The following is a 288,358-nucleotide window of genomic DNA, read 5'->3' as shown; positions in this document are numbered from 1 at the left end:
AGTCGAAGATCAATATTGATAAGAGACGACACAGCTTAATACCGCCATTTTAAACCTATACCCGGGCCGGTGAAACGTGGCACTTGACAGCTCGTGTGTGGTTGGCTATACTGAGGTTGCGAGGTTGCGATAGCTGCCACCGCACACGCCCACAACTCCGAAATACGTTTTGTAACAAAGTACGTTTTTCTAACAATGGAGAGAACGGCGACAGAGCCTAAGCGTTTGATAGCGTATGAAACCGCGAAATAAAAACACCCGAAGTTAATGACAACATCTATGAAAAGTCGTTCCAAATTGATACTGTAATAGCTGCACGTAAAACGTCGTATAATGATGCAAACCAAAGCATACCAAAGAACACGCTATCCGCACTCATAGAAAGAAATAAAGCAAAACATGCATAGCCACCCGATTGCAGAGAGAAAGAATTAATTCTGTATACATTTACATTCACAAATTTACGATGTCAATGGAGCAATTCCATCCAGTTCTCCTTCACTATCATCGGAATCGGCGCCAAAACTGTTGTCTTCGTCATCATCATCATCATCAACAACATCAAGAGAAATCATTAATTGTTCGTTTTCATTTATAATGCCGTCTATACTCTGTGCTTCTCTTACGAGTTTAGCAACATGGTCTACTTTTTTCCTCCATGAGGTAGTGTCTACAGTATCAAAACCTTCACGTAGCAGTCTTTCCACTTCCGTTATAGTAAAAGTCTTATTGTTACTTCTAGTGTACGCCTTGAGTTCACTCCAAACCAACTGGATTAAAATGGCAGTGATAAGGCGGTAGCCAAATTACCAAGGACCCTGTTCGCTGTAAATTTCATCTACAACGTATTTAGGCGTCACAGGCTTATTTTATTTCACGAGCGAGTATAACAGCAGCTTTGTCATGCTCATGTCCGCAGCAATTTCTCTCGCCTGCAACCACTGCAAATGGGTCTGAGCACTATGGGACTTAACATCTGAGGTCATCAGTCTCCTAGAACTCAGAACTACTTAAACTTAACTAACCTAAGGACATCACACACATCCATGCCCGAGGCAGGATTCGAACCTGCGACCGTAGCGGTCACGCGGTTCCAGACTGTAGCGCCTAGAACCGCTCGGCCACTCCGGCCGGCCTGCAACCACTGCACCTTAGTTTCTTCACGGTCACTAGTGGTTGGAGTTTTATCTAAAATCACGGAACGGTACGATGCATTGTCCATCACAAACATTGTCGGAACACGGAACTGTAGCAACAAATTTTTAAACCACTGTAGAAACCGTGGGTGGTCCATATCTTCATGGCAGTCACCGGTTTTTTTAGATCGAAAAACTAAAAGTCCTTCAGACACGAAGCCGTTTGAAGATCGTGCATGGGCCACAATTAATAGGGATCCTCTTCCTGTCGGCTGATGACTGCTGCTATTCGGAGTATCATCTATCCAGAATTTCTCAACCGATTCTCCAGCGTTGACCCAGGTTTCGTCTAACTATATGACTGAATGTGTGTCCTTTCCTACAATTTTGTGTAAGCTGCAGCGACACGAGCTTTTTCAAGTAACAGTTTCCGTCCATCTAACTTTTTAAAACGGAAGTCCATACTTTTTAATATCATTTTAAGCGACGTTCTCCCCCCAGAGAAAAGTTCATTTTCTTTTTAAGAAATTAGCAGCTTCGCTATTGTGGGGTATTCTTTCGTTTTATGGTATCCGTATATGTGCCGACTAATTGCATCGAACTTGAAAGAATCAATATCTGTAACAGGACGAGGCTGCTTTTTTTTTTTCTTTCCCGGAGTACTTGATAACACTGTTTCTCCCACAGGGGCTTTCTTCCACATGGTTTACTTCAATGTCTAGTAACTCTTGAAGTGGCACCCCTTTCCTTATAAATGTTCTTTCACTGAGTCCTAGAGTTTTCGAGATACGCTCTAAAACTTTATCGGCAGGAATCGATGCATGCCCATGAACAGAAGCAAATTCTTTTTGTTGCTCGTAAAACTCTCGCGTGCTCCGCAGCAATTCCAAAGCCTGACTATTTAATGGCACTCCACGGCGCAACGGATTGTCGCTTGGTGAACAACATCGTTTTGGTGATATTGTTTAACAAACAAAAACTGTAGTCGAGGTGGTAACACAACACAACAGCAGGCGTTCGCGCACTAACATACAATGTTCACACGGAAGCCGGCAACGTGGTAGCGTCGACGCCGGAACCGGCTTTTGTTCGGTGCTGTTATTGGTTCAGAAGACGAGGCGACTCTGCGGCGCTTGGGGAGTGACCTTGAGGTGACATGTTTCAGCGGCACGGTATAGGAAACACCGGGGTCTTAACATAAAGTGAATTGTATGTTTTTTGATACTCCCGCCAAGGAAACACGAAATGGGCATATTGGATTCTGAGTTTGGCACAAGTGACCTGGTAAATATGCAAGATGTCCCAGGATCCACCAAGTCCACTGCCTTAGATTCCGACGTCATAAGGTTTGGAAAAATCTTACAATCATGCAGACTGTTTCAGTATCGTCACATCAGCTATCTTGGATTGCAATCTTGGATAGCTATCTTGGATTCTGACAACATAGAGGCTGTCATATTATGCCCAGGTCACCATGTAGGATTTATAGACATAAACGACACTCTAGACCAGGGCTTCACAACATATGTGCTCGCGGAGCAAGCTGTGAGCAGCAAGGCGCGAGCACGGAGCAGCGCGAGCACGCTACCCCCACTACCGGACCAGGACCAGAGCGGAGAGTGGGGGGAGTCACGTGGGGCACACAACAGCTGCCGCCAGTCAATGTAAATCCGTGGCCACCTGCAGGGATGTCACTCACGAATTATTACTGCGACAAATGAAACAAATAAAGGAGAATGTACACGTGCCACATAATTTTATTAGCTTAGTGTATGCCTCTACATTCGCATTAATTTTTGAACTGTTACACAATAAAAGGTGTCACTGAAGTATGGGATTCTCGGTTATCTTGTACTTTTTGCCCTTTACAATTGCGTCTATGTTCGGTGTAATTGTTCTTGTGCATTGTAGGCGCAGCGTGCAGTTTAAATTTCGATCAGACAATGCGTTTCTCAGGCGCGTCTTGTTACATTTCATTGCAGAGAACAGTTGTTCACAAACATACGTGGAACCGAACATTCAGATTATTGTAGCCGCCAGTTTGTGCAAACGAGGAAATCTATCCTGAGGGAAGTGTCTGTAGAATTCCAAAATGTTTTTGTTGTTCTGAAAATTGTATTCTCTGTCACACTGCAGGTCAATAATTTCTAGTTAAAGCTCAGGACGAATCTCTTCAATATTCGCTGAATATGGAGAGGAGAACAGATCAAAATCACTGTCTAGTGCTGTCAGATCTTGAAAGCGTTGATCAAATTCTTCCTTAAGGGCAACTAAACTATGTGAATAACGTTCACAGTCTTTGTGAACATCTTGCATGGATGATAATTTAAGAAAATGAGCTAGATTTCCTGTTTCCAGCTGACTCACCCAAAGTGTCAGTTTCATTTTAAAAGCTCGTATTCGATCTATGAAATGAGTAATTAGCAGATCTTTACCTTGTAATGAAATGTTCAAAGCATTCAGATGGCTAGTTAAATGTGCTAAGAACGCGAGATCATATTTCCATGAAGGCTCTTTCAATTCAGGAACACACATGTTATTTATTTCCATGAACATATTTATCTCATCCAATAGGCAAAAAAATCGATTTAATAATTCGCCACGACTAAGCCAGCGGACCTCGCTGTAATAAGGCAGGCTACCATACTGGCTTTCTACATCCCCAAGAAAGCTTTTAAATTGCCTGTGTTGTAGCCCATGCTTCCTTATATAATTGGTTGTACGAACAACAACACTCATCACATTTTTTAGAGTGATACTCTTTGCACATAAGTTTTCCTGGTGGATCACACAGTGAACGCCCCTTATTTCATTCGGCACGGTCAGTTTTTTGCATTTTCTCCTTCAACAGCGCAACGAAATATGGTTTTTCCCTGTCATCGCTTGTGCACCGTCTGTAGACACTGAAACTAAAGAATTCCACGACAATCCTATATTTTGAACACTTTCTTCAACACTCCTTAAAATATCACCTCCGGTTGTAGTGTTATTCATGGCTACTACATCGAGGAGCTCGTCCCTCACCTGAAGATCTCTATTAACACCTCTAATAAATATGGCAAGATGAGCTGTTCCAGTAATATCAACACTTTCATCCAGAGCTAGCGAATACGCCATAAAATCTTTACAGATATTTGCAAGCTGGCTCTGGACGTCGTCTGCCATGTCCTGTATGCGACGCATAATGGTCATGTTAGATAATGGCACAATCCGAAACTGTTCAACTTGAGATGGACACAAATGTTCCGCTGCAACTACCAAACATTCTTTTATTAAATCGCCATCAGTGAAGGGGCGCGGGGATTTTGCTAAAAGCAAAGCAATTTTGTAACTCACTCTGAGAGCTGCCTCAGTTGATTTTTCTTTGTCGTCCAGATCTTCTTCGGATAGCTTCCTTTTAAGTTTAACAACTTCCTGTGCACGATCTGGTCCATCACATTTTCCACTTCCGTAGTCTTTCGCGTGGTACGACATATAATGTCGCTGCAAATTAAATTTCCTAAAAGAATTACGCGTTTTGTGACATACTAAACATTTTGCAGCACCATCTTTTTCTGTAAATAGATACAATTCCTCCCAATGGGGGTTGAACTGCGAAAGCATGGTTGGCGTTACACAACGGCGACTTGACATGATTCTTAACCAGCGAAGTGACTCTTAGAGCTGATCGTAGTACTTTAAACGTTACATAGTCGGCGCGAATTCAATAGGCACGCTGCGGCCCTATTCAAGCGTGCGCGCGCATTTCCCCTCCCTCCCCTCCCTCCCTCCATGCTCCGCGACCTTGCACCTGCTCGCGAGCAAGTGCCTGAGCAGACGCGAGTGCTCGCGCTCAAAACCTGCCAGTTTTGCCCTGCTGTAGACCGTCCTAATGTCACTCATGTCAGATTTTATACTTGTGACAAATTGGTTTGGTCCTCCATCTTGATTTTTTTGAATTTCTGGCAATTCTAGAAGGCATTTGGGTTATTTCGAATTTTCTACCACTTTATACGTAGGGAAATACGCCTACCACCTCCTCCCCAACCGTCACCCCTCCTATGACGCCATCGACGTCGTCAGAGAATGTAGGGCACTTGATGGACCGTGGGTGTCCAATCTACTGCCCGCGTGCCGCATGTGGCTCAAATCAAGTGTGGAAGCGGCCCAAGTTGTGACGTATCACACGACATATACAGGGTGTTCCAAAAGGTACGGCCAAACTTTCAGGAAACATTCCTCACACACAAATAAAGAAAAGATGTAATGTGGACATGTGTCCGGAAACGCTTAATTTCCATGTTAGAGCTCATTTTAGTATCGTCAGTATGTACTGCACTTACTCGATTCACCGCCAGTTGTCCCAATTGAAGGAAGGTAATGTTGACTTCGGTGCTTGTTTTGATATGCGACTCATTGCTCTACAGTACTAGCATCAAGCGCATCAGTACGTAGCATCAACAGGTCAGTGTTCATCACGAACGTGGTTTTGCAGTCAGTAAAATGTTTACAAATGCGGAGTTGGCAGATGCCCATTTGATGTATGGATTAGCACGGGGCAATATCCGTGGCGCGTACGTTTGTATCGAGACAGCTTTCCAGAACGAAGGTGTCCCGACAGGAAGACGTTCGAAGCAATTGATCGGCGTCTTAGGGAGCACGGAACATTCCAGCCTATGACTCGCGACTGGAGAAGACCGAGAACGACGAGGACACCTGCAATGGACGAGGCAATTCTTCGTGCAGTTGACGATAACCCTAATGTCAGCGTCAGAGAAGTTGCTACTTTACAAGGTAACGTTGACCACGTCACTATATGGAGAGTGCTACGGGAGAACCAGTTGTTTCCGTACCATGTACAGCGTGTGCAGGCACTATCAGCAGCTGATTGGCCTCCACGGGTACACTTCTGCGAATGGTTCATCCAACAATGTGTCAATCCTCATTTCAGTGCAAATGTTCTCTTTACGGATGAGGCTTCATTCAAACGTGATCAAATTGTAAATTTTCACAGTCAACATGTGTGGGCTGACGAGAATCCGCACGCAATTGTGCAATCACGTCATCAACACAGATTTTCTGTGAACGTTTGGGCAGGCATTGTTGGTGATGTCTTGATTGGGCCCCATGTTCTTCCACCTACGCTCAATGGAGCACGTTATCATGATTTCATACGGGATACTCTACGTGTGCTGCTAGAACATGTGCCTTTACAAGTACGATACAACATGTGGTTCACGCACGATGGAGCTCCTGCACATTTCAGTCGAAGTGTTCGTACGCTTCTCAACAACAGATTCGGTGACCGATGGATCGGTAGAGGCGGACCAATTCCATGGCCTCCACGCTCTCCTGACCTCAACCCTCTTGACTTTCATTTATGAGGGCATTTGAAAGCTCTTGTCTACGCAACCCCGGTACCAAATGTAGAGACTCTTCGTGCTCGTATTGTGGACAGCTGTGATACAATACGCCATTCTCCAGGGCTGCATCAGCGCATCAGGGATTCCATGCGACGGAGGGTGGATGCATGTATCCTCGCTAACGGAGGACATTTTGAACATTTCCTGTAACAAAGTGTTTGAAGTCACGGTGGTACGTTCTGTTGCTGGTGTGTTTCCATTCCATGATTAATGTGATTTGAAGATAAGTAATAAAATGAGCTCTAACATGGAAAGTAATCGTTTCCGGACACGTCCACATAACATATTTTCTTTCTTTGTGTGTAAGGAATGTTTCCTGAAAGTTTGGCCGTACCTTTTTGTAACACCCTGTATATCACAAACTGAATATTTTCAGTATGAAATATCCTGCACACGATGCTGCATTATCATTGACCCATCCCTTTTTCTTGCAATTTTATTATTAGTGTTAAGTATATTATACGTGGCCCAAAAATACTCGTCTTCTATCACTGTGGCCCAGGTAAGCTAAAAGGTTCGGCACACCTGCTTTACACAGTCCCAGAACCGGCCCAGCCTGTGTAGTTTCGTGCAGTGAATGTGCTATGGTTATCATATTCGTTTTTCTTTAGACGGTAGTCGATAGGGCTAGGTGGAGGCTGCAACTCTCTTCTCATGCTCGTGTGCATTGTACCCTAGGACGCATTATTTCTTTCCCTACAATGGAGTCCGTCAGCTGCGAGATGGAAGGTCTCCTAGTTCGTAGTTATTGGCTGACGCTTGGGTTTTAATCGTCGACTCCTAGTAACCATTTCTCGATTACGTTAGACAGACACTAATGACAATGATACCTGAGGATCAACGAGTGGCGTTACTTGCGTGACGACCCATCATAAGCTCCGTACTGTCGCAAAGTCCCCCAAAAGATCCGCTGAAAACAGCGTCTTTCCCAAATTGTCTTCCAATAGAGTAGACAAATTAGTTTGCTTGTGTCTCTGCAAATGGTATACAACACTGATCAATTTTAAAAGTTGATGAGAATTGTTTGACCTGCTTTTTGGTATAAAAAACGGTAAACCATTACTCGCTCGACACAGAATAATTCGGTTTATTACTCCCAGCACTGCACTGAGGATTTCTGACCAGCAGTACAAATGCACGTAACACGGGAGATGTGTCCTACTTGTAAAGGTAATGTGATATTTGACTCGGGGGACCAATGTTCCCAACACGGTTAAACGGACGAACACCCAATCACAACCCTAGCTCATTTGTGAACTGCATAGTCCGGTTTCTAATCTGTTTCTGGGAACGCGCTTAATGCAGCACGGATCGCTTCAGGAACACAGAGTTTGCTGATGAGCATTTCGTGAATGGTGTCACGTGACACATCGAAAGAGGATACGGCGGCAGCATGAAGAGCTGTTGTCAGCAGTAACAGCAACCTCGTCTCAGTACACTGGCAAGGGTGCGGAATGAACAACATCTGACAAAGGTTGTTTCAGAAAGAATTACCCACATTTATATCTTCGTAACTATGCTACGACTGGAGAGAATTTCGCCTTAGGCTTAAGCAAGTCACCATTGTTTCGTTTTATTACCCAAAGATGTTTCAGCATTTTATGTACCATCTTCAATGGTATTTTTTGTTTATTTTCTTTCCGTAAATTTAATATCACATTAACATTTTGTAAGTTATACGATTTTTTTGGCTAAATGGTATTCACCTGTACAAAAGGGCGATAATGAGGTGCAAATATTTTTACATTGGTTCACATGTTTTCACAGTTAAAAAGATACATGTCGCTGAGTTGATGCATGATACGTTGGGCGCTTACGCTGTGTTGAAAGATTCGGATCTGGGATACGGAATAATGAAATAACACGTTCATATATAAATTCACTCACCTCACATAATGCTACTAGTTCTGTCTGCTAGTAGTTCAATACGTATCATTCATTACACAACTTGCCATTATTGAGGATCGTAAATTACGTTAACACTCACTATGGTGCGGCGAATTATTAACCCCGAGAGTAGTATAAACTGCCTGCGAGAATTGGACGTTCTGCGCTACGAACGCATCTCTCTGGAATAAGTAACCAAAGAAATGTATTTGAGGACTGTGTCAAGCGTTTACAAAGATCGGACGTGTTTCATGTTGGAGAGATTTTGCTACTGTGCGACGCTATTAAGCTCCATTGTGAATGTTTAGTTAATAGATGACACAATAAACAAATTCAAGAAAATAATACGCATTCAAGGCGTGTATTTACTAATTTATAAAAGATTTGACAGACATTTTCCAGATATCACATGACGTAGATCGATCGGAGGTGCAGTGTGGAATAATAGTGCGAGCCTGCATCTTTTCACGGTCAATATTCTTCGAGAGAATATCTCAGAAGTAATATACTTTTCGTTGATAAAAAAGTTGGACACATCAATCCATACGCATCATACAACATAACACCTAGTTGTGCCGAACGACCTTCGTAGCGGAATAAACATTTTAGAGATTTCAGGTGGAGCAGTTCCGACGAGGAGCGTCGGCGAGATCGATGCTGCGGTACATATATCTAGCTCTCCTGTGGTATTTAAAACCGAAGACTTACATTCTTTAGCTTTCAAAAGACTGAAGCTAAAAACTAAATATAACCACTGGAAATAACTAAAAATACCAAAAATAAATAAAAGCAGAGAATTTTCTTAAACAAAATTTCTTAAATAAATAAATAAATTAATTAAAATGTCATAGAACATCTACAAACAGTTGAAACACTACATGCACAAACCCACGTAATTTCATATAAACTTTAGGTCGCAAAAACGACAGAAAGGACAAAAATGTACACTTATCTAGTAATTTACTGTAAATAACTACAAATCTCAATAACTTATGTAAATTGATTTTGTGAAATGTAGTTATTATTTCATAAATAATATTTCAAAGACATAGTGGCAGTCAATCTGTAGCTAATTGAGATCGATTGTAACACTTTTTTTGTTTTAGAAAGTAAGTGAAGAGCGGTCCTACTCGGATCTCTCTCTTGTCTGTTAGACTTTATACTGATAGGACGCCCTGTAGTTGGATTACTTGCGTAATCTTTCTTTTGTGTAGACAGATACCATGTAAGTATCACGTATTAGCTTTAGAACCATTTGCAATTAAAGTAATATAAATTAGTTAAGTCTCATGAGTTCTCATTTTAACAGTTCTTCTAATAGATACATGATACATATGACGTTTTAATGCCTTATTGTTACACCCTGTGACCATTACCAGCTTAAAGGATCGTGGCGTGGAGACGCAACGGTAGAATACAATTAGTATTAATGGTATTCGGCCATTTATTCATTTGAAACTTGCTATAGCGTCCCTGATATTAACTGCCGATCATCACGAAGTGTTTTACAAACTTGAATGTAAGTGCGAAATTTTAAATTATCTGGCCACAGTCTCGAGGCTATGATTCGGTTTCTCCCGTAAATAACAGATAGCGTCCTCACAAAACTAATGGGGGTATTTTGAAACTGTACAGCAGTCTTCTAAAAGTCCATCTGTCCACTACAGTGGTTTTAAAATTAGTTGCGACTTTTGACGTTTGGCTCAGTGGAGGGGACATGACGCCATTTCCCACGTAACACGAATGACGAGCCTGCTTTCCTTACCACGCTGCCAGCAGTTCGGATGGTAAAGCGCCCTTGTTGCCACGCCGTGGATAAACAATACCACATGGTCTCACGCAGTATATGGACCTACGTTCATTAGTTCTCGTTGTAAAGTGATGTTTTCTGGCATTTAAGTGTTCTACAGTCGTCAGGCATTGTGAAAGAGTGTTTTGTGTTGGTGCTGCATTAATAATAACAACGCAGCACGTCCGAACACGAGATTCCGAATAAAAATGGTTGTCCAAGAACATGTTCACCGGCTGTGAAAGTAACGTTCTGTTGCAAAATTCTCCGAATTCGACGGTAGTAATGGACAATGAGGAATACCACTTGGTCGAGATGGATAAAGCTCCAACAATGCAGCGAAGGAAAGCTGCTATTTTCCTCTGGGTAAAAAGAAATATTCGATTGGATCAAGTTGTCTCAGGCGAAGCTAACTGAACGTGTAGTGCTGTACAAGCTGAAACTCCACTTTACCAGGTGGCCGAAATGGCTAACGCTAAAGACCATAGTTTAATGACGCTTCCCGCATATCATGCTCCATTAAATCCGACTGAGGATATATGCGCCTAGGTGAAAGGTAATGTGGCAAAAAACAACACGAAATTTACGCTCAGTGAGGTTGAAATGCTTACAAAAGAAGTCACTGCGAATGTTACCTCTCAGAACTGGTGTGAAGTTGTCAGCCGTACCAAGAATGTAGTTGAGGAGATATGAAACGAAGGACTGTGTCGAGTTTTGAGTAACACGTTACTTTTCTTGCTTCTTTGGTAATATCTGCTTCTTTTGCCTAAATACACAGAGTTTACAGGTATACATCTCACTAACACTCTAATGCATTTGAAATTGTGGCAGGACCCTAAATCAGTGTATTATTAAACTGGCAACTAAGGGCGAGACCTATCAATAGTTGTGAGAAAGCCTGTTCTCAGTACAAAAATAAATGTGCAGCTTCTTCACTTACACTGTTGCAACAAGCTATTGATGGTCCTTAAAAATTGCATTATTTCATTTAAATATTCTGTAGTTCTTCGCCGGCCGAAGTGCCCGAGCGGTTCTAGACGCTACAGTCTGAAACCGCGCGACCGCTACGGTCGCAGGTTCGAATCCTGCCTTGGGCATGGATGTGTGTGATGTCCTTAGGTTAGTTAGGTTTAAGTAGTTCTAAGTTCTTGGGGACTGATGACCTCAGATGTTAAGTCCCATAGTGCTCAGAGCGATTTGAATCATTTTTGTAGTTGCTTCAATGAGCTCTAACACACACAAAACGCAAGCCCATAGCGACCCCTATTATTCACTGCAAACTTTGAGAATTGCTTGCAGTAGTTTAGCTAATACCTAAATATCACAATATCTACGACCATTAACGAAGTGACAGGTAATTCATCATGAAGCTGACCAATGAAGCTACTTGTTGTGCGATACTCAGAGTTGAATACCGTATAGTTTCTTTAAAATCGTTTGCGAAATACTGCAGATCGGCCAGGTTCCCTGGCTGACGTCATCGACCAGTTCTAGAGTTATCGTCGCTCGCACGCTGGCAACCAATCTTCCCTCCACTCACTCCGTATTGAACTGTAACAAGTCGCAACCAATTTTAAACGCACTATAACAAAGCAAACTCATCTACAATAGAGTCTACTCCAGTTAATTTTAACAGATTTCTTTCTAGGGACTGATTTCAATTTTTAATTAAAGTCAAATTATGACACATTTTGATAATCTTGCGCGAGCAGACGCATCATTTTGGCGTTCAATCATTATACATGAATTACGTGTTTGTTCTCTTTTTACAATTTGTGCGAGGACGAACTCATCTACAAATCTGGAGATACTGCGCACGGATGGAAATTGAATGCTAACAGTTGCATATGAGAGAGACCAGAAAATCATTCCGGTCCTCATACGCCGTGCTGTAAAAAGGTGAGGGACGTCAGTATTGCTAGCTCGCCTTTGCGTTTCGGGAACTTCTTACATAATTTGCGTATCTAAGGCGTGACTCATTAAATACAAGATTGTTAAAGAATTATTTTCATTGTTTTTCATGTACAAGATTTTCTTATGTAGCATTGTTGTATCAGAATTTGCCAAAATGCACTATGTCGGCAAGGTGGAAACTTAGCCATTCTGCTGTCTCTGTAATTAGACATCCACCTTGTCTTTCGTAATTCTAAATCATTTTCTGTCGTCTTTATGTATTTCTTAGTTGTTTTTATAAGTGCGGAATTATTTGAATTCGTGCAAATAATATTAACTTGTGTGATTTATCTTTTGATTAGGGCAAAAGGCCGGCCGGTGTGGCCGAGCGGTTATAGGCGCTTCAGTTTGGAACCGCGTGACCGCTACGGTCGCAGGTTCGAATTCTGCCTCGGGCATGGATGTATGCGATGTCCTAAGGTTAGTCAGCTTTAAGTAGTTCTAAGTTCTAGGGCACTGATGACCTCAGATGTTAAGTCCCATAGTGCTCAGAGCCATTTTTGATTCGGACAAAAAACGGAAAACCTGAAAGCATGGAAGCAAATCAGGAAAAACAAAACCAGACGCCAGTCATCACGACAATGCAGTCAAGTCCTCTGAACAGGTAAGGATACTGCTACAGAAATATCGGGATCAGCAGAAAATTAAATGCCTTGTTTGAGGTAGTGGATGTACAATCGTAAATTTGCTAACTGATTATGCCGCCAGCACTGTCAGCGTTGCCATTAGACGATTTGATTGCCCAAATAACTGCAAGTTTCACGCAAATTTCCAAAAGAGTCTAAAATCATTGAAAATAAATTCAGACAACAAACCGAAAGCACTGAAAATAAATTCAGAGAACAATTAGAAAATTTTCGTGAACGAAGTTTAGTTATTATCAAGGACCAATAGGACAGATCGGAATATCAACTTAAACATGAATCTCAAAATTTAAAATGTCTCTGAGCACTATGGGACTTAACTTCTGAGGTCATCAGTCCCCTAGAACTTAGAACTACTTAAACCTAACTAACCTAAGGACATCACACACATCCATGCCCGAGGCAGGATTCGAACCTGCGACCGTAGCGGTCACGCGGTTCCAAACTGAAGCGCCTAGAACCGCACGGCCACACCGGCCGACCTCAAAATTTAAAACAGCAAGATATCACAATCGCAAAACATCAGTGCATAAGATGGAATGCGAAGTCCGATGCCGTACTGGAAGATACAAAGATCACTGCGACATTGGACGAAGTCAAAACAGAAACTTCAAATTTATCTAAGACGTACCGCGAGATACCCGGTATCGGGAAAAATTATCAGATGATGTCAAAAAATAAAACACAAGCAGTCCAAAATTGAGACTAAAGTCTTGAGTAAGTTGTCTCTTGAGCAGGGTCAGAAGGAGACACAAGATCTGGTTGCTCATTAAGAAAAATGTGCCAAAACATTTCAGCGATGGTTTTCTATAAAAGATACCGGAATAGCGAAAAACGCCGAATAAGAAATACGTGCAGCGTTGCAAGCCGTAAGTGCGGAAGTTGTATCGGAGCCAGCAAATGCAGGTGAAACTATTCGCACAGAACTTGGTGAAATGAGGAAAATTTCATCAGAAAATCTGCCCCAATGGCGCGATGATGTTAATGCTCAAGTAACCGACGTCGAACAGAAGGTCAAAAGAATATTGTTAACACGCCGCGTGACACAACACAGACGTCCATGTACAGACCGCAAGCGTACAGGAATGTGCCGATGTACAACCCACAAGCACAAAATGAAATAGGATTTTACGATTCATGTGTAGGACGGAATTACGATTCTGCGGGCGCAACACCGACATAGCAGCCGCGATTCGTAAGAAAGCCTACTTATTAACCACAGGCAATTTCAGGTGTTTATTCCAGAAAAAAGTTCCCACATCCGGTGCTATTTACACGCAGTTTTAAGGGCATATTGGCAAAGACGGAACGAACGATAGAAAATACCGTTTGCCGGCTCGTACATGCAAGGAGAATCCGCGTTGTGGGCCGCAGGAACGGCAGAACGCTGTTAGACGTACGAACATTACGAATAGGCATTCTTAAACAAATATTGGTCATCACATATTCAAGTACGCGAAGTCGTGAAGTATTCAATCTTGATCTCTACGATGCGAAGCAAGATAGTCTTCGGAAATAATGGGAAATGTACATCGGAAAGACACGGTATTGTGGCAATACCATATCAGACAAAGCTGCGATGGGAACTTTAAAAGGCAAATTGCCCATCAATATTCGGAAAAGCTAATATACACGCCCGAAGACAATTTGAAAAACTTTTATCTGTAATGAGTTCGCTTGTTAATTCAAGAAGACGTGAAAAGTATGAAGGGTAATCGCAGTGACTGCCGCAACATGACGCGAACCACACCAACAATGGTAAGAACAACGCTGCAAATGGCGACGGTGCCACGCCATCTGGCGAACACAGGAATGACAGCGCGCACGCACCAAATCAGAACGGTGGCGGATTTGTGCACCTAAACAAATATAATAACCACATGTGTCACTCCGGGTATCAGAATAACAGACACTCGCAAAATCAGGGATACTGGGGGCAAAACCAAAACACAAACGGTAGTCAGTGGCAGCCTAACATTTCGGGGACCACCGCCGGCAAATTTTTCACAGCCGCCTCCCGGGTGGCAAGACCAGTTTCATCACGCCAGATATAATAATCAACGAATACAAATAGTTGAGGTTACCTATCAGTAACCTCAACAACAAAATCAGGCGTCAAACTAAAAGTGGTCTAACCCGGTCCCGATATCGGCCGCAGAAAGGAATGGGGACGAAACGATTTACGTTAGGACGAAAATAATAACGAAGGGACTGACATAAGAGATGCGTCAAATAACGACCCAATGTCAGTACAGAATGTTACGAAGAGCAATTTCAGCCAGCAGTAAACGCTGTAGTAGGTGGAACAGCATTCCACCGTCATTATAAATACGGGGGTGAATGTACTGGTTTTAATTTTTTTTAGTAAGGTATGTGAGACCAGAAAAGTTTCGAATTTGCCTGGACAGAATTGTCTTGTCTCTGGAGACATTCGTGCACGGACACAAAGAGTTGAAAAGCATGCACAGATTGAAGTATTATTTTAAAACGGAACTATAGAATGCGCGTTTTTCATCGTCAAGGGCTTGTCTGTGACTTTTGTTATGTATGGAAATTCTACGAAAGGGAGATGCACGAAATGGCTCTGAGCACTATGGGACTCAACTGCTGAGGTCATTAGTCCCCTAGAACTTAGAACTAGTTAAACCTAACTAACCTAAGGACATCACAAACATCCATGCCCGAGGCAGGATTCGAACCTGCGACCGTAGCGGTCTTGCAGTTCCAGACTGCAGCGCCTTTAACCGCACGGCCACTTCGGCCGGCAGGGAGATGCACCTCCGAGGTGGAATATGCCATATAAATGTTGGAGGTAAAGATTTTATCTTGAATACGTTGATCACTAAGGAACGTCAAGGCAGATTTTGCCACAAGCTTAAACTGAAGATTATAGGCAGCAAGGTGTTGTGGACAATCATCTTGTTGGCTATGAACATGGCAAGTCCGCATCTCATCAGGTAAATGAGTAAATGAAGGTTTACCTGATTCTAACAAGATCTTCGGCAAGGCACGAGAATCATTCTACCTTAGCGAACACAAAAAAGCTGAGCCGTCTCAGTTGTTATTATCTTTTGCAAATGTGTTTTCTTGCAAACCTGGAGTCACAAAACGACGCGTTTGCAAGATGAATGTTTATCCACATGAAATATTTTCACGTCAAACTTATTCTATTCCGTGGTGGAAGAGGGAGGCAGTTAAATCGTAAATGCAAAAGATGCTTGCCTGGAATATAATCATTCACATCACCTTATAGCGATTCATTCGAACTTGTCAAAATACCTCTTGGAGGATCATGTTTGCAGGCACGTCCAAACACAAACAAGGTCAGAGGATCGTACCATCACCGTGGTCTGAAAACATTTATGCAGTAAAGATATATTTTTACGCATTTTGAAAGCCTTGTCAATAACCTGTCCTTGTAAAATTATTTTGTCACGTGTGTATGTGTGTATTTTGTTTTTTTTTATGTTATACTATTTCGTGTTGTCCTAAACTGATAAGATACTATTGTTTGTAATGCGTGAGCGATTGCATGGTTAAGTGATATTAGTATGTTTAGTAGGAAAGTCATAATGAAGGAATTTATTTATGTCATAAACATTAACCTAGATCATAGCGTGTAGGCTTTCACGGCCGGCGTCTTCAGTAATTAAAACTTCCGGGCTAAGAGGCCGTGGTCCAATAGTAGAAATACTTCTCCCTGACGTTTCGTTGCCAGCTGCGGGCAGCATCATCTGAGGTGAGTCTACGACTGGCTACTAGGCCGTGGAGGTCCTGTTTATATAGAGCGCGTAGAGGGCGCCACCACTCGTCACGTGTTGTCAACAGTAAAACTATCTCTGGCTGCCGTCATTACCTTCGATCGAGAGTAATGACGCCAGCCAGAGATAGTTTTACTGTTGACAACACGTGACGAATGGTGGCACCCTCTACGCGCTCTGTATAAACAGGACCTCCACGGCCTAGTAGCCGTGGTCGTCGTCGCATTCCGCTGCTCGACTCGCTGCGACTCACATCGTCACCGCGCACGCAACGCCATGGCTGGGAAGCAGATTGCCGCCGCATTGGAAGCCCTCATCAATGCGATGGGGTTCACCGGCGGTCGCCAACGGCAGCCAAGGCGCAAGAGAACGCAGCGGAACAGGACGATGCTCCAGTGCTACAACTGTCAGCAGCCGGGGCACACCGCGCGCGGGTGTAAGAACGCCGCCGCGTGCTTGAAGTGCGCGGCGGCTCACGACACCCGCAGCTGCACGAAACCTCGTGGGGTGGCCTGCAGCTGCGCGAACTGCGGCGGGCCACACGCCGCCAACTCGCGTAGCTGCAGCTACCTCCGCGAGTCACACCGTCTACCCGCCGCACCACGCCGTGCGGCGACGTCAAGCGCCTCGACGGCCGCCCCGCCGCCCCGTCCCGGCGAGGGGTGCAAACCGCGCCGCCTTGAGGCTGCCACCGATGAAGCTATGGCCGGCTTCCAAGACGCCTTCGCGGCCGAAAGGGCCGCACTGAAGGAGGAGCTCGCAGCTGTGCATCGCCAGCTCCAGCAGCTGCGCGATGAGCTGCGGGCTATCAAGAAGAAGCCGCCAGTGCCCGCCGCCGCCCCCCCCTCCCCCCCACCCGTGAGTCGTCCGGTGGGGGTCGATGCGGCCACGCAAACAACCGCCGCTCCGCCCCCTGCAGCAATGCAGGAGGTGGCGCCCATGGAAACCGACGATGTAACGCCACAATCGTCACACTCCGCCAAGGCAGCTGCAAGCAAAGGTGCTGTGGCAACGACCGACTCCTCCCATGTAGAGAAGTCTACCGCAAAGAAGTTGCAGCAACTGAAAATACCAGATCCGCACAAGTTGCAGCCGTTCCTTAAGAACATTGCGGCGTCGCTACACGACGGATCCTACCCATTCTCTGAACAACCGTACCCCCTCTCAATACCACGTGCTACGCCTCCTACCCTCCCCCATCGCCCCCACCGCTTTAGCAAGTCTCAGCTCAAGTGGCTAAATTTCATGACCAAGGAGGAGTTAACCCTAATTGACAAACATCCCATCTTTACGCCAGACGACTGGCAATTATTCGCAGCACTAGCAGAACTACATGTGACGGGCCATATACCTTCCTACCTGTATAATTCTGGAACCCAGGTAGCAAAGAAGTGAGAGAGCATCATCATAAGTCGGCGTGAGTCATTCTAAACCTACCGGCCAGCCATTTAGGCCGTTCGTTTTCAGCGTCTCCTACTGTTCCTCTGACTATCCTTTCATCTTTCTCCCTTTTATTTAAAAAAAAAAAAAAAAAAAAAAAAAAAAAACAGCACACAAGTCAAGCAAACATATCCAACCGCCATGACATCCCACACCAGTCTTCAAGTAAGAAGGAGAAGCGTCTTAGTTACGCTAGAACTTCGCCAACAGCAGAAGGTACAATCCCTCAGTCTTTTGCGTCTGCGTCTGCCTAGTAGCCAGTCGTAGACTCACCTCAGATGATGTTGCCCGCAGCTGGCAACGAAACGTCAGGGAGAAGTATTTCTACTATTGGACCACGGCCTCTTAGCCCGGAAGTTTTAATTACTGATTAACCTAGATGTCTTTTATTCTTATCACATGAAAGAATTTTAAACTAACCTGGGACTAACGAGAGAAACCCAGTCCATGTTAAACACTGTGTGGTGTCACCGCCAGACACCACACTTGCTAGGTGGTAGCTTAAATCGGCCGCGGTCCATTTAGTACATGTCGGACCCGCGTGTCGCCACTGTGTGATCGCAGACCTAGCGCCACCACAAGGCAGGTCTCGAGAGACGATATAGCACTCGCCCCAGTTGTACGAGGAGATTGCTAGCGACCATACGGACGAAGCCTTCCTCTCATTTGCCGAGAGCCAGTTAGAATAGCCTTCTGCTAAGTCCATGGCTACGACCTAGCAAGGCGCCATTAGCCTTACCTACTTTGAGAGTTATAGTATAAATGTCTCAAGAAGAATGCTGTAGTCATCAAATAATAAAGTTAAGTATAAAGCAGCTACGTACTTTTCTTGCTACCATTCAATAGTTATCCTGTTCCAGAATTGACGCCCGTCGGCGTGAGTGTGTACGCGTGCCTTTCTATCGGCTACCCGTCACTGTGGACTGGCTGCCTTGTCAGTCCACTTCACACTGACAATTCTTTTACTGTACAAAAGCGAGGTGCTATGCGCAAAACTAAACCAAAGACTCCTGTAAAATGCAGATCCCAAATAAAACTATCTTTACATGACGGCGAAAAGTATGGACAGAATTTGGTGGTTAGCTTTAGAAGCTAGCAAGCAAATGTTATTTCTAGGATAGAAAATGTATTACTAGTTCCCCATTTTTATGATTTGTGTCAGAAATAAGATGTCATTGTATTTTGCTTTGTTTATTTCTTGCATTTTTCTCGTATGTGTATGTAATTCATGGTATCTAAGTAGGGATGAACTATGCCTTATTTAGGTGAAGGATGAAATCACGGTTAGGATTTGATTCTTTGCCATTACCGATTGTGTCATTCGCATTTTGTTGGCGCTTTGTCACTTAAATTTCTGTCTTGTAAGGTTAGGAAACTGGAAATTTGTGGTAAGGTCTTATGGGACCAAACTGCTGAGCTCATCGGTCCCTAAGCCTACACACAATCTGACTTACGCTGTGGACAACACACACACCCATGCCCGAGGGAGGACTCGAAACTCCGACGGGTGCAGCCGCACGGACCGTGACAAGGCGCCTAGACCGCGCGGCTTAAAGATAGGAACCTTGTGTCACGTAATAGGCGGTGCTACATGAATCTGGGTCCTAACCTTTTACTCTAGAACTAGTTTAATGTATAAAATAGTGGGGCAAGGAAAGGTATCTGACCATAGGATCACGTACACGAGAACAAGAATATGTCAAAATCACAACAAACAAATTGTGACTTGAGTAAATTGTAAAATGGTTAATACCAAAGTTTCATGACACGAAGTAATGCAAGGTCGACATTAAATTCTCTATAAACTGATGTGAAAGTGAAATTTCATGGACTAAATAGCCGAGAAAAACGCACCTTCGGAATGCAGAACAGATTGTCAAACAGCAAACACAGTATCCTGGTACTGCCTGGATGCTAGAAAACACAGGCACAGTTCATAAAACACTAGCATGTATGCAAACATAGTGCTTCCATAAACGTCCGCCGGTCAGTTTTGCCGCCAACACAGTGGAGTGCTACAGAGACTAATTGTTAGCGTGAGGTTTTGAGCGCGTGTTTTAAATTTAAAACCATTACCGTACGCACTGTAAATAATATGATAGTGCAATGTATGAACGCCTAGGCAGTGAAAAGACAAGCTTTGATTAGTGCTATGTGGTCTAACTAGCCACGGACATATGCCTAACCAACCTTAGAACAATAAACAACCCAAGTTTACACGAACTTCTAAATAGTGATTCATAAACTAACTTCTAGTGCACCTTACGTAGATAAACAGTCAGTCAGCAATAACAGTGTGTGCAGCTTAGCGTTTTTGTGCAACTATCAAACAACTGGTACTGCTATTTCATCTTTACCATTAACAATCTAAGACGCTGGCGAACGAGTTGGCGACAATGCAGCTGCTCGTTTTTCGCCAAGGCTGCCGCGAGAGTCAGATGTCACAGCAAGCTGACAGCTGAGCCAGTCACGTGTTGGCGAAACGCAGATGTAAACATTCCATCAGAAGGGGGCGGGGCGGTAACGCGCATTAACGACATGCCCACGCCTGGGCTCGCGGAATAATTCCATCTACCAACAGAAGGTTGAAATGTGTATTCTTATAGGACAACTATCCAAGGAGTTCCACCCAATAATATCCAAACAGCGGATTCTGTACACAATTTATTAAATTGCCAATACTAAACTCTTTTAAATAACAACAAATTCATATAACTTACAAAACTTAACAAATGGTTAAAGAGTGAGCTTTAAAAACAATAGCGGCGGCTTGCCACCATAAAATCAAGAACCTTTTACAATAGTGCCTTTAGAGCTTATCCAAAAGACAAAATCCAATAATAAGTTAGCTTGGCATTACAATTTTAAATGATTTATATAAAAAAATTTGAGCAAGATAATGGCGCTTGGCACCATAAAATGAAACAAGCGTAACACACAACCAATAAATATAATAACAAAATAATAATTTGATACAACCAAAGGGCAAGGGCAACTCCCAACGCAATCACATACGAGCGAGCTCTCAACACTTCGGAGCCTTCCCACTACAAACGGTCCGCGAAATAAACCGCTGAGAGCTCCCCGACATGCCCCCCACAACTGCCCATCACTTACGCACCTTGGTTATGTTCTGTAACACACGACAGATAATATCAACACAAGATAAAATTAAAAAAAAACAGTATAACATCCCGACAGCACATGATAACCACGGCGCCGTTAACTCGGGCGCTCTTAACAAGTGCCGGAAGCCAACACACGCAAATCTCAAACAATCTTCGCTTCCTAAAACAAAACAATAAAAGCCAAGCGCACATGAATAGTCAAACCACAGTCTTAGAAGTGCCTTAACGACACCAAACGCGACTATTCCACCAAGTTAATAACAACACAGTAAAAAAATACAGAAAAAACCACTAAAGGCTGTTACACAACCGAATTGACTAGATCGTGTTGTTCATGTCCCAGAAGACCACATGTACCAAGCAGCAGTAATTCACTATGTATATACTGTACAAAACCGCCCTTCTTAGGCAGACTTTACCTAACACATCGACTGCAAAATGTATCATACATGAACGCAACTCCGGGCAGGACTCCAGTTGAGCAAATAAATTAGTACCAACAAATATCGTAACGGGCCACACACACAGCAAAAAGTTCCAACAACACCGTCCCACATCAGAAAAGTTCAGAAACCGCTGCTGGAGCTTCCAGGTGAAAATCTGAAGAGCCAACCGAGCCCACACCCTAACCTGTCAGAACAAAATTCGGCAACTCGTTGTCTCCGGGCCAGAGTACCACGGGACCCCACCGGACCTCCACATCAGACAGGCAGGAAGAAAAAGTACGCCGACTCCAATTAATCACCACCGCATGCATGGCCAGCACAGCGGCAAGTCACCGCCCCAGAGCACTCTGTTCATATTGCGAGGCACAACAACCTTAGCGCTAGTCACTAGCAGGTCAGGCAGAGCGAACTTCACGTTCCGTGCAGTTCCCGGAAAACCAATTACCCTCTCGCTTTCCGCCGGCCACCGCAAACACACGCCAGCGACGTCATAGCAAATCGCCACCGGAGCGCCACCCGCACCAGGACAGCGAACTGTAATCGATTACAGTGCGCGCTCTGAACAAGATCACAGGTTAGCGGCGCGCGCCATATCACCGGGTGATCAAGAAATCAATATAAATTTGAAAATTTAATAAACCACGGAATAATGTAGATAGAGAGGTAAAAATTGACACACATGCTTGGAGTGACATGGGGATTTTATTAGAACCAAAAAAACAAAGTTCACAAAATGTCCGACGGATGGCGCTGGACAGCAAAACTGCTACCGTGACGGGTGAGAGGTACGCCGATATGTTACAGAATCGCATCATCCACTGCCTGGCTAATAAACACCTGCTGGAGCGTACGATGTTTATGCAGGATGGCGCTCCACCCCATATTGCTAGACGCGTGAAAGATCTCTTGCGTGCGTCGTTTGGTGTTAATCGTATGCTCAGCCGCCACTTTCGTCATGCTTGGTCTCCCAGGTCCCGAGACCTCAGTCCGTGCGATTATTGGCTTTGGGGTTACTTGAAGTCGCAAGTGTATCGTGATCGACCGACATCTTTAGGGATGCTGAAAGACAACATCCGACGCCAATGCCTCACCATAACTCCGGACATGCTTTACAATCCTGTTCACAACACTATTCCTCGACTACAGCTATTGTTGAGGAATGATTGTGGACATATTGAGCATTTTCTGTAAAGAACATCATCTTTGTTTTGTCTTACTTTGTTATGCTAATTATTGCTATTCTGATCAGATGAAGCGCCATCTGTCGGACAAAAAATGGTTCAAATGGCTCTGAGCACTATGGGACTCAACTGCTGAGGTCATTAGTCCCCTAGAACTTAGAACTAGTTAAACCTAACTAACCTAAGGACATCACAAACATCCATGCCCGAGGCAGGATTCGAACCTGCGACCGTAGCGGTCTTGCGGTTCCAGACTGCAGCGCCTTTAACCGCACGGCCACTTCGGCCGGCTGTCGGACATTTTTTGAAGTTTTGTATTCTTTGGGTTCTAATAAAACTCCATGTCATTCGATGCATGTGTGTCAATTTGTACCTCTCTATTACATTATTCAGTGATTTATTCAGTTTTCAAATTTATACTGAGTTTTTGATCACCCGGTATTTGTCAAAACTCTACAACTACAACCGACGAACATCAAGACAACAGCAAACATTTGTATATCATCTACCAACAGAACAACGAGTCAACATAGCATTGTATAAATTAATATCGTCGAAACTCTCCTACAACCATCGATCTTAAAGACGTCATCAAAACTTTGTAAATCCACGCCTCTACATAACATTGTATAAAATCAAAAACATCGAAATCTACAAAAATCAACAGAAAAGAGACTATAATCAAACAACATCTGTGAAACATACCAGATAATGTAAAATCTTTATCATTCTACCATATATCAATGTACTCTGATTTACTGCATTCCGATTTGTATAACTAATGTATTTTCGTATTTATCTATATAGTGTACTTGTGAATGTATTGAAACAACAGTTCATGTGTACACTATAATTTTAAAAGCTCAAACATGTTGTACAGACAACTGCGCAGCCAAAAATATGTCATTCTTAGCAGTGCCAAAAAGAATATAAACATTTCTCAAGTCATGTTCCAAAGCCTTCAAGGCAACTGATATATGAAATAGCTTCAAGCTTTCTGGGAAATGAAGCATTACATGGAGAGACCCACGTAATTTCATGTAAACTTTACGTCACAAAAACAACAGAAAGCACAAAAATGTACTCCTATCTATTTACTGTTAACAAATTCAAATCTAAATAATTTATGTAAATTAATTTTGTGAAATGTAATTATTATTTCATAGATAATATTTCAGAGATGTAGCGGAAGTTAACCTTTGGCTGATTGCATCGATAATAGCACTTTTTTGTTTTGTTTTAGAGAGTAAGTGAAGGGCATGCCTGCTCAGATCTCTCTCTCTCACGAGTTTCACGGATTGTGGCGTGGAACGCAATGGCAGAATAGAATTAGTATTAATACAATTAGTAGTAAATGGCCGAACCATTTATTCATTTGAAACTTGCTCCAACGTCCCTAAAATTAATTGTCGATGATGACGAAGTGTTTTGCAAACTTGAATGTAAGCGCGAAACCTCAAGTGATCTGGCCAGAGCCTCTATGCTGTGATTCCTTTTCGTCTGTAAATAATACATACCGGCCCCGCAAAACTGATGGTCGTATTTCGAAACTGTATAGCATTCTTCTGGAAGTAATCTGGTGACTAACATAGACGCATCCACCATCTACAATGGCCGTCTGCTCGTTAATTTTAACGGTTAGTTTATCACACATTTTAGTACTCTTGCGTGAGCAGACGCGTCATAGTCCAACGTTCACTATTTTTATGGTTTTCCTAATTTCAGTCTGTTAATTGCTATTTCACAGTTTTAGTTACGAGTCTCTATCTCTCTTCCCTTCCCCCCATGCCTCTTTCTTTGAGTCGTTTTACTTTGATGCTGAGGTTTTACTTCCCTTGTTTATGACTTGTTGAAGCATTTATTTTTTTGCTGCTTGTAACAGCAAGAAATAGCAATAGCAAAAGAAATAAGTACCTCAACACATGTGCCGTTTAGTACCAATTTCTGGGGAAAAAATTGCTTATGCTACAGGAGAACGTTACCCGTGCCGATGCACAACGCACATGGTTAACGGACGACAGAATACTACCCGAGTTTCTACGGTCTGTGTAGTGTTGGCAGAAGAGCCAACACCGTGTTGCTAGAGGAGGCCGAAATGCACGCATTTAATTACACGCAGATTGGCGTGAGGTCTGGAACAAGGTAAAGTAATTATCCTATAAAGAAAAGAACGTAGTTCTTGGAATACTTAACTTTAATCCACAATTGGAGAACATCGCTCTTGATGATACAAAAGTATATATAAACTGGTAATGGCGCCTTGCTAGGTCGTAGCAAATGACGTAGCTGAAGGCTATGCTAACTATCGTCTCGGCAAATGAGAGCGTATTTGTAAGTGTAGCTTCGCTAGCAAAGTCGGCTGTACAACTGGGGCGAGTGCCAGGACGTCTCTCTAGACCTGCCGCATGGTGGCGCTCGGTCTGCTATCACTGACAGTGGCGACACGCGGGTCCGACGTATACTAATGGACCGCGGCCGATTTAAAGGCTACCACCTAGCAAGTGTGGTGACTGGCGGTGACACCACAGTCTGTACGACAGTACCTAACCTAAATGTGCAATGAAGGATGTATCTGTCTAAAGGGTCCAGCAGCATATCCATGTGGTTCGTCTGGAATTGGTTCAAATGGCTCTGAGCACTATGGGACTCAACATCTGAGGCCATCAGTCCCCTAGAACTCAGAACTACTTAAACCTAACTAACCTACGGACATCACACACTTCCATGCCCGCGGCAGAATTCGAACCTGCGACCGTGGTGGTCGCGCGGTTTCAGACTGAAGCGCCTAGAACCGCTCAGCCACACCGGCCGACCGTCTGGAATTAACCCCTTACGTTGCTAGCTATGAGAACATTTAACGGCATTGGTGTATTTCACACCAATCGACAACCCGAAGACGCTACGAGAGAGTGTGCAACTTGCACGTAACCTAATACAAAGGCACTCAGATGTATTCGCTGAAATTCTTAACCCTTTTGGAAGGAAAATTGTAATCACTGTGAGTACCTTTTGAACGAAGCCCGGCCGGCCAGCGACGCGGTCTAACGCGCTCCCTCACGGCCGGGAAGACGTGCCGCTCCCCGGCACGAATCCGCCCAGCGGATTGATGTCGAGGTCGGTGCGCCGGCCAGCCTGTGGATGGTTTTTTAGGCGGTTTTCCATCTGCTTCTGTGAAAGCGTGCTGGTTCCCCTTATTCCGCCTCAGTTACACTGTATCGCCGGCTGCTACGCAAACACTGTTTCCACGCGCGCGTACGCCATAACTACTCTACCGCGCAAACATTTGGGGGTACACTCATTTGGTATGAGACGTTCCCGGGAGGGGGGGGGGGGGGGGTGTCCACTGGGGACCAAACCGCACAATAAGCCCTGGGTACGGTGTGGGGCGGCGCTGGGGTGGGTGGACTGCTGTGGCCTGTTGTAAGACTGTGAACCACTGAGGACTACGACAGGACGAAGCCTCTCTGTTGTTTATAGGTCCCAAGTTTAATAAACATTATACACACAAATCGTATTGGCAGTAGTACTCAGTATCTTTGTAGATATGCTGAAGAGTCAATTGGCGCTGATAACCGAGCAGTTGAGCCCTAAACAAACCAAATATCGTCATCATCATCATCATCTGAAGAGCCAAAGAAACTTGTACACCTGTCTAATATCGTACAAGGGCCCCGCGAGAACGCAGAAGTGCCGCAACAGGACGTGGCATGGAATCGAGTAATGTCTGCAGCAGTGCTGGAGGGAATCGACAACACGAATCCTGCAGGTCCGTCCATAAGAATACGAGGGGGTAGGGATCGGAGAAAGACGAAGGTAATGAGAAGTAGTAGAAATGAGAACAGCGAGAAACTTAACATCAGGATTGATGGTCACGAAGTCAATGAAGTTAAGGAATTCGGCTAGCTAGGCAGTAAAATAACCAATGACGGACGGAGCAAGGAGGACATCAAAAGCAGACTCGCTATGGCAAAAAAGGCATTTCTGGACAAGAGAAGTCTACTAATATCAAATACCGGCCTTAATTTGAGGAAGAAATTTCTGAGGATATACGTCTGGAGTACAGCATTGTATGGTAGTGAAACATGGACTGTGGGAAAACCAGAACAGAAGAGGATCGAAGCATTTAAGATGTGGTGCTATAGACGAATGTTGAAAATTAGGTGGACTGATAAGGTAAGGAATGAGGAGGTTCTACGCAGAATCGGAGAGGAAAGGAATATGTGGAAAACACTGATAAGGGGAAGGGACAGGATGATAGGACATCTGCTAAGACATGAGGGAATGACTACCATGGTACTAGAGGGAGCTGTAAAGGGCAAAAACTGTAGAGGAAGACAGAGATTGGAATACGTCAAGCAAATAATTGAGGACGTAGGTTCCAAGTACTACTCTGAGATGAAGAGATTAGCACAGGAAAGGAAGTCGTGGCGGGCCGCATCAAACCAGTCAGTAGACTGATGACCAAAAAAAAAAAAAAAAAAAAAAAAGAAGAAGGGGGTGTCTTCCCAACAGCAAGGCATCATAGATATGCTCAATAAAGTTCATGTCTAGCGAATTTGGTGGCCAGCGGAAGTGTTTAAACTCTGAAGTAATTCCGTAGCGATGCTGGACGTGTGGAGTGTCGTATTGTCCTGTTGGAAATGCCCAAGTCCGTCGAAATGCACAGTGGACATGACAGATGATCAGACAGGATGCTTACGTACGTGTTACCTGTCAGAGTCGTATCTAGACGTGTCAGGGGTCCCATATCACTCCAACTGCACACGTCCATCCCCATTGTAGACTCTCCACCAGCTAGAATAGTCCTCTGCTTACATACATGGTTCATGGATTCATGAGGTCTCCATACCGGTACACGTCCAACCGCTCGATACAGTTCGCAACGAGAATCGTCCGACCAGGCAATGTGTTTCCAGTCATCAACAGCAGATTTCGGTGTTGACAGACCCAGAAGTGGCGTAAAGCTTTGTGTCATGCAGTCTCCAAGGGTACACGTGTGGGCCTTCGGCTCCAAAGGCCGATATTAATGATGTTTCGTTGACTGGATCGCACCCTGACATTTGTTGATGGAGCAGCATTGAAATGTGCAGCAATTTGTGGAATTGTTGCCCTTCTGTCACGTTGAACGATTCTCTTCATTCGTTGTTGGTACCGTTCTTGCAGGATTTTTTTCCGGCTGCAGCGGTGTCGGAGATATGACGTTTTATGGGATTCCTGATATTCACGTCACACTCGTGAAATGGTCGTACGACAAAATCCTCACTTCATCGCTATCTCGGATATGCTGCGTCCCATCGCCGGTGCGCCGACTGTAACACCACTTCAAACTCACTTAAATCTTTACAAACTGCCATTGTAGCAGCAGGAACCGATGTAACAAGTGCGCCAGACTTTTGTTGTCTTGTATAGACGTTGCCGACCGCAGCGCCGTATTCTGTCTTGAAACGTCCCCTTTGATCAATTATACATGACTGTGCTTAAACTGACACACAATATTTTGTTAGCGCAACGCAATCTGACTTTCAAAATTCCCTACAAAAGAATGGCCCTGACTAACATTAAACTATACCTTTCACAAATCACTTACCTCACAAAAATCTTCGCTGCTCAAGCTACTGCAATACAGCGAGCGCCACTACTGCCAGCTAAATAAAAGATTCAAACTATGGAAGGCACTAACTACTGATAGGGATAGTTAGCAAATGAAAGATATTAATAGAGAACAAACAATGTATTTACCTTGATATCATCATGTATAAATATAGCAGTTCATGACAAATTACAAATCTCCGCCATCTCTCTCCCCACATCCACTACTGCTGGCGGCTCACCTCCAACTGCGCAACGCTACGCGCTGTTCACAGCCAGCTGCCTAACACTACAATGGCGAGTATTACAACAATGCAAAGCAGCCACAGACTGCACACAGCACAGCCAGTGATTTTCATACAGAGTTGGCGTTACCAATAAAAAAACCTAAACAGCCTACTTACATAGAGAAAACATAAACAGCCTACTTAAACAGAGAAAACATAAACAGCCTACTTACATAGCCCCAATGCTCCCCACAAAAAATTTTACAAATTTTTTTGGGCACTGGCCAATACATATTTGTTAAAATTTTTTTCACAATTACAATAACAAAGAAATCAAAGGCACACACTTATTGATACAATGTTGGTCAAAAGCTAAAATTTTGTCACAGTCCATAAAGACAGTCCTGATCATTCATTACGGTAAAATAGTAGTGTTTTTCTCAAAGTCTGAGCAGTAGAAGAAAATGCACACGGAAGTAGTGGATTTCCATGCAGTCTTGAAGAAGTAGTGTTGTCCTTCCAACGGAAAGACATGCTGACTCTTGACATGCATACAGGTAATGGGCCACAACAGAGCAAACCCACAGCACAGTCAGTCGAAGTTTGGAAGAATATTGGTAGGTAGGTCATCACAGAGCAGACCCACTGTAGTTCTGGTAGAGATTACGGTATTGGTGGGCCACCAGAGGTGCAGATCCACTGTAGTCCTTGTAGAGATAATGGTAATGGTGGGCCATCAAAGATGCAGACCCACTGTAGTCCTTGTAGAGATGGCCAGCATCCATCTGTTGCGATTGTGCAGGTGCACATTCACCATCGAAGAGTCTTGCGGAGAATATAGCAAGTCCATCACCACCACTTGTGCACTCACAAAGCTTTTTGGAATTGTCCTTAGAACGAGCAATGCTGTTATCCAGTCCCTTGCTGAATTATCAACACACGTGCAAACACTAACAGTCCCTACTTCTCACATATTGTCCATATACTATGACCAACAGAAACGTGTGCAGTGAAATGTAACTTACAAATTACTTAATTTGATGAACTGGTGTCAATTACAATTTTATAACATAAGAATACAATTACAAAGGTACAAAATACATCATTAAAGAACATAACAATACAGATAACATTTGTAGTAATATGGGCTTTACAAAAGAATCGAACTAACATATACATCAGTGTTCCAGGAATTATGACATGAGTACATACATAAAAGATCAGAATAACTTTCGAAACACCAACTTCACACATGAACATTAAGACAGAACAGAATAAATAATGTATAAACATCTTTACAAAGAAAATAACATAGTATTTGAAAAATTCTACAATATAAATCTTATTAGCTAAACACATAAACACAGGAAAAAGACAAATACACAAGGGTACACAAACGTATAGTGGGATAACACAAAAGGGAAAGGACAGGGTTTGTTTTACTACAGTATTTTGCATGGAGATCTCCCTTTGTTCATCATTATTCCCAAAAAGTGCTATCTAAGCCTGCTTTCTGTATTCTGTTCATATTTCTTTCAAAATAATTATTTCTGTTTGTACAATACTCATTTGGGCCGAAGTTTTTTTCATATAACTTCGCAATGCATTCTGTACTTATTCTCCATAGTCAGTTTCTTATATAGTCTACCCCCTCTTAAGCTAACTTAAATCTACTGAGCTCAGATGCTAAACTAAGGGACGAGGCAATGCAGCAGCACATAAAACAATTAATATAAACAGCAATAAAAAATGGAAAATCGCAAAGCAAGCTACAGTAAATCTAAATTACCAAGCAATTCAACATTACAACTAATATGAGGCAATGCGCAGCAAACAAAAAAATAAATCTGGCTTAGCAGAGTAACACAAATTAAAGTTCAGTAGCACTATGCCTGGCAAACCGCAGCTTATATCTAAACATGACATAGCTCACGCAGAAAAAATAGTACACTAAAGATAACAATGCAGATAAGGGAAATGTATAATTACATCTTAATGTCTAAGTAATTAAAGTGGTGCACCACAAATTATTCTACAAAAGAAATTACCAAGTACTTGAAAAGAAAATTATAGATGCAGTTACTGTTATTAGTCCCTTCTTATTGTTCTCTCCATTCCAAGAGCTCCTTTTTTAAAGAATGTGGATCATAAAATAATTATTTAATAGATCTGTTGACAGAAAGTGTTCACATTAGCAAATGCATTTCATTTTATAAAAGCAATGCTACAACACAGCTGGAAACCAGATATCAAATGAAATAAGCAACTATGAAAAGCAAAGCATAAAAATATCATTCAGTAGTCATGTGACATTTCATAAGTTAGTAGAAATTCTCTCAACTCTCATAGAAAGACGCTTGTCATAATCAGGTGTGCAGATGTAAAAATATTTCTTGTCATTTTATTAGGCATTTCATTAAATATCATAAATTACGAGCTCCACAGTATGCTTTCAACAAGGAAATGTCAGTAGCATGGACAATGGCCTCCCCTTTTTTTTTCTACCTGTGCCGCTGAAAGGCTAATGGCTTTTTTTTTTTTTTCGGGCGGCTGTCGCCCAGGTGGGTGCCCGCGACGCATTACGTGCAGGTGGTCACTTAACTTTCTTACGGAAATATTTACGACAGCAGTTTCCGCTACCGTGACAGTCTCACATAAAAATATTTCACAGGTCAAGAATTAGCGTTGCAAATCTGTAGAAAGAAAATCCTATAAATATAAGTGTCCAAATAAAATATTCGTCAGCATTGTGATACAGTCACGCATTTACGCACATTTCATAACTCTTAAAGTACGATTCTTGGTTTCCAACAACCTTTTCCACAAATCAGAGTCCCTATTATTCCTTACCTCATTATACATATACATATTCGTCGACACTTCTTCAATATTTCATTATGAGAAATACGTAGCATAATAAACATTCCTCAACAACATAATACACATCGTCGTCGTAATAATAACATCATAACACCTCAGTCAAATCTCAAAAACGTCGTAGCTTTCTGCAATAATTTCAAACCCTAAAAAAATATTCTCTGCTCATTTCAATAATGTCATCTACCTCAAACGTACTTTAAAATCATGCTCCCTTACCAAATATATCATTCAAAGCTCTCATAGTATCACAATGGTTCCGAAAAAATATGAGCATTTCACAAAGTACAGACAAAATACAATTTCATAAGTGTGAAGTTATCCAACTGTGTAATTGCGTAAACATCTGTCACTGATGTAGTAAAAAAATGTTTATCTCTCAGTTAAATGATCAGACAGCTGTGTAATTTGTGTGTTAGAGAAATATGGTACCGATGTGTAAAGTTGTATAAGCAAATACCATATTAGCTAGGGTTCCTTGTGGTTGCCACACACATGGTACACAAAGTAAGCGTGTACCCCCCTGAGGATTAATGTAATTATACCCTCAGGTGTTACAGATTACAGCAATGGAATGAAATGTATCACGGAAAACTTTCTTTGTAATTCAAAAATCTTTAAAAATAAATGTTTCAAGTACAAAATTAATCACTCAAATACGTGTACTGTAGCACTAAATGTGCGTCTTGTTGCAACATAATCTGTGTGGAAGTGTCGTAGTTATCGTCCTCCGAAAGCTAAGTTCTGCCGAAGTCAATGTACTTAGCTCATAATACACAAAAGTGAAATGCTTTGCGTATAAATGTCTTAGTTATTACGCTTATTGCCATGATGAGGAAAGTACTGTGCTGTAACGTATTGTTGTGCTACGGAAAACGCAGTCTCATTGTAGCTATACCACAAAAGTTACTACTAAAACCTGTTTTACTTTCCAGAATAAAACAGAAAACTGTGCAGATATAAAACAGAAACACTGCAAAAGCAACATTGTAAATTGTCACTCATTAGTAGCGTCGTGATAAAATCGTGTAGCTGTCACATAAACTAACCACTGTGCCATCTGGTATCTCACTGAAAGTACTTTAAATCCAGAATATATTTTCAAGTAAACCAAAATGTTGCATTAAAATCTCATTAGCAGTACTGGTAAATGTTCTAAGTATGTAAGCCTTATAGTCGTTACGTAATCGTGCAACTAACAAGCAAGAATGTACAAATACAACACTGTGTCGTCTGTTCACTATAACAATGCAATCGTAATTTCTGTTTAAAAATGTTCCCTAGGTTCTAGACTGGATATTTAACTTCAAACATTGTTGCATATTAGCAGATTCTAAGTCTGACAAAGCATACTAGTAATATAAAGTGAAAAGTTATATGGCAAAGACAAAGTTAAAAAGCAGATTATCTTTCAATAAACGGTTTTACATGTGAAATGTGGTGTAAACCTTTACTCTTCCTAGTACGCAGAGTTTCAACTTCAACGCAATTGTCATGCGGTATACGTCGATAAAGAATACTGGAATTTTTCTCAAGGTTAGCGTCTATGTTATTTTTCTCTGAGCCAGCCGGCGCACGCGGCTGCCTGCGGTGTGAGTCATTGTCTGTCTCTTTGTTGGTGCTCGTTGTTATTGGGATTAGGAGACCGAACTTCTACAAATTCGCCTTGCCGAGAGGGCCCAGCTCTGTTAGAATCCCACCAGTTCTGATGCAATTCAGGTCTGTCGTTACGATCATATCGTCTGTCGTCATGTTGGTAGATTCCATAGTTCCTTTCTTGTCGGTCACGTGGTGGAGAATTTCTCCCTGAATCGTAACTGCGCGCTGGACCATTGCATCTGAAGTTATTCTGTCTCCCTTGATAATAATTATTTTGGTTCCCATATTGTCTGTTTCTCTGATTGTCTCTGTGATAGTCATTACCGCGGAGAGGTGATCTTTCCCTGTAGTTATTACTACTCTGCCAACGGTTGTCATACGGGTGGTGTCTGTTTTGGTCACGATTTGCGTTGTAAGAATAGACCAGTCGTGTCTGGTTATTGTTTCTGTCGTCACAGAATTGTGACGGATGTGACCTGTAATTGTTGTGTCCTTGTTTTCGCTTTCCGCGATTATCAGTGTCAATTTCTAGTTCCTGTAACAGTCCCTGAAAAGCTTCAATGTCGTCTTTGCAACGTCCTGCCAAAATAATATGCCGTAAATGTTCAGGTAATTTGATTAAGCAAATGCGGATGAGTTCTGAGGGGCTGTATGGGTTTGACAGGTACTGATTCTTGTGCAACATTTCTTCAAAATATTTCACAAGACTGGAGAATTCAGATTGTTCGAAATGTTTCATCATTATGATACCATGTTTTACTCGGTCTTGTGTGGCTTGAGACCAATATGCTGAGAGGAAGGCATGGTAAAATTCTCCTTCACTGTGGCAATCGTGAATGACCGATCGCATTCTTACAGCTGGTTCATTCTCTAAGTAGCCACACATAAATTCTAATCTGTGTTCCAACGACCAGTTGGGAGGAAAACAATGCAAGAATTGATGGAGCCATGCTTGTGGATGAATGTTGTTGCCAGAATTCTTAAATGTTTTGAATTTACGTGTAGTAATGAACAGCTTATAGTCAAAATCATCATGTCGGCGAGTCGCATATTGGTCATTGTTAGGTCGTGTCGGCCGTTCCATCTCAAAATTCGGTGCACATTGCCAATTTCTTTCATAACTTCCGAAATGCCCTGTGTTATTATTTTGTGGCTGTTCCGTATTTCTGTGTCCCTCTTCCCGTATTGGGGCGCGAGTATCCTCTGAAATACGTAATTCTTGTATTACCTGTGTCAGCTGATCTTGTACTTCCCGGATTTCTCTTTTGTACTGTGTATTGATTTGATTTTGATTCTGTTTGAATTTTCTAATTTGTTCATACTCTTCTGTGTCAGTGAAGGCTACAGGTCTTGTGTCATTCAGATCATCATCTACCTTTGTAGATAAGTTAGTGACCTGATCCGAAAGTTCGGCTACTTTCTCCGATAGTGAACACATTTCCTCAGTGTGTTTTTCTGAACCAAGTTTCAGAGTGTCCATTTGTGTTGAAATCGAATCTACTGTGTCCTTTAAGTTTTCCTGAGTTATTGCAAGTTGCGTAACCGAATCGGTAGATGCAACTGAGTCAATTTTAGCCCACAAGGTCTCATGATTTTCATGAACAATAATTTGCAGTTCTTTTATGGCTGCTTCGTGATTCTGTAATGCATTTTCATGCCGCGAAAAAATAGGTTGAAAATGCTCACAAATTTGTGTTTTTACGTCATTACAGACTTTTTGACATTTCGATTCAATGTTATGTAACTCAGTAGTTAAATCTTCACATGTTTGTTCAAGTGTTTGTTCCAATGAGTCTAACTTTTTATGATTTCGTTCCACTGTGTCTAACTTTTGAAGCTTTTGCTGTGTTTGTCCCATTTGTTGTATTAATTGTAATAACAATGCATTAGTGTCTGGAATCTGTTCCTCTACGCTTTTCGGCAGTGCATTTGCACCGGCAACATTCACATTTTGACAAGCAGAAAATGTGACTTGACTTATTTGAGCAAACGGTGAGGACGCAAAACCTGAATCTACAGTATTTGCAAAATTGTGTCCTGTCATTTCGGATTCCTGAGGCGAGCTGTTGCCGAGCGATCGATCGATAATGCTTCCCTGTTCACTAACTGTTTCACTGCCTACACCATTGTTTGCCGCCCGCTCCATTTCCCTATGCACAATTACCAAATTACTACTTTGAACATTAGTTAATTCATTACTCTGCGGCGCTAACACACTGCTTTCGTCTTCACTGTCATTTCTCAGTTTACTTTGGAGCCTAGTGTTACGTTTTTCACACGCCATTATTGTCACAATATTTCACACGATAACACAGAAAAGCACAATTTGAAGAGAAAAAATAAGAGAACACATTAACATAGCACTGAAAATAATATCTAGTTAATTGCAGCTGCGAAATACTTGGTGCAAATCTACATGCATGCCACAACTGTTTTACTGTACAACAATGAAAGACTGCAACTACAAAGGAGATTTTCTCTACATTTACGCGCTAGCAATAAACAAAAGCTACACTAATTACACAAACTACAAGGAAAAAAAAAATCAGAAGATTCCAGTGAGGTATCCTGGCAGGGTCGCCATATGAAACGTCCCCTTTGATCAATTATACATGACTGTGCTTAAACTGACACACAATATTTTGTAAGCGCAACGCAATCTGACTTTCAAAATTCCCTACAAAAGAATGGCCCTGACTAACATTAAACTATACCTTTCACAAATCACTTACCTCACAAAAATCTTCGCTGCTCAAGCTACTGCAATACAGCGAGCGCCACTACTGCCAGCTAAATAAAAGATTCAAACTATGGAAGGCACTAACTACTGATAGGGATAGTTAGCAAATGAAAGATATTAATAGAGAACAAACAATGTATTTACCTTGATATCATCATGTATAAATATAGCAGTTCATGACAAATTACAAATCTCCGCCATCTCTCTCCCCACATCCACCACTGCTGGCGGCTCACCTCCAACTACGCAACGCTACGCGCTGTTCACAGCCAGCTGCCTAACACTACAATGGCGAGTATTACAACAATGCAAAGCAACCACAGACTGCACACAGCACAGCCAGTGATTTTCATACAGAGTTGGCGTTACCAATAAAAAAACCTAAACAGCCTACTTACATAGAGAAAACATAAACAGCCTACTTACAGTCTGTTTACATATATCTGTTCTTGAATACGCATGCCTATACAAGTTTCTTCGGCGCTTCAGTGTATAAAAACCACCATAAAATAACGAGTCATTGCTTAACGATTTCACCAAGAAACTCTGAAATTTGTTGACTAATATACTTCAGATTTTTATACAATACTCTAAAGAATATACTACACATTATATAAGACAAGTCATTGCGTAAAACTGTTACCGCTGTTACCAAAAATCTCCAAAATTTGTTGACTAACTTACTTCAGACTTTTACACAATACTCTAATTAATATAAATGTTTAGACGTCCTTCTTGTTTAAAAATCTGAAGTAAATATGTCAGAAATTTTTGGAGATTTTTGGTAACAGTCTTAAGCAATGACTTGTCATTTTATGATGGTGTTACTATTATTTATGTATGCCTATTTAATATATATTAAAGATATATATACACTTGTTCCGTCCGACCGTTTACTAAACTATTGTGTAAAATTATTAAGCGCATCCGTCGAGAACATTTCCTTCGTAAAGCTTCATTTATGTATTTACACACATTCGTTCCAAAGTGTGTCGGTGCACCATCATGCTGAAACCGCAGCTGTCGCCAACCACCAAGTGGAACGTTTTCTAATTCGTCAGCAAAGTATTGGAAAAAAACTGGTTTATGCCAGACCGTGCGTGAAAGCCACTTTCATGGGTGACATCTGAGTTGTATTCCGAGCAATGGCTGTTGCGGAAGTTGAAAATACCATCGTGGGTGAAGCTACATTCGTCAGTCCATATCACTTTGTTCATAGAATGTTCGTTATCTTTCACTTGGTACAAAAGCCAGTCACAAAACTGTACTTATCGAATGCTGTCTTCTGGCCACCGTTGTCGAGTTAACGTGTAATGATACGGACGCAGACCTTCATCTTGCTACACTTCAACAATCAGTCTTTGAGACAGTAGGAACTGCTACGAGGGCTGACTGAAACGTAATGCCTCCACATTCGTAACTCTTCAACAGTTGGCAGCATTGGTATGCGGCAGGCACTGGCTTGTTCCGTAGCCTCTTCTCTACAGCTCCAGTTGGCAGGAAGCCTTAGCATTAAACGGTTGTACTGTTACAGTGTAAAGTATGGAAACCTGCGCAGACGGTCGATCAATGCGATAAGCAACCTGCAGTCATTGAATTCTTGACAGCAGAAGCTGTCACCCCAAAGGAGATTCAACAGAGGTTGAAAGCAGTTTATGGTGACTGTCTTGATGTGAGTTCTGTGCGTCGTTGGGCGAGTGAGTTTAAAGATGTTGAGGCGGGAGCATCTGACCTGCGTGACAAACAAAGAGTTGGACATCCTGTGACAGCAACCACCTAGTTACACAAGCAACATGTTGACAGACTGATTCAGGACGATCGTCGTATCATTCATAGGGAAATTGCATGCACAATAGGAATTTCACAAGAACGTGTGGGTCACATTATGGCTTTGCCTGGCTATCGGAAGATCTGTGCACGACGGGTACCCCGGATGCTGACTCCTAAAATGAAAGAGCACAGACTTGAAATTTGCCAGGAACTCCTCTCGCGTTACGAGGATGAAGGTGACGCCTTTCTCCATTCAGTTGTGATAGGAGACGAAACGTGGGTACACAATTACGACCCAGAGACGAAACGTTGGTCTATGGAATATCGACACAAAGACTCGCCCCAGAAAAAGAAATTCAAGACGCAGCCCTCAGTTGGAAAAATCATGGCCACAGTGTTCTAGGACGCAGTTGGTGTTATCCATGTTGATTTCCTTTTGATAGTGGAACAACAATAAACTCTGAAACGACAGCTAACAAGGGTCCGAAAGGAAAAGGGAAATGTTTTCCTGCAGCATGACAATGCCAAACCACACACTTCACGTGCCACCATAGCAAAAATTCAGAGACTGAATCTCACCACTGTACGGCATCCTCATACAGTCTAGATTTAGCACCGTCTGGCTTCCACCTGTTCCCGATAATGAAAGGCGATCGCCGGGGACATCATTATGCTTCTGATGAAGATGTTGAGAGAACTGTGAGACTGTGGTTGCGGAAACAGTGTGTCGATGTCTTCCATGATGGATTCAGAAAACTTGTTCATCGTTGGCAGAAATGTATGCAATTGGCTGGTGATTATGTGGAAAAGTGAATATTGCTAATTAAAGTTCACATTCTAAAGATTATTTTTGCCTTTGATTGATTAAAATATTCTCATCCAAACAGAATTACCAAAGGTGGATACATTAATTTTCATTGAGCCCTCATATTTCACGTAGGTGGTTGGTGAAAGGTTTCAAGAATCATGTCCTCTGTTCGTAGAGTACGTCTAGTAATCGGACGACCTTTGTCCATTACTTGTGGATGAAGATTACCGGTTTCCCAAAGGCGTTGCTCCAGACTCCACAAGAGATTGTTTTAGGTTTGACGTCGTTATCGGATGCACCGAGCACTAAAAACTTATCGACGTGTTCAACATTTGTGTACGCCTGCTTGCGATCGTTAACGGTGAACCCGTCGGTCATCAGAGGACTTCCATCTCATGTGTGACGAAGGTTGACACAATCCTCTAAATGCACTTTGATTTACGCGATCCCCACCCTGTCGCATGCTTGGTGTAAAATCGAGACTTCAGCGTCGTAACTAAGTTAGCTGTGGGTATTTGTGACGGGCTGTAATCATTGTGTACACACTTACCCGACAGGCGGGTGTTTACAGAGTCGGTGACGGGATGACTTTTAATTTTCACATGTTGGACGCTGCTGTTATACGTATCTGTTTGCTTGTAGGATGTACCGGCTGCTAATAACTATCATTTTTTATATAGACCTGATGGAGTAATAGTATTATTACTGACTCGTGATCTGGTGTGATCATTGGGCACTAGACGTGTCCGCAGGGCTATATTGGGCTCGTATCATAGAAAGGAAAAGTTTTACGATTGGGGTAGATATAGCTCAGCGTAAGGTGACCTGGGAGGAGGATGTGTGTCTGACAGGACGGAAAAGTAAGCGATCTAAGGTTATTGCCCGTTTTTAAGTGCTGAACGTTATAGTCTTAGGAGTGTGTGTGTGTTTATGTTCTCTCTCTCTCTCTCTCTCTCCTACCGGAACCTTCGATGCACCGATCATGGACTCTAGAACAATACTTTACACATGGTAGATTGGATGATTTGCTTAAAAATCTATCGAACTACGTTGTGTATAAATATCGCTTCGTTGTTGTTCTTCTTAACTGTATACTATTAAATTAAAGCACTTTGAGATCTGTTACTATAGATCGATATGGGGTGCTAAGCTCCAAGACTTGATTACATTTCGAGAAATGTGGTGCACTTGGATGGATTAGGACTAGGAAAGCTCTATTCAGTCAAGAGAGGTGGAGTGTAGCTGTATTCGTCTGCTCGGTTGAGGAATAATTGGGTAGCGATGTTGCAGTGTAGATAGGTCAATGCCGAGGTGAGGATGGTCTTTTAATGTAAGAGGACTAGATAGCTCTGAGACCGCCATACGCGGAGAGATTGATCGAGTACTATGCGCGAGGTCTTCGAAATATGTATAGCGTTGTCTGGTATAATTTGATCGTCTTTATGTGTTCGACAATTAAGTGTGAATGGACGTGTTGACCAGTCATCTATGAATGATTGCAATGATACTTGAGAGTAGAGGATGTATGGTTTAGCTACGATACTGCAATTAAGAAAACAAGCTGTCACATGATTGGCCAGTGTTGGACTTACTGTAAAATTTTTCGCGATATCAGCTGTGATGGATAATATTACAGTAGATCGGTGGTGTCTTATCCATAGCATCTGTGCGTTGGGTACGACGTAATGATTGACTGACAATGCTTGCTTGAGTTGGGGGAGAAATTTTGGTTGATGGACCGCAACTTCCAGGGTTGCTAGCACTGAGAACGGTGATCCTGTACTTCTGTGCAAAAATGACCAATCACTAGAAATTGAATGCAGAGTTATAAACTATTCGGTCACTGCGACATATGAGTTTAAATGTAGAGGTGGTCAATCACTTTCGAGGGAAGTGGCTACAACGCCAGCAGGCTCTTCTATTTTCCTTGTGTTGTGGGTGTCCTTTATTTAAAATCATTCAATGTTATGCTATCGACTGTAAGAATATGATTTACAAGGTACAAGGTATAGTTTCCTGTGAGAGGCCGTGCATCAGTCCGTGTTAATGTCTGTTTAGAATCAATGACTTCGAAGTCGTGGCAGAAAGACGAAATGCTCGGCAGTGTGCAAAAGCGTGTTAGAAAACAATGTTTGAACAAGGGCCAGAGGCAGCTTCTCATTCGCTTACAGTATGGGTGATCAAACTTTAAAGGGCTCTCTGCAGTGTGTGTGTATATTTAATATGATCTTGTTCATATAGGCGTTTGTAGCTTGAGTTGTTGGATTTGGTGAGCTGTTAGGAATTCTTGGATGGTTGCACTCTGAGTTATTCGGGGGGGAGTATTGTAAATTCCGTTTGTCCGCGCTGGAGGTGGATCGCATTGGTGCCTTCGTGACTTTTTCACTGTTTGATGGTAGAGGATAAAGATGATAGGGTGTTGAGGATCTGTTGTTCTTGTAACTAGTTTGAGGCGTACAACATTGCGCGCATTTCCGGCGAATGGTCAAAACAAGATACTGTTATAGTAACTGAGATCGTTCTGTTTATAGACAGGTTGCTGAAGGTAATAGATACGTCTTTCTCCGACTTAAATTGCAGAGATCAGGGACCAGGCTTTGAATATTGTCGTATGTGCTTGATGCTTTGTATAAAAGTTTGAATCTTCAACTGGGTTTGGTATTTCTGGGTGTGCGTAAAATTAATTTTACTGTTGAAAGCGCGAGAAAGATGAGTTGATTGGTGTTTAGATAGAGGCTACGTTTGTAATTCGAAAAGAGGGGATGAGAATGGTAAATTGATTGATGGGCATGGTTTGTGGGGTGATATATGAGTGTCAAGATAGGGTTGAGGACGTTTGCGTATGTTGTTGGTGGGACGGGTGTGAGGTTAGGTGCGGTGGGAGGTGTAAATTAGATCTTATTTTTTAAAAAAAAGAAAGTTGTAAAGTAGAAATAATATTGAGAAGGTTTATAGATGGCTGGTCACGTGACGAGGCGAGAGCAGGGATGTGTAGTTATGTTTAGTTAAAGGGCCGTGTAATGTCTTGTAAGGATCAATGTGCAGTGTGCTACAGCGTCGTAGGAGGTAAAGACATGTGCTATGATGCGTCTAGCATATGGAGGCTGCGCTTTGGAATTATGCTACGTTGATATAAAGTTGACTTTCACCCGCATTCGGTGGTCGCGGCTCGGGATTGCGGTCCTGGACGGACGTATGTGTGTGCTTTGACCGCTGACGAGCGCATTGACTGCGCCAACTCACACTTGCGGAAGCCGAGCAGGGGCTGTGCGAGGTCTGAAATCAGACGGATGGGTGACTTCACGATCCAGTGGGCAGGGTGCAGAGTGGGGGTACCTGCGCACGTCTGCTGCGAGCGGATTTCCAGGCTCTGCTATGCGTTATGAGGATAGTTTACGAGTACTGAGCGTTTCTACACATTTGTGTGATGTATTATTTAGTAATAGTTTGCTATAGTGTGTAGTGAAATTATGATTGGGTGCGTATCTGTGGGCCGTGCAACATGGTCCAAGGCACATCTGGGATTGGTGTTTTGTGATAGCGTGATAGATACACTGTATGGTTAAATAAGTTGTTAAAAAAAATTAGTGTTCTCAATTATTACACGCGCCTGCAGCGCAGATCTGAGTGATTTGGTTTTTCCGTCACCATCTTGGTTGCATGCGAGTAGTAAATGTTTTCCCGGCCGCGTTAATCGAGTGTGTCAACGAGCTACGAGCTATTCTGAGAATAGACGTGAAGGCAGGTCCAGACCTGAGACGCTGACGGTATACATGAGAAGAACAATGCAGCTTTCACATGTGTAGGCTGTCACGAGCGGTCGGAAGATGAACTTGGCTGGAGACTCTGGAATCCCCTTCCCCGCCGACCGCACGTGCACGCGGCCTGCCTTGGAGTGTAATCTAAGGCGCATAGGCGATATCAATTTCTCCGGTGATAGGTGCGAATGCGTCTGTGTTGAGGTCATGTTTGGAGGAGGCCGAGCATAGACTTTTCGTCGGTATGGCAGCTAGTGGTGTTTGGGCGCGTCTGTCGCACTATTTTGCGAGCATGTCTGTGCACTGTGCGGTGCTTTATTTGGAGAGTTTAAGAGTACAGAGCTCGTGTGCTGATATTGTGTACTGCATTATTTAAGAGCTGTTTGCTATTGTGTGGTGAAATTAGGAGTTGTTTACGTGTTTGTGGCCTGTGTCAGATGACCACAGTCGGATCAGTGCGGGTGTTTTGTGACAAATATACTCCACAACTAAATAAAAGGGCTCCAAATAAATAGAGTGCAGCGATTCCTTACTTCCCCGAGCAGCACAGCACAGTATGAGCTGTTTTCGCGCAATAACGGCAATCTGGTCAGAATGTGAGTGAGTAGACAAATAACTGGACAAATTTATCTGTAGAGGAGTTACAGGTCTGGAATGGAATGAATATCTTGATGGGTGTGGTTGTGTTGCCAAGTGTAGTGCACTACTGGGGTTCAGAAACTGCCTTATGTCAGCCTTACACATGGAAACCTATGAGAAGTAAAAGTTTGAAAAAGATATGTAGTAAATAAATAAAGTACACTCGTTCTTCCTTCCATCAGCCTATGCACTGAAATTATTTGCGAAAATTATCAGTTCAAACGGTTCAAATGGTTCTGAGCACTATGGGACTTAACATCTGTGGTCATCAGTCCCCTAGAACTTAGAACTACTTAAACCTAACTAACCTAAGGACATCACACACATCCATGCCCGAGGCAGGATTCGAACCTGCGACCGTAGCGGTCGCGCGGTTCCGGACTGCGCGCCTAGAACCGCTAGACCACCGCGGCCGGCAATTATCAGTTGTTTGGCTATTTGGAGGTAAATGTTTTGCATTATTTACGAGCGGTTCACATGTCTGTAGGCTGTGCTATGAGTTATTTTTAACTGTTTACAATTAGCAAGCGTGTGTCTAGTACATTATAAATGAGTTATGTAGGAGTGTTTTGCAGGTCTGTATGATGTGGGACATGTATCCTTTGTACGGCACGCGATCGACAGGTTCCATCGTGTCCGGCGTTAAGTGCTCGCGGGCGCGGCAGACCGTTTGTGGCGGGACTCTCAGGCGCCGCTCGCCGCCGCCTACCTGGCGCGCTAGCCGTGGGGGTGTGCTTGACGTCAGCGGGCCAGGGAGCAGGCTCAGCCGGCCGCGCGTACGTCAGCTGCGCTCTGGAGTTTCGCTGTGTGACCATGGAGAAGTCAGTTGGGACACACCTGCATGACCGTAATGTCTGAAATAAAGAGTCATTTTCCATTTATTTACAGAAGTCTATGTCCGTCGCGTGTATAGAGGGTGTGTGACGAAAGCGGGGCGGCGGCGCAGCGACTGTACAGTTATTACGCGCGTGCGCGAGAGTGAGTCAATTAGCGGGTGTTCTAGTGCGGTCCAAAGGTGCTGTTATATAGTCATGGCGGATTCCACTGCCGAGCAAACTTTGCCGCCAAAAGTGTAGCACTGTGTTCTCGCTCGCACAGGAACACATGGCGAACGGCTGTGTGAGGTCGGCATCGACAGGTTTGAATGTGGTGCCGAAAGTGTTGCAGGGAAACGGCCGACCGTTGTGTGATTCAGCTCCGAGGCAGACGAATGCACGTGGTGAGCGGACAAGGGGCCACTGTGACGTCAAACTCGACAAGTTCCAGCGTGTCCAGCGGAAACATTTTTACGATGTGGGAGAGATCGCTGGGCTCGCCCCCCGCGCTTGTGACCGCCTGCCTCACATGACAGGCATAGACAGTGTCTCCGTGCACCCGACAGGGGGTGGCGAGGATTTGAACTAATTCAGTTGGAGCAGGGACGTCGTGGTGAATGCACTGCGATACCAAAGATGTGCGTGCTGACTGTGTTGGAGAACAAGTGATGACCGTACTGCTTGAAATAAAGTCTTCAGTCCCTTCCCCCCTGCAAAATCAAAGGACGTGAATTACGTTACTATAAGTGCAGTTTATTATTTGACGCGATTATGATAGGCTACCAGTGAAAAAAAAAAGATAAGTGATGGAGAAAGCTCGTACATATGATCAATTATGGTGTTGGGGATTTGAACTTGTGATAGATTTTTGTTATGGATGTAAGGAGAATGGCTTTCTCACCGAGAAAATCGGACATCTTGAATAAATAATAAATGATAATAATAAATAGAAGTACAGTTTTCGAGAGAATATCGTGTTGGAATATGAATTTGGCGCAATTTTCTAGTGGAGGTAGGCCTATAATAATAAATGATAATGAATGATAATGAATGAGGATGAATGATAATGAATGATAATAAATGATAATGAATGATAATAAATGATAATGAATGATAATAAATGATAATGAATGACAATGAATGATAATGGATGTTAATAAATGATAATGACTGTTAATAAATGATAATGAATAATAAACAAAAGTAAGGTTTTCAGCCATTATCATGTTGGAATTTGAATTTGGAGGGGATTTTCTAGTGTAGGCAGGTCAATAATAATAAATAATAATAAATGATAATAAATAATAAGTGATAATAAATAATAATAAACGATAATGAATGTTAATAAATGATAATCAATAATAATGAGTAATAATAATAAAGAGAAGTACAGTTTTGCATGCATTATCCTGTTGGAATTCAAACTTTCCGCCATTTTTTTCTTCTGGAGGCTTAGGTTAGTGGACGTAGCACAATTGAACTATTTTCCCGCGAAAATTCAAACTTCCCGCCATTTTTTCTTGAGGTTAGGTTAGTGGATGTAACACAATTGGACTATTCTCCCACCAAAATCCGCCATCTTGGGTGACGTCATGCGCTGTTGCCAAGTCTACATGCCGCCATCTTGAATAAATTTGGTAACAATGGAGAGTGGGGTGGCATGCCCCTTGCCCCTCTACTCACATGCTGTTTAACTGATTCCAGTGTCATGTGATAGGCTATTGTCATATGTCAAAATGATGTCCTGCTTATAATTGACGAAAGCTAGGGAACAGATGCCTAAAAAATTAAAGAAGAAACAGCACGAGGGCGTGAAGCATAGCTCCAGTGTTGACGTGGGTTTGATGTCCTCACAGTCTATCCTGTGAGCTACGACAGCTGGTACGGTGGCGTCATGTGGTACATGGTCCTCTGTACATTCCGATGCGCTGCACTATATGACAGAGTTGCCAGATCCTCGTTTTCACACATATGTTTTCAAAATACACTCGATCTGATTTTTCTAGGTCAACTATTGTCTTGAATCTGGTTAAGGAAACGCATGTCGACCTCTAAGTGTTACATTTTTTTCTTCATCCTGGATAGTAGTATAGATGCTATTGAACTGACTTGAATGAAATAAGGATCAATTCTATCGCCTGAAGTAGTTTAAACAGAGCGGGAAGCAAATGTACAATATGCAGTACACGCTGTTAGTGGATTTTGGCAAAATGCTTTACATATATGCCATATACTGAATTAGTCAGTAGGTGGTGTTCATCTTTGTTCAGTATTTCTGTTAGCAGTTTTCAGTTTTATTACAATATTAACTATTCCTTGCATATGAAATATTATTTTTTATATATTGCCGAATTTGTTTTCTCATGATAGTCACAAAATTCAAATCGCGTACTATATGCGTATTCCTCAGTTGCCCGTTCCTTACTGAGTGGTCAGCGCGTCTGACCGCCACACAGCGGGTCCGGGTTCGACCCCTTCGTCGGGTCAAAGGTTTTCTAGGGGGACTGGCTGTTGTGTTGTCCTCATCATCATTCAGTCATTATCGACATGCAGGTCGCCCATTGTAGCGTCAAGTGAAAGACTTGCAACTGGGCAGCCCAACGTCCCTGGGTGAGGACTCCTGAACATCAGTGCCATATGATCATTTCATTTCTCATTTGAAGCGGATCCTGTTTCATTGACCATATAGCTGACGAACCTGCCGGCAGCCGTATTTAAAATTTCATTAAGGCGTGTATCTGAAAAACTGAGACCATTTCCTCCTTAATAGACCAATATCGCTGATTCCCACTGTTCGGCGTTATGATTCAGGGTTGATCCCATGACGATTGTGGTCATCATTTCCAGTATCAGTTGGCATGTGAAGTGATCCGTTAGTCGTCGTTGCCTGATTTTCCTTCTCTGCTTCCCTTTTAATGGCCCAACCCATTGTACTTAAGTTTTATCTTCAGTTCTTTCTTCATATTTCCTTTCTCGTTGGATTGACTGGAATTATCGGCTATGCCTGCTTTCCTTTCAGACATGTTGTGAACTTTTTTTGTCCTTCAACTTGACTTCGTGGGGTTTGTCTCTCGATTTAGGAGCCTCAGTTTCAGCTGCTGAGTGAGCTTTTTCTTTCCGTATTTTGTTGCAACACGATCTTCAGATGCATTACTGCCCATTTACAAGTTGTTATGTCATGCGAATAGCGGTAGGAGAGCTACACAGTATTCAGGGTTTTCCGTACGCCCCATTTTCAGTTCACTATAATCGGACGTTCTGACTCAGCGATCATTTCTAAGTTTTAAGTCCAGGAAACATTCTCCTTTCTGTTAGCGGGATATTGTTCCTTGACACAGGTGAGGGTTCCGCTGACCCGGCAGCCACGGCCGCTTCCGACTGTGGCATGTTTATAGTGCCAGCCATGAACTCGACCTAGTCTCTGGTCGGTAGTTGCGCCATGCACGGGCTCAGTGGATTGCAGATTGCATATTTCCCTAATTGTCCGTCGCAAATCACTGCAACACGTCAGCCGGATACGTTTAGGGCATGACGGAACGAGCATTAGTAAATCAACCTTAACTTGCCTTATTCTACTTAGAACAGGCAAGGGGAATCTGCTGCCTCGTCTCTCTTCATGAACAGGCTAAACTCTACCCGAAGAGGCCATCAAGGCCCAATGGTACCGACGGGCCGCCGTGTCATCCTCAGTCCGCAGACGTCACTGGATGAGGATATGGAGGGGCATGTGGTCAGCACACCGCTCTCCCAGTCGTATGTCAGTTCCCGATACCTGAACCGTTACTTCAAAAAATGGTTCAAATAGCTCTGAGCACTATGGGACTCAACTTCTGAGGTCATTAGTCCCCTAGAACTAGTTAAACCTAACTAACCTAAGGACATCACACACATACATGCCCGAGGCAGGATTCGAACCTGCGACCGTAGCGGTCTCGTGGTTCCAGACTGCAGCGCCTAGAACCGCACGGTCACTTAACCGTTACTTCTCAATCAAGTAGCTCCTCAGTTTGCCTCACAAGGGCTGAGGGCACTTCACTTGCTAACAGTGGTCGCAGTCCGAATGGTCATCTGTCCAAGTACTAGACCAATCCGACGGCTCTTAACCGCGGTGATCTGACAGGAAGCGGGACTATCACTGCGGCAAGGCCGCTGGGCTTCATGTACTGAAATGTCCCCATGAAACTTGAGTTACATGATCATATGGAATCTCAAAGAGGAGGCCCGCAGCTCGTACTCTAGGGGCAGTCCGCCTTCGGCGTTACAGCGGCTCGGACGTGCCTAGCGTACCGGCCGCGCCCCATTTAACACGAGCTTTGTTTACATCCGTGAGGCTTCGCATAGCGGTGCATCGATTGCTACAGATCACGACGGCTCTTTCTTACCGGAAGGCGACTATCAAGTTCACGTTCGACGCACAATGCACAAGACCAAAAGCACACGAAATCGAACGTTTCATGTGGGAAGTGGGAAAACTAGATCCCCGGGAGGTGATAGGAATTCACCTATCAATAGTGGCCAGCGTCGTCTACGTAAAACTCACAGACGAGGCAGCGTGCGGCAGACTTATCCGTCGATCCACCGAAGGTTACCGTTTTTGCCACTCTCAAAGGAACGTAGGTGTGGTTTCAGTTGATCATGCCGGTCTCGGAATGAGAACGGTACGCCTATTCGAATTTACGTTCGAAGTTCCTGCGGACATGGTTATCGCAGCACTTCGCCCTTACGGCACGGTCCTTAATCATGCTGCCGAGAAATGGACGAGCTTCGAGACGTATCCGGTACTCAACGAAGTGCGCCAAATAAGAACTGAACTACAGAAGCATATACCATCTTATGTGACAATAGGTGGCTGCCGAACCATCGTTAGATGCGTTAACAGAGAACCTGTTTTGGCTGCAGGCAGGAAGGCCATGTCCGAACTGACTGTTTTCAGCGACGTCTAGGACAGCTACCTCGGGACACCCAGAAACAGCCACACCAGATGACATCGCTGCCTATTACGTACGTGGAAGCGATACGGAACGACGTGGGCGACGCGCATGACAAGCCGTTGTCCGTAGACTCTGCGAGATTCGCCCTGGATCCCACGTCAGTGACGGCGCAAATGGCCTTGTCACACCAACAGCCAGACGCCCCACAACAGCGGCGGAACCATGGTCCTACCACGCTCCAGTCGAATCCATCATCAGATATGGAAGCGGATCCACAAGAGCATCGCACTGAAGAGCATCCCTCAGCAGACGTGGAACAGCGGTCAAAGAAGCGAAAGAAGAGGCGTCTGTCCACAGAAGACCAGCAACACAACCAAGCCGACGAACAAGACAGTGGGAACGATCAAAGTTTGTTTCCACCACCAAGTCAGGACGACTTCACATCCACAGCGTCAGTGCTACAAACCGTGGAGAAGCCCCTCATCAACGAGACGCGACGGATACAGATATGCAACAGGATGAGGTCCCACCTGCAGATGAACGACCGTCAAGAGCGATTCTTCACCAATGCATTAGGAGATTGGGCACAAGAAATGGAACAAACTGATGAGATGCAGGAGGACGACGTTCAATCGTTGGCTCCCACCGACAACGAGTCGGGAGAGAACCTTGCCCATGGCGGCCAATGAGGCCGTGTCGTGTGGTCCCGGTCCAGGAAGAATGCTCCGTCGACGGCCGATCAGTAGATGCGTAAACTCCCAGCAGCGCACAACCGATAAGATGTCACACGTCTACCGTATTGGTACAGCTAACATCAATGGTATTAGCACCTCAGTAAAGATACAAATGCTGCAAGATATGCTGCGGGCAGCGGACGTTATAAAGGCACATTTGCATGCCGTGCGTGAGTTTCCTCGGAAACGCGAAATCTTAATTAAATAATTAATCTCTGACAAATAAATAAAGCCTATGGCACAGAACTGCAGCGCTATTCCGCTGATAAAACAAAATACAATTATGACACTCTTATGTTTGATTAACAAGAGGAGGTCGAGTAGAATAGCTGGTGCGGGAAGCACGTATATTTTATTAACTGGTACACCGCCATATTTGATGTTACATAAGAACACTGCGAGTTGCAATCTTACTAGGCACTCGATTCTGTAAAGAATTTATATTTATGAAAGTAAGTAGAATTATTTAACTGTAGGCTTATTCGTTGAATATATCTGATTTAACTAACTGTGTTAACTTTTTTATGTTTAGTAGACAGTCACCTCTGTACGACGTATTGTCATGGCTGGCAAATTATTCTAATATTGAGATTTAGATTTTGAGTCCGCACCTATCGCAGCAGTCTTTGGAAACGATTTAAATACGAAGTCCGATTATTTGAGTCTTATTTCACCGTCAACTACGAATAACATTGCATTTACGAAAAAGCCATTGTCAAGCGTCTGATACCAAATAATTAAACGTCCACGTTCCAGATAAGCAAAGATTAATTACAACCAATCACTATCATAAATATACAATAACCAATATTTTATTTTATTTATTTATTTATTTTATAACGTCCACATAGTTTTTCTGCAGGAGGTACGAAACGCTGCCCCAGTTGAGTTTTACGGTTATGACGTCTATCGTTTAACAGGTTACGACAGTAGGGGTGGCACAGCCATACTGTTACGAGAAGGAATGGTGGCGGAAGATGTAGAATACTTACCATCGACCCGTGGTGATCCCCTGACTGTAGGGGCTGTACGTTTGGTGAATGTTTACGCACCGTCTGGTTCGACCAAGAGACACGAACGCACATTTTACACAGAGGAAGTGTTGCCGCTATTTCGAGAACGTCAGGAGAACTATATTGTCGGCGACGCCTTCAACTGCATTCTGCGACCCCGAGGACCAACGACCACACTTCGTTCCTTGCCCGGCGTTACAGGCGCTGGTGCGGGACCTTGCACTGCATGACACCTGGGAAATGACACACGGTGACATCGTGGATATACGTACTTTACAAGCCACTCAGCTAGTCGACTCGACAGGCTGTATGTGTCACGTGGGCTACGCAAGGCGGCGACTGACGCCGAGGTGTGGCCTACGGCCTTTACAGACCACCAGGCTTACATCTGCACTATCGCTCTGTCACGACACAAGACATGGCGCAGCAGGGGACCATGGAAGCTCAACGTTACCCTCCTGCAAGATGAAAACTGTTTACGGGAGGTTGAAGTCACATGGCGACAATGTCAACGGCGTCAACGTTCGTACGATTCAACGCTTAAATGGTGGCTCTGCTGCGTCAAACCGGCTTTACGCAAAACGTTCACACGATATGGCCAAGATAAGTCACATTGGCAACGGGCGACTTCCGAATTTTATTTCACAGCCCCACGTGAGTTGGCGAAACAACCACCGTCTGCCGACCGTCAGCAGGCTGTCCAACGTATCAGAGCACAACTGCTGCGTCTTACTGAAGTGAAGATGGAAGGAGTTAAAGTACGTGATAGGATGCTCGACGGATTACGCAACGAACGGGCGTCGTTCGACTATATACTGAGAGAAAGAAGGCAGCGGCGACGTACACTTATACGGTATGTCGAAATGGCCGATGGATCGCGGGCCAGGGTTTTGCACGTGCTTTTGCTCACCACTACCGCAGTTTCTATGCGGAGGACCAGCTGGACAGAGCAGGACTGACAGACGTGCTTCGCGAAATGCCAGCGGATGAGCATACCACTCAAGTGGGCGGCCTTGTGGCTGAAATCACCGTAAGATGATCTGGACGCTACCCTAAAGTGTGGTGCGTTAAACAAATCCCCTGGACAGGATGGACTCCCTCTTGAGTTCTACCGCACCGTTGCTCCTCTGATGGGACCGACGTGGGTGCAGATGTATAATGAACTCTTAACACCAGTCTTGCGCGTTCCTACCGAGTTCACACAGGGTATCATGATACCGTTCCAAATACAAGTGGCGGTCGTAGACCATAAGACTACCGGACTGACATTATTGAATAGAGACTACAAAATCTTTGCATGTATTCTCCGTGCTCGCCTTCAAGCGGCGATAAAGGACAAAATAAATTTAGATCAAACGTGTCTAGGTGGGAAGGGCAATATACACACAACGCTAGGGGCATACAGGGATGTCATAGCATTGATGTCGGCATGTCGATTACGAGGAGCCCTTGTGGCAGTGGATTTCGATCACGTTTTCGACCGAGTGGACCATGTGTTCCTCCGACGGGTCATGGAACAGATGGGAATCCCCCTCCAGTTTGTGGACACGATGATGAGGTTGACTGATGGCGAAAACTCGAGAGTCTTGGTGAACGGTGTTAGCTCCGAACCTTTCACCATCCAGCGCTCAGTGCGGCAATGTTTCCCCCTTTCGGCCATCTTATTTGCAGTCGCTCTAGAACCTGCACTACAAGGCCTCCGACGACGACTTGAAGGTGTCCTTACAATGCGGCGCATACATCGACGACGTCGTTCTTTTGGTCAGGACAGAAGATGAAATCCAGGTGGTGCTGGAATGGCTCCAGCAGTATGGAGCGGTGGCGGGTAGTATCATCAACCTACGAGAGACCCGATGTATGGAAGTAGGCAGAGGGCTGCCACCAGGGACAGCAGTGCCCATCACCAAGGTCCCCACACTCAAGTGTTTGGGAGTGGAATTCCATGTCAACATACGACGTACAGCAGCGGACAATTATAAACGGCTATTGCGACGGATTCGCGCATTGGTACGTCAACATGCACTGCGCGCCGTAGATATGTTCCAGCGCGCAAATTATGTCAACTTCCACCTGGCGCCGAAAATAAGTCACTTGGCACACATACTGTCCTTGCCCACCACGATCGCGTCAAGACTACAGTCGACCTTCGGACATTTCATAAGTGCTGACCTCCTCTTCAAAATCCGCTACGATAGCTTGACGCTGCCACCGAGAGCAGGCGGCATCGGACTCGTAAACGAGAAGAACAGGTTTCGTGCGCTATTTCTTAGTACGATGCAACGCTATTGGAAAACCGAGCACGTCACCTCAATGGGCGCTGTGATCAACGAAGTGGCTCCCCATTCACTCCGTCCACCCGTCAATCTTGGCCACATCACGGCACCGCTCGCACACCTTGGGACTTCTTCGTCGATTACAGTTACGTTCAGGACAGTTTGCCGGAGACCAGGCTACCCACAATTGAAGACATATATCGAAGCTTCCTTCAGCAACGATCTCGCAATGTAGCCGAACGGAAGTACCCGGTGATACAGTGGCAGAGAATACGGAGACCGGTCCATCTTTCCTCTTTCCCTACAAAGGTACGGGCATTGTGGTATGTAGTGGTGAACAGCAAATTTCCGAACCGTCAACGACTGCACTCTATTCATCTAGTCGACACGCCGATATGCCCCCACTGCACGGTCGTCGACTCCGACGAGCATCGTTTGGTTTGTTGCACGGCAATCGACTGTTGGCTTCTAACGAGGGAAATGCTGGCCCTTTTACTGCGTACGTCGCACACGGCGATCAAAGCTGACGACCTACTGTTCCTGGACAAAGTATACTTTCCCACCGCCAGGACAAATGCCGTAAACTGGATAAAGGGTATGGCGACATATTATTTGTATCGCACCGACGACAAGAACGTCATAGACTTCTGGCACGTACTGCAAGAGCAACATGATATCTTGCGGCGACACGTGAAATATAGAAAATGCTTTACCAATTACTTGGGTTCGTTATTCACGGACCATCCGGCTCGTTGGGGTGTTCTGGGTATGAGAAGTGAAATGAGGAGATAGCTCAACGTTCAGGAACTAACGTTCAAGCCGGATGTATTCAGGGGACTATACATAGTTTTTAAGTTAACGAGAAGCCGACATGGATATACGCCAACAGGACCGTTGCAGAGTCCTGTTTCTTTTTCTATCTTTTTCTAGTGAACTCTTTAAATCTAGACGGCGTTAGGAGCCTTTTTTTGCGTTTGGATGTGCTGAATGGCACCTTTAGTTTCCGTATATTGTGTTTAGCACCTATGAAAGACAATAAAAATCAATAGACACAAAAAACACCTCCAATAAATCCCTTTCATACCTTGGTCCACAATCCCAAGAAAGGGAGGGTGGGGACATGGTGGCTAGGCCTCGGATCGTAACCCGCTTTGCCTCCGCCGGCCCGTGACCAGATCCCTGATGCCTCGGTTCGATTTGTTGTCCTCATCATTTCATCATCGTTCGGGAATATGTCTCGATTGGGCTATGTTAAGACCGAGACTTTGTACTGGCGCTGATGACTGCGCAGTTGGGCGCCCCTCACACCAAACATCATCATCATCATCATCATCAATCATCATCATCATCATCATCATCATCATCATCATCATCAAAGAGGAGTTCGAATACTCGTAGTGTGTGCAACCTTGTACCAGCATATGTAATCTGAACCTCATACTTTTGTTAGCATGTGTAAATCTCATGGTGCCTCCTGTCTCTTAAATTACATGTCTTTAAATCCGCCTATCTTTAAGTTTCACGTAAGCAGTTGTAGGGAACTGCGGAAGGTGCACGCCAGCAATATTACATAAAGAAATGCTAACCTTCTCAACAACAAAACTAAGAAACTCACATGCATCACGTTTCACACGATAACAATAAAAACTAAACTTCAAAGTATCTATTTCTGAATCAACAAAATATTCAAATGTTATTCATTAACAAAACACAAAAGCTTTGAAATAGCCAGTTACTCTAAGATCACTACAGAAAACTTTTCTTGCTTCTCGTAGTGCCCGCCAGCTCAGCTCAGTATCAACATAACCGCTCGCTCAAGGCTTCAGGTCAGACTGTTAGCGACTATGGTATCCAGACAGGACTCACTACCCGCCTTCGCGTTTCCATCTCCGCCACTATCTCACTCGTACCTTCCAAACTCCACAGAAGTTCCCTGGTGCACCTTGCTGACCCAGCACTTCTTGGAAGACGTGGCTTAACCACAGCCAGGGTACTGTTCTCTGGTTCGGCATACAGTTTTCGTCTGTCAGAATTTCGAAACTTCGCACAACCTGGCTACTGGACGACACGTTAATTATGGAAACAGTTGCCTTGGCTGTGACTACACACCATCCTTTTTTATACTAGTACTAGCAGAGCGAGATATACATGATAGTTCCTCTGAAATGTGAAATGAGTGATTGCTGCTTCTGTTTACCGGTAACCCTCTCATATCTGCACACTACCAGGAGCCACCAGCTAACAAGAAACGGACCTTGCTGGAGCTTTATCCAATGAGCGGAAGTCGTGCATACATTTACAACTACCCGAAAATACCGCAAGCCATTTCACCGAATACTCGTAAGCAGAAGGCCCCCGCGGGAGACACAAAGAAGCTTGCATTTTCTGCCCATCTGTGGCTCTATAACGCGAAAGATTAGCCAGCTGCTAAAGAGGCATAAAATCATTTAGTCTTCAGGCCTCCAACAAAAATTTGACCATTCATGTGGCCAGTGAAAGATTATGTAGGCCTCATAAATCAAGAACCTACAAAATACGATGTTGTTCTTTCTGTTGTTTTTATGGTCTCCTGTCCGACGGCTGGTTTGCTGCAGCTCTACATGCTTTCTAACCTCTGCAAACCACTTCAACTCCGAATAACTACCGCAGCCTACATTGTTATGAACCTCTTTACTGAATTTATCTCTCGGTCTCCAACAATTTTTACCCTTCACCTCCCCCCCCCCCCCCTTTCACACTTCCCTCCAATACTTAATTGGTTACATCTCAGAATATGTCCCATCAGTCTACCTCCTCGATTAGTCGTTATGCCACAAATTTCTTCTCTTCAAAATTCTGTTCTGTACCTCCTCCCTGGCTACATGATCTACCGACCTAGTATTCAGAATTCTTTTTAGCATCACATTTCAAAAACTTTTATTATCTTCTTGTCAGAACTGTTCATCGTCCTTATTCCGTACAAGGCTATACTCCATATACATACCTTAGAAAGGACTTCCTAACACTTAAAGCTATATTCAATATTAACAAATTTCTCTTCTTCAGGCAAGCTTTTTTTGTCATTGCCATTTTACATTTTATATCCTCTGTGTTTCGGCTATCATAAATTATTTTACTGCCCACATAGCAAAACTCACCTCCTCTTGTTAGTGTCTCATTTTCTAATCTAGTTCACTCAGCATCAGCTTTTTCAGTTCGACTAAATTCCATTACCATTGTTTTGTATTTGTTGATGTTCGTCTATAGCTTCCTTTCAAGACACTGTCAATTTTATTCAACTGCTTTTCCAAGTCATTTGTTGTCTCAGTCAGATTTACAACGTCATCGGCAAACCTCAACGTTTTTATTTCTTCTCCCTGAACTTCAACACCTTCTTCATATTTTTCTTGGTTTCAACTGCTGATTGCTCTATGTACAGTTTCAATAACATCGGGCATAAGCTACAACCCTGTCTCATTCCCTTCTCAGCCACTGCTTCCCTTTCACAACCCTCGACTTCTAAACTGTCATGTGGTTTGTGTACGTAGATCATCTAAAACTTGTAACGCAGATATTGCGGAAATCGAAAGTGCTACTGATGTGCGATTTTCACAGAATGTACTGGTAATCAGGGGCTTGTATTGGAAGCCAATTTACCGGTTGTAGTAATAAGTAGAAAACTTATTCACTTTTTTAAATGGAACAATGCCTGTTCACATTAACGCATTGAAAGTAGGCTAAATTAAGATGTCAGTGATGTTCGTCGCGGGATTCTAGTGCGTTTACGAGATACCGTATTTTGAAAAGTTTCCACCCCGACACTTGTTTGGGTATTCAACCTGCGTGGTTGCGAGGTACGATGCTGTTACGTTTGTTTACAGTGTGCTTGAGTGCTTCCTGAGTGTACTGAGACTTGCTGGTCACTTAGTCTGTGACAATCCAAGCAGTAGGTCATGAGCGGACGATGGGATTTACCAATGTAGAAAAACAAGACATGCTCATTGTGTATGGATGTGGTAGGAAGAATGCAGTTCGTTCTTGTTCGGCAAGATATCCGAACAGATATCAATCATCTCGTAAATTATTTATCAACCTCCTCAACCAGTTACTTGAAAGTGGTAGTATAACGCCTAGACAACGCGAGGGAAGGAAACAAGTGACGACAAAAGAGGCGGAAATTAATGTTCTTCCTACTGTTGCAGCTGATCCACACCTTAGCCACAGCGCAACTCCACGAGAAAGTGACATGAGTCGCGTTCTCCATCCATATAGGTTCCATTCCTCCATCACGAGCTGCATGGAAATGGTTATGATAATTGTGTTAACTTCTGTACATTGGCATTGAGACAGAATACTGCAGATGTATTATGTATCTTGTTTAGTGATGAAGCCACATTTACCAGTCACGGCCAGGTAAACCACCGAAACATGCGCTATTGGCCTGTTAACAGTCGGCGTTGGCTTCGTCAGGTGGAACGTCATCGGCTGTGAAGTGGAAGTGTATGGTGTGGGATAGTGAATCAACAGCTCACAGATCCGTTTTTCATAGACGGAACACCGAACGCGCCCAAGCACACCAGCCTCCTAACAGACCATCTTCCACGATTGCAGACTAGGAGGAACCTGTGGTACCAACATATCCATCCCACAGCGCACGAAGTTCTGCAGCATGTCTTCACGGATTGTTTCCAAATCGTTCGATCGGACGCACATAACTAGTGTATGCCCTTGTGTTCTTCTTTAGTGTGTGCTTCCAGAGGTGTGAAAACTTGAAAACGACTTGCATATAATCCTGTAACAAACATCCCTGACATTCTAATTTACCCTACATTTAGTCTGTTAACGTCAGTAGGTACTGCTCCATTTAAAAAAGTTTATGCTTGCAGAAAAAAATACACTTTATAAGGATTATTACAATCTGTTGGTCGCCTAACAATACGAGCCACTAACTGTCAATCCATTTTGTGAAAATCGCGCATCAATAGCACTTTCCATTTCCGCAATATTTGCAGTGCGAACTTTCGGTGATTTACAGTATATATATACAGGGTGGTCCATTGATCGTGACCGGGCCAAATATCTCACGAAATATGCGTCAAACAAAAAAACTACAAAGAAAGAAACTTGTCTAGCTTGAAGGGGGAAACCAGATGGTGCTATGATTGGCCCGATAGATCGCGCTGCCATAGGTCAAACGGATATCAACTGCGTTTTTCTAAATAGGAACCCCCATTTTTTATTACATATTCGTGTAGTACGTAAACAAATATGAATGTCTTAGTTGGACCACTTTTTTCGTTTTATGATACATGGCGCTGTAATAGTCACAAACATATGGATCACAATTTTAGACGAACAGTTGGTAACAGGTAGGTTTTTTAAATTAAAATACAGAACGTAGGTACGTTTGAACATTTTATTTCGGTTGTTCCAATGTCATACATGTACCTTCGTGAACTTATCACTTCTGGGAACGCATACTGTTACACCGTGATTACCTGTAAATACCACATTAATGCAATAAATGCTCAAAATGATGTCCGTCAACTGCAATGCATTTGGCAATACGTGTAACGACATTCCTCTCAACAGCGAGTAGTTCGCCTTGCGTAATGTTCGCACATGCATTGACAATGCGCTGACGCCTGTTGTCAGGCATTGTCGGTGGATCACGACAGCAAATATCCTTCAACTTTCCCCACAGAAAATAATCCGGTGACGTCAGATCCAGGTAACGTGCGGGCCATAGTATGGTGCTTCGACGACCAAACCACCTGTCATCAAATATGATATTCAATACCGCTTCAACCGCACCCGAGCTATGTGGCGGACATCCATCATGTTGGAAGGACATCGCCATTCTGGCATGCAGTGAAACATCTTGTAGCAACATAGGTAGAAAATTACATAGGAAATCAGCATACACTGTACCATTTAGATTGCCATCGATAAAATGGGAGCCAATTATCCTTCCTCCCATAATGCCGCCGGCCGCGGTGGTCTAGCGGTTCTAGGCGCGCAGTCCGGAACCGCGCGACTGCTACGGTCGAGGTTCGAATCCTGCCTCGGGCATGGATGTGTGTGATGTCCTTAGGTTAGTTAGGTTTAAGTAGTTCTAAGTTCTAGGGGACTGATGACCACAGTAGTTAAGTCCCATAGTGCTCAGAGCCATTTGAACCATAATACCGCACCATGCATTAACCCGCCAAGGTCACTGATGTTCCACTTGTCGCAGCCATCGTGGATTTTCCGTTGCCCAATAGTGCATATTATATCGGTTTACGTTACCGCTGCTGGTGAATGACACTTTGTCGCTAAATAGAACGCGTGCAAAAAATTAATCTGTCATCGTCCCGTAATTTCTCTTGTGCCCAGTGGCAGAACTGTACACGACGTTCAAAGTCGTCGCCATCCAATTCCTGCTGCATAGAAATATGGTACGGGTGAAATCGATGTTGATGTAGCATTCTCAACACCGACGTTTTTGAGATTCCCGATTCTCGCGCAATTTGTCTGCTACTGATGTGCGGATTAGCCGTGACAGCAGCTAAAACACCTACTTGGGCATCATCATTTGTTGCAGGTCGTGGTTCACGTTTCACATGTGGCTGAACACTTCCTGATTCCTTAAATAACGTAACTATGCGGCGAACGATCCGGATACTTGGATGATGTCGTCCACGATACCGAACAGCATACATAGGACACGCCCGGTGGGCATTTTGATCACAATAGCCATACATCAACACGATCTCGACCTTTTCCGCAATTGGTAAGCGGTCCATTTTAACATGGGGAAATGTATCACGAAGCAAATGCCGTCCGCACTGGCGGAATGTTACGTGATACCACGTACTTATACGTTTGCGACTATTACAGCGCCATCTATCACAAAGCGAAGAAAGTGGTCCAACTAAAACATTCATATTTCTGTACGTACTGAACGAATATGTAATAAAAATGGGGGTTCCTATTAAAAAAAGAAACGCAGTCGATATCCATTTGACCTATGGCAGCGCTATCTAGCGGGCCAACCATCTGGTTTCCCCCTTCAAGCTAGATGAGTCTCGTTCTATGTAGTTTTTTCCTTTGATGCTTATTTCGTGAGATATTTGGCCCGGTCACTATCAGTGGACCACCCTGTATATATAACTTTTCGTTGTCCGTATTTTACCCACGCTACCTTCACAGTTTGAAAGACGGCATGCTAGTCGACATTATCAAAAGCTTTCTGTAAATTTCGAAAAGCTATGAACGTAGATTTGTCTTTTCTTAAGCTACTTTTCAAGACGAGTCGTAGTATCAGTACTGCATCGCAATTTCTTACATTTCTCGGGAATCCAAACTCATCCTCGTCTACGTCGGCTTCTACGAGTTTGCCATTCTTCTATTAGTAAGGCGAGTTAATATTTTGCAACCAAAATTTATTAAGCGGGCAGTTCGATAATTTTCACACCTGTAAGCATCTGCTTCCTTGGAATTGAAATTACTACAATCTTCTTTATGTCTGATGGTGTTTCGCCTTTCTCGTCTTGCATACCAGATGGAATGGTTTTGTTATGGTTAGCTCTCCCAAGGATATAAGTATTTCTGCACCAGGGACCTTGTTTCGTCTTTCGTCTTTCAGCACTCTGACAAGTTCATCCCGAAATATCACATCTCCTATCTGATCTACATCTACGTTCTCTTCTCTATCTATTATATTGCCTTCAAGTACATTTTCCTTGTACAGCCCTTCTATACAGTCCTTCCATCTTTCAGCTTTTCTTTTTTTGCCTACCTCTGACGCTCTTGATATTCATACTGCTGCTTTAGTTTTCCCTAAATGTTTCTTTAATTTTCCTATGCGTGGTATCTATAGTTCCCCTAGTTATATATGCTTCTATCCTCTTACATACGTCCTCTAGCCACTCCTGCTTAGCCATGATCCATGTCCAATCAGTCTCATTTTTTAGATATTTGTACTCTCTTTCGTGTTCTTCATTATCTGAACTACATGTTTTCTCTCTTCATCAGTTGAATTTGACATCCCCTGCGATATTCAAGGATTTCTTCCAACCTTTATCTCTTTAATTATTTGATCCTTTGTTGCCTTCGCTATTTCGCCTCTCAAAGTTACCCATTCGTCCTCTACTGTATTCCTTTCCCTTCTTTCAGTAAATCGTTGCTAAAGACTCCCACTGAAACTCTTCAAAAATCTCTGGTTCTTCCAATTCATCCAGGTACAATCTCCTTAATTTCTTATTTTTTCCAATTTTTTTAAATTTTAATTTCCAACTCGTAACCAATAAATTGTGATCAGAGTCCATACCTGAGCCTGCAAATGCCTAACAATTTGCAATTTGGTTCCACAGTCTGTGACTTATCGTTATACAGGGTGGTCCATTGATAGTGACCAGTTAAAATGTCTCACGAAATAAGCATCAAACGATTTACATATATATATGCAGGGTGGTCCATTGGTCGTGGCCGGGCCAAATATCTCACGAAAAAAGCGTCAAATGAAAAAAACTACGAAGAACGAAACTCGTTTAGCTTGAAGGGGGAAACTAGATGGCGCTACGGTCGGCCTGCTAGATGGCGCTGCCATAGGTCAAACGGATAACAACTGTGTTTTTTTTTAAAATGGCACCCCCATTTTATATTACATATTCGTGTAGTACGTAAAGAAATATGAATATTTTAGTTGAACCACTTTTTTCGCTTTGTGACAGATGTCGCTGTAATAGTCACAAACGTATAAGTACATGGTATCACGTAACATTCCGCCAGTGCGGACGGTATTTACTTCGTGATACATTACCCCATGTCAAAATGGACCGTTTACCAATTGCGGAAAAGGTCGATATCGTGTTGATGCATGGCTATTGTGATCAAAGTGCCCAACGGGCGTGTGCTATGTATGCTGCTCGGTATCCTGGACGACATCATCCAAGTGTCCGGACCGTTCGCCGGATAGTTACGTTATTTAAGGAAACAGGAAGTGTTCAGCCACATGTGAAACGTGAACCACTACCTGCAACAAATGATAATGCCCAAGTAGGTGTTTTAGCTGCTGTCGCGATTAATTCGCACATCAGTAGCAGACAAACTGCGCGAGAATCGGGAATCTCAAAAACATAGGTGTTGAGAATGCTACATCAACATCGATTGCACCCGTTCCATATTTCTACGCACCAGGAATTGCATGGTGACGACTTTGAACTTCGTGTACAGCTCTGCCAATGGGCACAAGAGAAATCACGGGACGATGACAGATTTATTTTTTGCACGCGTTCTATTTATCGACGAAGCGTCATTCACCAACAGCGCTAACGTAAACCGATATAATATGCACTATTGGGCAACGAAAATCCACGATGGTTGCGACAAGTGGAACATCAGCGACCTTGGCGGGTTGATGTATGGTGCGGCATTATGGGGTGAAGTATAATTGGCCCCCATTTTATCGATGGCCATCTAAATGGTGCAATGTATGCTGATTTCCTACGTAATGCTCTACCGATGTTACTACAACATGCTTCAAAGAATGCCAGACTGGCGATGTACTTCCAACATGATGGATGTCCGGCACATAGCTCGCGTGCGGTTGAAGCGGTGTTAAATAGCATATTTGATGACAGGTGGATTGGTCGTCGAATCACCATACCATGGCCCGCACGTTCACCGGATCTGACAACCCCGGATGTCTTTCTGTGGGGAAAGTTGAAGGATATTTGCTATCGTGATCCACCGACAACACATAACAACATGCGTCAGCGCATTGTCAATGCATGTGTGTGTGTGTGAAATCTTGTGGGACTTAACTGTGTCAATACCCGTTGTTGAGAGGAATGTCGTTACAAGTATTTCCAAATGCATTGACGTTTACGGACATTATTTTGAGCATTTATTGCATTAATGTGGTGTTTACAGCTAATCACGCTGTAATAGCATGCGTTCTCAGAAATGATAAGTTCACTAATGTACATGTATCACATTGGAACAGCCGAAATAGAATATTCAAACGTACCTACGTTCTGTATTTTAATTTAAAAACCCTGTTATCAACTATTCGTCTAAAATTGTGAGCCATATGTTTGTGACTGCTACAGCGCCATCTATTACAAAGCGAAAAAAGTGGTACAACTAAAACATTCATATTTCTTTACGTACTACACGAATATGTAATAAAAATGGGGGTTCCTATTTTTAAAAAAACGCAGTTGATAGCCGTTTAACCTATGGCAGCGCCATCTTGGAGGCCAACCATAGCGCCATCTAGTTTCCCCCTTCAAGCTAGACAAGTTTCGTTCTTTGTAGTTTTTTTCATTTGACGCTTTTTTCGTGAGATATTTGGCCCGGCCACGATCAATGGACCACCCTGTATAATCAATCTGAAACCTTCTTGTCTCTTCCATGTACAGAACCGTCTTTCCTGATTCTTCAACCAGGTGTGACTGATGATTAAATTATCTCTGTCCAAAACTGTACCAGGCGGCTTTTTCGTTCCTTCCCCGTTTCATGTCCATCTAATATGTTTCCTTCTCTTCCTTTTCGTACTATCGAGTTCCAGTCCTTCATAACGATTAAATTTTCCTCTCTCTTATCTATGTCAATAATTTCTCTAATCTCATCATAAAATTTGTCAGTCTCTTCATCATCCGTGTATCTAGTGTCGTGTAGGAGGGGACAAGCTTATATCGGGGAAACTGTGCGTATCACTGAACAGCGCTTTATAGAACATGGGAAACGTTTACCGAGACATCAGCGGTAGGAGAATATGCGATGCAAAAGGAACATCGAATTGCATTGGACGAGAGATCTCTCAGTAAGTGTGCAAATGGTTAACGTAATAAAAGAAACGATACTGATGAAAGTGTCTGAAAACACCTTTAATAAAGATGGCGGCCTGCAGCTAAGTAGAGCTTGGGACACGGCAAACTAAAAGTTGGAGAGGACGTGCAAGAAAAATATTACCTTACACGGCGCCGATATGAGCACCAGTGACATCACAGCATCTATACGGAATCATTCAGCAGTCACACTTGAGAATGGCAGACGAGCATGTGACACTGCCTAAGTGCTTTATGCTGCTGAGTTGCTCTCTAACCAGCAGTCCATACGAGCAAACCAATTGTGAAGTTACCTGATATTGCTCGTGACTTAGGTAAATCGGCTACACATTGCTCTGTTTAATGAGTAGTCTAGAATCAAGCTATGCATGCCTCCTTTCATGTCCAGTAGCTAATTCACTACCAATTACAATCTGTATCTGTGGTCCTGCAGTGAAGTGATCTACGCGTTGAGTACAATTGCGAATTAATAACGTACAAAGAAATATAAAACAAAAGATAAATGAATAACTTAATAAAAAGGTTTCTCTTTTAACGTCTGTAATTGATGTAGATGACAGAATTACGCTGAACAATTTTAACCCAAGAAAGGACGTGCAAAAAAAATGGAATGTGGTTCTGCTATAATCAAGTATAATATAGACTGAAAGACTCTTCTAAAATGAAGTAGTTATGTTGAGAGCGTTATGAGAATGATACCAAAATCCCCGAACTAAATAATCATAAATATTCACCAGCTCAAAATAGAGCTTGGAATGATAAATTACAAATTAATAGACGTTCTGTAATGCACCCAGAAAAAGTTAGAGTATCATAGAGGCTCTTCACCTCTCTAAATCAATCACCTACACGATCGAATAACTCAGTTCCTCTCAGGCAGGCCTACCTTCTTCAAGAATTCGACATAAATTGTAGAACTGTTCCCTTTCGCGCACCACTCAAAAAGTCTCCGTCTCCACTTGATTTCAGAAGCGTTCCACTACTGTGCAACTCTCACTGGCTAAAAGCCACCCCACCAAAAATACATCGTTCTTATGTTCTACAGACATGATTTGACTCAACTTTACCACTTTCTCGACTAGTATATATTTCAACACTATTTAAATAAAAAATATTACAAACAATCGATCGCACTCAGATCATTTGGAGAAAATTACAAATAATGTTTCGTTCAATAATAAATTATTCAGCATTCTTACGCCAGTGATCTTATTTTAAATGACAACAGATTGTCGTTATATATTGTTTAACCAATTATTTATGCCTTCTTGACAGAAGCGTATTTTACCTCGCTTTTCTACTGTAGCGTCAGTTAACACGTGTGATTGACCTTAACTTGCAAACTAATTGATGGAGTAGTCTCATTTTTGGTGAAAGTGTAGCTTAAGTCCAACTTCAAGATATCACTGTAGGTGTTCGAAATGGTCACCATTAACATCCACATACAAACGATGCCGCTGAACTGCAGCACGAACTACTGACTGCAACGTGTTCAGTTGGATATTTGCACATGAATGTACAATGCATTCTCGAAGTTCATCCAATGTGCGTGGCTTTTGTCGATAAACGATGTCCTTTAGTGTTCCCCACAGGTAAAAGTCCAGAGGAGTTAGGTCTGGGGAACGTGGTGGGTACTCCACAGCACCTCTACGGCCTATCCATCTCCCTGGTAGATTTTCGTCGAGATACCCCCTAACACGATTTTGGTAGTGGTCTGGGGCACCATCTTGTTGAAAGTAAACACTTCCGTCTCCATACAAGTCTCAGATTGCAGGTAAAATGTATGTCTGAAGCTTATGAAGGTACACCTCACCGGTAACTGTGCCGGTGGAAGATGGGTAGGCTGTAGAGGTGCACGTTCCCCAGACCTAACTCCTCTGGACTTTTACCTGAGGGGAACACTAAAGGACGTCGTTTATCGACAAGAGCCACGCACATTGGATGGACTTCGAGAATCCATCGTAGATTCATGTGCAAATATCCAGCTGAACACGTTGCTGTCGGTAGTTCGTGCTGCAGTTCGGCGACATTGTTTGTGTGTGAATGTTAATGGTGACCATTTCGAACACCTACAGTGATATCGTTAAGTTGGAATTTAAGCTACACTTTCATTAAAAATGAGACAACTCCGTCACTTAGTTTGCAAGTTATGGACTTTTAAACAGTGGATACATTTTTTGGACCCCTCTGTATTTAATCAGTTGGAAACTTGTATTAGTCTTTATCGCCGTAATACCGATAAGTCACGTTACGTAGTGTAGGCAGGCGATGGGCACAGTGTGTTTGGGGGGGGGGGGGGGACCACGAAACTCACAACCTGCTATGCTGTCAGAATCTCTCCCAAATGAGCAAGACGCGGTATTGAGTAAGTGGCACAGTGGAGTGCGCCGACCTCGCGCTGTGTGTTTCGCGGTCATCAACTCGACCACTTCCTCGGCCGGAACTGGCAGGGGCGAAGACGTGAGGCGGGCCCGGCCTCAGATATGCAAACGAGGCTCGAGGCGCAGAACAATGGGGGCGCCAGCGCCGCCGCCGCCGCGGCCCGGGGCCCCGCGCTCTCTGTGTGGCGGCGGCGCCGACTGCCCTGTGCGAGCGCCGACACCGTGTCTGGCGCAGCCGCGCCGCACCGCTCCAGCACAATACCCTCACGCCGGGGAGCTGTGCCCGCTTGACATGCCGTGCAACTGGCTCAAACTTCGCAGCGGTAAAGAGCGGGCTGGAGACGACGAAGTGAGGCAAGTTCATGTCCTTACTGTTACTGATAACATTCTGGTTCGATTCCTAACAAGCTCGTACTCCAAAGCCGATTTCATATTCACAAGCGGCTTCTGTCGCTAATGTGCAACTCAAACGTATTATGTACACGCCATACATTTTTCTAACTCGATCACTAGTTCTTTAAAACGACAAATTAATGTCGAGAAGTACTGTTCATTTACACTGAAGAGCCAAAGAAACTGGTACACCTGCCTAATATCGTAAACGGCCTCCGCGAGCACTCGCAAGTGTGGCAGCACGACAGGCATGGACTCGACTAATGTCTGAAGTAGTGCTAGAGGAAATCGACACCATGAATCCTGCAGGGCTGTCCATAAATCCGTAAGCGTACGAGGGAGTGGTAGTCCCTTCTTAACATCACATTACAAGGTATCCCACATACGCTCAATAATGTTCATGTCTGGGAAATTTTATGTCCAGCGGAAGTGTTTAAACTCAGAAGAGTGTTCCTGTAGCCACTCTGTAACGATTCTAGACGTATTGTCATGCTGGAATTGCCCAAGTCTGTCGGAATGCACAATGGACACGAATGGATGCAGGTGATCAGACATGATGCTTACGTACGTGTCACCTGTCAGAGTGGTATCTAGACGTATCAGGCGTCCCATATCACTCCAAGAGCACGTCCCCCACACTATTTCAGAGCCTCCACCAGCAGGCAACAGTCCTCTGCTGACATGCGGGGTCCATGCATTCATGAGGTTGTCTCCATATCCGTACACGTCCATCCGCTCGATGCAAGTTGAAACGAGACTCATCCGAAAAGGCAACATGTTTCCAGTCATGATCAGTCCAATTTCGGTGTTGGTAGGCCTAGGCGAGGCGTAAATCTTTGTGTAGTGCAGTCATCAAGGGTACACTAATAGATCTTCGGCTCCGAAAGCCCATATTGATGATTTTTCGTTGAATAGTTGGCACCCTGACACTTGCTGATGGCCAAACATTGAAATCTGAAGCAGTTTGCGGAAGGCTTGCATTTCTGTCACGTTGAACGATTCTCTCGAGACGTCGTTGGTCCCGCTCTTGCAGGATCCTTTTCCGGACGCAGCGATGTCGGAGATCTGATGTTTTACCGGATTCCTGTTGTTCGCGGCACTCCCGTGAAATGGTAGCACAGGAAAATCTCCACTTCATAGCGTCCGCAGCTCGTGGTCTAGAAGCTACTGTTGCTGCCTCTGGATCACAGGGTCCCGGATTCGATTCCCATTCGGCTTGGGGATTTACTCTGCCAGGAACTGGGTGTTTGTGTTGTCATCATCATTTCATCCTCATTACCATCATTTGCGACAGTGGCTCGATTGGACTGTGTATAAAAATTGGACTGTGAAAAATTTGGGAATTCGTACGGGCGCTGATGACTGCGCACTTGAGCGCCCCACAAACCAAACATCATCGTCATCATTCACTTCATCGCTGCCTAGGAGATGCTGCGTCCCACTGGTCTTGCGCCAGTTATAACATCACGGTGAGACTCACTTAAATCTTAATAACCTGCCACTGTATAAGCAGTAACCGATATAACAACTGTGTTAGACACCTGTTGTCCTACATAGGCGCCGGCCGGTGTGGCCGTGCGGTTAAAGGCGCTTCAGTCTGGAACCGCGTGGCCGCTACGGTCGCAGGTTCGAATCCTGCCTCGGGCATGGATGTGTGTGAAGTCCTTAGGTTAGTTAGGTTTAAGTAGTTCTAAGTTCTAGGGGACTGATGACCACAGAAGTTAAGTCCCATAGTGCTCAGAGCCATTTGAACCATCCTACATAGGCGTTGCAGGCCGCAGCGCCCTATTATGCCTGTTTACATACTTCTGTTTTTGAATATGCATGCCTATACATGTTCCTTTGGAGCTTCTGTGTGTAAATTTGTAGACTTTTGTGTACGAGACGATGCTGTTCTGTCTTAACACTATTGGCACAGCAGGTGTTTTAGTGAGGAGCATTGTTTTTGTGGTGGTAGTTAGTATGCCGAACGAAAATACTCTTTCAGTACAACAGTCGGTTCTTTGGTTTGCTCAGGGAGGAGACGTTTGGCATCTGCCTTTCTATCTATAAGACATAAAGTATAAGTTCCCTTTATTAAAATGGTTCAAATGGGTCTGAGCACTATGGGAATTAACATCTGAGGTCATCAGTTCCCTAGAACTTAGAACTACTTAAACCTAACTAACCTAAGGACATCACACACATACATGCCCGAGGAAGGATTCGAACATGCGACCATAGTGGTCGCGGGGTTCCAGACTGAAGCCCCTAGAGCCGCTCGGCCACATCGGCCGGCTCACTTTATTAAAACGTAGATAAGACTTACTTAACTTTGTTCAATGCATTTCCACAGGAATGTCATGTATACTTACAGGTGTCTTCTAACATTGACGTGTCACTTAAAAATGCACATGCAAAGTCACAACTCCAAGAATTTTTTTTTTTTTTGTTTTTTCCTTGATGAGCTTACCGGTTTCGGTCTGTTTTAGATCATCTTCAGACTTACCATTGAAATATGTAAATACACGAGAGTTAGAAGGATGTAGTAATATATAAAACGCCCTCCCGGCTAACCGCGTGGTCTAACATGTTGCTTCCAGAGCTGGAAGGCATGCCAGTCCCTGGCACGAGTCCGCCCGGCGGATTAGTGTCGAGATCCAGTGTTCTGGCCAGTCTGTGGTGGGTTTTTAAGACGGTTTTCCATCTGCCTCGGCGAATGCGGGCTGGTTCCCCTTATTTCGCCTCAGTCACACTATGTCGGCGATTGCTGCCCAAACACTGTTTCCACGTTCACGTACACCACAATTACTCTACTATGCAAACATTTGGGGTTACACTCGTCTGGTATGAGACGTTCCCCGTTGGGGCTGGCCAGGGTGGCCAAGCGGTTAAAGGCGCTATAGTCTGGAACCGCGCGACCGCTACGGTCGCAGGTTCGAATCCTGCCTCGGGCATGGATGTGTGTGATGTCCTTAAGTTAGTTAGGTTTAAGTAGTACTAAGTTCTAGGGGACTGATGACCTTAGAAGTTAAGTCCCATAGTGCTCAGAGCCATTTGAACCATTTTTCCCCGTTGGGAGGAGGGGAGGGGGTATCCACTGGGGGCCGAACCGCACAATAACTCTGGTTTCGGTATGGGGTGGCGGTGGGGTGGGTGGACTGCAGTGGCGTGTTGTGGGGTTGTGAACCACTGAGGACTACGGCGGGACGAAGCCCCTCCGTCGTTTCTAGTTCCCGGTTCAATACACACACAATATAGAAAATACATGTAATTCTAGTGTATTTATGTGTTTCAGGCCGGCCGGGTTGGCCGAGCGGTTCTTGGCGCTACAGTCTGGAACCGGGCGACCGCTACGGTCGCAGGTTGGAATCCTGCCTCGGGCATGGGTGTGTGTGACGTCCTTAGGTTAGTTAGGTTTAAGTAGTTCGAAGTTCTAGGGGACTGATGACCTCAGAAGTTAAGTCCCATCGTGCTCAGAGCCATTTGAACCATTTGATTTTTGTGTTTCAGTGGTAAGTCGGAAGCTGGTCTAAAATAGACCGAAAGTGATAACATCCCATAAAAAAGTTTCTAGCCGTTGTGACTGTGCATGTGCATTTTTAAGTTATAAAATAAGAACCGCTGCCAGCCGGAGTGACCGTGCGGTTCTAGGCGCTACAGTCTGGAACCGCGTGACCGCTACGGTCGCAGATTCGAATCCTACCTCGGGCATGGATGTGTGTGATGTCCTTAGGTTAGTTGGGTTTAAGTAGTTCTAAGTTCTAGGGGACTGATGACCACAGCAGTTAAGTCCCATAGTGCTCAGAGCCATAAGAACCGCTGTTCTCCAAGAGAAGATAAATGTCCTCAAAAATTACTGACGTGTTACTTGACACAGACAAAATACCAGCCCCTCACTCAGAGTACATTTAACAAGAACTTCCACTTATAGTTCTGCCTAATACATTGCCCACACAGCTGGCCTACTAGAAGACGATGCCGTCGTCTTTGTCGATGATTACAGACTGGACTGAGTGGTCCTGTGCTCGGCCGTAGGTAAGAGAGCTGATGTAGCGCCGTAGCGAAACGTTTGTGGGCGTAGTCACGCCGACGCAGGCTGCAGCGACTATCATTTCTTCTGGTTACCAACCTTCTCTGGCACCTCGCACTCTGCAATATTCATGTAACATAATTTGGCGATTGATGCAGTGGTGTTACTATGTGAGCCGTGGTAAAAATTTCTGATTTGAAGCAGTCGCCCTCCGTTTCTGGCGGTGGCGCCGCTATGGCAATCGCAGCTTTGGTGTCTCCCTCTGGTGTGAAAGGGGAAATATTGCCTTTTCTTGTGCATTTAAGGGGCGCTATAAGCTCGCCAGTTGGTCAGTCTGGGTGAGTCTGGAGTCAGTCTGGGGTCAGTCTCTCGTCCCCAGCTTGCTAGTCTGTCCCTCGTCCGAATTTGTGGCGCCAAGAGAGAACTCAATGAGCGGTCACGCGGTCGGGGGCTTATTTCCTGCATCTGAGTCTGCACGTTAGGCCGCCAGTCTGCTCGAGTTAGCTCAGGCAATGGTCGTTGGCGGTTGGATCGATCGGTTGGTCGGTCCCATACTGACACACGAGATGTCGTGTCCGTCTTGAGCGTCGGCGCATGTGAGGTCGCCACGTGGGTCCAGTGGGCCACGCCGTAAAGCGAGGCTAGTGGCTTCTCGGCCGACACGAGAGCAACAGGAGTCAACCCACGACACCGGTCTGGCCGGTGGGAGCTGCGACGCCTTGAGACGGGAGATTGGCGCGCCTTCCTGCGTCCGTTGAAGCGGCTGGCAGCGGGCGGTTCGGAAGAGCGTTTTGGCGGTGCTGCGCCAGGTCTTCGCCAGAAATCGCAGTTTATTAGAAGTTAAGTGTTTGGTGATATGTTGTTTCATTCACTTGTTAAATTCTACTTGTTTTCTTGGTGAGGTCACCAGCCGCTTTGTTTTTGGTTTGTCCCACCATTCTCCTCCGTTTGCCCAACCGCGGGAAGGTGGTTATTTATGAATTGGGTGGTCCGTTTTTTTTTCCCCCTTGTGGAGTAGGGGCGGGTTAGAGCAACCTGCGGTTCGGGTTGTTCGGTAATCTCCCTATCAATCTGCCGTACGTTAATAGCTGCCTCTGTCAAATTTGTCGGATTGGGGGGGTTAACGAATTTATTACCTCAAGTGTAACGGCCTAGTTCCTGAAATATGTTTTTTATCTTGCCTATCATCTTGAGAGGCGGTATATGTGTACTGTAGAGCATGTCTGGCCAACTTTGTATAATTTTATATAAGATTTCATTTCATGGTCTTTTTATTTAAATGATCATTTTAGTATATAAAGTTGCCACCCTTCAACCGTAAGACTTTTCTTAGAAGTTAAAATCAAGTTGCACCTTCGGTAGCAAGTTAATCTTTTAATTTTAGTGTTTTGTACCATTTCCATCGTTCCTACGGGGTGCATAGTTTGTGTGCTTGTGTGAATTGTTAAAACTTTTACTTTAAGGTAATCTGGTGTGTTGCACATTTGCGCCTGTGTAGTCTTTCAGAGGTTGTTGTGAGCGGTCATGACTACGGCCGTGTCAAAAGGGAGCGGCAAGGTTCTCAGCCCGAAAGATCATACACTCAAAAATTTGTTTCTTTCTGCGAGGACTCTAGGAATGTTAGTGTGTTGGGACAAGCGAGGGAAAATTTTGGAGTGGAGAGAGATCGGCCAAGTAGTAATTATCAAGGCGTACACAGGAAATGTTTTCGATGTGGGGCTAGTACGCATTTGGTTAGGAGTTATCCGGTTTTGCGCAAGAAGTACTAAGTGACATAAGTGCAGGCGGCACGTTTCCAGGAGTAACTTATTGTTTAGTGAGGGGCGTGCCGTAGTTGCTGATTCCCGGTTATGTCGACCTTATTTTTGTCTGAGTTTGAATCAGGAACCCCTCTGCGCCTCATTGGATACGGGTAGCACTTATTCCTGACTTAATGAGGCTTGGGCTCTGGAATTTGGCAGTCTTGCCAGGCTCAAACCTGAAAAGATCCCGCTTCGGAGATGTCGTATGGCCCATGGTCAGGTGTAGCCTCTGGCGGAGTGGGTTAAGGGTAGTGTCTCGGTAGGGCGGTGCTCTTACCCAATGACCTTTGCTATCGTTGCTAATCTGCCGGTAAATACGGTGCTGGGTTGTGACTTCATTTCTAAAACTCAACTTGTTCTGGATTATTCAGGGGGTAAGTTCTTTTTTTTTTTTTTTTTTTTTTTTTTTTTTGTATATTTGCGTCCAGTAAGAAGTTCGGATTTTGTGAATGTCGAGCGGCGGTGTCATCCACGCCTTCTTCCTTGTCGGTCACTACTCTCGATAATGTCAATCTTGATCATCTTTCCCCGAGTCAGGTTCAACAGGTCCATCAGTTACTGGAGGTTTTTCCTGGCTTATTTTGCGATAAACTTGGAGTAACGAATAAATTAGAATATCATATTCGTTTGACTGACAATATTCCGATTAGGCAGTCCCCATATTGTCTCTCACCACCTAAGATGAAAGTGTTGCGGGAAAAGGTACAGAAGATGTTAAATCAAGGGGTTATTCGTCCCTCGACTTCTCCGTATGCCTGGTACCGAAGGATCAGGGTAGCGATTTCAGTACGGTGGTCGATCACCGTCGTTGAGTGACGTTGGAGTCAGTTCCGTTGCCTGATCTACACAATTCCTTTACTTGGTTTTCAGGCGCGTCTTGTTTTACCGTTCTTGACTTAAATCAAGCTTCTTATCAGAGTCCGTTGACCGAGGAGTGTAAACATGTTACAGCGTTTTGCACAGATTGGAATCTATTCGAATTTAACGGGTCCCATTTGGGCTGGCTACCGGAGCTGCTGTGTTGACTCGTTTATTAGATAGTGTACTGGGTGAATTTAAATTGCGTTTTGTTTGTAACTATTTGGATGACCTTGTAATATATCGTAAATCGTTTGAAGAGTATTTGAGTCATTTACATCAAGTATTTACTATGCTTCAGCAGGCTGGTTTAACCGTTAAACTCTCGAAGGTTACCCTTGCGAGGCCACAGATTTCATTTCTAGGCCATATTGTTTCGGGCGATGAGGTTCGGATCGATCAAGAGCGCACTAAAGCCTTGCGCGCACTCCCACCTCATACTGATAAACGGAGAGTCGCTAAGTTTATTGGCCTGGCAAACTATTTCAGGAGGTTCGTTCCGAATTTTGCGTCCTTAGCTGCCCCTTTGAATCAGCTTCGTAAAAAAGGAGTTAAATTTACTTGGGGTCCTACCCAGCAGGCGGCCTTCGAACAGATCAAAACCACCATTGCTAATCCATCGGTGCTTGGGGTGCCTGATTTTGATGATAGTTCAGACGGACGCGTCGAGTGCAGGTGTGTCAGACGTCTTCTTACAAGAATGGAAAGGTCAGCGGCAACCCTTGGCCTATGCCTCGCGCCGTTTGAATGATGCTGAGGCAAAATACTCAGTCTACGAATGTGAGGCCTTGGCGGTCCTATTTGCATTAGAAAAATTCCGGTTTTACCTTGAGCACAAACCTTTTATGCTGGAGACTGATAATCAAGCCTTGAGTTGGGTCTTAGCTAGGCCACGTAAGACCGGTCGGATCCCACGTTGGGCCGTGAGAATCTCAGCCTTTAAATTTAAGGTTAGGCATATCAAGGGTTCCAAGAATGTGGTCGCTGACGCCCTCAGCCGGATATTTGACCCGCCATCGGATTGTTCGGAGGAGCACCACCAGGGTCCACTTCAGGGTCAGCTTTTGGTTTTGGGGGAAGTACTCCAACTGTTTAATAATCGCGAAGAAAACCAGGAACAGGATGTTGAATTAGGTTCCATCAAACAGCGGAATAGGTCGGACGAGGTAGTTGAAGGTTACAGCTTGAGGAAAGGTATTCAGTGTAAGGCAATGGGTCGAGAGCGCCACATCCGAATTTGTCTGCCAGCCAATATTCCAGTATTATCATTGCTCTTCGGTGGGAGGTCACTTAGGAACATATAAAACGATTCAGAAAATTAAGCAGTATGTGACCTGGCCTAATCTTGAGTGTGACATTAAGAAATTAGTAGCCGGTTCTCATTTGTGCCGGGCTGCGAAACCTAGCAATGCCCTATAGCAAGGTCTATTGTCTTCGGAACGTGAAAATTATCCGATGGATCGTCTTTGTATCGATTATGTGGGTCCGTTGCCACGTTCCAGTAGAGGGAATATGCATATTTTGGTGGTATTTGATGCCTTTTCTCGCTTTACTTGGCTTATTCCCAGTAGAAGTAGTACTACCAACGTAATTATTTTTCACCTTACTAACATCTTTTCGATGTTTGGGCCTCCTAAGAGCTTGGTTAGTGATAATGTCCCTGCTTTTGTGTCAGATAAGTTTACGGCCTTTTGTTTCGGAAATGGCATCAGACACATAAAAGCAAAACCGTGTTACCCTCAGGGGTCCTTTGCTGAACGTGTGAATCGCAACCTAAAATCAGCTTTAATAATTTACCATGAAGTTAAACCGAGTAAATGGGATTCTAACTTGCCCTGGATTAATTTTGCGTTCAACACTGCGGTTCATGAGCCATTGAAGACTACTCCGGCCACTCTCTTATTGGCCTACCCTATCAATTCGCCTTTGTCTAACTTATGGCGCATCCAAGACTTACTTCCTGAGCGGGTATCCCCGGGGTTAATTAGAAAGAACTGTAATCGGGCTCGTCGCAATATAGCGGCTGCCCATGGTCGTCAAGCCGTGCGGTACAACCGCAACAGGCGTCCTTATCAGGGAAAATCGGGGGATCAAGTCTATATTAAGAATGTTCAGGGTCGAGGAAGGAGGGGGGGCCGAGTAGGGAAGTTCACAGCCCGCTTTATAGGTCCACGCGCGGGCCGGCCGGAGTGGACGAGCGGTTCTAGGCGCTACAGTCTGGAACCGCGCGACCACTACGGTCGCAGGTTCGAATCCTGCCTCGGGCATGGATGTGTGTGATGTCCTTAGGTTAGCTAGGTTTACGTAGTTCTAAGTTCTAGGGGACTGGTGACCTAAGTCATAAGCAGTTAAGTCCCATAGTGCTCAGAGCCATTTGAACCATTTTTTTCCACGCACAGTGCTCCGTGTGTTGGGGCAGGTTAACCTGTTAGTCAGACATGATCAGACCGGTAGGGAATATCGAGTCCATTCGAGCCAAGTGAAGTTTCTGAGTTCGGGCGCCTGTGCGAGGGGAGGAGGTTGAGCCGTGGTAAAAATTGCTGTTTTGAAGAGCGCGCCGCAGCGCGTTGTGTGAAACAGTCGCCCTCCGTTTCTGGCGGTGGCGCCGCTGTGGAAATCGCAGCTTCGGTGTCTCCCTCTCGTGGATGTCGACGGCCAGCCCGACACCCCCGGCCAGCCGGCCTGCTGCTGAAGCAATCCCCCCCCCCCACCCACCCACCTCCATACTCCGCTCCACTACTGTGGCGAGGCGCGTCGCACCTGAACATCATCGGCGCGAGGAGCGAGAGGGCTACTGGTCTTTCGGTGACATCGTTCGGCCGACTGCAAACTGCCGTCCGCAGGGTTGGAGCCGGGGAGCGAACCCGTGGCCTCCCGGGTGCAGAGTTGTCTGCGGGTGCTGAACGAGCTGCCCAGGGGCGGACGGCCGGAGATGCTAAGGCTCACTACGGTGACCTCGGCCGCTTCCCTTCGGCGCTCTACGTGGGGTCCAAGAGTCGCACTTGGGGGAGCAGTCAGCTTTGTTCCAGGCTATCGGTCGCAGCTAACGCATGCGGCGACCACTTAGCCGTGGCTTGAACATTAACGCTACGTCCACAATGCTGGGCAATCGGACACCGACGCTGCAGATTCCGGCATTCGCGCTAACGCACGCATGGTATACGACGCCATCGCCGATTTCAGCAGAAGGCCCGCTGTGTATCTTCGATGTAATAAAGTCAATGACACGCTTGTCTGTCTTTCCCTGCACGCTTCGGCGTGAGTCATCCCTCTGGTCCAAACAATACCTCTCGGTCGTTCTGACATACTACAACTTCTGACCGCTGAGCTCGGATGCATTAACGTGGAAGTATAGTACGCAAAATGGTGGAAACACGTGCTGCTATTTTATATGCAGTTGATGCTCTAACTCGACAAGTGCAAGCGTTAGCAGAGCAGTTTACGAGCATAAAAGAGAGAAATTTCGAGCTTAATCGTGAGTTAGAGGCTCGTAAAGAGGAATGATCAATCGCAGTCGGAGTAAGTGTGAATTGACAGTGCCTTCTGTTCCGTATGACCCGGTAGGGTCGCACTGATTAATCCCTTTTCGGGCAAGGCAACAGAGGACGTGACAGTTTCCATTACGGTTATTAGGGACGCTGTGGAATTACATGGGTGGTCGGATGAAGTATGTATGTTGCTAATATGCGTTTGGCTGGGGACGCCAAAGCATACGTTGTCAGTCATGACACATTGAGCACATACGTTCACGGAGTGGGCCTAGTGATTGTGCCAACATTACGAAAGGCATAACAGTATGCGTTTTCTTCTTCTCCTTCTTCTTTTTTTTTTTTCTTCGAGAGTAACTAAGTACGTTGTCGATGCAGGGCAACGCGTCTATAGAAGCGTTCTCGGATAGAATCCGTAAGCTAAACACAAAGACAGACCCAGAATGTAGAAGCTAATATTTACTGCAACAGGAGGCAAGGAATAGAGCTGTGGATGGTTTTTTGCTTGGTATACCCGCTATAGACGAATGTTGAAAATTAGGTGGACTGATAAGGTAAGGAATGAGGAGGTTCTACGCAGAATCGGAGAGGAAAGGAATATGTGGAAAACACTGATAAGGAGAAGGGACAGGATGATAGGACATCTGCTAAGACATGAGGGAATGACTACCATGGTGCTAGAGGGAGCTGTAGAGGGCAAAAACTGTAGAGGAAGACAGAGATTGGAATACGTCAAGCAAATAATTGAGGATGTAGGTTGCAAGTGCTACTCTGAGATGAAGAGGTTAGCACAGGAAAGGAATTCGTGGCGGGCCGCATCAAACCAGTCAGTAGACTTATGACCAGATGTGGTTGGGAGGGGCATGTAAGGAAACAGTGTAAGCAATCAGAGTGCAATGCGTGTGGAATAGTGGGTCACCGGGCATTTGAGTGTAGAAAGGGTGGAAACCACCGGCAAGGGAAGCAGCAGTTAAACGCAAACGGGATTGTTTCAAGTGTTACACGGCACAAGTTAGTACACAGACGTAATGTAGCTGTCTTCTCAGCGGGTGGCAGGAAACAGAGATTTTTGGTAGACACAGGTGAGAATGTATCAGTTATCAGTCCGGACCTCTTGTGAAAGAGGAGACTGGAGCCACCGCAGTGTAGGTTACGTGGGGTTGGCGATAGTAGGGTGGAAACATTGGGTACGGCAGCACTGGGGTTTTCAGTCGGGAAAACTAAGTTTAGCGAACTAACGGAGCTGTTGCCATTCGTATGCGAAGGTTATTCAGAGATTCTAGAGCTAGATTTTCTCGACAAACATTACGCTAAGATTGATCTTTCGCAACGCACAGTGGAATTCAGTGGGACTTTGTTTCAACTAGGGGAAACAGTTGCAGCTGAGAGAACGGCAAAAGGTTCACCCGTCATGGAGGTGAGACCAACTAAACTTTGTAGATTTGCAGTAAAGGTCCGAATAATAGGATAAAATACCAGCAGGTACGTGAAAGATGGTGTGGGTTTCAGTGGATACCGTTTTGCCGAGGCAAACATTATATATGGTTAAACTACTGTTAACCAATGAAGAGACGGAAGGTGAAGACTTCGATAGGTGGAGCCTAGAGGAAAGCCACAAGCAAACCGTCGATAAGGAAGTGTTACGAGGGAAAACAGGTCATTTGAAGGACAGTGATCGAATGGCTATGAATAACTTGTTGTTGACATTTAATGATTTATTTTGTGCGAAAAGAAGGTTACCAACAACCCCGCTGATGCAACACAACATACCGACAGGGGATAGCGCGCCAATTTATAGGAAGCTATATCGTATGGCAAAGCAGCTGCTACCGTTGGTGGAAGAATTTATTGAACAACAACTATGGTATCGGATCATAGAACAGATTGATAGTCCCTGGAATGCCAATATTGTCATCGCGCCAATGAAGTCGGCGGACGGGGCACGGAAGTACAGATTTCGCTGTGACTACAAATATCTAAAGGCGAGAACCATTTGAGATGTTGGCGGTCGTATATGGTTGAAATGCCTGGGCTAGCAGAACAGAGTGGATTAGGTTGTGGAAAGGGGCCAAAATGAGTTCCTGTCAGGTGCACTCAACATACAACTTTATTTATCAACACACAATATTACAAAACTTTAATCGACCTCCTTTGATTAACTTTAGATTGACTGAAGGCCACATTCAAAATCCAAGACACAAGGCCAAAGCAAAATTGAAATACAAGATTCTTCTGCAGGTTTCACCAAAGAATATTTTCTAAATCTTCAATCTAACCAGCTGAAGGCCTTAGCAATTTAATTTTAATGGAAATAGGCTGGAGGTCGCATATTAAGCAATAAGAGGAGTTTCAATCAAAAGGCAGAAGGCCTTATCTTAAAACATTTCATATAAAATAAAGAATAACAATCTGATGCCTTAAGGGCAAGACAAAAACATTAATTTAAGAGATATTAATACTCGGCTTAAGGCGACACGTCAACACAATAATTTAACGGCTTAAGGCCTTAAAAGATTTGATGTAAAATTCGGCTGAAAGCCTCATATAAGGAATATCAATCTTACGTCTAAAGGGCAAGACATGAACATTAATTCAGGATATATAAAAGCTGGGCTGAGGGCCACACATCAACCAAATAACTAAAACTCAAACAGGGAAGTTACTATGTACCAGACACGGAACGGCGCTCAGAAGTTTCCAAGGGTTGGCCTGGAATTGTAACACTAACGCCCGTTTAGGCGAGACAGGCAGCCTGACCAACAATCTCTAAATCGGAAGGCAACCCAACCGACAGACAGCTGACGAACCAACCAATTACCTGATTTCGGTAACCAGACCAAAAACACTACAACCAAAATGGCAGCGAGGCGAAGAGACCAGTAACACTCGTCTTCAAATATTGGCTTGTTAATAAGCCAAGGCACAATAACTACTGGCATACATGAACATCGCAACGGCTGTGGAACTACATGCCGTGGCGGACAGCATCAGTACGGTAAGAAGACACTCACTCGCTGCTCTGTCGCAACCGACCAACTGGCTACTGCAGTACGCAGACAGCACTACACCATCTTCTTCTGGAAACATCCCCCAGGCTGTGGCTAAGCCATGTCTCCGCAATATCCTTTCTTTCAGGAGTGCTAGTTCCGCAAGGTTCGCAGGAGAGCTTCTGTAAAGTTTGGAAGGTAGGAGACGAGGTACTAGCAGAAGTAAAGTTGTGAGGACGGGGCGTGAGTCGTGCTTGGTTAGCTCAGTTGGTAGAGCACTTGCCCGCGAAAGGCAAAGGTCCCGAGTTCGAGTCTCGGTCCGGCACACAATCTGCCAGGAAGTTTCATACCAGCGCACACTCCGCTGCAGAGTGAAAATCTCGTTCTGGTGGCGTTACAGCATTAAAGGCATTGCTCAGTCGAACTGACACAGGGTGCACAATGTTGCACGAAACACTGCCACAAGAAACTCGAACACTCGTAAAACGAATCACTGATGAACATCTAGAACAAATCAGCGGTGGACACACACACACAAACCCGATGGACGGTCGGTGAGGAAACACACGTCGTTTGACCAGACGACCGACCAACGACCAACCAAGGTGGTTGTCACTCATACCATGTGTGTCCGCTGTCCGTCTGGAAATGGGAGACATGACGATCCGGGCACACTTGCTCGGACCCAATCATGCAGAGGTAACGCTTGCCCATTGGCCACGGCGTCTCCGCACAAGAAGGAACCGAGCCACGTCCAGCAAGATGACCCAGTGACGAAGCCCAGAAATGGTGAAAAGACCAAACACACGTCGCCGAAGAGGCGACCAACTGAACGACCGACCAACGGTCGATCCCGCTGCCATCTCCGTCCGTCAGACAGTTCATCCTGTGTCGCGAGCGGTCGGCGAGTAGGGGCTGTCCGCGCCTCCCTAGCGCTCCGTCCCCGACTGCTGCTACCTCCCGACTGCACTTCTGCCGCGTTCCAACTCCACGACTCCAGGTCCGATCTCTCCCACGACACATAACGACCGGGAAGTAATAGCCGTCCAGCAAAGATAATACGGCAGGGCAAATATCGATACGCGCTGCTGCTGCCACTCACGGGCAGGCAAGACAGTAATTCAGTGACCAGTAATTTCATTTTAAAATGACGAGGCGGCGGTACGGTAAAACAAGATGTTACATAATAGATGGCATGAACATGAGCCACGCACGGCTCAATTGTATTACAAATTATCAGTGTTTTCTGTGTAGTAGTAGCTTAAGGTCGTCACAGATCAAATCTCATTGAAATGGTTGCTTGGTTTGAAAGATCCATCTAGTAGATTAACTCGGTGGGCACTTAAGATTAGTGAATTCGAGTATGAGGTAATCCATAAGCAAATGCAGATTCGTTAAGCTGTGGAGTCGCAATGCTAACTACGCTAGGACAGAGCGTTGAAGAGTGGCAGCAGGCACAGGCAAGGGATAAGGAGTGCCAGACATTTAAGTCACAGCCACATTTCGTTATGCACGAGGGTTTGCTGTGTAGAACGATGAGGTGCGGACCGCGTGTGGAAGTTCCAGAGGAAGGAAGTTTTGCAGCAGGCTCACGACCTTTTGTTTTCAGGTCACTGTGGGCGAAGTGTAACAGAGCAATTTTGGTGGAGGGACAGGAAGTGTGACGTGGAACAGTATGTTAAGTTAAGGACTGTGTGCCATGCGTGCAGAGGGCCGACATTGTGCATCAGAAAGTACCATTGCAAAGGTTACCAGACGACTCTAATCCATTTTCAATGTTGGGGTTGTATGTCCTAGAGCCATTTAATAAAACAACTGCAGGAAATAGGTATGCTCTCACGATCATCCATCGTGTTTCTCGATTTTTGGCAATGGTACCGATGCCAGACCAACGGGCTAGTAGTGTAGTGCAGGCATTAGTAAACAACAGGATGTAAAGTTTGGAATGCCTGACGTCATAATTATGGACCAAAGTACGAATTTTGTCTCGAATTTGATGAAGCAGCTATGCCGCGTGTTGCATATAAGGAAGTTACGGAGACCAATGGGAGAACAGAACGCGTGCACGAGACAATCGCAAAGATGTTGAGCTATTATGTACAATATATGATCAAAAGTATCCAGACACCTGGCTGAAAATGACTTGCAAGTTCGTGGCGCCCTCCATCGGTAATGCTGGAATTCAGTACGGTGTTGCCTCACCCTTAGCCTTAATGACAGCTTCCACTCTCGCAGGCATACGTTTAACGAGGAGCTGGAAGGATTCTTGGGGAATGGCAGCCCATCCTTCAGAGTGCCGCACTGAGGAGAGGTATCGATGTCGATCTGTGAGGCCTGGCACGAACTCGGCGTTCCAACACATCCCAAACTCGTCCTTCGCGAAAGCGGATCGTCACTAATGGCACGACTTGTGAGGTAGTCGTGACCAATTTTTGCCTTCCCTCTAAGCTCACAGGCTCAACTGTTACGACATTATCACGGAATACATTGTATTGGCCAAAAGGATCTCAGCGTATTAACCGTTCAAAATTTAACATATTTAAATGACACAAGCAATCGAGAGCTTTTGCAGTTCTTGAGGAGAATTTTAATGGAACGAGTGTGGCAACATGTACACCATTTCCAGTAAGAACAGGAGGACAAAGTATTAGTTGTGAGCGTATTGGCCACCAGTTGTGGAGTGGGAGGCTTTTGAGTACTGTATTTCTGCATAACGCGAAAGTGGGCACAGGCTGTGGAAGTGCCAACACATCAGTTACCAACAGAATGGCGGACCAGCATTGGTTGAGGAAGCAATTGGTTTTAACGTCTTAATTAGTGTGTAGGGGACATTTAGTAGTAGTAAAATGTGAGCGTAAGTCCTGTAAGGTGATTTCAGAAGACCACAATATGTAAATTATTAGAGTTATGGCAGTTGAGTGGGAGCACGATATTAAAGATTCGGGACAAATCTTCTGGAAGGGAGAAGGTATGCTGGGCCACGAGTAAGAACAGGCTTCGATTTGGGGAATTCTTGTAAATTTCGCGGAGCTATGGCTGGAATGCAGTATTCAAGGGACCGATTGGCACATCGTATGGCAGACGCGGGCGACGTTGATATTTTGCAGAAGATTCTGCGAGGCAGGCTAAAATTCACAGCTCGGCGGGCACTGTATACAAATGTGTAGTAACTGGGGCAGCACCGGACGCCGACATTCTGTGAAGATCCCATACGTCGCAGTTACTATGTGTAGGGGCGGAAGCGGGCTGAGAAAAACTGACGTTGTAATTATCCGGGAGCACTCCACTTGTCCCCTCTAGAGGAATTACCTCAGGAGGGTAATTAATAGACGTATAAAGAAGCGACCCGGAGGCCCAAAGCAGGCAGTCTTGCCGCCATTCTGTCCGCATCTGGAGCCGCATGGAATGACGACTGTTTAGGATGCAGGCCGACCACGACGACCTAATGGTGATGGATATCGGAAGCCAACCGGCCCGCTGAAGCTACCCCCAGCCTCGGCTGCAAGGACGCGTCACTGCTGTGGGGGGGCGCGTCCCACCTTGGTGCTACATCGGCGCGAGTAGTGAGAGGGCTGCTAGCCTCTACTCTCTGGGTGACATCGTCCGGCCGACTGCAAGTTGCCGTCGGCGAGGCTGAGGCCAGGACGCGAACTCGCGGCCTCCAGGGTCTGCGAGCACTGAACGGGCCGCCCTGGGCGGACGGCCGCAGCTGCTGAGGCTCACACGACGACGTCAACGGTCGGCCGCTTCCCTTTGGCGCTCTACGTGGGGTCCACAAGTCGCATTTGGGGGAGCAGTCAGTCGTGTTCCGGGCTACCGGGAACAGCTAACTCACGCGACGGCCACTTACTTAGCCGTGGCCTGAATAGGAGCGCTACGTCCGCAGGGCTGGGCTACCGGACGCGGACGCTGCAGTTCTGGCATTTGCGCTAACGCACGCACGGTGCGCGGCGTCATCGTCGAGTTCAGCAGAAGGCCCAGTGTGTACCTTCGTTGCAAGAAAGTGAATGACACACTTTCCTATGTTCCTCCGCTCGCTTCAGCGTGAGTCATCCCTCTTTCCCAAACCATACATCTCGGTCGTTCTGACATATTACAACTCCTGAGCTCGGGTGGTTGCAACAGCACCCTAGACCATAACTCCAGCTGTAGGTAAAGTGTGTCTGGCACGCAGACAGATTAGTAGCAGGACCTCAACTCGCCTCCTTCAAACCAAGACGCGGCTATCGCTGGCACCGAGGTAGAACCAACCTTCATCAGAAAACACAACAGATCTCTACCCGCCCCTCCATTAAGCTCTCTCTCCACACCACTGAAGTTGCTAATGGCCGTGACTTGAGACCAGTGGAATGCACGCTACAGCGAGGCTGAATCGGAACCGTCCTTGAAGCAATCGATTTTTAACAGTTCGTTGTGTCACTGTGATGCCAACTCCTGCTCAAATTGCTGCTGCAGATGCAGCACGATGCGCTAAAGCCATACATGGAACACGACGGTCTTCCGTCTCGGTATTGACACGTGGCCTAAAGGAACCTGGTCTTCTTCCCACAGTGCATTACCGCGACTACCGAGCCCAGCAATTAAAGAAAAAAAAAAGAAAAAAAAGTTAAAATGTGTGTGAGATCTTATGTAACTTACAGCATACATTTGGCATATATCGCAAACCGACCACTACTGATACAATAATCCATGCAAAATCATGCCACCCAATGACATATAAAATAGCTTTTTTCGTTACGATGATAAATCGGTTGAATAAGATCCCATTAATGTCAGAGCAGAGACAAAAAGAAATCAACATATTAAAACAAATAGCTATATCCAATGAATACGATGCCAATATAGTAGAGACAATACATAAGAAAATACAAGCACAACGGCCCAAAATATCCAAAAAAGAATTTTCTCGAAAATGCAATGTATGGGGACGATATCAGATAAAATAAATAGCCTATTTAAGGAATCAGACATTACGATAGCCTTTTCCTCGAACCCCCTAGCAAATAACGTTAGACACAGCATAGGAGATTTTAAAAATAAAATCTTCTCTACATCGGGCGTCTACAAACTAACTTGCAAAGACAGTAAAAAAATCTACATCGCACAGACAGGAAGAAATTTTTAAACTAGGTTCAAAGAACATACCACGGGAATAGCACGCAATAAATCGCTATTTGGACAACACCTAGATGCCGAGAAACACACAGAAATTAATATAGGAAAAAATGTAAGGGTATTGCATGTAGCCTAGAAGGGACCCATGATGGACCTCTTGGAAAATTTAGAGATCTTCCTGCACAATAAATAGGATCCAATGGCAGTTCTTAATGAGTAAATAGTAAAGTGTGATAATAAATATTTTGAAATCTTCGCAAATATTATTAGTTCATGATGATTCTGCTTCTCCTTCTCAGCTATATTAATATTGTATGACGATGTATATTGGTACTAATTTTATTATAGTGTTTTAATTTTGTAATGAAGACCTACAAAGTTTGAAGATTGCCTTGTATGAGTCCTAAAAATATTTATATGTAATTCAGAAACGACTTTGTGGATGAGTGTCCATGGTATAACGACTTATGTAAATCGACGGCAGCATGATGAAGGGAGGGTTGTGGTACATCGATGCTACGATACCGAATGCCGTGCTACAGCAGACGACTAGTCAAATAGGCTAAGTAGCACTTGATATACTTCCTTTTTCTAATACAGGGTGTTTCAAAAATGACCGGTATATTTGAAACGGCAATAAAAACTAAACGAGCAGCGCTAGAAATACACCGTTTGTTGCAATATGCTTGGGACAACAGTACATTTTCAGGCAGACAAACTTTCGAAATTACAGTAGTTACAATTTTCAACAACAAATGGCGTTGCGGTCTGGGAAACTCTATAGTACGGTATTTTCCACATATCCACCATGCGTAGCAATGATATGGCGTAGTCTCTGAATGAAATTACCCGAAACCTTTGACAATGTGTCTGGCGGAATGGCTTCACATGCAGATGAGATGTACTGCTTCAGCTGTTCAATTGTTTCTGGATTCTGGCGGTACGCCTGGTCTTTCACGTGTCCCCACAGAAAGAAGTCACAGGGGTTCATGTCTGGCGAATAGGGAGGCCAATCCACGCCGCCTCCTGTATGTTTCGGATAGCCCAAAGCAATCACACGATCATCGAAATATTCATTCAGGAAATTAAAGACGTCGGCCGTGCGATGTGGCCGGGCACCATCTTGCATAAACCACGAGGTGTTCGCAGTGTCGTCGAAGGCAGTTTGTACCGCCACAAATTCACGAAGAATGTCCAGATAGCGTGATGCAGTAATCGTTTCGGATCTGAAAAATGGGCCAATGATTCCTTTGGAAGAAATGGCGGCCCAGACCAGTACTTTTTGAGGATGCAGGGACGATGGGACTGCAACATGGGGCTTTTGGTTCCCCATATGCGCCAGTTCTGTTTATTGACGAAACCGTCCAGGTAAAAATAAGCTTCGCCAGTAAACCAAACGCTGCCCACATGCATATCGCCATCATCAATCCTGTGCACTATATCGTTAGCGAATATCTCTCGTGCAGCAATGGTAGCGGCGCTGAGGGGTTGCCGTGTTTGAATTTTGTATGGATAGAGGTGTAAACTCTGGCGCATGAGACGATACGTGGACGTTGGCGTCATTTGGACCGCAGCTGCAACATGGCGAACGGAAACCCGAGGCCGCTGTTGGATCACCTGCTGCACTAGCTGCGCGTTGCCCTCTGTGGTTGCCGTACGCGGTCGCCCTACCTTTCCAGCACGTTCATCCGTCACGTTCCCAGTCCTTTGAAATTTTTCAAACAGATCCTTTATTGTACCGCTTTTCGGTCCTTTGGTTACATTTAACCTCCGTTGAAAACTTCGTCTTGTTGCAAAAACACTGTGTTCTAGGCGGTGGAATTCCAACACCAGAAAAATCCTCTGTTCTAAGGAATAAACCATGTTGTCTACAGCACACTTGCACGTTGTGAACAGCACACGCTTACAGCAGAAAGACGACGTACAGAATGGCGCACCCACAGACTGCGTTGTCTTCTATATCGTTCACATCACTTGCAGCGCCATCTGTTGTTGAAAATTGTAACTACTGTAATTTCGAGAGTTTGTCTGCCTGAAAATGTACTGTTGTCCCAAGCATATTGCAACAAACGCTGTGTTTCTATCGCTGCTCGTTTAGTTTTTATTGCCGTTTCAAATATACCGGTCATTTTTGAAACACCCTGTATGTTATTTTTATAACGGAGAATACACTGATTTTAAAGTTTTTTACTAATTACTAGGAACAACTTTAATGGATAGCAGCCAAAACACATCACGACAACTAATGCTGTGCAAAGATAACGCCGCAGCAGAAGACCACATGGATTGACAACAACATGGGGGAAGAATCGTTGTGGTACGCCGTTACCATAACAACGATCACCGCGCAAAGATGATATTACAGCAGACGACTTATACGAAGCGTCTACCATGACGACAGCGTCTCAACCACACAGGCTATGGGGCGAATGGCAACGGCGTCCCTACCACAAAAGATACAGGGCTCTACTCGATCCACAAATGATGTGAAAAATGAATGGGACAACAGTTACATGAATTTAAAATAATTGTAGATTTAATTAATTATAACTATTATTTATTATATTACAACTGGAACAAACTTTAAAATCAACGATTTCTTGCTTAAGCATGTAACTACCGTTGGTCACCGTGGAGGACGTTACCGTCTGCCCACGTGTTGTTGGCCGTTATTTAAGCTCATGCTGAGAACCAACCATGCATAGTTACCAACAGTGCACAGGCAGGGTGACGACTCCAGCGAGCGTCCAAATGGGTATAAAAATCTGTTTATTTATTTAACTTTGACTAATTGTTTGTAGATTACGTACATGATTACTTGCTAATATTATAACTTTATAATGTAAATTGCCCTGAAGATGACCCCATCGCGGGTTGAAACCGGTTGGCGGCAAAATAAATAATGCGATTGAGACTGTCCTTTTGAATAACTGATTAATTATGTAGAGTAGCTACATTCCTGCGAGGTTTTTCTACGGTATCGTAGAAGGAACATCCAGCTTCTCGTAGCACTATTGCACGAACTCGTTCAAACTCGGTGGGGTGTTGATATTGGCCTATTTGTCGTATTAAAAGTATTCTTGACTAACATCTACTCACCGCGTCCAATCTCAAAGGTAACTAAGACTCACGTCCGTTACAGCGCGCATTTCAAGCAAAACTGATTTGCATCCTCCTAGTACTACGGGCGCGAAATTTTAATAGACGTAGAATCACGCTTACCAACTATCGTTAATGTCGCACAATCCTTTCTTGGTGTTGCGATTTTGTTTTCCTTCAGTTTATTTAGGTTCTACAGTGTCTGGAGCGGTTATCTGGTTACTGTCAACAGAAAATGAATGAGCACGAAACACATATTTTTTAAAATAATAAATCGCATCTGAGATATAAAAATGAACCGCTCTCCCACATATTCACTATCTGATCCAGAGTCCCCGGATACCCGTATGCGATGGACTCTTCATCATCAGACATCAATAGAGGCAGACCTGCCCCGGAGTGTTGCGTGGTCAGTTCTGAACCAGGGACAGCAGAACGGCCAGTCAGAAGAGGTCCGAGACTTCAAACGTGGACTGGTCAATGAGTACCATATGGGTAACAAATCCATCAAGGACATTTCAACCATTCTAAAACTATCCAAGCCGACTGTTGCTGACGTGACTATAAAGTAGAGAAACGAAGGAACAACCACAGCTAAACCAAGACTAAGAATCACTTAAGAAAGGCAAGTCTTCCCGTCCAGATGGTATACCAATCCGGTTCCTTTCAGAGTATACAGACACAATAGCGCCCCTCTTAGCAGTCATATACAACAGCTCACTCGACGAAAGGTCTGTTCCTAAAGATTGGAAAGTAGCACAGGTCACACCAATATTCAAGAAAGGAAATACGAGTAACCCATTGATTTACAGACCCAAATCACTGACCTCAATTTGCAGTAGGATTTTGGAGCGTATACTGTACCCGAAAATTATGAATCACCTTGAAGAGAATGACTTATTGATACATAACCAACACGGATTCAGAAAATATCGTTCTTGTGCAACACAGCTACCTCTTTCTTCCCATGAAGTGCTGTCTACAAGAGATCTCAGATCTATTCCATATTCCTACATTTCCAGAAGGCTTTTGATACTGTTCCTCACAAGCGACTACTAATCAAATTGCATGCACATGGAGTATCGTCTCAGCTGTGTGATTGGACTCGTGATATCCTCTCAGAGGTCACAGTTCGTAGTGATAGACGGTAAATCATCGAGTAGAACAGAAGTGGAAGTGATATCTGGCGTTCCGCAAGGTAGTGTCATAGTGCCTCTGCTGTTCCTGATTTATATAAATGATCTAGGTGAAAATCTGAGCAGCCCCCTTAGATTGTTTGCAGATGACGCTGTAATTTACCGTCTAGTAAAATCACCAGACGATCAATTCCAATTATAAAATGATCTAGAGAGAATTTCTGTGTGGTGAGAAAAGTGGCAATTAGCACTGAACAAAGAAAAGTGCGAGGTCATCCACATGGCTACTAAAAGAAATCCGATAAATTTTGGATATAAATCACACAAATCTAAGGACTGCCATTTTGACTAAATACCTAGGAATCACGATTACGAGCAACTTAAGTTGGAAAGACCACATAGATAATATTGTGGGGCAGGCGAAACGAAGACTGCGCTTTGTTGGCAGAACACTGAGAAGATGCGACAGACCCACTAAAGAGACAGCCTACATTAAACTTGTCCGTCCACTGCTGCAGTATTGCTGTGCAGTATGGGATTCTTACCAGGTGGGATTGACGGAGAACATCGAAAAAGTTCAAAGAAGGGCAACTCGTTTCGTGTTACGGCGCAATAGGGGTGAGAGTGTCACTGATATGATACGCGAGTTGGGGTGACAGTCACCGAAACAAAGGCGGTTTTCTTTGCGGCGATATCTATTTACGAAACTTCAAACTTTCTGTTCCGAATGTGAAAGTATTTTGTTGACACCCACCTACGTAGGGAGAAATGATCATCGTAATAAAATAAGATAAATCAGAGCTTTAACGGAAAGATTTAGGTTTTACTTTTTCCCACGCGCCATTCGAGAGTGGAATGGTAGAGAAGTAGTATGAAAATGGTTTGATGAACCCTCTGCCAGGCACTTAAGTGTGAATTGCAGAGTAACCATGTAAATGTAGATGTAGATGTAGACTAGGCAGACCTAATGTACGGACACACAGGGCCCGTCGAGCATTGTGGAGAGTGATTTTACACTAAAGAGGCAAAGAAACTGGTACACCTGCCTAATATCGTGTAGCGCCCCGCGAACACGTAAAAGTACCGCAACACGACGTTGCATGGACTAATGTCTGAAGCAGTAATGGAGGGAATTGACACCATGAATCCTGCAGGGCTGTCCATAAATGCGTAAGAGTACGAGGGGGTCGAGATCTCTTCTCAACAGCACGTCGCAAGACATCCCAGATATGCTCAATAATGTTCATGTCTAGAGAGTGTGTTGACCAGCGGAAGTATTTAAGCTGAGAAGAGTGTTCCTGCAGCCACTGTTTAACAATTGTGGATGGGTGGGGTGTCTCATTGTCCTGCTGGAATTGCCCAAGTCCGTCAGAATGCACAACAGACATGAATGGATGTAGGTGATCAGACAGCATGCTTACTTACGTGTCACCTCTCAGAGTCGTATCTAGACGTATGAGGGATCCCGTATTACTCCTACTGCGCACGCCCCACACTATTAAAGAGCCTCCACCGGCTTGAACAGTCCCCTGCTGACATGCAGGTTCCATGGGGTTCATGAGGTCGTCTCCATAGCCGTACACGTCCATCCGCTCGATACAAACGAGACTCGTCTCACCATGTAATGTTTCCAGTCAATAACAGTCCAATGTTGGTGTTGACGAGCCCTGGGCGAGACGCAAAGCTTTGTGCCGTGCAGTCGTCAAGGGTACACGAGTGGGCCTTCGGCTCCAGAAGCCCATATCGACGATGTTTCGTTGAATGGTTCGCACGCTGACACTTGTTGTTGGCCCAGCATTGAAATCTGCTGCAATTTGCGCAAGGGTTGCACTTCTGTCACGCTGAACAATTCTCTTCAGTCGTCGTTGGTCCCATTCCTGCAGGATGTTTTTCCGGCCGCAGCGGTGTCGGATATTTGTTTTACCGGATTCCTGATATTCACGGTACATTAAGAGAAGGTGGCTCGGCAGAGTTCCAAGATTTGTAGCGCTCGGGGAGGCCGTCCACTGCTGTCACACCTGCGGCTTATTAACGTGCTCATTCGTGAGGACCGACGAATAACGACTTGGCAGTTTGGTACTGCAGGTGTCAATCCGCAAAGGAAGAGTGGGTGCAATCAAGCGTGCTTTTAATTACTCAAAAGTGTGTGCACGATGGCTTCCGTGCGGTCTTATAGTGGAATACAAATCTCTCAGGAAAATAAATAAATAAATTTCTTCTGAGTTGCTGCAATGTTCTGAAGCTGAGGTAGAAGCCTTCTTGCCATGGACTATGAGATGAGGTAAAACCTGGGTGATACGTGTTACAAACCGGACACAATAGGAAGGACCAGGCCCCTTTGCTTTCTTTATCACTCGTTTATTACATCAGAGAAATACGCATTTTAAGACAAAATTTAACTACATGAAATATTGCTCCCAGTAAAGGTTAACATAAGCAGTGACAAAACTTAGTTCTCTTAAGTATTTCTGCTGGCAACAGTCTTTAAATGTCTTTCTCCCCATTAAATAAACAAACTTACAGTAATTAAAGAAAAACAAATCAAACACACTACGCTCCACTCAAACTTCATTGGAAGCCTAGCCGAAATGAAGATTCCATTAACTGACTAGCACTGAAGTCACACTAAAGCTCATCTCTGTGTTCCCCTACACGCATGGCGCAAAGTTACACAAGACAAGATTTTGAAGGGAGCACATCAGTAAAACCGGTAGCGGAGCTAACTCGTGCCACTGAAAATTAAGGTACTAGACAGGGGCACAAGGTGGTATACAATGAGGTTGCCTTCATGCTATACTGCGCTCCAAAATATTAATTCAAATGGCCAATTCAAAATTAAGTACACATAAACCAACATTTATTAACGAGGAGTGACACCAGGTCGCTCGAAGGGATGACAACACTTAATTGAAAAGACGAATGCCGGAGGCGGCAGTAACATCAAAAACCTTCCTCGAGTTTTAATCAGGAGTCACTTCCCGCTATACAAGTAAACATTTAACCAAGCACAAGGGAGGAACCCCAAAGAGAAAATTCAAATGAAACCCCCAAAAGGTTATAAAGGACAGGGAACCCAAACTATTTAAATTTAAAAGAATTAGCTCTCTCCAAAGCAGTGTAAACGCTAAGGCCACACTCAAGAGGCCACCAAAATTGCTTGCAAAAAGTCTTATTCATTTGCTCCTTTTCTTTAAAGAAACACAACGCTGCTTAACTTCCGTTAGACGTCCGGTATGGCTCGTGTAGGATACATCAGGCAGCAACCCAAGCTAGGCGGTCGCAAGGCACGGCGAGCAAAATCAGGAGAGCAGACAGGCAGGCAACCATATCCTCCATCCTGAACCGGCAGACCGCGTACAGCCAACTCCACATATACGTGGTTGCTTCCCACCTCGTACCTCGCGGCGTCTCAGCAGGTAGCCCGAGCAAACGTCAACTCCACTCACCCCGCGAATGCGGAAAACAACAAGGCAAGCAACGATAAGAAACATCGAAGGATCGATAATGGACATGCAAGAGACTGGCGCGCCAGTAACGAGCGCCACGGCTCACTGGGTTCACAGTTTTGAGACCGAAACAAAACGACACTCGATGGAATGGTGTCATCCTCACTATCCACAAAAGAGAAAATTCAAAACAACTGCTTCAGGCGGTATTTCTGGACTGTTAGGGTGCCATACTCGTCGATTTGGTACCAAGAGATAGCACCATTAATTCGGAAGCATGTGTCAACACGTTAACCAAACTCAACAAACTCTACCAGAGACTTCGGCGTCATAACAACACAGGTGACTGATGCAACACGACAACTGTCGGCCACATACAAGTTCGACGACTTCTGACCTCATCACTAAACAGGGCGGGGCTGTGTAATACTAACCACCCTACATTTCTTGCTTAGCTCCCTCAGACTTCCCTTGATTGGGCCATTAGAGGATATCATTCAAATGGTTCAAATGGCTCTTAGCACTAAGGAACTTAACATCTGATGTCATCAGTCCCCTAGAACTTGGAACTACTTAAACCTAACTAACCTAAGGACATCACACACATCCATGCCCGAAGCAGGATTCGAACCTGCGACCGTAGCGGTCGCGCGGTTCCGGACTGAAGCGCCTAGAACCGCTCGGCCACTCCGGCCGGCTAAAGTATCTCATTCAAAAATGGTTCAAATGGCTCTGAGCACTATGGGACTTAACATCTATGGTCATCAGTCCCCTAGAACTTAGAACTACTTAAACCTAACTAACCTAAGGACAGCACACAACACCCAGTCATCACGAGGCAGAGAATATCCCTGACCCCGCCGGGAAACGAACCCGGGAACCCGGGCGTGGGAAGCGAGAACGCTACCGCACGACCACGAGCTGCGGACGGATCTCATTCGCGGAAGACATTTTGATGATAACAAATAGATGATTCGCACAGTGAAAAAATGACGAGGTGACCAGAATAAGGAGTGATACAGACAGGGCATACACGCCCTTGTGTCTCGCTGCAGGAAGGCCACAGAAAGATTATTCTTTGCTGTGTGTACGTTTTCTTTTGTTCAGTAAAAACTATTGAAGGAAATAAACGTTGCGCATCACTTTTTGGGTGACCCTTGTAGTAGGTGAAACACGTTCACAAGTTTTGTAGCGTCGTCCACCGTGCAAAAATGAGTGCAGGAAAGAAAAAAACGACGTTAACGTTACTGAACCTTTGCTGTGCAACCTGCTGACAAAAGAAGAGCAACCAATCTGCTCGTGTAAATGTTGACATGTTATCTTTTTGTTTTTTTCAATTATCTCAGCGTGAATGGAACAGATTCCTCTGCCGATAATAAAGGCGCAAATTCCGTGCCCTGAGGCGCTAAAAGCAATTTGGTGCGCATAAGCGCGCCCGCGGCCTCGGCGAGAGCTGTCGCGCCTGCCAGACAGCCAGACGCGGACCGGCGTTAATTAACGGCAGTGCGCGGTGCGATCCGCCCGCCGTGCAGGGCTGCGCTCGCCTGATGGAGTTCACGACCCGTTGCGCAGCCCATGGCGGGGCACCCACGCGGGCGCCAATGCTCGGTGATATGACGGCGAAGCAGAGCCAGGACCAGGGTATTAGTAGTCGGCGATCCCTGTCCGCAGGGGGCACAGTAGGGCTCGTCTCCTCTCTGCATCTACTAGGCAGCGACGGACAAGAAACTTAGCCGCAATCCACAGGTACGGCTGACCACCAGGGGACCAAAACTATCTGAAAAACAAAAAAAAAAGTACTGTAAGTTCTAGATAAGATCGCATGTGACACACTACTTAGCAATCATATACAACCGCTCGCTCACCGGTAGATCTGTACCTACAGATTGGAAAATTGCACATGTCGCACCAGTGTTTAAGAAGGGTGGTAGGAGTAATCCATCGAACTACAGACCTATATCATTGACGTCGGTTTGCAGTAGGGTTTTGGAGCATATAATGTATTCAAATATTATGAATCACCTCGAAGGGAACGATCTATTGGTACGTAATCAGCATGGTTTCAGGAAACATCGTTCTTGTGCAACGCAGCTAGCTCTTTATTCGCACGAAGTAATGGCCGCTATCGACAGGGGATCTCAAGTTGATTCCGTATTTCTAGATTTCCGGAAAGCTTTTGACACCATTCCTCACAAGCGACTTCTAATCAAGCTGCGGGCCTATGGGGTATCGTCTCAGTTGTGCGACTGGATTCGTGATTTCCTGTCAGGAAGGTCGCAGTTCGTAGTAATAGACGGCAAATCATCGAGTAAAACTTCCCCAGGGAAGCGTCCTGGGACGTCTGCTGTTCCTGATCTATATAAATGACCTGGGTGACAATCTGAGCAGTTCTCTTAGGTTGTTCGCAGATATGCTGTAATTTATCGTCTAGTAAGGTCATCCGAAGACCAGTATCAGTTGCAAAGCGATTTAGAAAAGATTGCTGTATGGTGTGGCAGGTGGCAGTTGACGCTAAGTAACGAAAGGTGTGAGGTGGTCCACATGAGTTCCAAAAGAAATCCGTTGGAATTCGATTACTCAATAAATAGTACAATTCTCAAGGCTGTCAATTCAACTAAGTACCTGGGTGTTAAAATTACGAACATCTTCAGTTGGAAAGACCACATAGATAATATTGTGAGAAAGGCTAGCCAAAGGTTGCGTTTCATTGGCAAGACACTTAGAAGGTGCAACAAGTCCACTAAAAAGACAGCTTACACTACACTCGTTCGTCCTCTTTTAGAATATTGCTGCGCGGTGTGGGATCCTTACCAGGTGGGATTGACGGAGGACATCGAAAGGGTGCAAAAAAGGGCAGCTCGTTTTGTATTATCACGTAATAGGGGAGAGAGTGTGGCAGATATGATACGCGAGTTGGGATGGAAGTCATTAAAGCAAAGACGTTTTTCGTCGCGGCGAGATCTATTTACGAAATTTCAGTCACCAACTTTCTCTTCCGAATGCGAAAATATTTTTTTGAGCCCAACCTACATAGGTAGGAATGATCATCAAAATAAAATAATATGAATCAAAGCTCGAACAGAAAGGTTTAGGTGTTCGTTTTTCCCGCGCGTTGTTCGGGAGTGGAATGGTAGGGAGATAGTATGATTGTGGTTCGATGAACCCTCTGCCAAGCACTTAAATGTGAATTGCAGAGTAATCATGTAGATGTAGACACTGAAAGAGTCCCTCAAGCTGCACGTTATGTGTCATGGTGGCTGTGCTGCATATAGAGTTTGGCTGCCAATCAGGAGTCATTCTTCCATTTATGTGACGCTCACATTCTTTCAGTGCAATCTATTGTCAATTGCTGGCGTACCAAGCAGGTCGCTTGAAGTATACAGGGTGGCGCACGAAATGTGTTACCATTTTATCTTTGAATATAAACTTTATTGTCAATACAATCTGAAAGTAGCATATACTATAATGAAGAGCCGTCCATGGAGATTTGTTCTAACTCAGCACATCCTCAATATGTCCACCATTTCGTTTCCTAACTTCCTCCAAACGAACACTGAGGTTGGTGATTACCCTACGGCACATGTCTTCCGTAATTTCACTGCAAGCTTGAAGAATAAGTCTTCTCAGCTCCATTAAATCACGTGGACGTTTCGGGAAAATTTTTTCCTTCAGGTAGCCCCAAAGAAAAAAAGTCACATGGATTGAGGTCTGGATTATGGATTACTGGGGCGGCCAGTTTTGTCCGTCATTGAAGAGACCTGGAAACCTGAATGAAATGATCCGCATGTCGAAATGCTCGTGTAAAAACTCCGACACAGTGTTTGCAGTATGTGGCCTTGCTCCTTCTAGCAGGAACCACTGCGTGTTGAAGGGCAAGGCAGTAGCAAGAAGCTGTGGAATGAAGCTTTTGCGAAGCATGCTCAAATAACGCTCGTTGTTCACAGTTTCTTCAAAGAAAAAGGGTCCAATAAGTCCGTGACTGAAATTGCTGCCCACGCTGTAATCCTCGGAGCATAATGTTGTCGTTCATGAAGCACTTGTGGGTTTTCAGTGGCCCAAAAGCGTACAATTATTTGGTTAGCCACACCGTTTAAGTGAAAATGCGCTTCGTCTGAAAACCACACGTTGTTGAGAGATTCTTCCCTATCCTCCGCCCACTGAGCAAACAGTAGTCTCTGCTGCTTGTGTTCTTGAGTGAGCTTCTGTGCACAGGTCATCTTATATGGGTACATATGGACGTCACTTTTAAGAATGCGTTGAACGGAGCGTCTGGATATTCCCAGTTGCACTGCTGCCTTTCTACACGATTTCCCGGGACTTCCCTGTACAGCTCGTACCGCTTCAATATTCTCCGTGGAACAAACAGGCTTAGGCCGAGGTAGCTTCGCTTCCAATACTGTTCCTTCCTGTACAAATTTATCGTACAACCTGTAGATGATCTTCTTGCAAGGGACCCATCGCGTGTTAAACTGTTGTCGAAAACGCCTCTGAATCACAACAAGGCTTTTCGTTTCATGAAAAAGTAACACAATTGCCGATCGTTGCTGTGTCGTCAACCTTCCATTGTCAGCCATTGCTGCTTACTAGTCTCTTAGCGGCAGTATCGAGAATTACACGTCATTTCGTAACTCATTTCTTTTTCCAAGCTCTGCTGCTACTGCTGTACAGATCCAGAGGGATATCTAATATGCGTCGTAAATTGTGAAAGAAACAATTGGTAACACATTTCGTGCGCCACCTTGTACATCATCGTACAATGGCAATGTCTTGTCAGTACAACAGGAGATTCAAAATCGTCATTTCACAGTCAAAACCATTATAAATTTTCCACAAAATATACTGTAAATGAAAAATACAGTGTCCTAAAATACTGTCAGTGTCATATGTACATAACAGAGTAACGTACTCCGAAAAAGGTAAAAATACAGGAAACACATTCATTATGTGATCAAAATATCAAGACACCTAGCCGAAAATGACTTACAAGTTCGTGGCGCCCTCTATAGGTAATGCTGGAATTCAGCATGGTGTTGGCCGACCCTTAACCTTTATGACAGCTTCCACTGTCGCAGGCATAGGTTCAATCAGGTGCTGGAAGGTTTCTTGGGGAATGGCAGCCCATTCTTCACGTAGTGCTGCACTGAGGAGAGGTATCGATGTCGGTCGGTAAAGCCTGGTACGATGTTGGCGTTCCAAAACATCCCAAAGGTGTTCTATAGGATTCAGATCAGGACTCTGTGCAGGCCAGTCCATTACAGGGATGTTGTTGTCGTGTAACCACTCCGCCAGCCGTGCATTATGAACAGGTGCTCGATCGTGCTGAAAGATGCAATCTCTATCTCCGAATTGCTCTTCAACAGTGGGAAGCAATAAGGTGCTTAAAACATCAATATAGGCCTGTGCTGTGATAGTGCCACGTAAAACAACAAGGGGTGCAAGCCCTGTCCACACGCTGGCAGATGACGTTCACCGGACATTCGCCATACCCACGCCCCGCCATCGGATCGCCACATTGTGTACCGTGATTCGTCCCCCCACACAACGTTTTTCCAGTATTCAGTCGTCCAGTTTTTGCGCTCCTTACATCAAGCGAGGCGTTGTTTGGCATTTACCGGCGTGATGTCTGGCTTAAGAGCAACCGCTCGACCATGAAATCCAAGTTTTCTCATCTCTCGCCCAACTGTCATACTACTTGCAGTGGATGTTTATGCAGTCTGGAATTTCTAGGTGATGGTCTGGATAGATCTGCCTTTTCAACTGTCGGAGGTCTCTGTCAGTCAACAGACGAGGTCGGCCTGTACGTTTCTGTGCTGTACGTGTCCCTTCACGTTGCTACTTCACTATCACATCGGAAGCAGTGCACCTAGGGATGTTTAGGAGTGTGGAAATCTGGCGTACAGACGTATGACACAAGTGACACCCAATCACTTGACCACGTTTGAAGTCTGTGAGTTCCGCGGAGCGTTCTATTCTGCTCTCTCACGATGTGTAGTGACAACTGAGGTCGCTGATATGGAGTAGCTGGAAGTAGATGGCAGCACAATGCACCTAATACGAAAAACATATGTTTTTGGGGGTTTCTTTTACTTTTGATCGCATAGTGTATATGTTACAAAGCACTTATTCCAGTTCCAGTGGCGTGTATTCAGCTTTTTGTTAAGGTAAGCAGTTACAAAAGAAGGAAATATCATTTTTATATATGAAACTATTTTATATGTAATGTAGCTGTACTCTCTTTTTTGCCAAACACGTTCGTCACCAGTTCGTAAAATTAACGTTCGGACTTCAGCTACCACAGGAGATCCTTTGCGATAAACAATAGATCTAAATTTCGAAGCCGTTGTTGAGTCTGTGAACTACGTACATAAATCATTATTCTTTTTAGGACTGGAAATGTTCTCTCAGCTACAGTACTGCAGGGATAGGCGAAGTACACTGGAGTCCATTTGGCTAAATAAACTTCCACATACACTCCTGGAAATGGAAAAAAGAACACATTGACACCGGTGTGTCAGACCCACCATACTTGCTCCGGACACTGCGAGAGGGCTGTACAAGCAATGATCACACGCACGGCACAGCGGACACACCAGGAACCGCGGTGTTAGCCGTCGAATGGCGCTAGCTGCGCAGCATTTGTGCACCGCCGCCGTCAGTGTCAGCCAGTTTGCCGTGGCATACGGAGCTCCATCGCAGTCTTTAACACTGGTAGCATGCCGCGACAGCGTGGACGTGAACCGTATGTGCAGTTGACGGACTTTGAGCGAGGGCGTATAGTGGGCATGCAGGAGGCCGGGTGGACGTACCGCCGAATTGCTCAACACGTGGGGCGTGAGGTCTCCACAGTACATCGATGTTGTCGCCAGTGGTCGGCGGAAGGTGCACGTGCCCGTCGACCTGGGACCGGACCGCAGCGACGCACGGATGCACGCCAAGACCGTAGGATCCTACGCAGTGCCGTAGGGGACCGCACCGCCACTTCCCAGCAAATTAGGGACACTGTTGCTCCTGGGGTATCGGCGAGGACCATTCGCAACCGTCTCCATGAAGCTGGGCTACGGTCCCGCACACCGTTAGGCCGTCTTCCGCTCACGCCCCAACATCGTGCAGCCCGCCTCCAGTGGTGTCGCGACAGGCGTGAATGGAGGGACGAATGGAGACGTGTCGTCTTCAGCGATGAGAGTCGCTTCTGCCTTGGTGCCAATGATGGTCGTATGCGTGTTTGGCGCCGTGCAGGTGAGCGCCACAATCAGGACTGCATACGACCGAGGCACACAGGGCCAACACCCGGCATCATGGTGTGGGGAGCGATCTCCTACACTGGCCGTACACCACTGGTGATCGTCGAGGGGACACTGAATAGTGCACGGTACATCCAAACCGTCATCGAACCCATCGTTCTACCATTCCTAGACCGGCAAGGGAACTTGCTGTTCCAACAGGACAATGCACGTCCGCATGTATCCCGTGCCACCCAACGTGCTCTAGAAGGTGTACGTCAACTACCCTGGCCAGCAAGATCTCCGGATCTGTCCCCCATTGAGCATGTTTGGGACTGGATGAAGCGTCGTCTCACGCGGTCTGCACGTCCAGCACGAACGCTGGTCCAACTGAGGCGCCAGGTGGAAATGGCATGGCAAGCCGTTCCACAGGACTACATCCAGCATCTCTACGATCGTCTCCATGGGAGAATAGCAGCCTGCATTGCTGCGAAAGGTGGATATACACTGTACTAGTGCCGACATTGTGCATGCTCTGTTGCCTGTGTCTATGTGCCTGTGGTTCTGTCAGTGTGATCATGTGATGTATCTGACCCCAGGAATGTGTCAATAAAGTTTACCCTTCCTGGGACAATGAATTCACGGTGTTCTTGTTTCAATTTCCAGGAGTGTATAATCCATACATTTATTTCGCATTTCCCCTGAAATATACGTACCACAAGCTGTGGTCTAAAGCAGGAGAAATAAAAAAAAGATCCGTAGCAGTCTTTTCGATGGAACACATTACGGGAAACACCTTTGTATGGATCAAAATGCTGTACATTTAAATCTGCCAAAAACAACAGTGAGGTCAAGTTACTGTATTCACCTCGTAACTGTCCCATCACTGTATCCACAATTTCACTGTAGATAATCCTGAAGTTTGTTGCTAAATTGACTGCAGCGTCACACCTGGGACGTTTACTTACATGTTCATCCATATATTGATCATAACAAAACAGTCAATGTCGTAAGCACTGGCTTCCAATACAACAACTGATGCATCAGTGAGAGGGAAAATTTCCGAAGAAGTACGTAGAAGGAAATTGAAACTGACATCTTACGTCGTACTGTCTTCTTAAAAAGTGAAAGCATTGTACTACGAACCAAAGGAGTCGTACAACTGCACCGCCTGTCAGACACAGTAGGCAACATTTTCTTTATGTCATGATCTGAAGCCCTGGTTCTTTTAGTTGACTTAGAGGGAAAAGCTGCAGTGCCATTGAAAGTGAGGAAAAATTTCTAGATTTTTGACCCTTGAGTTGTCTTTTGATAGCACTAAATTCAGTCCATGGGCGGAACAACGAACGAATATTGCAGTAAAAAACATGTTTTTCGATCTAGATTGCAATACCTTCAAACTGACAGCCGAAACTTTAGCCTCATTGTTACTCTGAGTGATTAGTATTTCATTGAACTCATAGTCGTGTATCAATTGTAGCGTAAATGAAGTAGCATGTCGGCTGTTGTGTCATCAGAGCTGTTCATGTATTAAAAAATCTCTCATGGATTTGACGATCAACTGTGATGTAGCGAAATACTGTGGAGTCGATCAAAAAATTATTTATTTTAGTTGTTTCATTAAGAAATACAGATATAAAACTGGACTGACCCGTACCATTTCTTGCTTTTATTTACAAGAGCGTTTGAAGCAAAAGTGATTAAATCATTCTCTGTTGCCCGCCCGGTTCGCCGTGCGGTCTAACGCATGGCTTTCCGGAGTGGGATGGAGCGTCTGGAGCCCGGCACGAATCCGCCCGGCAGACTTGTGTCGAGGTCCGGTGAGCCGCCCAGTCTGTGGATGGTTTTTAGGCGGTTTTCCATCTGCCACGGCGAATGCGGGCTGGTTCCCCTTATTTCACCTCAGCTACAATATGTCGGCGATCGCTGCGCAAACAAGTTCTCCACGTACGCGTACACCACCATTACTCTACCACGCAAACATAGTAGTTAGACTCGTCTGGTGTGAGACGTTCCCTGGGGGGCGGGGGGGGGGGGGGTCCACCGGGGGCGGAACCGCACAATAACCCTGGGTTCGGTGCGGCGACGGCGGAGGGATGAAGTGGACTGCGGTAGTCGTCGTGGTGTTGCGGACCACTGCGGCTGCGGCTGGGACGGAGCCTCTCCTTCTTTTTAGGTCCCCGGTTAACATACAATACATACAATATATTCTCTGTTAGGCTTGAAATAGCTGTTAACACATATGAATTCTCTGTTAGGTTTGAGATAGGTGTTAACACATATGAATCTTCTATCTGACATCCCAGCCTCTCGTCAGATTCACTGAGATGTACAAGTTCAAAATTATTGTGTTTAGCCGGCCACTGTGGCCGAGCGGTTCTAGGCGCTTCAGTCTGGAAACACGATGCCGCTACGGTCGCAGGTTCGAATCCTACCTAATGCATGGATGTGTGTGATGTCCTTAGGTTAGTTAGGTTCTAAGTTAGAGGGGACTGATGGCCTCAGATGTTAAGTCCCATAGTGCTCAGAGCCATTTGAACCAGTTGTCTTTATTAAGGAACAAGCGTGATTCATAACGTTCTCTGAACGTCATCTCCTGCACTGATAAAAAACAGACTACATCAGTTACGCGTTTCATTATGTTCCTGTTCTTTTGTATGAGATTATCATTTTGTAAATTACCGACTGTCCTCAGTCAACATGCAACCAATTACGGTCTTCCCTGTGTTACCGTCCAAAGATCGTGATGCCGTAACAAAGTCGGCACCTCGCAATGATACCCCATAAGTTAATGATGTCTCGTTGCATTTCGCAACGACGAATGGGAGGCGCAGGTGAGAACAAACCCTCTCTCCCAATACAACGGCGGCACCGCACGGACGCCGATATACAACCAAACAGAGCAAGGTACTGTCCAGTTCGTGGCCTCCGATCAAGAAGACAACATCGACTAGTTAGGTCTCATTTGTTACGTCTCAGAATGAACTGTACTTTTGAACACTGACAGCTTCGTACTTCGAGAGAAGAGTTTAGAAAATGGGTGCATCAAGAGTTGCTTTAATACTTAAAGACAGTTGTAAATATTTAGCGCATTGCTATGGTTATGGATTGTATAAAGTTAAGCAAATCTTTTTATGATCCACTTAATAAACCGAACTAATATTTCATGTGTTGTGGTTCCGGCAGCAATGAAAGAACCCACAGCTATGATTGAACGGTTGTAGTTTCTCCGGGTCATAATATTCCCAAATGATTTTTCATTGAATATGGACAACAACTAGATCTGAGACAATTGATTTGTGGCCTTAAGAACATGTCACAGTAACAAATATTATTCCAAATGGGTTTATCAGATGTAAACAAATGATATGGTCCTGCAATACGTCTTTTCATGTAAGTACAGGGTTATTACAAATGATTGAAGCGATTCCACAGCTCTACAATAACTATTATTTGAGATATTTTCACAATGCTTTGCACACACATACAAAAACTCAAAAAGTTTTTTTAGGCATTCACAAATGTTCGATATGTGCCCCTTTAGTGATTCGGCAGACATCAAGCCGATAATCAAGCTCCTCCCACACTCGGTGCAGCATGTCCCCATCAATGAGTTCGAAAGCATCGTTGATGCGAGCTCGCAGTTCTGGCACGTTTCTTGGTAGAGGAGGTTTAAACACTGAATCTTTCACATAACCCCACAGAAAGAAATCGTATGGGGTTAAGTCGGGAGAGCGTGGAGGCCATGACATGAATTGCTAATCATGATCTCCACCACGACCGATCCATCGGTTTTCCAATCTCCTGTTTAAGAAATGCGGAACATCATGATGGAAGTGCGGTGGAGCACCATCCTGTTGAAAGATGAAGTCGGCGCTGTCGGTCTCCAGTTGTGGCATGAGCCAATTTTCCTGCATGTCCAGATACACGTGTCCTATAACGTTTTTTTCGCAGAAGAAAAAGGGGCCGTAAACTTTAAACCGTGAGATTGCACAAAACACGTTAACTTTTGGTGAATTGCGAATTTGCTGCACGAATGCGTGAGAATTCTCTACCGCCCAGATACGCACATTGTATCTGTTCACTTCACCATTAAGAAAAAATGTTGCTTCATCACTGAAAACAAGTTTCGCACTGAACGCTTCCATGAGCTGTTGCAACCGCGCCGAAAATTCAAAGCGTTTGACTTTGTCATCGGGTGTCAGGGCTTGTAGCAATTGTAAACGGTAAGGCTTCTGCTTTAGCCTTTTCCGTAAGATTTTCCAAACCGTCGGCTGTGGTACGTTTAGCTCCCTGCTTGCTTTATTCGTCGACTTCCGCGGGCTACGCGTGAAACTTGCCCGCACGCGTTCAACCGTTTCTTCGCTCACTGCAGGCCGACCCGTTGATTTCCCCTTACAGAGGCATCCAGAAGCTTTAAACTGCGCATACCATCGCCGAATGGAGTTAGTAGTTGGTGGATCTTTGTTGAACTTCGTCCTGAAGTATCGTTGCACTGTTATGACTGACTGATGTGAGTGCATTTCAAGCACGACATACGCTTTCTCGGCTCCTGTCACCATTTTGTCTCACTGCGCTCTCGAGCGCTCTGGCGGCAGAAACGTGAAGTGCGGCTTCAGCCGAACAAAACTTTATGAGTTTTTCTACGTATCTGTAGTGTATCGTGACCATATGTCAATGAATGGAGCTACAGTGAACTTACGAAATCGCTTCAATCATTTGTAATAGCCCTGTAGATTCTGTCAGTCACTTGTTGCTGTTGTAAAGTTGTAAATTGAAACGTTGTATCGCATTTTCACCTTAACTGTGTTGCGTAATTCAGGTGTAGGTTTCCCATTATATTTCCGTTCTCTTGGAATCTGTGGGTAGCATAGTTGTGTAGCACAGTGACACGTACTGCACAAGTCGCACCATTGCTGCCATGCTTGGTTTTCCATGCTCTCTCGCTCAGCACTGTGATAAGCAGTGAACTCAGTAGCTTGCCTTCCGGCCAACTGCTATATACCCATGCAACGTTTATTTTAAACTGTTAAGGTTGTCCATGGCATTTAGGTAAGGTAAACCTTTGCGCCACATTTGTAATTAGTCACTTTCCAGAACTACGAGCACGTTTGCATCATCTCCAGGAAGGAAAACCCACAGGAGGGCCTGGACCAGCTGAGTGTGGGCCCTGGTGACCGACGGTGAGCAGGTAACCAGAAATCCCAGAGCTCCAGCGGCTGCTTATACAGCCCATTCTGAAAACATTTCAATTCTAATGCGTAGTGGGTGTGAAGTTACAAAGATTGCTGAAAATTAGCAGAAATCAACAGTGCTAATGCAAAAATATTGCATAAGTCAGCACAAGTACGAAATACTTTTAAACTCTTATGTTTCCATTGGTTTGGTAATTGTTTCCAGCTTATCCTCGGTAAGCAGTGCTTGCCTTGCATCCACTGAATACATGACACTGACGTACTCCATTGTTAACACAGATCACTTACGTCACAGCTGAGACGTATAGCGTGCACAAAACGCCGTGTCCGCCAGATGCACAGTCGGCTGGAGAAGTGTGGGGAGAGCGATAGTGTTGGGACGGGGGGGGGGGGTGGGGGGGGGGGTGGGTGGGAAGGGGGGGTCGTTCAGACCGCTGTAGGGGAAATGCCGAGTGCTGGAGGGGATGTGCTGTTCTAAACTGGAGTCTACACTCACATTTTTGGTAAGTATTAAGCAGGGCCCCTCCACGCTCACATTTGCATGGCGACCATTCAAAAAGATCTGTCAGATCTTCTTTGGTTAGTATCTAAAAAGAATTCTGCCAAAAAACGCAGCGATTTGGTTTTGCCTTGTTTGTTAACCATTTTAGCTTACGGAGAAGAGTCACGAGTGGGGAATTCTGGAAAAACCTACACATTTCTCTTGTTTCCATGTTAAAATTAGCTTCTTTTCACAAAACTCAGCAGAGTTTACACAGTCGCACCTCACTGACGTGTTGTACAGGCGCAACTGAGAGAGAATTATGAAACATTGGTTTATTAGGTTTATTAAGTGAGGAACTGAGGAAAAGTTCACTTATGTTGCTCCAAAACCCACGGCTTTTCACGTTTCACCAGCTATCGAAGGGTCTTAAAAATTACCTTCTTTCATCATTAAAGTCTATAGTTAGTGCAATAACACGGTATGTAACGAAATTTGCATAATAACCACATGCAAAAATAGTCTCTGCTCTCTGTGTGCTATCATTTGTCAAAATCTCATTTCGATATCTCAACCGTTTGCGAAATATGAGAAATGGTGTGAATATTTCACTCTGGCTCTATCACTGGAGCATTGTGATCACAAATGAGTGCACTAAGTCAGACCAGTTTTGTTGAGATTAGTGACATAAAGAGACCTACAACCAAGTGTAAAGAAAAATTTAATATGTTAGCTAAATTTAATACACAGCAACATATAGGCTGCACTGGGTAGCCGTGCAGTCTGAGGCGTCTTGACACGGTCCACACGGCTCCCTCCGTCGGAGGTTCGAGTCCTCCCTCAGGCTGGGGGGTGTGTGTGTTGTCCTTAGCGTAAGTTAGTTTAAGTTAGAGTAAGTAGTACCTAAGCCTAGGGACCGATGACCTCAGCAGTTTGGTCCCATGGGCACTTACCACAAATTTCCAATATTACACTACTGGCCATTAAAATTGCTATACTACGAAGATGACGTGCTACACACGCGAAATTTAAACGACAGGAAGAAGATGCTGTGATATGCAAATGATTAGCTTTTCAGACCATTCACACAAGGTTGGCGCCGGTGTCGGCACCTACAACGTGCTGACATGAGGAAAGTTTCCAAACGATTTCTCATACATAAACAGCTGTTGACCGGTGTTGCTTGTTGAAATGCTGTTGTGAAGCCTCGTGTAAGGAGGAGAAATGCGTACCATCACGTTCCAGACTTTCATAAAGGTCGGATTGTAGCCTATCGTGATTTCGGTTCATCGTATCGAGACATTGCTGCTCGCGTTGGTCGAGATCCAATGACTGTTAGCAGAATATGGAATCGGTGGGTTCAGGAAGGTAATATGGAACGCCGTGCTGGATCCTAACGGCCTCGTATCACTAGCAGTCGAGATGACAGGCATCTTATCCGCATGGAATCTGTAACGGATCGTGCAGCCACGTCTCGATCCCTGTGTCAACAGATGGGGACGTTTGCAAGACAACCACGATCTGCACGAACAGTTCGACGACGTTTGCAGCAGCATGGACGATCAACTCGGAGACCATGGCGCTGCACCACAGACAGGAGTGCCTGCGATGGTGTACTCAACGACGAACCTCGGTGCACGAATGGCAAAACGTCATTTTTTCGGATGAATCCAAGTTCTATTTACAGCTTCATGATGGTCGCATCCTTGTTTGGCGACATTGCGGTGAACGCACATTGGAAGCGTGTATTCGTCAGCGCCATACTGGCGTGTCAGCCGGCGTGATGGTATGGGGTGCCATTTGTTACACGTCTCGGTCACCTCTTCTTGGCATTGACGGCACTTTGAACAGTGGACGTTACATTTCAGATGAGTTACGAACCGTGGCTCTACCCTTCATTCACTCCCTGCGAAACCCTACATTTCAGCAGGATAATCCACGACCGCGTGTTGTAGGTCTTGTACGGGCCTTTCGGGATACAGAAAATGTTCGACTGCTGTCCTGGCCAGCATATTCTCCAGATCTCTCACCAATTGAAAACGTCTGGTGAATGATGACCGAGCAACTGGCTCGTCACAATACGCCAGTCACTACTCTTGATGAACTGTGGTATCGTGGTGAAACTGCAAGGGCAGTTGTACCTGTACACGCCATCCAAGCTCTGTTTGACTCAATGCCCAGGCGTATCAAGGCCGTTATTACGGCCAGAGGTGGTTGTTCTGAATACTGATTTCTCAGGATCTATGCACCCAAATTGCGTGAAAATGTTGTAGTATAATATATTTGTCCAATAAATATCCGTTAATCATCTGCATTTCTTCTTGATGTAGCAATTTTAATGGCCAGTAGCGTATGTCATATGCGCCAGACGCAAAATCATAGCGACCTTTATCTTTCATTGCAAACTTTTCCGAATTTCACAATGTTTCTTACTTCCTCGTAAATATAGCTGTAACTACGATGGGCTCATCGTAATGAACCCGACATGTAAGGATACAGGTAAATCAAAAATAACATTTATTTACGAATAGTTTGTGTAAGATCGGTTGAGATAGATTGCAGGGCGTGCGCTTCGATTCTGTCATCGCCAACTGGTCAGGAGCTGGAAAATTCTTCTGAGTGAACTCGTCAAGCTCTTTGGACCAAAACTGGTCACTGAGGATCGGTCGACGTCTCCTGCGCGACCTATACGACTGCTGCTCGCTTTTGCTATGTCCCCCACCACTACTGCAGCCGCAGCCAGGATACACAAGATCTCCTAAGTAGATGAACGAAGATATAGTCTGTCCAAAAATATTCTAGGACAGACAGCTACGAAAGAACTAGGGGGGCGACACCTACGACGAAAACACGACACGCGCTCAGCCAAACCCACGAGACCTGTAGGTGCACCAACCGGCCCTGGTCGCCAGACTTTTACCGTAACGATACAACACTTGCCACTTTCACTATGCTGCAGTTTCAGGCCGCTAGTTGTCTCGTGGGATAATTCATTGCACACTGAGAAGTTGTTTGTTTTGTCGTCTTACAATTCTTGGCCAGGAGACTGCGGTACACGCACAATCGGGGAAACTGTATTCGCGTTGTGTGCTTACAACATCGACAATAATTCTAGATCGTACTCCCCACCATTCTGTTGTTGTTGAAAATATGCCTTTCATGAGGATTTGGAAGATAGAGACGATTGGCTACAAAGCTTAAATGTCAAAGTAGATGACGAATTTAAAAAAAGTACAGCTTAAGGATCTCATGTACCTCCATAAATCACAGTTTCCTATAATCAGATGTGATGAGCTGGCAAAAACGTATGGGTATAGACACTGACACGACGGTTTCAACACTGTAGAATACGTAGTCTGTACTCGAGACAATCAGTAATGAAATTGTTAAGAAAATAACCTTTGAAAACTGGAAAAGTTGTCAATAGGTGCCTCGTGTGATACAAATAGATTTTTAACTATTTTTTACAACAGGACATTTTTCCGTTGAGATGTACGTCAATCTTAGATACACTCCTGGAAATGGAAAAAAGAACACATTGACACCGGTGTGTCAGACCCACCATACTTGCTCCGGACACTGCGAGAGGGCTGTACAAGCAATGATCACACGCACGGCACAGCGGACACACCAGGTACCGCGGTGTTGGCCGTCGAATGGCGCAAGCTGCGCAGCATTTGTGCACCGCCGCCGTCAGTGTCAGCCAGTTTGCCGTGACATACGGAGCTCCATCGCAGTCTTTAACACTGGTAGCATGCCGCGACAGCGTGGACGTGAACCGTATGTGCAGTTGACGGACTTTGAGCGAGGGCGTATAGTGGGCATGCGGGAGGCCGGGTGGACGTACCGCCGAATTGCTCAACACGTGGGGCGTGAGGTCTCCACAGTACATCGATGTTGTCGCCAGTGGTCGGCGGAAGGTGCACGTGCCCGTCGACCTGGGACCGGACCGCAGCGACGCACGGATGCACGCCAAGACCGTAGGATCCTACGCAGTGCCGTAGGGGACCGCACCGCCACTTCCCAGCAAATTAGGGACACTGTTGCTCCTGCGGTATCGGCGAGGACCATTCGCAACCGTCTCCATGAAGCTGGGCTATGGTCCCGCACACCGTTAGGCCGTCTTCCGCTCACGCCCCAACATCGTGCAGCCCGCCTCCAGTGGTGTCGCGACAGGCGTGAATGGAGGGACGAATGGAGACGTGTCGTCTTCAGCGATGAGAGTCGCTTCTGCCTTGGTGCCAATGATGGTCGTATGCGTGTTTGGCGCCGTGCAGGTCAGCGCCACAATCAGGACTGCATACGACCGAGGCACACAGGGCCAACACCCGGCATCATGGTGTGGGGAGCGATCTCCTACACTGGCCGTACACCACTGGTGATCGTCGAGGGGACACTGAATAGTGCACGGTACATCCAAACCGTCATCGAACCCATCGTTCTACCATTCCTAGACCGGCAAGGGAACTTGCTGTTTCAACAGGACAATGCACGTCCGCATGTATCCCGTGGCACCCAACGTGCTCTAGAAGGTGTAAGTCAACTACCCTGGCCAGCAAGATCTCCGGATCTGTCCCCCATTGAGCATGTTTGGGACTGGATGAAGCGTCGTCTCACGCGGTCTGCACGTCCAGCACGAACGCTGGTCCAACTGAGGCGCCAGGTCGAAATGGCATGGCAAGCCGTTCCACAGGACTACATCCAGCATCTCTACGATCGTCTCCATGGGAGAATAGCAGCCTGCATTGCTGCGAAAGGTGGATATACACTGTACTAGTGCCGACATTGTGCATGCTCTGTTGCCTGTGTCTATGTGCCTGTGGGTCTGTCAGTGTGATCATGTGATGTATCTGACCCCAGGAATGTGTCAATAAAGTTTCCCCTTCCTGGGGCAATGAATTCACGGTGTTCTTATTTCAATTTCCAGGAGTGTATTTAACTCGAGGTATGAGAACTATAGTACACAACAATGTGACATGGCACTGTCTAGGACATCACGGATGTTGACCGGAGTGATACCACTGGTGCATAATATTCAAAAAAATGTTAAAATGTGTGTAAAATCTTATGGAACTTAACTGCTAAAGTCATCAGTCCCTAAGCTTACACACTACTTACCCTAAATTATCCTAAGGACAAACACACACACCCATGTTTGCACCACATGAATACACGCTAGCTTCACAGAGTGCCTCGTAAAAAGTAGCAGTGCAGCGGAGTACGGCATCAGCCGTGGATGCTCTTTTGGCACTGATTTGAACTTCCTAGAGCTTGGGAACAGGTAACAAGAGATCGTATCCGCTTTTAAACATACAGGCGGAATTCTGATTCAGCCCGTCAAGGTATGTGAACTCGCAGAATATGCGCCATTATCCATTAGCAATACTAGGAAGAGCAGTTGTAAGTATGATCTCAAGACTAATTTAGTGTGCAGTTTCTGGTGCCTGCATCGTAACATGTTTTTTATAACGAAACAGTTAATGCTAACCGGTATCTCCAGAAATCGTTTAATCCATATGTGTATCACTTCACAAAAGATGAATGACTGTAACAGTATTTTCAGCAAGACGGAGCGACACCAGATACTAACTTGACAATCTTTTCGCGAGTGCATGAGGTATTCGTCAAGGTGAGCACAATCGGCTGAGGCAGTGCAATCTCCTGATTATCTCGATCGCCGGGTCTCTCTGCCTATGATCTTTACGTATAGGCTAAACTGAAGGGTCAGGTGCACTCAAATAATTCTCACACAATGAATGAGATAAAGCAGATTACTGAAATCGCGATTGCCAATATCCATGAGACAGAGCTGGTACTCGTGTTTCACAGTTTAATATATAGAACATAGCGCTGCGTCGGCTTCATCGATGGCCATTGCCAGTACATTCTGTGATTTTCATCATCAAGAGTCAGTTGCGTGACAGTATTACTGTTACAAAATATAGCAATAGATGGCGCTGTAAGCATCATAATTCAATAGAGGTCGACTACAAATGACAAATGAATCATATAACAATGCCTAAGGTGTATTTTGACCTTAAACAAACTGTACTACTCAGTGTGCATGGGTGTACAGGTGTGATAGTGTTAGTTACAGGGTTGTAACATATCGGATGGAAAAAATCGGTTTTTAATTGTCCTGAGACCAAAAACCGCATAAAAAAGTCAATTAAAATCAAATAGAATTATCAATTTCCGTGTGACTGGCGCAAAACATGTTCAATATCCACCGTTTTCTGCAACAAGCTGAAATCGAGAAACAGCTGAGCCGTGGCTGGCTCGTGTTATGCTTTGCATTAAACCTTGGTTCCTATTCTGTGATTAGTCTCCCGCGTTTATCGCGATTATGCTGTTACCCTCTCTCTCCGCTAGTCGTAGCTGCAGTGTGTATCGATATTCGCACGCTTGTACTATCTTTGGCCTCACGCTTGTAGCTTCCTACTGTGTCGTGTGCGGACAGTTGGTCGGTTGGCGTGGAGCAGCGAGGAAGTCTCCGTGGCGCGTGTCTGGCCGGGCCCGTGAGCGGCGTCCACGCGCGATCGGAGTGTGAGTGGCTGTTCCCATTGCTACGAGGTCCGTGGCTCACCGATCCCGGACACGAAAGTTGAGTCTTTACTTAATCTACCAGACAGCCCCAGCTGTTCACATTGTGCCGTTTGAATTTCGTTGTAGGCTGTTGGGACATTCCCTCGAGCAACAACGTGTGTTTTCAAGTTGACGAAATTCCAGCCTCCCTCCTGTGGAGTTTAACTTGATTATGTTGGAATTGAAGTGCACCAGCGATATCTTCTGCCTTGTGGCCATTAACGTTCCGGTTACCCGCACTGGCCGTTGACGTAAATTCAGGCAGCGTATTTTCCTCGTCGTGTTGTGGCTGTCCGGCACGGCGTGTAGTTTGACAGCCGAATGTGTAATTTGTTTTGGGCGCCAATACCTTCTGCGATCTTCGGTGTTCCATTGAACTCCCTGTTGTGTGCTGGTCGGGTGGAGCGGAAGTTATCCTGTCCCTTGGTCCGTTGACTGTCTGTCGGTTGGATTGCCGTCGGATTGAGAATTGTTGGGCTGACTGCCAGTCTCGCCTAAGCGAGCGTTTGAATTCCAGTCCGACCCGTGGAAACTTCTGAGCGCCATTTGATGTGCTGCCTTCTCTTATTTGTCCTTGTTGTTTGTTTATCTATAGCTCCTAGCCGATTTTTAATTAAAGTTGTTTTGCTCTTAAGGTGTGAGATTGTTTGGGTCTTCAGCCTGATTGAAAGAAATTTTAGGATAAGGCCTTCTGCCTTTTAAAATTCAAATTCCTATTTTGAGCCTTAAACTATTGGCCTTCAACCGATTTTAAGTTAAAGTTGTTTTGCCCTTAGGGCGTGATATTATTTAGGCCTTCAGACTAATTTGGAGAAATGTTGTAAGATAAGGCTTTCTGCCTTTTAAAATTCAAAATCTTGTTTTTCAGTCTTAAGAGATTGGCCTTCAGCCGGTTTTAAATTAAAGTTGTTTTGCCCGAGGCGTGAGATTGAATGGCGCATTTAGCCGGGAATTAAGCTCTAAAATTAATGTTTGGCATGCTCTGTTTTTAATGTTTTCTTTACTCTTGTAATGTTTGTCAAATGAATAAAGTAGTATGTTCGAGTGCAACTGTCAGTCACTCATTTTGGCCCCTTTCCACAAATTGAACTATCTGTCCTGTCCTGCGGGTATAGCAGGGGATCTCAACAGTGCTGTTGAAATGTTTCCGGGGTCATGTTCAGAATGTATTGCGCAATGCGTGCCTTCAATGCAGCTAAGTTTGCAATCGGAATTCTGAACAAAACACATTTCAGAAAGCCCCACAGCCAGAAGTCACACGGATTAAGATCAGGGGACTGGGACGGCCAGGCTGTAGGGAAATGGCGCTTCAGCAGCTGCTTGACTGGATCTCAAATGTGCGAAAGTGCGCAATCTCGGATAAAAATGATCCTATCCACACATTCACGCTGTTGGAGAGCTGGAATGACGTGGTTGCGCAAAAGACACTCATAGCGCTTACGAGTGACGGTACAGGTAACAAGACCGGAAGAACCTGACCCTATGATAAATGATCCCGTCAACCTGCACCATATAGTGACATTTTCAGGATGAAGTGGTACTGGTTGGTTTGCGTGTGGAATTTCGGTTGCTCATATTCGACGATTATGTGCATTGACATATCATGTCAGATGGAAATGGGCTTCGTCTGTTCACAAAATCTTCCACGGCCAATCATTGTCCACTTCCATGCGAGCAAGAAATTGTAAAGCAAAGGTCACTCTTGCTGGCAGGTCAACAGGAAGCAACTCGTGCACATGGGTAATTTTGAATGGGTAACAAAGTAGGATGTTTCGTAGGATTTTACGCACCGTGCTCACGGGTATATCGAATGTTCGGGCAATTCTCCATGCACTACACGTTTGCACACCACCGCTCGTCTCCTTTTACATTGCTGTAGCCACTGCTTCCACTGACATCGAATCAATTCGTTTCCTCCCTCTACCAGGTTTGCACACAAAAAATAACACGTCTTTTCAAATTTCCGAATCGTTTTCTCCAGAAGCACGGCAGTCATACGGAACTTCTGCAGAAAGACGTATGCACAATCATCATTCTTGTAATACAGCTATACAAGCAGAGAGAGATTCTGCATTGAGACAGCACGGCGAATGTCGCAGACGCGAAAGGAGGAAAAGCCGTGTACCGGGCGTGTTTATATCACCTTCAATGGATCGTGAGCATGAGAGGTGTTTTCGTTTTCGTATTCTGACACATACAACGCCATCTATTAATCAATTTCGCACTATTTTTTCTTCTGCCATACGTTTCCCCCCTTCTACGATAATATTCCGTTGCAACTGACATCATTCTGCCCAGTGGTGTTATTTCTACAGCCTTTTGAAAGTTTAACTTTAGTCATAATCATTCGGTATACCTACACTACTGGCCTTTAAAATTAATACACCAAGAAGAAATGCAGATGATAAACGGGTATTCATTGGACAAATATATTATACTAGAACTGACATGTGATTACATTTTCACGTAATTTGCGTGCATACATCCTGAGAAATCAGTACCCAGAACAACCACCTCTGGCCGTAAAAACAGCCTTGATATGCCTGGGCATTGCGTCACACAGAGCTTGGATGGCGTGTACAGGTACAGCTGCCCATGCAACTTCAACACGATACCACAGTTCATCATGAGTAGTAACTAGCGTATTGTGACGAGCCGGTTGCTCGGTCACCATTGACCAGACGTTTTCATTTGGTGAGAGATCTGGAGAATGTGCTGGCCAGGCCAGCAGTCGAACATGTTCTGTATCCAGAAAGGACCTGCAACATGCAGTCGTGCATTATCCTGCTGAAATGTAGGGTTTCGCAGGGATCGAATGAAGGGTAGAACCACGGGTGGTAACACATCTGAAATGTAACGTCCACTGTTCAATGCGCCATCAATGCGAACAAGAGGTGACCTATACGTGTAACCAATGGCACCCCACGCCATGACACCGGGTGATACCCCAGTATGGCGATGACGAATACATGCTTCGAGTGTGCGTTCACCGCGATGTCGCCAAACACGGATACGACCATCACGATGCTGTAACCAGAACCTGGATTCATTCGAAAAAATGACGTTCTACCATTCGTGCACCCAGTTTCGTCGTTGAGTACACCATCGCAGGCGCTCCTGTCTGTGATGCAGCGTCAAGTGTAACCGCAGCCATGGTCTCCGAGCTGATAGTCCCTGCTGCTGCAAACGTCGTCGAACTGTTCGTGCAGACGGTGGTTGTCTTGCAAACGTCCACATCTGTTGACTCAGGGATCGAAACGTGGCTGCATGATCCGTTACAGATTCCATGCGGATAAGATGCCTGTCATCTCGACTGCTAGTGATACGAGGCCGTTGGGATCCAGCACGGCGTTCCGTATTACCCTCCTGAACCCACTGATTCCATATTCTGCTAACAGTCATTGGATCCCGAGCAACGCGAGCAGCAATGTCCCGATACGATAAACCGCAATCGTGATAGGCTACAATCCGACCTTTATGAAAGTCGGAAACGTGATGGCACGCATTTCTCCTCCTTACACGAGACATCACAACGACGTTTCACCAGGCAACGCCGGTCAACTGGTGTTTGTGTATGAGAAATCGGTTGGAAACTGTCCACATGTCAGCACATTGTAGGTGTCGCCACCGGCGCCAACCTTGTGTGAATGGTCTGAAAAGCTAATCATTTGCATATCACAGCATCTTCTTCCTGTCTGTTTAATTTCACGTGTGTAGCACGTCATCTTCGTGGAGTAGCAATTTTAATGGCCAGTAGTGTAAGTACAGCTATTTCTGTTAGTGACTGAAGACGGTGTATTGAATACCATTCCATCAGTATTTACTTCAAACGTAGGACTTTGCTGCTCTACACGATGTTACCCTTCACTCGCCGCCAGACACTGTTGGGAATTCCTCGCAGCCGGCTCATTACGACCGACATCCACTGTCTAGACTGCAGCAGCTATTATCAGTTCACCGAGTCAACGATTCCGGGGTTTCGTATCGTATTAGACTCTGTGACGCCAAACTTTCAACATGGTCACGCTCAAAACTCTCATTGCCGGTGAGAATTCGCTACTGAAAATGTGTTGGTTCAAATGGCTCTGAGCACTATGGGACTCTACTTCTGAGGTCATCAGTCCCGTAGAGCTTAGAACTACTTAAACCTAACTAACCTAAAGACATCACACACATCCATGCCCGAGGCAGAATTCGAACTTGCGACCGTAGCGATCGCGCGGTGCGAGACTGTAGCGTCTAGAACCGCTCGGCCACACCGGCCGACTGTAAATGTGTCCTAGACGGCATTGTACAGATGGCTTGCTGCCAAAGCCGGTACGACGAGTTAAGACTAAGAATAAATGCATGAGGAGGTTCTCCAGTCGACTGTGAAACTACAGCCACTGAGAGGGCGCTTACCTGGCGCACATCAGCGTTTCACTGTGCGCAGCGGCACCTGGCCGTACTGCCGAACCGCCGCCGCCGCCGCCGCCGCCGCCGCCACCGACGACGACGACGACCGCTCCTGTTACGTTGATCCCGCGGCGCTTTTATTGCCGCTGGCTCCACGGGAGCAGTGGAACAGCACCACAGATGCAGCTGGCCGTTATCATTTCCCGATACCGCTAGAGCGTCTACTGTATTCTGCTCTGGCACTAAACGTAAAACGTGCGTAGCAGACAATGGTAAGCCATATTCCGAGACAGTAAAAACGGCATGCATGACGGTTTTGAACGTAAAGTAAGCATCAGAGATATCCCGCAATATATGATACAGAATAACGTACAATTTACGCGTTTATTGTAATTCTGTCAGAGACAGCAAAGGACCTGGAAGAGCAGTTGAACGGAATGGACAGTGTCTTGAAAGGAGTATATAGGATGAACATCAACAAAAGCAAAACGAGGATGATTGAATTTAGTCGAATTAAGTCGGGTGATGCTGAGGGAATTAGATTAGGAAATGAGACACTTAAAGTAGTAAAGGAGTTTTGCTGTTTGGGGAGCAAAATAACTGATGATGGTCGAAGTAGAGAGGATATAAAATGTAGACTGGCAATGGCAAGGAAAGCATTTCTGAAGAAGAGAAATTTGTTAACATCGAGTATAGATTTAAGTGTCAGGAAGTCGTTTCTGAAAGTATTTGTATGGAGTGTAGCCATGTATGGAAGTGAAACATGGACAACAAATAGTTTGGATAAGAAGAGAATAGAAGCTTTCTAAATGTGGTGCTACAGAAGAATGCTTAAGATTAGATGGGTAGATCACATAACTAACCAGGAAGTACTGAATAGGATTGGGGAGAAGAGAAGATTGTGGCACAACTTGACTAGAAGAAGGGGTCGGTTGGTAGGACATGTTCTGAGGCATCAAGTGATCACCAATTTAGTATTGGAGGGTAGCGTGGAGGGTAAAAACCGTAGAGGGAGACCAAGAGATGAATACACTAAGCAGATTCAGAAGAATGTAGGTTGCAGTAGGTACTGGGAGATGAAGAAGCGTGCACAGGATAGAGTAGCATGGAGAGCTGCATCAAACCTGTCTCAGGACTGAAGACAACAACAACAACGCGTTTAAGGTGTAAGAACGAATGAAGATGTAAAACTTCTTAGCTGAAATAACTGTAATGAGTCTTTTTTTTTAAATATTAGGCACTATACTTACTTACTTACATTGGCCACACAAACCTCAGCCGGTCCTTGGCCTCACTCAGTCCAGTCTTCCACACTTTCCTGTCATCTGCGTCTTCATCTCCCAGACCCAGTATCTGCATGTCTCCCATGGTACTGTCCTTCCATCTCATTCTCGCCCGTCCCATTAGTCTCTGTCCTTCAGCTTTTCCATCTATTACAGAATTTATTACCGTCCCCTCTCCTCCTTACATGTCCGCACTATCTTAGTCTCTCAATTTTCACACTCGCTACGACATCAGGCAGTGTGTACGTCCGATTTCTCTATTTTTCCTTATTTTCCACTATTCATTTTCTTTCCCTGGTCCTTACATTTTTCTCAGTGCTTTATTTTTAAAAGTGATGAGATTTTTCTGTTTTCTTTGTGAGGCTCCATGTCTCACTTGAATAGCACACTATTGGCTTGATGGTCATCAGAAATATTCTTATTTTTGCCTGCCTAGATAGTAACTTCGATTTTCGGGAAGGCGTGCCGGTCCCCAGCACGTATCCGCCCGGCGGATTAGTGTCGACGTCCGGTGTGCCGGCCAGCCTGTGGATGGTTTTTAAGACGGTTTTCCATCTGCCTCGGCGAATGCGGGCTGGTTCCTCTTATTCCGAGTTCAAATGGTTCAAATGGCTCTGAGCACTAAGGGACTTAACTTCTGTGGTCATCAGTCCCCTAGAACTTAGAACTACTTAAACCTAACAAACCTAAGGACATCACACATATCCATGCCCGAGGCAGGATCCGAACTTGCGACCGTAGCGGTCTCGCGGTTCCTGACTGTAGCGCCTAGAACCGCCTCAGTTACACTATGTCGGCGTTTGCTGCGCAAACACTGTCTCCACGTACGTATACACCGTTATTACTCTTAATTACTCTACCACGCAAACATTGGGGCTACACTCGAATGATGGAATGAGACGTTCACGCGGAGGGGGGGGGGGGGGCTGGACGGGGGAGGGGTCCACTAGGTATCGAACCGCACAATATCCCTGGGTGCGGTGTGGGGCGGCGGTGGGGTGAGTGGACTGCTTAACCCCGTGTCGTGGGTTTGTGTACTGCGGCGGGGACAAAGCCTCTCCATCGCTTCTAGGTCCCCAGTTCAATACACACACAGTACACACCTTCCATCTTATGATGTTGTATATAGCTCCTAGACATCTTCCCCCAGCTTGAATTCTTCTTACTATCCCTTGTTCTGCAAGGTTTTGTTGGTCGATATTGACACCGAGGTAAGTGAATGTGTCTGGCTTGCGTATTGATAGATTTCCGATTTTTGGATGGTTTGATCCTAAATGAGCTCTTCTTCCTACTACCATGAACTTCGTTTTACTTTCATTTATACTTACACCTATTTTCTTAGCTTCTTCCATTAGCACATTCCCCATTTTCTCCAGGTCCTCATGTTCTTTCCTATCAGTACAATATCATCCGCAAAAGCCAGGACATTTATCTTTTTTCCTATGGTGACACCTGCACTTTCACTTTTTACTCTTCTCAGGGCATTGTTGAGGGCCAAATTGAACAGGGTTGGAGATATAATATCTCCGTGACTTACTCCTGTTTTTACTTCAAATGCTTCTGAGAACTCCACCTGTACTCTCACTCTACACTTCGATTTCATCACACAAATTTAAATTTCCTTGATCAGCTTTTCAGGTATCCCATACTCTGCCATTATCCTCCACATATCCTCTGTTACTATGCTGTCGTATGCTTTGTTGAAGTCTATAAACGTGCAAAAGATATCACGATTGTGCTCCCATTTCTTACTTCATATTTGCCTTAGTGTGAATATTTGGTCAATTGTTGATTTACCTTTTCTGAACCCTGCATGTGCTGTGTCTAATATTTCCTCAATGTATGAGTTGAGCCTTTTCAGTATAATTCTTGATATTACTTTATAATATGTGCATAGAAGAGATATCCCTCTGTAGTTCTGAGTCAGCATTTTCTCTTCTTTCTTGTACATGGGACATACAGCAGCAGTTTTCCATCTCTCCGGCATTACTTCTTTTCTCCATACCTCTTTTATCAGTTCGGCTAACTATTCATGTATCTTCTCTCCCTCTTCTTTGATGAGCTCTGCTGATATCATGTCTATGCCAGAGACCTTCCGATTTTTTAGTCTTTTTATCGCCTCCTTCAGCTCCATCAGAGTTGGTTCTTCGGCTAATGATTGTACATTCGGATTATTTTCTGTCTTGTTTTCATTGTTGTAGGTATCTACCGGGTTGTTTAGCAGTTTTTTAAAGTATTTCCTCCAGTTGTCTAAATTTCCTTCATTCGTAGTGATCAGTTTTCCATTCTCGTCCTTCATTATCACAGACTTAGCTCTGTATTCTTATCTATAGCTATCCATTGTCCTGTAACACTGTTCTGGTAATAGTCCTCCTCAGCCATCTCTGTCTGTTTATATATGAATGCTCTTTTCTCTTGCCTTATTACAGTTTTCACTTCTCTCGTGGCTCTCCTGTATGTTGTTTGGTTTTCATGGTTGTTATAGTTCGTCATTGCCTGTCTGGCTCTCTTCCTGTCCTGTACTGCTTTTCTACATGTTTCATTGAATCATGATTTGCGCTTTACATTGATATTAGTATTATCTCCTAGTAGTTCAAGTGCTGTCTCCCTCATAACTGTTGTCATCTTCTTCCATTTTGTGTTGATATCTTCATCTTCTTTTTTGTTGTTTTTATTCTCTAATTCAGCGAATCTACTTTCAAGCTTAATCTTAAACTTTTATCCACCTCCTCCTCTTTTAGCCTACTCACATCTACTCTTTGGGTTATGTTACCACCGTTGTTCTTACTTGGTGATTTTCGTAATGATTCTTTCATCTTCATTAGCACAAGAGAATAGTCTGATCCTATCTCAGCCCCTCTCACTGTCCTAACATCTGTTATTGCCTTTTTAAGTTTTTTCTCTATCAAAACATGCTCTATTTGGTTTCTAGTTAATCCTTCTGGTGAAGACCATGCTGCTTTACGTATGTCTTTATGGGGGAATGATGTACTTTCTATTCTCATGTTTCTAGGTGTGGCGAAGTTGATAAGCCTTATACCATTATCATTTGATTCAGTGTGAAGGCTGAACAAGCCTATATATGGTTTCCACTGCTGTTCTTGTCCTATTTTGGCGTTTAAGTCTTCCAGCACAATTTTGATGTCATACTGTGGTAATCTGGAGTACATCTGGTCTAAGGTGTCATAGAATTCGTCATTTACATCTTCCTCCTTGTCCTCAATTGGAGCATGGACACTTATTAATGAGATATTTCTATACTTGCGTTTGATTCCGATGTAGCATATTCTTTCATTGACATTTTCTAGTGTCATCACATTGGTCATTATTTTATTATGAACCACAAATCCTCTTCCAAATACAGGGCGACCATGCTTGTTTCCACTATATATGATCGTGTGACCGACTGGAAATCTAGTTTTCTTCCAGGCGTGGTTATTAGGCACTATGTGTCTCTAAAATATTTCCCCAAAGATGTTTATTCAGTGGTCTTCTTTTCTGACACCTGCACAACGTTTCCTATGCATACCTCATAGAATACTACTAAACTCGGGAGGAACAGCTCCACGCAGTACGCAAGGGACCTGAGCCGTTAGTTTAAGTTAATTGGACTGTGGGTCGGGTATCAAGGCTTGTTGACGGAATTCCACCCATTTTGTACAGCAGCTTCTAAACCACCGTTAGGTGGTTTCCCAGTTCACCAGAGTGCCTCTTAACGAGATGTTCGGTTGTTGGCTGCCGACTCCTGTTTCCTATTTCTACGGAAGTTTTACGAACAGGTAAACGGAGATGCTGTGGACTGTCCGCCACCACCGGTGATAGCCTTCAGGTTCGCACTGGTGGTTAAAGATGACCCTATAACAAACGGTTCTTAAGCCAATCTACTATTTGGATGACACGTCCGTGATCTGGCCACGGAAATGATACTACAAGCAAGATTTTTTTTAGTTCATCTCAGTTTACTACATTCCAACATCAGTTTCACGATGTAAGTGGAACATAAACAACTGTCATTGCCAAACGGAAAGAAAGTTGCATTTCAGGAAACCAAGATACAGAAACACGAAGTTGTGACTTGAGAAGATGATATCGGATCGTTTGGGAGAATGTGTCACCGATAAACATCGGTCAGTTGGCAATTGGTACGCATTCTTCGAAGGATGAATTCTGGAGAGTATTGTCGGGGCAGCAATTACACGCTTGTAATAAGTAATGTGTAGAATGAGATGCGTATCTGAACAGCCGATACTGTGATTGCTGGACTGGAAGAGTTGGTACCATCCTATGACCAGCACCATCATCAGGACTCGCCCCTACATGGTTTAGCGCAGTCATTCTACGAAACAAACTGGAGTAGAAGGTGCAGGGGAATAGCGTGCTAGGGTCCTAGCTGACTGTTTGTTGTACAACAAAGCATCTGAGAGAGAGAGAGAGAGAGAGAGAGAGAGAGAGAGAGAGAGAGAGAGAGAGAGAGAGAGAGAGACAGCAGATGAACTTTAAGTGCTGTAGCAGTGCATGTATAAGTTCCTTATCTCACAGCACTGAGTCTGCCATCTGTCTATAATTTCTACCCTAAGGGGTCGTGGTACCGTGCACATTAGTTAGTTTCAGAAATAAGTCAACCATAGAGTAAAAATTCTCTTTGTTGATTGTAGCAACGGTATAATCACAGATAAAACAGCATACCTCTTGGTTGACGAAGACAGTTAAGCCATCAAGAATTTTTACAGATAGAAAATTTCTAATAGACTAATACAAAACGTATGTAAATCGTACTGCATCAGTTTTAGCTTAAACGTAAAAAAATGCTACCGAATGAATGAAGTTGATAACTCCATAGATTGTTTGAGGAACAGCATATTTTCAACAATGAATATTCATTGTCAATTGAAATGTAATGAGCACATGAAGATACCAGCAACAAGAATATCATCAGCAAGTTGTCATTCTGTCAGTTACACACAAACCCTGTGTAGGATCAATTCTTAACAATGGAATCAGTTTCCGTGGATAATCAGCAGAAAATATAGATAAATTTTATAAACTATAGAAGACCACAGTAATAATTATGACAACGTGTAGTAATGAGACACTCTGTCAATATCTGCTTAGTAAAATTCTGATTGTAATCAGAGTACATTTACAATTCCGTTGCACTTGTAAAGGAAAACAATGATTGTGGTTACTAGCCTTAAATAATAATATATCCCAAGTTGATCTTTTTTGGAATGTTTTCTTGGCGTATGATTGTAGATCATGTTATTCTCTCAGAAAAAAACAAGTTTTATGAAACTAATGGCCTTCAGCTCAAGTGCTTGAAATATACTTCGCAAACTGAGTGTAAAAAGCTGTGCTGAATAATTTAAGCAATATCGAAAATGTAGAAATTTTAAGTGACTGAGAAAAATCACAAAGAGAATCCCATAGGAATCAGTTTTGGGTCCACTCCTGTATATCATATACGTGAATGGTCTTCAATTTAATATTCAACAAGCAGTATTGGTACATTTTGCAGACTATACTACTGTTGTAATATATTCCATTAGAGAGAAAGTCACAGAAAAGGTTATTAATGATGTTTTCAAGAAACTATTAAGTGGACTCTCCTTAAATTTTGAGAAATCCCACTGTGTTCAATTCTGTACAACAAATGGTGTTTTACCAACAGCTGTTACTTATGAAGAGGACTTAGTAAATATGGTAGAATGATCCAAAATTTTGGATATACATAATGGTGAAGACTTCAACTGGGAGAAGCAAATTAATGAGTTTCTTGAACAATTAAGTTCAGCTACTTTTGCTCTTTACATAATTACCAGTCTAGTAAACAAACAAATCAACCTCCTGACGTTCTCTTATTTCGCATATTTCCACTCATTAATATCTTATGGAATAATGTTCTGAGGTAATTCATCACTCAGAAAGAAAGTACTGATTACACAAAAGCGGGTATTACTAACAACATGTCGCTTTCATCCATAGTCGTCATGCAGGTACTTCTTCAAGGAGCTATGCATTTTAACTGCACCATCTAAATACATATATTTGCTAATGACGTTCATCATTAATAATCCATCACACTTTGAGAAGAATATTGATACGCATACCCACAACACTAGAAGAATAATGACCTTTATTACATGGAATTAAAGCCGTCAGTGGCTCAGAAAGGAGTTCAATATGCAACTGAAAAAATTTTGGATCATTGGTTCAGTAGCATAACATCTCTAATGTATAGCAAAACAAATATTAAATCTAAGCTAAAATCCTGGACAGCTCCAGTTGTTCCATGGACGAACTTCAGCGTAAATCTGATATTTTCTAATAAAAAAATTACAGAATAATAACGAGTTTTTAAGTGTAGTGGCATTACTAGAATTAAAAAATAATGTATCGAGTAATGTTAACAGTAACATGAATGCATATCGTGTAAACTGACTTGTTACACATGATTTCGATAAAAAAATCGTGAAAATGATACATGTAACATGTAACTTGCTAAGTGACTAAGTGTGTCGTAAATATATACTGGGGGGGCTGACATAAATAAAAAGTAGATTAATAATATATTGTCACAATATAGTGTCTTGTACTTGTAATTCGTAGGCCCAATTTCTGTAATACACTATACTAATTTCATCTCATCTTTGTGAGTTCAACATTCCATACAGGCGAACAATGCTGAATTATAGACAAAAAGGACATTAGAGGCATGTGGTCGCATTCACATGTTTTTTTATATCAGCTGGAAGTGTAACTTGCACACTGAGTGTGTCGTCTATGAATGACATTAATGATCGGGTGTTAATTGCGTTTTCTTTTGTGTCAACTTTACTTGTCTAACATCTCTGTGAAAATTATGTGTAAATGAATAAACTAATGCTATGTCTTAAAATTAACCACGAATGGCACATGCAGGTCAGAACAGGGTGGTTTACCTCGAATGAAATGAAGTGAATCGTATTCCTTGTTGGCTTCGTTAGGGCCTGGGATCGGAAGTCCTGTGGACCTCTCGCTGCTGGCATGGCTCTGGCTGTCTTGGGGTCAGGGGGCTGGCCTGTGGCCACTGCTGCCACAGGTTACGACCGAAGCCTAATTGCTGTGACGTATCATCAAAATTTAAAATGTCTCTGGTTCTGACGTGATCACTGAATCTGTCTGGGCGGAAGATTAAAATATATTAGAAGCAGAGTATGTGTATTTCACATAAGAAATCATCTATGTGAAAGTTACTGGCATCATAGGCTCCTCATCAGCAGAATACTTAGCAAAAGTAAATGCAAAAAACTTGTGTCTCTGTAGCATTTGGTCCATTTTAAGAAGAACGAAACTTATTTAGTGCATCATTTTGTTGGTATGGTGACACATATACTCACCACGTTATGTGAATCGAGAGACAGCAAGTACACTAGTGGGTTGGGATCAGGGTCTCTACACCAAACGTGAAAGTCGGTTTCACCTCCATAAAACGTTTCCAGTGTGCAAATGAGGTTCTACTTTCCGATTGTCTGATAATAATCGGAAAATACTTAAATACTCTAGTCGATTAATTGAAAAATTTGACCAAAGGTTTGTATTGCAAAACAAAAGGAAACAATCTTTTGTCAGTACTATGTACCTGCCCTCAAAGTTGTTTTGATAATAAGAGAAACGAGGGATATGAAGTATGAATTATAGCAACATCGAACATATTCACAAAATTTGACACCTGGAGGGAGTATGGCAACTGTGCATGTGCATTTATAATTCTCATGTGGAAGCTACTCACTGAAAAAATGATATGCATGATGAAGTCATCTGCGTGCTACACTGAAAATTTTATTCATTCTTAGACTGAGAAATTGTCCCCATACGCCCTAATACATACATTCGTAGACTGGAAAGTCATGAAACCTGAAATGCACATTTTGTACTAACGTAAATACATTTTCTCGATTAATGATAAATCACAGGTTCACATAAGACAGGCGAAAAGAAGAATCCGAAAACCTACAGAGGACTGTCTATTTTAGTGATCGCATATGGAAAGCCCCAAATCGTTAGGATCAAAATTGCACAAATAGTAGAGGTTTCTAAATTGTGGTGCTAAGACTGAGATAATGAGCTAATGTCCGGAAATAACGTTTACATGGACCTGGCTGACATGTCTCATGTTCAGATGATATACTTATCCATATACCTACTGAGTCACCCAAGAGAGACACAACCTGTTCTCTCAGCTTCTGGTCTCCCAATGCCCCTCTCTTACGTTCCAAACGTCACAAAGGTTTCTCACGCAAATCTTCTTGAACTCTGGAAAAAGACAGCTTTTCAGATGCATGAATAAAAATAGAATAAGTAATATTTACTTCCCACCATGAAAATTTTGCATGGTCGCAATCTTCCTTTACCCACTCTTCTCAACATGTGTTGATATTTAATCATTATTTCACCTAAGGACAAGGCTTAATGAATGCTGTAACTATGCACAATGATCGAGTGCAGAACTGAAGCACAAGCATCATATAAATTCTGAAATGCATTTTTACCAAATTTCAGTGGATAATAATCCATTGTCACTCCGAAATAAGGACTCTTATTAATCGTAACTACTCTGCAATCAATACTATTGCCATTTACTGTAAACAAAAGAATTATACAAAGCCCTGATGTACGTAATTCGTATCAAAACAGTGTGACAGAGTAAATGACGAGAAAGCCCTTTTGAGAAACAAGATATTGTTTCATCAGTATGGAAGAAGTGCATAATTTGAGACTTGCAACATCATTGCTAAACTTAACGTCCTATTCAGCTCAGTGCGATCTCACAGTAACCTATGCCGTCTGCAATTAGCCTACACATCCTCTTATACGGAACACTGTCTGCAATAATTTTTTCAGTTCACTGATAAGTTCTGATAAAGAATAAACAATACTGACACAATACTGTTTCACTCCATACCAGAAAACGATGACAGACATATACGAGTACTTACCTACAGTTAATCTGCAATACCAGTATTTGAAAGTATAAATTTATTAGCGATTCGGTGTTTCACTTGGCTAATGTATTGAACTGCACAAAAGCAGTCATCAAATTCGTCTATATATTTATATTTCATCAGAAGCGTTAAACTCATGAATACTCAGCTCATTTAAGGTCCAGGTGAGTAACATTACAAAAGTAGTGCTGTCATGTCGTAACTGCACTTAACTCCAAGTCTGAATTATGCAACACTTAGTACTAGAAGCACGTTTATTACAAACACCAATCTACAGTAAAAAAAAAAAAAAAAACCTCATTTCGGGGAATGAGACTGCAACTACTTATTCAAACACAGAGCATTTCAGAACGCTGGTATTTCTACAAACATCGAATGTTCGAGAATATGTAAACATTATGAACATAAGAAATTTCAAGAACCATCCAAAAAACAATAAATAATAACAAATACCCACTGGTGGCCAAGTTTTAGCTGGTGACTATGGCAGAAAAAGTAAGACATGTTCGTTTCTACTATGGGGATAATTGTATTTCCCCAGTACTGCCACTTTAAATAAAAATAAAACAGTAAAATTTCCTCTGATGCACAAATGACACATAGATTAACTCAAGGTTGATAATATGTGTAGTGAATGTAAATAATATACTCCAACTATGATTATTTACGTTTAACAAATAAAGTTTATATTTCATAAATTCTCATAAAAGCTCGACATATCATACAGAAGTATTTAGCAAATAATTTTCCTCTATGCAGGCTAAATTCAGTAAGTATGTAACCCCACCTGTGCGCTGCTATGAAATCAGTTAATTCAGAGCAAACACACAGACAATATTTTAATAAAGGGGAAAATGAACAGGTGTTGGAAAAAAGTTTAAGTACATGAAAAAATGTGATAAATTATCAATGTTTATTAAGGAGCTACAATACATGTATACTTTCCTTTGCTAAAAATGGTATTTTAAGCAGTGATTTATGAGTAAGGAATGGACTGTGAAGAGTGGTCTAAATGTATATGTATACGATGCAAGGTTGTAATAAATCAATATTTTTTCTACAAGTTGTAATATATGTATAATTCCATTACACATTCCTATAAAAATGTTCTTCCTGTAGCTGAGACACAACTCTGGCACACATCATACATCGGTGACACATTCAGTTATGTGATCAACACTTCACATAATCTTGTAGATGTAGTGCATTTATATTGTGCTCTATTCTCATCATTTATATAGTTCATCATATCTCCATCTGATTCTCCACTATTTTCCATGCACCTTACAGTGGATTGCAGAGTAAGTATGTAGATGTAAATGACATTCTTCATAAGCACACCATCGTATGACCACCTTCCATTCGTGTAGAGGCTAAACAGATACCATTATAGTGTGTCTGACATCATTCAGCTATATGACACATTAAGGAACTTTGAGAGTTTAGTTGTTTCGAAAAAGAAAATGCAATGCTTTTTCCAACAATCATCTTTTTCACACGAACCATATAATATGTGGGAGAGAGCTATGAGGAATTTTCATGGCTTGCCTGTCACACAGCACAGAGTAATAAAGAAACACTGTTATCCACAATACCACCAGCAGCACAGTACATCCATCGCAGTTTGGAACTCTGCCAGACACAAATCACGGAATTTACCATTAAATTATTCCATTACATTATTATTCGTCGCCATTTTATGGAATATGCTACGATATCGTTAACACCACATGTGGAAGGCACATACTATTCTGCGTCGTAAAACCGTACACTATAAACCTACAATAATAAATTTTAGACACTCTTCTTCACCTCCACGCATCAGTGACAGGAACCAACCTACTTTGACGATTTATAGGTGGAGTTTTATGTTCCCTTGGAGGTAACATCTCCTATATGAAACGACACCTAAGGTTTTGCTATATGAGAAGACAGTTGCAGTTGATTGTTCAATGCGGATGACCTCCAGATGTAGAATAAAAGTTTTGTACTATATTTATGTGTTAAAATACAAGCTCAAAAGCGACTAACATTATTGGTAATAACCTTACAGATTTTATAAAGTTTCCAGGCGTGCGACTATGGGGCATTTTTACGTCTTCCTTGGCTAGACAACATGGTATTACCAGGATGGAAACCGCTACAGAATGGATCACGTGTTTCATCTCTGTACAAGACTGTTTGGTTATATACATGATGGCTTGTTGATAATAAAAGCCTCAAAAATAATAGTTGTACAAAGAATGAACTTTTCTCGCTTTCTACAGTGCAACCATGTGTTAGCGACAGGAGCACTCATTTTTTACGATGCAGCGATCTTCTAGTGACGGAAGAAACTAGATTATGAAGCAGGACTAGCGTTTCTTACACATCTTCAGGTTTTTTTTGTTAGTATTCAAGGTAAAACATACTTTTCAACAACTGCTAATTACTAATTGGTTATTTGTATTTTGTTAGTAGATGTTGGTTTTTGATTATTTATGGAGAAATATATTTACTCATTCGAGTATTGCATGGCGAATTATATGCAGCTTCAAATGATGTTTACCAATGTGGCTGATGAGCCAGTCAAAAATAAATTCTTGGAAATCAGTAACACAAACACTGTTGAAGAAATTTTCGGTATTTTAGGCAGTTAAGATACTGTATCGTATTCGGCTGCCGAGCAAGGGCACAGGAGCACAGTGTGTGAAGTGCGCCTCCCTTCCCATCCCTCTCCACGCTCTGGACATGTGGTCAGACGCAATGATGTCGATGTCACACTTCCTGGTATGCCCTTGGAAATAAGGAAATGCTGATAATGACATGATTTCTTATCCCCCTTACCCTTTCTTCCTTGGCCCTGGGATGTGGCCAGATGCAATGATTCCTGAAATGGCCTTGGGGGTGAGGAAGTGCTATCGCTGCTGTCAGTGAAATACATGTGCAGTTCCTGAATGAAATTTTCACTCTGCAGCGAAGTGTACATTGATATGAAACTTCTTGACAGATTAAAAAAATTGTGTTCCTGACAGAGACTCGAACTCGGGACCCTTGCCTTTCGCGGGCAAGTGCTCTACCAGCAGAAGAGCTTCTGTGAAATTTGGAAAGTAGGAGACGAGGTACTGGCAGAATTGAAGCTGTGAGGACGGGTCATGCTTCGGTAGCCCAGTTGGTAGAACATTTGCCCGCGAAAGGCATACGTCCCGAGTTCGAGTCTCGGTCTGGCACACAGTTTTAATCTGCCAGGCAGTTTCACATGTGCAATTGCCTGAGCATGGTGGGATACCCAGAATGGCCTTGAAGATAATAAAGTACTGCTAATTTCAGCAACATTCCTGCCCGTATGCCAATTGACCCACTGCTGCTATCTTCTTAACTCGAACTGGCGGGGTGTTAGTGTGAGGTGTTACGGTGCAGCGGCTGTGAATGAATTTTAGCACGATGTATTCGCGATCTAACATACTTTTCTGTGATACCTTTTTTGTCTGGGCCTAAATTAATGGCAACCCGCTACGTCCTCAGAGTGGTTTGGCTAAAATGCCACTTGTGAGAAGCGTTAGGCCTTAGCCGACAATGGCCAAAGAGTCCACTATGAGAGCCACCATAGTGCATAGAATGAACATGCACCAGGCACATAGAGTTGCATAGTGGGCTGACAGTCCTGAAGAGTGGCTGACCAAACGACAAGGTGAAGATGTGGTTACGTCTGGGAAGCGCTCTCCAATGGCGTTACTAGTAGCACACAGTCTGCAAAATGCAAGGGCGCGTGTCTGAATCCCAGAAAGGCATAAGGCTTTTAAGTTCCCACGTATAACTATCGTAACAAATATTCTGCTCACAGTAAGAGACTTAATCTCGGGAGCAGCCCTGTGTTGAGGATAAGACCAATTTCCGGCTGTATCCGTTGTCTCCGAGGCACCAGTTTCACAGCGTGAAATTATTTCTACAGTGGATATGTAAGTCATTCTGAAATGGTACTCGTAACGCTCTTTTATAGTTTATAACCGGAGTAGCCATAACGCCATTGTAAGAGTCGTAAATATAAACTTATCTCTAAGCTCCGGAGCATAAAATAAATTTTATATCTTTCAGCACTAATCTGAATGCTATTCACTTTTACAGAAGGAATTAATTCTCCAGACATCTTTTAACTGAGCTGAGCGTTCACCAGCATTAAATAATTAAAAACTGCAGGCGGATACGAAGAAATATAAATTTTGCCGAATACAGCGGCCAGTGTCAATGGGAAGTTTTTAGGGATAAAGTGGCTTTCTAACAGTGGAATGATACATTATAACGAAAGATGTACGTTATTATTTTGTAAGTTTGTCACCCACAACAACCGCCAGTTCATTTTACTGACGCTCTCGCAAATTTAAGCACTTTTTCGACATACGCTGTATCCAGTTTTCATCAAAATAACTGAAGCCATCGTCTACTTGCTTTCTGGGAAAGGCAGCTAGCTTGTATGTTTTACTCGTTAACGACTCCTACCTGTTGGAAGTCTACCTCATGAAACCTTTTTACCAAGTGTCAATTACCACACTAGGAGGGAACATGTAATTGCCGCCATCTAAGTGAAACTGTCGAATGTGAATGCAGAATAATACCAAAGTCAGAGAAACTATTACTGAAAAAGCGGAGAGTATCGCCAAATACATGTTTGCAGCGTAGCACGCGGGGTGAACCGGAACTCCACCGATAAACTTTCAGAGGTTGTCAGAGATACCTTCTGACTATTTTGGCACAGGGGACCTATGGCCGCCGCCGGCTCGCTTCAGAGATTTTGCATTTCATTTTGGTTGTTGTCCCAATCAGCTTTCTGTGTTGCACCGAGAAGAGTGCGAAACAGTGCAGATGTAGGCGGTATGAGCTCTTTGGCCTGTTTCCATTCGCTCGCGGTACCTCCTGTTGACGGCATTAATGCCCTCCTCAGCTCGTTATCTTCAAGTTTGCATTCCGTGTTCCCCAGTTCTGTCCAGGGTTTCGGTTTCCGGCAGTGTTTGTCGTGTGTTAACAGCGATAAACAACGTCATTCCATACATAGGTATCAAATGTCTCTGAGCACTATGGTACTTAACTTCTGAGGTCATCAGTCCCCTAGAACTTAGAACTGCTTAAACCTAATTGACCTATGGACATCACACACATCCATACCCAAGGCAGGATTCGAACCTGCGACCGTAGTGGTCGCGCGGTTCCAGACTGTAGCGCCTAGAACCGCTCGGCCACTCCGGCCGGCATCCATAGTTATCCCTACAATTGAACATGTCCTCTCTTGTAAACATGGCCTCGTCTGTAAACGACAGGAAAGCAGGAAAATTGTGGTTTTTCCGTACATTGCTGGAGGAACCAATTTACACACGTTTCACGCAATGGGAAATCCACCGGATGCAATGGTTGCACATCCTGTAGATAATAATGGTGCAACGGCTGTTCATACAGTTGACTGGCTTGTGTTCACAGGTCGTGCAAATCACCAACCACCAAAGGGATGATAGTCACCAGTCGCATGGCCAGCAACTGTGGCCGAGAGGTTCTAGGCGCTTCCGTCCGGAACCGCGCGACTGCCACGGTCGCAGGTTCGAATCCTGATGTCCTTAGGTTAATTAGGTTTAAGCAGTTCTAAGTTCTAGGGGACTGATGACCTCAGATGTTAAGCCGCATACTGCTCAGCGCCACTTGAACCATTTTGAACCGGTCGCATGCAACACATTTCCTTCCATATCGGGTGTTCTACCATACCTCTAAGCTTCTAACACTGAGGAATCCAAGTTGTCGTAGGCTTTTATGTGTCGGGTGTTCTACCATACCTCTAAGCTTCTAACACTGAGGAATCCAAGTTGTCGTAGGCTTTTATGTGTGGATGCAAAAGTACTGTGATGTGGTTGCTGTCCGTGCGGGAACAGCTCAGCATAGCGAAAGTCTTACAGGAACAACCACTGCATCCGTATCTTCCACGGGAGGTGCCATCGTTGCAGCCCGCAGACTTCCCTATTTCGAGTGGATTGTTCGAATTGGTTCCTGCAGCAGTATATGGAAATCCACAATTTTCTTGACTGGTTGTTTACAGATGAGGCTATGTTTACAAGAGAGGGCATGTTCAATAGTAGGGATAGCTATGTACTGAATCACGAAAATCCATGCGCACATGTATGTCGGTCCTTCCAATAGACATTTGCTGTGAATGTGTGGACGATATTGTCAACGACTGTGATTGTACCTTACCTAAAAACTCCCCGAACAGGCGTTGAAGACTGATCGGTTCCGACCGGTCGCCGTGTCATCTACAGCCCACAGGCGTTACTGGATGCCAATATGGGGGTAGATGTGTTCAGCACTGATATCTGGATTGGTAGGTAACCAGAGAGCGCACGGGGTAAGTTTAAGGTTGTGGATGAGGCCGTAAACAGTTACTGTGGGTTGCATAATCAAACACACAACTTCATTTTCCAAAAAACACTTATTTACACATTGGCTTAAAGGATCACAATTAAACAATACGGCAGAAGGCGTAGTTAAAGAAAACTTGAGATGCTTTCCGGGCTGAAGGCCCAACCACACAGCAAGAGCAAGAACGGCTGAAGTCCTGGCTCAGAAATCAAAAACAATTAAAATTAGAATGTAAATAATTTTTTTCTAAAACAATGCTCAAAATTTTAATTTAACACCGCTTAAGGCCTATATGTAAAATTTAAAGAAAAACTGAATTAATACACGGCCAAGGGCCTCGCACAATACTTCAACCAAAAATGAAAATCGTATTTTAAAACAACGGAACAGGTGGTGCTCATAAGTGTTCCAAGGGTCGGCCTGGGATGGTAGCTCAAACGTAACGTAAGGTGAGGTGAGACAGGCAGCCAAGAATAAGGTTAAGTAATCAGATGGCAACTCGACCCAGGGACGGCTGAAGAACCGACCAACAACCTAATCAATTCCGCTGCGCCGACAACGGACTGTATCAGCCGAGGACGAAGATACCAGCAGCACTACGTCTTCAAAACTGGAGTCACAAGACACAATAACCACTCAAAAATATGAACAACACTAAAGGCTGTCAAACTACACGCGGTACGGATAGTATCAACACTACGAGGAAAAACACACTGCGGAACACTACGCTAATGCCCTCGCCGCGGAGACTTCCTCGTTGCACTTTCCCAACCGACCGACTGCCTACTCCAGTACACAGACAGCATTAACGTAACATAACTGCTCAGTCGAAATTATACAATCTAGACACAGTTCCACGAAAACACTTCCACAAGAGCTCGAACAATCGTAAAACTAGTCACTGCGGAACAACTAGGAGGAATCACAAGTCGACACACACAGAGAACCCGTAAGCGGTCGGCGACCAAATACACGCCGTCCGATGGGACGACCGACCGAACGACCAACCAAAGGTCGTCCCCACTCAAGCCATGTGCGCCGGCAACGGTCGGGCGAGTCATGGCTGTCCGGACTTCACTGCTGCTCCGTCCCGACTGCCTTCGGACGCACGACGACCTGGAGACACTGGTTCGGACCCAACCATGCAGAGGGAACACTTGCCCATTGGCCATCCGACAAGGAAGGAACCGACCCCAGTCTCGGAAGATGATCAATTGAAGGGGTCCAGAAGCAAACGGAAGGCCAAATACACGTCGCCCGATGAGATGACCGACCGAACGACCAACGGTCGTCGCCACTCAAGTTTCCTTCCGTCGGACAGTGCATGTGTGTGTGCCAAGCGGTCGAGCGAGTACTGACTGCCCAGACCTCACTGGAGCTCCATCCCGACTGAACTCACCGCACACCACGACCCGGAAATACTAGCGGTCGCTCCAAAGATAGTAGGACAGTGATCTCATCGATAGCGATGCTGCTGCCACTCACGGGGAGGCAGGCCAGCAACTTAGTGACGCCAGTAAATCGAATAAGAAACGGGACGGCAGTAACGCAAAGACAAGATGTCAAGTAATAAACGGCACGAACACGAGTCGCGCGCGGCTCGAGCAGACCGCTCTCCCGGCTGTATGTCAGTTTACGAGACAGAAGCCGCTACTTCTCAATCAAGTAGCTCTTCAGTTCGCCTTACAAAGGCTGAGTGCATCTCGTTTAGCAACAGCGCTCGGCAGACCGGATGGCCACCCACTAGACAAGTGTTGGCCGAGCCCGACAGCGCTTAACTTCGGTGATCTGACGGGAACCGGTGTTACCACTGCGGCAAGACCGTTTGCGAATGTACCTTACCAGTCTGGAGCCGCGCGACCGCTACGTCGCAGGTTCGAATCCTGCCTCGGCCGTGGATGTGTGTGATGTCCTTAGGTTTAAGTAATTCTCAGTTCTAGGGGACTGATGACCTCAGAAGTTGTCCCATAGTGCTCAGAACCATTTTTTTTTGTTACTTCAGCGAAATATACTCCTGTGGTATTTACATTGGTCACCTTTTAAGCATCGTAGATACACAAATGCAGAATTTGACTGTTTCCTGTTGTATCTGTGAACTTACAATTTATCATGTTTTACGCGCCTGTTAACTGGCGATCAGATTCAAAATGTTCAAATGTGTGTGAATGCCTAAGAGACCAAACTGCTTAGGTCATCGGTCCCTAGACGTACACACTGCCTAAACTAACTTATGCTAAGAACAACTAAGAACAACACACACACACCCATGCCCGAGGGAGGACTCGAACCTCCGGCGGGAGGGGCTGCGCTGTCCGTGACATGACGCCCAAACCACGCGGCCACTCAGCGCGGCGCGAGCAGTTTCCCTTTGATAATCTGCGTCCACAAGTCGACATCTGTGATCCAGTCAGTCCTGGCTCAGTTATTGGGGTTTGTCTTAACTATGTCATTTGAGTGAGCGGTGGCACGGCCAATAGGAAGCCAACACGAACAGGGCCTCGTCACTTCACCAGAAATGCGTAACTATATACTGTTCCTGGTTGGGGATATAATTTTAACTTCTCACAAGTGTTCGAAACTTCATTTACTAGCTGTAATATTGTGTAAATGAGTCTCTACCTTGCAAGAAGTGGAATATCTTTCAAATTATCTTTGAATGCACTGATGCCTCCACGACGTTTTCAGATATTTTCGTCTTCAACAATTACTAATAAAGTCGACGCAACTATTTCGCGTGTATACATTTTTGGAAACACAATCCACGTCACAATATCTAAAAACAAAACCGTCTATGATCATAAGCATTTGTTTTGTTCGATGACCAAATGGTTCAAATGGTTCTGAGCGCTATGGGACTTAACTGCTGTGGTCATCAGTCCCCTAGAACTCAGAACTACTTAATCTAACTAACCTAAGGACATCACACACATCCATGCCCGAGGCAGGATTCGAACCTGCGACCGTAGCGGCCGCGCTGTTCCAGACTGTAGCGCCTAGAACCTTCGATGACCAGTTTCGGTATTAATTATCATAACTCAGACTGATCTGTCACCTTGCTGTTAGCAAAACAGACAAATAAAATGTATAGCAATTATCAGCATCGTCATATGGAAAACATTCAAAAGCATCAGCCAATATGCCTTAGATCAGTCACCTTAATGGCAGTGAAACGGAAACTTAAACGCCGGAATATTGAAATCGGTCTTCCGAAATCGTTTCACCGCGGAAGCTCGTAACACGGTCTCTCCTTTCAATCAGCGTACGAATGTCGACACAGCAGATCTTGAGATAGTCGATCGCGGAATATAAAAACAACTACTGTCACTTAGTAGCTGAAATATATCAGGACCAGGTGAGATACCTGTAAGATTCTACAAAGAGTATGCGAAAGAACTTTCTATCCTTCTAGCAGCAGTTTATCGTAGGTCGTAGGGTATCTAGCGACTGGAAAAATGGCAGATCAGTGTTGTTTTCAAGAAGGGTCGTAGGACTTACGCACATAATTATTTGCCTAAATTAACATCACACTATTGTAGAATTAGGGAAAATGTTTTACGCTCATGTATTTTTGGAGAATGAAAATCTCCTGTACAATGATCAGTATGTATTCCAGAAAGAAATCTTGCGAAACTCAACTCGCGTAGTTCCTCTATTAGACCCACGGCCCTCCATGCATTGGGTATCAGGTGGTTCTCCTGTCCCACAACTTTGGGAAGGCGTTTAACAATGTCCAACACAACGATTTTAATTAAAAAAAATTAAATGTTACCGAGTATCAGATTCAAGACTTCCTTGAAGATAGATCTCAACACGTCGCTGTTGATGGAACATAATTGACAGGTATAAACGTTAATTTCTGGGTACCCAAAGGTAACGTAATAGTACCGGTACTGTTTACAATGTAAACTACCCACATTGAAGCTGTCAGTTAGAGAAAGCTTGTAATTGTCTTCCACTGCGAAGCCTAATTTTTAAATTTTGGTGAAAGGTGTCTACCAGATTCCCCTGTAATGGCGCAAAAGCATGGCGCGCTGCAACGTCACCCTCAGTCTCGGTGACAATTCAAACAGCAAGGCGTCTAAAGATGCAACAAAAAGGCCACAGCTCAGAAGTTCATGTGAGGTGTAAAGTGGGTAAATGATGTCACATTGGCACCGAATGTCAACTCAGTTCTGCCTAATGTCGTCGGTGACGTGTCAAGCTATTGAAATGTCGTCACACCTCCTCTTACCCACATTTCATCCCTTCTTTTGGCGCCTCTGCAATTGAGGTCAAAACCGCGACAATCAGCGTCGGAATCACCCAATTTTCTTTTGGGAGACAGAAAAAAATTTTAGAAACTCAGCCGTTCACAATCGACACGTAAAATCCGCAGGAGGTGGCATAAAGGACGTCAATGAAACGGCCAGTTTTCTTGGGACGTTGATTCTCACACATTTCTAGGTAGAAAACGCAGTGCGATGAGCAACTGTCTGACGTTCTTGACAACATTCGACACCCTCCAGACGATTCAGTCCCACTCTGAGAACATCGTGCAGCTGCAACCCCTTCTGTTTGTAGTGTGAATGCAATTTTTTGTTCTGGTATACCAGATGGAATCTTCAGGGATTATTCAAAAGCACTCGACAAAATTGGAACGTGAAAGGAAGCAGCAAAGGGTTTTTACGCATTTTTAGCCATCCTGTTTGTCACCATCTTGTGGCGTGATACCCATTCAGCTGAGTGACGCTTTATGGCTGGTGTAGCGCCTGAGGGCAGGCAACCCTTTCGACATTCCTTAAGTGGGGCTGCCTGCCCTCAGGCGCTACACCAGCCACAAGGCAGCATTCAGCTAAATCGGTGGCGAAGTCTCTGAACGGTACATTGTTAACGTGCTCAGGGCACAGTGTCTAACCTTTTCAAGAATGTCACACTGTTGCTCACTTCACTGGAAATTGTCGTTTTCAACCTCGAAAACCGCGAAGGTAGGAGTCGTTTCATTGACGCTCTTTATGCCACCTCTTAAGGGCTTTTAGTGTAAATTCTGAAAGTCAGTGTGAAACATTTCCTCGGCCACCCATAAGAAAATTGCGTTATTTCAGTGCTAGGTGTTGCGGTTCTGATCTCCATCGCAGAGGCGCCAAAAGAAGGGGTGAAACGTGGATAAGAGGCGGTATCACGACCCTCCAACTGTGAGACACGTCGACGATGACGATGGACAGAATTGTTGTGAAATTTGGTGCCATCACTGGCAACATCATTAACCCACCTTACGCCTCATATGAACTTCTGGGCGCTATCCTTTTTTCACATGTTTCGACATCTTGCAGTTTGAGGCGTCGCCGAGCCTGAGGGTGATGTTGCAGGGCGCCATACTTTCACACCATATTAGAGGAAAGCTGTAGGCAACTTTGCGCCAAATTTCAGACTTATGCTTTGAAATGGGAGACTATTACAGGCTTTCGCAAAAATGACAACTTCTTTATTTTAAGTAGTGTATATAAACGATCAAGCAGAATGGGCCTGGAGCTGTTCCAGGCAGGTTGTCTCTAGGAAGGCAACAACGCCAGAAGAGAGTAACGATTTGCAGAAGGACCTACAGAGAATTGATTAGTGATGCAGAGATTGTCATTTGACTCTGAACGTAAATAAATGTAACATATTGCTCAGACATAGGTAAAGAAATCCATTGCTGTACCACTACACTGTTGATGACAAATTGCTGCAAATAGTAACAATCTGAGCAGCCGTCTTCGGTTGTTTGCAGGTGACGCTGTCGTTTATCGACTAATAAAGACATCAGAAGATCAAAACAAACTGCAAAACGAGTTAGAAAAAATATCTGAATGGTGCGAAAAGTGGCAGTTGACACTGAATAGCGAAAAGTGTGAGGTCATCCACATGAGCGCTAAATGAAACTCATTAAACTTCGGTTACACGATAAATCAGTCTAATTTAAAAGCCGTAAATTCAACAAAATACCTAGGTATTACAATTACGAACAACTTAAATTGGAAGGAACACATAGAAAATGTTGTGGGGAAGGCTAACCAAAGACTGCGTTTTATTGGCAGGACACTTAAAAAATGTAACCTGCGCGGTGTGGGATCCTTACCAGATAGGACTGACGCAGTATATCGAGAAAGTTCATAGAAAGGCAGCACGTTTTGTATTATCGAGAAATATGGGAGAGAGTGTCACAGAAATGATACAGGATTTGGGCTGGAAATCGTTAAAAGAAAGATGTTTTTCGTTGCGACGGAATCTTCTCACGAAATTCCGATCACCAACTTTCTCCTCCGAATGCGAAAATATTTTGTTGACACCGACCTACACAGGGAGGAACGATCACCACGATAAAATAAGGGAAATAAGAGCTCGTACGAAAAGATAAAAAGATATAGGTGTTCATTCTTTCCGCGCGCTATACGAGATTTGAATAATAGAGAACTGTGAAGGTGGTTCGATGAACCCTCTGTCAGGCACCTAAATGTGATTTGCAGAGTATCCATATAGATGTAGATGTAGATCGTAAAATATCTAGGAGTATCTGCCCGGACCGACATTAAGTGGAATGACCACACAAAACAAATAGTAGGAAAAGTAGATCCCAGACTGAGATTCATAATAAGAATCTTAAGAAAATGTAATTCATCCGACCCACAGGGCGCTTGTTCGACCGATTCTTTAGTATTGTTCATCAGTGTGGGCCCCTTACCAAGTAGGTCTGATAGGCGAGATAGAGAAGGTCTAACGAAGAGCGTCGCGATTTGTCATAGGATCGTTTGGCAGGCACGAGAGCGTTATGGAAATACCTAACGAACTCTAGTGCCAGACGCTACAAGAGATGCGTTGTGCATGAAAGTTTCGGGATAGCACTTTCCGGAAAGTGTCCGGCGACTTCCTCCCACATACCTCTGGAGAAATGGCCACAACGACAAAATTCGAGAAATTAGAGCTAATACAGAGGCTTACCGACCATCATTCTTCCCACGCATCATTTGCGAATGGAGCAGGAAAGTGCCATCAGTTAGTGGTGTCAGAAGTACCCTTCGCCACAGACCGTCGTGTGACGTGCAGAATACTGATGTAAATGTAGATGTAGATAAAGTATAAAAACAGTGACGGGCGGAGTATTTATGTAGTTTTAGACGTAGACATGGTACAGAAACATGATAAACCGTACGACGGTGCCAGTCATGGCTATAAACTTTATTTGCCTCATTTGTTAACTTCAGAGCGATAGATCAGTGTCAATATGATCGGTACGATGGTAACCGGTCATTGAATAAAGGAAACGATTACCACAATAGACTATTTGGTTTTTACAAATTGCCAAACTTTGGGTCACTCTTATTTTTAAGGTGAACATGTCACCTCTCATCACATTCTGCGTGACTCGCACGTCTTATGTTGCCGACAAAGGCCGCTTGAGAGCTTTGCGGTTACAAGATCACGTTCGCTAGCTCGTGTTGTGTGTTTTCAAAGGTCACCAACCACGCTGGGAACCACGTTCGCATTCACGTCCACATAAGCGTTCGCTTCTTATGTGAGGAGGGCTGTATCGATTGGAAAAGGATTCTGTCTCGAGCAAAATGAATTTCATTCTTTTTCGCCCACATATGTTTCGGTGAAATTTCACTAGCTTGAGTGAGTTCATTTTCCTTTCCTGATACCGATACTCATATGATATTCGTATACCTGTTTGTAGTCTGGTACAGTTTGACATCTTCAAATCTTCTGAACTGAGTCCTGTCCTTATTGCTACCATTGAGTGTTTTGAAGCCTCTCCCACTGTTTAGGAGTTTGTTATGGAACGTAGAGATGAACACCAAACGTTGAGCACTTTGGGAGACGAACTATCCTAGGTTTGAAAGGGAACTGAATGGAACAACTACTCATAGAACAATTCACTGGCGCTCCCAGTATCGATCACTTACTGGTTTTTGCGCCGTTTTCCTTATTGTACCGTTTTTAATGCGCTGCTAGGGAACGAAGGTTTGAAATTTGTTGTGGTATGCATTCTGTGTAGCAGCAAACTGATTATGGTAAAACATCACCGAAACATGCATGGATGAAAAGAAGATAATTGTGTCTGCTCGTCGCAAAATCCTCTACCCATTAATATCTATTAGAAGGTAACCACGGTCAAATGGTCGACATTACGGAGTTTATGTACGGTGACTACCACGAGCAAAATGCAGACGACAGCCGTGCACTGGCCACACTACTAGTATTTTTGGCTTCCGACTGGCCACTCGCAGCTTACCAAGTTCGTTGACATCTGTCTGCCGGCGCTGCCGCTTGCATCTACGCTGCCCTTCGTTAACCACGTTATTCTTGACGAAGTAAGAAGCTGGGTCGCAACACCTCTCCCGTGTCCTCAGCTTAGAAATATTTGACGCATTGGAACGAACAGTATGAGTGGCAGCAACATCACTGTTAAGGTTCCGAAAGCCCCTGTCAGCCGAGGTGCCGACTGATATTTGCAAGCACCTCCCACCCGTTCTGCACACGAAGTGGTTAAGGCGACAGCTAGCGACAAGTGGGAAGTACAGGTTCGAATGCCGGTTCGGCACAGATTTTCATGTGACGCCAAAAGGTGATGTCTTCATATGCAACCCAAGTAAGAGCAGAAAGATTTCACATTCGCTAGGAAGTTTCATAAAGATCATCACCAACGTCCGTTTCTTTAGAAGTTGTGAAAATCAGTATTCCAAGCCGCGACGGGCAAAACGGTTCTCGTAATACTAAGTTGAATACATCTGTCTCTTTGAAACCCTATGGCGGGAGTCCACTTAAAGGTGCGAGGGATGAGTCTGTACACAGCATGACAGATGGGAGTTTGGGTTGTTCCTGGAAGCATACCCAGAGAGCTGAAGTTGTTAGCGCCACCACTCGCCACGAGCGGAAAATCCAGTTTCGAGTCCCGGTCCGGCACAGATTTTCATGTCACCAATAGATAATATCTTTACACCTAATACCAGCAAGGCATCAGCATCTCTCCATGCCCTCAAAAATATAAAAAGTTATTCCCTCTTCAGCTTATAGAGAAACTTGTACAAACGGTTACATGTCCAACAACTCATCACATCGAATTTATCCTGCAAGGTCTTTCCCGGGAAACATGACGGCTCCTGGAACTCGTTATTAATGCCTGTGTTCATTATATCTGTGATGTCGACTCTGATCATATTTCACCGTCATATGCACAGCTAGCTTGGCTGCGTGCAGACAAGCTCATAGCTTTTCATGCCTTCCGCGTTCTCTACGCCCGCTAAACCCACTGGGCAGAACAGGTGATCAGGATTGTGTAAAGGGCACATAAGGTTGGGTGTCAGTTTCACCATAAAATTGCAATTTATTGTAATTTAATAACACATCAAACTCCAAATCTTTCACGGCTGAAGGCCTCCAAACAAGAAATCTTAAAAAATCAACAAGTTAATTTCAAGTGACTAAAGACTCGCAGTTAGAATTATATATATATATATATATATATATATATATATATATATATATATATATAAAACAAGATGCAATAAAAACGGCCGAAGGCCCACAATAGCCCAACTACACTTGATCCGTTGGAACCCAACCAAGGGACAGCTACGGATCGACCGACAAACGACTTGCTTGCCACCAATAGGTACATGAGAATTCAAACACAAAATGTTACACTCATAATTATTCACAATCAAATATGTATATGTAGTAAGCTGTCAAAACTACACACCGTGTTGGACAGCAACAACAGGTGAGGAAAGGACACTGGCTGAAATTACATTAGTGGCCAGAGCAGGTAACCGGAACACTAACGGCCACAAGGCAGAAAATTCAGCTGGTGCACTTGAACTGAAGTCAACCAATATAGTTAATTCCACCACATGGCGGCTAAATTTCAGCAATGCAAACACTCGGTGTTTCTCGCAGGAAAATCTCCCCAACAGCGAACCACCGAAACGAACCACACAACATCAATAGACGTGGCTTGGGTACTTGAAACCACTGCTCAACTTTGACGTCCTGGATCGGTGAACCACGAAGCTCGTAGCGATCGGACAGCTCCACACACGCTCCGACACTACGCAGGAACCGCCAGCGGACCCAGCCGACTGCACCGCGCTGAGATTTCTGTGGTCCACAGCAACCGACCGACTGCCCTCAGACTGCCGACAACATCTAAAATAGTAGTCAGTGGACATAACGCCAACTACACACACAATATGAGAAACACTTTCACGAAGACCTGAACGATACCCAACAGTAACTAAACATGCACGGAGGCAAATCGGGAGTGTTGATGCACACACACACACACACAGCTGACTCATGAACGATCGGCGAGCCAAAACGCGTCGTCCGTTAGGACGACCGACTCACGATCCACCAAGACCGTGGCCCGGCTCAAGTGATGTGTGGTGGCAATGGTCGGGCGAACCATGTCGACGCAGACCTCACTGCTCCAAGCCGACTGCACTAGTGCCGCATTGTAACTCCCCGACTGGCAGGTCCGGACTGCGCTCCAGAGGCGTTCCAACTGAGTGGCAGCCTGAACTCGCGACCAGAACTGCCTTACGACAGACGACGACTGGGAAGTAATAGCAGTCGAGCAAAGATACTACGAGAGGGAATATATCGATACGCTCTGCTAGCGCCGGTCACGGTCAGGCAAAGCAGCAACTCAGTGACGGTGGAAATTTAAATTAACATAGTGAGGTGGTAGTACGTTAAAAACAGGGTGTAAAATACATGACGGCGGGACACGAGCCACGCACGGCTCACTTATCAACGAACCTCGACCTTAACGCTCTTGCCTGAACAACATGACAGAAACACCCGTTCCCATCACAGCAAAATCCTTTCTGGCCCACTCAGTCGCCAACCACTTTCCCGAAATCCTTCTTAGTAGCAGGAACCCGATTCTGCAATAACCTTCCGCATTGCATTAGTGAACTGAATAACATTTCCAGCTAGAGAAAGCAGTCGGCGACATACATACTACAGCAACAATGACGATAACAATTGTCCCTGTACACACTCGTCACCCTTGTACATCCTTCTTTCCAACAATATCTTCCTTGTTTCCCAGTATTCTTAGTTTTGTAAATCTTCATCGCCAGTTTCGTAAAGGCCTCGTCGCTACTGCTGTAGCGATAGGCCGAGTTTGGGAGTCGTGAAACGGCTTCTGGTGCAGTACACCGCTAAGACATTTGCTCCCTGACACTATTACACAGCTTTGCCTCAGGGTCAAGCAACGGGATAGAAGAACGAAGGTTCTACAACACTCCAACAAATTAGTAACAAGGCCACACAAGTGAGTTAAAAGGTTTATTTATCTTTGTGACTAGGCGAATAATGGCATCTGCAACACTACAAGTAATTTAACCCAAAAAAGGCTCTCAGTGGCTAAGTGCAAATAATCGCAGATAAACTTCACAGTACATAGCAAACGTAATTACAACAAGTGTCTGTTCAGTTCTAAGAGCTCACTAAACGACATTACTTGTCTAAGTCAGCCCTGGACGATGATCGATAACCAATAGATCGAGAGCTGCTCTTCTGTCTTCCGAGTAGGCGTCTGTCCGTTGTCTGGTCACTGGCGGATTATACTCGGCCGGCAACTGGGCGACGCGAAGTTGATATCTTCATCATCAGTGCCGCCCGTGGCGCTGGTGGAACTCGTGCAAGTGGCGAGTCTCTATGGCACTGGCACCAGTTCGCGTCTTTGCGCCTGTGGTGCTTTTGCCCTGGCTGTGTCTTGTTATGATGACACAGCACTTAGCTTGTCACTCTTCTTAAATTTTCTTTCCCCAGAACTCCCTATATCAGAAAACATCTATCCTGAACAATTATAATTTTTTATATCTGCTACTATTGCTATTGTAATCATTGTAATTATTATTATTATTGCTATTATCACTTTTAGTGACAGCGGCTGCAATAGTACAAGTACTGCCAGTATTAACTTTATTGTTTCATAGCCAGTATTATTTACTCACATTGCCACTCCAGACTCACAATTTTTAGTACTATTCGTCACATTAAAATCGTTATTTCGTAGATAATTTCGAATGATGTAAAAATGGTATTGTATGTTTGAAACCTGGTCCGAATGCGATCAGTTCAGATAAATAATGCAGCTAATGTCAGAAAGTTTCCAGATTTCTGAATAAATTTTCCTAAATTTAGTACAGCTGCAAGATAGTCACCAATGTCCGTTTCTTCAGACAGTGTTAGGAATAAGTACTACAGTGCCGATGGTTAAAATGACGAACGTAATATAAACGTTGAATGCGTTTGTCTCCTTGAAACACTGCGGCGGAAATCCAAGCAAAATTGCAAGCGATGGGGGTCTTAGACAATATGACATACGGAAATTTGGGCCGGTCCTGGAAGCGATTTCGGATGGCTGAAGTTTTTAAGGCGACCCCTCACGAAAAGCGGGAATTCTGGGTTCGAGTCCCAGTCTGGCACAGATTTTCAAGTGTCACCAATAGGCAATGAATTGAAACTTCCTGGCAGATTGAAACTGTGTGCCGGACCGAGACTCGAACTCGGGACCTTTGCATTTCGCGGGCAAGTGCTATACCAACTGAGCTACCCAAGCACGACTCACGCCCCGTCCCCACAGCTTTACTTCTGCCAGTACCTCGTCTCCTATCTTCCAAACTTTACAGAATCTCTCCTGCGAACCTGGAGAGCTTCTGTAAAGTTTGGAACGTAGGAGACGAGGTAGAAGTAAAGCTGTGAGGACTGGGCGTGAGTCGTGCTTGGGTAGTTCAGTCGGTAGAGCACTTGCCCGCGAAAGCTAAAGGTTCCGAGTTCGAGTCTCGGTCCGGCACACAGTTTCAATCTGCCAGGAAGTTTCATATCAGCGCACACTCAGCTGCAGAGTGAAAATCTCATTCTAGGTAATGTATTCATTATTAATGCAGCTAATACCGTAAAAATTCCGCTTTTGTGAATAAATTTCATAAAAAAACCTCGTGTAACTTCATAATCACTGCAGGCTGCCAGAAATCGTATTAAGGTGGCAGTCCGGAATATTATAGTCCTCACAGATATTGGCAACAAGCGGTTGATCGCCGCTATGTTCTGCAATTACCTGTGGCTAGAACGGCTAATGGCAGAACGAACAGGTCGGAACCAGCGGTTGCTATACGAAAGGTCGAAAACCTTGCTGTCGAAGGCGGGGACCCAGTAGATAACAGATAATCCGCTATCACCTCATGCGGGCTTTTGCCGAGTCACGTGTTGCGTCCATTCGGTTTTATGGCGCTTTCCAGTACGCGTGTCGTAAATGTAGTGCGGAAAGACAGCACTGTGACGTCAAGAGAAAACAATGAGCTTCTTTTGCAATTTAATAAAAAAAGCATAGTCCAGAACACGCGCTTTGTATTGCAATGAGCGGTTTCTCCTCCTTATTGTAGATCTGGAGCTGGGTTAATTGGACCGAACCAGTCGTTACAATGTAAAATACCTGAGTTAGTCTACGGGCAAGGTTCAAATGGCTCCGAGCACTATGGGACTTAACGTCTATGGTCATCAGTCCCCTAGAACTTAGAACTACTGAAACCCAACTAACCTAAGGACATCACACAACACCCAGTCATCACGAGGCAGGGAAAATCCCTGACCCCGCCGGGAATCGAACCCAGGAACCCGGGCGTGCGGAGCGAGAACGCTACCGCACGACCACGAGCTGCGGACTGAGTTAGTCTACACTTTACTTTTGAATATACAGGGTGTTACAAAAATGTACGGCCAGACTTTCAGGAAACATTCCTCACACACAAAGAAAGAAAATATGTTATGTGGACATGTGTCCGGAAACGCTTACTTTCCATGTTAGAGCTCATTTTATTACTTTGAAAGGTCTCTGTTGGATTCCTTTCATGTTAATTTCTTAAATATGTTGTCATTACGGCATAAATTCCTCTTCTAAAATTACTGTGGTGTTTCTGACTATCTGGGAGGAGACTGAGCAGTGAAACGTGTTTCTTTTACACATAAACAAGAACGATCTGTCACACTACTACACTTTAAAACACAGTTTATATGTAATTCATGTCACACAGTCTCATACGGAACCTACATCCGCTTTCTTTTATATACTGTATATGATAAGATACTGTCATCCCCCTTCCCTTCTGTGTGAAAGAATGAATGAGCAAATGTATTTCTAGCTGCATGCTGGATGGTAGCAGACAAGCCTGTCTGCTAGAGAACAGTAGGACCAACGTTTTCACAGTCCTAAATAAGGCACCAGCTTAGTTATGACTCAAGTTTAATATGCTGAAATTTCAATGATCAATGTTAAAATAAATTTCCAAATATAAACTGATTTATTTCTTTTTATTTAAATTCTCTTTTATATATATATATATCACCGGTTGTCGTATGACGATTAAAAGATTATAAGTAATGTTAGTCTGGTTGGGAATTTGGTAAGCTAGACTGGATAACTGGTGAAACAATTGCTCAGTAATGCAAGGTTAACTTCCCCAGACAGCTCACAGCTTTAATCCGCTTTTATTGTCTATCAGCACCTCTTTCATAGCAAATTAAAGCAACAACATTACAACTTCTCTTCAAATCACATTAATCATGGAATGGAAACACACAGCAACAGAACGTACCAGCGTGACTTCAAACACTTAGTTACAGGAAATGTTCAAAATGTCCTCCGTTAGCGAGGATACATGCATCCATCGCATGGAGGATGCAGCCCTGGAGAATGGCGTATTGTATCACAGCCGTCCACAATACGAGCACGAAGAGTCTCTACATTTGGTACCGGGGTTGCGTTGACAAGAGCTTTCAAATGCCTCCATAAATGAAAGTCAAGAGGGCTGAGGTCAGGAGAGCGTGGACGCCATGGAATTGGTCCGCCTCTACCAATCCATCGGTCACCGAATCTGCTCTTGAGAAGCGTACGAACACTTCGACTGAAATGTGCAGGAGCTCCATCGTGCATGAACCACATGTTGTGTCGTACTTGTAAAGGCACATCTTCTAGCAGCACAGGTAGAGTATCCCGTATGAAATCATGATAACGTGCTCCATTGAGCGTAGGTGGACGAAACTAAAATGAGCTCTAACATGGAAATTAAGAGTTTCCGGACACATGTCCACATAACATCTTTTCTTTATTTGTGTGTGAGGAATGTTTCCTGAAAGTTTGGCCGTACCTTTTTGTAACACCCTATATTGTGGGATTATACTGTGATCAATATTGATTACAAGTATTTACTATCAAACACAGTGTTGATCACAAATTATTTATTCCGCCAGCTGTGGTCATCTTCAGACCAATGAGCAAGAACCTCCTTCTGGTGCTAAATCACTACAAAGTGATTTACCACCAGATGGAGGTTCTTACTCATTGGTCTGAAGATGACCACACTTGTGGTCGAAACCTGTCACAGGAATAAATAATTTGTGACCAAGACTGTGTTTGGTAGTAAATATTAGTCTACACTTTATTCGTAAATGATGCAGTAATTACCTAAGTTGACTCTTCCACATTTGTCCAACAAAGCAATCACAATAAGATAATTTAATCACAATGAACCCTTGTACATTATCTTGTGATCTGTTGAAGAGGATGATTCCATCACGCCTGATCAAGTACGATTCCATCACGCCATGTTTTCCTGATCCTCGAGCGGGTTAAAATGTTAACACAATGTAAGGGAAGAACTGTTTCACAAGCTCTGGCTATGACACTTTCGCCTCATCCGTGGTGACTATTATAGCTGGCTGAACATCTAATGTATATCAAAATATCCTATTTGTAGATAGATAATTGCGACAAGAGGAATCTTAGCAAGGGAATTGTTTCTTAAACAAATCAGCCGAAAACTGGAATGTCCCTTTGAATACCGCAGATTAGGCGAAGTTCAACAAACGATAGTACGTGCTTACCTTCTTCCAGTCTGATAACTATTCACGAAACCAGTAGTGGAGGTATCGAATGGTTTTTCACTTTTACATTCAAGAAGAATGACCAAATATGAAAGTAAAGTTCCAAAAAAGAAACTAAAGACGTACTGGGGCTCGAATGCAAACCATTTGACTACTAATCTGATACACCACAACCGAACCGCAAATGGGCATATTTTACGCTGTATAATTGATGGAAAAGGTAAATCGCTTGTAAGTAGGCTGTTTAGGTTTTTTTATTGGTAACGCCACCGCTGTATGAAAATCACTGGCTGTGCTGTGCGCAGTCTGTGGCTGCTTTGCATTGTTGTAATACTCGCCATTGTAGTGTTAGGCAGCTGGCTGTGAACAGCGCGTAGCGTTGCGCAGTTGGAGGTGAGCCGCCAGCAGTGGTGGATGTGGGGAGAGAGATGGCGGAGATTTGTAATTTGTCATGAACTGCTATATTTATACATGATGATATCAAGGTAAATACATTGTTTGTTTTCTATTAATATCTTTCATTTGCTAACTATCCCTATCAGTAGTTAGTGCCTTCCATAGTTTGAATCTTTTATTTAGCTGGCAGTAGTGGCGCTCGCTGTATTGCAGTAGCTTGAGCAGCGAAGATTTTTGTGAGGTAAGTGATTTGTGAAAGGTATAGTTTAATGTTAGTCAGGGCCATTCTTTTGTAGGGAATTTTGAAAGTCAGATTGCGTTGCGCTAACAAAATATTGTGTGTCGGTTTAAGCACAGTCATGGATAATTGTTCAAAGGGGAAGTTTCATACGCTTTACGAAAATTCCAGGATGTTTCCTTTGAAAACGATATGGTCGAGTTCCTCCTCCATCAGTCTCCCAGCTCGACCTTTCGTTCCCCATCTCTAATAACTCCGTGGTCGACGGGACATTAAACCATCAACTTATTACCTTTTCGGCCACATACAATTTTCCTCAGCTTCTTTTAGTGTTCAACCCTGAGGCTGGTTTGCAGCAAAGCGCCATTCCTCTCTTCTGTCTGCCTTCCTCTTCATTTTGATGTATGTATTACATCCAACGTTATTCATGATGTGTTGCATGTATGATATCCTTGGTCGCCCCCGGCCGATTCCTTCCCTCAATAGATCCATCTGCTATTGTTCCAATGATGTTGTTGTGTCGTAGGATGTGCCCTAAAAGTTTGTCTCTTCTTGCTTGGGTGTGCCTCCACAGAGATCTGGTTTCCTGTACTCTTCTAAGCACCTCTTCATTTGTTACTTTGTCTCTCCAGCTGATCTTCATCACCTTTTATAGCACAACATCTCCACGGCCTCTAGCCGTCTTCTCTCTTCTCTTCCAATTGTCCAAGTTGCACAACCGTATAGGGTCACACTCCAAACGAAACCTTTCATGATACGTTTCCTTATTTTCAGACTGATGTTGTTGCTGGCGAGTAAGTTCCTTCTCCGATTAAATGCAATTTTGTCCTTTTGTATTCTTCTCGCAATTTCTTTAAGGCTTCTACGATCCCTTGTGATTTTGCTTCCCAGGTAAATAAATTCCTCTATCACTTCCAGCTCCTCTCTTCCAATTCTCATTCTCAGAGGTCCATATTCTGCTCCTGTACTGTATACCATCACTTTAGTATTTTTCTTGTTAATTCTCATTCCATGCTGATGGCATAGAATTTTTTAATTGTTCTGAGGACTTCCTCTAGATCTTCTTTTGTCTCCTCAGCTAGGTTTCCACAAACATAGCGAACGCTCTGCTAATATGCATGTATGCTCCGTGAAATTACAGCTGACAACCTCGGCGTAAACGCGAACATTTTGCAATGGGAGATCCATAACTGCAATTCCAACATGTCGAATATCATCGCTGTAAAGTGCCGGAGCCTGCGAAGCCAAGAGAAACGAAAGAGATCAGTAAGAACGTAATGAGATGGGGCAGATATTAGGCCCAATCCAGTACGCGTAAGTGTTGGCCAGCTTCAGGAGCTCTTAACGTTCTGCAAACTGAAGCTCTACCCAAGGGGTGAGATTAAGACACTGAAACTTTCGTCAGTGTGTCTTTCACAATAGTCCATTCGAATGTCATACGTAAATCACCAGTCAGATCAAAGACGACCCGACGCTGAGTGTGTCTGCTAGCGAGGCTCACCTTTGCAGGGAGCCGACAGGAATGACTCAACAGCACCTCCGTTTCTAATCGAAGTATCTTCGAATTCAAATGACTTAGACACAGTTTTTCTCACTCGAAATATCATATTTCCGAGGTTTATAACATTCTTCTGTATTTTCTTTGTGCTATGATCCCCTGTGACAACGTTAAACGGTTTGATGCGATACTTTGTATCTATCCATGCGGATAATATTGAGTATTTGTCTCTTTCAAACATTTGAAAGGTGGCTACACTGAGCCACAGCGCCAGAGATTGCGCCAAAGAGTATTATTCAGCCGCCTCCACTGGCAGTTCTTGTCGAGAAGTCGTAGTAGGCAGTGATTATTGAGAAGTAGCAGTAGGCAGTGTTTGTTGAGATGTGGTAGTGGAGAGTGCTTATTGAGAAGTAGCAGGAGGCAGTGCTTGTTGAGATGTAGCAGTGGTGAGTCGTTGAGAAGTTCCCATGGAGAGTGCTTGTTCAGATGCTGTCATATTGTTTGATGGGCTAGACACCAGATATTGTTGGATTGGGGATGCTGTAATGATCAGAGTGTGCTTTTCGTCAATATATATGAAAGTAAAAAAATTCTTTTTTTTATTTTTATTATTTCAATGTCTTAAACAATAATGCCTCTTGGTCACAGGTTCAGTCAACAAAGCATCTGGCTCGTGTTCTTGTATTAGACTGTATTTCTGGTTTCTATGTGCAATTATAGTATTTCTGTTTTTTTTTAAATTACTTCAGTATAAATGGTGTTTAAAATATCTGGTCTTATTGAGGAAGAACCGTGCCAGATGTGTACGTTGAATCACACTTCCACACACAGAACAGCTACACTTGTGTTTTGTTGTTTCGTAGGTTTTATAGTTGCTGGGGACTTAATTAATTAATTGTGTTAACGGAAATTTCCTTTCATTCTTGGTTGTTGTTCTATGCAGTCAGATTGCGTACAAATACCAGTCAAGGCCAACCGGTTACGAGACTGTGTAACCGGACAGACAGCTACTAAAATTAAAATTATTTGCATTATAGATAATTAAGCCCCCATGCACATTACACTTCATTTCAGTACATTTGGCCCTCGCGAATTTATTAGCTTGCGCCCGTTCCCTTGTTTACGGGTTCCGCCGTGGGTCCCAAACCTCTGCATGTTAATACTTGGGGCATGCTTCGTAATAAAGTGCCAAATCCATTCTCTCTGTGTTTATTTCAGGCGTAAGGGATCATAAATATGTAGCGCATGTAACTATGTTCCTTAATAATTTTGCAGCACCACAGGTAAGATTACGTAAAGTACTTCGAGACATCTGACGGCAGAGACGGCGTAATCGGAACTTATTTCTTCAACGACACAAGCACACAGATCCACAGGTGGTTAGGCAGCATAGGTCAGAAATGACAAATACATTTGTCCTGCATAAGTTGTTCCTTACGCTTTGACGCAGTATGGTATGATGTTTGCAGTCAACGTGCAGTACACGTATTCGGCCTGGAGTCTCACTGACGGAGCGTAATTATCTTCAGTGATGAGTCCCGCTTCAATTTACCGCCGATGACAAGCTAAGACGTGTCTGGAGACGCCAAGGACAGTGGTGCGGTAGCAACCTGTCACCCGCCATACGACTCGACAGCCAGGAAGAATGGCCTGGGGTGCCATTACTTTTCGTAGATATTGCCCGCCCACAAAAGGGCAGAGTTTCTACTGCTTGTCTTCTTGCTGGCCATACCCTACAGTCGTTAAGGAGGCTAAAACTGATAGCTTTTCAATTCATAGAATCTTTGATTTTTCCTTAGCTAGAGTGCCTTGGGTACAAGTGTTTTGAGCAAGAAGCGTTGTGTAGAAGGATAACGCTGTGTTCTCGTTACCTCGTTGTTATGTTGCATAGCTATCCCTTCGATTGTCATCCGCGGCAGCCTTACAGCACAGCGGTACTGCTTGTCTTCTTGCTGGCCATACCCTACAGTCGTTAAGGAGGCTAAAACTGATAGCTTTTCAATTCATAGAATCTTTGATTTTTCCTTAGCTAGAGTGCCTTGGGTACAAGTGTTTTGAGCAAGAAGCGTTGTGTAGAAGGATAACGCTGTGTTCTCGTTACCTCGTTGTTATGTTGCATAGCTATCCCTTCGATTGTCATCCGCGGCAGCCTTACAGCACAGCGGTACGTCGATAATAATAATAATAATAATGAGCGATTGGCATTGGCGGCCGGGAGACCCCTCGCGGGGCGGTGCGGCCACCGCCACACAACACGCAGTCATCTCTAGGCAGAGAAAATGTCTGGCCCCGCCGGGAATTGAACCTGGGACCCCGTACGCGGGGAGCGAGAACGCTACCGCAAAACCACGAGCCGCGGTCGGTACGTCGACGATATTCTACGTCGCGTTTAGTTGTCCTTCTTGTCAAGCCATCCTGGTCTTACATTTCAGCAAGATAATGCCTGCCCGCGCAAGGTGAGAGTTTCTACTGCTTGTCTTCGGGGCCTTCCATCCAGCTCCGGACTCTAAAGATCTAACAAACCAGTCGGACGGAACTGGCCTGCAGCAGAACATCCAACAACTCCAGCAATCAGTGCCAACTGCCTGCATAAGGGCTAGAGACCGACCAACGTGATATTGATTTGCTCAACTTGTGACGCTCTATATTGTGGTGGTCAATCCAACCTAATCAGGCAGTTGCTGTTGAGTGGAAGTGACGGGCCTCGTAAGCAACATTCACAGTCTATAACAACACTTTTATTAAAGTTTTCTTTAGGAAATAAAATTTTATCTTTAAAATTTTTGGGATAAGGTAAGTTAGCAAAGAATCCTTACAAGTACGGGCAAGCGCCCTATTCAAACAACAACATTAATCTTTAAACAGGCAGAAAGTGATTTGCAAGTTAATTAAATTCTGTACACAGTAAAGCTCGCAAGAGGTGACTACAATAATGAGATAAAGTTTCATCAATCATAGATATCACAAAATATTTTTTTAAATAAAATACAAACAGATATAACCCTTCGTGACAGATTTTCAAAACAGGTGACGTCACATAGCTACGGGCTAATTCAAGTAGCAGAAAGGGGGGGGGGGGGGGGAGGGGCACTGGACACAGACCAGAGGCGGCTACACCCAGAACCCACAGCGAGCGGGCGAGCTGGACAGGGTGCCGCACACAGGACACTGTAACATACGGAGAAAAAAAAGGTCCTAGAGCCCGTGCTACTATACAACGTCAGTGGAAGGGGGCGGGGGGGGGGGAGAGGGGGAGAAAACGGCAAACATTAATTCCTCAAACGTAAAATAACTACGATCTATAAAATAATAGCCTATTTCCCGAACATTGAAATAAAATAGTCAAGGGTGAATCAATAACTAATGCCCTTGACGTAACCTTAAAGGGCGAGGGCGAATAGCATAATACCAAGTCAGCTTAGAAATTTAAACTACACTAGTAGGTTAACATATGCTCACTGAAACTGGGGAACTCATTTAAATTACCCCTTAACAGGATACTGATAAACTTAAACAGTCAAGTAAGACTACCATCTCACTGTTTACGAGTGAACAAGTAATGCAATTAGGTAACACAGAACGTACAGATTCAATGTTAAGCCTGTGCTTTGGACCAACTATAACAACGTCCACACATCTCAGTGTACCAGGAAAAATATTACAGTTTAACCATACTGGCTTATGCAGTCCGTCACTCCGAACAGCAACAGTACCAATTAATACATCTCACATACACGGACTGTATCACATCACAAAATCCAGATAAACCTTTAACAAAACACAATAACACGTGTTCACTTAAACAGCACTAAACAGAGGGGACCTTTTGGTTGGCAAGACAACAGTTTCCAGTCATGGTGCCGATACTTGGGCAGCAAGGATCAGTATAATACGCGCACCAAAAACATGACAAGCAATTCTCACCAAATCTTTTATGAAATCCTTTACACATCCAAATCAAAGCCGCACGACTCGATTCGGGTAATGTGGCCGGCTCCAGTTCCCACACTACAAGCCAGGTTCGGTCCTGCAGACGTGTCAGACACACCACAACCTCTGCGTCGTGTCCCGGCCTGCTCAACCACGCTCCCCCTGATTCCCCAGCGCCGAGCGGCTCTCCTGCTGTCCCTCTCTAGCGCTACACGCCCGTCGCGGCCAAAAGGCACGTCAAACGGCCGAGCCCAAAGATCACACCATGCCGACCCCATCGATCAATCGATACGAGCCGGCACGGCTCATATATCTTGAATAAATCATCCAATTTTTCTGAAATTCCATCATCTTATCTGTACATGTACATCAGATCGGCCGATTTTCGTCCCATTCGGATAATTCCTTCCTGATCCGGCTTTTTTCTGTCTTAGAGCGTATTTCAAGGCAGAAACCATGTTCACAAACTTACATGAAAGTACACTCTTTCAGTTCCGGATGGAGCGGCAGGCTTTCAATATGCAGTTGCAAGCATTTGGCGTTTCGCCAGTACCGTGTACCTTTAGTCGCTCATACTTGCTGTTAATGCAGTTAACATGTTCATGTTATCAACAGCCATTCCTAATAAACGATCGTCATACTGTCAGCTTACGTCAGGACTTGGGCATTAGTGAGATACAGGACATGATTAGTAGGAACTAACACGCGTTACACCATTGCACCATTGGTTAAACATGCAGAATACGTTAATTTTATCTTGGAACTCTTACGATGGTCCGTGTATGCATGCAAAAACAACAATATTGGAATTGTGATTTTGCCGTGATGCAGAACCCTTTATTTATTCATTTATTTATTTACGCCCAGATTAGTTTCAGCGACAAATATCGCCATCAGCAGTGGGTTGTTTGACACTAAAACAAGCAGAAATAGCGTAGTTATTGTGGTGTCACCGCCAGACACCACACTTGCTAGGTGGTAGCCTTTAAATCGGCCGCGGTCCGTTAGTATACGTCGGACCCGCGTGTCGCCACTATCAGTGATTGCAGACCGAGCGCCGCCACACCGCAGGTCTAGTCTAGAGAGACTCCCTAGCACTCGGCCCAGTTGTACAGCCTACTTTGCTAGCTATGGTTCACTGTCTACATACGCTCTCATTTGCAGATGCGACGGTATAGCATAGCCTTTAGCCACGTCATTTGCTACGACCTAGCAAGGCGCCATATTCAGTTACTATAATTACTTCAAGAATGTCTTCTGAACAGATAATATTGTGACTCGTGTACCGTCAAGAGCGACGTTAATCATTAATGGATTAAAGTTAAGTATCAAACTAATTACGTCCGCTTTCTGAATTCTCATTCCTTGTCATGTTCCAGACATCACGTCAGTATAGTTCTTCCTTCCTCACGCCAGCTTGCGTGAGCTAAAACGAGTGCATTTCGGCCTCCACTCGTAACACGGTGTTGGCTCTTCTGCTAACACAAAAGTTATAAAACATGGTAAAACATTATTACACGTGTACTGTTTCGTTTTAAATATTGTTTTCTGTGAATACTTTCATAATACCTTATTTACTACACGCTGAGCCGTGCCGGCCTTGGCTCATGCGTTGGTTTCAACCTTGACTGTTACTCTGCGTTTGGTTTCCCGCGGTTATTGCGGTTATGCCGTGGTTCTTCCTCTTCCTATGTGTGGCAGCAGCGCTGTGTATCGATATTCGCACTTTGTACTATCTTTGGTCTGGTGCTTGTAATTTCCGGCTAGCCAGTGTGCGGCAGTGGGTCGGTTAGTGTGGATCAGCTAGGAAAAATCCGCGCGGCACAGTGGGCCGGGTCAGCTGGCGGTCTGTACACAGTGTCGGAGTGTGTGGAAGCTGTTCCGGTTGCTGCGATGTTCGTGGCTTACCGACCCAGGAGATCAAAGTTGAGTGGTGATTTAATTACCGAAGCCAGACTTCACATTGTGCCGTTGGTTGTCATGGTTGGCTGTTGGGGGTATTCCCGTGAGCAACAGCGAGTGTTCGAGTTGGCGAAAGTTTGTCCACCATCCGGTGGAGTTTAACTGTATTTGGGTTATTTGAAGTTCAAGTGCACCAGCGGAATTTTCTGCCTTGTGGCCGTTAGCGTTCCGGTTACCTGCTCTGGCTGCTGACGCAAAATTCTGGCAGTGTCCTTTCCTCACCGTGTTGTCGCTGTCCAACACATGTGTGTAGTTTTGACAGCTTATGCATACTTGGTTGTGGGCGGCTACGCCTTTTACGTTTTGGCTTTGGAGATAAGAGAGTGCCGTTAACTAAGTTCAAAAATGTTGCTGTATTGTTTGGACAACTAAATAAAGTTACATGTGTCTGAGTGTAACTGACAGCCGCCTTTAGGTCCTTTTCCGCAATTCCAACTACCTGTTCTGTCCTGCGAACTTGAGCAGGGCGTTTCATACGTCACAGCATGGTTTTATAATTGTTGCCGCTATTTCCGGCATATTTTCTGCGTTTTCCCTCGGCTTACATCGTTTTGTCTGCAACTGTATGTGTGGTTGTTAGTAAATAAATACAAAAACGTAAACTTGTGAATATCAGTCACTCGTTGACCACGATGGAACCGAAACAGAGGACGACCGAAGAAAGGCAGAAATACTGAATTCAGTGTTCCGAAACTGTTTCACTGCGGAAAATCGTAACACGGTCCCTGACTTCAGCCGTCGCACGGACGCCAAAATGGAAAATATTGAAATAAACGATATCGGAATTGAAAAACAACTGCTATCACTTAGTAGCGGAAAAGCATCCGGACCAGACGAGATACCCTTAAGATTCTACAGTGATTATGCTAAAGAACTTGCCCCCTTTCTATCAGCAATTTATCGTAGATCGCTGGAAGAACGTAAAGTACCTAGCGACTGGAAGAAAGCGCAGGTCGTTCCCATTTTCAAGAAGGGTCATAAATCAGATGCGAATAATTATAGGCCTATTTCGCTTACGTCAATCTGTTGTAGAATAATGGAACATGTTTTGTGTTCTCGTATTATGACGTTCTTAGATAATACAAATCTCCTTCATCATAACCAACATGGATTCCGCAAACAGAGATCATGTGAAACTCAGCTCGCCCTATTTGCCCAAGAAATTCACAGTGCCGTAGACACTGGCGAGCAGATTGATGCCGTATTCCTGGACTTCAGGAAGGCATTTGATACGGTTCCGCACTTACGTTTAGTGAAAAAAATACGAGCTTACGGAATATCGGACCAGGTTTGTGATTGGATTCAGGATTTCCTAGAAGAAAGAACACAACATGTCATTCTTAACGGTTCAAAATCTGCAGATGTATAGGTAATTTCGGGAGTACCGCAGGGAAGCGTGATAGGACCTTTATTGTTTACAATATACATAAATGACTTAGTTGACAACATCGGTAGCTCCGTGAGGCTATTTGCAGATGACACGGTTGTCTACAAGAAAGTAGCAACATCAGAAGACTCGTACGTACTCCAGGAGGACCTGCAGAGGATTAATGCATGGTGCGACAGCTGGCAGCTTTCCCTAAACGTAGATAAATGTAATATAATGCGCATACATAGGGGCAGAAATCCATTCCAGTACGATTATGCCATAGGTGGTAAATCATTGGAAGCGGTAACGACCGTAAAATACTTAGGAGTTACTATCCGGAGCGATCTGAAGTGGAATGATCACATAAAACAAATAGTGGGAAAAGCAGGCGCCAGGTTGAGATTCATAGGAAGAATTCTAAGAAAATGTGACTCATCGACGAAAGAAGTAGCTTACAAAACGCTTGTTCGTCCGATTCTTGAGTATTGCTCATCAGTATGGGACCCTTACCAGGTTGGATTAATAGAAGAGATAGACATGATCCAGCGAAAAGCAGCGCGATTCGTCATGGGGACATTTAGTCAGCGCGAGAGCGTTACGGAGATGCTGAACAAGCTCCAGTGGCGGACACTTCAAGAAAGGCGTTACGCAATACGGAGAGGTTTATTATCGAAATTACGAGAGAGCACATTCCGGGAAGAGATGGGCAACATATTACTACCGCCCACATATATCTCGCGTAATGATCACAACGAAAAGATCCGAGAAATTAGAGCAAATACGGAGACTTACAAGCAGTCGTTCTTTCCACGCACAATTCGTGAATGGAACAGGGAAGGGGGGATCAGATAGTGGTACAATAAGTACCCTCCGCCACGCACCGTAAGGTGGCTCGCGGAGTATAGATGTAGATCAGCGTTATACATTTGGAAATGCAGTAGTGTCGTGGATACAGTTTTGGTGTGTACTAAGTTGTTACGTAGTTTGTCACGTACTCACTTTCGTTGGACGGATTGCATTTACTTTTATACACAGAAAACATAGCTCCCGCAACCTTGTAACTATGGTACTTGTGCGTATCTTAGAGTCTAATAACCCACTGATGGTGGCGATATCCTTCGCTGTAACTAGTCTGGCAGTAAAAAAATAGGTAACAAAAGTGTTTTGCATCAAGGCGGACCCACGATTCTCCAATTGTTGTTTATGCAGAACACACGTTTAGTGATTTTCTGTGCGCATTTAGTTCTCTTCGTTCCAGCGCTCCGTTGATAGAGAACACCTACTGTCATCGTTACCGAATCAGGCTTTGGTTCATGGTTACGCGGAACTGTGTGCGCTTCGCTCACGTTACAGGGTCGCAAGTACAGATGCCTGTTATTGGAGTGTACTTCTGCTCGAAGACTTATTTGAAACAAAAATGGTTCAAATGGCTCTGAGCACTATGGGACTTAACATGTGAGGTCATCAGTCCCCTAGAACTAAGAACTACTTAAACCTAACTAACCTAAGCACATCACACACATTCATGTCCGAGGCAGGATTCGAACCTGCGATCGTAGCAGCAGCGCGGTTCCGGACTGAAGCGCCTAGAACCGCTCGGCCACCGTGGCCGGCGATTTGAAGCAGCTCTCCATGATAGTTTATCCTGTGTTAAGCCTCTTCATCTCTGCATAACTACCGCAGCTTCACCCATTCAATATGCGGTCGCCAATAGACGTTTGCAATTAAATCTGTGTAGCAGAGCGTGACGTAACTTGGCTCGCAGGCCGCACATCGCCAATGGTGCGCGGATTGTGGTGCCGGCGGCCAGTGTGATTTTGCGCGGCCCCACGGAAGTTTTGGGGCCAGACGGTAGCAACGCTTCAGGCTTTTATATGCAGACAGATACAACCGTGCAGTACACAGCCAATACTTCTGACAGCTTACTAGGGCCTCCTCCATCTTGAGCTATGCAACGGAACAACGAGATAACGAGAACACAGCATGTGTTGTCACAAAACACTTGTACGCAAGGCACTCTATTCTAGTTAAGGAAAAATCCAAGATTGTATCTACAATGAGTTGAAACGCTATCAGTTTTAGCCACATTGGCTGTAGGGAATGGCCAGCAAGAAGACAAGCAGTAGACACTCTTCCCTTGTGTGAGTGGGCATTAGCTTGCTGAAATGTAAGCCCAGGATAGCTTGCCAAGAAGGACAACAAAACGGGACGTACACCATCGTCGACGTACCGCGGTGCTGCAGGGTGCCACGGATCACAACGGAATGAGTCGTGTTATGAAATGAGATGGCACTCCTGAGCATCACTCCTGGTTGTCTGGCCATGGTGAGGGTGACAGTCAGGTTGATATAACACCGCCGTCCGTTGCGTCTCCAGACGCTGTGACGTACCTGTTTAATTATATGGTTAGATTGGCTGATTGAAATTATTCTGTTACGTAATCTTGAACATTATTACGTGAATTTAAATAGGTATTTTACTAAAAAAGATATCTTGGTGCACGACTTGAATTGACCTACCGGACGCTGTGACGTACCTATGTAATTATATAGTCAGATTGCCTGATTGAAATTATTCTTTTATGTAACGTCCAACATTATTACGTGAATTAAATAGGTATTTTACTAAAAAAGATATCTTGGTTCACTACTTGAATTGACCTACCGGATGCTGTGACGTACCTGTTTAATTATACAGTCAGATTGGCTGTTGAAATTATTCTGTTACGTAACCTCGAACTTTATTACGTGAATTAAGTAGGTATTTTACTAAAAAAGACCTCTTTGTTCACCAACTGAATTGACCTACCACTTGATTACTCTGAACATTTGCTTGGAAAGAAAAAGCAACTAGTAGATACGCCACAATTCATGAAAAATTAATGAAATTTTGATATACCCTGATAATTAATTATGTAGGAGAATCAGCTTCGGAAATGCTCTTAAATATATTAGAACCATAGACATGTGAGCTAAGCTGACCTGGTAGACTTTAGATGGGAATTGGATTGATAGGGACGAGTCATTGAACGTCAGCAATGCCTTTCACTGCACGCTTATTTCAGAATTGAATATTAAAAGGGGACGCACAAGAACGAATGTACTTTTTATAGAGAAACATTAATCTACCGTGGAGTGCTGGTACTGAATATCACCGACAAAACGGACTGATAAACATACATAAATAACATGATCATTTGAAATCGGGAGTGCTTTGGAGAAGATGGATTACGCACGCACACATTCAAACTAACCATTCATCGCAGAGAAAGAAGTTGTTCAATAATTTAATAAAGGAAACAAAATCTGAACTGGGTTAAAGAGAACCTAGCCTCGTTGGTCGAATAATTTAACAGAAAATTATTCCCAAATTTATAAAAAATTTACACGAGATATAGAACAATGCATAGGAACTACGTCCTATGAACATTTTTTCTGATAGGCAGGAGCCACCGAAAGTCAATAATAACCACGTGCCTACCAGCTACGAAGAAAAATCGATAAAATATAACAAAAATTGACCACAAGAAAGAGCACGAAATCTGACAATAAAACTCGACAATTTACTTTTTTAAGCAAGGAAATTGGTACAATTGCTAGCTAAGAATACTGAAGCACACACTCATGAACTAAACATGTGATAACGGCTATCAAGTGTGTACGAGAAAACTCACTCAAATCGGCAGGAAGCACAGCGGCCATTTATTAATACGACTACCGAATGTTAAAAACCATATGCACTACTCATAATGTGTCATAGAAATTTATTCAGAAATCTAGTCACTGTCATAGATCCGTAGCCCCACGCCCCAGAATTACATGGTTACAGAGCGCAAACAAAACGCTGCAAAAATCGCGAAATTATTCTTAATTCCTGACTAAACGAGGTGTCTGGAGTTATTCTATATTAGCTGAAACATATTAAGAAATGAATTAAGGACTCGGTTAAGCTGAAACTTACACATTCACAAGAGTTAAAACACTAAGGCCTAAAACTAGATGCTACCTCTTCGACGATTCTCTGAGCTGTGACCAGTGAGGCTGCTCGCTACTGACCCACGGTCCCTGCAGCAAACCGGAAGTCGGAGCACAGACGATGTACATATTCTACCTGTGCCAACTTAACAAAAGCGACGGATCATCACTCGCCGGTGCATTTCTGGCCCAGAACAGTTCCACATTGCTACACTTTAAAGTTGGCTAAGCTGTCCCTACATTCAGGAAACAGAGTTTCAGAAACTTCGCCCTCACTTCTACGTTAGTGTTTTATGCCAGCACTGCTTTACTGACGAGTGAACCGCCATATCTCGACAACGGATAATGATTACCAGATAAAAGAAATCCATTTATCTACCTTCGCGCAGCGTCTGAAACGATTCTTACAAGTTTAAAGTATAGATGTGGTGCGTTTCCAAAACCCTCCAAGGAAAAAGTGGTTTTCGCGCTTAAAATCCAAACGAATCAAGATTTTTTTTTTCGAAAGGTTGGAACTTATCTTAGACCAAGGTACCATAAACGGGTGGAGCAAATCTGAATCATCAGTCTCATTCCAGTCCGGAGTCATTTAAAGGTGACTCGGTTTGAACGTAAAATCTGAACGGTGCACATACAACATTAGCTGAGCAATAACTTCAACTCAATTGGCACAATTTGCCAGGGCGCCAGCTCCGATTCGTCGTTCACACGTTGCTTAATATCTGTATCTTAGCTACAGTAAGACAGGTGTTCGAATGGCTGTAGGAATGGCTCTTGACCGGCGCTAAACCGAAAAATTTTTACTCTGTCTTCCTAGCTCAATTGGGGACCAAGGACCAACACCCCTCCCCCCCCCCCCCCCCAAGGCTCCCCTCAAACCGCGATTCTGCGCGTACCCTTTTCAGAGATATATTTCTACACCGCTGGAGGGCTGCCGACTGACCATTTCGCGAGTTCCAGATGGCTATACGAAACTGTTCAGCATTCAGGTCTTTCAGTCAGTTCTAATTTGGAGCAAAATGGAAGTATTTTCATTGACCGTTTCCTGCTCCCGCTATGGAACTTTTGTAAGGAGCTGCTTCCCCGCTCGACCCAAGAACTTTTCTCTGTAACGGGTGTTGGAAAATACTGTCATGGGGAAATTACTCGGCCTTAAAATCAATCTACTCCGACCGCCACCCATTTAGGAGGATTAGCGAAAGGGCTGCTCCTCATCTTCAGATCGAATAAAAACACCCTCCCCTTGCGGCCAGAAACTGGCTGAGGTGACAAGACAGCAGGCAGGGCTAGCGCACATGTACGGCCAGGACATCGTATGTTGGAATATGTAAGGCCTTCGTCTAGACTCAAGGGGTCAAGTGAGCAACTGTTCTTTTATTTTATTCCTTAATATAACTTTGATGTTACTTCCTGTATCATTACGTACTGCTATATGATATTTCATATTACCACTTTATGTAAGACTTATACCACCCCTTTTTCGTACGTATTTCACACTGTTACCATTGTTGTACGTACAAAGGGGTCTGAGGACGGCGTAATGTAGCGCCGAATCTGGTTGCTCAAATAAAATGTTGCTGTGGTCTTCAGTCCAGAGACTGGTTTGACGGAGCTCTCCAAGCTGCTCTATCCTGTGCAACCTTCATCTCCTAGTAACTACTGTAACCTACATACTTCTGAATCTGCTTAGTGTATTCATTTCTTGGTGTCTCTCTACGATTTTTATCCTCCACGCTGCCGCCGGCCGCGGTGGTCGAGCGGTTTTAGGCGCTTCAGTCCGGAGCCACGCGGCTACTACGGTCACAGGTTCGAATCCTTCCTCGGGCATGGATATGTGTGATGTCCTTACGTTAATTAGATTTAAGTAGTTCTAAGTCTAGGGGACTGATGACCTCAGATGTTAAGTCCCATACTGCACAGAGTCATTTGAACAATTTCCACGCTCCCCTCCAATACTAAACTGGTGATCCCTCGATGCTTCAGAAGGTGTACTACCAACCGATCCCTTCTTCTAATCAAGTTGTGCCACAAATTCCTCTTCTCCCCAAATCTATTCAGTACTTCCTCATTAGTTAAGTGATCTACCCATCTGATCTTCGACAGTCTTTTGCAGCACCACACTTCGAAAGGTTCTATTCTCTTCTTGTCTAATTTACTTATTGTCCATGTTTCACTTCCATACATCGCTACACTCCATATAAATACTTTCAGAAAAGACTTCCTGACCTTTAAATCTATGCTCCATGTTGACAAATTTCTCTACTTGAGAAACGCTTTCCTTGCAGTAGCCAGTCCACATATTGTGTCCTCCCGATTTCGACAGTAATTAGTTATTTTGCTTCCCAAATAGCAAACCTCGTTTACTGCTTTAGGTGTCTCATTTCCTAAACCAATTCCCTGAGCATCACTTGATTTAATTAGAGTACATTCCATTATCCTCGTTTTGCTTTTGCTGATGTACATCTTATATCCTCCTTTCAAGACACTGTCCATTGCATTATCCTCATATTGCTTTTGTTGATGTACATCTTGTATCCTTTCAAGACACTGTCCATTCCGTTCAGCTGCTCTTCCAGGTCCTTTGCTATCTACAGAATTACAGTGTCATTGCAAACCTGAGAGGTTTTATTTCTTCTCCATTGATTTTAATTCCTACTCCAAATTTGTCTTTTGTTTTCTTTACTGTTTGCTCAATATACAGATTGAGTAACATCGGAGATCGGCTACAATCCTGTCTCATTCCTGTCACTACCATTGCTCCCCTTTCGTGCCACTCGACTCTTATAACAACCATCTGGTTTTTGTACAAATTGTAAATAGCCTATGGCTCCCTGTATTTGACCCCTACCGTCTTCAGAATTCGAGTAAACATTGCCAAAAGCTTTCTCTAAGTCTACAAATGCTAGAAACGTAGATTTGCCTTACCTCAACCTATGAATGGTGGGCTCCATGTGGTTCCCAAGTCGCGCAGCGACCGTAAACTATAAAATTACCAAATATGCAGCAACCAGTGGCAAAATCATGTTTTAGCATACTTTATGTTCGACCTCTGCTTAAGACAGTATTACTACTCAGCGCACATATTGGTTGAAAGCACCTATGATGGCTGTTAATCAGTTGAAATCGATTTGCAAAAGTGAATAAATACACTACTGGCCATTAAAATTGCTACACCAAGAAAAAATGTAGATGATAAATGGGTATTCATTGGACAAATATACTAGAACTGACATATGATTACATTTTTACACAATTTTGGTGCATAGATCCTGAGAAATGAGTACCCAGAACAAACACATCTGGCCGTAATAACGGCCTTGATACGCCTAGGCATTGAGTCGATCAGAGCTTGGATGGCGTGTTCAGGTACAGTTGCCCATGCAGCTTCAACACGATACCACAGTTCATCTAGAGTAGCGACTGGAATATTGTGACGAGCCAGCTGCTCGGCCACCATTCACCAGACGTTTTCAATTGGTGAGAGATCTGGAGAATGTTCTGTCCAGGGCAGCAGTCGAACATTTTCTGCATCCAGAAAGGCCCGTACGGGACCTGCAACGTGAGGTCGTGCATTATCCTGCTGAAATGCAGGTTTTCGCAGGGATCGAATGAAGGGTAGAGCCACGGGTCGTAACACATCTGAAATGTAACATCCACTGTTCAAAGTGCCGTCAATGCCAAGAAGAGGTGACCGAGCCGTGTAACCAATGGCACCCCATACCATCACGCTGGGTGATACGCCAGTATGGCGATGACGAATACACGCTTCCAATGTGCGTTCACCGCGATGACGCCGAACACGGATGCGACCATCATGATGCTGTAAACAACCTGGATTCATCCGAAAAAATGACACTTTGAGTACAGCATTGCAGGCGCTCCTGTCTATGATGCGGTGTCAAGGGTAACCGCAGCTATGGTCTCCGAGCTGATAGTCCATGCTGCTGCAAACGTCGTCGAACTGTTCGTGCAGACGGTTGTTGTCTTGCAAACGTCCCCATCTGTTGACTCAGGAATCGAGACGTGGATGCACGATCCGTTACAGCCGTGCGGATGAGATGCCTGCCATCTCGACTGCTAGTGCTACGAGGACGTTAGGATCCAGCACGACGTTCCGTATTACCCTCCTGAACCCACCGTTTTCCATAGTCTGCTAACAGTCATTGGATCTCGACCAACGCGATCAGCAATGTCGCGATACGATAAACCGCAATCGCTATAGGCTGCAAACCGACCTTTATCAATGTCGGAAACGTGATGGTACGCATTTCTCCTCCTTACACGAGGCATCACAACAACGTTTCACCAGGCAACGCCGGTCAACTGCTGCTTGTGTACGAGAAATCGGTTGGAAACTTTCCTCATGTCAGCACGTTGTAGGTGTCACCACCGGGGTCAACCTTGTGTGAATGCTCTGAAAAGCTAATCATTTGCATATCATAGCATCTTCTTCCTGTCTGTTAAATTTCGAGTCTGTAGCACGTCATCTACGTGGTGTAGCAATTTTAATGGCCAGTAGTGTATAATCTTCTTTTACTAGTTACTATTAGTAGAACGGAACATTATGATACAGATAGTTGTGTCGTTGACCTGCAAGTGATGTACTACTATATGACAACATATAAATACATATTTTACCTTCAGTTTGCACTCGTCAGTATGTAATTGTTTTGCTCCAAATGTTACGCGGCCACGGACATTGACATTACACCGTGATTACCTATGCAATACTGCCCTCATGTAGTAGGTTCTTTTCGACTATCAAAAAATGGTTCAAATGGCTCTGAGCACTATGCGACTCAACTGCTGAGGTCATCAGTCGCCTAGAACTTAGAACTAATTAAACCTAACTAACCTAAGGACAGCACACAACACCCAGCCATCACGAGGCAGAGAAAATCCCTAACCCCGCCGGGAATCGAACCCGGGAACCCGGGCGTGGGAAGCGAGAACGCTACCGCACGACCACGAGATGCGGGCTTCGACTATCATATGGCATATATATTTTGTTCCCTAGTTTAAATTAGTACAGTGTGCAACTGTTCACTTATTTTATTCCTTAATTTAACTTTGATGTTACTTCCTATACAGTTAGGTACTGCTATATGATATTTCATATTACCACTGTATGTAATACTATACCACCCCTTTCGTATGTATTTCTTACTGTTACCATTGTTGTCTAAGCAAAGGGGCCTGAAGATGGCGTAATGAAGAGTGGAATCTGGTTGTTCAAATATAATGTTGTTGTGATCTTCAGTCCAGAGACTGGTTTGATGGAGCTCTCCATGCTAGCCTATCCTGTGCATGCCTCATCATCTCCGAGTAACTACTGCAACCGACGTCCTTCTGAATCTACTTAGTGTATTCATCTCTTGGTCTCCCTCTACGATTTTTTTTACCCTCCACGTCTCCGCTGGCCACGGTGAAGGAGCGGTTTTAGGCGCTTGCATCCGGAGCCACGCGGCTGCTACGGTCGCAGGTTCGAATCCGCCTCGGGCATCGATGTGTGTGACGACCTTAGGTTAGTTAGGTTTAAGTAATTCTAAGTCTAGGGGACTGATGACCTCAGATGTTAAGTCCCATAGTGCTCAGAGCCATTTGAACCATTTCCACGCTTCCCTCCAATACTACTACACTGGTGATCCGTTGATGCCTCAGAAGGTGTCCTACCAACCGATCCCTTCTTCTATTCAAGTTGTGCCACAAAATCCTCTTCTACTCAAATCTGTTCAGTACCTCCTTATTAGTTACGTGATTTACCCATCTAATCTTCGACATGCTTCTGTAGCACCACATTTCCAAAGATTCCTTTCTCTTCTTGCCCTAAATTAGTTATTGTCCATGTTTCACTTCCATACATGGCTACACTCCATATAAATACTTTCAGAAAAGACTTCCTGACATTTAAATCTATACTCGATGTTGACAAATTTCTCTTCTTGGGAAACGTTTTCCTTGCAGTTGGCCGGCCGAAGTGGCCGAGAGGTTCTAGGCGCTACAGTCTGGAACCGCGCGACCCCTACGGTCGCAGGTTCGAATCCTGCCTCGGACATGGATGTGTGTGATGTCCTTAGGTTAGTTAGGTTTAAGTAGTTCTAAGTTCTAGGGGACTGATGACCTCAGAAGTTAAGTCCCATAGTGCTCAGAGCCATGTGAACCTTGCAGTTGCCAGTCTACATATTATATCCTCCCTACTTCGACATTAATTGGTTATTTTGCTTCCCAAATAGCACAACTCGTTTACTACTTTGTGTGTCTCATTTCCAAAACTAATTCCCTCAACATCACCTGATTTAATTAGAATACATTGCATTATCCTCGTTTTGCTTTTGTTGATGTTCATCTTATATCCTCCTTTCAAGACACTGTTCATTTCGTTCAGCTGCTCTTCCAGGTCCTATGCTGTCTCCGACAGAATTAGAATGTCATCGGCGAACCCCAGAGGTTTTATTTCTTCTCCATGAATTTTAATTCCTACTCCAAATTTGTGTTTTATTTTCTTTATATATAATAATGTGTGTGAAATCTTATGGGACTTCACTGCTAAGGTCGTCAGTCCCTAATCTTACACACTACTTAACGTAAATTACCCTGAGGAGGAACACACACACCCATTCCCGAGGGAGGACTCGAACCTCTGCCGGGACCAGCGACACAGCCCAGGACTGAAGCGCCCCAGACCGCTCGGCTAATCCCGCGCGGCCTGTTTTCTTTAATGCTTGCTCCAGTACACAGATTGAAAAACATCGGAGATCGGCTACAACCCTGTCTCATTCCAGTCTCCACCATTGCTTTCCTTTCGTGCCCCTCGACTCTTATAACTGCCATGTGGTTTTTGTACAAATTGTAATAGCTTTTCGCTCCCTGTATTTGACCCCTGCCGTCTTCAGAATTTGAAAGAGAGTGTTCAAGTAAACATTGTCAATAGCTTTCTCTAAGTCTACAAATGCTAGAAACGTAGATTTTAACGTATCTACCGAGACAAGTCGTAGGTTCGGTATTATCTCTCGTGTTCCAACATTTCTACAGAATCCAAACTGATCTTCCCCGAGAATAACAACTGGAAATTTAGACGGCTGAAAGGTGTTTTGATTCGATGTTCTTTTCCAGAACCTGTTTTTTTTCTGTTACAGTAGATCATGCTTTGAAGGCTGCCGGCCTAAAGCCGGTGGTGGCTGCGTAGGCCAAGCAAAGTGCGTCAGCCGGCCGCCGTGTTAACACTGTTTAGCGGAGTGCGGCCGGCCGCGGCCCGCTGCGGCCCGAGCTGAGCGGAGTGGAGTGGAGGAACGCGGGCGGCGGCGGCGGCGGCACGCGGCCAGCTGCCCGCGCATGCGCACAGCGCCTGCCGCCTCCGTCGTCTGCGGCGGCGGCGGCGGTGGCGAGCGGCGGCTCAGATGCTCGCGGACCTACGGCCGCGACGGACCGGTGGCCAGGCTCCGTGCTGTGACTACGGGCGAGAGAGCGACGCAGCCGCGCGTCCGGCTCCGAGTGCAGTGCGCGTGTGCTCGACAGGCAGAGCGAGTGCGGGGCTAGCGGACCATGGCGGCGGGCCGCAGCTGATCGCCGCCCACGCACCCGTAGCATGGCGCCGCTGCTGCTGCTGCTGCTCCCGCTGGCGGCCGCCCACGTGGGGGCGGAGGGGCGAGAGGCGCCGCCGCGCTACACCCGCCAGTGGGCCGTCCACGTGGAGGGCGGGCCGCCGGCGGCCGACGCCGTCGCCGCCAAGCACGGCTTCGTCAACCTCGGACAGGTGAGTCGGCAGCCGCGGACCGGTGGCTGGCGCGCGCGAGTCGCAGCTTGCCACTGTAGGACTCTCTCCTGTACCATCCGCGAGTGACACTGTAAACCCCTCCGTGCGTGCTGTAGTGTTATACTCATTTTTTCCGCGTCCGAATGTTCAAATGTGTGTGAAATCTTATGCGTCTTAACTGCTAAGGTCATTTCTCTAAGCTTACACACTACTTAACCTAAATTATCCTAAGGACAAACACATACACCCATGCCCGAGGGAGGACTCGAACCTCCGCCGCGACCAGCCGCACATTCCGCGTCCTTGTGGGAGGGGTACTTTGGGTTGCTGGAGCAGGGTGTCTCAGATTTACATATCCCATGTTACCATTTCAAACCTTAATTTTAAAGATTGTAGCCACATTCGTACCAAATTGGACACTGGTGACTTCTCTTCTATCTACATGAAAACAACTAACTATTCCTCATTTATTGAAACTTTGGAAGTAGGCTCTCATGGGATGGGCAACGTCTGGCTTGAATACCCATTCAGATACTTCAAAATTTTCGCAACGCCTCCACATAAACCTTTGCTGAGCATTAGCACTGAAACGCGCTAGCACTAAAACTTCTTCAGATCTAATCCACTAAGCGTCATACCGAATTCCTTAACTCTGTTTACCTGCGCCGCATAAAATATGCAACTACTGAGAACACTACAGTCAGTCTCCGACACACTCATTTTGCGAATTATGTGTCGGACAAAGTATACTCCTCTCGTCTTGGAAAAAAATTTGTTTCCAAAATTTTAAATTTGATGCGCATCTGGTGTTTTGTAGTAACCGTCTTTGAGCTTCCGGGGCCTCTATGGAAAACAATAAAATTTCACTTATCCGTAGTCTGGGTGTCCTGTATGAATTATGTAAATCAAACCTAGTAATTATCCTACACTGACGAACGGTATGCTAATGAGGAGCTAGTCGGACTATAGTTGTTAGTCACGTCCTCCTCCAGCGTTCTTCCGATGAATTTCCACCGTGAGGTCGCACACAATACGATATCTCTATGAATTTAGAAATTGTGGCTGTACATATTAAAATCGGCAACTGAGTAACGAGACCATAACTGGATGTGCGCTTGTTCACGAGCACTTCCACGCGCGCTGTTTATATTGACGGCACGACGCGCTACTCTGCACGACGCGTCGGCTCACCGCAGGCGTTGCTGAGTTTCGCGCTATTTCTGTGGCAGACCCTTTGCTTTGTGTGGTCCTGCACTGTTTGGAAACACACGGCTAGCAATGCGCGGCCTGCCTGTCTGAAACTGCGTCGAAGCGCGGGCGATGCCGTCTTGCTCAGTCGTTCGTAGTTGACTGCCTAACGGTTCTGCGATACTTTCGCTTCTGACGGAGAATTCTCCGGGTGGGGTGACGCCTGCGTCGCGCAAACTCTTCCGTCCGTCGACGGGACGCAGTGTCCCTTGCAGTATGCTGCCAGTTTTCACGTTGCTTTCGGTAGACAACGAGGTATATCCCATGGGCAGAGTCCGGAGACACAAACTCCCCCACATACTAAGGCGCGACTCACACGCCTCATCTGACGTCAACACAGCCCCACTAGCATGTAGACCTGCTCCGTAAATGAATATCTCTGTAAATGAAAATCTCATTGTGATATGCAAGGCAAGTCCTTTCCGATGTTCAGCTCCATGCCAGAGATTGCAACAATGTCATCATTCTAACAAATTGTAAGAAAGTCCTCCCCCAACAGTGTATAGGCTGTACTATTCTAACATTAATCACGGCGCTGTAGGTGACAACTACGATGAGAATAGCACTATCTTCTGGTAGCACAATCGTAAACGTCAAACACATAAATTCGGCAACGTTTCACTCTTCAGAAGTCGATAAGTAGTTGCTGACAAACCTAAGTGTTTAGAATGTAATGTTTCTCTGTAGCGAACAAACGTACTTTTATGAATAAGCAAATACGTCACGTCGAAAACACAGGAAGTGCAGCACTTCAAAAATGGCTCTAAGCACTATGGGACTCAACATCTGAGGTCATCAGTCCCCTGGACTTAGAACTACTTAAGCCTAACTAAACTAAGAATATCACACACATCCATGCCCGAGGCAGGATTCGAACCTGCGACCGTAGCAGCCGCGTAGTTCCGGACTGAAGCGCCTAGAACCAGTCGACCACAGCGGCTGGCAATGCAGCACTGCCGCAGTGTAAATGAGGCAGGCAAGGCAAAGCAGCTTTGTATTCTGTGTGTTCACTGTTTGCTAATTTGCAGTTAGCCTCACTTGTCCGCCTTAAGTTGTAGCTATCCCGCAGCTAGGAAGGACAGCTTCGTGTAGTGCCGCCAACTTGCGCAGAAGACCGCAAATTAAAAGTTGTATCGTTATACCTGCAACAAATCTTTTTCAGGACAAGACCGTATGTAGTATAGCAAGGACATTTTTACGACTCACGTGAGTGAAAATAGAAGTATGATTGAATAACTGTTCCGCAAATATTAATTAGTTAGGTCACCCCCATTGTGTATACAGTTCTCGTATGTGCAGATAGAGATCAAATACTTGTGAATATGTAACCGTGGTGGTGGTAGTACCAAATAGATAAATCTGTGACTGGGTCACTTTAACAAAAATGCTGAAAATGCCGTGTTGTTGCGGTTGAAGAGAGAAAAAAAAGTATACATAGTCATTTACAAACTTTGAAGTACAAGTAGGCAACCGTGGAATGGGGACTGGGAAAACAGCGCTACAGTCTGGAACCGCGCGACTGCTACGTCGCAGGTTCGATTCTTGCCTCGGGCATGGATGTGTGTGCTGTCCTTAGGTTAGTTAGGTTTAAGTAGTTCTCAGTTCTAGGGGACTGATGACCTCAGATGTTAAGTCCCATAGTGCTCAGAGCCTTTTTAGCCGAAACAGCGCTGTGTGATTCTGTAATAGGAGTTATTTCCTCAACAAGACAACATCCGCCGTTACCACGCATTGCGAAGTAATCATCTGGCAGGTGTTTCAATGCCCTATGCCATTTAGTTCATTTCCAAGCTGCTAACAGCGAAAACCTGGCTCTGAACGGTGCTCTTCAAAATCAATTACCGGCTCTGTCGTATTGGAATCCTGTGGAGCGACGTGCTGGAATTTTTCGTTGTTCTGTGTAGTTGTGTTTCGCATAAAAGCTGCTTTTCATAGACGTCACAAATAAAATCCTAAGAGAAGTGAACATTATCTTCCACTTGCTATAATCGTGCGCAGCTTTGCTCTGTATATCAGGTACGATGGGGCTTAGCAGCGATAAGCATGTTATCTGCTTCTCCCCGATCCCATCAGTTACCTGCACAGTGCACGTGTAACGGCGCAGAACTGTACGTGACTCGGCATGTGGGTAACTCGTTCTGTCTGCTGCGCTGGGAAATCCCCGCTTGCTGGATGGAGTTCGCGGAGACGGACTCGCGTGTTTCGTAGTTCCATTCTGCGTCACACGATCGGTACAGTCTCGTTTTTATTATCGTAATAATTTTGCTTGTCTTGAACCTGGAACTACACTTTCGTCGATTTCCACTTGTGATTAGATTACTCATATACTGACATTTGAGTGCTGAAGACAATATCCTTTAATGATCTGCCCGGGGCGAGCAACTGTGAATGGATTCTTTATTGCTCCTCGTAATGCTGGCAGTTCTTTTCGTGAAGCTAGTGGATACACTTTTACTTTTCTACTGAAAGCCATCTTCTTCTTGCATTGAATGTAGTGGCGCCAGCGCATTTTGCCTTCCTGGTGAAGAGCGTGTCCAATATTCCTCCCTTTGTGTGAAACAGGCGGCATCTGTTTCCATCGCGTCGACGAGTTACATATGCCATATGAGAAACCCATAGCTATATTCTCACATTTAATCTCTCACTTGGACTTTTTGTTACATGATTACATTACCATCTGTTACTTTTATACGCGGGTAATACAAGATGTGCATCGGTTCACTGTTTCGAAGTGGAATTAATGATGGGGAAAACCGACTGGTTAAAACAGATACCGGTATTTTAGTTCCCAATAACTTGTATTTTCCAGTACACGTTTTGTCTCTGCTATAATAGGTGTTTGTACATACATAAAACTGCAACCAGTCACTGTTTTGAATAATTATTTATTAACCCATGAACCACTTTTCGAACTTTTTCAGGTTCATCTCCAGATGGTTTCGGGAAGTATCCAGCATTATGTTAAAAATAATGATGTAACTTCCAAAAAGCATCTGAAGATAAACCTGAAAAGTTTGGAAAACCGGTACATGGAATAATAAATTATTATTCTAAAAGTGACTGCTTGCAGTATTGCGGATTTACATTCAATTAAGTCAGGGGTTTTTAAAATATCCATAATGAATAAGCTTAATGAAAAGTGTTTATTTTTTACTAGCAATCGAGTAAAAAATTGAAATATCAATTAGCTGTACCAGCCGTACTAAAATTTTTCGTTTTCAAATAAACCGTTTTAAGTGGTCATTTTCATTCGTAAAATTTGCATTGGTTTGAAATATTGCGCTGTTGGAGAAAAAGGGAAAAGCGATCAGAGCCATTTTGATAACAAAAGAGCAAGATACACATTTAAGACCTGTGAACACGAACAAGCTGTGGATGAAAACGCAAGGAATTGCTCTTAGGGATGGCGGTTATCGCTGAAACAACCCGTTGTTAGATATATCTTTTTTTCACGGCAGTTTAACCTGACTTAAAAACAGCTCAAGACAACTGGTTTCTGAAATAACCGTTTTTCGGTTTTCATTCCTGTTATTTCCCGCAACAAACGCAGAAATCGAACAAAGATTGAAATATTTTGACTCCCTCAAACTATTAAATAGGCAAATAGAAGAAGCCTTAGTCTGTACACCTTCACTGATTTTCTCGAAACATTGTAAGTGCTTGAATGCTACAAAAAATCATCATTGTTCTCCTGCTGATTCCTATTTTTTGAACTCTGCTCAGAAATAAAAAATCGGGATCATACCACTATTTGGGAATTACAAATAGTCGGTGCTAAAGGGTGAAAATTGAGGTTGAAGAGCTGTTTTTCGTGTTAATTTGTCCGTTTACAGCCGGCCGCTGTGGCCGAGTGGTTCTACGCTCTACAGTCCGGAGCCGCACTGCTGCTACGGTCGCAGGTTCGAATTCCTGCCTCGGGCATGGATGTGTGTGATGTCCTTAGGTTAGTTAGGTTTAAGAAGTTCTAAGTTCTAGGGGACTGATGACCTCAGAAGTTAAGTCCCATAGTGCTCAGAGCCATTGGAACCATTTTGTCCGTTTACAAGGGCTACAGGCAGATAGAGGATTATTATGCACACACAGGCAGGAGATCAGCTACTTCCTATTTTTATTGTGTGCTATGAACGAATTGTAAACTATTACTGTTAGCATGATTTTCCTCCCTCTTTTATTATCTCGTATAAATCGCGGAGAAATCTTGAATCGCCTAACGTAAATGAAACAGTGTTCTTCCTTGCCAAATCACGCCTTAAAAATATTTCCAGGCTAGGTTCGGTGCCGTTCTGCAGTACAATGGATGTTCGGCGACGATAGCGGGAAACTACGAAAGACCAGCTGGGGGCAAGTATTGCACGGTGCACGTACACGCGTACCTATAGCCACGACACACGGCAACAGGGACATTATTGTCTGGGCAACGCTGTACCAACTAGTATCGTCGATGCTGATGGGGATAAATCCAAGACAGTCTTACAATTAACGCTTGTCTCAATTCTTGTGATTAGGATCTGGTAGCGGCAGGTGACCTGAAGATAAAAAGGGGCACGGAGTGATTGTGAAGTGTAAGATTTGCAGCTGTAATCGCCATCGCTGCGAGCGCAGGTCGGAGGAATGCAAAGGCTGTAATTCTCGGTACACTGCCGTATTCAAAACTATACCGCGGCCGATGGTTGCAGTGCTTAAGACATTATATCCTCTGCGTACTTGATGTTACAGGCTGCATTTGCCACAGTTTATCGGATAGTTACCTTCATGGTTTCTTTTTTTCAGGCAGTTTGGTTGTACGGCGTTTGAAAGAACCGTTAATTTACGTTACACACCAGTTTTAAAAGTTGCCGAATTGCGTTGCTACCGGTTCGACCGCTTTTCAGTGTCGTACTTGCTGCACCGCCAACTGCAGAGAAGTTGTCTTCTGTTTTGATATTGCATAGCTAATTAATTATCTGCGTAACAGCATATTTATTTATTTAGATACCTATGCTCTTATTTTTCTGTCTTTCGTCGCCACACAGCTCTTTACGTACACACGCGAGACGTTGGAATCTAAGACACGTACATACCGAAGCAAGATAATCAACTTTTGTTTTTCTGTGCTAAGTATGTATCTATTGTTGCAGGCTCTAGAACAATACTTCTTATTTCGACAACAATCAAATCTTGGACTGTCTTACATGATTTAGTCTGAATAGGTAAATTTCAAATATTAGGGAGCAACAAACGTCAGACAACTTCGCGATTTTGGTTTGTTTTTGTGGTGATTACGGTCAGTCATTGTCTGTTGACGTTGAAATTTGTATTTTGGACCTCATGGATTAGGATCCTCCAGCCTCTGTACCCTGTAGCAGTAAGTCTTCGAAGGCGCCGTGGTGACAATCCATTTTTTCCTTGTCATTGCTCCCCTCCAATCGAACGTTCACGGCCTTCGATCCAACAAAGAGGAGACGTGCTCTCCGCCGTTTTAACCGTCATCCCACGATGGCAAACTGCATTTATTATAAACGGTTGCGTGCAGAGTGTCGTCGTGTTCTTCGGGATAGCAAAAAAACTAGCTGGATTTCATTTACTAGTTCTTTTAACAGTTCCACTCCCTCTTCTGTTGTGTGGACCAACTTTCGAAGGCTCTCCGTAACCATTCCCCAGTTTCCGGCCTGACAGTAGCATACGGTGGATCCTCTTGCTTTCTCCAACACCTTGGGCCACCATTTTGCGGAGATTTCGAGCTCCTCCCATTATCACCCTGCCTTTCTCCATTGGAAACGAACGGAGGCGGCTCGGGCGATACCTTTCTCTTCTCAGAATAGTGAGAGAATAGTGAGGGAGCTCGATCATGCTCTCAGTTCATCCCGATATTCCGCCCCAGGGCCAGACACCAATCACATTCAGATGTTGTAGCACCTTAATCTCGCAGCCAACCAATTCCTGCTTAATACGTACAACCGCATCTGGGCAGAAGACACGTTTTCCAAATGCTGGTATGGAGCCAATCATACGCACCCCTAAGCCCGGTAAGGACAAACACCTTCCTTCTAGCTACCGCCCCATTTTTCTCACCAGCTGTGTTTACAGCGTTATGGAACTGTGATTCATGCCCAGCTGCTATGATCGGTCGAGTCTCGCAACTTACTAACCACTGCACGTGTGGATTTCGAGCGGGGGTTCTGCAGTTGACCATCTCGCCACTTTGCCCACCCATGTCATGAATGGTTTTCTGCGGAAATCCCAGACTGTGTTCGTGTTTTTCGATACGGAGAAAGCCTACGGCACCTGCTGGGTGACTGGTATCCTCCGTACTCTCTACATGTGGTGCTTCCGCGTTCACATACCCCGTTTCCTTCAGGAATTTTAAAAATTTGAAGGTATCTGTGGGTTTTGGCTTGTCACACACATTCATCCAGGAAAACGGCGTGTCTCAGGGTTCCGTCCTGACCGTCATCGTCTCTGCTGTAGCCATTAACCCTAAAATAGTCTCTCTCGCCGGGCATACGCGGCTCCATTTTCGTTGACGATTTTGCCACCTAATGCAGTTGTCCAAGGATTTGTCTCATTGAGCGTCGTCTTCGGCGATGTCTCGATCGTTTTGGCTCATGGAGCAGCGACAATGGCTTTCGTTTTCCCACTGACAAAACCGTTCGTATGAATTTCTGAGGGCGCAGTTGATTTCTTCTACAGTCTTGGGCTTGTTGCTTTTCTGTTCATTGAAACTACAAGATTCCTGGGGCACATGCTTGATAGGAAACTTACTTATTCCTCCCACGTGTCTTACCTGGCAGCCCGCTGTATGCGGTGCCTCAATATCCTACGTGTCCTCAGCAGTACTTCTTGAGTAGCAGCGAACCACCCTCCACCCTTGTCTGTTCGAAACTAGGCTATGGGTGTTTCGTTTATGGATCTACACTTCCGTCACTTTTACGTCGTCTCAATACTATCCACTATCGTGGCATCCGTTTGGCCATTGGCGCCTTTTAAACGAGCCCGGTTGAGAGTCTGTATGCAGAAGCTGCCGAACTACCGCTGTCCTACCGCCGTGACTTCCTCCTCAGCAGGTATGCATACCGTTTGTATGCCTGGTCGCCCATCCTATGTCTCTTTTTCGATGACTCCTTTGATCGCTTTCCGCTTCTCTGTTTTGTCCTGGAGCTTTCTTTCGACTCCTGCTCCGGCAGCTTAACTTGACGCTACCTGACAGTTTCCCGATGGGTGTCAACCCTTCACCACCTTGGCTTCGTGTGGTCTTAATTCCCTTCCTAGACACTACTCCAGCCTCGCTCTATCGCCATAAGTTCCACGACCATCGCATGGAACTTCGCGATGGTACCTTTGTATGCACTGACCGCTCTCGGACTGACTGTGGTGTCGGGCCGTCGTCATTGGTACTGACGTCTTTCGGTATCGGCTTCCGGAACGTTGCTCAATATTTACAGTAGAGCTCTTTGTATCAGATCACGCAGTACGGATGCGACACAGGTTTTTCAATTATGTCATCTGCTCCGACCCTCTTAGTGTCTTTCAAAGCCTCTGTGTGCTGTATACCGTCCATCTCTCAGTGCAACGGGGCCCGGAAGGCTGTCACTTGCTCACTATTGATGGAGGCCACTGTGGTATTTATGTGGGTTCCTCATCACGTCGGTCTGACAGGAAACGAGGCCGCTGACGCTGCTGCCAAGGCTGCAGTCCTCGTACCTCAACCCGCTAGTTCTTCCATTCCCCACTGTGATCTCAGCAGGTGGCGTTACTTTGGCATCACCACTGGTCCTCCTTCCATGGGAACAAGCTCTGGGTCATTAAGCCTCTCCCAGCGGCTAGGACGGCCTCCTCTGGGCTTTCTCGCCATGAGATTATTTTAGCTACGTTGCGTATTGAGCAGTGTATTTTCAGCCATCACCATTTGTTAAGTGATGTTTCCCCAGCACTTTGTGCTGATTGTCCTCACCCTTTGACGGTCCGCCGTTGCCTGACGGAATGTCCTTTTTTTAACCACTTACGTTCTCATTTGTTTCTGCCGTCTGAGTTATCGGCCGTTTTAGTGAACGACGCGCGGTCTGTGGACCGCATTTTACTTTTCATCCGTCGTAGCAATATGGCGAAGGGCGTTTTATCTTTCATTGAGGACCTCCGTTTGTCCATGGGGTTCTCCCTTTAGCTGTCTTCTCTTCCGTCGATTGGGATTAACGTGTAGCCGTTTTTAACTCCTCTCTTTGTCTTATGGGAGAGTGTGTCACAGATGTGATACAGGATTTGGACTGGAAACTAAAAGAAAGGCGTTTCTCGCTGCGACGAAATCTTCGCACGAAATTCCAATCACAAACTTTGTCCTCCGAATGCGGATTATTTTGTTGACACGGACCTACATAGGGAGGAACGATCACCACGATAAAATAAGGGAAATGAGAGCTCGTACGAAAAGATATAGGTGTTAATTCTTTCCGCGCGCTATACAAAATTGGAATAATAGAGAGTTGTGAAGGTGGTTTTATGAACCCTCTACCAGGCACCTGAATGTGATTTGCAGAGCATTTCATGTCGATGTAGATGTCTTCGTGTTCTACAGTTTTCACGAGCTCGTATGATCCTAGTTGGTTTTGCCCCCAACGAAATAAAACAAAAACAATCGCCCCGTTTCTTTCTGTGTGGCTAGTAATTCTTAAGTGTACTTCCGCTCGTTACATATGTTAGCTGGCAATTCTTTGTATTACTTCGTTTAAGGATTTGCTTTAGCTCAAAAAGCATTTTAAAATACTGCCATCCTGTAAAAAAGACGTAGACACCTCGGCCGTAATATCTCAGGTATTTTGGCTGCAGAGCTTTCACGGTGCCACGTGGCCGGAACAGATCCCAGGCTGCAGTGTTTCGCTTCTGTCACAGGGGTAGCCGCCGCACTGACTCCAAGATAGCGTGGCTGTCCCCGCCAGCACTGTGCAGCAGCCGAGTAGACAGCCAGATAACGACGCAGACGTCCTGCCCTGCTCACAGGCAGGTAGTTCGCCCGTTAGATAGGCGAGGGCCATTGTTTACCGGCAGTTCGACTGCAGATTGCTGCTTGTCTCTTGTTGGCTGCGTCTGCCGCTGCAGCTGGCGCTGCCGCCTTCCCTGCCTCGTCACGCGCAGGAGTTGGAGCCGATCACAATCGATGGCTGCTTGTCTTGATCCCTTCATGCGTTTAGCAAGCACTGTACAGCAGACAGAAGGGAGCGAAGAGGTACCGTTACGTGACTAATGAGGTGAATACGGTCACTCTTTCTGTCTGTCAAGTATTCAAGTCTGACGTGTCGGTGTTGTCGTGATGAAGATTGATGCTGCTCCCCCCCCCCTTTTTTTTTAAATCGATGACGCAGCATTATTATTTATTTTATTTATCCAGGAGCTGCAGACCCTTTCTGACATAGTCGGCTATTCCTCGATCTTCTAAAGTGATGTTTACGATTTATTCAGCCTAACCAAAGAAACAAGCCATAATCATCTTGGAAGTGTGTCGCGGACGAACCACTTCCGTTGGTAGAATGATATTTTCACTCTGCAGCGGAGTGTGCGCTGATATGAAACTTCCTGGCAGATTAAAACTGTGTACCGGACCAAGACTCGAACTCGGGACCTTTACCTTTCGCGGGCAAGTGCTCTGCCGCTGCAGAGTGAAAATCTCATTCTGGAAACATCCCCCAAGCTGTGGCAAAGCCATGTCTCCGCAGTATCATTTCTGTCAGCAGTGCTAGTTCTGCAAAGTTCGCAGGAGAGCTTCTGTAAAGTTTGGTAGGTAGGAGACGAGGTACTGGCAGAAGTAAAGCTGTGAGGACGGGGTGCTTGGGTAGCTCAGTTGATAGAGCACTTGCCCGCGAAAGGCAAAGGATCCGAGTTCGAGTCTCGGTACGGCACACAGTTTTAATCTGCCAGGAAGTTTCACTTGCGTTGGTTTCGTCCACTCTTAGAACCCCCGAACAGATGACTGCGCCTTATTTGCCTGGTGGTAGTAATATATCGAAGCCCCAACTTCTTTCACAAAGCTGTGTATACGCATTCCAAATTTCCTTGGTAGGTTTTTGGTTAGCATTTTCTTGCAGCATTGTGACGAGACTGTTTTTGAACATTGGTGGAACTGTACGCTTTTCAACAGTTCAATGTGTACGCGAAATAGTGTCCTGCAGTCTGCTACATAACAAAGCGTGCCTCTCTCTCACGAAGTCAAATCATGTTCCGCCACAGCAAAGACGTTTGTACAACAGTAGATTTTTATCGACATTCGTGAAATTCCAGTATAAATCGTCACTCTTCAGCGCAGAGTACGCTGATTTGCAACTTCTTAGCAGATAAAAATGTACGCCGGACGGGCACAATCCAAGATTATGCGACAGACTTCAGCAAGTGTGCTTAATGACGCATGTTCGACCGAAGATGACACCTAGATATTTAATTATGTACTACGAGAAACCTCGACCCAATTAAACAGCCCGTGTAACCTGGCGTTTCCCTGTCTGTTATGGGACTGGAACGCTGTGACTTCTGTTTTACTTGGGTTTTGCTGGAGTATGCGTTCGTAAAAACACTAGATCACTCGTTCAATAAGGTGAGGTCATTTTGTGGTGTTCTCTTACAGTCACTGATATTTTTGTCATGACATACTAATGCCCGGTCATCTGCTAACAGGATTTTCTTACAGTTAGTAACAGGCATATCGTGGACACAAAATTTAAACGTCCTTGGAACCAGCACTGATTCTTGAGGTAGACTGTGGTTCAGGATATTAGATTTTCCATTCGCAAAAAACCGTAAACCGGCAATCAGAGAGTATCCTTGATAACTTTTGACATATAATCAAATCAACAAACTTGAGCATCAGGTCTTCTCTCCATATTCTATCGCATGCTGCCGTCGGATCGACGAAAGATGCAGACGATTTGCTGCGACCCTGAAATCCGAATTCAACCAATGTTGTTAGTCAGCACCTCAATGCAGAAGCTCCGATTTTTCTGTAAAGCCACTTTGATTTTAATGATCTATCGGATGCGACCAAGGATTAACTTCTTCAGTAATTTACGTGTCATGCTGAACGGAGAGATAGGTCAATAGTCGGCCGCGTTATGTCCTCCGTGCAGCACGAATAATTGGCATTAATAATAACAATAAAGGTTATTAACAATAACAGTAGTCTATTATAGTTTAGAGTCATTAGGAACGGAAGTAATGATGAAAGAGAAGACTGAAACGACAGAAAGATCTGACTCTTGGTAGAGGGTTCTGTAAATCAGGATGGTGGAGAGGGGAAGGGGGTGCGAATGATGAGAGGGAATGACGAGAGAGAGCTTGGGGGACAAGTGTGTGTGTGTGTGTGTGTGTGTGTGTGTGTGTGTGTGTGTGTGTTTAGAGTTTACGGTCGCACAACGGCGAGATTATGAGAGATATACGTTGTTCAGGATGTAACATTTGGTGATTGGTTTTCTCAGGCCACGGGGCTGTATCTGACGGAAAAGCAAGGCAAGGCAGTGCATGCAACTAAACACAATGCATGTGAGTTCCAAATCGTAGAGCACAGACAAGATCGCTACCTAGGCAGAGTTTTAACGGATGATTCAAAATGGTTCAAATGGCTCTGAGCGCTATGGGACTTAACATCTGACGTCATCAGTCCCCTAGAACTTAGAACTACTTAAACCTAACTAACCTAAGGACATCACACACGTCCATGCCCGAGGCAGGATTCGAAACTGCGACCGTAGCGGTCTCGCAGTTCCAGACTGAAGCGCCTAGAACCGCTCGGGTATTCTTGTACACTCCTGGAAATTGAAATAAGAACACCGTGAATTCATTGTCCCAGGAAGGGGAAACTTTATGGACACATTCCTGGGGTCAGATACATCACATGATCACACTGACAGAACCACAGGCACATAGACACAGGCAACAGAGCATGCACAATGTCGGCACTAGTACAGTGTATATCCACCTTTCGCAGCAATGCAGGCTGCTATTCTCCCATGGAGACGATCGTAGAGATGCTGGATGTAGTCCTGTGGAACGGCTCGCCATGCCATTTCCACCTGGCGCCTCAGTTGGACCAGCGTTCGTGCTGGACGTGCAGACCGCGTGAGACGACGCTTCATCCAGTCCCAAACGTGCTCAATGGGGGACAGATCCGGAGATCTTGCTGGACAGGGTAGTTGACTCACACCTTCTAGAGCACGTTGGGTGGCACGGGATACATTCGGACGTGCATTGTCCTGTTGGAACAGCAAGTTCCCTTGCCGGTCTAGGAATGGTAGAACGATGGGTTCGATGACGGTTTGGATGTACCGTGCACTATTCAGTGTCCCCTCGACGATCACCAGTGGTGTACGGCCAGTGTAGGAGATCGCTCCCCACACCATGATGCCGGGTGTTGGCCCTGTGTGCCTCGGTCGTATGCAGTCCTGATTGTGGCGCTCACCTCCACGGCGCCAAACACGCATACGACCATCATTGGCACCAAGGCAGAAGCGACTGTCATCGCTGAAGACGACACGTCTCCATTCGTCCCTCCATTCACGCCTGTCGCGACACCACTGGAGGCGGGCTGCACGATGTTGGGGCGTGAGCGGAAGACGGCCTAACGGTGTGCGGGACCGTAGCCCAGCTTCATGGAGACGGTTGCGAATGGTCCTCGCCGATACCCCAGGAGCAACAGTGTCCCTAATTTGCTGGGAAGTGGCGGTGCGGTCCCCTACGGCACTGCGTATGATCCTACGGTCTTGGCGTGCATCCGTGCGTCGCTGCGGTCCGGTCCCAGGTCGACGGGCACGTGCACCTTCCGCCGACCCCTGGCGACAACATCGATGTACTGTGGAGACCTCACGCCCCACGTGTTGAGCAATTCGGCGGTACGTCCACCCGGCCTCCCGCATGCCCACTATACGCCCTCGCTCAAAGTCCGTCAACTGCACATACGGTTCACGTCCACGCTGTCGCGGCATGCTACCAGTGTTAAAGACTGCGATGGAGCTCCGTATGCCACGGCAAACTGGCTGACACTGACGGCGGCGGTGCACAAATGCTGCGCAGCTAGCGCCATTCGACGGCCAACACCGCGTTTCCTGGTGTGTCCGCTGTGCCGTGCGTGTGATCATTGCTTGTACAGCCCTCTCGCAGTGTCCGGAGCAAGTATGGTGGGTCTGACACACCGGTCTCAATGTGTTCTTTTTTCCATTTCCAGGAGTGTATAAATAATACTGAAGTCTGCTTCGGTAGATGCACGATCAGCGCGGAAGATTGCTAAGCGAAGGGGCCCGGGTTCGATTCTAGGTCGGGTGGGACATTTCCTCCGCTAGGGACTGGATGTTGTGTCGTTTTTACGTCCGTATTGTCGTAAATGACATTCCACTGTTGAGATGGGCACGTCCCGAAATCCAACAATTAAAAAAAAAAAGGTGTTAGCAGAAGTTCCTCTGTACTGTATTGGCAATACAGGTTTCCATATTCACAACTAAGACGGCTTAACATTTCCATTGCTATCTCTTTGTTTTTTATCCGGTGGGTTGCAAGTGCAGTCCGTAGTGGAGGAGGAAGTGTGGTGTATAATTTCAGCAACGATGGCGTACATTCAGTTTTCCAAGGTTTCAGTATTTGTCGGTAGGCTGTGGTACTGCGGCAGATACGGATTTTGCTAATTGGCAGAGCCGAATATCTGGGATGTTCCGTGGTGGTGGTGGTGGTGGTGGTGGTGTGTGTGTGTGTGTGTGTGTGTGTGTGTGTGTGTGTGTGTAACAGTTAACAGGTAGGTGCGATCGGTGGCGCGGACTCGCTGAATTGAGCACTACAGGGCACGTCCTTCAAATTCCACTGTGCTTCACTGCGTCTGCCGTTGTGCTAGCCGAGTAATGGCCGGTCGCGAGGACGAACAAAATTCTGCACCACAACCGGGCGCTGCTTGTCGCAGGGAGCGAAAGTATAGGGAATGAATCTTCCCCTGCCCCGCGCGGTGCTCGCTCACCGCGGCTGCATCCGCTCGTATCTTCCGATGTACCTAAAGGCCTCCCGGCACGAGCTGTAGTTACATGCCGTTACTTGGCTTATGCGTGTATGCTTAATGTACACCGGCCAAGTGCTCCCTGTTGATGACTTCCCGTGCTATAAACATATTTCAAAGGACCTGTCGAAGCACAAACTAGGGATGGGGAAAAATCGACCGGTTAAAAGCGAGACCGGTATTTTAGTTCTGAACTACATGTATTTCTCAGGATTTGTTTGGTCTCGGTCATAACAGATGTCTTATGTTCATGCTGAAGACCAAATAATGAAACAATACCATTTAGCAACAGCTGTTGTTGTGGTCTTCAGTCCTGAGACTGGTTTGATGCAGCTCTCCATGCCACTCTATCCTGTGCAAGCTTTTTCATCTCCCAGTACCTACTGCAACCTACATCCTTCTGAATCTGCTTAGTGTATTCATCTCTTGGTCTCCTTCTACGATTTTTACCCTCCACGCTGCCCTCCAATACTAAATTGGTGATCCCTTGATGCCTCAGAACATGTCCTACCAACCGATCCCTTCTTCTGGTCAAGTTGTGCCACAAACTTCTCTTCTCCCCAATCCTATTCAATACTTCCTCATTAGTTATGTGATCTACCCATCTAATCTTCAGCATTCTTCTGTAGCACCACATTTCGAAAGCTTCTATTCTCTTCTTGTCCAAACTACACTCCTGGAAATGGAAAAAAGAACACATTGAGACCGGTGTGTCAGACCCACCATACTTGCTCCGGACACTGCGAGAGGGCTGTACAAGCAATGATCACACGCACGGCACAGCGGACACACCAGGAAACGCGGTGTTGGCCGTCGAATGGCGCTAGCTGCGCAGCATTTGTGCACCGCCGCCGTCAGTGTCAGCCAGTTTGCCGTGGCATACGGAGCTCCATCGCAGTCTTTAACACTGGTAGCATGCCGCGACAGCGTGGACGTGAACCGTATGTGCAGTTGACGGACTTTGAGCGAGGGCGTATAGTGGGCATGCGGGAGGCCGGGTGGACGTACCGCCGAATTGCTCAACACGTGGGGCGTGAGGTCTCCACAGTACATCGATGTTGTCGCCACTGGTCGGCGGAAGGTGCACGTGCCCGTCGACCTGGGACCGGACCGCAGCGACGCACGGATGCACGCCAAGACCGTAGGATCCTACGCAGTGCCGTAGGGGACCGCACCGCCACTTCCCAGCAAATTAGGGACACTGTTGTTCCTGGGGTATCGGCGAGGACCATTCGCAACCGTCTCCATGAAGCTGGGCTACGGTCCCGCAAACCGTTAGGCCGTCTTCCGCTCACGCCCCAACATCGTGCAGCCCGCCTCCAGTGGTGTCACGACAGGGGTGAATGGAGGGACGAATGGAGACGTGTCGTCTTCAGCGATGAGAGTCGCTTCTGCCTTGGTGCCAATGATGGTCGTATGCGTGTTTGGCGCCGTGCAGGTGAGCGCCACAATCAGGACTGCATACGACCGAGGCACACAGGCCAACACCCAGCATCATGTTGTGGGGAGCGATCTCCTACACTGGCCGTACACCACTGGTGATCGTCGAGGGGACATTGAATAGTGCACGGTACATCCAAACCGTCATCGAACCCATCGTTCTACCATTCCTAGACCGGCAAGGGAACTTGCTGTTCCAACAGGACAATGCACGTCCGCATGTATCCCGTGCCACCCAACGTGCTCTAGAAGGTGTAAGTCAACTACCCTGGCCAGCAAGATCTCCGGATCTGTCCCCCATTGAGCATGTTTGGGACTGGATGAAGCGTCGTCTCACGCGGTCTGCACGTCCAGCACGAACGCTGGTCCAACTGAGGCGCCAGGTGGAAATGGCATGGCAAGCCGTTCCACAGGACTACATCCAGCATCTCTACGATCGTCTCCATTGGAGAATAGCAGCCTGCATTGCTGCGAAAGGTGGATATACACTGTACTAGTGCCGACATTGTGCATGCTCTGTCGCCTGTGTCTATGTGCCTGTGGTTCTGTCAGTGTGATCATGTGATGTATCTGACCCCAGGAATGTGTCAATAAAGTTTCCCCTTCCTGGGACAATGAATTCACGGTGTTCTTATTTCAATTTCCAGGAGTGTATTTATCGTCCATGTTTCACTTCCATACATGGCTACACTCCATACGAATACTTTCAGAAATGACTTCTTGACACTTAAATCAATACTGGATGTTAACAAATTTCTCTTCTTCAGAAACGCTTTCCTTGCCATTGCCAGCCTACATTTTATATCCTCTCTACTTCGACCATCATCAGTTATTTTGCTCCCCAAATAGCAAAACTCCTTTACTACTTTAAGTGCCTCATTTCCTAATCTAATTCCCTCAGCATCACCCGACTTAATTAGACTACATTCCATTATCCTTGTTTTGCTTTTGTTGATGTTCATCTTATATGCTCCTTTCAAGACACTGTCCATTCCATTCAACTGCTCTTCCAAGTCCTTAAAATTTTCCGTTTTCAAATATACTTTTTTAAAAGGAGTAATTTTTAAATTCATAAAATTTGCACTGGTTTCAAACATTGCGTTATGATAGTAAGTGGGAAAAGCGACCACTGCTATTTTAATAAAAGTGCCGAAAATAGCGAGCAACGAACACACTGCCTAAGAGTGGCTACAGCAATGCTAGGACAATAGTGTCTCCTGTTGCCGCGTGCCTGAGGTTAAGGCACGTGAGAAAGTGCAGTGTGCGAGATCTGTTCCCACCTCGTCTATACGGTTGTTCCTCGCTAACGTCGCCGAACACGCGTTGTATTGCAAAACGGCAGCAAACGTAGCCTGAAAATATTTTTAGGAAGTAATGTAGCGATGAAGTACAATGCTTCATTTGCTTTAAAAGATTAAAGATTTCTCCGCCATTTCTATGAATTAGCAGGAGGGAAGTCGTTAAGGTAACATTAATAAATTGAAAACAGCAATTAATTCATAGTACACAGTAAAAATAGTAGGTAGCTGATGTTCTGCCTCTGTCTACACAATATGCGTTTATATACTTGTGGCCCTCAAAACGGATAAATTATCAGGAAAAACAGAGTTCATCAACCTTAGTTTGCACCCTTCAGTAATGACCATTCGTAATGCCCAAATAGTGGTATGATCGCAGACTGTAACATGGTTTTTCAGTCAAGTTTCAACAAATTAGAATCAGTGGGAGAATACTGGTGATTTCTTTCTCGTATTCAACGACTTACCACTTTCTAGAAAAGCAGAGAACAGCGGATGGGCTAAGTTTTTCTTTTATTTACCCACTAAATTCAATATTTCGATTATGACTGAGAGAGTCAAAATTTTACAATTTTTGTACGATTTGTACGAAACACGCGTAACCGAAATCCATTGTTTCAGCAACAACTCCCATCCCTAGCACAAATTTCGTCTATGTGGGAACGAGAGCGTAGGCTTTAATGGGAGACTATTATTGCAGCTAGATACAGCTCTACTGCGCACCTCTCGCCACTGATAAGAAAATCGGGATTAGCCGAGCGGTCTAGGGCGCTGCAGTCATGGACGGTGCGGCTGGTCCCAGCGAAGGTTCGAGTCCTCCCTCGGGCATGCGTGTGTGTGTTTGTCCTTAGGATAATTTAGGTTAAGTATCGCATAAGCTTAGGGACTGATGACCTTAGCAGTTAAGTCCCGCAAGATTTCACACACATTTGAACTTTTGAACATCTTAAGTGCCTTAAACGCTAGTTTGCACACAGGTTGCCGTCGCACAGCTTTTGGGAGCATTTTTGTGTAAGTGTCTCCAGTTACTCGAAGTGAACATTCAATTAGCCGTTATTTCCACTTTCGTCGGAGTGACGTAACATTCTGAATAATACTTTTTCCGTTGCCACAAAATCTGAGAAGTTGGGCTGTTGTGGTCTCAGTTTTGACAAGGTTGCGACCGGGTGCTCATTGTTCACAATATATCTGCTTCAATTTCCCATGTATTACCTGAACGGGCACGCCGTTCCCCGCATTAACGTCCTCAACCTTCAGCAACTTGTCGGCTGAGCGTGGCTGTGTGGTTTCAGAGTCGGATAGAGAATTCTTTGGAGCCCAGTTAAGTACCAGGATCGCATCGTCAGCATTCAGTCGCGTCACCTCCTCCTAACGCCGTTGACTGATGGTGTTCAGTGCCGAATGACCAGCGGCACACGGACTGCTGTTTGGTTCGGCCATACAAAGCGGCCACGCCCCCAGGGAGGAGGGGGCACTTTTGTTCGCTGGGAACGCCAGGGGCTACCGCGCGGCCGAGAATCACTGCAATGACCCTTCTCTTCAGAGCAGCTCCCACCTCCTCGTATAGTTTCGCCGCTCACTCTACCTTTGCCCCCTCTCCTGACGACATCCTGGCTCCCCGTAATGGCTCGGAGCACTATGGGGCTTAACATCTATGGTCATCAGTCCCCTAGAACTTAGAACTACTTAAACCTATCTAACCTAAGAACATCACACAACACCCAGTCATCACGAGGCAGAGAAAATCCCTGAGCCCGCCGGGAATCGAACCCGGGAACCCGGGCGTGGGAAGCGAGAACGCTACCGCACGACCACGAGCTGCGGACGGCTCTCCATAGCTTTGTCCATAACTTATCATCATAAATCCTCACCATACATCTTATCTTTCTTATTTCCGTCACTATCCAGGTTGGACTACCACCCTTCTGCAAATTTCTCCGAACTGCGAAATGTGCAGGGAAGAGCACCTTATGCAGTACGTCGATATCTGCCCGGATGCGACCATTCTGACACGCAGTTTTGATCAAACTGCCAAGTCTTCGTTGATCCATTATGGATCGTGGGACGACGGATGGCATGAACTTCTTGATGCAATAATTTACGAACAGCCCTATGTATTGTAGAAATTTATTTTATTTTATGAACTTCTATGTGCTACCAGTTCCGGCATTACATTGATGTCGCTTTTAGGCCCCACTCGTCATAGTCGTAAAATCGCTATGCACGGAAGGAGCCATATAACTGGATACGTGAATCAATCGTCCTGCAACAGCTCTTGGTGGCCAGGCGACACAGACGATTGATTCACGGATCCAGTTACATGGCTCCTTCCGTGCATAGCGCTTTTACGACTATGACGAGTGGGGCCTAAAAGCGACATCAATGTAATGCCGGAACTGGTAGCACATAGAAGTTCATAAAATAAAATAAATTTCTACAATACATTCGGCTGTTGGTAAATTATTGTATCAAGAAACTACAAGTCAGTCCCGCAACCTAACGCGGTAGTCAGTCAAGAGGAGATAGGAACTCCCGAAGCTGCGGTGATTCATCACAATTTCCACCAAATAGAAAGGGGAAACTGAATGGATGATTTGGACAAGTGGTGTACGAAGCCACCACTGATACGTCGTTCTTCTTCTTCAATATGTGGCGACGCATCGTGGTAGCAAACGGACCGCTGTTCAGGCAGATGGTGAAAGGTTCTCGTGTGGAGAACGTTTACATCGGCTGGAGTCTGATGCGTCTGTCACCGCTGCCGCCGGTGAACTGTGCACCAAACTACTCTCGCGACATGGAAATTACTGCTCCCCGCAGGAGACTTGTACGTTCGGCAAAACAGCGCCGCCCCATAGGCCACAAATGTTAAGAGCGCCAGGCTTTGGTCTCTGGTCGTCCTCTATTTGCAGTCTTTTTGTCCTGACTTAAGATGTAAGTAGTCTGTTTTTGACACGATAAATAAGCACAGAAGATATATACGCTGAAGCGACGAATGAAACTTTGTACCAAGGCGGGAATTCGAACCAGGTTCTCCAGCTCACTAGGCGGATTCGCGAACCACTACGCCATCCTGGAACAGCGGCTCTGTCGAACTGCACAGACTACCTTAGCACTTTATGTAAGTCTGCAGGCTTTCGTGGCCGTTGTCACTGAAGTTAAAATCTTCTGGGTTATTAGGCCGCGTCATGTTTCTTCTAAAATGTTCGACGTTTCAACCCCTCTGCGTAGATCTTCCTCGGGATATTTTGGTGTCCACTACTGCTAGAGTGTTCTAGCAGTAGTGGACACCAAAAGATCCTGAGGAAGATCCCAGCAGAGGGGTCGAAACGTCGAACATTTTAGAAGAAACATGACGCGGCCTAATAACCCAGAAGATTTTAACATCAGTACCCTAGCACTCTTCCCTCCTTAACCAATTTCCCATTCATGCCTCAGCCCACTTGGTATTCCCCCTAAACTCAGCATTGAACGAAGTGGTGGATCCTGCCTGAAACCCAGGCATAAGCGCCTTAATCAAATGAAACCATACGGTTCCAGAGCCCTTTCTATGCCTCAGACTTCTATGATAATACGTAGGCAGAAGCGACGAACGAAATTTTGTACTAAGATTGGGATTCGAACCGGGGTCTCTTTTCCAAATTTAGGGGAATACAGAGTGAGCTGAGGCGTGAATGGGAATTTGGACTGGCGAGGGAGGCGTGCTAAGGCAGTCCGTGGAATTGTGCCAGTGAGTCAGGATGGTGGTGGTGTTAGCGTATCTGTTTAGTGAACAGGAGATCTGGGCTGAGTCCCGGCTTCAGTACAAAGTATCAATTGTCGCTTCAGCTTATATACTTACTTAACAGATGTTTGAGACTACTCTGGAGCCATATAACTAACTCCTCCCGAACAGGCCATGGAGGCCCAACGGTACCGACCGGCCGCCGTGTCATCCTCAGCCCATAGGCGTCATTGGATGCGGATATGGAGGGGCATGTGGTCAGCACACCGCTCTCCAGGCCGTATGTCAGTTTCCGAGACCGGAGCCGCTACTTCTCAATAAAGTAGGTCCTCAGTTTGCCTCACAAGGTCTGAGTGCACCCCGCTTGCCAACAGCGCTCGGCAGACCGGACGGTCACCCATCCAAGTGCTAGCTCAGCCCGGCAGCGCTTAACTTCGGTGATGTGATGGGAACCGGTGTTACCACTGAGACAAGGCCGTTGGCGGAACCATATAAGTTCATCCGATTAAAACAGAGGAGACGTTGCTGGCGTGGCAGAGCAGACTTGCGCCTCGCTGGCGGGACGGGTACTTTTTATCTGCAGCTAGAGCTAGAGGTCTGGCGCTGTGACGCAGTCGCCGTACAGTTTTATCGGATGCACAGCGGCAAGAGCGCTCGCAATTGCCAGGTCAGGGACGCGGGGCCCTGGTGGCTACTCTGGGGCGTCACAATACAATACAACACAACACAACACACCACACACACACATACGTACACACACACACACACACACACACACACACACACACACACACACACACACACACTCACTTCTTATACACTGGAAGGCTTTGGCGGCACCAGTTGACACTGCAGCTGTCACAAAGCGGGGCGATGCGTGCCGATGGTGGACCCACCACGGCGCAGCGTGCAACACTAGGGCTGCTGAATGTCGCTTGTGTTTGTTACTGGGTAAAGAGTAATCCACTAGACTCCATAAACAGTTTCCTTAGCGTTCGAAACGTTTCGTTACTCACATGTTTGCTTTCATCGTGAGATTCATGCCCGGTTCAGTCCTAGTCGGTAGTTTCCACGTTCCTCCAATTCGTTACCCTCAGCCAACTTGGAGTAAAGGTGCGTACAAACGACGCCTTTTTTCTGTGCACCTTACATATCCAACAGCACAAGCTCGCATGCGTATCTGTGCACGCGTAACTTCTTCGAAATAAAGTGCCTACGACACAGCGAGCGCTTTGCTTCCCGTTCCCGAATGTGGTGGGACTGTCTCGCGCTGCTTAGCAGCCTGGGTGGAGGGGGGGCGGGGGAGGCGGGGGGGTGTTCTGTTTCGCAGTGTCATGTATTGAAATTATGCACGATAATGCATGAAGCTGAAGAAACGAATTAAAATTTGTACTACGGCCGGGCCTTCTTTTAGATCTCATTTTGTTCTATATTGTTCGTTGAATTTGTTCGGGGCGGACGTCCGATGACACCTATTCAGGTTCTTCTTTGATCCATTCACTCAGTTTTTTTGTCAGAGAGTAGCTAACCGTCTGACCGAACACGCTGAGCAGCAGTACCGGTAAAGGGACTTGAACCCACGTCATCTTTCTTACGAGGCAGATATACTGACCATTACACCACCGCAGCACTATGGCCAACATTGCTGCACGAGCTACACAGGTCTAATGTCCTCCCCAACACAAACTTCAATGCGTATCTCCAGCTTATTTTCCCCCTACATCGTCACTTAAATGTCTCTGGGAAAATTTGATAACAATATCTGTTAAAATTATGCTTTAAGCCGCGTGGGATTAGCCGAGCGATCTAAGGCGCTGCAGTCGTGGACCGTGCGGCTGGTACCGGCGGAGGTTCGAGTCCTCCCTCGGGCATGGGTGTGTGTGTTTGTCCTTAGGATAATTTAGGCTAAGTAGTGTGCAAGCTTAGGGACTGATGACCTTAGCAGTTAAGTCCCATAAGATTTCTTACACATTTGGACATTTGAACATATTCTTTAAGGCGGTTTATGTCCAATGATGTCTGTTGAGAAGACCGCATGCTGAAATTTATGGAGTACTCATATGGAACGCCGCCTCTGAAGATTATTTGAATAAAAATTTGAGATGTGATGCCCAGAGTGCCAAGTAGTGGCTTCGCCTTGGATGGCCCACACGTTGCCAAGGTTGTTTAGACTAAGTTGCACCGCAAGACCGCTACGGTCGCTGGTTCGAATCCTGCCTCGGGCATGGATGTTTGTGATGTCCTTAGGTTAGTTAGGTTTAACTAGTTCTAAGTTCTAGGGGACTAATGACCTCAGCAGTTGAGTCCCATAGTGCTCAGAGCCATTTGAACTAAGTTGCAGAAGTTTCACTGGGAAGCCGTTAAATATCCTCTATACAGTTCCCATTTATCCCCAGGCGATTTCCATGTTTTTGAGCAGTGAAGAAAGACATTCGTGACTGCCGGTGAGCTTCGGACGAAGAGGTGCAAGGTTGGGTACAATAATATTTGCGTAGGCAACTGCAAATATTTTTCCACGAAGACACTGACTGTCTTCTCTCACAGTGGGATAAATGTATTAATACTTACGGTGATTATTTCAGGAATAATAAACAGATTACTTACTTTTCAGCATTTCACTGTTCCTTGCAATGACACTGAGATTCTGGTATGCATTTCCAACTATTGGGGTAGTGTTATTAGGGAATCAGTTGAAATTAAATTAGCAAAAAAATATAAATAGAGATATAGGTTTTTACTAAAAATCTGTGCGAAATCTTGCTCTTTCTAGTGTCAGAAAACAGGTAGACAGAGTTATTGCTACCTAAGCCGTTGATTATTAATTCTCACTATCGATAACTTTTGACATTAGTCATCTTTGGTTGTATGGTCGTGGTAGAGTTTACTCTCTCTCTCTCTCTCTCTCTCTCTCTCTCTCTCTCTCTCTCTCTCTGTGTGTGTGTGTGTGTGTGTGTGTGTGTGAGAGAGAGAGAGAGAGAGAGAGAGAGAGAGAGAGAGATCCATTCGTTCATTCTTTATCCGAATACGCTCTTCAGATATTAAATTGTGCCTCAATATGACGGAGTGTGCACCTTTCTTCCAAATACAGGCGGTTGTCGAAAACTTCACCCGTTGCATACCCATAAGTTGTTTAAACACTTATACGCCCGGGAGAAACTCAGGGTTACAGCCTTTTAATGAATTAAAGTACAAATGAGGTATCGAAAGTAATTTAAACCTTACATAACACCTAAGAAAAACCCTTGACTGTTTCGCAGTTTCAGGAATAATCTCAGAAATGCGTTGTTTTGAAAAGCAAAATAAATGTCTCAAAGCGGTATGTATGTCACTGGTTGCCAACAAACTAAATGTAGTTTCCAGTCTTTTCGCTGCAGAAATTGAATTGCGCGTAAAAGTGTCTTGCCTAGAGACAGAAGTTCCCTGCTTAACAAGCAGAAAATCTAAAATCTTGCTGCGACCACATATAAAAATTTACAAATGAAACGTCGCCCCCGCTCGGTATTTCTCGTACGTCTGTTGTTTGGAGACTGGTTTAGCCAGAGTCGACTTAGTTTTCTTTTTTTTGTGTCCTTGAGCACAATAAATGCAGCACAAATTGCCGAGCAAAGAAATGGACGCATAGCAGACTGCTTGAACAGTGACGTAACGTGTGGACGCGATAGCGCGCTTGCTTACGATACATTGTCAGCAGTATTCTTCCTATTCCTTCTTTCTCCGTGCCACGGTTACTGCAGTAAAGCAATTCGCCAGCGTCTCGACAGCCCACGGCCTCTAACAGGAATTTTTACTCTCCACGCAAGGTGCCGGGAGACAGATAATGCCTTCCAAGTGCACGCGAGGCACGGGCGTGGCGATTCAGTTTGGAACTCTTTCGGTATGAAAAAGTATTCATCTCACGCAAATTACGATTCTACATCCGCGTACATAATGTGCAAGACAGTACAAGGTGCGTGGCGGTGAGCAGCATGTACAAATTTTCTTTTCTATTCCACTCGCAAACAGAGCGAGAGAATATATATCTTCGTATGAGCCCTAATATCTCTTATCTTGTATTCATAGTCCTTACGTGAAAAGTATTTTGTCGGCAGTGGAATCGTTCTGCCGTCAACTTATCAATAGAAGAGCTAGTTTGCGTCGCGGGAAGACACGGGACTCTGATTCGGACAGCGGCTGTTCAAAGCCCAAATATAGGAGCCACCCAGATATAGAGGTTCTATTGTTCGCCTGAGTTACTTACGGCAGGTGGTGACGTGGTTCCTCTGAAAAGCACACAGCTGGTATCCTTCCTCACCCTCCTTGAATTAGAAATTGTGCTATATCTCCAATGGTCTTGTCATCGATGGGACGTTAAACAATAAACTTCGGTTCTTCCATACAAGTCTCAGACAATGGCAGATCAGAATGTGGAAACCTCAAGAACATTCTTAATAGCTTTTACCATGACCGACGCTGTACAAAGTGAGTTGAGGTCTCCTCAGTTCAGTCTCCTTATCTCAGATTCATATATTTCCTCTTTTTCGTCTGAAAATTTCTCAGGAGGAGACCACAGTGTGTATCAGTTACCCAAATTTCTTAACTTTTTCTATTTTCCTGGCAACGTCTTTGTCTCCTGTCTCGGCGTACAACGATCTGGATAAAATGTCTGCTTAACTACACTGATGAGGTAGTTCAGACGTTGATGATTTACATTTTCTGCAGTTTACCGTCAAAATAACTTCAGCTTCCATTAGCCAATAGTCTGACTCTAATCAACATGCGATCGACGACCCTTTAAATTCTAACCTACAAATACTCTCTCGATAAAATCTCTTTTAGGTCATAGTGATATTTCTGTCCACTCCAGCCGATTTTCTGTAGGCTTCTTAGAAAGGAAATAGTGATTCTCCATCTACCAAAGAAATATACAAAATGTTCCTATGTTGAGCGTCTAACGACACAGCTCGATGTTACATCAGATTTTAAAGCTGTAGCTTAATCACAGGACATTTGAACAGCGAATAGAGTAGGATGTATGCCAGTAATGAATTTCCGCCCCTCCGTTCTCTCTCTCGTCTGTATTGTCAAACTCAGAACGACATCCCACACGCTCTCATCAGAGACATTCCGAAGTTCCGTATGTGACACACTGTACCAGTCTCCAAAACTGACATATGTTCTAAGGCTTGCTCCAGACAACGAGTACGCAAAGTAAATCAGCGAATGTCGATCTGCCACTGAAGTTTCCGTTGCCCCACACCAAGTGCAAAGAAAATCATGAGACACGTGCGGAAGGCATACACCGCGCTGATAAATTGTGCGCCTTGTAGACGTTCCGCAGCTAGCCTGAAGATTTGTGCCAAGTGGAAAATTAGGATCGGCTGTACTCCCCAAACGCCGTCGTCGAGTAGCCGCGTTTCCTATTTTCTTACTAACATAAATGCAAACAACACCCATTCCGTGACGTGATGTACAGAAAAAACGCCTTAGTTCGTTTCTGGCTCATCTCTGTGTATCGGAAATCACTATGCAACTATTAGTTTGGACTGTCTCTTTTTCCTCTACTTCTACACGTAAAGCTTTCCAATCGATTTGTAATCAATACCTGTGATACAGTGAAAGAAAAACTGTTGCACTAGGCATCTGACACCCGAATTTCGACTCTACTCACCATTGGAAGGAGCGATATTTGAATCCTAGAGTGGCTGTTGTGATTTACGTTAATGGTGGAACTCTTCTTCTTTACTTGTTACTTCCTATCCGATCTTGACGGTTCGTTCCTCATTAAATACGAACAAATAGTACTTTTAACAAAGGGAAAGAACCCGAATGTAATAGATTACAAGATTAGTGGTGAGCATATGGAGCAAGTAACGGTTTTAAGATATTCAGGTACAATGCTACGAAGCTGTACGAAATCGGCTGACGGCGTGGCACGAGCAGTCGGAAGACGCGATATGTCTGTGAAGGAAACGGCAGATAATACGCAAGTGCACCCAGTTGTAGTGTAGTGCTCGTCCTTTTGGAGCACTCATCACGTAGGGACGACGGTAAAATATGAAACTAATTTGGAGACGTACTGCTCGTTACAGACGCGACTGAAGTGTAACGGAGGTGCTCGGAATGTAAACGAGAGTCGTTGGAAGGAAGATGCTGTTGGCGCGAAACCCTCTGGGCTAAATTTAGAAAACCATTACTCGAGGAGGACTGCGCGCCAGTATTATTGTCGGCATTCTACTCTGGTTGGCCAAAACATGGTGACCGTGGCGCGTCGATCCGCCTTTAGAATGTAATGTAGCGGCGATTCAACAAGTATTTAGTAGGTTTCTGGAGGTACGAGGTACCAGATGTCTACGCACAGTTCACCAGTTCCCTTGAATTACGAGATATCTGGGCGCAGAGGTCGCGTCCGTTATCGTACCAGATGAATTCCATCAGGTTCAGATCACGAAAATTTAGTGGCCAAGACATAAAGACGAGGACACTGTCATGCTTCTCAGATCAACGTAACACGATTCTAGCCTCGTGACACGGACAGATAGCTATCCTGCTAGAAGATGCTATCGCTGTCTGGGAAGAGATCGAACGTGAAGGGGTGCAGGTGGTCGGCAATAATGTTGTCGTAGTCCACAATTGTCAACGTGTCCTCGGTTAATACTACACTTCAGCGGAAGCCCAGATGCATATTCGATTATCCCGTGGCGAGAACAGTCGTGGCGGCCAATGTGGTTGGATCTACATGGGAGTACGTACGGGTCGCCTGCTGTAGAGCTCCATGCTCAGAAATGTGCGAAACACTTGCGCTTGCGGCAGGGTCGTCAGATCTGATGCAGATCGCCGCCTATGCGACATTAAAGGAAGGCGCGTCTGACACCTCCACATTCTGTTGTCTCCGCATGTCTCTTATTTGGCTGCCCGTTGTACACGTTCCCTTAATGTCCTCCGTGTTCTTAGTGGTTCATCTTGGGGAGCGGATTGCACTGTCCTGCTTCGCTTATATCGGTCCATAGTCCGATCAAAGCTGGATTATGGGAGCCTCGTCTACTCGTCTGCTCGGCCATCCCTCTTACGCCGTCTCAACTCCATCCATCATCGGGGGTTACGTCTTGCGACCGCAGCATTCTATACTAGTCCCGTCGAGAGTCTTTATGCTGAAGCTGCCGAATTACCATTGACCTACCGGCGCGACGTACAGCTTTGTCGCTCTGCCTGCCGGCTGTTGTCAATGCCCGACCACCCCTCTTATCACTCCTTCTTCGCCGATTCTCTCGACCGTCAGTATGGGTTGTATGTCTCTGCCCTGCTACCCCCTGGAGTCCGCATTCGTCGCCTGCTTCGACAATTGTATTTTGCCCTCCCTACCACCGTCAGAGAGGGTGAGAGCCCCGACACCACCTTGGCTCCAGGCTCCGGTTCACATTCATCTTGACCTTAGCTCGCTCCCGATGGAGGGTACTCCGGATGCAGTGTATTGCTCACGGTTTGTCGAACTTCGTGCGCGACTCGCCAGTAACACCTTTATTTACACTGATGGCTCCAAAACTGACGATGGTGTCGGCTGTGCCTTTGTCGTCGGGGACGTCACCTTTAAATACCGGCTCCTCGACCAGTGTTCCAGATTTACGGCGGAGCTTTTTGCTCTCTCTCAGGCCGTTCAGTATGTCCGCCGCCACCGCCATTCTCCGTATGTACTCTGCTCTGATTCACTCAGTGCTCTTCAGAGCCTTGCAGCTCCATATCCGGCCATCCCTTGGTGCAACGAATCCAGCAATCCCTCCATTCTTTTTCTGATGATTTCTGTCCTGTTAGCTTTATGTGGGTTCCAGGCCATGTAGGAGTGCCTGGGAATGAGGCTGCTGATGCTGCGGCCAAGGCTGCAGTCCTCCTGCCTCGGCCAGCCTCCCTTTGTGTCCCATCGTCTGACATTAGTGGGGTTGTTTGTTAGAGGCTTGTGTCATGGTGGGATACTTGGTCGTCACTTCAAGAAAATAAGCTCCGGGCCATAAAACCGTTTCCAACAGCTCGGACAACCTCCTCCCGATCATCTCGGCAAGAGGAGGTCCTTTTGGCCAGGTTGCGGATTGGGCAGTGCCGGTTTAGCCACCGCTACCTGCTATCCGGTGACCCCGCCCCGCAGTGCCCTTGCGGTCATGCATTGACAGTGCGCCGTATTTTATTGTCGTGTCCCCGTTTTAATCAATCTCGTGTTGTCCTGCCTCTGCCATCTACTTTACAGGAAATTTTAGCTGATGACGCTCGAGCAGCTACCCGTGTTCTTCGTTTTATTACTTTGACGGACTTGTCCAAAGACATCTAACTCTTTTAATTATTTTATCTGCGTCTTTGTAATAACTTTCTGGTGTTCCCCCCCTTGAGATTTACCAGATTATAAGTGCACCTACATTTGTGACTGGGCGCTAATGACCTCAGCAGTTGAGCGCCCTAAAACCCCACAAAAAAAGACCTCAACATTCTGTAATTATGTGTGGACATACAGCACCTAGTCACCAACTCTGGATTTGAGCGTCGTTGAACCACTTTCCACATGTGCTCACGGCAGTAACACGCGAAAAACCGACCAGCTTCTCCGTTTCCTACTTGCTTGTTCCCAGTCGCAGGCCATAACCATCTGCTGTCCGTCAAAGTCTCTTATGTCAGAATATGTCCCCATTTGCAGCCCAAATCATCGCTGGAATTATTCCATATCCATGTCTCCACGGCCAACCACTTTTCTTACAACATCACGTGCCTGCAACGCCATCAGATGGTACCTCAGCCTCGCGATCGGTAGGGGGCATAATGTTTTGGATCGATAGTGTGTATCTCGCGTAAGGATTGTGAGAAATGGAGGACAGGACAAGCGGCCATACAGAAACAAGCGGCCATTTTCATCCACTCCGTGCGCCGCTGGAAATGGACAGAAAACGTCTGCTCTCAAAAAATGGTTCAAATGGCTCTAAACACTATAGGACTTAACGTCGGAGGTCATCAGTCCCCTAGAACTTAGAACTACTTAAACCTAACTAACCTAAGGACATCACACACATCCACGCCCGAGGCAGGATTCGAACCTGCGACCGTAGCGGTCACGCGGTTCCAGACTGAAGCGCGTAGACCCGCTCGGCCACAACGGCCAGCGGCTGCTATCAATGTTAAGTATCCTTCTACGGAGTGGAAGACGTCATCTTCCTCTTATTAACTTTTATCTCAGATAATTATTCGACTGTTGTTGGATTTTCGCTGACTTACTTTTTCTGGTTATTTGGTGTAGACTGTTTGCACTGCTATTTGTTTTCCTAGACAGCATTTTCTAGTTGAGCACACTGTAACAGTTGCCTTTACTTACAGAATTGAGCCTCTTTCACTGTTTGTTGCCGATCGCCAACAATTACATGTACTGGCATTTAGCGAGACTGACGCTCTCTGCTCCAATGACCGCGTGTCTCTTCGGTATTTTGTCCTTTACGTGGCGTGTCGCGAACAGTGTTGGGACGTGTCACTGCGGAGGAAGCGATGGTACAACTGCAGGTTTCGTGAAAGTAGGCTCTCTAGGGATGTGTACCCCCCTCCCCACTTCCCCACAGTCTCAGCATGTGAGCCTCGCCACGAACTGTCGATCCGAGGCAGAGCGTTTGTCGTAGAAGTAGAGGTGGAAGCTGGCAGTGTCTGCCAGAAGCAATGAGGTAATTAGTAACAAGTGTCGCTCTTATCGTTATATACTTCGTGGAACGACATGACTGGGCGATTCACACAACTCGAAATTAACAAAGCACTCATCACCCTCTGGGAAACCGGGCTTAGTTACAAAATACTCACAACTTTCTGGGTAATCGGAGATAATTATCTAAGATATGTGGAAATTGTGCATTTTCATGTTTTTTGAAGCGAAGCGAAGTGAATCCATTAAATTTCATGCGTGCAGCCGCACAAACCCTTCTTCTTCTCCTCCTAATATCTCGGCCTATATACTTCGGCCATCTTCAGTCAGCCGACAAATTGAAGCTACATCACTGGGTCCGTCCTCTTAAACCCGCGATCATAGATAAGTGCAGAAGCACCAGCTTGGACACGTCATAAAACGTAGAACTACCTTAAATAAACTTGGAAAGAAGTCACCAGAGTGATTCTCATAATGATAAACAGATATCTCAGCGCCGAACGGTGTGGCCGAGCGGTTCTAGGCGCTACAATCTGGAACCGCGCGACCGCTACCGTCGCAGGTTCGAATCCTGCCTCTGGCATGGATGTGTGTGATGTCCTTAGGTTAGTTAGGTTTAAGTAGTTCTAAGTTCTAGGGGACTGATGACCTCCAATGTTAAGTCCCATAGTGCTCAGAGCTATTTTTCAGATATCTCAGCAGGGATCGACCGTGCAGCCACAGATTTAGTTTAAGCATACTTATTTCCCGCATATCGACGTCTCTGGAGCTTGTGTATATGTGACCGTATGCGCAGCGGCGTTTCCCGCGAGTGTATAATGACGGAAGGAGTGCTGTAGCACCAGATCACTCGGAAGATATCAGACAGGTATAGGGCTGAAAAGTTAGGAGAAGAAATAGGGTTTGTGTGGTTGCACACCCGAAATATAGTGAATCTATGAAAATTATTTCATGTGCTTGCTTCAGAGCACTTTGCCCAATTCTGTAATTACATCTATCACTTTGAAACGAGTGTAAGAGAGTATTTCCTATCGTGCTGTCCTCGCACAACTGGATAACAGCTCAGTTCCCGACGATGCTGAGAAAATGATCGGTTTAGCACCTTGTCAATGCACCCGTCATTAATGACGTAGCAGCTGTTGATTCACGGTGTAGAGGACCTTGGCTCAATTCCCGGTACTGCCAGGGAGGGCTGGAACGCGGAGCACTCAGCCTGGTAATGACAACTGAGGAGCTGCCAGAGTAGTGAGAAGTAGCGGCTGGGAAGTTGAGAACGGTCAGATCGATTCCGTATTCCTGAATTTCCGGAAGGCTTTCGACACTGTACCACACAAGCAGCTCGTAGTAAAATTGCGTGCTTGTGGAATATCGTCTCAGTTATGTGACTAGATTCTCGATTTCCTGTCAGAGAGGTCACAGTTCGTAGTAATTGACGCAAAGTCATCGAGTAAAACAGAAGTGATTTCAGGCGTTCCCAAGGTAGTGTTATAAGACCTTTACTGTTCCTTATCTATATAAACGATTTGGGAGACAATCTGAGCAGCCGTCTTAGGTTGTTTGCAGATGACGCTGTCGTTTATCGACTAATAAAGTCATCAGAAGATCAAAAGAAACTGCAAAACTCTTTAGGGAGAAAATATCTGAATGGTGCGAAAAGTGGCAGTTGATCCTAAGTAACGAAAAGTGTGAGGTCATCCACATGAGTACTAAAAAGAACTCTTTAAACTTCGGTTACACGATAAATCGGTCTAATCTGAAGCCGTAAATTCAACTAAATACCTAGGTATTACAATTACGAACAACTTAAATTGGAAGGAACACACAGAAAACGTTGTGGGGAAGGCTGCGTTTTATTGGCAGGACACTTAGAAAATGTAACAGACCTACTAAGGAGACTGCCCACACTACGCTTGTCCGTCCTCTTTTAAAATACTGCTGCGTGGTGTGGCATCCTTAACAGGTAGGACTGACGGAGTACGTCGAAAAATTTCAAAGAAAAGCAGAACGTTTTGTATTATCGCGAAACATCACATAAATGATACAGGATTTGGGCTGGATATTGTTAAAAGAAAGGCGTTTTTCGTTGCGACGGAATCATCTCACGAATTTCCAATGGTTTCGACCGTTGATACTCGAATGACACTTCTTTACGTTGTGCGCTGCGAATCCTCTTCAGGTCTTCCCGCTCTTCACGGCCATTTTCCAGCAAGTCGTCCTACTTGTGTAGAACTTTGTCGTCTACGAGTGTCAACAACGTTATCAGCCGGACGCTGTCTCCACTTTGTCACACTGTGGTCTGTCGCAATCTCCTGCTGCCGTGGGATGAGTGCAAAACACCTGTGCGACAGAACTGCATGGCCTTCTCCGCCGCGTCGTCGGTTCAGTCTCCAAGCGCCAGGGTCTGCTCCGTGTGAGGAGTGCGTGGCGGACTGGGAGACGCTCTCCAGAACCGGAGTATGGGCAGTCTGTGTGTGTAGCTTTCCCACATCACTGACTGCTCACCCAGGAGGAGGACCAGGGAGCAGACGAGCGTTCGGGAGCGGTGAGGCGGCGTGGCGTGGCGGCGTGAGCTGAGATGGCCGTCACTGCTCGAAATGTGGATCGCTTTCAGTGCGTCAAGCTGCACGGAGACTACGGTTTGAGTAAAAGACCCGTTTTCAGTTAGAAGTGCACGCACACGCACGCCTCTGCACAGGAGGAAGAGGAGGAGGAGCAGATTAGTGTTTAACATGCCGTCGACAACGAGGTCATTAGAGACGAAGCACAGTGTTTGATTATGGAAGGATCGAGGAGGAAAGCGCTCGCGCCCTTTCAAAGGAACCATCCGGGCATTTTCCTCAAGCAATTTAGGGAAATCATGGAGCACTTAAATCGGGATGGCCGGATACAGGTTTGAACCATCGTCCTCCCGAATGCGAGTCCAGTGTGCTGTCCTGCTCAGTCACACCTCCGTAGGTTCCAGAGCTGATACCCGTGAAGCATATTTTAGATGAAATCCCACATCAGTATAAAGTATAATGGAGGGCTGAAAGGGCTGGATTCTACAATGGAAGAATAATGGTTCAGCTACCTACAACTGCTGTACACTTAAGACTATACCGAGTAAAATAAATTTCATGTAGAAGATATACAAGCGTTATTATCCCACATTTATAAGACAGTTACGGAGCTTTCTTGAGTCTTTCGTTTGGGCGTTAAGTGTCCTGGAAGAGCAGTCATTTCGTACATATCTGGCTGGCTATACCAAAAAGCCAGAAGCGACTGTTTTACAACGTTGCCTTCTTTATTCAAGTTGCACGCAGTTTCAGGCATATATATTCATCTTCAGATTCTCAATTACGCAATAGATGCCGCTACTGCCATCTTATCTGCTGTAGCAGTAAGCAAGAAATAATCATTTTGTCATCAAGGCAAATTTTATTTAATTTCAATCGTTGTATTTCATTAGAGAGGTCAAATATATTCTCTTCTTGCAGAAGGTTGACGGTGAATGCTGGATTCCCCTAATCCAGGCATTTGAAGACAGGCAAATTTGCATGAAAACGGATCTAAGATGTAAACCTTTATAAAAAAGTGACTGCTGCCTATTAATTTTATCCCAATAAATGATATATAGTGTGTTAGCTCAAAAACCATACACATTATATACATGGATGTACCTAAGTATACAGCGTGATTCAAAAGTAACTGTACACACACCAAAATCAGCATAAAACAAATAAAGTTTTGTCTGAAATTGCTTTATTTCATTTACGCAGTAAAGAGAAACCACATGTGCAACACAAAATTAATTCTTCTCACAAAGCAACAACACAAAGGGACCTGAAATTCAGCTCAACCATGTACTGTACATTTACAGCTCATGGTGGTCGAAATTTCATTGTAGACGAAGACCGTGACGAAACGTTGCAGTCTCCGTTCATCTCATTCTGCCCAGCTGCACATCCATCTTCAGTTCGCTGTTGTAGCTGTGCTAACATTCCCCATTCCAACACCATACACGAGCTCCTTGAGACGGCCCCAAAGATAGAACTCCAGAGTCTTACGGTCCGGAGATCTGATGGGCCAAGCAGCTGGTCCCGCACGACCTGTGCACTTACCGCGGTAAGCAGCTCTGAGGTACTCTTGCCCCTCAACCGAAATATTCAGTGACACCGTCGTACATAAGCCATAATGTACTGAGCAGTCAGCTACTGCGAAATAATTTGCGGTCCGAGTAACTGATTGTCCACTACGCCGCCCTAAATGTTAATTGCAAAACGGTGTTGATATTGTCGTACTGTAGTTACGCTGGGTTTCTCATAGGCCCATACGTGCCCCACAGCGTCATAGAGTACAACGGACCATACCGAGATCAAATAAAAAAAACGCATTTCGTATTAGAATCACCCTAGCAATGTAGAGAGGTCTACAAAGCAACAGAAATCGATATGCAGGCGAATACCATACACCAAAAGCGTGTACGGGTCATGAATTTCACTTAACATTTTCTTCTTATTTTTATGCTTAGATTACACCCACGAGGTGTGTACAGTTACTTTCGAATTACCATGTACACTATGTGATCAAAAGGTTTCCGGACACCTGGCTGAAAATGACTTAAAAGTTCGTTGGCGCCCTCCATCGGTAATGCTGGAATTCAATATGGTGTAGACTCACCCTTAGCTTTGATGACAGCTTCCACTCTCACAGGCATACGTCCAATCAGATGCTGGAAGGTTTCTTGGGCAATGGCAGCCCATTCTTCAGGGAGTGCTGCACTGAGGTGAGGTGTCGATGTCGGTCGGTGAGGCCTGGCACGAAGTCGGCGTTCCAAAACATCCCAAAGGTGTTGTGCAGATTCAGGTCAGGGCTCTGTGCTGGCCAGTCCATTACAGGAACGTTATTGTTGTGTAACCACTCCGCCACAGGCCGTGCATTATGTCAGGTGCTCAATCGTGTTGAAAGATACAATCGCCATCCCCGAATTGCTCTTAAACAGTGTGAAGTAAGAAGGCGCTTAAAACATCAATGTAGGCCTGTGCTGTGATCGTGCCATGCGAAACAAGGGATGCAAGCCCCCTCCATGAAAAACACCACCACACCATAACATCACCACCTCCGAATTTTACTATTGTGACTCACTACACATGCTGGCAGATGACGTTCATCGGGCATTCGCTATACCGACACCCTGCCATCGGATAGCCACACTGTGTACGGCGATTCGTCACTCCAGACAAAGTTTTTCCACTGTTGAGTCGTCCAATGTTTACTCTCCTTACACCAAGCGAGGCGTCGTTTGACATTTACCGGCGTGAAGTGTGGCTTATGAGCAGCCACTTGACCATGAAAGCGAAGTTTTCTTACCTACCACCTAACTGCCATAGTACTTGTAGTGGATCCTGATGCAGTTTGGAATTCCTGTGTGATGGTCTGGATAGATGTCTGTCTGTTACACATTACGACCCTCTTCAACTGTCGGCGGTCTCCGTCAGTCAACAGACGACGTCGGCCTGAACGCTTTTGTGCTGTACGTGTCCCTTCACGTTTCCACTTCACTAACACATCGGAAACAGTGGACCTAGAGATAGAAATAGGGTGAGGAGGATTTGGTCAGAAAGGGGGTTGAAGGATGAGATCGACAAAAGAGGGGAAGGAGCGGATGGACTAATAGAAGATTGGAATAAATACATACTTCGGCAACGCCCGGTACTCAGCTAGTACTATAAAATGAAGTCGGTCAATTTGTGTATTGCTATATTTTCAAAGTGGAGTTGGCTTCCCATTGAAGCAGGTCCCTAGCAAGAGTCGAAGTTCAGTGTCTGATGTATAATGTCCAGAGTAATCATAATTCCTCCACCTCTGCAGAGGTTCTCATGTCCACGTTTTCAGATGGTACTAGTGGTGAACGACAAAGACGCGGCATTTGCTAACTCGTGGCGAACTGCAGAACGCCTCTCTGCCCCGTCCTCCCTGCCTCACCGTGGAACACTGTATTGCTTTATTCTACCGTCGGAGTTTCAACCTGAGGGAACATCTGGCGGCGACGGGTTTCACCGGTGTGGGCGACAGGGCGAGCCTGTAGAGGAGAGGCGCCAGGCAGGCGCGTGTCTGGGGCTGTCAGCTGTGAGGGGGGAGGGGGGGGCGGTTACTGCAAGTACTGGAAGGCAGGCCAAGGCAGCAGGCAGGCCAGCACGGCGGCACTTCCTCCGCAGGTGAAAGCGGCCGCGCCGGGCTGTGCGAGAGTGCCAGGGTTTCGCCTGTCCTACAGGAGTCTTCAGTGACCACTTTGTGGCTGGGCGGCCACGGTACGGCAGCCACTCGGCACTGTCAACTCTGTCCAACGCCGCGCTCTTTGAGTCATACACTTTCCGGTGTTGAGTAAACCTCAGGCAGATTCTGACAGGTGTGAGTAAGAGGTATGGCTAAAAAATAACCGGATTAGGTATATGACGTGCCTTATTTTTACTTCTTGACGTCCCTTTCAAAATACTTCTCTCCAAATCCTTACGCCGTTCATGCGAATTTTCCATTGCTTAAAGCAGTGTTAGACGTTATCTGCTGAAATCACGTTCATGTTCTCGGCCGCTTTTTCTTTCACGGCATAGAAGTTATTACATTTAAGGGGGGTAGGACGTCAAACGAGCCGACTTGGAGCAGGAGATTTTATTTTCTGCTGTCTATACTTTTACAAATAAATTCATAAAACTTTGTCAGCATGAGCAGGAAGGATTCGGGATTCATACTCATAGCAGTTTAAGTTCATAAACATAACAAAATAAAATTTTTTTCATGTGAAATTTCATCATTTTTTCGCTTACCATTGGCTGCATTTGTTGCTATAGGTACATTTTTCTTCACAAGTAACAGAGATTCCTTGATGAATTTTGCACAGCATACAAACCATACTTACAGTCGTATGAAACTCTAGAATTTTCCAAATCTATTAAAAACTGTGGTAAAAATTGAGATAATTAACTACAAAATTTGATTTTTTTCTAAACATAAAGTGTAAAACATAACAGCTCATTCATTTTTTCATAAATTAAATATATTCTAGAGTTTCAGACACCTGTAAGTACGGTTTGTATGCTGTGCAAAATTCATCGAATAGTCTCTCTCACTTATGAAGAAAAGTGTACCTATAGCAACAAATGCAGCCAATAGTAAATGAAAAAATGATGAAATTTCACATGTAAAAAGAATTATTTTGCTATGTTTTTGAGCTTCCGCTGCTACGAGTGTGAATCCTGATTCCTTCCTGGTCATGCTGACAAAGTTTTATGAATTTACTTGTAAAAGTATAGACAGTGGAAATTAAAATGTCCTGTGGTGCCTCTCCTGGTCCAAGTCGGCCTGTTTGACGTACTACCCCCCTTAAAGAGTTTTCTCCTTCATACTAAGATTACATTTAATATTTACTATAAAACAGGGAAATTTTACGGCGGCTATGCGGTCGGTGAAACATAAAAGTTTCGTGTACATTCATTTCGTAATGAGATACACTTCTCGTTTCAAGTTCTTTTGTTTTAAATGTCTTTACGGCACAATTGTCGCTGGGACGGCACAAGTATATAAAATACCCAAAAATAATGGAAGCTCTTTTGATGAAACAAAACTGAATCGGTTTGTAGCCTTCACCCTCCAGTGGAGTGTGGCTGCTATGGAACTTCCAAATAAATGAAACCTGAATACGGCACCGAAACTCGAACCCAGGTCCTCGCCCTTATTTGGCAACACGTTTTCCAATTGAATGTTATGTTATGCATCAAAACCGCAATACAATCTTGGTCCGGCGGTTTTCATCTCTAAGGAAGGTAAATTTTTATGATTTTCGATGAATTGTTGGCTTCATTAGTTTTAACCCAAGAAAATCGGGAAAACAGTAAGCGAAAGAATAACGGTTTCATAAAATGAGCTTGAATCATCGTGCCTCTACCATCTCTGACTTTCCTTGTAAAAAGGCTGTCGCCCGATTATAACAGTCTTGCTCTGCAACAGTAAATTTGGTACAATTCCGACGTCAATTACAAGCCCATACTTTTTACAGAGAAAAATGTCAAAGACATTATCGTAATCCTGTTGCGCCACGAAAAAGTTAGTGTGTAGTCGATTCTCGAGCACTTCCTTGTCTGCTGAATACTTAAAATAATGTAGATGAATATTACACGAGCGGAAATGACGACAGACAGAAGTTAGTAGAAATTCGTCCGTATATAAAAAATACATGCGCGAACCGTACAACTTCCACAGTCATATGTTAAGGAAAAACCTTGAAACAGCAAATTCTGGTGCTACGCAAAATCATGAAGTGGATCGTCTTCTGTTCAGTGACTCGTCGATTAGTCTGGTATGTCAGTTGGCTGGCTCTGAGCAGTATGGGACTTAACATCTGTGGTCATCAGTCCCCTAGAACTTAGAACTACTTAAACCTAACTAACCTAAGGACATCACAAACGTCTATGCCCGAGGCAGGATTCGAACCTGCGACCGTAGCGGTCGCGCGGTTCCGGACTGCGCGCCTAGAACCGCTAGGTATGCCAGTAGAAGACAGTAAAAGGAAAGCTCATGTTTTAATTTCGCGTTTGAAATATAATACACGGAGGACGATCTACAGATGTGCCATCGTTTGACCGTCGCACAGATTCCCATTGGAGGACATAAAAAGTTCGTACCCCAGGCATTGAGACTCTACTGAAAGACTTGCAGACAGACATGGCGCTACGTCCGGATGACGTCTCCATTCGATTTTACAGAGCGTACTCTTCGCCATTGGTCCTTTACTTAGATTGGATTTATCGCGAATCTCTCGCCCAGCGTAAAGACCCAAGCTACTGGTAGAGAGAGCAGGTGTCTCTTGTATATAGGAACGGTAAAAGAACGGGTCTGCAAAGTTAGAGATAAATATCATAACATCGGTTTGCTGCAGAATTCCTGAACATGTTCTAAGTTCTATTATAACAAATTTCATTAAGGCAGAAGAGCGGCTGTCAGCAAGTTAGCAGTGATTTAGAAAGCATTGGTCGTGCGGAACTAAGCTTGTCCTTTGTTCACGCAATATTGTGCGAACCATGGATGAAGGCAGATGCGTATTGTTAGGATTCCGGAAAGTGTTGGACACCATGCCCCACATGAGACTATTAACGAAAGTCTGAGCATACAGAATAGGTTCCCAGCGATGTGAGTGGCCCCACCACTTCTGAGGTTATAAGATCCAGTACCTTGTTCTGAACAGCGAGTGTTCATTAGAGACAAGGGTATTGTCAGGAGTGGCCCAGGGAAGTGTGATGGGAGCGCCCTTGTTCTCTGTATACATAAGTGATCTGACACGTAGGGTGAGCAGCGATCTGCAACTATTTGTTAATGACGCTGCATGAGATGGGAAAGTATCACCGGTCAGTGACTATAGGTGGATCCAGGATGGATTTGGTGTGGCGATGAATGGCAGCTGGAAAACTGTAAGCTAACGCAGAGGAGTAGGAAAACGTTTCAGTACAATATTAGTAGTGTTCAGCTTACGTAACGTTGCAAAGCGGTGTGAAATGGAATGAACGTGTAATTTCGGCACCAGGGAAGGCGAATGGTAGACCTCAGTTTTTTGGGAGAATTTTAGGAAAGCGTAGCTCATGTAAAAAGAAGATCGCTTGTAGAACACTAGTGCCATCCATTATTGAGTAGTACTAGTGTGTTTGGGATCCCAATCAGTTCGCATTAGACGAAGACAACGCAGCAGTTCAGAGGGTGCGGCCAGATTTGTCGCCATCAGTTTCGATCAACACGCAAGTATTGTGAAGGTACTTCGTGAATTCAAATGGGAATCCGCAGTGGAAGGCTACGTTCTTTTCACGAAACGCTGTTGAGAAAATTCTGACAACCGGTATTTGCGACTGACTACAGAACGACTCAACTGCCACTAACGTACATTTCACGTGAGAACTGCAAAGGCAAAAGAAGAGAGATTAGAACTCCTACGGAGAGATACACAGACACTCGTTTTTCGCTCGCCACGTTTGCGATTGGAAGAGGGGAGGAAATTACTAGTAGTGGTTGAAGGTACCTTCCGCCATGCACTGTATGGTGGCTTGTTGTGTATCAATGTGGATGTAGATGGGACCATAAATGTCGATTGAATTTCTGCGTTATTTCAAAATAGTAGTAGGTACTAGAAAAAGGTTGACAAATGATGGTGCTTTGGTAGATATTTGCGTGACCGTTGCTTCGCAACAATAGCAATCGTTTCCATGGAAATGAAGTGTTCTGCCTCGTTCCCCACGGATCGGTATAGCTCTGAGGGCAGCGCGTGCTTGATTTGTGACAGGCGTCGCAGTGCGTTCGCGAGCGGAGTAACAGACGGAGCGTGGGTTGTCCTTCAAAAGGTGAGTCCTTTCCACTACAGGAATCATTCAGTTATTAATCACGGGCAGTTAGTTGGCACTGTCAAAAAATGTTGGCATACTCATCTTCGAGATGAATGTTTGAGCGGAAAAAGGAAAGATAAGTTTCAAATATGGGGGGAGTTGTCAACTGTTACTGTAATAATAAATTTGTTCCATGGACAAAAGAACTGGTGAGATTTTATGTAGCCAAAGTACATTGACGTACTATCGCACGTAGAAGTAGAGATTAGTGGATGTCATTATGACGTCTGTGCAGGAAGAAGCGTAGTTACGATTTGCAGAAAATAAGTCTATGGCTGCACATAACTATATATGTCGACAAAATAGCGATAAAACAGATGCAAGATGATAAATACGTGGGTCCGTTTGATAAAATTAGAAAATTGAGAACAGGGAAACCGATCAGTGAAATAAATGCCTAGTGTGTTTAATACTACAGCTTGGTATCCAGAATATATTAATTATTTTTATGTTTAAAAAATTCTTCATATCAGTTTTGCCACTATAGCAATGTGAGTGATTGTCAAAGACGTGTCGGGCTTGCATATGTTTGCTAGAGATGATGGATGACAACGAAGTATTGTCAGGGCTTGAAATTTTCACACAGGAAGAAACTTTTTATGTGACAATTTTTGTAACCCGACGCACTGGTGTAATTGCTATTTCGAGCAAGCAAATAGCATAGTTCAGTTCTGTTCATGTTTTGTCCAGCTCTACTTAATTCCACAATTATAAACACTTGATGTAGCTGTTTGTTTTCCCACAAGATTAGAGGACGTTCGACATACACGTTACAGGTTTTTCTCCCTTTCTCGTTTCTTGCCTTGCTTTCTCGCCCATTGAGAAGACCTTCTAGAGCACGTTGGGTGGCACGGGATACATGCGGACGTGCATTGTCCTGTTGGAACAGCAAGTTCCCTTGCCGGTCTAGGAATGGTAGAACGATGGGTTCATTGACGGTTTGGATGTACCGTGCACTATTCAGTGTCCCCTCGACGATCACCATTGGTGTACGGCCAGTGTAGGAGATCGCTCCCCACACCATGATGCCGGGTGTTGGCCCTGTGTGCCTCGGTCGTATGGAGTCCTGATTGTGGCGCTCACCTGCACGGCGCCAAACACGCATACGACCATCATTGGCACCAAGGCAGAAGCGACTCTCATCGCTGAAGACGACACGTCTCCATTCGTCCCTCCATTCACGCCTGTCGCGACACCACTGGAGGCGGGCTGCACGATGTTGGGGCGTGAGCGGAAGACGGCCTAACGGTGTGCGGGACCGTAGCCCAGCTTCATGGAGACGGTTGCGAATGGTCCTCGCCGATACCCCAGGAGCAACAGTGTCCCTAATTTGCTGGGAAGTGGCGGTGCGGTCCCCTACGGCACTGCGCAGGATCCTACGGTCTTGGCGTGCATCCGTGCGTCGCTGCGGTCCGGTCCCAGGTCGACGGGCACGTGCACCTTCCGCCGACCACTGGCGACAACATCGATGTACTGTGGAGACCTCACGCCCCACGTGTTGAGCAATTCGGCGGTACGTCCACCCGGCCTCCCGCATGCCCACTATACGCCCTCGCTCAAAGTCCGTCAACTGCACATACGGTTCACGTCCACGCTGTCGCGGCATGCTACCAGTGTTGAAGACTGCGATGGAGCTCCGTATGCCACGGCAAACTGGCTGACACTGACGGCGGCGGTGCACAAATGCTGCGCAGCTAGCGCCATTCGACGGCCAACACCGCGGTTCCTGGTGTGTCCGCTGTGCCGTGCGTGTGATCATTGCTTGTACAGCCCTCTCGCAGTGTCCGGAGCAAGTATGGTGGGTCTGACACACCGGTGTCAATGTGTTCTTTTTTCCATTTCCAGGAGTGTAGTTCATAGCCCCACCTCCAGCCTGTTGATAGGCCCTCGCGTTTCGACTGCCGAATATCGACCTCGTCCCACCGTTATTTTTTGAACAAGTGGTAAGTGTCCCATGTTTGGGTGAGAGTGTACACTAAGTCGCGATCAACACAGTTTCTCACGATTTTGAGTCCAATCGACACTTTGTGATAGTGTGAGAAGCAAGAAGTCTTAAGTCAGCACTTCATTTGGTCGAAATCTATGTAGTGTACAGTTACCAAGAAGTGGTCTGGAACTCTGACTTGTCTGGTTGTCCCAGACACCTGTGGAGTGCCTTTCTGCGAAGCACGTGGTCCGCCTCGGTAGCTGAGCGGTCAGTACAACTGATTGCTAAGCAAAATGTCCCGGGTTCGATAGCCGATTGTGTTCTCCTGATGTTCGTATCGTCATAACTGACATTCCACTTTTGAAGATGGCTGAATGGGGACGGCCCGAAAGCATGTGAACTGAAGAAATAAATAAAGCGCATGGTTATTACTGTTTTGTCTGTTTGTTATTCACTTAAAGACACTGAGTACCCGGCAAGGCTTGGAGTTGTCTTTTGGAAGTGTCATGAAAATAACCTGCTATCCCGCATATTTATTTATTTACATTTAACAATTTCTGGGTCGGACACAGAAACGTCAACGAGAAAGCTTCAAAATTGCTTCCCTCCGATAAATTTTTCTATGCTTCCTTACCGTATCGAAGATTTTTTTTCTTTACTGCGCCTACTGTTAAGTTTACTTGTTGATTTCTAACTAGAACGTGCTTATCTAGAGGAATGCGGTTTCTTTTTCAAGCGTGCCCTTCAGAATTACTTTTCATTTGAAGTTTTTTACACATGCATTGTTGTTCTAGCTGATTTTCATGAAACTCCCGCACAATAATAATTGTCCTCCACGAAGTCCATTGTTAATTGTTAGAAATCGATGGAAGCATCAGCGACTCTATGCCGACTGCAGTAAACAAACAAATTCTGTGTGTTGAAATATATCTAGGACTGCAACTTATTTATTAAACGTATCAGTACTGTAAAAGTATGAGCTGTCAAATCATAATAAGATATTAAATGAAACCACAAGTTTACTGTTACCACTCACCGTTTTATTTATTTCCACGACGCGTTTTGAAGGTTTAAACCTCCATCATCTTGTGGATTTACATTAGTTAGTATTACATTTGTGTGTGTTGTGTTACGATTTTATTTAAAAGTACGCCATATTACAACACTCCTCTCTCAGTACCTGTCGTCAAATTGTGAATGTAGCATGTTCAAGAGAATCTGGCGCATCATAGATTTCTTACTAGAAGGAGAGGGAAATAGTCGAGGCTTTGGCAGGATAGATCGAGAGGAAAAGGAAGACTTGGTTCAAGAGTAGAGCTCAGTGGTTTACCTAATTTGTTGTATGTTCCTTCAACTAAGCTATGACAGATTTCTTCTCTTACCCCTGCCGACCAGATGTACGAGAAATAGTCCACTACCGAAGATATTTTGAGCACACAAGGTCCTTTGCATTTCGTAGGAGTACGTGGCTAACACAACAGTTTTTAACACATTTTGATTGGCTGCTTTCTTGCCTGATAAAAAATTTTGCAGTTGATTTCAAACTAACTTACCGATGAGCTAGATAGAGACTTGAGACTTTCAACATAGCTGAGAACTGGATGGCAGTGGGATATTAACTCGGTTTCTTCTCCCGTCTCTGGCGGAGAGTACTTCGTGTACCACTGATATCTCCCCCTTTTCCTGTTTAAGTCGCGAGTGTTTCGTAGGAAGAAAGATTGCTGATGTGACTTGGTATCTCTCTTATTTTTACCTCCACAGTCTTTCCGCAAGAGATTTGCAGGAGAAAACAAATGGCTCTGAGCACTACGCGACTTAACTTCTGAGGTCATCAGTCGCCTAGAGCTTAGAACTAATTAAACCTAACTAACCTACGGACATCACACACATCCATGCCCGAGGCAGGATTCGAACCTGCGACCGTAGCGGTCACGCTGTTCCAGACTGTAGCGCCTAGAACCGCACAGCCACACCGGCCGGCTAGGAGGAAACAATATATTGTTGAATTCAGGTGAAGGGAAACTGAAATAAACCTGAAATTTATCACATCTCTGTTGCAATTTCATAAGATTGTTCGAAGCCGATTGAAAAATTCACGCACACGAAGCTAATAAGCAGAAAATAATTATTGAAGTATACTTTTTAATATAACATGTTTTTGAAACGAACTGAAGCCACATACAAATTTCTCTCTCTATACAGGTAGTCCTGAAAATTTTTTTAAAGCATTACGTTACTTGTCAAATTGAAACCGTGCAATGGTTAATGGCAAATAAAGAACATCTTGGAATTTTTCACTCGAAATCGGCAGCGCAACTATGTATTTCGAGTGTGAAGGTTCCAAAATGTTTCACTCGTCATGTAAATGTAAACATTGACATAAACGTGTACTTTTACTATGATTGTGGATTTTAACAACTGGTAAGCATCAAGGGAGTGCTGGATAGGAGACATACCAAGTTCCATGAAGCAAATTTTAGCTGTGATTTTTTGTACTTGTGACAAGCCTGTTTGTAACGTTATTTCTGACAAACTTGTGTGGAATGTGCAATATATTCTCCATTAAAATGTTGACGTGGAAAAAGTAATGAACGCACAGTGGAGAATGACGTACAACCAAAAAAAATGTTCTAATATCGGAAGTCTCACTTGTGAAAACCGGTCAGCTAGCCGCTGTGGCCGAGCGATTCTAGGCGCTTCAGTCCGGACCAGTGCTGTTGCTGCGGTCGCTGTTCAACACGGCTGAAGCGAAACACATCGGGCATGGATGTGTGTGATATCCTTTGGTTAGTTAGGTTTAAGTAGTTCTAAGTGTAGGGGACTGATGACCTCAGATGTTACGTACGTCCCATAGTGCTTAGTGCCATTTGAACCACTTGAAAAGCGGTCAATACAAAATAGTTTTGAACGCGATCTTGGCTACAGGAATTTCTGTAAAGTGCATACATATCGCTTCTTCTCATTTCTTCTTATAAGAAACTTCAATATGGGTATGGTGTTAGGAATCTGTATGGAGGTACGAGAAATTATTTTATTCTTTTTTGTCCGTTTTAAAGACGTGCTATATTAAAAGGGTTATTTAAATCATTATTACATTACGACTCTCTTTCGTCTAATGTTACGTACAAACAATATAAAGCCAGGTGTACGTGCGAGACACACAGTGAGTGATGAAATTAGCTTCTTCCCATTAACGACCACAGAGCTTCACATCCTTGGCAACCAGGGTTGTGTGTTTGTCGCCTGTACCCATTAAGACAACTGCTTTGCTGGTTCGCAATTTCCTCCGCTGTTCAACACGGCTGAAGCGAAACACAAACCGCCGCGCCGCAGAATGGCTGCGCCGCGGATTAATTCACGGGACTCGCTCTGCAGACCTAGCACAAGTCTCCGTGGAAACTAGAGCGGCGCGGTGCGGGTCTTAACAACACTCCGCGCGTGACTGCGCACTCCACCAACGCTAACGAAATTCGAGAAGTATAACTCAAGCCAACGTACTCTGCCGTCAGTTCTAGCTGTTTTTTGTACACCAGTTGTTTCCTTCAATCATTCCTTTACACAGAGTGTTTTCACAAGAGCGTGCAAAAATGTAACAGGACATAGAGAATGCTTCACTGAAAAATTTGAGGTAGGGGACGTGGGGCCGGAAAAGCTAGTTTAGGGAGATATGGAAGTAAACTTGTCTACCGCTATCTAGCATTACTGTTTTCCAGCTTATTTACAACTAACAGGCCTACAAGTTTACAAGTACTGTGCTATTTATTTACACGTACATTCTTTACTTCGTGAAACAAGGAGGACGCGCCTATTTACTAGGAAATCATGATGCAGGTTTTGTTTATTTTGATTTTCCGTAAGGTAGCTCTGTTGCATCGTATTTACATTGTCCCGTGACAGAACGTGCCATGAATTAACAACAGACCCATTCGTTACTCAATTCTATGCAGAGACGTACAGCACAATACGATACAGCAGTACCGGTGCACTTTCGCAGAACTCACTGATGTGAACTTTGTGTATGGGGAAGTACGCAGCAATTCTCTCGCTGCCGAAAGGCAGTACAGGGAACGATTTCCTAACAGACATCATCCGTCATGATGAGTTGTTTATTTCTCTCCGTCGACGAATGTCTGGTTCATTGGAAAAAAGAAACGTGGGACCTGGCAACATGAGAATCGCTCGCACACCCGGTTTTGAAGAGTAGGTGCAGGAACGTGTTGCAACGGGCCCCATTACAAGTACTCCTCGAATTGCACGTGAAATGGGCGCTGCGTATACCAGCGTGTGGGGAATACTCCAGGAACAATTATTACACCCACATCACGCACAAGGAATCCATGCAATGCCTGTGACTGACTTTGCACCAAGGGTCGCATTGTGCCAGTGATGGCTCCAACAATGACTCGATCGATCAGATTTCCTCCAAATCGTGCTGTTTACTGACGAGGCCTCATTTGGTTGAGATATTATTTCGAACATCAGGAAGAGGCCTGTAGTAGAGTCACACCATCAAGTATGTTTTGCTGTGAATATCTGGGCCGGCAGTGCAGGCGACAATCTCATTAAGCCATATCTTTTACCTGGCCGTCTGAATCGCCACCTGTACTTGAGGTTGGTGCAAAGAGTTCTACCCGAGTTGTTGGAGAACGTACCCTGGCCTGTTCGTGGGATGATGTGGATACAACATGACGGTGTACCGCCTCACTTCAGTGTGGATTTCCGCAACCATCTCAGTGCTACATTTCCTCATCGCTGGATTGGAAGCTAGGACCTATTCCATGGCCTGTGAGGTCACTTGATCTGAACCCGCTTGATTATTTCCTATGGGGATAGCTAAAGTCGCCTGTGCATGAGACCCAGGTGGATACGAAGATGGAATTAATTGTCAGAATTGTAACTGCCTGTGATGTGATCCGAAACACACCAGGGATATTTGTCAGGGTGCGTCAGAATCTTGTTCGCCGATCTTGAGGTCGATGGCCGTCGGTTTCAAAACATTTTGTGAGATACAGTACAAATAGTACGTTCATCGTGTCAGCGATGGTATTTGCAGCTAACTGTAGCTAATGTGACTTTATTCCTATTATCTCTCTTGGAGGGCTTCTCAGACTGCTGGTTCCCTACCTCAAAACGTTCGGTGGAGCATTCCTTGCGTCCTGTTATATTTTTGCACACTCTTACGGAAACACCCTGCACATGCAATCCTGTCGTTATATTCAGTGTTGTTTAATAACTGTTATTGTACAAAGTGTTACGGGAAATAGCATAACCACGCACACTTTACGTTGCAAACGAACATCTCCAGAATGAGATTTTCACTCTGCAGCGGAGTGTGCGCTGATATGAAACTTCCTGGCAGATTAAAACTGTGTGCCCGACCGAGACTCGAACTCGGGACCTTTGCCTTTCGCGGGCAAGTGCTCTACCAACAGAGCTACCGAAGCACGACTCACGCCCAGTACCCACAGCTTTACTTCTGCCAGTATCTCGTCTCCTACCTTCCAAACTTTGGAAGTTCCATATCAGCGCACACTCCGCTGCAGAGTGATAATCTCATTCTGGAAACATCCCCCAGGTTGTGGCTAAGCCATGTCTCCGCTATATCCTTTCTTTCGGGAGTGCTAGTTCTGCAAGGTTCGCCGGCCGAAGTGGCCGTACGGTTAAAGGCGCTGCAGTCTGGAACCGCAAGACCACTACGGTCGCAGGTTCGAATCCTGCCTCGGGCATGGATGTTTGTGATGTCCTTAGGTTAGTTAGGTTTAACTAGTTCTAAGTTCTAGGGGACTAATGACCTCAGCAGTTGAGTCCCATAGTGCTCAGAGCCATTTGAACCATCTGCAAGGTTCGCAGGAGTAGTTCCGTAAAGTTTGGAAGGTAGGAGAGGAGATACTGGCAGAAGTAAAGCTGTGGGTACCGGGCGTGAGTCGTGCTTCGGTAGCTCAGTTGGTAGAGCACTTGTCCGCGAAAGGCAAAGGTTCCGAGTTCGAGTCTCGGTCGGGCACACTGTTTTAATCTGCCAGGAAGTTTCAAACGAACATCTGCTCTATTTTCATGTACATACATACTCGACAAACCACCGTACGGTGAATGATAGAGGGCACCTCCTACCACTATTAGTCATTTCGTTTCCGGTTCCACTTGCAAATGGTGGGAGGAAAAAACGACTACCTATTTGCTTCCGTACTATCCCTGATTTGCCTTGGTGGTTTTCACGCGATATGTACGATGGAGGCAGCAGAATAGTTATGCAGTCTTTCGCAAATACCGTTCTCTAAACTTCCTCAATAGTGTTTAGCAAAAAGAACATACTCTCCGTTCCAGGAAAGCCCATTTGAGTTCACTTAGCATTCCCGTAATATTCGCATTTTGATTGGACCTACCGTTGAGAAATGTATCTGGATGCCTATGAATTGCTTACATGTCTTCCTTTAGAGCGACCTGGTGCGGGTCCCAACAACTCGAGCATTAGTCAAGAACAGGCATGTGCGAGGTCTCTGTCTTCCTGTTCCTGCGAGACTTGACTTTTCGCAGTGCAGTAGTTTCACTCTTATCCTCACGTACGACTTGGTTAGATCGTAAATAAAATAGTGCACGCTTATGGCGCCCGTACCAGTTACACTCGGACAACGAGATGCATTACTTCAAACTTTTTGAGCTTTAGTTTGCCCCACGGGACATAACGTGCCATCTCCTCCCGTGACAAAACGTACAAATCATCCTCAATTGGTTATTGCTCCGAAGTCTAAGTAGTCAGAACGGAAAGAGCAGACAGGTCGAAGGATTCGTCCATTTGTTAATTGCGCGCACGGGTTTTATTCTAAGGGTTTACGTCTTCCATCTCTTTTCTCTTATGGAAAATATGAAGTCGACTATAGCGAGGACCGTCCTTAAATCTGAATTCATCCATTTGCACCCTAGCTCTATCCCCCCAGTACGGTAAAGAAACACGGAGAATCTTTTCTAACCATTGGCGACATTATCTTGAAACCCAGACTAGAACTGACGTACGCAACTGCTGTTCACCGTAGTTATTTTCTACCGCAGCATCTCTGGATAATAACTTATCATGGGTCTATATATTACTGTATGTCTCTTCTGTACAATATAGATTTCGGCTTTACGCCATTTTCGAGTACGATGTACTTAAACCACTAAAACGTCGTATCTCGTAAACTCAGTCTGAAGTAAGTAAACACAGTCTTGTGTTTACCTGAATTTCGCTGGCTTTACCAGATGTGACATGTTAATAGTCTAAGAACTTTGTAATCGATAATGGCAAAAAAGCAATTATATACAACCATTCGCTCACTAAAAGATCCGAACCTAAAGATCGGAAAATTGCTCTAGTCACACAAATACTCAAAAAGGGAAATAGGTGTGATCCGCTGAATTACAGGCCCATATCACTAACGTCGATATGCAGTATGGTTTTGGAACACATTCTGTATTCCAACATCATGCATTACTCGACGACAACGATTTATTGACATTCACCACGGATTCAGTCCGCCCCGGTAGCTGAGTGGTCAGCGTGACAGACTGTCAATCGTAAGGGCCCGGGTTCGATTCCCGGCTGGGTCGGAAATTTTCTCCGCTCAGGGACTGGGTGTTGTGTTGTCCTAATCATCATCATTTCATCCCCATCGACACGCAGGTCGCCGAAGTGGCGTCAAATCGAAAGACCTGCACCAGGCGAACGGTCTACCCGACGGGAGGCCCTAGCCACACGACATTTCCATTATACCACGGATTCAGAAAATATCGTTCTTGTAAAACACAACTAGCTAATCTTACTCATGAAGCAAAGAGTGCTATCGGCAGGGGATGCCAAATTGATTCCATATTTTTAGATTTCCAGGAGGCTTTAGACACCGTTTTTTACAAGCGTCTTATAACCAAACTGAGTGCCTATGATATGTTGCCTCAGTTGTGCGACTGGATTCGTGATTTCCTGTCAGAAAGATCACAGTTCGTAGTAGTAAACGGAAAGTAAAACATAATAAATATCCGTCATTGCCCAAGGAAAGAGCGCAACGCTGGTGGACGCACAATTGTGCCGGAGCACACCGTTCATAGTACAATGTTGAACATGGAGCTCCGCAGCAGACCACTCCTACGTGTGCGCATATAAACACAACGACTTCGTTAATGCCGATTTATGTGGGTACGGGACGATCGGGATTCGACCGTCGATCAATCGAAATGTCGGCTCTTCGGGTGAATCGCATTTTTACCAAGTTACATCGATGGCCGTCTGCACAAACGCCGTCATCGAGGTAAACGGCGGTTCGTAACGTGCAGCGCAGCATGGACGCAGGGTGGTGGGAGCGGTATTCTGCTATGGGAGACATTCTTCTGCGCTTGCACGAAACATGTGATAGTAATGGAAGACACGCTGACAGCTGCTAACTACCTGCATTCCTTCATGCTTGATGGCTTCCCCGACGGCGATGTGATCTTTAAGTAGTATAACTGTCCGTGACTCGCAGCCAAAACTGTGCCAAATTGGTTTGAGCAATATTAAAGTGTACTCACATTGATGTGTCGGCGACCAAATTCACTTGATCTAAATGCTATGGAAGCCATCTGAGTCGCTAACGGGCACCATCACTAAATACGCAAATCAGCGGTCCGTTATTTACGTGAATTACATGACCTGTCCCCCCCATGAACCATGGACCTTGCCGTTGGTGGGGAGGCTTGCGTGCCTCAGCGATACAGATGGCCGTACCGTAGGTGCAACCACAACGGAGGGGTATCTGTTGAGAGGCCAGACAAACATTTGATTCCTGAAGAGGGGCAGCAGCCTTTTCAGTAGTTGCAGGGGCAACAGTTTGGATGATTGACTGATCTGGCCTTGTAACATTAACCAAAACGGCCTTGCTGTGCTGGTACTGCGAACGGCTGAAAGCAAGGGGAAACTACAGCCGTAATTTTTCCCGAGGACATGCAGCTTTACTGTATGATTAAATGATGATGGCGTCCTCTTGGGTAAAATATTCCGTAGGTAAAATAGTCCCCCATTCGGATCTCCGGGCGGGGACTACTCAAGAGGACGTCGTTATCAGGAGAAAGAAAACTGGCATTCTACGGATCGGAGCGTGGAATGTCAGATCCCTTAATCGGGCAGGTAGGTTAGAAAATTTGAAAAGGGAAATGGATAGGTTAAAGTTAGATATAGTGGGAATTAGTGAAGTTCGGTGGCAGGAGGAACAAGACTTTTGGTCAGGTGATTACAGAGTTATAAATACAAAATCGAATAGGGGTAATGCAGGAGTAGGTTTAATAATGAATAGGAAAATAGGAATGCGGGTAAGCTACTACAAACAGCATAGTGAACGCATTATTGTGGCCAAGATAGACACAAAGCCCATGCCTACTACAGTAGTACAAGTTTATATGCCAACTAGCTCTGCAGATGATGAAGAAATTGATGAAATGTATGACGAGATAAAAGAAATTATTCAGGTAGTGAAGGGAGACGAAAATTTAATAGTCATGGGTGACTGGAATTCATCAGTAGGAAAAGGGAGAGAAGGAAATATAGTAGGTGAATATGGATTGGGGGGAAGAAATGAAAGAGGAAGCCGCCTTGTAGAATTTTGCACAGAGCATAACTTAATCATAGCTAACACTTGGTTCAAGAATCATGAAAGAAGGTTGTATACCTGGAAGAATCCTGGAGATACTAAAAGGTATCAGATAGATTACATAATGGTAAGACAGAGATTTAGGAACCAGGTTTTAAATTGTAAGACATTTCCAGGGGCAGATGTGGATTCTGACCACAATCTAGTGGTTATGAACTGCAGATTGAAACTGAAGAAACTGCAAAAAGGCGGGAATTTAAGGAGATGGGACCTGGCTAAACTGAAAGAACCAGAGGTTGTAGAGAGTTTCAGGGAGAGCATAAGGGAACAATTGACAGGAATGGGGGAAAGAAATACAGTAGAAGAAGAATGGGTAGCTCTGAGGGATGAAGTAGTGAAGGCAGCAGAGGATCAAGTAGGTAAAAAGACGAGGGCTAATAGAAATCCTTGGGTAACAGAAGAAATATTGAATTTAATTGATGAAAGGAGAAAATATAAAAATGCAGTAAATGAAGCAGGCAAAAAGGAATACAAACGTCTCAAAAATGAGATTGACAGGAAGTGCAAAATGGCTAAGCAGGGATGGCTAGAGTACAAATGTAAGGATGTAGAGGCTTTTCTCACTAGGTTTAAGATAGATACTGCCTACAGGAAAATTAAAGAGACCTTTGGAGAGAAGAGAACCACTTGTATGAATATCAAGAGCTCAGATGGAAACCAAGTTCTAAGCAAAGAAGGGAAGGCAGAAAGGTGGAAGGAGTATATAGAGGGTTTATACAAGGGCGATGTACTTGAGGACAATATTATGGAAATGGAAGAGAATGTAGATGAAGATGAAATGGGAGATAAGATACTGCGTGAAGAGTTTGACAGAGCACTGAAAGACCTGAGTCGAAACAAGGCCCCGGGAGTAGACAACAGTCCATTAGAACTACTGATGGCCTTGGGAGAGCCAGTCATGACAAAACTCTACCATCTGGTGCGCAAGATGTATGAGACAGGCGAAATACCCACAGACTTCAAGAAGAATATAATAATTCCAATCCCAAAGAAAGCAGGTGTTGACAGATGTGAAAATTACCGAACTATCAGTTTAATAAGTCACAGCTGCAAAATACTAACGCGAATTCTTTACAGACGAATGGAAAAACTGGTAGAAGCGGACCTCGGGGAGGATCAGTTTGGATTCCGTAGAAATGTTGGAACACGTGAGGCAATACTAACCTTACGACTTATCTTAGAAGAAAGATTAAGAAAAGGCAAACCTACGTTTCTAGCATTTGTAGACTTAGAGAAAGCTTTTGACAACGTTAACTGGAATACTCTCTTTCAAATTCTGAAGGTGTCAGGGGTAAAATACAGGGACCGAAAGGCTATTTACAATTTGTACGGAAACCAGATGGCAGTTATAAGAGTCGAGGGGCATGAAGGGGAAGCAGTGGTTGGGAAAGGAGTGAGACAGGGTTGTAGCCTCTCCCCGATGTTATTCAATCTGTATATTGAGCAAGCAGTAAAGGAAACAAAAGAAAAATTCGGAGTAGGTATTAAAATTCATGGAGAAGAAGTAAAAACTTTGAGGTTTGCCGATGACATTGTAATTCTGTCAGAGACAGCAAAGGACTTGGAAGAGCAGTTGAACGGAATGGACAGTGTCTTGAAAGGAGGATATGAGATGAACATCAACAAAAGCAAAACGAGGATAATGGAATGTAGTCAAATTAAATCGGGTGATGCTGAGGGGATTAGATTAGGAAACGAGACACTTAAAGTAGTAAAGGAGTTTTGCTATTTAGGGAGTAAAATAACTGATGATGGTCGAAGTAGAGAGGATATAAAATGTAGACTGGCAATGGCAAGGAAATCGTTTCTGAAGAAGAGAAATTTGTTAACATCGAGTATAGATTTAAGTGTCAGGAAGTCGTTTCTGAAAGTATTTGTGTGGAGTGTAGCCATGTATGGAAGTGAAATATGGGCGATAACCAGTTTGGACAAGAAGAGAATAGAAGCTTTCGAAATGTGGTGCTACAGAAGAATGCTGAAGATAAGGTGGGTAGATCACGTAACTAATGAGGAGGTATTGAACAGGATTGGGGAGAAGAGAAGTTTGTGGCACAACTTGACTAGAAGAAGGGATCGGTTGGTAGGACATGTTTTGAGGCATCAAGGGATCACAAATTTACCATTGGAGGGCAGCGTGGAGGGTAAAAATCGTAGAGGGAGACCAAGAGATCAATACACCAAGCAGATTCAGAAGGATGTAGGTTGCAGTAGGTACTGGGAGATGAAGAAGCTTGCACAGGATAGAGTAGCATGGAGAGCTGCATCAAACCAGTCTCAGGACTGAAGACCACAACAATAACAACAACAACATGACCTGTGCGTAGACATCTAATGCCAATCTCCACAAACTAAACTCAAACTGTTCGATTCCTGATATGGGGAATCAGTGATGTATTTCATTCCAAAGGCAGACAAACCAGCTATTAAGCTTGTGGTCATAATGTTTTGGCTCAGCAGCTTATGTATGTATGTATGTTCCACATGTCCTCCTACATCAAACTTGGTTGGTTGGTTGTTTGGGGAAGGAGACCAGACAGCGTGGTCATCGGTCTCGTCGGATTAGGGAAGGATGGCGAAGAAAGTCGGCCGTGCCCTTTCAGAGGAACCATCCCGGCATTTGCTTGATTTAGGGAAATCACGGAAAACCTAAATCAGGACGGCTGGACGCGGGATTGAACCGTCATCCTCCCGGATTCGAGTCCAGTGTCTAGCCACTGAGCCACCTCGTTCGGTCCAAACTTGGTATACTATGACTTAGTCTGCAAAGAATCGCTGGTGGGGGGGGGGGGGGGGGGGGAGGGGGGTTGCGATCTACATATGATGGGGGTGAGGGTGGGGTTGAAAGAGCAGTGTAGCCCACGATGCATGAATACTGATATTGTACTCATCCAGTATTTGAGGATGAGAGCACTTACAGACTTGCAACAAACTTCACACGTAATGTCAGACCTTTAAGAAACAATTTCTCGCTGACGATCACCACAAAATGGTGAATGGAAAAAAGTTTGTCGCTTATTATATTTTCGCTGTTCATGCGGTAAAACTGCCGCATCAGGCATGACGTTTCAATTTGTTACTTCTTGACGACTCATTTCGCAGACGGTAGCCACATATATCACTGGATGTAGCTGCAGAATTATATCACCGTGCAGCACATAGTTCAGGAAACAACGACCTCAAAACATGAGCTGCTTGAAAATGAAACTGCAGTGCGAAATTCGCTAGACACAGAAGTGAAACACTGGTATGTGTACAGATACGTGTGAAATGAGTTAAATATGCGTGAAATATATTTAAAATGGGCGTATGCTATGCGTGCAGAGACACGAAAAAAAACTATTCCTAAACTCCTGGAACGATTTGGGTCAAATTCGGTACACATATCAGTTACGATCTGGAAAGAAATTCTGTAGGGGTAATGACCACCAGGTTCCTATTGGGGTAGGCGCGATAACGTGCATAGCGAAGGGGAGAGGAGTAGATGGGTAGATATAGTGAGGGGAAAGGGAAGGAGAGATGGCGATGGAGAAGGTGGACACAGAAAGGAAAGAGGAGGAAATGGACAATGACGCGGGCAGGATGAGAAAGGCAGAGGAGGAGGAGGAAAGGAACAGAGTGGAGGTGAAGGAGATCGATTAATTTAAGACTGGAGTAAATGAGAGTACATACCCGGGCAACGCCTGTTGCTCAGCTAGTAAAGAAATAAACATTCCCACTTGCCTATTGTGGTCTCATATGTCCTAATTATTGAAACCTGCGCTGTCATCTCTGTTACCTCCACCTTCAAGTGTGTGCACGTTCCTCGGAACGCTTTTCCGGCCATATGTCCATATGACCTTTTCTGCTCCTTGCCATCCATTGATGATTTCCTGCAGTTTCTCCACAGTTAGCAAAATCACACCGTATACACTGTCTTTATTCCCTGAATGAATTATCATCTTGGCGAGTGTGCTATCTATCTATCTATCTACCTACCTACCTAACAACCTTTACGAGGGCGCAGTTTAACACAATGCGGTCAGCGGCCGCAAGCAGTCCTTTTCTGCACTGGGCGGCGCTGGTTGGCTGCAAGAAGAAAGGGTAGGACCGCCGTGACAGATGGGACGCAGCACGCAAGGTTAGGCTAGGCGTGGCGTTGCCCTGTGGGCGGTGGGCGTGGCCACTGCCGGCAGCGAGGGGCTGCCGCTGTGATCCCACCGACGCGGTTAAGCCAACGCCGCGCTGCTCGCGTGTGCTCTCCAGCTTATCTGCCAAACTGTTCTTTCCACACCTCCTATCAGAACTCAACCGTAGTAAATCATCTCCCGTGCATGCTAAGCACTTACTTTCTGCGGCTGAAGGACACGACCAAAAATTAGGACACAGACATGCAGACTCGCTTGGTATGAGTGCGTATACACTAGTGGGCCGTTAATTGGAGTCGGGTTCTGCGTCAGAGTTGAAACGCGGCCGCCGCCGAGGTAGCCGGCCGCTTCGTCGCGTCACGTTTTACGCTGTGATGGGGCCCTGGGCGTGGTGTCGAGCCGAAGCCCGGGCCGCCAGCGCTCTCGACTGCGGCAGCCGGGCTCGTGGGATGCTTGGCCCCAGAGGTCACACCTAACCTGAGACTTTAATTTCACGCCGTACGTATGTGGACAGCGGGTGCCTCGAATGGTGGAATAGGAGTGCAATGTGTCTTTTATCGTGTTTTCCCTTTTAGTTGTTGTTTTAAACTTAAGCCTCGCGGTGTATTCTTAACGTAGTCAGGGCGCTAATGACCATTGAAGTTGTGCGCCCTAAAACCACAAAAAAAAAAAAAGGTCGCAGCTTGTGTCAGTGGAGGGACGCGTCACGACCCAACAGCTCTACATCTACATCCACATCCATACTCCGCAAGCCACCTGACCGTGTGTGGCGGAGGGTGCCTTGAGTACCCCTATCGGTTCTCCATTCTATTGTTAGTGCAAAGAAAGATTGTCGGTATGCCTCTGTGTGGGCACTAATCTCTCAGATTTTATCCTCGTGGTCTCTTCGCGAGACATACGTAGGAGGGAGCAATATACTGCTTGACTCTTCGGTGAAGGTATGTTCTCGAAACTTCAACAAAAGCCCGTACCGAGCCACTGAGCGTCTCTCCTGCAGAGTCTTCCACTGGAGTTTATCTATCATCTGCGTAAGGCTTTCGCGATTACTAAATGATCCTGTAACGAAGCGCGCTGCTGTCCGTTGGATCTTCTCTATCTGTTCTATCAACCCTATCTGGTACGGATCCCACACTGCTGAGCAGTATTCAAGCAGTGGGCGAACAAGCGTACTGTAACTTACTTCCTTTGTTTTCGGATTGCATTTCCTTAGGATTCTTTCAATGAATCTGTTTGGCATCTGCTTTACCGACGATCAACTTTATATGATCATTCCATTTTAAATCACTCCTAATGCCTACTCACAGATAATTTATGGAATTAACTGCTTCCAGTTGCTGACGTGCTATATTGTAGCTAAATGATAAAGGATCTTTCTGTCTATGTATTCGCAGCACATTACACTTGTGTATATTGAGATTCAATTGCCATTCCCTGCACCATGCGTCAATTCGCTGCAGATCCTTCTGCATTACAGTACAATTTTCCATCGTTACAACCTGTCGACATACTACAGCATCATCCGCAAAAAGCCTCAGTGAACTACCGATGTTATCCACAAGGTCATTTACGTATATTGTGGATAGCAACGGTCCTGCGGCACACCTGAAATCATCTTACTTCGGAAGACTTCTCTCCATTGAGAATGACATGCTGCGTTCTTTTGTCTAGGAACTCTTCAATCCAATCACACAATTGCTCTGATAGTCCATATGCTCTTACTTTGTTCATTAAACGACTGTGGGGAACTGCATCAAACGCCTTGCGGAAGTCAAGAAACACGGCATCTACCTGGGAACCCGTGTCTATGGCCCTCTGAATCTCGTGGACGAATAGCGGGAGCTGGGTTTCACACGATCGTCTTTTTTCTAAACCCATGCTGATTCCTACAGTTGGAGCGGTATTGTTCGTACACTCTATTAAAGCTCTTCGGGCTGGTACCATAAGACATCATAATACGAGGGTCATTCAATATCCTTTTTTTTCTCAGATAATATTTATTGTTAAGACTCAGAATTTGGTGACTATATACATCAACGTGTCTTGTCCACGTCCTAATTTTCTACGTAGCCTCCATCACTTCCTATGTCCGTACGCCAACGTTGTGGAAGAGCATGTATCCCCTGCTGATAGAAGCTCTTGTCTTGTAGACGTAGCCAGTTTTTACTGCATGACTGACACTCCCGTCATCTTCAAAGTGTGTTCCCCGCAGAGAATCTTTAAGCGGCCCAAAGAAATGGAAGTCTGAGGGTGCCAGTTCTGCACTGTAAGGTGGGTCGGACAATGATATCCAACCCAATTTGGCAATATGTTCCCTGGTTCTGAAACTTGTGTGTGGGCATGCATTATCGTGTTGGAGCAAGATTTCTGTGGATTCTTGTCCGATAGAGCACGTCGGAAACGGTCGATGTGTTCATTCAGAGTTATCGCGTATGCCTCTGAGTTGATGGTTAACCCCCTAGGCATCACATCCACGAGAATGACGCCATCACAACCCAAGAAAACTGTCACCATAACTTTTCCGGCGGAGGCGGTTGTCTTGAATCCCTTCTTTCGTGGCGAATGAGGATGATGCCACTCCATGGACTGCCTTTCTGTTTCCGGCGCAAACTGGTGCACCCAGCTTTCGTCCCCCCTTAACGATCCGTGACAGAAAGGCCTCTCCATCGGTCTCAAAACGCTACAACAATTCAGATGAAATGGCCGCTCTTTGAACCTTGTGGTCAGCTGTGAGCATTCGTGGAACCTTTCGTGAGCGCCTCTTTGAATATCCGAGAGTCTCGATCATTGCAGACACACTTGCAATGGTGACCGACAACTCAGAGCCAACTGTTGAGTTGTGATGCGCCAGTCAGAACGAATAGTGGCATCAGCACGATTCAGTATCTCTGGAGCAGTGGCTGTGACAGGACGTCCCGAGCGTGGCTGATCATGGAGCTCTGTTTCTACATTTCCTGAGGCTGTAACTTTCTTTAGATATCGCCCACCTGTACTCCTATCAACTGCAACGCCGCCATACACTGCACACAAACATTTATGGATGTTCACGACGGTTTTATTTTTCTTCAAGATTTCAGTAACAGCAAACTGCTTGTAACGTTAGTCGTATATAGAAGCCACTTAGACGCTGTACTATGGTTCTGCTATCTGCCAGAACGGTTCGAAACTTCACCGGCGCACGGAGAAAACATCAAATGTGAAGCACCAGCACCCCGGACGTTTGTCTATGTACACTCCTGGAAATTGAAATAAGAACACCGTGAATTCATTGTCCCAGGAAGGGGAAACTTTATTGACACATTCCTGGGGTCAGATACATCACATGATCACACTCACAGAACCACAGGCACATAGACACAGGCAACAGAGCATGCACAATGTCGGCACTAGTACAGTGTATATCCACCTTTCGCAGTAATGCAGGCTGCTATTCTCCCATGGAGACGATCGTAGAGATGCTGGATGTAGTCCTGTGGAACGGCTTGCCATGCCATTTCCACCTGGCGCCTCGGTTGGACCAGCGTTCGTGCTGGACGTGCAGACCGCGTGAGACGACGCTTCATCCAGTCCCAAACATGCTCAATGGGGGACAGATCCGGAGATCTTGCTGGCCAGGGTAGTTGACTTACACCTTCTAAAGCACGTTGGGTGACACGGGATACATGCGGACGTGCATTGTCCTGTTGGAACAGCAAGTTCCCTTGCCGGTCTAGGAATGGTAGAACGATGGGTTCGATGATGGTTTGGATGTACCGTGCACTATTCAGTGTCCCCTCGACGATCACCAGTGGTGTACGGCCAGTGTAGGAGATCGCTCCCCACACCATGATGCCGGGTGTTGGCCCTGTGTGCCTCGGTCGTATGCAGTCCTGATTGTGGCGCTCACCTGCACGGCGCCAAACACGCATACGACCATCATTGGCACCAAGGCAGAAGCGACTCTCATCGCTGAAGACGACACGTCTCCATTCGTCCCTCCATTCACGCCTGTCGCTACACCACTGGATGTTGGGGCGTGAGCGGAAGACGGCCTAACGGTGTGCGGGACCGTAGCCCAGCTTCATGGAGACGGTTGCGAATGGTCCTCGCCGATACCCCAGGAGCAACAGTGTCCCTAATTTGCTGGGAAGTGGCGGTGCGGTCCCCTACGGCACTGCGTAGGATCCTACGGTCTTGGCGTGCATCCGTGCGTCGCTGCGGTCCGGTCCCAGGTCGACGGGCACGTGCACCTTCCGCCGACCACTGGCGACAACATCGATGTACTGTGGATACCTCACGCCCCACGTGTTGAGCAATTCGGCGGTACGTCCACCCGGCCTCCCGCATGCCCACTATACGCCCTCGCTCAAAGTCCGTCAACTGCACATACGGTTCACGTCCACGCTGTCGCGGCATGCTACCAGTGTTAAAGACTGCGATGGAGCTCCGTATGCCACGGCAAACTGGCTGACACTGACGGCGGCGGTGCACAAATGCTGCGCAGCTAGCGCCATTCGACGGCCAACACCGCGGTTACTGTTGTGTCCGCTGTGCCGTGCGTGTGATCATTGCTTGTACAGCCCTCTCGCAGTGTCCGGAGCAAGTATGGTGGGTCTGACACACCGGTGTCAATGTGTTCTTTTTTCTATTTCCAGGAGTGTATATTAATGGCTTTAAAAAAAATGTGGGGCATTACCTATTGAACGACCCTCGTACTGATGATCGGAGTGTGCGGCAGCACAAGGCGAGGCTATGCGAAATTATTCGCTATCCACCCTTCCTTAGTCTCTCTCTTTACCTTCCTACAAAAATGAGTGAATGAACGTGTAAGTGTTTGATCTTTATAAATGATCTAAAGAGAGATGAGTAGAGCGTGGTGGTTTTGCGAAGAGAAACCTTTGTGCAAGGTTGAGCGAAGAGGTTTTCAGAGGATTTCAAAACGTACAGATAGTTTGAGTAGCTATAGGAAACTTCTTCCGCCGCCGCCGCCACCGCCGCCATCACCACCACCACCACCACCACCACCACCACCACCTGTGGTTCAAACTGGAAGACGCTGGCCTTAGGGTGCGGAATTCTTGGGCACTGTGTAGTTGTAGACACCAGATTTGGGATGTCTCCCCGTCGGGTGTACTAATATGATACGAAAATTATATGGTAAATAGACTATATTATCTTGGATCACGCTTGAAACATATTAGTTAAAGTCAAAGGAGAACGGAAAATGCTCGAACACCTAATTTTCGTGTTTTTTGACGATTTAGATGATTGTCATTAGCGAAGCTACGACAGTGTGTGGTGCTCGTTCCCAGCCTGGCAGCTTTGTGTTCAGAAATCAGTAGTTAAAACGTGTTCAGTTAAGAGAGCGGATAAAATGATTCATTCCTATGTACAAGTTTATATATTTTACTTTGTTTTGATGATATTTTCCTTGTGTGATTTTGTTGAGGGCACTTCGTGCTGAACACACATATGAGCCTCAAGCTACAAAATTTTGGAGTTTTATAACTGTCACCAACCGCTAATAATTGTTATATAACTTCCTGGCAGATTAAAACTGTGTGCCCGACCGAGACTCGAACTCGGGACCTTTGCCTTTCGCGGGCAAGTGCTCTACCAAAAGCTGTTAGGACCGGGCGTGAGTCGTGCTTCGGCAGCTCAGATGGTAGAGCACTTGCCCGCGAAAGGCAAAGGTCCCGAGTTCGAGTCACGGTCGGGCACACAGTTTTAATCTGCCAGGATGTTTCATATCAGCACACACTCCGCTGTAGAGTGAAAATCTCATTCTGGAATTGTTATATACGTTAGAAGTTTAATCACAATAGTCCAATGAGATCAATTTAACATTTCGTGTTCTCGTGACGCAGAGACGAATAACGGTTTTCAACCGTGTTGGTAACGTAGACGGACTATGAGAAGTCACTATAATCGTGTAAGAATATTTGCTGGAACAGTAATTGGCTGGGATATAGACGAACCTGAGATAATTTTCCAGTATCATTTTGCGAATTTGGTATCGGTTCCCTTGTACTCGCTTTGCAACAACGTGTTTTTTTCTTTGTGAGGGTAGCGGTACCACATGGTCTGCACGTGTGGTTACGAATGTTTGAACATCATACAGAGCTTCAGGATGCAATATCAGTTCAGTGAATATCAGAACCATTTTAGCTCGGCTGTGCAATCAGTAATGTGTGGTAAATTGTGCTTGAATCTTCAGTGCTCGAATTTTTGTTTAATTTCAAATTCGTGTTGATAGCTCATCTAAGAGAATTTTGTAATGTTTGTATAAGTTACGTTCAATGGACCGCCACAGTAAATTCTCTAAAAACATCACGCGCACTTAACGTAATTTTGACAATTCCAGTTAGCTATATTTATCATAATTCACGAGAGCGATCGTAGAGACAGTGTTGGAATACTTTTTCTGAAGTGATTAGTAAATTTAAATTTCATCCAGTTCCTTGCTAATGTAATAAGGAGTAGTTTCCATTTTCTAATCATTCAAGTAGCAGTATTGGATTTTGAGTACAGTTGTGATGGTCAGATCCGTACTCTGCTGATCTCCCACTGCAACTGGTATTCGGTACGCACTATTTAACATAGACAGGTAGTATCTTGCTTGCCAGTGAGAACTGTGTGTTGTAGGGACGGGATTAATTACGTTATATGAAACCTTCCTCCTACCTAATAATGCGACGATATTATGTTAGCCCTAGGAGACCAAGATTACTCCCAACTGCGAATTATTATATGTAGTCTTGCACATGTTAAAGTCCTAATCTGAAGGGGAAATGAAACTATAATATGACTGCCAATTTGAGTAGTAAATTCTGTAAAGCAAGATCCCTGTGTTGCTCTCGATCAGACTTCAGTCATTTCCAGTGAAACTAAATTCCCAACAATGAAATGTATTTCTTTCAGGAGGATGACTGAGTAACTGAAAGAATTTAAGTAAGGGATGATAACCATTCATAGGTTGGTGGAAAACAGTTTATGAGCAAAAGCAAATCTGTATCCCGTCCCTCTTTACTGATCGTGCTGACTGACGAGTGTCAGGCAGCGTTATCGGGTGTGCATAATTTCAATTAATCTTAGTGATGAAACTTAATTAATATTATTCATTTAATTAATCGGGCCATAGCTGTATAGGTACCTTGTTGTCGCTAGCCATAGTAACCAGTGAGGGGTAGCTTGAAGCTATGGCCATCAAAACTATTACCAAATGAGAGAGCCAAGCGTCCATAGCAGATATGAATGAAAATCAGATTCGACAATAGCAGATGATAAAAGTAACAGGAACAAGCAAGTAGAGGTGACTTTGCACAGTTACAAGAAAACGGTGTCGAACCATAACAGAGTATCGTATGCACGTGAACCACAGACCAACAGACATCAGCAGTGGCCTAAAAATGGTGAATATCTGATGAAAAGCGACAGAATGTCTGTTAGAAGGCACAGTTTACGTTGCCTATAGTGCCATGGAAGAGTGGAATCAAGAAAAAGAAAATCTACATACACAGACCTTCTTCCACTCGACAATTTACAAAGCTCTCGTGATCAACATATCCTCAAAACATTTTCGAAAGCTATTACTTTAACGTAACAAACAACAGCAAAGAAAAAACAAATAATTCATCACAGCACGATGTAATGCAAATGATACTACAACCACTGTAATCTGACATAAACAAAGTGGAAAAAAACTGATAGTTCATTTGAGACCTAACTTTAGCTGAATAAACATAACACAATATATAAAAACCATGATTAACTGAGGATGACAAGCTGGAGCAAAATATAAACTTTATTGCAAATCTCAGGCAGTCACATAAACTTTAGTTCCTAAAAGTAAGCTACACATCTCCTCGGTTAATAAGTTAATAAGTATAAACACCATAATCTGAAAATGGTATATGTTTTCATACAAATTTCTTTGATTTATATATAAAATAAACGAGCCCACTGACGACAGTAAACTTCGTCGAAACGTGTTTCGGTTTTTAAAGAGGAATACTTTTTGTTTAATTATAAACAACGATCACCGCTGAGTAGCAACCATGGCATCAGCAAGAATCCCTTCCTATGGAGAACAGAAGACAGTGATCCACATGTTTGTGCCTCGACACAGTACGCCACTGTGGACGCTCGAAACTCGAGAAATAGTTCGTAACTGACAAGTTCCCGGCGGTACGTTGCCTTGCTAGAATATGAGTACATAGAAAGACATCAACAGAAGCAAAACGAGGATAATGGAATGTAGTCGAATAACACGGGTGATACTGCGGGAATTAGATTAGGAAATGAGAGGCTTAAAGTAGTAAATGAATTTTGCTATTTGAGGAGCAAAATAACTGATGAAGGTCGAAATAGAGAGAATATAAAATGTAGACTGGCAATGGCAAGGAAAGCGTTTCTGAAGAAGAGAAATTTGTTAACATCGAGTATAGATTTAAGTGTCAGGAAGTCGTTTCTGAAAGCATTTGTATGGAGTGTGGCCATGTATGGAAGTGAAACGTGGACGATAAATAGTTTGGACAAGAAGAAAATAGAAGCTTTCGAAATGTGGTGCTACAGAAGAATGGTGAAGATTAGATGGGTAGATCACATAACTAATGAGGAGGTATTGAATAGAATTGGAGAGAAGAGAAGATTGTGGCACAACGTGACTAGGAGAAGGGATCGGTTGGTAGGGCATATTCTGAGGCATCGGGGGATCACCAGTTTAGTATTGGAGGGCAACGTGGAGGGTAAAAATCGCAGAGGGAGACAAAGAGATGAATACACTAAACAGATTCAGAAGGATGTAGGTTGCAGTAGGTACTGGGAGATGAAGAGGCTTGCACAGGGTAGAGTAGCATGGAGAGATGTATCAAACCAGTCTCTGGACTGAAGACCACAGCAACAACAGAAAGACCTCACGATTCTCGCGGTCTACAAACAGGGTAGCACCAAAATAAGTTTTGGAGGTAGTGTAACTGCTGGCTACCTACAGTGGATGAGTGGGGCTGTTGGTACGTGGGCCATGAATTTACAGCAGCGAACGGTATAAGAATCTTCTGATGGATCAATAGCATGCGCTACTGCACTTCGCGGCAACAAAATAATGCACCACTCCATCGTTTGGTTATTGTGTAGGTGTCCGCGATAAACACGGCACCTACTACGGCCATTGGTATAACGGACAATTTTAATACATCAGACGTTTCGCGCTATTGTCTGTCTCGTAACAGTAACAGCAAAGGCGGCGAGGCGACTAGGTGGTAAAGAGTACGCACTGCCGTTTGGAACTGCCCTGGGTAGACTGACATGCACTGCAGTGCCACTGCCCTAGAACGTTTTAGAGAATAGCTATCTGCTCTGGTGGTCTAGTGAAATTGTTTATCGTACTATATCATTACTCAATAGGGATCTGAGATTTTGTGTTGGGATGCTTTTAATGTCTAGAATTTCCAATGGCAGACTCAGCGAGGGACTGGGATGGCACTTTTTATTACCTACCCCCCCCCCCCCAACCCTCACCATCACCACCAGCCCCTGTCTTGTCGATCTAGGAAGAAGTACATGTGTGATCCTTGCTTGGAAAGCGAACTCACATCAGCCCAGCCTTGCTAGTCAGTCGGTCATCAGCGATATCAGTCAGAAGAGTGAGAGGGCCCGGGTTCCCGGGTTCGATTCCCGGCGGGGTCAGGGATTTTCTCTACCTTGTGATGGCTGGGTGTTGTGTGCTGTCCTTAGGTTAGTTAGGTATAAGTAGTTCTAAATTCTAGGGGACTTATGACCACAGCAGTTGAGTCCCGTAGTGCTCAGAGCCATTTGAACCACATTCAGTCAGAAGAGTCCAAAGACCTACCTCTGTCTGTCTGTTTCTCTCTCTCTCTCTCTCTCTCTCTCTCTCTCTCGGTGTGTGTGTGTGTGTGTGTGTGTGTGTGTGTTTCTAGTGGTTTCAGTGATAACACATGTTTTAGCTTTTGTACTTCAGAACGTCCAGACAGACTTCTGGAACAGTTTCCGAGGCGCACCCCTTCCTTTGCAGCCGTCGAATTGCTGCCGTCTGCCGTCGCCGTAAAAACTTTCTCAATATGGTGCCTCCCCCGCCCCCCCCCCCCCCCCCTCCAAACACGGCTGGTGCGTGCCACGCAAAGCGCGCCCTCCCTCAGTTCCTTATCGCCCTTTCCCTCGGCACCCTTAGCACTATGTGCGACAGAAAGGAAGAAAGGGCCAAAAAAAAAATCCTACGTTTTCTACATCGTTGTCTTTTCAGCTTAACTTGTCAGTGGTCTCCCATTCGCCGTTTTATCCGACATCTGCTTGCCAAAGCGGTAGTACATGCTAACGTTATTGATGGTTCTTCGCGCAACATGGCGTTTCTGGATGGCTAGAGGGCCGGACGATGTAGAATTCTTTGATATTCCGTGCCTTATTCGCGACACCTTTCTGCTGACGTCTGCCCATGGCTGCACAAGTGTATCTTTATGGAAGAAAAATTTATATTGGAAGTTGAGGTACGCATAAAGTATAGTCCACGTTCATGACACCCAAGATATCCGACTGATTAACCCTGTTTTCGGATGACTAAATTGGACAATTTGACAGCTTACTGTCCTCATTTGACGGGTTCGAGGTTCTAAAACAGTTCAGATGTTACAGGGGTATCCAGGCGAATTAAAGTAAATAATGCAACTGCCGAGAACAGGCCCCCTAGTACCGCGTAAGTTGCCCTGGATACGGTACTACTTCGTGCACCCGCGTTCACCTCGCGGTATTGGACTGCGTACTCGGAAACCCTTTAGTAATTTGCCTCATACTCCAATCACCACCGTGTCGGATTGCCGAAGCGGAACGGTCCGATATTTTACTGTTATTGTTGAAACTGCGTTTGTATGCTTGCCAAAATACTTTCGTCTAAGACGGTAGGTAAATGGTGCTACCGAAGGTTGTTACTCCGAAATGCAGTTGGCACTCATAAAATCCGTAAGATGCCAGGCCAATTCCATTTCCAGTTCAGAGTTATGCGGTGTCTGTAACCAGGTCTTCAGCGACAGCCCTTAAGCTCCTCCCTCCATTTGTAGTATTACTGGGAATAACTGCACATTCCGAATGTTACTTGTAGTTAACTGCCTTTTTACGAGGCCACGAGAAACATAAATTCACAACCCTTTGCTAAACGCTCCTGCGGTGAAGGAAACAACTTCTTCTCCTTCCTGAAACCTTTCTGCGTATCCAGGTCGTTCGAAGGCACTCTTCCAAGCTTCGCTTATCTCCCATGGTCTGTCACTTAGCATCTCCTCCCACTGCAGTCCCCTTCGGTTCACATCACCCTTCACCTTGTTCGTGGCCTTCCGATTCTCCTCTTACCTAGGATCCCTCGTAGAAAGCGCACCGCTTGTATCCTGCTCACATGTTTCTTTGACCAAGTCTGTCATTATGATCCATAGCGCAAAACTCGCAGATACTATGACCTGTACATCATGACCTTTGCTTTGACAGATATTTTCCGATACACTATAATTTGATCAGTTCTCTATTCACTCCGAAATTTCGTCCTTCATGTTTCCCTTTTTGGTTAATTTACTCGCTAGATAGGCTACTTGAAAGCATGTGCTTCTTTTATAATTTTTCCATTGCAAGTTACATCCTTCTTTTACTTTTATTTTTCCTTGTGATTTTAATTACTTCACTTCCTTTTAAACTCATTTCCATGACTGCTTTTTCAATTGCTCTCTGCCGGGTGTTATGTTGTGAAACATCCCCTTTGAAATATTAATGAATTACTTTGCTGATAAACCTCTTACGTTATTTGATTTTCAAACAACCGAGCAAAACTGAACGTACTCAGACATTTCTCTCTTTACTTATTCTGATCATCACGAAACTGACACACAATATTTTTAGCGCTACGCAATCTGACTTTCAATAATCCCTACAAAAGAATGGTCCTGACTAACAATAACTTATACACCTTCCATGAATCACTTACTTTACAAAAATTTTTGTTACTCAAACTACTGCAATACAGCGTGCGCCAATACTGCCAGCTAAATAAAAGATTCTAACTACTGAAGGCACTAATTATTGATAGGCATAGTTAGCAAATGAAAGATTTTGATAGAGAACAAACAATGTATTTGCCTTAATAGTGTTCAAAAGTCATAATATATATAGCAGTTCATGACATCCAGTCTTACAAATTTACTGTCTCTGATGGACAGACGTCCAGATCATCCGCTCTCAAAACTCCGCCATCTCTCTCCCCACATCCACCACTGCCGGCGGCTCACCTCCAACTGAGCAACGCTACGCGCTGTTCACATCCAACTGCCTGACACTACAATAGCAAATATTCCAACAATGCAAACCAGCCACAGACTTCATACAGCACAGTCAGTGATTTTCATATAGATCGCTACGTGGCGTTACAAACATAAAACCTAAACAGCCTACTTACAGTTGTTCTTCCAATTTCAGCTCATTTTTTTCCCTGCTGAATATGTCATCTGCATTCGCTACGATTTTCGTGAAAAAGGAAACTAGTCAAGAATTTGCAAAGAATATTATTGCATTCTTCTTTTAGGTAATATTTCCGCAGAAATACTATGGAGTTATAATACCATTCAGTAAATACGGAAAACCCCATGAATTGTACCATAAGGAACACGCTAGTTCAGGAAAGCAACGCGGCTGATCTTGGTGTGCTCCGTGCTTGGTTCTTTAGAGAGGCATGGAAAGCCACGCCGTAGGAAGGTCTAATCTGACTATAGATCCTAGGTATCGTAGAAAAGCTGTGGAGTTAAACTGCCTTCGAAACTTCGTTACAGGCGACGCAGATTTTGGTGCCCAATAAAAGAGTGACGACATTTATTGTTTGTTCTCCGGCAGCAGACAGTTGTGTAACACCCATTCTGAATCTGTTTCTGAAACACAGCGTGCGCTTTGATGGTGGAGAATAAACGAACCTCGCGACAGCCACTAATTGGCTGCTCCGTTATTGTAGTCACGTCAGACGCCCCCCCCCCTCCCCCCCGCGAACTTGAACAAATTGCCGGTCACCTTTGCATTCAGAAAACTGGGGTAATGCAGAGCTTTCGTGTTACTGCAGAAAGCGCGCACAGGGGACGAGAGTAAACATGTTTACTTCCTTCCGTTTCCTGAACTAATGACGCACCACTTCCAGGAGTGAGACGTAATACTTCAGGGGTAACGGCCGCTGCTGTCAGAATTACTTTTATTTTCCAGTTCTATTTTTAAAATCAAAAATTACGAGATTGGCCACACTCGCGATATTTTCGCTGAAAAGCAACCGATTGGGAAGCACCATGACCTTTTCCCTAAAGAAATTTTGTTGTGCGTCGCCGGGTGGTTAACCATAGTTAATGTTCCTTACTTACAAAAACACGGCTCTCAGTATTAAATGACTTCAGACATATGCACATTTCAGCAACGCGCGTAATACATCGCCTGCGATCCACTAGAACATTTTTCAGCACAAAGAGCCACCGGCTTGCCGATTGGGGAATCGGCTTTGCTGTGTCATCAACTGCAGTTACATTTGAGCAGAGTCTGAATTAAATAAAATATCCCTAATGCTAGAGGCGTCCCCCTTGTAGGTCGACGAGTTTTGGGTCCCTGTTCTGCTGAGCCATTTATTTACCTGCGCCGAATATAAATTCTGCGCTCTCGCCAAAAGCAAAGCCCTCCACGAAATGTCTTCCTTGCGGGACTGAGAAAACGCAGACGACGACTTGACATAGCAATTAAACTGTACCAGATTTTCTGTCACTACTAGGACGTGCACTGACGGAAAAATGAGAAGACCAAAAAATAATTAATGTAGAGAAAAGAAATTTCGGAAAGGCATTTGTCTAGGTAACATATTTAAGTGATGAAAATTGCAAGATCACACATTAGTGCAAGCGCGAGCATTATCCTGTTGGAAAACACCCATGGACTACTGTTCATGAATGGCAGCGACAACAGGTCGAATCACCAGATTTACGTACAAATTTGTAGTCAGGCTGCGTGGGACAACCAGGAGAATGCTTCTCCTGTCATACCATATCGCACCCTCAGACCGTAACTCCAGGTGTAGGTCCAGTGTATCTAGCAAGCAGACAGGTTGCTTGCAGGCCCTTAACTGGCCTCCTCCTAACCAACACACCGAGGCAGAACCAGCTGTCACCAGAAAACACAAAAGACCTTTACGCTGCTCTCCAGTGAGCTCTCGGTTGACACCGCTGAAGTCGAAAATGGCGGTGGTTTGGTGTCAGTGGAATGCACGCTATAGGGCTTTTGGGTTGGTACTGTTCTTGAAATAACTGATTTGTAACTGTCCGTTGTGTCAGTGTGGTGCTCCAATTGCTGCTGCAGATGCAGTATGATGCGTCAGAGCTAAACGCCGAACACGATGGACTTCCCTCTCGGTAGTGATACGTGGCCGTTCGGGGCCGTCTTCCTGCGACCTTAAATTCTAATGATCACCGCTGCCGGCAGTCATGTATAGTGGCTACATTTCTGCCAAGTCATTCTGCAGTGTAGCCGGAGAAACATCCAGCTACTCGTAGCCCTATTACACGACCTTGTTTAAATTCAATTTGGTGTTGATAGTGACATCCTTGACTAACATCAACTCACCGCTTCCAGTCTCAAAGGTAACTGACGCTCACGACCTTTACAAAGTGTATTTGAAGCACAACGGTTGGCATGGTTGTCGGAACACCACAGTTAGAAGCTAGAAGGAGGGAAAAGACCACCGGCACTGAAGAGTGGAGGCATGCGTTGATGAACGTCTGTGACGGAAGAATAGATCGAATAGGCGATGTAAGGCGATGTATCTCATTTGAGAACATGCTGCCAGTCAGACATGTGCTCGAGGTGAGGTATTCTGGTGTGGGGCATGCTTTTCTTACTTGTGATGAAATGAAATGCGGCCACTGATACCTCTATCATTGTGCATGATGAGGGAACCATATCCCTGCCTGGCCTCACACGCACACACACACACACACACACACACACACACACACACACACACACACAACGCTCTTGTTTACCTGCGTAGGTTTATATAGGCGAGCAGTATCTTCCGCAAGCAAACCCACCACTCCTGCCTCACAAGATGTCAGAGGAATTTGAGGTGCTCCTTAGGGGCATGTTGCTTATTGTGTGGTCCCTAGGTCACTAGATCTCAACCGTAAATGAGCTTGGACAAATGCAATGGCGTTGTTGTCGCCAGGTATGTACTACACCGCTACAGGTATTTCAACCCATACGTATCCTTGTTATTTCATGATAGTTAGTATAAATGTCACCACATTCACATACTAGTGCTGAAGGATGGAAGACCTTTCGCGTGAGCACTGAGAATTACGTTACTCGCAGAACTCAACTCTGGTAGCACTACCTACGTTGTTTTGAGTGAACTGTATCTTATTCTGCTTTTCGTTTCGTAAAATTTCGATCTCACCCTCCCCCAACCCCACCACCAGTTTCTCTCTGTCTTTTAGTTTGCGTCCTTCCATGCGTCAGTAAATGAGCTAGAAGTTGGTTATTCTCGTCTCAGATGCTTCCATCTTTCTTGTCTGTGTCCGCATTCTCTCGCGACCTGTAGAGGAAACAGGATGGGCCAGCGAAAGGCTTCTCACCTGAAATTCGAACAGAAATTCTGAAAGCCCGCTGATTCCGAATTCAGAGTTTCTTCTGACGAACGCCAGTATTTACCCTGCACAGCCGAGCGGAAGTGTAAACAGCAGAGCAGAGGAGGAGCCCCTGTCTGTAGACCTCCTGAAGTTAGCCAAGTCAGGTGCTGAGCTCGTCCAATGGATCACTTCTGCGTATCTACATTTTCTCGCTTCACCTATACAGGATATGTGATTTTCACGGTATCTTTCATGGCTTCTAGCAGAGCTATTTTGGCTATGGTCTTCTTGGGGTCCAGGAAGCGAGCATCTGGAGAAGGCGAACAGGTCGTTAGTAAAATACTGTGCGCGAAATAGTAATCAGCTCGGCTATATACCCATACACATACCGTCGATACACAGCACACGTTTATTTGTAGCTGTTCCACACGGTTTCTGTTAAATATGTCAGCTTTTAAAAATCGTTGGATGGTTCTCGTAGAGTAAGAGTTTCGTCTTTTCAGAATTGTTACAAGATTGCAATGTTGAGCTAGTCTTGCGAAGGAAAAACTCACATAAAGAATTATTACTTTTCCACGCATTTTTTGACAATGGTTTTCTAGTAATAGTGAACAGTGCGGTAATTTCGTGATGCCAAGTATAACAGTCACACAAAAGTGGTTGACTCACAGTATTCCAGCCGGCTGCTGTGACCGAATGGTTCTAGGCGCGTAAGTTTGGAAACGCGCTGCTGCTACGTTGCACGTTCGAATCCTGCCTCGGCCATGGACGTGTGTGATGTCCTTAGGTTAGTTAGGTTTAAGTAGTTGTAAGTCTAGCGGACTGATGACCTCAGCTGTTAAGTCTCATAGAGCCATTTGAACCTTTTTTTTTCTTCACAGTATTCCTTTTCTCCTATCCCACGCCATCATGTCCTTGCTCTCACATTAGTGCAAGAATCTATATTTTTCTAATATCGTCCTTTCTTATTCCCTTTAGCTTACACCATACACCCACCTTCTTCTAACGTAAAGTATAGAGATATTAATGGATTATAACTAATGATTTTTTTTTTGTTTGGGACACGCGAACACATACATATTTACATACATACATACATACATACAAACAAACAAACAGGGGTTGGACAGTAATATGGACACACCGTGAGGTACACATGCTTCAACATATATTCAGAGGCCAGCCAAACCTGCAGGTTTTGCTTTTGTATTCGATCACTGACTGCAACTGTGCAGTATCCTCAAGACATTGCAGGCATCAGTCGGGCCCAGAATAGTGTTCTGTGAATGCATTATGTCGGAGCCAAATGAATTCAAACATGGGAAAATTGTTGGTGTTCTTATGGTGGCTGCTTCCGTAACTAAGGCATCAGCTTGAAAGGGCATCCTATCGAAGGTTTATATTATATACAAGGAAAGCGGAAAAAAATATGACCCACTACATCTACATCTACATGACTACTCTGCAATTCACATTTAAGTGCTTGGCAGAGGATTTATCGAACCACAATCATACTATCTCTCTACCACTCCACTCCCGAACAGCGCGCGGGAAAAACGAACACCTAAACCTTTCTGTTCGAGCTCTGATTTCTCTTATTTTATTTTGATGATCATTCCTACCTATGTAGGTTGGGCTCAACAAAATATTTTCGCATTCGGAAGAGAAAGTTGGTGACTGAAATTTCGTAAATAGATCTCGCCGCGACGAAAAACGTCTTTGCTTTAATGATTTCCATCCCAACTCGCGTATCATGTCTTCCACACTCTCTCCCCTATTACGTGATAATACAAAACGAGCTGCCCTTTTTTGCACCCTTTCGATGCCCTCCGTCAATCCCACCTGGTAAGGATCCCACACCGCGCAGCAATATTCTAACAGAGGGCGAACGAGTGTAGTGTATGCTGTCTCTTTAGTGGACTTGTTGCATCTTCTAAGTGTCCTGCCAATGAAACGCAACCTTTGGCTCGCCTTCCCTACAATATTATCTATGTGGTCTTTCCAACTGAAGTACCGAGCGAGGTGACGCAGTGGTTAGACACTGGACTCGCATTCGGAAGGACGACGGTTCAATCCCGCGTCCGGCCATCCTGATTTAGGTTTTCCGTGATTTCCCTAAATCACTCCAGGCAAATACCGGGATGGTTCCTCTGAAAGGGCACGGCCGACTTCCTTCCCCATCCTTCCCTAATCCGATGAGACCGATGACCACGCTGTCTGGTCTCCTTCCCCAAACCAACCAACCAACCAACTGAAGTTGTTCGTAATTTTAACACCCAGGTACTTAGTTGAATTGACAGCCTTGAGAATTGTACTATTTATCGAGTAATCGAATTCCAACGGATTTCTTTTGGAACTCATGTGGATCACCTCACACTTTTCGATATTTAGCGTCAACTGCCACCTGCCACACCATACAGCAATCTTTTCTAAATCGCTTTGCAACTGATACTGGTCTTCGGATGAACTTACTAGACGGTAAATTACAGCATCATCTGCGAACAACCTAAGAGAACTGCTCAGATTGTCACCCAGGTCATTTATATAGATCACCAACAGCAGAGGTCCCACGACGCTTCCCTGGGGAAGCGTCTATTACTACGAACTGCGACCTTCCTGACAGGAAATCACGAATCCAGTCGCACAACTGAGCCCGCAGCTTGATTAGAAGTCGCTTGTGAGGAACGATGTCAAAAGCTTTCCGGAAATCTAGAAATACGGAATCAACTTGAGATCCCCTGTCGATAGCGGCCATTACTTCGTGCGAATAAAGAGCTAGCTGCGTTGCACAAGAACGATGTTTTCTGAAACCATGCTGATTACGTATCAATAGATCGTTCCCTTCAAGGTGATTCATAATGTTTGAATACAGTATATGCTCCAAAACCCTACAGCAAACCGACTTCAATGACATAGATCTGTAGTTCGATGGATTACTCCTACTACCCTTCTTAAACACTGGTGCGACCTGCGCAATTTTCCAATCTGTAGGTACAGATCTATCGGTGAGCGAGCGGTCGTATATGATTGCTAAGTAGCGTAATCTGAAAGGAACCTAATCGGTATACTATCTGGACCTGAACACTTGCGCGTATCAAGCGATTTGAGTTGCTTCGCAACCCCTAAGGTAACTACTTCTAAGAAACTCATGCTAGCAGCTGTTCGTGTTTCAAATTCTGGAATATTCCCTTCGTCTTCCCTGGTGAAGAAATTTCGGAAAACTAAGTCACAATGCGGATGTAAGTGTGTGTCGAGTGATCGTAACGGCCGGTCGTTGAAGAGAATTGTGACGAAAAATAAGAGGAAAACAGCTGCAATAGTTCTGCAGAGCTGAATGTCGCACTCGCCCAATCTGTCAACACAAACAACACGAAGGTAACTCCATAAACTAGGGATTGCAGGGTGACGTGGAATTTGAAAACCTCACATTAATAATGCAAGTGCCCTTAACAGGAAAACGTGGTGCAGAAGACATAAAAATCTCACCTATGGAGCAATGGAAGAATGACATCCGATCGTATGAGTCTTGTTTCACACAGTTTTTCAACTTCTGGCAGAGTTTACGACCCAAGATTGAAACATGGCGGGGTACGGTTGTGATTTGAGTAGCCATTGAGTGGTATTATATGGGCTCCACGGTTACTCTACAAGAACGCATTACTGCCAATATTTATGTGACCAATTTGGCTCATTATGCCTTTCTCACGGTACAGTGGTTGTTCTCCAATGGTGACGCAGTGCCAAAAGACAAGGACCCTGTTCATACAGCCCACAGGCGTCCAGGACTGGTATCGTGAACACGAGTATGAATTGTCCCATCTTCTCTGGTGACGACAGTCACAAGATCTCAATATTTTTGAACCTTTGTGGCCGCCTTGGAGAGAAGGGTGCGTCTCGCTACACTCCTCCATCATCGTTCCCCGAAATTGCTAGCATTTTGCAAGAAGAATGTTGTAAGACCCCCTTGGAAACTATACAGGACATGTATTTATCCATTCCGAGACGATTGGACGCTCTTTTGAATGTAAGGCCGGCCGATGTGGCCCAGCGGTTCTAGGCGCTGCACTTTGGAACCGCCCGACCGCTACGGTCGGAGTTGGAATCCTGCCTCGGGCATGGATGTGTGTGATATCCTTGGGTTAGTTAGGTTTAAGTAGTTCTAAGTTCTAGGGGACTGATGAGCTCAGATGTTAAGTTCCATAGTGCTCAGAGCCATTTGAACCATTTGAATGAAAGTTTTTCCTACATCATATTGAGTGTGGTAATGTGCTGTTTTCCATATTTTGTTCATTCGCTATACATGCATGCATGCATGCATGCATGCATGCATGCATGCTTATGTACTTACATACACACATACACCTACATATCTGATGAAGATTGGACGTTCATAGTTACAAATATGTAACAATTTAATTTTACTGTAGTGACCTAACACTTTCCTTCAGTCCATTGAGAGACGGATATCTGAATATCTCATTAAAGATGTCTGTTATCCTACACTGGTAACAGAGACGTGACGCTGGTTGGCAACGAGTGATAAATCTTCACGACTTCTTGTGAAGGTACAGTCGTACTTATATGTAGTCTACGGCACCAAAAGAAAAGACTACCCGAAACCTATTCTTCCCCACAAAAGCAGAAAGGTGTTTCTACGACGTGCTGCCAATGTCGATGCATACGGAAACATCTGTTGATAAATTTTAATCTGGTTATAACAGAGTCGCCGCGCGGAAGGCGCTGCAGTCATGGACTGTGCGGCTGCTCCCGGCGGAGGTTCGAGTCCTCCCTCGGGCATGGGGGTGTGTGTGTATGTGTGTGTGTGTGTGTGTGTGTGTGTGTGTGTGTGTGTGTGTGTGTGTGTGTGTTTGTCCTTAGAATAATTTAGGTTAAGTAGTGTGTAAGCTTAGGGACTGATGACCTTAGCAGTTAAGCCATAAGATTTCACACACATTTTTTTATAACAGAAGCCAGGTGCCTAGATACTGAATCCGTATCGGATTTCTTAGAACATGGGACCAACAGGTGAATGAATTATTGCATACTTCTTGCCTTTGTGTCTTGCTGCTTCCTTATATTCGCGTTGTCAGCCTTATATCATGCCTCTGTATAGTACATAGCGATAGTCGGTACTTGGAATTACAGTCCAGGTAGTGCGTCTTGTCTGCAGCTACATTGCCATTGATACTATAGTGTGGTTTCACCCAAGCCAAGGTAACAGTATGACCCTCTACCCGCGTCGATTACTCCTCCTCTCAAATATTGCATACTGTGGGATTTCCGCAGAATAGGTGCTGAAGTTCAAGTTGGTTGGTTGGTTGTGTTGGGGAAGGAGACCAGACAGCGAGGTCATCGGTCTCATCGGATTAGGGAAGGACAGGGAAGGAAGTCGGCCGTGCCCTTTGAAAGGAACCATCCCGGCATTTGCCTGGAGCGATTTAGGGAAATCACGGAAAACCTAAATCAGGATGGCCGGACGCGGGATTGAACTGTCGTCCTCCCGAATGCGAGTCCAGTGTCTAACCACTGCGCCACCTCGCTCGGTGAAGTTCAAGTGCTTCTAAAATAGTTATGATGTGGTTCTGATCAAGATCGGATGAAGCTGTGGACAATGGAGGCTGTAACTGTTAAAATTCAGCTACTGTCAACTAACTTCCGTTTTCGATTGTATTTCTTATGTTTGTCACCCGATCATTTACAGTAGAATTACAATGTACCAGGATACTGCCTGACTGCCACAACTTTCAGTAGAGCTTTCACACTGAAACTTGAACTTGTCCAAATTCGCTTCGCGACTAATTAATTCAGTACATAACATCGCGCATCAGTCAGTGATCAGCTATATGATGTACAACCATACACAATCATGCAGTTCAAATTACTGCAGATTCGCTACTTGCGACCACAGCAGCAGACTGGCGAGTCACTGGAGCTATTACACTGCACCACTGATGTCCGCCTACTGTGTCAGAAACTGTGATAAAGTCCAAGCGTTGTTGCAGGTACAGATAACATTCAGCCTCTGGGCGCAGCTTATTGTGTTGCACGGTTAAATATACATCATGATACAGAGGGGGTGTGAAAAAGTCTGAAAAGGCTGTAAGGGTGTTGAAGGATAGGCATTGCTGAAACTACGTACGTTGTGCAGTTTTCGAGTTAATTATCGTTGAAGTTAGCCGTTGTTCGCGTAAAGTCAAGCGTCCCACTAGATGAAAGTAGTCAGCTGCTCTCACAGCGCAGACGACAGTGTACCAGACCAGTCAGCTTTTCGTTCAGGTTCCACCTTTACTAATGTAGCATGACCAACTTTTGTATCGCTCTCTTATTTGGTTTTAGGAAACCAAACGAAGGACACGTTTGGCGACACTTTGTCTGGCGAGCCGCTAGAATTTACGTGAGCGACAGGCTGAATGGCTAAACTCAATTCTAATTAACTCGGAAACGGCGCGACATGTCGGATTTTCTTCTGAACACTTGTTTCTGTAGCCTAAAACATCTTTACAAGACGAAGTAATTAACTCATTAAAATTGGCAGAAGACAATATTTACAACATTTGAGGGTATCGGATCCTCATGCGAATATCACACGTCTGGATTCTAACTTAGTTTTTTTGTGATACTATTCATGACTGTTGCATCTATGTTTAGTGTTCATTAAGTTTGGGAGCATTTGCGGCGCGGCGTCTACGGTATTTCTGCGAGACGCATTGCTTTTGAAAGCTTGTACGTATCGCAGATTGACAGAGCTGCCCTCTTCTGAGTCGGCACGAGGCGCAGCTTGCCAGTTTACCTACCAGTGCACATTGACGTGGCTTTTTGTCTCCCTAAAACTGAGCCCGTGTGCTCTTCTTCCTTCGTACCTCACCACACTGTGTCCGCAGCTCGTGGTCGTGCGGTAGCGTTCTCGCTTCCCGCGCCCGGGTTCCCGGGTTCGATTCCCGGCGGGGTCAGGGATTTTCTCTGCCTCGTGATGACTGGGTGTTGTGTGATGTCCTTTGGTTAGTTAGGTTTAAGTAGTTCTAAGTTCTAGGGGACTGATGACCATAGATGTTAAGTCCCATAGTGCTCAGAGCCATTTTTTTTTCACCACAATGTCACGCGCAAATATTCGTATGGGGGCGAGTGACGCTGGCTGTGCGCCTTTAATCCAGAAATATAACAAACGCTTTTACGTTTCGTGAAGTGCTCAGCTCTGCACTTCTCTACGTTTACAGCTGCTTGGTACGAGGCTGGTATTTTGTCGAGATGTAACTGGATAATACTGCAATTTAAACTAGATAGAATTTTCTTGACAATGTTCACTGGAATACTCTCTTCCAAATTGTAAAGTTGTCTGGGGTAAAATACAGGGAGCGAAAGGCTATTTACAGAAACCAGATGACATTTATAACTGTCGAGGGGCACGGAAGGGAAGCATTGGCTTAGAAGGGAATGAGACAGGGTTGTAGCCTATCCCCGATGTTATTCAAGCTGCATATTGAGCAAGCAGTAAAGGAAACAAGAAAAATTTGGAGAAGGAATTAAAAGTGCAGGGAAAAAGAATAAGAACTCTGAGGTTTGCCGATGACATCGCAATTCTGTCAGACACAGTAAAGGACTTGGAAGAGCAGTTGAACGGAATGGACAGTGTCTTGAAAGGAGGATATAAGATGTACATCAACAAAAGCAAAACTAGGATAATGGAATGTACTATAATTAAATCAGGTGATTCTGAGGGAATTAGTGTAGGGAATGAGACACTTAAAGTAGTAAACGAGTTTTACTATTTGGGAAGCAAAACAACTAATTACGATCGAAGTAGTGAGGATATAATATGTAGACTGGCTACTGCAAGGAAAGCGTTTCTCAAGAACAGAAATTTCTCAACATCGAGTATAGATTGAAGTGTTAGGAAGTCTTTCCTGAAAGTATTTGTATGTAGCCATGTATGAAAGTGAAACATGAAAGATAAATGGTTTAAATAACAAGAAGACAGAAGCTTTTAAAATGTGGTGCTACAGAAGAATGTTGCACATCAGGTGGGTAGATCATGTAACTAATGACGAGATATTGTATAGAACTGAGGAGAAGAGAAATGTGTTGTAAAGTCTGACTAAAAGAATGGATCCGTTGGTAGGAGACATTATGAGGCATCAGGGGATTACCAATTCAGTATTGGAAGGAAAAACGAAGGAGAAAATTCGAAGAGGGAGACCAAGAGATAAATACAGAAAGCAGGTTCAGTGGGATGTTAGTTGCAGTAGTTACTCGGAGATGAAGAGCCTTGCACAGAATATTGTAGCAGGGAGAGCTGCATCAGTCTTTAGACTGAAGACAACAGCAGCAACAACAACAGAGCCGCGCGGGATTAGCCGAGTGGTCTTTGGCGCTGCAGTCGTGGACTGTGCGGCTGGTCCCGGAGGAGGTTCGAGTCCTCCCTTGGGCATGGGTGTGTGTGTGTTTGTCCTCAGGATGATTTAGGTTAATTAGTGTGCAACCTTAGGGACTGATGACCTTAGCAGTTAAGTCCCATAAGAGTTCAGACACATTTGAACATTCTGAACAACAACAGAATTTTCCGACATATAATCTTTGGACTGAAACTAACGCTTTCCACTAAGTCATTAACGTACATTGAGTGCCCTGACACTCCCCCATGGGACAACTCAAATAATACTTTGGTGTCTTTTAATGGCTGTCCAGTAAGGGTAACTTACTGCAGCCTTCCTGACAGGAAATTTCTAATCCAGGCGAATATTTTCTCAGTTGCTTCATAATGGATGTCAAGTATTTACAACGTCTGACAAAAAAGTAGAGCACGTAGGAGGAGGAAAAGAAATTAGACTTTGCAAGTTGAGAAGGAATATTATGCTATTTCAGTGAACATAGTACCGAGTAAAACAGTATGAGCCCACGTATCGGAATGACCAGAATGACGTTGCACTCTCTCTGGCCTGAATGCATGTGGTGATCCGTTTGGGAAGAGTGTCAAAAAGCCATTGTACCCACTCCTGAAACAATATCGACCCCCCCTCACAACTTTTATAAGTTTTCCTTGATTTCCTGGATATTGGCACTGGCAAGGAGTTGATATCCAAGCTAGTTTATTTTTTGTAACGTATATAAACTTTTATTTACAATTTTTAACAATTACAGATTTTTACATGAAATGGTGTGCTTGATTATTGAACGGTGATGTTCATTTTCTCGTTTTCTGTTCTGATTTTTCTTTTAGTAGTCTTTTGGTTGAGTTACAACTCTTTTATTCTCTGAGTGTCATCAGATAAATTTTTTCTGTCAATTGGTTGTCTTTTTTTTAAATTACAAACTTGCGTTACTTTGATTTTTTTAAATTTTGAATTTAAAATTTTTTTCCTGTATGGTATTAGAAATGCACCTATTTTGGCATGTTCGCTATATGTATGCCAAAGGCGATAGGGGAATATAGACCAGAACATCTATGTGAATAAATTAATGAATACAGGAGGTTATTAATGTACTGCGTAAGGGTGGACGCCACAGTTTTCACGGAGTTTTGGGGCAAAGAATGTCTAATGTTAAAATTATTGTAAGTCGCAAACAGGCATGCTACGTTTAGGCACATGATGAGCCGAAATGAATAAACACAGCAAACAAAAAACAAAAAGATTAGCGAAAAGAGAAAAAAGAAAACGTACCTTGAATGGAGAGAGAGAGAGAGAGAGAGAGAGAGAGAGAGAGAGAGAGAGAGAGAGAGAATGTGAGTGAGAGAACACATTAATTACATGAAATACACTGTTTGACATTTCGTTGTTTTCTTGGAACATTTCTTTGTATCCTTTGCACTAAATTAATGGCTGATCATTTCCTTTTTGCCTGCTTTATTTGGCTGTTGGGCACTGTATGGCTACAATTGGCACGCGTCACTCTCACTTTGGCACTGCTACACGTACACATTTTCACTTTGCGCGCATTTTCGCAAACGCTTTCTGCACTGCACCACTCTTGACGTCGGGGCTTTGGAGGGATCAGTGGGCGACGTCCTCAACGACTGGGTGTGGGTGTTGTGGGTAGGGCGTCGGTCACGTCGTGTTGAAGGCGTCTCGGAAGGCGGCGTCCAGCGGGACCTGCAGGAAGTTCTGGAAGGTCTCGCGGTACTTGGAGCGTTGTTTGGCCCTCCTGTGTTCCTCCCACAGGTCCGTGAGGAGCTGCGCCTTGTCGGTCTGCCGTTTGCTGACGATGGCGTGTGCCGTCATGGCGATGATCCACATTGTGGCCAGGCGTTTTGCGTTGGGGAGATCTTTGTTAAGTACCACGCAGACAGTTCATAGAGATGTGTGACATGTGTAGATGAGCTGCACCAGCATGACTGAAATCGTATAAGGTAGCTCTCCCACACCATGACGTTTTCCACAGCTTAAAGGCGGCTAATTTACTGTTAATTTTAAATTTGAAAACGTTACCAGCTAATTGGTCACTTTCTGATATCAAAAGCATTGCTAAAATCAAAATGTTGAAATGGTGGCTTCACGTCTGTTCATTGATTTCTTGATGTCTTCATTCGCTTTCATTAGTACAGTTGAAGTACTATGATGTTTTTGGCAACCAGATTTGTTATTGACATTCTGAGGTGTGGGGTTGATCTGTTATTCTGCGCAACGGATTAATCTGAGATGTACCCTTTACCTTGTGGCTCCTGCAAGATGCAATTTCCACCCCCACACTACTACAGAAGTCAGACAGACGCTCCTAACGTTCTAAAGAGAAATGCCTGAAAAACTTTCAGCAATAAATATCTTCTGGAGTCGTCCGCTGTAAGGAAATACGCAACAAATTCACAAAATTTCTTACGCAACTAGTAGGATACTTGGGTACTGAAGTAGTGCTAGTTAGTGTAAGAAAAACATGAAACTAACGAAAGTTATTATTTATTTTGCAAAAATTCTGAGAAATCACAATGGCACTTTTGGTTATGAATTGAACAAGTTATATCCTGGTTCTTTTCGGTATGTGAAGTTACCTCTCAAGGATAGGATTCGCTAATGACATTTCTATACAAAGTTTAAGATGGTTGTTGACTTGGCAGAATGGCTGAGAGGCGCACCTACTCAACTTGAATAAATATCCTTTAGAATGTTGCTAGGTACGGTCGAGGCTGTCGTGTGTGAAATGCAGTGAAGTGTACTGTTGTGGAGGAAATATGGGGCTCGTAATAGCTGTAGCGCACAATACCGTAAGCTGCAATGACTGCTGTCTGCGTCGCTTGCTGCTGACGAATAAGATAACCAGATAAGCAGTGCACTGCGATGCCACTCAAAATTCGCTCGCGGGCGCTTAACTATAACTGTCTGTTCACACTGCACAATAAGTGTGTCGGCCAACACAGTGAATAACGCTTAATCACAAGGACTCAATATAGAGTAGCACTTCGATTCGCTCTCGACAGAGGTGCTCTCCCAGTGAACTACTGAGGGGAGACCTGTTCCTCGCTCCAAGAGCGTCAACAGAACGGCGCCTCTCCACGCCAGACGTGAAGGGGTATATCTTTCGATCTCTTCCATTATTCCTTCAGCTCAAGGCGTCAGAAACATCATCTGCCAATCAGCATTGCTCTTCTAAAACGGGAGAATAACGTTTCGTTTAAGGTGACCAATCTGGAAACCTGTAGCATTGGCGTTTGGCGTTTGATGTCTCCCTGTGAAAATCTCTGAAACTGCTTGCTGTGTGTAAAGAATGCGTAGGGTGGCCGCCCCCACACAATGTAGCGGAATTTGCTTTTAAGCTGAACACGGGTCGTTCTCCCCTTTCACTCGGGCCCATGCTGTCCGCTACACGGGCGGTCACCGGCCGACATAGGCTGGGTCGTCCTCTGAAGGGACCAGCGTCCCATTGTGCGGTTTCTCTCCCAAACTAAAAGCTTCTGTGACCGCCGTGTCCGGAATGTATGAGTGTACGCCAGCCTCGAGTATTTCAACCACGGTGCGCTTACTTGTTAATTGCATATTGTTTACATGAATTCATATAACAATCACTTTATCTTATCGAGTTTGGGTTCGAAAGAAGCATCTTGATGTGCGGAATATGATTGTGAGGGCGGAATATGTAAGTAATGAAGGTCAGGAGACCACGACGTCTTACAACATTCTTGAGACTGTCGACTTGAAATTCACCTTCCAGTTTCATCAGGACTCGTGTTGGGCACAGTCGTGGGAGAGGGAAGCGAGGACGTCGCTGCCGCTGGGCTGCCGGCACCCTGGCCTGTGTCGTGTTGTGTTGTGTCCTGTCGGGTGCGCACAGGAAGCAGAAACCGGTTCCCGGACTCGGAGAGGCAGCTCCAGAGGCGCCTTGAACCCACGGCATAAGCCGACCAGCTCCGCCCGCCTGCCCCGGCGTCGCGCACAGTAGACGGGCTTAGGTGCTCCGCTGCGGGGCGGCCCGTGTCGCGAGGTGACTGGCGGCGCTGCCTTCCGCCCCATCGCACGGCGCCTTTCTGCTCGCCCGCGCTACGCCTTAGGTGGCACAAAGGAAGCCGCAACACCTGAGGCCCCGCAACAGATAGCGTGCTACGCCACCCAGCGACGACAGAATTCCGTTACCGTGTACACGTACGGCGGGATCACCTAACGTGCGCAGCCCTGTTATTTCGTGAAGGGATCGAGATACCGAAACGAGGTTTGCGGCAGATGACAAGTACTCAAAGGAGCGCGCAATTCTGCGATATGGGCAACACTCTTAAATCTTGTATCAGACTAGACACTGAAATAAGTATGTTTCTTTCAAATATCGGTCCGAAGCTCTTCAAACAAAGACCACAGCTCCAATTTAATTTTAACCATATTTTGCAACTTCAAAGGTGACAATGTTCAATACACTTGAAGTACGAATTAAAAAACAACTTAATTCACAACTTTTCGTATTTTATTAAATACACGATGTATTTCGGACCCTGTGGGTCCATCGTTAGGTGTAATTTACATGATTTATTTTTTCTCATGAATGAGGTGTAATGCATATTCCTGTATTTAAAAGATTTGATGTTACGTTATGAAATTCGTAAATCAAACGGAAAAATATGTGTGTAATAGTGGAAAAAATGAACATTGTAAACTTACCATATAATCCAAGAAAAGCGCTCTTAACTTTTTGGCACCATCATAAAGCATGAAAACTCACGCCATCATACATTTTTTCCCCATCCTGTTCGTTCATACCACTTCACTCAAGAGGCCTATTTGCATACACGTGTTTCTAAACACTTCACAGATGTTTTTGTACATGGTGTGATCAAAGATGAGTTTATTCGTGGTTCCAGAGATCTAATTATTAAACAGTTGACATATGCAGTGAATAACTCATAGACCACATACAGGGTGTTACAAAAAGGTACGGCCAAACTTTCAGGAAACATTCCTCACACACAAAGAAAGAAAATATGTTATGTGGACATGTGTCCGGAAACGCTTACTTTCCATGTTAGATCTCATTTTATTACTTCTCTTCAAATCACATTAATCATGGAATGCAAACACACAGCAACAAACGTACCAGCGTGACTTCAAACACTTTGTTACAGGAAATGTTCAAAATGTCCTCCGTTAGCGAGGATACATCCATCCACCCTCCGTCGCATGGAATACCTGATGCGCTGATGCAGCCCTGGAGAATGGCGTATTCTATCACAGCCGTCCACAATACGAGCACGAAGAGTCTCTACATTTGGTACCGGGGTTGCGTAGACAAGAGCTTTCAAATGCCCCCATAAATGAAAGTCAAGAGGGTTGAGGTTAGGAGAGCGTAGAGGCGATGGATTTGGTCCACCTCTACCAATCTATCGGTCACCGAATCTGTTGTTGAGAAGCGTACCAACACTTCGACTGAAATGTTCAGGAGCTCCATCGTGCATGAACCACATGTTGTGTCGTACTTGTAAAGGCACATGTTCCAGCAGCAAAGGTATGAAATCATGATAACGTGCTCCATTGAGCGTAGGTGGAAGAACATGGGGCCCAATCAAGACAACACCAACAATGCCTGCCCAAAAGTTCACAGAAAATCTGTGTTGATGACATGATTGCACAATTACGTGCGGATTCTCGTCAGCCCACACATGTTGATTGTGAAAATTTACAATTTGATCACGTTGGAATGAAGCCTCATCCGTAAAGAGAACATTTGCACTGAAATGAAGATCGACACATTGTTGGATGAACCATTCGCAGAAGTGTACCCGTGGAGGCCAATCAGCTGTTGATAGTGCCTGCACACGCTGTAAATGGTACGGAAACAACTGGTTCTCCCGTAGCACTCTCCATACAGTGACGTAGTCAACGTTACCTAGTACAGCAGAAACTGCTAGTACTGTAGAGCAATGAGTCGCATGTTAACACAAGCACCGAAGTCAACATTACCTTCCTTCAATTGGGCCAACTGGCGGTGAATCGAGGAAGTACAGTACATACTGACGAAACTAAAATGAGGTCTAACATGGAAATTTAGCGTTTCCGGACACATGTCCACGTAACATCTTTTCTTTATTTGTGTGTGAGGAATGTTTCCTGAAAGTTTGGCCGTACCTTTTTGTAACACCCTGTATAACACAGACCGCGCATGTCCCTATCTCTGCCGTGTTAACGCACATCTAAGTCACGCCACTCTGTGAAGAAAGCTGAGTTCCTGTCATTACGCTTAGTCATTCACCAAGTTTTACATCCAAGAACCAACAACCCTCTTAACTTTCAACTTGTGGAAATACCTCTGCAAGTATTTTAAAGTACGAGTAATTCACTTACACAACCGAGATTTTCCTCACCGTACGTAATCTGTGGGATACAAAAAAGACTTATCTGAGCATATGTGAAGGTCTTTACTTCTCCATCAAGTAAAAACACAACATTTTATCTATAAAAAAACGTCATAAATGGTCCACTATAAATGCGTAATGACATAGTCTGCTTCGTGTCTCGAGTCAAGTGACTTAGATGTTGGTTTCAGTAAAATGACAATGGAAAATTGTACTGAAATGCAGGAGGATCTGCAGCGAATTGACGCATGGTGCAGGGAATGGCAATTGAATCTCAATGTAGACAAGTGTAATGTGCTGCGAATACATAAAAGAGAGATCCCTTATCATTTAGCTACAATATAGCAGGTCAGCAACTTGAAGCAGTTAATTCAATAAATTATCTGGGAGTACGCATTAGGAGTGGTTTAAAATGGAATGATCATCTAAAAGTGTTCGTCGGTAAAGCGGATGCCAGACTGAGATTCATTGGAAGAATCCTAAGGAAATGCAATCCGCAAACAAAGGAAGTAGGTTACAGTACGCTTGTTCACCCACTGCTTGAATACTGCTCAGCAGTGTGGGATCCGTACCAGATAGGGTTGATAGAAGAGAGAGAGAGAAGATCCAACGGACAGCAGCGCGCTTCGTTACAGGACCATTCAGTAATCGCGAAAGCCTTACGGAGATGATAGGTAAACTCCAGTGGAAGACTCTGCAGCAGAGACGCTCAGTAGCTCGGTACGGGCTTTTGTTGAAGTTTCGAGAACATACATTCACCGAAGAGTCAAGCAGTATATTGCTCCCTCCTACGTATATCTCGCGGAGAGACCATGAGGATAAAATCAGAGAAATTAGAGCCCACACAGATGCATACCGACAATACTTCTTTCCACGAACAATACGAGACTGGAATAGAAGGGAGAACCGATAGAGGTACTGAAGATACCCTCCGCTACACACCGTCAGGTGGCTTGCGGAGTATGGATGTAGATGTAGATGACGTCATGCGCACTGTGTTATCTATGGTCTATGGAATAACTTTATAATGGGTCTTCAAAATTACTGAAATAACTGTAAGTTGCGAATTCTTTTTGTTCGTTTTACATAGATTCTGGCTTTTTGATTTTGTGGAGGTATATCTTCAAAGTGGTACAACGCTTGTTAATCGCACTTTCCGCAGAACTATCCCAGAAATGTGCTAAAATTGAACGGAAACGTGGCCGGAATCGGCTAGTCCAGTGCAAACGCCACTATGTGTGTGTGTCTCATGCGAGGCTCTGCTGTTCTATTAAGCTTTTACGCTGTTCGCACGTTTCCACTTGATCAGTTGACTTACTCATCATTACACAGACTATAGGTACGCTACTTCTCCACTATATCCTTTGGTCTATGGGTGTCAATCCCGCTAAGAATGCAGGAGCACTGTGAAGTTTGAACGGTAGGTGACGAGATACTGGCGGAAGTGAAACCGTGAGGGGCATGTCGTGAGTCTACTTACACACTGTCAGTAGAGCACCTGCCCGCGTAAGACGAAAGTCGCCTTCTGGCCCCCAGTTTTACTCTTGCAGGAAGTTCCAAAAAAAAAGTTCAAATGTATGTGAAATCTTGTGGGACTTACCTGCTACGGTCATCAGTCCCTAAGCTTACACACTACTTAAGCTAAATTATCCTAAGGACACACACACACCCATGCCCAAGGGAGGACTCGAACCTCCACCGGGATCAGCCGCACAGTCCATGACTGCAGCGCCTGTGACCGCTCGGCTAATCCCGCGCGGCAGGAAGTTCCAAATCAGCGCACAATCCGCTGCAGAGTAAGATCTCATTCTAGAAACAACTGAAGTAGTTTCAATGAGCCCCTTCTCACACGCTAGCAGGTAGCATCCCGCGTCCGTCCAAGAAATTTTTGAGACTATATTAATAAGAAACAGAGAAAATTAATTGTGGCCCCGTGACCGTGTCAGGTAATTATCCGCATATCTCAGCTACCAGTCACTTTTATTTATTTTATGTCTGACTTAATACATTTCAACGCGTTTCAAACATGTTTTGGCCGTCATCAGGGGCGTATGCACACGAATTTTAATTAAATGTAAAATGTCTTAGTCTTAATTAAACTAGAATTGTTTCCGTTCACTTTTATACCGCTGGAGTGACTATTGGTGTATGTGGGAGGGGAGGGGGACAGTAGGTGCCCAGAAATAGATACCCAGTGTTGTTCAAATGGCTCTGAGCACCATGGAACTTGGAACTTAGAACTAGTTAAACCTAACTAACCTAAGGACACCACACACATCCATTCCCGATGCAGGATTCGAACCTGCGACCGTAGGGGTCGCGCGGTTCCAAACCGTAGTGCCTAGAACCACTCGGCCACCCCGGCCGGCCCCAGTGTTGTCTTCTGCTGGTTGGAGCTGTGTTTTGTTGTTATTGATATCACAGCCCATGTGGGATTAAGCTAGTTTTGCATCAGTTGTTATGTTTTATTATATATGTACACGTATTGTTCCGTAGGACCAACCTGAGGAGTAAATCTCAAAGGTCGTTCTGCACAAGAGTTAAAGAAGAGCGATACAATTGCAGAGTGGATTTCTGCCGAGGATTTACTGAGTGAAAGCTACTAATTCTTGAGAATAAGTTGATACTGTTAACATGAAACGACCGTAAAGAAAATATATACTGAGAGGACAGTGTCGAAATACCCGGGGTAGTGAACAGGGGTCGACAAGAGGTTCGCGAACACTATCTGAAACAGAACCAATACTGTTATGGTCCGATAATTATGTGGTATACTTTTATGTGTTGGTTATTTTGAGGAGCTTGTTGTGGCTTACTCCTTGTCAAGAGCCGGTCTCTGTGGCCGAGCGGTTCTAGACGCTTCAGTCCGGAACCGCGCTGCTGCTACGGTCGCAGGTTCGAATCCTGTCTCGGGCCTGGATGTGTGTGATGTCCTTAGGTTAGTTAGGTTTAAGTAGTTCTAAGTCTAGGGGACTGATGCCCTCAGATGTTAAGTACCATAGTGCTTAGAGCCATCTACTCTGGCGCAAGGCCAGGCGCTGGCGCTGTGCCAAGGCTGAATCGCGTACGCGCGCGGTCTAGAGATCCTACCGCGCGCGTACGGGATTCGCACCAGTCAGTGCTTGCCCAGCGCATGAGACTTATGAGTAGCTACAGTCTAAGACGGCGTCAGTCGTCGAGCAGCCGCACGAGCAGCAGCACCGGACATATTGTGAGATGCCTCGTTACAGGAGAAGATACAGATATTCTCGTCCTACTGTGTACAAGGCATTAGAAGACTTGGAGATTACAGTTTCTAACAAAGGAGCACAGACTATTTTGCAAGGTCCATCTGTGTTTTGTGGTTGTGTTATTAATTTTGCAATTAACCGATTAGATGTCAATCAATGTGGTAATGGTTGGATTACTGTTGCTGTTGTTCGTTATCCTGGTAATGCAGTGAAGAATGTAAGCTTTCTTACCTTCTAGAATTAGAACGTATGTTCCAGTGTTAAATACTCTTTCTCCGCCAAGAAATAAGTACTACTACTCAGCGCAGCATGATCTCTGCATGCTGAAAACATTTTTTCCTCACCCAGGGTCTCCTAACAGTAGTGGTGAAGTATACGTTTAATACCAGTAAACATATTGTAGCCAATATTCGTATGTCTTCTCTTCTAAGTCCCTCCCTCTTTTCTTTCCACCGTTGTCGTTTGAGCTTAAGACAAATTTCGACCACTTCAAATCAGATTTATGAAGCCAAAAATGTCCTAAAGTATATAAGTGTTTTGTTTACGACGCCCTGCGTGATAAACACGTCTCACACACTTCTTGCTGCCAACTTTTTTCCCTTGATCATGCAACTGTTGTAACATTGCAGACGTAAATTTTGTTAGATTCATTCATTATTTTTAAAAAAACCAATGAAACTCACACTCTGTTGACTAGAAAGTCATCACTGCATACAATGTTATCACTCCCTTTGCGAGCTCTTGTACTTTTACTCAAGACGCAGATTCAGAATCGGAGACGGCAAGAAGTTGGCGCAGCGATTTAAACAGCTGAGATTCGCCGTAGCGGAATTCAGTTTCTGTGGATACTCTGTGCAGTAGCCCCTTGACATTTAAAGTGCTTCGCCGTTTGGGGACCCCCGGCCGGGAGACAGCTCGCCCATAAGGAAAGTGCCCCGCCAGCAACCACTCGTTCGGATGAGGCGGCGACCTGCCTAATAACTGAGTTTCCTGTCGCCGTTATTATACTGGCGCGGCGCAGTTTGGACTGCCACCCCCGCGATCCAAGAAATGAAATTTCTGTGGGCATTACGGCGGCCGGATATTGCCCGCTGTCGCTGTCGCAGCCGCCTCCACCCACTGCCCCCTACCTCTCACTCCTTACCAGACTTTTGAAAAATAAATGTCTTCCTCGAGCCGTCTATGCAGTCACTGCCACTAGCTTACCGTGGCCTTGCCGCCGCTGCCTGGCTGTCAGCTCGTAACATTTGGCAGAGCACCCACTACCTCTCAGCTTTGCAATTCGCCGAGCGGAATTCGCTGCAGTTCCCACAGGGCGACGACAGCAGCTCCATGCACTCGTCGCAGCAAGACCGTCTTTCCACAATTGCCGGAGTGCGCACTTCGTACGTTGGAATTACGGTTCAGTTTGCGATCTCATAAACGGAATTTTTCGCCAACACTGAACGTAAACGTTGCTCGCAACCTCTCAGACGTTCGAGTGGCTAGCGTTGCTACCACTGGATTTAGGGGTCCTGGCTTCGATTCCCGGCCGGGTTGGAGATTTTCTGTGCCTGGGGACTCGGTGTTTGTGTTGTCCTCATCATTTCATCATCATCATCATCATCATCATTCGTGGTAGTGGCTAGATTGGACTGTGTGCAAAAATTGGACTGTGTGCAAAAATTGGACTGTGTGCAAAAATTGGACTGTGCGCAAAAATTGGACTGTGTGCAAAAATTGGACTGTGTGCAAAAGTTGGACTGTGTGCAAAAGTTGGACTGTGTGCAAAAGTTGGACTGTGTGCAAAAGTTGGACTGTGTGCAAAAATTGGACTGTGTGCAGGTGCTGATGACAGCGCAGTTGAGCGTCCCACAAACCAAATATCGCCACCACCACCCTCAGACATGGAATATCCACCGTCTTGCGCTGATCTTAAATGCGGCCAGTGCCGGCTCCTTGCGTAGGTCTTCAACGCACACTTCCATGGCCGTTGGATGATAACTTTCTCCTTTCGAGGAAATGCACAGGATGGAATCGCAGCTTGAGCGAATGCAGAAGGGTGGATGGGCTGTAGGGTTAGTGATTATCGCTGAAACAACTGGTATACGGTTATGTCTTTTTTTTTTTCCTCCAACGACAATTTACCAGGAATATTATACCCGCTCAAAACAACTGGTTTCTGAAATAATCGACTTTCAGTTTTTTATTCCTATTATTTACTGTAATAAACGACGAAATCGAACAAAGATTTTGACTCTCTCAGATTCAAGATAGACACAATCAAAATATTAAATTAAATAGGCAAATAAAAAAAAGTAGCCCGTCCATCGCTGGCTGCTTTTCTCGAAAAGAAGTAAGTCGTTGACAAGTTTTTTTACAAAGATTTTAGGGAGAGGATCTTATTTGCTCACTGTGCGACAAGCTCGCCTATCTTTTATGTAAGTGGCCAGCCAATGACAATTTCCTGTGTCATTCTAGTTGCTATGTTTTCCCTTTCCTTACGTTTTACTTTCTTATGTAGCATTTTCCTTCTTTTCCTGCTTTCTTTGCGTGTTTGCTTCAGTGTTATTAGGTCTGCCCACATTCGTTCCTTTTAATGTGTCAGGGCGCTGATGACCTCGACGTTGAGCGCCCATAATCCCCAACACACACACAGACACACACACACACACACACACACACACACACACACACACACACACACACACACAACTATAAAAGAAATCACCAATATTCTCCTACTGATTCTATATTTTTGGAACTCTGCTGCAAACTCAAGTTGTAATCGGGAATCGTATCACTATTTGAGCATTACAAATATTCGGTTCTAAAGGGTGAAAACAGAGGTTTTTCATGTTAATTTTTTCGTCAGGGCTTTAAATAGATAAAGGCACGTTATGTACACACAGGCAGCAAATCAACTGCTTTCTATTTTTGTTGTAAACTATGAATGAAATGTTAAGTTTTATGTTTTCTCCCTATATCTTGTCGCAAGTTCATTGTGCCTCATCCCGCTTTTAATCTCTTAAAGCAAATAGAATATGGTCTTTCACTGATACCGCACTTCGTAAAATACTTCCAGATAGCCATTCTGGTGCCGTTCTGTAATACAACTGATGTCCGACGACGAGATAGCCCAAAAGGGGCCAAATATTGTACACTGCATATGTACGTGTACCGTCTAATAGGCCACGCCACATTGTAACAGTTACATTTTCTCAGCAATGCTTAGGTCGTATGTTTGCAGCTCGTTTCTGTTGGTATTAAAACAACACTGATTGCTTTTTACCATTTTCTATAATGCAGATTCCAATGCAATGCAAATTTTGCGAATAAAAATTATTCAGTCTTTAAAAAATGTTTATTTAAAAACGAAAAATGTTATCACTGCTTCTATGGCTAAGTGATATTTCGGTTTTTGTACCTGGTCATTAGGAAAAAATAAACACTAGTTACGACTGACATCAAACAAACACCGAAAAATACTGGTTATTCAGAACTAAAATAGAGGTATCGCTGTTAGCCGGTTGGTTTTGCCGATGCCTAATGAGATCAGATAGATCCAGCCCTCTACCGAATCTCGACCCAACCATCGACCAAGCGTTCCCGCGTCAGAGTTTCGAAAGGTGACGATTAGCAAAAGGGGTCGACAGGAGCCTCATCCTTTGTCGGTACGAGGGATGGGAAAAACCGGCCGGTTAAAACGGATAGTGGTATTTTACTTATAAATTACCGGTATTTTTTGGTATTTGTTTGGTCTCGGTTATAATAGATGTTTTTATTACTGATAACCGGGCAAAAGGAACGAAATGTCAATTAGCCATAGCATCAGTGTTAAAATGTTTCGTTTTTAAACAAAACTTTTTTAAAGAACGAGTAATTTTTATTGGTAAAGTTTTTGCATTCCTTCGAAATACTGCGTTATTATAGAACATGGGAAAAGCAGTCAGTGCTATTTTAATAACAACGCCGATAGAAAGGAACAACAAACATATGGCATCAGAAGTGGTACAGCATTGCTGAGACAATGATGTACCTTCATTTTTTTCGTTTTCTGTTGTTCCTTAGTTGCTTCAAAATTTGTGGACGGATATTCTGTCTTTGCAACGAAATGAAAGGAAGTTTATTGTCATAGGTGCTTCGCTTCTTTTATGAAGCATCTTCAGTGGCCTGTAATATGTATACAGGGTGTATCAAAAAGAATCATCTATCTCTGACACAGGAAGGGGTAAAATATGCTGCTGTTAAACTTTTTGATAAATTACCAGATGAAATAAAATGTCTGACAGACAGCGGTAACAGTTTTAAAAATGAACTGAAATCACATTCCTTGACAATTTCTTCTATACCATGATGAACTTTTGAGTAGGAATAAATAAATGTATAGGTATAATACATGTATTTTGTTCCACTTAAGGGCACGGGAGGGGGGACAAAAATTTTAAGCGTTAAAAGAAAACCTTCATTCCTGTGTGAATTTCTTACGCACTTGACACGTTCCACATCATAACGGTTACCATGACACTGATCAATGGAACACGTAACTAACTAGCTATTTGGGCCGTCTATATTTCTAAAATTAATAAATACATACAACGAAGTTTGTTTTTTGATGACCGGGAAATTCAAAGTTTTTTTCATACCTTTACATAGGTGTTCAATATGTCCCGCTGAGATGCACATTTGTCAATGCAGTATTCAAATTGTTCCCACACTGCAGCGAGCATGTCTTGAGTTACAGCTTCCACAGCTGCTGTTGAGCGATGTCTGAGTTCATTCACTGTTGTTGGTAACGGAGGCACATAAACATTCTTTTATAGACTCTCACAAGAAATAATCACACAAAGGCAGGTCCGCTGACCTAGGAGACCAGTAACGTAAGGCTGAGTCATTTGGCCCAGTGCGACCGATCCATCGTTCAGCAATCCTTTGATTTAATAATTTCCACACTTCCAGATGCTAGGGTGGTGGTGCTCAATCCTGTTGGTAAATGAAGTCTTTCGAATCAAACTATGGGAAAAGAAAGTTCTCAAGCATATCGATATACGTGCTTCCTCTGTGTTCTCGACAAAGAAAAATAAACCATACACCTTTTCCTGTGAAACTGCACCAAGCACCTTAAATTTTGGAGAGTTCCTCTCATGTTGTTCGATTTCATGTGGTTGTTGCGTATCCCATATTCTCACATTATTACAGTTCACCTTTCCACTTAAATGGAATGTTGCTACTCCCTAAACTCTGAGCGTGGAAGAAAATTGTCATCCTTCATCTCGCCAAGAACGAAATTACATAACTCCACACGTTGTTGTTTGTCACCTTCACGAAGAGCTTGCAGTAGCTGGATTTTGTATGGTTTCATGTGTAAACGTCGAAGCAATACACGCCAGACGGACAGAGGGGGAATGTTGAGCTGTCGAGCTGCAAGGTGCACTATTTCTGCAAACTGCTTGTAAAACAATGGCGGAAGCGTTCGCCGGCCGGAGTGGCTGTGCGGTTCTAGGCGCTACAGTTTGGAACCGCGTGACCGCTACGGTCGCAGGTTCGAATCCTGCCTTGGGCATGGATGTGTGTGATGTCCTTAGGTTAGTTAGGTTTAAGTAGTTCTAAGTTCTAGGGGACTTATGACCACAGATGTTGAGTCCCATAGTGCTCAGAGCCATTTGAACCATTTTTATCGTGCCAAGCCTCGACTGTTTCCCTCTCCTCCTAGTAAGAAATCTATGATGCGCCAGATTCTCTTAAACATGCTACAGTTTAAACGCATACCAACACTCTTGTAAAATCTACGTAACGTCTGCTAACCAACACAATGATGGAATAACCCAAGCAATGCGGAATCAGCGGACAGCACTGCATCTTCAGAATCCAGTGTTTATAACATACAGAAGCAGAAGTAACCACTACAACCAAGATAGTCCAAAAGAACAAAATATCCGAAGCACAGCCGGCCTCTGGTGGCCGAGCGGTTCTAGACGCTTCAGTCTGGAACCGCGCGATCGCTACGGTCGCAGGTTCAAATGCTGCCTCGGTCATGGATGTGTGTGATGTCCTTAGGTTAGTTAGGTTTAAGTAGTTCTAAGTTCTAGGGGACTGATGACCACAGCAGTTAAGTCCCATAGTGCTCAGAACCATTCGGAAGCGTCCGACGTCTGTGTCACACACTCGGGGACGTCCCGGCGATTTGCATTTACACAAACAACCTGTTTCTCTCAACTGTTCATGCCTTCATCTAAAGCTCTGTGCTGTAGGAGGATTCACACCATACCTAGTACGAAAGTCCCAAAGAACTGTTATTACTGACCCGCACTGCGCAAAACGTAAAACACAAAACGCTTTCTGTTGTCCCAACACCATTTTTACTGGAAATGAAGTGAGTGCACACTGCTGGTATTTAGCGGGAACCAAGTAAAACTCGAGTGTTCGCTCTTTCGAACAGTACGTTGTTCACGGACAAATCTCAAATAACATAATAGTTGTGTTTTTTAATCGGATACACTTTGTATTACACTATTTAACTCAAATGACGACGGTTTACGGCACTGGCTCTCAGACCGGAGCTGTGAACGCCCACTTGAGACCTATTTAAGTGACGTATGGCCGAAACATAACGTAGTTTGTGTCGCGTGCGCCCTCTGTGAAGCCTGATCATAACTATTATGTTGCGCCTGTACGGAGTCTGGCGTTTCTGTGTACAGTTGTCTCGTTTCTCAGCAGGGAACAGCATGTCGCTCGTTCATCACCACAGTGTAAATATTTTTAACGTAAGACACCCCACAGTGAAATAATCCTTGCGTTACATACTTGTAAACGTATTTAAGACTCAGCGATTCAGTGCAGAACATCAGTTATGCCATAAGTGACACGCATAACATGAACAGAAGATTCCAACGGATGGAGTATCATTAAACAGCATGTCGCTTTATGGAAGCTTTCGTTCATTCCACACCAGACTTCCATTACTGCAAACAGGACGGGACGGGCGTTATGGTGGTTTGCCGGAAATAGGACGTACGTGTAGTTGCGCAGAATATTAGCAAGGCGGGTACGCCGGCGTCTTCAACACTCAGAGCTCTTGAACGCATGCATTCGTGACAATATAATGATACACTTTTCCAATGGATAATAATAATAAAACAGAATTATCGATCGCATTTAATGCAAAAGAACGAAAATTGTAATACTGCTGGCACTGACCTTCGTCTTCTAACACAGAGTACTTATTGATTTTATTAGGAAAACAGTGGAACAGTGTATCAGGGACACAAAATTACTATTTTTTAACATTATTGTGTCAAAAATCACAAAGTTTATACTTCCCAATTTTGTAGTCGCAGTAAACTCGTAAAAAGACAAGTGCAGGGCGCGAGAGGCAGAACAACAAACACGCAGACATCACATGAAATACCAGTGTAAATTGTTGTACTTGGGAACGGGAATAAATTCGTGAAATGAATGATGCTACTCGTGAAAAAACGTAAGCGCTGAAAGCAAAAATTGCCGTGAGGTGCAGAGGGACCAGTGCCTCCAGCTGCAGGGAACCAAGTCGCCGCTGCTGACTGTACGCTATATGTACTGGGTGTTTCAACGTCTTCGCATATCTCTCTCTCTCTCTCTCTCTCTCTCTCTAAATATGGATTTCGGGACGTGCCCATACAGTCATCTCAACAGTAGAAGGTTGACAACGTTCTTTAGGGTCATGCGAAGTTACATATGCTTAGACATGTCAAGTGATTCCATGCGAGTGATTTTCGTGTTATTTACTGAGACGTGGTACTTAGGGAAAGGCAGATTTCGGTGTGGACGAGACCTTACTCAGTTGCCGTTGGTATCACAGTCTTTTTTTTAAATCACGTACACTTTATTCGGAATCAATGGCATATAAGGAACAATTATCAGATTTGACTGTTAAGACAATATATAATTAAAAATTCGAATTATTTGGCGGCTGAAGGCACCAATAGTAATTACTCGAAAACAATTTGACGGTTGTATGCCTAGATAGCAAATTCTTACTAAAATATTATAAAAAAGCGACAATCATATTAAGAGACAATATCTAATTAAAAATTCTTAAGGCAAATTGCATTTACGGCTGAAGGCCTTATTGACAATCATCACAATCTGACCAAATGAAGACAGAAGTGGTCCTCAGACAGTGCTCCAAGGATCGGCCTGGGGAAAGTTCAAAATGGTTCAACTGGCTCTGAGCACTATGGGACTTAACTTATGACGTCATCATTGCCCTAGAACTTAGAACTACTTAAACCTAACTAACCTAAGGACATCACACACATCCATGCCCGAGGCAGGATTCGAACCTCCGACCGTAGCGGTCTCGCGGTTCCAGACTGTAGTGCCTAGAATCGCTCGGCCACAACGGTCGGCCCTGGGGAAAGTCGCTCAATGTCATAACTGACAAGACAGGCAGCTGAGAGTTGTATTCACTTACCCGGATGGCAATTCAAACTAGTGACAGTTTAAACGCATACCAACACTCTTGCAAAATCTACCTAACGTCTGCTAACCAACACAATGATGGAATAACCCAAGCAATGCGGAATCAGCGGACAGCGCTGCATCTTCAGAATCCAGTGTTTATAACATACAGAAGCAGAAGGAACCAATACAACCAAGATAGTCCAAAAGAACAAAATATGCGAAGCACAGCCGGCCTCTGGTGGCCGAGCGGTTCTAGACGCTTCAGTCTGAAACCGCGTGACCGCTACGGTCGCAGGTTCAAATGCTGCCTCGGGCATGGATGTGTGTGATGTCCTTAGGTTATTTAGGGTTAGGTAGTTCTAAGTTCTAGGGGACTGATGACCACAGATGTTAAGTCCCACAGTGCTCAGAGCCATTTGAACCCTTTATCCGAAGCTCAATCAAGGACGCTTTCTAACTACACGCCCTACCGGACAACAGCGGCAAGGCGAGGAGAGCGAGGTGGCGCAGTGGTTAGCACACTGGACTCGCATTCGGGAGGACGACGGTTCAATCCCGCGTCCGACCATCCTGATTTAGGTTTTCCGTGATTTCCCTAAATCATTCCAGGCAAATGCCGGGATGGTTCCTCCGAAAGGGCACGGCCGACTTCCTTCCCTAATCCGATGAGACCGATGACCAAGCTGTCTGGTCTCCTTCACCAACCAACCAACCAAGGCGAGGAAAGGTACACTGCCGCGAAAATACGCAAACCTTCAGGGCAGGTGACTGGGGCGTTAGCCGCCGCTAGGCAGAAAATACCGCTGGTTGAACTTCATGAATAAACACAAGGAATTCAGTGATTGATAATGAAGGGTCGAGGACGGCTAATTAATTTTGCCAACTCCAAACACTCAGCTCGTTGCTCTTCGTCTCAGGAACCCTGCGAGCAGCAACGCACGAACAAACAGCGTGATTTCAAAATAGTGGAGTTTTCACTACTGGGTTAATGTTCACTCAACTCGAGCGTCCTGGGTCCGGTGTACAACGATGTTGTAGCGCTCGCAACTATAGCCCCTCGATCTGGCAATGCCTGCATGCCGCTAGTGGTCCCGGCATGTCCCCGCACTGCCGGCCCTCCCTCCAGCTCTGCCTCAACCGAACTACCGATACACCTGACCCGGAAAACACTTGACGCCCTTCCAAAGATAGTAGCGCGGTACTAGATATCGACAAATGCTGCTGCTGCCACTCGTGGACAGACGATGCTACCAAAGTTAGTCGCGCCAGTAAACACAAGAATCAAACGAGACGCCACTATCTCTATTACACGATGCGAACCTACCAACGGCATAAACGCGAGGCACACACGGCTCATTTACGATGGTGCGGAGATCTGGACAGCAAACATCCAGTCCCTAAGCGGGGAAAATCTACGACCTGCCCGGGAATCGATCCTGTGCCTATTGGATTAGCAATCTGCCGCACTGACCCCGCAGCTACTGAGGCGGACTTTTTGCATATCGAACATCATGGAAAACAAGTTTTCGGTCTAGGGCGCTGCAGTCATGGACTGTGTGGCTGGCCCCGGCGGAGGTTCAAGTCCTCCCTCGGGCATGGGTGTGTGTGTTTGTCCTTAGGATAATTTAGGTTAAGTAGTGTGTAAGCTTAGGGACTGATGACCGTAGCAGTTAAGTCCCATAAGATTTCACACAAATTATTATTCTCATTTTTTTTAATAAGTTTTATTAGATACAAAATGTTGGCGGACACTTCCCAGTGACATTACATATGTACTGCTTATGCCCTTGAGAGGCAACGGAGTGCATACTGTGTGCCGTGTGTGAATGCATTGTGACTGCCTATAATCCAGTCATCCGCTTCGTATGAAAGGGGTTGGTTGTTGTTGTTTTCTTGTGGTTGCTTATGATCCAGTCATCCGCTTCATAAGAAAGGGGGTAGGTCCAGCAAAATTAAAGTTCCTCATTCGCTTCTAAAATACCTTTCTCCGCTTTGAGACTCTCGTTCTTAAGATTTTCTTGTTGAAAATCACTCTTGTCGGTTTGGTTGGGTAGGTAGTACACAGCACATCTAGTAGTAGATCCTGGTAGATTATCGCAATCTCGTCGTCCCAAGGCCAACGAGTACTAGAGGACGGCTAGTGCTCCTAAGAAAACGTCCCCCCCCCCCCCCCCCCCGTAGTGATCCCCGGTCTTTGAAACCCCCTGTGCAGTTGCGCAGCTCGAGGACCATAGGCGCGTGCTTGTGCTCGTCGACTGCCGCACTGTTTCGTGACGCCACCTGTGCATGCATGCGGCCGCAGCACGGCAGAGCGCGGCCCCGTCACGCATTCCGCTCTGCTGGCGGCCGCTGCGCTTGCGTGGCAGAAGCCGCGGCCGCCGACTGCCTCGTGCGGTACGGCTACCAGCTGTGCGCCTGTGAGCTGTGTGTCGGACGGCCAGCAACTCGCCAGCACGGGAAGTTCCGTGTGATCCCGACTACGCTCAGACCAAACATTTTACCTTCTCTCGAAGTCGTCAACTGCGAGCGCTGTGACTTTGCGAAATAGGTCAGTTGCGAGTGGTGACAATTTTTTTAGTAAGTTCAACTGCAGGCGGAGGAAAACTGAAATTGGCCCTACAGAATTTTCCCTTCCCATTCTCTGAGACTTCGGACACTGTGACTGCTGAGCTAGACCAGTCATAGGTTGAGATACGTCTTGGATCTAGAATCTCACTGACTGTAGTAGAACTGTATATAAGAAGGGTAGGAGGACGGATCCTCAAAATTACAGACCAATATCCTTAACATCGGTTTGTTGCAGGATTCTCGAACATATTCTCAGTTCGAAGATAATGAATTTCCTTGAGACAGAGAAGTTGCTGTCCATGCATCAGCACGTCTTTAGAAAGCATCGCTCCTGCGAAACGCAACTCGCCATATTTACGCATGATATCTTGCGAACCATGGATGAAGGGTATCAGACGGATGACATATTCCTTGACTTCCGGAAAGGTGCCCCACTGCAGACTCCTAACGATGGTACGAGCATATGGGATTGGTTCCCAAGTATGTGAGTGGCTCGAAGACTTCTTAAGTAATAGAACCCAGTACGTTGTGCTCGATGGTGGGTGTTCATCGGAGGTGAAGCTATCATCTGGAGTGCCCCAGGGAAGTGTGGTAGGTCCGCTGTTGTTTTCTGTCTACATAAATGATCTTTTGGATAGGGTGGATAGAAATGTCCGGCTGTTTGCTGATGATGCTGTGGTGTACGGGAAGGTGTCGTCGTTGGGTAACTGTAGGAGGATACAAGATCACTTGGACAGGATTTGTGATTGGTGTAAAGAATGGCAGCTAACTCTAAATACAGATAAATGTAAATTAATGCAGATGAATAGGAAAAAAATCCCGTAATGTTTGAATACTCCATTAGTAGTGTAGCGTTTGACACAGTAACGTCGATTAAATATTTTGGCGTAACACTACCGAGCGATATGAAGTGGGACAAGCATGTAATGGCAGTTGTGAGGAAGGCAGATAGTTGTCTTCGGTTCATTGGTAGAATTTTGGGAAGATGTGGTTCATCTGTAAAGGAGACCGCTTATAGAACGCTGGTGCGACCTATTCTTGAGTACTGCTCGAGCGTTTGGGATCCCTATCAGGTCGGATTGAGGGAGGACATAGAAGCAATTCAGAGGCGGGCTGCTAGATTTGTTAGTGGTAGGTTTGATCGTCACGCGAGTGTTGCGGAAATGCTTCAGGAACTCGGGTCGGAGTCTCTAGAGGAAAGGAGGCGTTCTTTTCGTGAATCGCTACTGAGGAAATTTAGGGAACCTGCATTTGGGGCTGACTGCAGTACAATTTTACTGCCACCAAGTTACATTTCGCGGAAAGACCACAAAGATAAGAGAGATTAGGGCTTTTACAGAGCCATATAGGCAGTCATTCTTCCCTCGTTCTGTTTGGGAGCGGAAAAGCGAGAGAAGATGCTAGTTGTGGGACGGTGTACCCTCCGCCACGCACCGTATGGTGGATTGCGGAGTATGGATGTAGATGTAGATGAACTGTCTTCAGTGATCAGTCCCACTTAGAACTAAGCCGCTATGACCAGCGAAACCACGCGTAGAGATGACCCAGACATCGGTGAGATTCCAACCTATCATCTGCCATACATCCCGACGACTGATGGTCTGGGGTGCCTTTTCTTTTCATAGAAGGACCCCTTTGGTTGTCACCGTGGCACCCTTACAGCGCAGCAGTACGTCGACGACGTTCTACGACTCATTTTGTTGCCTTTCATGGCAAACCATCGCGGGCTTACATTTCAGCAATATAATGCCCGCCCGCACACGGCGAGAGTTTCTGCTACTTGTCTTCGTGCATTCCAAATGCTACGTTGACCAGCAAGGTCCCCGGATCTCTCCCCAATGGAGGACACTTGAAGCATTAAGGGCAGGGCCCTCTAACCATCTCGGGATTTTGACGATCTATCCCACCAATTGGACATAATTTGGCATGATGTCCCTCAGGAGGCCATCGAGCAACTCTGTCAATCAGTGCCCACCAGAACAGCAGCTTGCATAAGGGCCAGAGGTGGACCAACACTTTATTGACTTGCTCAATTTTCGAAGCTCTTCCTCTTGAATAAATCGTCCAGTTTTTCTGAAATCGTAATCATCGGTTTGTCTGTACATGCACATAACATCTACCAATTTCTGCCCTTTACGGATAATTCCTTCGAGATACGACCATTTTTTACTTTGTCTTCGTGTATTTAGACTACAAGATTGAGCAACATGCAGTGCCTGCAGTGTGACCCTACTCTGTTCACTATGTTCTAACTAGGTGTGTTTTATTTGCCAAAAATAGGTCACCTCTTCCTGAGGGTTTGCCGTCGAATTTAAGAGCTCTTCGCTCGGCTGCTAGGCAGGGTGGGGCGGTAACGGATTGACTCTTCATTCATTGCTAGTCACGTGACCCCTACTTGGGTCAGAACAACAAAGCGTTTGACAGTTAAATAGGGGAAAGGTCGATGTTCGCTGTTTCCAGTTAACGCGAAGAACGTAGCGTATCGTTGCAGGATCGTAATAGCCTTATCACTTCGCTACCCACTGTCGGGTTTAGGTGCTGAAATTCGTTTGCGTGTCACTAACAAAAAGTCAGCACAGAAAAACAACACGCGTGACAAAACCTAATCACAACATTTACGCCAGTGCCCGTAAGAACTACATGACAACGGCGAATAAGAGAGAATACGCGACCAAGCTTGTTTTATGGGTGGCTGATGCTGCTGTGCGTCTCCTGTAGAAAGAACTAGCTTCCCATCATGTTGTTTTCTCAGCTGGCTACACTCAACGGACTTATTGGTGCGGCTGTTATATCTTCCGTCTGTTCTTAGCTTTATCTCACTTTACTAGGCGTTTTCTTTCTTCCTTACTGATAAAAGTTCGTAGCATCCGTCAACTTCTGGGGAATCTGAATGCGTGATGATGTGTAGTGGACCCATTACACTGCAGTAGACGCGAGTAACGCAAAAAAATGGTTCAAAGGGCTCTGAGCACTATGGGACTCAACTCCTGAGGTCATTAGTCCCCTAGAAATTAGAACTACTTAAACCTAACTAACCTAAGGACATCACAAACATCCATGCCCGAGGCAGGATTCGAACCTGCGATCGTAGCGGTCTTGCGGTTCCAGACTGCAGCGCCTTTAACCGCACGGCCACTTCGGCCGGCGCGAGTAACGCAAATTGTACACACACGCATGTAGTGCTAATTTATTGGAAAAATTTTAACCGCTTCTCCGCTTTTCACAGGAAGGATCTTAAAAGTATGTGGCATTCGTGTTAGGTCAGGAGTAAACAAAGAAGAGAATGGCAAACAGTTTCCTACTTCTTTCACGTACGACAAAGAAAACCGCATAATATCTCATGCAAATATTGGGTAAAAAGCCCAAGAACTGGTTTTTAGTTTGAATCTGTACTTTTGCTTCATCTTGCTTTTACATTCTTCTACTGTAGGAACTGAAAAATTAAATTAAATTTATTACAGGCTCTCAAGAGGCATACAGATTGTAATTTTTTCTGTGTCGTGTCTGTCGAAAACCTCTGAAAGCTGCCATAACCCTTTAATACCAAATTATTCGGCCGTTAGAGGACGTTGAAATATGTTTCGTGGTAAGCAAGTGCTGGACGGAAGTAATTACTGCAGTAGTTATTGGATCTTGAATGGGCAGTGCGTGCTGTGGGACACTAATTCGCAACATTTGTTACATAAAAGTAAAAGCAACTTCCCACCGCAAAGACGTTATCTTAAGAAGCAGTAGAACGTCGGCTGTGGTCTGACTCCAATCAGCGGAGTTAGTTACTGTTAACAGTTCATGTCGGAGGCCGCGCTCTGCTCGTTACGAGTATCTGCAGACGTGGATTTAAAGTGCAGTGCTGAAGAACATAGCGCCAGGAGAACCGGACCAGTGCACTGAGAAAAAGCGTCCGGATAATTGCGACAGCTTTACCGCTGCTGACAAGAAATGGAGCCGTACAGACGACAGGTTCTCGCCAAGGAATTGCTCGTGCGGTGGAAGTTGTGTACGCAGTGTGAGATTGCAGAGCATAAAATTAACACCGGTCGACTTACTGTGAAGTAGACAAGGCGTGACAGTGACGCGTCCATGTGAGTTTAAACACAGATTTAAGCTCCCTCAAGGGACTCCGTAGTAATGCATTAACTGAAATTGGTAATTACTATGAGGTTAAGTTGTTGCTCTAGGGTGTACAGCGTTGGCCAATTGAAAACAACACAGTAGTAATTTGCGACCATTAGTTCTTATCTAACAGCACTCAGTTCATGACCCTCTCGCACCGGTATGATTCTGTGGGACACGTTGTGTAATATAATGAGCTACAGCGCAAAATACCCTTCCTCTCATATTTTCAGTGCGAAGATGTCTTCACGCTCGTCACGCGTCGAGCGAAGTCTGACAAAAACGGGAGAAAGATTTGGTCGTGATTTTGTATTTAAAAAAATGATCGGTTTGTAGGCCTTACATTGAAACGTAAATAAAAAAACGGAAGCTCTCCATCTTGAACAGAAAGGGACGTTTTAGTTAACGTCGTTAAACAAATCGAAAACTTCCGTCGTTGTTCTAGCTTAGGCAGGTCCCTTTATCACATATTAAGGCTGTGTATTTCGTAGGTCGTAACTGAAGAGGTGTAACAGCCGCAGCGGAGGCTTCCCAAAGAGACGCATTTGCCTAAGAAATGTTTCCTCAGCCGAGGCCAGTTCCTAACAAATGCCCCAAAAAGAACGTGCTGGCACACAGTAACAGTCACGCTGATGTCGAAACCAGTATTCGGGGGCGAAAGTCTCTCGCTGCCGGTGTTCAGGCATCGTCGTAGAATGTCCCCGTCACATAAAGACCACTGGAATTAGGATGACGTCTTAAACGTAGCTGTTTCTGTGCTCGACTTCGGAAGTATCTATACTTGTAGATTCGTAGAGCCAAAATCTAAGCACAATATGCGTAGCTTTCATCGTATAACGAGTTCTCTTTTAATTTCTTATGTGTTATATGTTGTGAGGCGAATATAAGTTGTAATCCGCATTTTTGAGGAAAACAATATTCTACCTCCATAGTTTCTCGTAAATATTTATTGAGGCAGCATTGTACAGCACACATGTTTTCTTTGGTGGTATTATAGATTTTCATTTCCCTTGCACTGTATTAGAAGGCATCCAGTGGATCTTAACTGAACCAGTGGAAGATTTTCTGAACCTCAGAATTCAGTTTCCTGACCACGCTTGCTGCTTGTTCTGTTTTCTTGGACAATGTTCGTGCTGTCACCATCTGCTTGTGTCCGGTGCCAGACAACGCACTTGTCAGCAATGTGCCAATTTTCGTACTCCTTCCTCTGTACATGACGAAGAAAAGGCATTCTCTGCATACTTCGCTCGGTCAGTTTACTGTCGGGACAATTTCGTCGACTTCCAATCGACAAGTTTGCGGTAATGAATGTATTCAGTATTGCGACTTCCACTATTATCTATCATTTTAATATATATATCAGTTTCGTAGCAGCGAGAGGGGTGGAGCAAACGAAAGGCACATATGTTACAAAATTCGGCACTGTACTGTCCAAAAATTATGTATCTCCAGACATATTAATTCTACCACTTTATAATATGTACCCACTAAGAACAATGCGCTTATCTGAGAAAGTGTGAGGTTTGTGCATATTATTTTGCTATCAGACAAGTAACGTTCATATGCATGCGAATGCCTTGTATATACAAGTTGTTAATAGTTCTTGACGTTGGCTGATAGTACGAGAAAAATCGTGTTCAAATGTGTGTGAATTCCTAAGGGACTAAACTGCTGAGGTCATCGGTCCCTAGACTTACACACTACTTAAACTAACTTATGCTAAGAACAACACACACACACACACACACACACACACACACACACACACATATATATATATATATATATATATATATATATATATATATATATATATATATATATATATGCCAGAGGGAGGATTCGAACCTCCGGCGTGAAGAAAAATCATCGCGAGCTGAAGGTATAACATATAACACTACTGGAAGATTTTAGAACCAAGAACCATCTGGCCAGAATTGCAGTGAATTGCACAATAGACCGGTTTGCGGATTATCAATATACTGTGCCGCCATTTATGAAAAATAAAAAAACGAGACACGAAGCCTTATGTTGTAAATAGAACGAATGTTTTTATTTACGACGCACTGGTATGCATGTGACTGGTGTTGTATCACGCTCGTCGAGCACTGAATGCATTGATCTGTTACTAGGGTACGCGGGACAAAATTGGATGGCTGTATCAATGTTACGATTTGCCAAGAAATAATAACTGTCCTCTGGGAGGAAATGAATCGGAAACAGGAACAGAAATAAAATGAATAATTATTACTCTACAGTGAAGTGAAAGCAAGTAATAGAAATACAATTTGGTTAAAGTGTAATTTTGCGAATAAATTGTCATATTCCGCTTTGTAATGTCTAAGCAACGCAGTGGGCTCTCAGATGGAGCATTATCTGTAGGTACAGGGAACAGCATTTACAGGTGAGAACACGTGTGCTTCGGATTATCTGTGTTTTACGGTTGCCCATACAGTCTCAGGTCCCTATTAACGCGGATAATCGGACAACTGCCACTGTTTGGAACTTTTGCGACAGTGGCTTTGGGTACAACAGCCACCGATGTTTTTGTTTTGTCGAAACTAATACTTAACTGATACGTCGGTCTGTGTGACGGGGAAGACATGAGCTCGGTTTGCGGAGATAGTATGTTATTTAAGTTCGCTGATGACCAATAGTCACAGCACAAGACGGGGAGAAATTACATCTGTGATCAGTTAGCAATAGAATACAAAAACTGGAGTCTGAAAATCGACTATAAAAATAAAGCTTTCAAATGATCTAGATGAACTATACAGACATAGGAAGAAAATTAAAAAAAAGATAATTTTTGCTACGTAAGTTCTACTTGAGAAAAAGAGGAAAAATGACTTCAATGTAAATAAAAAATTGTAACGGCCAAAAGGTAATTAGGATGCTCAACTTAAAGAGCCGGAATGTGATGAATCCATCGATAAATTAATGCGGATGAATAGGAAAAAGAATCCCGTATTGTTTGAATACCCCATTAGTAGTGTAGCGCTTGACACAGTCACGTCGATTAAATAATTGGGCGTAACATTGCAGAACGATATGAAGTGGGACAATCATGTAATGGCAGTTGTGGGGAAGGCGGAAAGTCGTCTTATGTTCATTGGTAGAATTTTGGGACGATGTGGTTCATCTGTAAAGGAGACCACTTACAAAACACTAATACGACCTATTCTTGAGTACTATTCGAGCGTTTGGGATCCCTATCGGGTCGGATTGAGGGGGGACATAGAAGCAATTCAGAGGCGGGCTGCTAGATTTGTTACTGGTAGGTTTGATCATCACGCGAGTGTTACGGAAATGCTTCAGGAACTTGGGTGGGAGTGTCTGGAGGAAAGGAGGCGTTCTTTTCGTGAATCGCTAGTGAGGAAATTTAGAGAACCAGCATTTGAGGCTGACTGCAGTACAATTTTACTGCCGCCAACTTGTATTTCGCAGAAAGACCACAAAGATAAGATAAGAGAGATTAGAGCTCGTACGGAGACACATAGGCAATCATTTTTCGCTCGTTCTGTTTTGGAGTGGAACAGGGAGAGAAGATGCTAGTTGTGGTACGAGGTGCCCTCAGCCATGCACCCTATGGTGGATTGCGGAGTATGTAGATGCAGATACATAAATTATTATAATATGTGAACTTGTGTGTATGTTCTACGTCTCCTCCTAAACCACTGGGCTGATTTCAACAAAACTTGGTACACGTAACCCTTAGTGTCAGGCAACAGTCGCTATGGGGGTAAAGACCACCTGTCATAGTTCAGGAGCTACGTGATAAAAAACTGAGATGCGTGGAAAAAAGGGCGCTTTATGCATGAAGTCTTAATAGTTTTGTTCTTTGCTACTAATACACTCCTGCAGTCGAAACAACATAAGAAAATCTCTGACACCTGACAACGCTTTCAACTGCGAAGCGCAAACAGCTGTAGGCAAAAGCAATAGCGGTCTGTAGAGTCATAAAGAGGCGTTGCCATATAGACATTTGCCGGCCGAAGTGGCCGCGCGGTTCTGGCGCTGCAGTCTGGAACCGCGAGACCGCTACGGTCGCAGGTTCGAATCCTGCCTCGGGCATGGATGTGTGTGATGTCCTTAGGTTAGTTAGGTGTAACTAGTTCTAAGTTCTAGGGGACTAATGACCTCAGCAGTTGAGTTCCATAGTGCTCAGAGCCATTTGAACCATATAGACATTTACAAAATTCCGTTGTAGACACGCGAAGCACCTGCGCCGGGTGTACAGAAACTCTTTCACAATTTCAAACATGCTTTCACGAATACATGGAAAAGAACTTTTTCGATATTACACTGCAAAAAAATTGCCGGCCGCTGTGGCCGAGCGGTTGTAGGAGCTTCAGTCCGGAACCGCGCGACCGCTACGGTCGCAGGTTCGAATCCTGCCTCGGGCATGGATGTGTGTGATGTCCGTAGGTTAGTTAGGTTTAAGTGGTTCTAAGTTCTATGGGACTGATGACTGCAGATGTTGAGTCCCATAGTGCTCAGAGCCATTTGAACCATTTTTGCAATAGCGAATGAGAAAACGCACAAAAAATTTGAACTCCACTAAAAATTAATACATTACTGGAAGTCTTGGAATTCTCCGAAGCGACATCTTGCCGTGGTCGATACCGACAACAAGGAAAAATTGTAGAGGGTTTCGATTCGGGATGGATTAACTATCTACATGCACTAAGTGATCAAAAGTATCCGGATACCTGATTGAAAATGACTTACATGTTCGTGGCGCCCTCGCATACAGACGTATATGACAAGTGACTCCCTATGACCTGGCCACGTTCGAAGTCCGTTGAGTTCCGCATGGCGCCCCATTCTGATCTCTCACGATGTGTAATGATGAGTGAGGTCACTGATATAGAGAACCTGGCAGTAGGTGGCAGCACAATGCATCTAATATGAAAAAACGTATATTTTTGGGGGTGTCCGGATACTTTTGATCACATAGTGTACACAAGTACGTTTTTAGGGAACCTTCGGAGGGCGCGTACCACTTGCGCTTGTGCCTTTTTTCTTTGTTTTCCAGTAACTGTTGTAGTAACGTGAGAACGCGACCTGCCACAGGAACGTGCATAGTAGCAGAGAGGGAGAGTCCGCCGCGGGCATATGAGAGGGAGGCAGACCAGCCCTGGCAGGAAAGGCCACACCGATGGTGGACGCGGACGCCTGCAGGAAACACGCCACACACAGTATAACGAGGTTCCGCGACCGGCGCAGCGCGGCGCGAATGAAATCAGAGGCGCGTGGGCCGTGTCCCCCGTCCCCGCGGACGTCCAGATGCTGTTAGGGGCCGCCAGAGACCGCTGGGGCAGAGGTATGGTGGGGCGGGGGTGGGTTGGCTTGGGGAAGGGGACCCGCCTCCCACCTGCGGGGGTGGTTTCCCGCGTGCCTGCAGAGCACCGGCATGGCCGCAGCCCCCCCCCCCCACCTGCCGTCCAATTCCGCGTCTCTTCACTTCCGTTCCGGCTGCCTTCGTGGCCATTCAGTGCCAAATGTGCCTCTTCCTTACTCCTTCTTCCGTGTCATTTCGACGCCGCCCTATACAACGCTTCACGCTCTCGCTGCTCCCAGAATTTCTTTCATTTCGTATTTTTCAACGCCGCGACGGGAAATCGGAGTGGTCCTTCTCAAAAGAAAATATGCGCCAATAAACAATTTTCGACTATTACAAGAGCGAACTTTCCGAGCCGGTTTTATACTCCGCCTGGGCACTCGTTGCAGTGCGTTATGAAGCTGCCGTAAATATTGCATTGAGAAAAATATCGCCGTCGCCGACGCAACTGAACTGAACTAAAGAAAGAAATCGCACGTGGAGTATTCTAGGGCAGCCAGATTTCGCACCAATTTCTAAACGTTGGAATAATAGAAATTACACCAAACTGAACTCATAACCAATACGTCGCTATAACGCAGATGTTATTCTAGTAATTTTGAAATTCAAACGATTTCATGAAACGAAGGGAAAGAAATACGCAGAACCATAGATCAAATAATATAGATTCATAGCTGTTTTGCATTACCTGCAATTCCGATGTTTTGTAGCAGTTTTTATTGTTATGAAGAAATTGTTTATCTAACTGATGTCCCATCTTAGGCCTTATCAAGATATTTTTTGACTTTTTTAAGTACTACCACTCAAAATTTTCTTTTCATTTATATTTCTGGAAATGATGCCCATTTTCAAGTAAGATTTCCGGCTGCTAAGCGATGTTCTCAGAATGTTATCGGTGTGTGAAGCGTCCATTACTGTAGCTTACGTCTAAAAGCACAAAATGGGTACTAAAATCGCAACAACTATATCTGCTTTACAGTATAAAATGTGGAGCCTGCGCTCACCCTTCATGTCAGGTACATAAGTAATTTTTCTTTTAATTTTTTGAAAAGCCCGAAATCGACGAACCACAAAGAAAATAAACTGATATCAGTTACCGGAAACACGATTCGTCAGTCAACAATTTTTTCAGTTCGCATACGTTTAGTTTGTTTTGATAGAATTCTCCTCCTCTTCCCATATTTTGATAGTTTTTCATTTTTACTACACAACTTCACAACTACTCATCTGATGTCGTTATGGATGATTGTTTCTTTTGTTGATGTATCGTTGGAGAGATCTGAGACATCTGCACTAGCAGCTGTGTCACTCAAAAAAACTCGTCCAATGATGTACGCTAGAAATCTCTTCAGTCGTTAATAGTACCATTTCATTTATGCAGAAATATTGTGTACATGGCCCTCCTAAGAGGTATGTAGAAAAAAAAAAGAGAGAGAGAGAGATTTGACTTCATACTTCAATAAACCTTTATGTTTTAAACTGTTTGTGCTACTAGCTCTTGTAATGACATATTCCGTCCAAAAATTTCCGAGAATGATTTTATTCCTGGCGTGTAAAGGACGACTGTAACTGCTCGAGGTAACAGCTGGAAACAGATGATGTCCATTCGACCCGTCTTGTGAGCAGGCAGTGTTAAGCAGTGGAACTGTGACTGTTTTGTGTGAACGCTATTGTGTCGGAAATTATAATGCAGAAACATCTTTAAATCAAGTGTTAAAGACATGCTCCAGAATATTTTGATATAGAGAAAAGTGTGGGCTCACTTTATCCTGGACAAAAAAACTACTGCTTTTGGTCGGCTGCCGCCACAAGACTGAAAAGAAAAACGAAGAAAATTATTTTCCTGAAGAGAGCAGAACGGGTGACGAGATTCGATGCTGTGAATACGAGGCTGCCACAAGTGCAGTGTGCGTCCTAATGGTTCGAAGAAGGTACGAAATGGACGGGAGAGTTGAACGTCGTCCCATAGAAGGACTTTTCTGACGGTTTCGCATGGTTGTATGAACGTTCTGTGCGTGTTACCTAAATAGCGGGAGACTATGTAGCACACTGGAAGCATTAAAACCACCACCTTAATTTTTCTGTATTTTTCGTTACTCCAGTCTCGAAAATTTTTGAACTGTCTATTGCGTACGGGGTGTAACGGGTAGAAGTGCAAATTTTTCTGTTTGTGACTGAGGACGCTATACTGAACGTTACGTCAGTATTTAAGTCATTTGCAGACTAATAAATATTACAGCTGTTACAATTAGTATGTTTTGGGTTGGGTAGTAGGGTCTACCTCGAAGTACACGTGGCAAAAGTAAGCCATTAATGCTTATTTTCCCTGGACAAGAATTGAAGTGATGAAGCATGGACGCCTGGACGCAAAATGGTTAGTCAATACTGGCAGGAATAGTCCACTTAGTGCCGCAGTTACGACCGTGCAGATAACTCTACTACTATGTAATAAATATTACGACGTGTTTGTGTAAATACAGTACAACGTCACACTGATGTGTATAAAGATTAAGGCACAATAGATAAAAATATCTGCATTTGCACCCGCCACACAACGTATATTAGTCAAAGTATTTTGTATCGCTAAATATTAGTGCAAGTTAACCATAATTGTGTCATTTCCTCAGACTAAAGAAGCAACAGGTTAAAACATAACTGTAGGCATGACCAAACCTAATATCAATTTACGATTTATCAATAAAAAATAAGGGCAACATGTGGGAAAGGTATGAAAACAACGAACGTGGTTTGAGTTCCTTGTTCATTTTTTTTATCAACTTTGTCTATAATGACGCACATCACTTCAGGTGAACAGTGGATGTTACCTTCAACAGGCAGCTGCCGATTCATTCACTACGCTATCTAGATTGGCCAGCTGGTAAGGCAGCAACATTTGAGTAGTTTAATACAATAGTAAAACAGCTGCTCCTCCATGTGCTGTGAAAGGTAGGGCCATATGAGTCGGCGTTGTTACGGCAGCCTGTGTCGTGCCATGGTACACAGGTGGAATGTGGTGTGGCTTCTTCAAAGATGAAGAAAAATGTTGGACGCGCAGCTTGAAGGAGCTGAGTTCGAAACCGCATTGATGATGCCAGTGGCTTTCCTGAGCTGCTCCAGAAGCAACTTTAATAGCATTTCCAAAAACGCAACAACATAAATCTTTACTGAATAGACTGATAACCTCAGCAGTTAAGTCTCATAAGATTTCACATTTCTTTACTAAATAGGCTATATCCAGAGCTCCATTTCTAATGACATAGGTGTTGGTGGGAGATTAATCTTAATCCGATGTGAATGTAACAAGTTAGAAAAGCTGCATGCTACATGCAGTAAGAAACGTAAGCAAAATTTATTTTTAAAAAGACATTATCTTCCAGTGGATACGAGAAACATTTCTTCAGCGTCTCTGTCGGTCAATTATGGCCAGGGGACATCGGCTGGTATGTATTTCTCGATTCAAGAAACTTTACCAACAGCCGTATATTTTGGGTTATTTTACACGAGGGCAGTTCAATAAGTAATGTAACACATTTTCTTTCTGAAACAGGGGTTGTTTTATTCAGCATTGAAATACACCGGTTATTCCCCAATCTTTTAGCTACACAACACTATTTTTCAACGTAATCTCCATTCAATGCTACGGCCTTACGCCATCTTGAAATGAGGGCCTGTATGCCTGCACGGTACCATTCCACTGGTCGATGTCGGAGCCAACGTCGTACTGCATCAATAACTTCTTCATCATCCGCGTAGTGCCTCCCACGGATTGCGTCCTTCATTGGGCCAAACATATGGAAATCCGACAGTGCGAGATCGGGTCTGTAGGGTGCATGAGGAAGAACAGTCCACTGAAGTTTTGTGAGCTCCTCTCGGGTGCGAAGACTTGTGTGAGGTCTTGCGTTGTCATGAAGAAGGAGAAGTTCGTTCAGATTTTTGTGCCAACGAACACGCTGAAGTCGTTTCTTCAATTTCTGAAGAGTAGCACAATACACTTCAGAGTAGATCGTTTGACCATGGGGAAGGACATCGAACAGAATAACCCCTTCAGCGTCCCAGAAGACTGTAACCATGACTTTACCGGCTGAGGGTATGGCTTTAAACTTTTTCTTGGTAGGGGAGTGGGTGTGGCGCCACTCCATTGATTGCCGTTTTGTTTCAGGTTCGAAGTGATGAACCCATGTTTCATCGCCTGTAACGATCTTTGACAAGAAATTGTCACCCTCAGCCACATGACGAGCAAGCAATTCCGCACAGATGGTTCTCCTTTGCTCTTCATGGTGTTCGGTTAGACAACGAGGGACCCAGCGGAACAAACCTTTGAATATCCCAACTGGTGAACAATTGTGACAGCACTACCAACAGAGATGTCAAGTTGAGCACTGAGTTGTTTGATGGTGATCCGTCGATCATCTCGAACGAGTGTGTTCGCACGCTCCGCCATTGCAGGAGTCACAGCTGTGCACGGCCGGCCCGCACGCGGGATATCAGTCTTGCTTGACCTTGCGGCGATGATGACACACGCTTTGCCCAACGACTCACCGTGCTTTTGTCCACTGCCAGATCACCGTAGATATTCTGCAAGCGCCTATGAATATCTGAGATACCCTGGTTTTCCGCCAAAAGAAACTCGATCACTGCCCGTTGTTTGCAACGCATATCCGTTACAGACGCCATTTTAACAGCTCCGTACAGCGCTGCCACCTGTCGGAAGTCAATGAAACTATACGAGACGAAGCGGGAATGTTTGAAAATTTTCCACAAGAAATTTCCGGTTTTTTCAACCAAAATTGACCGAGAAAATAAATGTGTTTCATTACTTATTGAACTGCCCTCGTATATCGATTCTTAGAGAAAGTACAACCTTTTTCCAACATCATTAGTGAGACGTGTGCCGCCTATGACTGTCAGGTGTATCGGTGCAGAAAACCACGCGGATGCGACGAAAGTGCGTTCAGCAGCCGAGCAGGAGCACGAGTGCGTAGGCGTCCGTTACACAGCGCACTGTCATAACGTATTCAGCGAGCGGAGACATGCCTGTCTGGAGGAGAGCGACGCTGTGTGTTGTCTGCTGCCGGCTTTTGTTTCCACCGCGGGCCACAGGCTTGCGAAGCGAGCAAAGCCGGGCGGGGCACCCCATCTGCAATAACGCGATCCCCCTGTCCGCCACCTCCCTCCGCCCCATTGCATCACACACACACACACACACACACACACACACACACACCTCTACCTCTGCCGGGATCTCCAAAGTTTGTAACTTCCCCCCTTCGTGCCACTACGTTGAGATGACACATGCCTGTAGAACATATGGAACTTTTCAGCAACTTTGCTGCTTTTTGAGGTAGTGAATTCTGCTGCATTAATGAGTAGCACGCTACTTGTACACAGAAACATATAGGGTGGTCCATTGATCGTGACCGGGCCAAATATCTCACGAAATAAGCGTCAAATGAAATAACTACAAAGAACGAAACTTGTCTAGCTAGAAGGGGGAAACAAGATGGCGCTATGGTTGGCCCCTTAGATGGCGCTGCCATAGGTCAAACAGATACCAGCTGCATTTTTTAAAAATAGGAACCCCCATTTTTTATGACATAGTCCTTAGTTGGACCACTTTTTCGCTTTGTGATAGATGGCGGTGTAATAGTCACAAATATATGGTTCAAAATTTTAGATGAACAGTTGGTAACAGGTAGGTTTTTAAATTAAAATACAGAACGTAGGTACGTTTAAACATTTTATTTCGGTTGTTCCAATGTGATACATGTACCTTTGTGAACTTATCATTTCTGAGAACGCATGCTGTTACAGCGTGATTACCTTTATTCCGCATTAATGCAGTAAATGCTTAAAATGATGTCCATCAACCTCAATGCATTTGGCAATACGTGTAACGACATTCCTCAACAGCGAGTAGTTCGCCTTTCGTAATGTTCGCACATGCATTGACAATGCACTGACGCATGTTGTCGGGCGTTGTCGGTGGATAACGATAGCAAATAACCTTCAACTTTCCCCACAGGAAGAAATCCGGGGGTAACATCGGTAGAACATTACGTAGGAAATCAACATACATTGCATCATTTAGATTGCCATCGATAAAATGGGGACCAATTATCCTCCCTCCCATAATGCCGCACCATACATTGACCTGCTAAGGTCGCTGATGTTCCACTTGTCGCAGCCATCGTGGATTTTTCGTTGCCCAATAGTGCAAATTATGCCGGTTTATGTTGCCACTGTTGGTGAATGACGCTTCGTCGCTAAATAGAACGTGTGCAAAAATCTGTCATCCTCCCGTAATTTCGCTTGTGCCCAATGGCAGAACTGTACACGACGTTCAAAGTCGTCGCCATGCAATTCTTGGTGCATAGAAATATGGTACGGGTGAAATCGATGTTGATGTAGCATTCTCAACACCGACTTTTTTGAGATTCCCGATTCTCGCGCAATTTGTGTGCTACTGATGTACGGATTAGTCGCGACAGCAGCTAAAACATTATTTGTTGCAGGTCGTGGTCGACGTTTCACATGTGGCTGAACACTTCCTGTTTCTTTAAATAACGTAACTATCCGGCGAACGGTTCGGACACTCGGATAATGTCGTCCAGGATACCGAGCAGCATACATAGCACACGCCCGTTGATCATTTTGATTACAATAGCCATACATTAACACGATATCGACCTATTCCGCAATTGGTAAACAGCCCACTTCAACACGGGTAATGTATCACGAAGCAAGTACCGTCCGCACTGGCGGACGTCATACCACGTACTTATACGTTTGTGACTATTACAGCGCCATCTATCACAAAGCGAAAAAAGTGGTCCAACTAAAACATTCATATTTCTTTAGGTACTACACGAATATGTAATAAAAAATGGGGGTTCCTATTTAAAAAAACGCAGTTGATATCCGTTTGACCTATGGAAGCGCCATCTAGCGGTCCAACCATAGCGCCATCATGGCGCTGCAGCCATGGACTGTGCGGCTGGTCCCGGCGGAGGTTTGAGTTCTACCTCGGGCCTGGGTGTATATGTTTGTCCTTAGGATAATTTAGGTTAAGTAGTGTGTAAGCTTAGGGACTGATGACCTTAGCAGTTGTCTCATAAGATTTCACACACATTTGAACAATTTTAAGCGATGTCGGGCAGGGCTAGCACTTGGATGGGTGACCATCCAGTCTGCCGAGTGCTGTTGGCTAGTGGGGTGCACTCAGCCCTTGTGAGGCAAACTGAGGAGCTACTTGATTGAGAAGTAGCGGCTCCG

General features: G+C 44.8%; 1 protein-coding gene across 1 annotated transcript; it reads left to right on the top strand.

The window, feature by feature from the left end:
* Window positions 1-65,865: 65,865 nt before the first annotated feature.
* LOC126413182 (uncharacterized) lies at window positions 65,866-232,086 on the top strand. Its single transcript, XM_050083078.1, has 4 exons — window positions 65,866-66,089; window positions 115,985-116,173; window positions 169,378-169,615; window positions 231,928-232,086. The coding sequence occupies exons 1-4, from the start codon at window positions 65,866-65,868 to the stop codon at window positions 232,084-232,086; spliced, it is 810 nt and encodes a 269-aa protein (XP_049939035.1).
* Window positions 232,087-288,358: the final 56,272 nt, after the last annotated feature.

The sequence above is a fragment of the Schistocerca serialis genome, chromosome 7, assembly GCF_023864345.2.
Source record: "Schistocerca serialis cubense isolate TAMUIC-IGC-003099 chromosome 7, iqSchSeri2.2, whole genome shotgun sequence".
NCBI classification, from domain to species: Eukaryota; Metazoa; Arthropoda; class Insecta; order Orthoptera; family Acrididae; genus Schistocerca; species Schistocerca serialis.
Note: the sequence above shows the minus strand (reverse complement) of the source record. Positions and strands in the feature narration are given on the sequence as shown.

Coding starts and splice junctions, on each gene's coding strand:
- LOC126413182 (XM_050083078.1), top strand. CDS start 65,866: ATGGGGGCGCCAGCGCCGCCGCCGCCGCGGCCCGGGGCCCCGCGCTCT. Junction 116,174..169,377: donor ATACCGCTAGAGCGTCTACT/GTATTCTGCTCT, acceptor TGTGCTCGACAG/GCAGAGCGAGTGCGGGGCTA. Junction 169,616..231,927: donor GCTTCGTCAACCTCGGACAG/GTGAGTCGGCAG, acceptor CCTTTGTGCAAG/GTTGAGCGAAGAGGTTTTCA.